Source organism: Dermacentor silvarum, chromosome 6 (genome assembly GCF_013339745.2).
Source record: "Dermacentor silvarum isolate Dsil-2018 chromosome 6, BIME_Dsil_1.4, whole genome shotgun sequence".
Taxonomy (NCBI): domain Eukaryota; kingdom Metazoa; phylum Arthropoda; class Arachnida; order Ixodida; family Ixodidae; genus Dermacentor; species Dermacentor silvarum.
The window spans coordinates 38,953,182-39,193,233 of NC_051159.1; the positions used below are offsets into that span (position 1 = coordinate 38,953,182).

Consider the following 240,052-nt stretch of genomic DNA (forward strand, 5'->3'; position numbering starts at 1 on the left):
GGGATTTTCTGCTAATGATATACAAAATGTATATGCACCCAGTATTGGAATTCGGGTGTTTATTGTTCTCAGGCGGCCCTGCGTACAAAACTAAGCCTCTGGTTCTTTTGGAGCGTGAAGCGCCCTACGCCTGTGTCTGGGACTCCCCAGGTTTGTTGCTAATAATGTTATCTATAAAGAAGCGCGCCTACCAACATTGCCCTGCAGATTTCGAATGTTAACGATCCAGACATTTCTAAAATTTTACAGCTTTCCGCTTAGACGATCTAAATACGCCTTTACTGATGATCCAGACTCCTTCTTTCTTGTTCATTGGCCACGTTTTCACACTCCACAGATCGCTTTTCTTCAAAAGCAATTAGATAGTTTCATGTGAAAATTCGAGAGGTAATTCCATCAGCTGAATCAAATCGGAATATGAAGATTGAATTCAATGAAAATTTCCCCAGAAACCCTAAGCTTCAATCAGTCAGGTTCTTAAATACCGGTTACAAGATTAGCTTGCGCACGCACCTATCAAATAACATAATAGCCACAGACGCTTCAGTGAACAATGATAAGGTGGGCGTAGGCATTTTCTCGGCGGTCATTCTCTACCAGATTATACTCCTGTTTTTGAAGCCGAACCTTTGGCAATGATTTTAGCACTGCGGAAACTCCCTTTGAACGAAATCAGTGCTGTTATTATAACAGATTCACTGTCTGTCTATTCTTCGCTTACAGCTTCATCCAATTCACCAGCTTTGAAGACGTCTTTAGCATTAGTTCCCCCACAGTTAAATGTTGTAAGACTATTATGGGTACCAGGCCACTGTGTATTGCATTTAAACGAAATAGCAGATTCATTAGCACGAGCATCCCTGAGTGGACCAATAATATCGTTTATTCCAGTAGTTGCGCATATAACATCGATTAGATATCGAAAATATTCAATCCGTAGAGATGACATTGAAGCAATAACAACATGGGTTGAATTTCAGCATCTCAAATTTTCATGGAAAATCCAGTGGCGTCAATCAATACAATCGGACGTGGTGATCACCAGATTGCGCTGTCGTGTTCACCCCCCCCCCCCCGCCCTTAAATCTATATTTACACAGGACTGGTCTGGCGATATCACCCCTGTGTCAATTCTGCCAGGAAACAGAATCCCTAGATCACTATTTTTTTATATGTCGCCGCAATACAGTATTAAGAAAAAGGCTTCTAGAAATTCTACTTGCTAAACTAGGGCTAATCTTAACATCAGAAATAATACTAACGTTTGGTGCGTCAGTTCTGGGCTTCAGCCACAGGGATGTCTTTGATGCCGTTTGTGCTTTCATGCAATCAACTAAACGAATAATTTTTTAATGTTCACTTTTATATTGATTTGTTTTCTCTGTTTTTTCCATATTTTTTTTTCTTTTTTAATTGCATATATAAATCTCCAAAACGTTACTTAAAAGTTCAGGCAGCGAATTCTTGGCCAATCCCCCAGTGTGGGTACGAGCCAAAGTATGAGGCCATCATCATCATCTTCTTCTGCTCCTGCCATCGGCCTGAACGGTTCCTTGTTCTTTCGCTCGCCGACTCACGCATTGTTATAGGGGACCTAACCTCCGTCCCTATAGCGTGGTGACCCGGACGCGATCGCAAGGTGAGCACCACATCATGGAAGGGACCACGAACCGACAGACCGGCGATCGGCGCAGAGGGCATCGCCACGGTGCAGATTCATCTGCCATCGTTTTGGCCACAGAATACTGCAGCCTGGTTTACACACGTGGAGGTAATCTTCATCCTTCGGCGCATTACTTCGCAACAAGCGAAGTTCTACCACGCTGTCTCCGCACTCTCCACGGAGTTGGTTGCGGAGTTCTACGACGTTGTGGACGCGCCCCACGAAACCACCCCATATGACCACTTTAAAACGACGGCGCTGCACCTCACGTCTGTGCCTGTACGCAGGCGTCTTCAGCAGCTTCACAACGAAGAGGAGCTCGGCAACCGGCCGTAGTCTTAGCAGTTCACCGGGGACGGCACCCAAGCCATGGCCTGAGCGCTTGAGGAGCCCGTAATGAGACAGCCGGTCGACACTGATCCCAAACAACTGTCTTTATTCTGCTTAGCACAAACGCTTCACAGCTAGTAGGGGGCGCCACTTCCCAGCACAATAGTAGCTGACCTCTTCATCTCCCCCCTTTTGGAACATTCGGCAGTCATAAGTTCAAACGGTCCGGCGGAACAACGCGTCGGCCACTACGCGTGCGCACAACACCATCGCGACCACCACCACCACCATCACAATCAACACCAACACGATCACGAGCCAGTCCCAAGTCACTCATCGTTACAGTGGTACTTGGAGGACCTTGAGTTGGGTGGGCTACTTGCAGCTGTGGCTCGGTTTCTTCTGATGAAGCTTGGGGTGGCGGTGTTGCTAGAACAAAGTGGACAAGGTGACGCCTGTTGCGCTGCAAGATACCACCTTGTCCTGTTTCTACTATGTAGCTCCTGGGTCTTTGTGCTCTGCTTAACACAGTTCCTTTTACGTTTTCTGGTCGCACCCAGACTTGTTGTCCTACTGGAAGTTGCATTTGATGCCTGGCCCGAAGACGCTGATTGTAGGTCCTTTCCTGCTTTCTTTGGTAGGATGCGTTTCTCAATGCTACTGTGTCTTTCGGTGGCACATTTGGGTGTAGCAACTCTTCCTTCCTGGGGACTTTGGTCCTTAGCCGACGACCCATCAAGAGCTGAGCCGGACTAAAACCATTGACACCTGGGGTATCCCTGTAGCATAAGAGAGTCATGTGGGGGTCTTCTGCCTTGGTGAAGAGGTTTTTGACCGTCCTGACCATTCTCTCCCCTTCCCCATTCGACTGGGCGTAGTGGGGACTGCTTGTATGTACGAAGCCATACGAGGAAGCGAAGGCTGCAAAATCTCGTGACGAGATTGGCGGGCCATTGTCAGACTGAATCTACTCGGGTATCCCGTGGCGGGCGTATGCTCTTTAGCACATCGATGACAGCTTGCGCGGTTGTGCTCCTCAAGGTTATTACTTCTGGGTACTTCGAGTAGTAATCAACCACCAGGAGGAAAGTTTGTCCACTGAAGTGAAATAGGTCCATGCCGAGAAGTTGCCATGGACGATCCGGGAGAGGTGTCGGTATAAGTGGCTCAGCGAAGTTAACTCGAGTGACAGCGCATTTCTCACAGTTGGTGACCTGAGAGGTAATGTTATTAGAGATGCCAGGCCACCCTACTGAATCTCGCGCAAGGGCTTTGCTTCGGTTAACGTCTTGATGTCCCTCGTGTAGTAGTGCCAATACTGTAGATCGAAGCGACGATGGAACCACCAAACAGACACCTTTGAGCAGTACGCCGTCGCAAACGGAAAGTTCATCAATCACCGAGGAATACTTGGAGATGTGCAACGGCAGCTTGTTTTTCCGAGGCCACCCCCGCTGACTGAAGGAGATTAATGTAGTGTATTCGCCATCCGAACTTTGTGCTCGACGCACCTCCTGCACATTTAGTGGCAAAACTTCAAATGTGGCGGCCACTGTTTCTGCAACATAGAGCTCCATTACATCAAGGGCTGTGCAGGCTACAGTTTATGTGGTAAGGAGCTGCACAGTATCCACGAGAGATTCATTCGGGTTGTTGATGCGTGAGAGACATCAGCTATAGCCAAGAGCTTACCAGGCACATGAAGTACCTTGAACTGGTAAGGCATTATTTTGATCCGCAGCCTTTGTATTCTTGGAGGCAACATGTCGAGCTCCATCTTACCAAAAAGAGAGACGAGGGGTAGGTGATCTGTCTCAATGTCGAGTGGGATGCCACGTACGAATTCGTCAAACTTCCAGAGAGCCCAGGTTATAGCCTGGGCTCTCTGGAAGGCAAAAACGACAGCACGGCGCTCGCCAAATGGCTGCGTCTGCAGCAGGACTGCCCCAAGTGCAAACGAGCTAGCATCAGCTGAGACAGTGGTGGCATACGACGGGTTGTACTTCGCCATACACCTATCGGATGTCAGTATCTCCTTCACCTTGACAAATGCGGCCTCTTGTTTATGCTGCCAAGTCCAACTTGAAGACTTTTTCAGGAGGGCTCTGATTGGAGCTGTTATGTCAGAGATGAGTGGCAAGAACCTAGCCAGATGACTGACCATCCCAAGAAGACGCCTGACACTTGCAACGTCTTTTGGAGCTTCCATGGTCTTGATGGCTACAACCTTGCCTGGGTCCGGCCTGATGCCTTTTGCGAACACAATTACTCCAAGGAATGGTACTTCCGACACCGAATAAGCATTTGTTCTTGTTCAGTGTGACCCCAGCCTCGGCAAGACGGGACAGAACCTGGTTCAGTCAGACATCATGTTCCTCTCGAGTGCGTCCGAAGACCAGTATATCGTCAATCATATTTGCTACCCCTTCCTGTCCTTCAAATATTCTGGACATCTGCTTTTGAAAATACTCAGGCGCTGAGGTAATGCCAAATTGAAGGCGGCAGAAGCAGTATCGGCCGAATGGGGTTACAAAGGTCGTGAGCTCCTGCGAATCCGCAGTCACTTTCACTTGGTGGAAACTTGCTGTTGCATCCAGCTTGGAGAACACCGTTGCATCTCCAATAAGCCCAAGGACTTGCTCAACCGTAGGGAGGATGTGGCGTTCTCGAAGTACGACTTGATTTAGCCGGGTTAAGTCAACACGAAGACGGCAATCTCCCGACACTTTAGGGACCACCACCAGTCCAGAACACCATGGCGTTGGACTGTCGACGCGGCGCATCACTCCGTCATTCTCGAGCTTGTTGAGCTCACGCCTCACGGTTTCCTGTATTGCGATGGGAATGCGATGAGGCACGCTGAGGGAGAATGTTGTGGCATCAGGCTTCAAGCGAATTTGATATTCCTCCTTGATCAAGGGTGTCAAGTCCGCGGAACAGTTCAGCGTGAAGTGATGTCTCAGGTGCCTGTACCCCACCAAGGAATTTCACATCGAGGGCTTGTATATCCGGCAGTCCCAAAAGAGGGACAGAGAGTGATTCAATGACAAAGAGTCGCTGCGAGGACATCTTGCCGCGCCAATGGAGTTGGGCCGTATATGAACCAAGCACATGCAACGGTTGACATCCGGGTCCGGTAAGTACAGTGTCAGCTTTATCCAACTTGACTGGAAGCTTGGGGAAGTCATCGGGTATAGCTGAGACCTCGGCTCCGGAGTAAACTCCAAATTGCGTCGTGTAGTCGTCCACGGTGACGTTCACTAATAAATATTGGCCCTCGCCCCGACGGTACTCAGGTGAATGGAGCCGACTTTTTGCTTCGATTTCCGCGAGCGACAAGCTTCCGCGAAGTGCCCCTTCTTTTTACAAAAGTTGCAAAGCGAGCTGCGTGCCGGGCATTGCGTGCAAGGATGAGACGCGCGGCCACAGAATCCGCATGTGGGCGTCTCTGCATTGTGACGGTCGCAAGAAGGCTTCGCGTTCCGGTGATGGCGAGCAGACTTCAGCATCTTCGATCATAGCGTCCATTTGCAAAGCACTGGGGCTATTATAACTCGTGCCAGCTGGCAACTGTCGCTTTTCTAGCTTTTTCTGCGTCTTCCGCCTGGCGTTCTTGCGTCCAAGCCTCCTTCAGAGTGAGTTTAGCGTTTCGGCAGAGCAGGTCTGAAAGACGCGAGTCGCGCAAGCCGACGACGAATCTGTCGCGTCCTTCTTCCTTGCGCTGGCCTTTCTTCAACTTGCGCTGAAGGATAGGCGCAGCGTTTCACCAACCTGCATAATTCGGCATAATACACATCGACGCTCCCGCCTGGCTGCTGTACGCGTCTGTGAAAACGCGATGACTCGTAGAGCTCATTACTAAGATTATAGTGCCTAGAATATTAAGTATATTCTAGGCACTATACTAAGATGCACGAAGTGCTCCGTGAAACTCTCGACAACAGTCTTGTAGGAATTGAGGGAATGTGACGAGCGAGAATGTGTCGAAGAGCGGACGCGCTTCGGGGCCCAGGCAATATAAGAGCGAGTGCACCTGTGTTTCTTGCGGTGCATTCTTGATTCCCGAGATTGCAGCGTAGTCCTCAAAGCGGCTTTTCCACGTCGGCCAGGTCCCAGCGTTGCCGAAGTCGAACGGTTCCGGCGTCTGAAGGTTGACGCCCATCCATTTCGGGCTGGACTGCTCGGTAGACATGGTAGGGACAATGGCTACGCGCGACGTTGGTGCTCGATCCCACTTCTGACACCGTGTAGTGTTATCACTTCACCGGGGACGGCACCCAAGCCATGGCCTGAGTGCTTGAGGAGCCCGTAATGAGACAGCCGGTCGACACTGATCCCAAACAACAACTGTCTTTATTCTGCTTAGCACAAACGCTTCACAATTAGGAGGGGGCGCCACTCTCCAACAAAATAGTAGCGACCTCTACACCGGCGACCCTCGGAACTTCTATGTCGCATGCGACGGCTTCTCAGTAACAGTAGGCTGGACGCAAACAGCCCGCTGCTGCGAGAACTGTTCCTTCAGCGCCTGCCGCAGAATAGGGTTATTGCCTTGGCTACCGCACGAGACAACCTGTCCCTCGACAAGCTGGCGGAGCTGGCCGATCGCGTACGTCATTGGCTGTGGCGACGGTATTGTGGCGACGGTACTGTGGCAAAATGTACTGTGGCGACGGCATCTACCGTTCCGCTGTCGCAACTCGAAGACCGGCAGTCTCGCCTTGAGCAACTGATCGATGACATTGCCGAGACTGTTAATGCACTACGGCCACCGTCCCACCCTCGTCGACGAGACCGCGATTCCCGTTCCAGATGGTCTCTTAAGTCTAGCTCCCGTTTAAGCCCTCGTCGCCGCGTATACTGCTGGTACCACAGCAACTTCGGTGCCAGCGCACGTCAGTGCCGTTCCCCTTGCGGCTGGTAGGGAAACATACCGCAGAGCCACTGATGGCGGCCAGTGACTCTTGCCGTACGACAAGCCGCCTGTTCTACGTCGCTGACAGGATTGCCGGACATCGATTTCTCGTGGACACAGGTGCAGAGGTCAGTGTCGTTCCTGCCGTGCGACTAGACCAGCAGCGCTCTCAGAAAACTGCGCCCCTTCAAGCAGCCAACAGCTCTGCTATCAACACATATGGTCAGCGCTCTCTTACCATCGACTTGGGTCTCCGACGCACCTTCCGTAGGCTATTCGTCGTTGCAGACCTATGCATGGCCATACTGGGTGCTGTTTTTCTGGCCCATGCACTTCGCCCTCAGTGTTGATCTTCGCGCTCGTCGACACGACGATCAGTATGTCTATGCAAGGCATCCTCGCACCTACGACATTAACCACTGGAATGGCACCTCAGATATCATCATCTATCTATGTACGCCTCAATTCTGTCAGACTTCCCAGCCATCACGAAACCTTCCAACCTTGAGCTGCCAGTACGTCACAACGTCACGCATCACGTTGTCACTACTGGCCCTCCAGTGTTTTGCCGACCCATACGCTTCGCTGGGGACCGCCTTGCCATCGCGAAAAGAGAATTCGACCACATGCTGCAACTGGGCATCATCCATCCTTCGTCGAGCAGTTGGTCATCAGCTCTCCACATGGTTCCCAAGCGTGATCATGGGGATTGGCGCCCGTGCGGCGCCAGTTCACGACTTCTCTGCCACGACTTCTCTGCCTCATTCACGACTTCTCTGCCAACCTAGCGTTAGCGGTCATATTCAGCAAGATCGATTTGGTAAAGGATTTCTACCAGATTGCGGTTGAGCCAGCGGACATCCCCAAGACTGCAATTGTAACACCATTCGGGCTTTTCGAGTACGTCCGCATGCCGTTGGGGTTGAGAAACGCTGCTCAGACGTTCCAGAGGTTCATCAACGAGGTAACTCGGGGACTCCCCTTCATATTTGCATATCTCGACGACCTCCTGGTGGCTAGTGTTTCCCCCGAACAGCATTGCGCCCATTTGCGCCTGCTATTTTCTAGGCTCCAGGAACACGGCCTTCTCATCAACACCGCAAAGTGCGTCTTCGGTGTCGACGACATTGAGTTCCTCGTGCACCGCGTGACTCGCGATGGAATCAGACATTGGAAAAGAAGGTTCAAGCCTTGCGCGACTTTCCTCGCCCAACATCAATCCGAAACCTCCGCGAGTTCCTTGGGCTGCTCAACTTCCACCGCCGATTTCTTCCCAATATCACCCGCATTATTATACCACTCAGCGACCTACTAAAGACCACGAAAGCTACGTCCTCGTTACTGACTTGACGTCTGACGCCGAAGCGTCCTTCCAAGCTGCCAAAAACGCATTGGCGGATGCCACATTACTGGTGCATCATCTGCACGTTGCACAAATGCGCCTCATCACCGATGCATCTAGTACGGCTGTCGGCGCGGTGTTACAGCAGTTCAGCGCAACTCCTGGTACCCACTCGGGGTTTTCTCGCAGAAACTGAAACCTGCAGAAACGCGATACAGCACTTTCGGTAGTGAGCTGCTGGCGGTATACTTAGACATTCGACATCTGCTGGAAGGCTCAAGCTTTCACGTCCTCACGGACCACAAGTCTTTGGGTAGTAGTAGCAGTAGTAGAAAACTTCATTTGGTGTTTTGTAACAAAGTCCCAGAGGGTGGAGCCCTCAGTCCAGAGCCCCATTTGTTGCTGCTATCCGACTGGCCCGGTCGATCAGGTATCGCTGGTCGTCGAAGGATGTGCTGGAAAGAGCGGCATACTACTGGCACGGCCGCTGGATAAAAAAAAAAAAAAGGTGCGGCCTGCCGCGTGCATCGAAAACGATGTGATCCGCCGCGGCGCCACACGCCGGGGGCTGTTGTCTGGCATCGGCATAGCAAATGCGTCAGGAACGCGCTTGGAACGCCGTCGCGCGTGCAATCCGACGCGTTCCAACCCCGTTAGCTAGCGCCGTTCGGCCCAGCCAAGCGGCCCGACAGTGTAACTAGGGCCGTCACGTTCGCTCCCATAGCAGTGCGCCCGACGCTGCAGGCCACACCTTTTTTTTTTTTTTTAATCCACCGGCCGTGCCACTGGGATGGGGAGGCGTTGAGTATTCTAGGTAGGCCGGGTGGTTTGGAGCATTCCCACGTAGAATGGTAGAGGTTTGGGTGTCCACCACATAAAGGACATTTGTCGGGGTACTGTCTAGGGTAAAAAGTGTGGCGGAGAGCAAGGCTGGAGAACGTATTAGTTTGGAGCTGGCGCCAAGCGGCTGCATCTGCACGGTTTAGCTTCACGTGTGGGGGAGGGAATGTTCTATGGGATAGTCTGTGGTGTTGTAGTATATGCGTGTATGTAAGCGGTATCGTTTCCACCTTGTCTGGGTTGGACTGGCCTTCCACCGGTGCCTGGAGGGTTAGGCCTCGGGCTGTCACATGAACGCGCTCATTGCCATAGAGAGACGCATGCCCAGGTGTACAGACTAGGTGAACTAGTTGAATATTTTGCTTCTTTTGTAGCATTTCATGTGCGATCGGTGAAGTCCGTCCTTGTGCGTAGTTTCGACATGCTTGCTGGGAATCTGTAAGAATATATACGATCTTGTTTGGAGGTTGAGCACTGATGGCGAGGGCTATGACACATTCTTCCGCTTCCGTGCAGTTGTCAGTGCGTATTGTGGCTGTAATGTCGGGGTAGCACGCGGCGTCTGTATAGAAGGTGTCGAGGTCGTTGCCGTATGCTCGGTGCAGTGCCATTGCACGTGCAGCGCGCCTGCCTTTATCGTGTTCGGGGTGCATATTCCGAGGTATGGGGGCCACTGTAATGTTTTCTTTGATGTTTGGTGCAGTTGACAGGGGCTCTCGTGGGGCAAACTCTGATGTTGGGTAATGTAATTGTCTTAGTATGTGCCTTCCTGTCGATGCACGTTTCAGTCGTTCGATCTGACTGACTTCCTGGGCTTCCATTAATTCGGCCATGGTGTTATGCAAACCAATCTGTAATAGTCTGGCAGTTGAGGTGTAGATAGGAAGGCCTGGGGCCGTTTTCACCGCTGTTCGTATGAGGGTGTCTAGCTGGTTTGTTTGTTTTTGGGCTGAGTCAGTGGTAAGGTGCGTGATAGGTAATGCGGCTTACGATTAAAGCGTGTATGATGCACATGACGTCGGATTCTTTTAGGCCGTGGCGGCGGTTAGTGACCAGCCGGATCATGTTTACTACCTTATTAATCTGTTTATTCAGTAGCGTCATGGTATATGTCGCTTTCGCATTTGCTTGAACGTGGAGTCCTAGTAAGCGTAATTTGTTAACCTTATTTACAGGTTCACCCTCGATAGTCACCGTGATGTCAAGCGGTAGGTGATGTTTCCTTTGGAGTTTTTTTACTATAAGCAGTTCTGACTTTTGAGCTGCGCACGTAAGTCCCCCATGCTCGTGCATATTGCTAGGTGACATCCGCTGCTGCTTGTAGTGCGTCCTGTATTTCACCATCTGAGCCACTGGTGGCCCAGATGGTGATATCATCAGCATACAGCGCATGTCTAATTCCCGATATGGGATCTAGTAGTGCAGGTAGTCTGCTCATAGCTATGTTAAATAGCACGGAGGAAAGCACTGACCCTTGTGGCATGCCTTTTCCCGCAAGAGGGATGGAGTCCGAACATATATTTCCTATACCTATAGTCCTAGTGCGATCTTTAAGAAACGCCCGGTCGTAATTGTATAGTCGTCGGCCACACGAGTAGCCATGGGAGTAGCCGTCTTCACGATGATGTAACCCTTGCAGGTACTTTTCGATCACCTTCTGTCGGTCAGGAGGCTCGCTCATCAGTGCATTCCGCGCTTTCACAAGCGAAACAAAACAACGCACGCCGCGAATATGATACGCGCACCACGTTCTCGCTCACGTGGAATGAGCTGATCCGAACTGATGCGCCGCACACCGACCGGGCCGCCAAAGAGAGGAAAAAATGTCACAGTTTCGCCCTAAGGGCGAAGCAATGAATGCGATAGCAACACAGCAATGTCATACGAAGTAAGGTGAGCGGCTTTGGTAGCAATATGAATTGTAGTAAACATGAGCTGATTAAGTAAGCAGGTGTGCTGCGGCGTAAGTAGACCGACATGAAGAGAGACTCGATGACCACGAGAAGGCGCGTGTGAAACGGTGGTGTTGATGAGAAGCGCTTCCCGTGGGCAGCGCGTGCGAAGGGACACACCTGTAGCGCTGCACTGCCGATCCGGGCAGCATCGCATGTGTAGCGTGCGTTGGAAAATGTGGCCCGACTATTACTAACTGAATGAACAAGCGAATGAACAAGCGTAGCGTGTGCGCCCACAAACAAACACGAATAGATCACACTGAATGACAGCAGACAACGACTGTCAAAACGCTGGCAGCAAGCATACGCCGCAGTGGGCGAAGGTACGTGCGGTCTATCGCTTCAACGGAAACTGAGCGGCGAATGCACGGCGCATAAAGGTCAGAGCCGTGTGGAGATAAGCGACGGTGCGGACGAGCGACGAGCGCGGTTGTTGGCAGAGTAAAAGTGCGCCCCCCCCCCCCCCCCCCACCACTAGGCTATACAGCCACGCTTGCCGAACATGCATTTATGCGAACCATATGATTGCGAGCGTCGTCGTCTTTGTCCAGCGCTGGCGCGTTCGTACGCTCGTGCTCTGCGAGGTGAAGAGGTTTTGCGCGCTATGATAGCGAGAGACTCATTCACGGAGGGTCTCCTGGAACGCGGTGTCGGCATTGGAAGGCGGTGTCGGTGTTGCAAGCTGCGCTATGCAACTCACAGTTACGGTCGTAAGTCTGAGACGCGCGAAAAGAAATTATCATCATGAGTACCAAGATGAAAAGTTCGCGCGCACTTCCGGAAAATGCTGGGTTACGATCGCCCAGCTTCGCTGTTTCAAGCGTTGCGCGGCCGAGTGCAAGGTTGTTGTTTTTTCCACGCTTTTTTTTTTTTTTTTTTTGCTGCGCGGCGTACTTCCGGTGACGGCCTCGAGCGCGAGCTGTTGCGCTTGTCTTGTTTCACGCAGCGCGCGATTTTGCGCGCTGTACGAGAACCCCAGACTAGCGGTATAAGTCAATGCTGCACGAACACTGAGCCAGACACAAGCGGATCACAGAGCATGATCGCGCGTTGGAACACGGTAGAAAATTACATAGTTTCGTTCTCGGCGAGCGCAACTGCATGACGTGGGAACAGGCAGACGAAACGTAAGTAAATCTCTCTTGCTGCGGTGCGATGTAAAATAGAAGCACGCATACATTCTGTTTGTGGGTTTTATTTCTCTAAACTTCATTTCGTCTATTGAAGCAACAGATTACAGATGTTGCCTTGGATAATTTAATATTGAAATTTAATTGAAATAAGGTGCTCAGCCGGGCAGAAATAACTGACACCATCGAGCTCAATGGACGTGAAGATGTCGTGGCAGCAGCTCTATTCTACCTCGCACAGCCACGGCAGATTCTCTACAAGGCTTTCTGTGGTGGTACAAAGGGAGACCGTGCCTAGAATCCTTTCAAGAACCCCCAAAGGTAGCCGAGCACAAGGCCGAGGACATTTCTAACCATTAGACAAACCGGCAGGTTTTCCGCAAAACTGAGATTTGAACCCAATACTTCACGCATTTAAGAAGTGTCACGTGTCAATATATGAGCGACATCACAGCATATACTTGTACGTAGGCGCACTTGCTGATGTACGTCATCCCTCCTAGACCCACGAAACACACAAGCAGCTATTTGATGTCTAAAAGATGCCTTGAACGGATAATTCAAAGGTCTAATAGCTGTCCTGGTCAAGACATTTTCTAGCCGTGGACGTCTACAGGTACTTCAGTAAGCCGTGCTAACGTTACGCTAAAATTTGGCCAATAAACATCTCGACAAGAACAACTAAGAATTGTATTAGACGTTCCCAGAATTCTGTTATAAATTATAGCAGAATTCTGGGGACGTCTCGCAAAATTCTTAATTAAGCTATAAAAGCCTGCGTATTGTTTAAGTCATAAAGCATAATGGCTTCAGAAACAATATGCAGGCTTTTAAAGCTATCTTTAAAGCAGCATTTATAGATTGTCATCCTACGGTGACGTGGTGGTGGTGGTGGTTAAACTTTATTTCCAAGAAGGGTCCTGAAGGACACCAGTCTGTTTGTCAAGGTGTAGAGGGCACCTCCCACGTTGGGACGGGGAGCCCTAGGCTCTCCGCCGCTTCGCGGGCCTTCTGGACAGTCCAGAGTTGGTCTTGCAGCTCGCTGATCCTAAGAGCGCCGTCCCACTTGTTCTTGTCCTCCAGATAGGAGGCCTGCGTCGCGCATCCCCACAACATGTGTCCCAAGTTCACATGTCCACCACACTGTGCACAATTGAAAGTTCCGTCGTAGACTGGGTCGATTCGGCTCATACGCCAGGGATTGGGGTACGAGTTCGTCTGTAGCAAGCGGAGAGTCACTGACTGTGCCCTGTTAAGTTCCTTATTTGGAAGGGAGAATTCTCTACGTCCTAAATAAAAGTGCTTGATGAGCTCATTATATGTCTGAAGCTGGTCCTTAAAGGCCTTAGGAGGAGACGAGGGGGCCTGCAGGGGAGCGCGGCTGGCAAGTCCTCGCGGGGCCCTATGAGCGGATTCGTTAAGGTTCCGCTGTCCTCCCACGAAATCGCCCATATGGGCTGGGAACCAGACTACAGAGTGCAGACTAATGCATCTACCTTCCAGTAACCTTGAAACCTTCGCATCCACTACTCCCCTAGCAAAGGCGCGAGTAGCTGCCCTAGAATCGCTGTAGATTACCGAACGCTCTGGATCTAGCAGAGCGAGTGCAATGGCCATTTGTTCGGCCACCTCCGGATTCTTGGTATAAACAGAGAGTGCGTTGAAGACTCTTTCGTGGGCGTCTATTACGGCTACCGAAAAAGCTTCGCGACTGGCCACCTGAGCGGCGTCTACGAAGGCAGCTTCTGTGGAATCCGTAGCAGCCTCGGCAAGAAGAGCCTTCGCGCGGGCGAGCCTTCTCCCTTGGTTAAAGACCGGGTGGACGTTCCTGGGAAAAGGACGAACCACAATCGCGTCCCTGATTTCTTTACTAAGATGTTTGACGTTATCCTTTTCAAGTGCAGTAAACATGCCCATAGTGACCAGGATGTCTCTGCCAGCTCTGGTGCCTGACAACCGGACGACCTGTGCTGTGCGCTGAGCCTCAGCGATTTCAGCTAGAGTATTGTGAACTAGAGCACTGCACGGGCCCGGGCCGTCCGAGGCGCTTGTCGGCGGGCTCGGGCTTAAAGCCGCGGGCCCGGGCCGGGCTCGGGCTTGAGGCCGCAGGCCCGGGCCGGACTAGGGCTTGAAGCCACGGGCCCGGGACAGACTCGGGCCCGCTCATTGAAGGGCCTAAGTAGGCCTTCGAGCACACGCGACCAGTTATGCATTGCATGGTTCAATGCATTCTGTGCCAAGCTGAAGTTACACGTGCAAGATGACTGTCATCATCATCATCAGCCTATATTTATGTCCACTGCAGGACGAAGGCCTCTCGCTGCGATCTCCAATTACCCCTGTCTTGCGCTAGCTGATTCCAATTTGCGCCTGCGAATTTCCTAACTTCATCACCTCACCTAGTTTTCTGCCGTCCTGGACTGCGCTTCCCTCTTGGTATCCATTCTGTAGCTCTAATGGTCCATCGGTTATCCATCCTACGCATTACATGGCCTGCCCAGATCTATTTTTTTCCGCTTAATGTCAACTAGAATATCGGTTATCCCAGTTCGTTCTCAGATCCACACCGCTCTCTTGACTGCATATCTTATCAGATGACTATATCTCATCAAAGAAAATAGTAAAACAGATGAAGTTCTCATTTTTAACAGCGGATATGTTTCAGCCGGGCCTAATGTGTCCGCTGAATCCAAAAATGTGGGCCGATCCTGGCAGCAGTGCAGAAAGGGTCCAAGAGCAATGGCACATACACTTGTGAACTAGCAAAGCTGAGCCTGGATATGTCTAGCTAAGAATGGTGGGGACTAATTGCCTATCGATAGGCAATTGATAGCCAATCAATAGCTAGTCGATAATCGATCAATAATTAATAAATTCCCGAAAATGCTGGGGATTACTTGGTAGTGCTTAGCCTAGCTAGCCCAAATACGTGGCCAATACCTTACCACAACCAATCAACAGCCAATCAAGAGCTAATCGATAATGGATCAATAATCAATAAATTCGGATAACTTGGTAGTACCAGTTATCCCAAGTACGTGGCCAATATCTTGTAATAGACAATCGATAGCCAATCAATAGCTAATCGATATTCAATCAGTAATAAATAAATTACAGGAAATGCTGGGGATGACTTGGTAGTGCTCAGTCTAGCTCAAAAGCCAGGACTAGCTAGGTGCCCATCATCTCCGCTGTCTCTTTAGCATTGCGCCGCCAGTGCAAGCTACGCAATTTTTTTTTTTCCGCAAAAACGAACATAGTTTCCGCGTAAGGAAAAATAAATTATACAAAGAACCACTCCTCAAACCATTTCCATGTTACCGCTTTTGCGATCGCACTATTATCAGTGTCGATACTATGTCATTATTTTAGCGCTAAGGCTAGTTACTTTTGTGCTTCAATGCATAAAACAGCGTTTTCCTCAAAAAGTTAACTGGAACGCCCATGCATTCCGTCGGACACGAAAATTAATATCTCGAAACTAGTTCAGTCCTGAGAATTCGTTCCAAGTGGATGCGCCTTGCGAACTCAGCGGCTATAATTCGTAGATTGAAAGATGTTCCGTTAAATAATTAATTAAAAAGTTAATTCGCGTAATTATGTTAAATATTCAATTAGGCGTTTTGACCATCCATTAGGTCATCCATGTCAGAATTAGCTTAGAACTACATAAAACAATTAGCCTCCTTAGAGCGTCGTCGCATTAATGCGAACACAAGAAATCCTGAGATATGGTCAATTCCATACTTCAGAACACTCTATAAGCATCAGTCGTTAATACATTACCAACCATTCACTTTGAACAGATACAAAAATGGCGGTAATTTCAGTAAGAAAGAACTCAGCTGACACTTTGGTAGCTTGTAATGTATCTGATGTGATTATTCTGTCTTTGTGTATGGTTCTGAGTATATAATGTAAATCCTGTTTCGTTTTCTTAGCAAATGTTGATCTTGTAAAATTCAGTCTCATGCTATGTTGTATAGCTGGTGTTGCGTTGTTTTGTATAGCTACTAGTATTACTATTGTAGTGTTATTTAAAATGCATTCTGTTAAAACTTTTTCCAATTCTGTTAACTCGCCGTGACGCAAATATTCTTTGTCTTTCCGTTCATAGCTATTTCGTCTATGAGGAATTCCAGCGATAGCTGGAAATATATGTGAATTATTGTGCATTTGTAGACACTGTTTGCTGTACTATTGCCCCGCCTGGTCTTTTGGGTCACGTCAAGCTACATATGTAGCTTTTAGTCCAAAATGACCGTCCAGCATGTAAACTGGACAATAAATTAATTTGATTTGATTGATTTCGTCGGACACTTTGAAAATTATTATCTCGAAACTGGTTTAGTCCTGAGAATTCGTTCCAAGTGGATACGCCTTGCGAACTCGGCGGCTATAATTCGTAGATTGAAAGATGTGCCATAAAATAATTATTTAAAACGTTAATTAGCGTCCTTATGTTAATTCTTCAATTAGGCGTTTTGATTTCTCGTGGAAGTAATGGCTGCCTCATCGAGTAGTTTAGATCAAGAATTATAACTGTGCTATCTGCCACAGTCAATCTTTAAAAATTTGGTTCAGCTAAAATGAAACGCCCTGTATATTTGCATGCTAAATGACATCATAGAACCATATCGTACAAATCAAGGTAAGTGCATGCGCACCACCAGAAAAATAGCACAGTAGCAAAGTAGCACAGGCAATGGGCCGGATTACTGATGTTCCCGTGGGAGAAACAAAGATTTCGGCCGTTTATTGCTTATATACTGCAGCTTATTAAACCTCGAGAAGGTGAGGCTGACCGATACGGTACAATCTCTAAGTAAAAAAAAAAAGAATTTTTTTCTTACAGGCCGGGCCTGGTCATGCACACGCGGGCCCTAGCTAAGCTTAGTAATGAACGCCCGGGCCCGGACCGGGCCCGGGCCGGGCTTGGGCTGGTCTTGGTCATGTACGCCCGGGCCCGGGCCGGGCTCGGGCTCTGTATGACGGGCCCGGGCTGGGCTTGGGCCTCGTAAAGCGGGCCCGGGCCGGGCTCGATCGGGCCGAAAAATCAGGCCCGTGCAGTGCTCTATTGTGAACTCCTAGTTTCGAAAAAAGCTCGGTGGATGCGTTCAACGGTAGCCCCAGGGCTACCTTGAAGACTCGACGCATTGTGGTATTGAGTCGTTTCTCTTCTGTTTTTTTTTTTTTTTCAATCGAGCATAGCCGCAACATAAGTAATATGACATAGGACGAAAGCGTGTATGAGCCTAATGGCACATCATCAGTCCATTGTATCCGTTACCCTCAATAGTCAGTCCTAGGACTCTGATCGACCGTACTTCAGGGATGCGGTTACCATTCATGTCAAAGAGCACGCTATGACGTCGACTGTCTTGCTCCCAGCCCTTGGGTTTTCGTCCTGGCTTGGAAGGACGGTAAAAGAGCAATTCCGATTTCCTCGACGAGCATTTGAGGCCCGCTGGAGAGAGGCAGAGTTCCGTGGTCCTAATAGCCTCCTGCATTCGAGCCTCCAACTCTCCGTCGCTGCCTACAGCGCTCCATAGAGTAACATCATCGGCATAAATGGTGTGTTCAACCCCTTCAATGTCCAACAATGCTTTGGCCAGCTTGGCCATCACCAGATTGAACAGGAAGGGAGACAATACCGAGCCCTGTGGAGTGCCCCTGTCGCCCAGCTCATAAAATTGTGATTTTAAGTCGCCAATGTGCAAGGAAGCGGTTCTGCTGCTCAGAAAAGATTGAATATAGCGGGGGAAAACGTTGACCAAGATTAAGATCCGAAATGGCCTGGAGAATTGCCGTGTGGCGTACAGTGTCGAAAGCCTTCTCTACATCAAGACCGGGTAGGACTCTTGTATCGCGAGTGACCCTTTCTATGAGCCTTTTCTTAATTCTAAGCATGGCATCCTGGGTCAAAAGTCCTGGCCTGAATCTGATCATGGTGTATGGAAAAAGTTCATTCTCTTCCGCATGGTTCGAGAGCCGGTTGAGCACGACATGTTCCACGACCTTACCGAGGCATGACGTCAGAGAGATCGGTCCGAGGTTTGCAAGCCCAAGAGGTTTGCCCGGCTTGGGAATCAGTATCGTACGTGCGTGTTTCCATTCTTTCGGAACGCGGCCCTCTTTCCAGATTCTGTTGATTTGCCTGGTTATGTAACTGACAGAATTATCTTCGAGGTTGCGCAGAACTCTGTTTGAGATCCCATCGGGGCCTGTAGCAGATTTACTGTTCAGTTCCTAAATCGCAAGGCGAATTTCACCCTCCGAGAAATCTCCGTCAAGGTCGTAATTGGGAGACCCCGAGTATCCGACCGTAAGGGGGTTGAGCGATTGCGTGCTCTTGAGCGGGAGGTACTGTCTAGCTATAGGTCATCCAACAGCTTGTCATCCGCCATTTCTTTTCTCGCGTTGTGAATTATTCTACATAGCAGCGACCGTTGAGCGGGTTTGGACTTACAGCCGCTCTCATCCAAGAGATGCTTGAGGAGGCCCCAGCCGCTGCCTTTCCGGATTCTGCCATCCAGGGATTTGCACACTTCGTCCCACTGCTACCTGCATAGAATTCTGCAGTATTCCTCGATTTCTTTGTTCAATATTGCGTGGTAAGCAAAATTAATGGCCACTTCAGCATACCATGCATTCGTATGCTAGCTTTATAATACATATGTTACTATATAGAACTGAAAAATAAATTGAAGCATTACATTCTATTATTTATAATAACTTGCATTAAATGTTTTAACATATATCAAATGTACATAACAACACACAGAAAAAAATACAACCTGACCTTGTGAGAAAGCGGCTTTATTGACTAATAAATTAAAGGACATGCAGAATGATTTTACAAAATTTTTAAATACAGTAGAAAAGGTGACCACATAAAATAAGACGCAGCTGCAGTAACCACAGGAATCCAGGTCCCTTCCCTCTTGGATACCACTGGCTGCCCACAGAAGTTTGCACTGTAATACAACAGTGAAGAAAAAAGTGAACAAAAAGCGCGTAAACTATATATCAACACCACAGTTGTCAGTAAACAGCAAGCATTTTCAACAGCAATACAATTATAGTTAAGCTCTGGCTTACCATGACTAATAGAAATTGCAGCCAAGCAGTCACATGGTGCCAAATAAGAAATAACAATACACAAAAGAGGGGCATAGAAATCAAAAGAAGCCACTTAACAGAACAGTAAAGCCTTGCATGCTCCTACAGGTTTACCTTAAGATTAATTAGGTGTGCATGAAACTGTGTGAAACAAACACCGTTTGGACCCTGTTCATTTGTTTGCAGAACATATGCCCTACAGCAAGATCAACAAATTTGTAGCAGTATACACATGGTCAAATGCCAAAAGTATGGAAACAATGCAGAGATTGTGCACGCACATAAACAAAGCGACCGAATAAGCATACATTCAGGCTCTGGCTTGCAACCATGCGACTAACCTTGACAGTTGGCTAGACAAAAAAGTTGTCGCAGTTTCACCTGAAAGGCGAAGCATCAATTGCGATAGCAAATTGGTAGAGAGCTATACGGAGTAATGATATTAGCTTTATCAGCTGTATAAACTTGGACATGCAGCAGCACCGGCAACACGCAGAACTGTTGTCGACGCCGTCGGCGTTTTGCCCGCGTTCGCTCAAAATGCGTGCGGCGTTGGTGACTGTTGCCGGAGCCTCTGATATAAATAGGCACTTGGTGCCGCAGCTAAACGTCGCCTCCCTTCCCTCCCCCTCCCCCACGGCCTCTCGCGCGTCAGAAGAAGTTGCGTTTGCCCTACATATATGGTGATTGTAAAGGAGGAAAGAGACGCCCACTTCTGCAGCCCTTAAGGGAGCACGGCGCAGAACGCGCGTTTGTTCTCCGCCGTGCGTTCACTCCCCGTGAAAGCGCGCGCCCATTGCGTCCTTTCACTCGCACATACAGCGTTCGGCGCGCGGCGACAATTTCATCTCCATTGACGTCATACCGAACCTCACGGCGACGGCGACGGCAGAAATCTGTTTTTGAGTGTCCATATAATTGCTATAGCAATAAAAGAATGGAAGCCAGCAGGCCTTGTGGTTCCGTGAAAGAGTAAAATTGCTGCATAGGAAATAAAAGGAGACAGTCAACAAAACAGTCAACGTCTGGTTGCAACCATGCGACTTACCTTGACTAGACAAAAACAATGGAAGCCAGCAGGCCTTGTGGTTCCGTGAGAGTAAAATAACTACATAGGAAATAAAAAGAGACAGTCAACAAAACAGTCAAGCCTAGCATGCTTCTATATGTTTACCTTAAGTTTGATTGATGAGCACACAACTGTTGAAAAATATGGCTGCTTAGCCACCGTTGAACTCTTTATTTCCGTTCCAACATGTGCCCTACAGCAAGATAAAAAACAAATTTATAACAGCATACAAACCTTGACAACGACATATAGGTGACAAGAATGTAAGAAAATTACAATTCATGACCTGCTCCACACTTCAAAAGATGCTCAGCAGTCTGTAAAGTTGCAGCCCTGATGTTTATTTTACGTGTAATTATGCGGATTAATTTTTAATTGCACAAAATCTTCATAGCACTATTGAAAATATATCTGCCCTGGACACACAAAAGATGCACGGGCCCGCAAAAACAAAAGTGGCGTGCAAGTTGCAAGTTGTAGCAGGTAAACGTATACGTACCGTAAGGAACTGCACCGTATCTGCAGGCGCTGGTCAAGGCTTGAACGTAACCAGGGGCCGTATTCTGAAACGTTCGCCTAGGCGAAATTTCTTTTTTCGCTTTCAGGCGTGCGCCGATTGGCTGTTTTAGCAAAATTGGATGAGCTGATTGGGTGGTTGAGCCCGACGTCATTCAATTTTGCTCAACCAGCCAATCAGCGCGCACGCTGATTTCGCCTATGAGAAATTTCGCCTAGGCGAACGTTTCAGAATACAGCCCCAAAAGAGCCACGAGCGGTGCACACGCTATGTAGACCCGATAGAACTTGGGAAGAGAACCATGAGCACCGGCGAGCGAACGCTTGCGAGCCATGAGCCCGGCCCTTTGAATCGCTCGCGGTTAAAGCCCCTGGAAGCTCTACTCGCGGTTAGGGAGCCTACATGCAAGCGCTGGTTAAAATCCCTATATAAGAAAAGTACCGCCATCTACTCTTTCCTCCGCCGCCTCCTCTCCTAAAGCGCTTGCTTTTTTCTTTACTTTTTGCTTGCGAAAGCCAAGTCGACGGTGGCGCACCTAGAAAGTCCACGTTGAAACTTTCAGTATAGTGCCTAGAATGTAAGTATATTCTAGGTACTATATTTTCAGGCCGGGCGCGCGCTGCCGCCGGCGACTGCGGCTGCGCAGAGGACTTTCAACATGGCTCTGAGGCGGGAAAAAAGAAAATATAAAGAAGTGAAAAGCACACGCTATCATCGTCCAATCGTAGATACGGGAGAGAGAGAAGCGGCGTTTATCAAAGGATGGCGGTACTTTTCTTATATAGGTACTTTAGCGCTGGTTAGAGTTACTGTATATGCTCCATACGGGAGTATATGCTACCTTTGGTAGCATATACAGTAAAGCTTCAAGTCGGGCTAGTTGGTTGACATGCATGGTATAATTTTTTTTTAAACTGCGTTAACTCACACTGACAAGGACGAGGCAGACAAGACGTGCGCAGAGTCGCAACTGAATGTTTAATGTGTGAAAATGACATATATACAGAGAAAAATGAACACATCTGATTGGCAATCCAACCATGGATACGTTGACGTCACACAGTAGCATGTAAAAACGCCATCTCGCAATCAGCTAGTAGGGAGTTTTAGTATAGCGGAAAACAGCAAACGCAAGAATTTAGCGTTAGCGTTAGCGTTGCGTGCAGCAAACTACGCATGCGCAGAACGTAAACGTAGCCACAACTCTTACGTACGTACGCTATTTCCGGAATATAGCGTTGAACGCTAACGCACGCAAGGGATTCTGTACGTAGGACAAGATGGCGGCGCCTGTTGAAGCCAGAGCCGTCCACTTCGGATCTATCGAGTCGTCGGCCTGCACTGTTCGGCTCATTCGTTCCCCACTAATGCTCGTGTTTGCTTTAGATTTGTGCGAGGATGCTTCGACAGCAGCGTACAGGTAACAAATGGGCGTTGTTTTCGATACACGTTCTCGATTAGCGGTGGAGTAGGCTTAACGAGAGGGTTTGCTCATGTTTGCTGTATCCGCCTCGAGATGGCGCCCAAGTGTACTCGAGATGGCGCCCAAGTGTAATCCAAAAGGATTTGTGGGACATACTGGGCACTCTAGAGGTGGAAGATGGAGTAAGAAATCTTTTAAAAGATATCTATAAAAGTAACAGGGTGCTTATAAAATAGGAAAACAAGGTATCTGGGCCTATAGAGATACAGCAGGGGCTTAGGCAGGGGTGCCCTCTGTCACCTCTGTTGTTCATGCTGTATTTACAAGGATTAGAGAAAAAATTAGAGAGGAGCGGACTTGGCTTCAACCTTTCCTATTTCAAGCAGGGAGAATGGATTAAACAGTCATTACCAGGACTGATGTATGCAGATGACATTGTACTTATGGCTGACAGCAAGGAAGACTTGCAGAGATTAATGGACATCTGTGGTAAAGAGGGAGATAGCTTAGGTTTGAAGTTTAGTAAAGAAAAATCGGCAGTCATGACTTTTAATGATAATCAGGGCAGCGAGCATAGGATACAGGAGGTTACGCTGGAGGTGGTGGATAAGTACAAATATCTTGGAGTGTGGATAAACAATGGGGCTGAGTACCTAACGGAACATGAAAAATATGTGACGGCTAAAGGTAGCAGAAATGCAGCTGTGATGAAAAATAGGGCACTGTGAAATTACAATAGGTACGAAGTGGTGAGAGGGATTTGGAAAGGGGTGATGGTCCCTAGTTTGACTTTCGGCAATGCGGTCCTGTGCATGAGATCAGAGGTTCGAGCAAGGTTGGAAGTTAAGCAGCGAGGGGTAGGTAGACTGGCTCTGGGAGCACACGGAAATACACCAAATCAGGGGGTACAGGGTGACATGGGATGGACGTCATTCGAGGGCAGGGAAGCCAGCAGCAAGATAGAATTTGAGGAGCGATTGAGAGAGATGGCAGAAAAGCGGTGGGCAAGGAGAGTTTTCAGTTATTTGTACATGAGGAATGTTGATACAAAATGGAGGAAGCTGACCAGAAAACTGTCAATCAAATATTTGGACTGCAGGAGGGGTGCAAACCAGGAAACAGCGGTTAAGAAAAAGGTTAAGGAAACAGCGAGGGATCTGAGGAAAACAGGGATGCACTCGAAATCAGCACTGGGCACATACCGAACTTTCAAGCAAGAAATTGCCAAAGAAAATATCTACGATAATTCTAGGGGAAGCTCTTTGTTGTTTGAAGCCAGGACGGGAGTAATGCGGACTAAGATGACCCGAGTCAAGTACCAAGGTATAGACACGTTGTGCTGTGCGTGTGGAGAAGAAGAGGAAACGGCTGAACACCTCATACTTTTCTGTAAGGGGCTTAACCCTACAGTGCAAGGCAACGGGGCTGATTTTTTCAAAGCATTGGGGTTTAGGGACAGTGAAGGCAAAATAGACTTTAAGCGGGTAGAAATAACCAAACAGAGGTTATCTGATTGGTGGATAAAATTAAGGCAGGGGTGAAATTTCACCCACCCCAAAGTACAAATTATGTTAATAGTCATGGCTAGGTGGCGTATGCCACCGCCCGATTTAAAGGGTTCAGCCTCATCCATCCATCCATCCATCCATCCATCCATCCATCCATCCATCCATCCATCCATCCATCCATCCATCCATCCATCGTTAGCGTTAGCGTTTTGCTCCGTTCCGCTATTCTAAACACTACCTCGTACCGCGGCGCGAGACTAAATACCGACCACAACATCGCCCAAAGTTAGCGGTATAGAAAACATCATGCTGGCAACTCTGGGCTGCTCACCAAAACTAGTTCTTTCATGTACCCAGAATGGAGGCCGAAATTCCCTAGTTAAGTCGACCAGTTGAACAGGCGAAGTGAAACTCGCTGTGCATATTTTTTCGCTGCTGCCCATATGATTAATGATGGACCCGCCAATGCGCGTATTTTTGTGTATGCAAGTGGTCGATTGTGCGTGATAAGGAATCGGTTGGTCGCATTAACCTGTGTGTGTGTTTATTTGACCAGAAATTTAGTTCGCTCCGCCGTAATGCTTCAGGCTCTTTCTATGTTCTCAAATTGCGCAATCTGTTCACATCTGTGCGCCCACTAACCTCATGATTCCAAAAAGTCACGTTAGAAACATGAACTTTCCGTTTTCTTGAACCAGTAAGCTGTTGCCGGTTAGAGCTACGGGAAGTCCGCGTGGCAGGTCGAAAAAGTAAGGCGACTGTTGCAATGCACCTGTAGATCGTGAACGCGTTTGTCAACGCAGATTATAGGCTGACTTTATTTGAACTTGTGAATCGATAAGTCGCGCAGTGTATGCTGCTATGAGATGCAGAATATGCAAAGGCACAAACGGAACCGAGATCGAGTTTTCTCAGACGTGCAAAATTTTTACAATAATCGGTTCAGGTCAGCCTGCTAGCTAACCGTGCAGTGCTGATGACATTCTGATTGCAAAATAAACTGCACCACGATAAGCTTAGCAACTGCCTTGCGGAATAGATAGCATTACATTTGCTAAATGTTTTGAGCATCAACAAGATCGAACGACCTACAGAACGCTGATTTACGCACAGCAAGATATGTCAAGGACGGGTGGGCTGGGCCAGGGAAGCTAAGAAACCGCCACAACAAACAGGTGGGAGGGCAGGTAGGTGAATGGCTTTGAAGTCCACGCAGAAACAAATATAGGAATGCTAGGCGCCGCCACGCCGTTCAAACATCAGGTGAATGTTGAAGAGTGCGACAGTGACTAACGTAACAGAAAATAATTTTGAGAATGGGGGGGACCGTATAAAAGGCATCAAGAACGATTCGAGAGAGCGTCGATCTCGTCACTGCCCGATCGCTCAACACCAGACGGCCGTGGCCAGTCGCCTAGCTGAGACTCACCTACCCTGTCGTTACACGTGCTAACTTAGACTTCTCATAACTAAATGCAACATAGTTTCATTTCTCTTCACAATAAGCTGCAAGTGTAAACCTGGCGCCCACGTTCATCTCCTGCGTGCACACATGTTGAAATCTGGCGCACGCACGTACGAGGAGGGGGAGGCGATAAGAAGGCGAGCGCGCACGCAGTCGCGTGACTTCACTAGGGACATCTCCGCCTCGCAAATCTAGGGAACCGCACAAGACGAGATCTGGCAACACTGGTGTGTTCTGGTGGGGATTTAGTCGCTCCCCGTACCGCGCAGTGCAGCCTTCCTTTACGTTAGCGTTGCGTCGCACGCTAACGCTAACGTAAGCGTTTTCCGCTATACTAAAACTCCCTAATGACACCGAAGGTTCGCTTACACACCCACGTGTAGTTTTTATCTTAAATGCCCCAAACAGTTCCCTAGTACTATGGTCCCTATGACGGTACAAAATTCTAGTTTGTTTAATTAAGAAGTGGGAGGCAAGTTTCCTTGTTTAGTTTTTTACAGTCATTACAATGCTTAGCCACGTGGGAATAACCATCTGAAGTGCTGTTTGTTTTATGCTCTTTCAGCCGAACGTTAATACACCTAGCCGTCTGGCCGATGTATACACACCCACAAGAAAAAGGAAATTCACGTCTTGTCTGCCTCGTCCTTGTCAGTGTGAGTTAGCGCAGTTAAAAAATTATACCATGCATATACAGTAACTCTAGCGCTGGTAACTTCAGCGCGCCCCCTGGCGCAGTCAGATCTGTTAGAGAGGCTAGAAGGTTTGACTAACCTTCTAGCCTCTCTAGATCTGTCGCGCGCGGCCAGAGATGTCGGCGACGATAGCTGGCATCGCAATTCCGGCTTCACCGCTTGTTCACGCAAAGGGAAAGGGAGGCACGGCTCTGATAAGGACAGTGAACGGGCGCGCACGTGTGCGCCCGGCCGTTTTATTTTTTCTTAACTTCGACTTGTCGTGACAGATATATCTTACACCGTGTGACAGACTCACCCGTATCATGCATCGCGCGTGGCACGGGTGAGTTTTGCTGGCCGCGCGGCAAACACGTTGTCGACGCGGCGATCGGAAAGGAATGAAAGAAAATAACCCCACAGGGTTTTTCTGCTTATTTACCCAAAGGGGGAAAGGAGCGAAAGGCTATAGGATGCGACGTTAATGGATTGCATATGGCTTGTTAAAGTCGCACGGAATGTAACGCTGCGCGTCGGGCACGCGCATTTTAAATCTTTTTCACTTTCACGGCGCGCGCCCAAGCATGTCGCACATTTTCTGACAAAAACATCTAAATAAGTTCTTGAGTTAGACGCTCTCAAGACGTTAACCAATGTATACTCCGGTGACGCCAGAGGTGGGATGTTACCACAGCTGAAACACAATAGCATATTTGATAAACCGTACTTCCTGCTACATAATGTTTCCAAGAACATCTGTTAAACGTCTTCGCGTAGACCAAGACGTCGTTAGCCGTTCCAAGAAGTTTTTAAGACGTTTTGTGTTTCGTGGGGAGTGTGGCGCCCATGAGAAGGGCAAAATGTTTTGTATGAAATTTCAGCTCTTTCTGCGGCGCGTAGCGATGTAATACATAGCAGACACGATCGTGAGCGTGCATTGTATGCACTGCGCTTGTCAGCTCAAAATGATCAGACCTGGTGATAACAAAAATGTTTGATTTGAATCACAAGACATCACCACGTAATATACCAAGACAATGGTATGTTCGTTAGTTTGCCTTCATTGTGCATGCTGAGCTTGGCGACAGCCACTGCCAGTGCCTGCTCCGGCTAAACTCTCAGCATCAGTATCTTGTCCTGGCCACCTATAGCTTGTTTTGGGTGGCCCTCATCGTGACCCTTGTCAATACTGTAGCACTTGCTGGTCACTGTAACTAATGGATTCTGCTGAAGAGAAAACACTTTTGCCTAAAAAGAAAACTACTCATCATTGGTATCATGTCCCGGCGGCTTATAGCTTGCTTTGGGCGGCAAAACATGATCCTTGTCAATACTGTAGTACTTACTGATTGCTGTAATTAATAGATTCCATTGAAGAGTCCACTTTTGTCTTAAAAGCACTTTATTTGAAGTATAAAAATAATTGCGAATCACTAAGATACACTTGTTCTTCTTCTTGCAGTTATATACAGCAGTGAGATTGGCACAGGTTGAGGTAGCAGGTCCGAAGGATTCACACTCTTGATCGTCTGTAAGAAGAAGCGAACGGGATATGAATAACATAGCACAACTAATGAGTACAGAAAGCCATAGCACAGCTCATTTTTGTCTAGCCCAGTCCCATGCACAATCCAACACAAGTGCATAGTTTGAGCGAGTGCTCAAACAAGGTACGTTAGTGCAAAATTCTAAAACCACATTGGCCGATTTCTAACTCTACAATTCATAAAAATTTCCACAGCCAAGACACCATGAAGGGGCTAGGAAGTGGGAAAAAAGGAGAACAAAGGAGGTCGGACAACCATTCCAGGTCCATTGCACAATATATTGTACCATACAGAATCCGCCTTTTTCACGGCGCTACGGCGCATGCGCCCTGCCCTGGCGGATTAGTCGCGAAACGTTTTGGAAGGGTCGCGCGTGCGGCCGTGCGGCCCCGTCTCGGGGAAACGTCCCCCAGAAAAAAAAAAAAAATGCGCTCGCACGCGCGCTACTGCAAGTGCAAACTCGTGCTGTGCACCTTGTTGAAACTTCACTGGTATAGCTCGACGTCGGTGCGGTACAGAAAACGTGCGTAGCGTAAGACTGCAACTCCACTTTTAACAGAAAGCGGCGAGGGCTTCGTCCAGACTGCACAGGGAACCACGTAGTTGCCGCCTTGCATTGATGGCTGTAATAGCAAATTTATCGATAAACCCCTGCGTTACACTTCGACCACACTTAAAAACACGTTGCTGACGAAGACATCTCGCAACGTCGGTCCTCGCTTGCTGGTAGTGGCAGCGTGTGCCCGACTTCACGTACTCGTTCAAGACGCGGTAACACTGGGTCGATACGAGACCGACAAGACGCGGACGCTTACGATTGGCCGACCATTCAGCACTGTGTCGCGGAGACCATTTTATCATACCAGGCCTACAAGACGTAACCGACGAGCGCGAGTTGTACTGCGACGGGCTTTCTTGTCGACGGCACCGATAAAATCAGCGTGCCGACCATCATTCGACCGAACCCCGCGCGATCGGCCGTCGAACCGATAACGCGATAGCCGCAACGCCTTCGTTGGTATATATAAATAATCGTGCTCAAAATGAGTCAATACGTGCCTACGAAGTTGAAATGCACAAGATTTGACCCTCTCAATCCGTGCACATATGTTTGAGCCAATGTTGATCCTGTTCAGCGGAGTTTAGGCCTGGCGCCGTCGAGTTCGCGCACCCGCTACCGGCGGGCCTGTACTGAAAAGTAAGCAAGTTAGGATGAAGGAAAGTGCTTTTATAGTCCAGTTCTAGCTTTAGCGATTTGAAATAAACTACTCTTCGCGTCGATCGCCGCGTACACAATAAGCTGCAAGCGGGGACACAGCGCAGTGCCCAACGCCTGTGCCAACATCTGTACGTCACCGTTCCCGTATAGGCTGCCGGTCGTATTCTCAATGTAGATGGGTCGGTTTTTACGTGTTGGCATGCTGACACATTTCTTAATTCCTGAGATGTACTCTTTATCTCTGCGTCAAACCCGAAACAAGAGACGGTACATTCGGTACAGCAGCATAAACAGCCGCTTCGCTCAGTTATATATACCAACGGTATCAGCGATGGCATCCGCGTTTTTGCAGGAGAACAACACGGCCTTTAAGTGAGCGCTTATGCGAGCACAGTTTGCTCTAATAATGTTTTATCACACGCGCAAACTATCGCGAAGTTAAAGAAAAGCGAGAATCAGTAATAAATTAACAGCCCAATATTTGTAACTCGATCACAGCTGCCATTGTTTAAGTGGCTCAGCCGCTCATACTGACTCGTCTCACGATGGAACAACGCGGCTCATATGAGCAGATATGTGTGTTTTATTCTACGTTTCGACATTACTTTCATATCAGCGCCTTTTCATATATGCACCTTTCCCCCATTTTTTGACGCTAACAACGATCTGTGGCTGTAGATGCCGATGTAAACAAGTGCGTCGCTTTGCTAAATCCGACGCGGAAGGCTGCGGAAAACATCTTATTTATGCGAAATGTCTAAAGAATGTGCAACAAGAATTACAAAAAAAGCGAGGTGCAAGTGCAGGAGTTAGCGCCAACAAACTCCAAAGCAGCCGCTACGGCAGAGGGAACTCAGCGTGCCTTTATCGGCCGCACTGTAAACAAAACAGCACACTCAGGCCTGCTCACCCTACATGTATAGTTGGTGAGTGCTACATGGCTTCCAGGAACGACATGCTGCCCCCCAGAAGCCATTAATAATTATTCGCAATCCACGAAACGCACAACCGATGCGCACTTAACACGGGCGCAGGTTCACAAATCAACCGGCGAAAGCCCCAGCCCCCTACCAAAACGTTTCCAGCGGCACGCGGCAGAGGGCAGCACAGGAAAATGAAAAAGGCGGATTTTAAAAAATTGCCTGTGGTACATAGCGTAATTGTAGCCTTTAGCTTAATTACAGGAAGTGACGGCCATTACTCTCACAGGAAATCAAAATGCACGACCTAATTATTTAACACTATTGCACTAATTATGTTTAGCTAATTACTTTACTAATATATAGCAATTTACAAATTGTAGAAGGTGAGTTTGCAAGGCATATCTACTTCGAACGAATTCTGAGGATTGCACGGATTGTGCCCTCAAACTTGCGGTAGAAATGCACTATTGGTTTTTATTTTTCAATAAACTGCCATTTCAGTGTTGAAGCACAAAAGTAACACTTTGGGAATGCATATCTTGAAACTGAGGTCATCATAAATGTTCATTCCAAGTAGATACACCCTGCAATGTCACCGGCTGCAATTAGTAAATTGCAACATGTAGCGTAAATTAATAATTTAATGTGTGAATTTTTTAAAGATTCCATTATGCCCTTTCTAGGGCAAGTAATGTCTGCCTCTTTAAGTAATCCAGCTCAATGACCAGAATTATGCTATCTGCCACAGGCAATCCGTTAAAAATTTCTGTATGGTCTAAAAAAAAAAAGTGACAGTTTCGTTTGACAGCCGAAGCACTGACTGCAATAGCACATTACAGTAGAACCCCGCTGATACGTTTTTTACGGGACTGTAAAAAAAAAACAAAAAAAACAAAAAACGTAAGAGCCGGGAAACACAAGAGCCGGGACACAGGAAAAATTGAGAAATGGGAATAGTGTTGAACTGCACACAATATTATTTTAATTCTTACGTGTGAAAAAAAGTCGTAGTTTCGTCTGAAAGCCGAAGCATCGATTGCGATATCGAATTAGTAGACAGCTATGCAAAGTAAGGTTAGTAATTTTAACTGGGATTCATAGCGCTAAAACGACACAAGGACGAGGACGAACACGGGACGAGCTCCCGTGTTCTTCCTCGTCCTTGTGTCGTTTTAGCGCTATGAATCCCAGTTAAAATTACAATGACCTACCAACACGCCCAAACTTCTTCCCTGCTAAGGATAGTAGTTTTATCGTCCGTATAAGCTAGTAAAGATTCGCGTATTAGCTATATTAGCAAGCATGGGGTCAGCGCCCACAGGCAAACATGAACACATCACACTCGATGAGCGTGGACACACGCTGTCAAATGCTGGTTTGAGGAAGCGCCGCTGCAGAAGCGACCGAAGTGACCTTCGTGCTGTTGTCTATCCTTCACCGCAAACTGAGTGCCGAGAACACACAGCACGTACAAAGCTACGAGCCGCCCATGCACCTACACTGCCTAGACTCTGCCCCCAACGCAGATCGCTCTCAAGATACTGCAGACACTCGCTGTCAGAACGCTAGCGTGAAGAGCGGCAGCAGCGGCGAGCGAATTCTCCTTCGTGCTGCTTCTCACTTAATTGCCAACTAGGTGTGCGAGAACACATCGCACACAAAGCCATCAGCTATACCCAGATGTATAGCCTTCGAACCAAGCGCAAATTACCTCCAAGATAGGACGCGCGGGGCCGCGCTCAGCCGCCGCAGTTGGAGTAGAAGAGGAGATGCGCACTAACCTGCCCTGCACCCCCGCCCCCCACCCCATGCGCACACATCTCCCCGTTCCGCACCTTGCGCACGTGAGAAGACAGCACGCACCCTCCTCGCATTCCCCCCTTGCAAGCACGAGAAGACATCGCCGCATCACACACCCTTGGTTCACACATCACCCTCGCAAGCTTTCACTCGCACCTACAGCATATGGTATGCGGCTGTGATATTTGACATCGAAATAAAAACAGCCAATATAGAAGGCTCCGCAATATAGTCATATTTGGTGCCTTGCGCTGCCGCGAGTGGGCAGCACAGGTACCATCACAGTTTCTTTGAACAACGGAGCTATTAAGCTCTTGGTTAGGCCGCGTAGTGCGAATAAAAAAGTGTGCTTGGCGATGACGTCACCGCGCGTTGCCTAGCAACCACCTCGCGAAGCGGCATGTGCTTCGCCTCCTCTCCGTGCCGTGCACATGTTGCCTTGACATGGCATGTTAAGGAGAGGGAAGGAGAGCATGCGAGCGGCGCACATTATGCTCAGGAGAGGTAAAGAGAAAATGAGAGCGAGAGAGAAAGAAATTGTAACAGCATCAACGAGGCACCGCGCAGAGCTGCTACCGACGCCATCCGCATTTCCTCGATTCCCCGCGTTCGCGCCGAATGTCCGTGACTGCAGCCGGCGCCTCTGCAGGTTTCGACCAGCCACGCCCCGGCAAGTGTGGAGGCGCAGCTTGGCCATGACGTCACTGGGGAGATAAAGCTCGCAGCCACAGTGACGCTGGCAGAACTCTCGTTGACGATGTGGCGAGTACATGTAGCCTCGACATGGGATGACCAAAGAAGATCCGGACACCCGAAGAAGAAGCCGCTCATCTTGAAGCGCGTCGCGCAGCCAGGCAAGAATCAGCGCGTCGGCGGCGAGCCGATTTGGAATACCGTGCCTAGCAGCACTAGGCATTTTCTAGCAAAACTTAGCCAAGCCTAGTAAAACCCGGAAGAAGCTACGTCGATCACCAGCTCCACTGTTTACTGGTCCAGCCTTGCACCACTAGTGCAAGCTGCCATATTTTTTTTTTGTATGCATTCGTCGCAATCTAGCACCGTAAATAGTCAAACGTGAACATTCACAGTTGGCTATTAACTTAGCACTGACGAACATCAGCAGAGTTTCCTACGTTTCTCTTTTTTTATTTCCTCTATCGACATGCTCCAATTAACGTCTCGCAAGCTACAAGAGCTCAGTTAAAATGAGGTACTTACTTTATCACAGAAGGATAAGCGTGACCTTCAACTGACACTGAGCACTGAAATAAAAAGAAAAGGAAAGCAACATAAAAGAAATGCAGTATTAGTAGCCACACAAACAACAGCCAAAGAAATCAAGGGATACACTGTGGCAACAGCCGCTTACACGAGCCGACACGTAGTCCTCATCGTCATCACGCACCACCCGCCCGCTGCTTCGCTTCCTGAAATTTAAAAAAAGGAAAAAAAAAAAAAAAGCTGTCAGAAATGGAGCTCCTAAAGATTACGCGAGCACACGCAAAGAAAAGTGAAGTTTGTAGGTGCTTACTTCTCACTCATTACATCTGAAAAAAAGGCACAGACAATTGTACACTTCATTAGGCAAGCAGCAACACTTCAGCGGGTTAATTTTCATGCTCATTTGCATGCTCATTTTCATGCTCGGTGCAAGCACAACCAACTGCAGGAGTTCTTAAGAGTGGAGAGGCTGTGAATATATGATACATTCTAGCAGCTAGCTCCAGCATCTTTGTACTAGTGAGTTACAGTGCACCTGTCTGTAAATATATAGAGGCCGTGTCATTTAATTTCAAAACAGTGTTGGAGGAAATTTTTTTTTCATGGCTCTGTTACTCTATGTACTTTTGCAGTGAACAGTACATTGAAGCATACTTATTTATTCTAAATTATACATTGTACATGCAGTCAACGACAGATTTTTCGGACAAACCCGATAATTCGGGCCCCTTTATCTGCCACGCACCCCATTGAGCCAATGTATAATGACGTCTGAAGTTCCGGATGCTGAAACACTTCGCCATTCAATTTTCCAGACTTTCTGCCACAGCCGCAAGTCCGAAACGGCATTAATCTAAGCCACCCCGCCACTATATTGATGGGCTCTCAGCCTTGAACCTGTGCTCTCGCACGCCAGTCCGCTGGCAACCGTAGCTGCCGCGTCTGAAATGATGTTGCAGTACAAGTTTTTAAGCTAAGAATATATCCTTGCTTGAAGCTATTATCACAGAAGATGTCAACAAATTCATACGATTATCCACAACTAAAAAAAGATTTCCTAATTGCAGCCGGTGACATTGCAAGGCACATCTACTTGGAACAAATATTCATGATGACCTCAGTTTCAAGATATTCATTCCCAAAGTGTTACTTTTGTTCTTCAACACTGAAATGGCAGTTTATTGAAAAATAAAGAACAATAGCGTATTTCTACCCCAAGTTTGAGGGCATAATCCGTGCAATCCTTAGAATTCGTTCGAAGTAGATATGCCTTGCAAGCTCACCGGCTACAATTTGTAAATCACTATATGTTTAGTAAAGTAATTAGTTAAACACAATTAGTGAAATAGTGTTAAATAATTGGTCATGCATTTTTCTTGTATGCTGTGTACTGTCGTAGCACCACCACGCTTGCACATATTTGCAGTGAAGCACTCAGATACACAGTGAATTTTTTTCTCTTTCCTTCATGCTGCATCTCGCCCAGACACATCACAATGAAGATCGTCAAGTTTGCTCGGCCTAAGGGGGGTTCTCGGTAAATTTTAGTATACACTGGAGCGGCCAACTGCTCAACGCCACAACAGCCTTATCATGCTCGGCGGTAGGTATATCACTCAGATACACAGTGAATTTTTTTCTCTTTCCTTCATGCTGCATCTCGCCCAGACACATCACAATGAAGATCGTCAAGTTTGCTCGGCCTAAGGGGGGTTCTCGGTAAATTTTAGTATACACTGAAGCGGCCAACTGCTCAACGCCACAACAGCCTTATCATGCTCGGCGGTAGGTATATGATATGTACAAGGGTGGACCCAAGAAAAATCTAACTGGCTCCATAGAACTCTTTGTAATTGTATTGCTATGCTCTTCCGGCTAGGTGGGTGTAGGTGGACACTTCAGTAGTCCAAGCTGGGGTCACTCTAAAATGTGGTACGGGTTTGTGGTGACAGTTTTCCCGACTGTTGTTGCGCTACTTTTGCAAAATTGTGACATCTGTTGGTAACAAACAATAAATTTCCTTCAAATTTTATTTACTCCTTGGAAAAAACCTCCAAAGGAGAACTTGTAATATATCAAACAACATTTATGAAGGAGGCACTGAGCTGCACACGAGTTTTAGAGTGGTTCAGGTTCTTCCAAGACGAGAAATGAGCATTAAAATCCATCCTAATCCTGGTCGACCTTCAACAAGTCGTACCTATGAAATTGTCAAAAAGATTCCACAAAAACCACCGAGAGTCGCCGCCACACAATTGACAAGATTACAGAAGCTGCTGGCATAAGTTGGAGCTGATGCGAGTGGATTTTGAGAACGGAATTAGGCATGAGACGTGGTGCCGCAATGTTTGTTCCCTGCCTGTTCACAAAGTTCAAAAGACAATGAACACTTGTTTGATATTGAGCCAGGATTTGAGAAGTCACATAAAAGTGACCCAGACCTCTTTCAAAGATCGTCACGGGTGATGTAAGCTGGTCATTAGGTATGATCCAAAAACAAGCAAGTTTCGAGCCATTTGAAGATGTCTTCTTCACAGAGACCAAAAAAATGTGACAAGTGCGCTCCTATGAAGACGATGACCATCATTTCATTTTGCTATTCTTTGGCATTTGTGCAGCAGGAATTAGCTCCTCCTGAACAGACTGTCAATCACCAATTTTACTTGGAATTATTAGGATGATTAAGAAATACTGCGAGAGGAAAATCTGCAAAATTGTGGAATGCGGGGGGGCTCTGATTTTGGTATGGCGTGGTAGTTTACTTAGCCTGTTAGGGATGAGCCAGCGTTCCCCACAAACCATTTCATTGAACCGAGCGCCCTGCAGTTTTTTTTCTTTATTTGTAAAGAAGGAAGTGCAACTAATGAAGGAAAGTTATCACTGTACGCGAGGTGAAGATAATTTCACGGGGGGCACTCAACAGCATTAAGCTTGAGGTGCTCCAGAGTTGCTTCAAACAGTGGGACAAAAGCTTGGACAAGTGTACTGACTCCGTTAGAGATAATTTTGAAGGGAACTAAGTACTTTTTGTCCCACATGAAATTCCTTCCCTTTTTTTTTTGGAAACTTTTTTTTTAGTCCTCCCTCATTCGGTACGCTTACACCGAGATTTGCCTTAAGGCTCTGTTGGATGTGGCGGCGTACGTTTGTTTCACCGGTATAGATGAAAAATTTTTTTTTAAAGTGCACAGCAATCCACAGCACAACATCAATAGCACAATATCGGTGCTTTGTAAACCAGAGCAGGGCATCCACACCCTATCGTTTGCTTGGCGTGGTGCGCTCACTGCACTGCTGTACAATCATAAGTTATACTTCGCATGGTAATATGAAGGTAGTTTGCAGTTACTGCAATCGAAGCACGCCTTCACGGCAGCAGTACCACGTATCCGTCGTTGCGGCATCGCAGTAGTGGTTTCTTCTTTGTGCAAAATTTTCTTAGATCTGGTCAAAACTTCCTAAACAATGCATTAACTTTCTAGATCTAGGGGTATTTCTAGCGGTGTGCAAATGTTCGATTCAGATCAATTAGATTTGAAAGGCACTTTTACTATTTGAAATATTAAAACCCCCGAAAGTTGCTGTTGTTGGTTTTTTAAGTCAGCTTCGCCACAGTACAGCCGTGTAATGCGGCGAAGCATAGAAACTATATTGCGGTGAGGCATATTTGCCATGCAGTGAAGTGTACCAAAAGTAAGAAGGGGGCACTGTCACAGGGCCCCTGCTGGTGCTTATGACTCCACACTGTGTTGCCTCTTCATGCATCTGGACAACACCAGCCGCCAGGTGGAAACTTCTGTGTCTGCTGCTAATCTAGCTAAATGCATAAAAGCTTGGTTTCCAAACTACAAATTTGGCTTAGTATCAAGCTTGGCAATGATTTTAGACCCTCGTTCTAAAGTAGTTGAATGCCACCAGGATGCATCAATGGCAAACTGGATCAAAAAGCTGACTTTAGAAGCAGCAAGGAAAATTTAAATACCAAGAAATAGATATGTCTTCAACAACGAACTTTCTGAAGAGGCTCCTTCCACATCAGCACTGCTAAAAGACTTTGGTAAAAGCTTATCAACCAGCAGCAATTTTCCCTAGCTTGTGGCACCAATTTTCATTGCCAAAAGCACACGTTGAAAGATACGTGCATGATGAAATTTTGGGCCAGAAAGAAAACCCATGTCAGTGGTGGTGTAAGCATGGTGCTCACTGTTGGCTCGGCTTGCGAAGAGATACCTGCGATGCCAGACACTAGTGTGTCCAGTAAGCAGCTCTTTTCGGTGTCTGAAGGAACTGTGACATGCAGGAGGATGTTGCTGCTCCACGAACATGTTGAGCAGCTATCCTTCCTTCATGACAACATTAAATAACTGCAGTTATGATACTGTCAAGCAAAAGTGTTGCACTAGAGGATTTTGTTGACCACAAAGCATAATTTTCCTGTACATTATTTGCTGTGCAATAAATTTGCTTTTATTTCTTGATACCTCTGGTTGGTTAAAAAGAAATGCATTTTTGCGAGAGCAATAGTATTTGTATTAAAAAAATATTTGATGCAATTCACACTTGGTTTTGATTATTTGAATTTGCTTCGAAATTGAAAATTTGATATTCGCAACCTCTACAAATTTCCCTATACCGTAAAATACCGATCAAACGTCACCACCCGTGTAAGCGCCCCCCTCCCACAATCTGAGAATTTCTAGTTATCGTACACTACCGAACAAGCACCCCCCCCCCCTCTCCAATTCTCTGGCGACTCGTCCCGGAACTTTCGAAACTGAAACTATGCCAGAAACCGTGCTTCTGGCTACGTTCTTGTCTCATTCGAAATCCAATCCAAGAACGGGCCACCTACACTGACGCTGGTAACCTTGACACTGGTGACGCTCACCATTTTATCATTGTTGTTTTACAGTGCCAAACGTGGCTGTGACTTCGCGACATGCATTCGTGCACAGTGAAAAAGAAAATCGAAGTCGTGGAATGGCATCGCCACAACGGAAAGAATGTGCACGCGACAGCTTGCCACTTCAGTCTAGATAGAGGATCCGTGAATGGGAGAAGAAATATGAGACTTTGCTGCAGCAGAACTTTGGCAAGGCCAAGCTTCGGCGGAAGTTGAGCAATGGAGCGCCGGTGTTCAGCGAAGAAGTGGATGACGCTCTTTTTGAATTTCTCGAGCGAGAAAGAAGCGCAGGGCGTGCTGTAAGTAACAGATTTCTTTCTGAAGAAGCTATTAAAATAGCGCACAGCTTGCAGTTGGGGAATTTTCTTGCGTCCAGCCAATACATCAAGAGATGGAAACAGCGATTAGGCGTTACAATGCGCCATGCCACCAACGAAAGCCAGAAGACACCCGAAGATTCCACGGAGGCAGCAAAGGCTTTTCGATCTACCGTGAACGCTCTCTGGATACGCCACGAGTACACCTTCTTCAACATTTCAAATATGCACCAGACGATGGTCACAATGGACTCTCCGGCAAACAGGATGAACAACGTGGTCGGCGAGAGCACTGTGCGAATCTGGTTGCCCCTGGAGGAGCTTCACGGTTGCATTGGCAGCATGCGCAAGTGGACACAAGCTCCCAGCTTTTGTAATTCTTAAGGAACAGAGCGGAAGAATTCCACCCGAGGCATTCATGAGTCTTCGCATACCAGGTGAGTGATGACCGTTGTGCACCAAGTTCTTTTTTGCTTGCTTTCAAAGCGGAGAGTAACGATAACGGAGATGGTCGATCACAGTGATTTCCGCTAACTTATTTATTTTTATTTTTGTAGCAAATGTCCACGTCACCGCATCAAAAAATGGATGGATGACATCGGACAAGTTGCAGGAGTGGCTGACCAGGGTGTGGGGGCCGAACAGCGATGATGTGCGGCGACTACTTTTGCTCGATCAGGCACCCATCCACAAAACACAGGCAACAAAGGACGCCTTAGAGCAGCGCGACACAGACGTCGTGTGCGTGCCTGCAGGGTGCACAAGCCTACTGCAGCCAGCTGACGTGCTCTGGAATAGGCCATTTAAGGCCAACCTTCGCCATACGTGGGAAAGGTTCATTAGAAAAGAGGAAAGAACGCCGAAAGGCAATTTAAAGAAGCCATCGCGACAGGATGCCCTTGACTTTGTGTCAGAGGCATGGGCCGCTGTCACGGAAGAGACAGTCGCGCGCTCCTTCAAAGGGTGCGGCATTGCTAACGCGCTCGACGGTGCCGAGGATGGTCAGCTGCATGACCAGCTTTGCGACATCTGCGCCGCGGCCCCAGAACTTCGCGAGGGCTTGCAGACAGAGTGCCTAGGCCTCGTTTTCGGATCAGACTCTGAAGACTCATTTGACGGCTTCGAAAGCAATTAAATGAATGAATAATAAAGCGTTTTAGTTCTAGTGCACTTTGTGTGTGTCTTCCTCTTCTTTCGGTTCCGTTTTTTTCGACTATGCATTTTTTTTCTGGGAAGGGGGGGGGGGGGGGCGTAGCATTTTTGGCCGCCATCTTGAATTTTGTGGCAGTACCGAACAAGGGCCCCCTCCCCAACATTCCCTGCATTATCCTCACGTCGAGGGGGAGGGGGGCGCTTGATCGGTATTTTACGGTAGTTGGCAGCACTGCAAACAGGGGATGTCCCGGGAGTCATTGTTTCAACAAGAGGTCTTGTCTTTGTCTCGCCAGCAACTGTTCTCCTTTATGGCATTTACTCAAACCCCCACCCCTAATGGGGGGAAGAATAATGTGCTGCATAGAGCAGGGCAAGGGAAATCGAAATGTGGGAAAAGGGGGGGGGGGAGGGGGGGGGGGGGGGGCTGTGATGGCGACGAAGTGGAAGAGCTGCAGTTTCTTCCAAGAATTAGGGGTATAAAAAAAATAATCTTCACACTAAAGCAGGCGTTCAATTATTAACCTAGTTTAAATAGAAAATCTGATGTAAGAATGAATAAGCTTTGGAGAGTTGAACTTTTCAAAGCCCACTTCTGGGCAGAAACTCCTTTAAGCCGTAATACACTGCTTAATGATTTGGCACATCTTACTAGCACCCGCAATTCACTTCTGAGGTTCTTGAAACACTGGTGTGAGTAATGTGCGAGAAAATTCAGTATCTGGATGTTCAGCAGGTGCGTTTCAGGCAACAGTTTACCAGCCTCCTTTCCCACCTACTTATTATTTAACTTTTTTTCGCCTTATCACCTATCACCAGGGATGTGCTTCAGACAGGGACATGCACACGCACACTAACAGGCACATAAACACACGCATGTAGGCACAGTTGAACAAACCTGAGCTGACTTGAAGTTGGCGACAAGTGTTTCACTGTCTCCACTTCGCTGAAGACAACTTGGGCCCCACCGGTCATGGAAGGGATGACATCTCCCTAATGATTCAAACAAAAGGAAAACAGGCACTTTCACAAGCTGCTGCAGGCTTAATAAGAGAGGTATCAGTGAAAAACCAAGATGTGATAAACAATTCACACTCTGCCACTTAGCATTTCACTACTAGTATCAGGACTGGAGTCAACTTTAGTCTGGAATAGTGAAGTGAATTGAGTAAATCATGCATGCCACATGGGACTTTGGCCTTTGGCTCGGGTTTATCTGAAAGGCAGTCCGTAAGAGTGAGCAATTTTTTAACTAACTGTTGCATAGTCAGTGGTGGTCCAGCCAGTTTAAGAATTGGAGCAATTTTTGAAGCAGGAAAAAAGCTGTTTTGTAGCAATTTAGGAGCAGCCACATTAGCATTTTGTAGCAATTCTGTAGCAGAAAATTTTGTGTTTTGGATCAGTTGGAGCAGGAAAAAAGCAAGTGCATGACATTTGGTGCAGCTTATTACTAGTACTACTAGTACGCGAAGCTTGGTCGCGAAGTCCGCGTCGCCGATGCTCAGAGTACTTCTTTAGAGCAAATGGACACAAGCAAGACAGACTGACGCAGCCATTCGCTCGCGTTCCCAAAGCAGAAAACCTTGCAAACAGATTTTATTTGCCTGTGTAAATATCACTTGTAGACTACTGAGAATAGTTTTATGCCATCAGACATAGTAGTGACTGGAAATGCAGAAAAACAATTTTGTACAACAACAATGCCTAGCTGCGGGCCCGAGGAGTCGACACTCGATGTGCTTAGTTGCGCAGTCCCAAGTGCCGACGCACAAAATGCCTAGCCGCGGGCCCGAGGAGTCTAAGCTCGATGTGCTTAGTCGCGCAGTCCGAAGTGCCGACGCGCGAAATGCCTAGCCGCGGGCTCGTGGAGTCAACGCTCGATGTGCTTTGTCACGCAGTCCCAAGCGCCGACGCACGAAATGCCTAGCCGCAGGCCCGAGGAGTCGATGCCCGATGTGCTTTGTCGCGCAGTCCCAAGTGCCGATGCGCGAAATGCCTAGCCGCGGGCCCGAGGAGACGATGCTCGATGTGCTTAGTCGCGAATTCCAAAACATAGAGTGCTGAAAGGCTTAATGCGTAGCCGATCGAGGATTCCGTGCACGAAGCTTGGTCGCGAAGTCCGCGTCGCCGATGCTCAGAATGCTTAGCGGCGGGTCTGTCCGCAAATGGAGGGATCGGCCACGCTACTGAGATGTCCGCGTCCAAGGCAAAGGTGACGCTTTGGCGCACTTGGCGCAAGTTGCACTTCGGTGGGCGCAAACAAGTAGAATTGTAGCAAAATGGTGCAAATGGCGCAGTTGGACCACCACTGATATCAGTTCTAAGAGCTTGAACTTGCGGTAGTCTTTCCCTATTGCAATACATTTGACGCTGCCAGGACCAACCAATCTGTTCGAATGACAGTCGAACCCGGATATATCGAACTCAAAGGGGATCACGAGGTAGTTCGATATATCGATAACTCGAAATATAAAATACGCCTATCTTAAGCTTATCTAATACAGTGAAATATGGTTATACGATTCTGCATAATACGTTTTTCGGGATAATACGTTTTATTCCCTTATATACCATTTCTTTTTCTTATGTTATTCAAACAATTATGTTTGAATAATACAATTTTCGTATGATACGCTTTATTTTCCGGTTCCCGTGAAGATCGTATCAACGAATTCCACTGTACCTCCGCACATCTTGGACAGTTTCGCCAGATCATGAAAAGTGGGAATTCACCGATTCACGGAACGTACAGAAGACATGACATGTCTTCTGTACGTTCCGTGTGTGCCGTCTATCTTCCGTGTGTGCCACGTCTATTCTCTGTCCTTCGTCTTTTGACTGGTTTTTACTATTCGACATGACAAGAACTTTATTTGAGTCCTGAGGAACGGAGATCTGGGGGAGCCGAAGAAATAAAGCTTTGTAGCTTTATGTGTTACGTTAATCCTAGAGCGTACGTGCCTCCTCTCCACGGAACAGGGGTAAAATGCCGCACGAGCAGCATTTTAGCACACCATCATCGTGTGCTGCGCTTCAGCGGATGTTTGTGATGTTTCACTTCGTGAACGCATCCTATGCGCAAGCGTATGGGTGCTATAGTGCACACAAAGTTATCAGCCCTCAGTGCGCCTAGATGCCTAAACTCTCCGCATTGCAGATCGCTTTCAATATAGGGCTTGCGCGGCCGTGCCATACGCTGCAGCCGCCAAAGTAAAACCTCTTGCACGTAAAACAGCTTACTTTCTGGCGAATTCGATATTTGGGACTCGGTTTATTCAGACCTGCTAGGCAGTCCCCCCCCCCAATTTTGAATGACTGCTCAACGATTGTATTGCGCCTATGAATATTGCACTTGATACTGTCTGCGGTACAGCGTGCAATACAGTCAGCAACCAGTAATTCAGTGCACTTCCAGTGGCAGTTTTGAGTTTTCTGTATTGAATTATTTACCAAAGTCACGTGCCATAACCGATGACGTTGCGGAGACATTTGTAGCAATGCCAACGCATCTTCATCATCATTTATTTTTCCCTTAAGGACCCCTGTCGGGGTATTACATAAGTGGGGGCTTACAGAAGGTAAGAATAGGAATAAAGACATGGTTACAGTTTCCTACAGCCTGTGGATTTGTTTTAGAACACAACTAAAAAAAGAAAAATTTAGTGGCACACTGAATACAATGCAAAATCAAATCAGCAGAAAAGTCACAATGTGAAACGACAATCGCAAAAGAAGGAAAACACAGTACGGTCATTATAAGGTTAGCATTTGAGGTAATCAGTAAGCAGCTGTTTAAAGATGATGGGCTTACGCTCGCTGACGACTCTGTCTCGCTGTCGTCGTTCTTTCGGGAAAAGAGCAAGCCTTTTTTTCCTGGAAGGCTGCATAGGCTGCTGTTTGAATTTTCAGCAGTTTTCACAGCGTGCATTGATGTAACACCTTCCAGACAATTGCCAGTGCATGGTCACACTACACTTGTCTCTAACATCCAAACCTTGCAAAGGGCCCTTTATTCTCAACTAGAATATCAGCTACATTCATGTGTTCTCTAATCTACATTGCCCTCTTCATGGCCCTTGATGTTACGCCTACTAGGGTTGGCAATATCGTTGAATGATTATTCAATTAATCGATTAAATGTATCCTGCAAAATGATTAATCTCCATCGATGGAGATTAATCTCCACTAATTGACATTCCCTCACTCTGTAAAACATGTGGTTCAAAATCCTAAACCAGTAATTTTTTTTTCACCTGCGCATATTGCAATTTCTTGCATATTTTAGTTGGACTTCACCATTCATTTTTGCCATTTTTCTTAGTTCTTGCTTAACCGTACAGCACAGAAATTCACTACTGCCATGTAGCTTATTTAATTCTGCACTAAGTGCCATTTTATCATATAAATTGTTTATCTAATCAAAAGCCACTAGTGCCAGCTATATTTAGTCTTTAACAAGTTAAAGATTATCCTTTATCAAACGTTTATTCACTGGTGTTTCAAACTTGGTTCTACCTCTCGAACGTTAACACAGGGCCCTACAAAAGTAGATAACTGTGTTTCAACCTTTTTAAAAGTGCCCAGCAAAAATTCCGATTAATCAATTTCGACAAAAAACCCTGCATCGAAAGCAATTAATCGATTAAAGGCTAAAATGATGAATGATTAATCGTTAGCCAAATAAAAAATTAATCGACCATCCCAGTGCCTACGGCTTTCAATTTTGTTTCTTGTTGCGTGGTCCTTAGTTTCTAAAGTTTCTTTGTTATGCTCAAAGAAAACATGAGCTCGATTCCAATAGGCCTAGAATGACGTGCATTCCACTGTGCAATGCAGACAGCCCTTACCTTGTAGAGCTGTTCCTCCACGTCACCACCTGCGTCTTGTTCCTGGTGCAAGAGTGCATACTTGGACGCCCCCTTGGTGACATCCTTCACACCCAGCTTGCCCACCGACTTCTTTTTCTTCATCACTGGCTGCATCACCGAGCCTGCACCCAAAGGTTGCTCAATAAGCCGACCAGAGGCGACTTGGCATGAGCACAATGAAACACAAGAACGTACAACACTGCTGTCAAAGAAAGCAATTTTGATCACCATAATTTCTTTTGTCAATGCTGATGCAAGTCATTACAGAGGAAAGAAAGATGGGCGGGCCTTGCTTATAGGAGGTGTGTAATTAGCATGGAGTGTCACAATTAAAAAAAAAAAAATCAGCTTTTTTCCCCCCAAAGATACATCATCATCAGCAGCAAGTTTTATACAAAAGCTATCCCACCAATCACCTTTATCTTGTGCAAGCAGACACCATTCTATGCTGGCAAATCATGGCAATACTGCTCGTGGTGAACTTTCACTTTCACAGTGATAACCATCGAAACACATTTGCAGCACAGCAGCTCTGGAAGGGGAGGATTTCTTAAATAATGAATTTCGTTACACTGAAGTCTGTTACATAGTGCTTAAATTCAATGACATTAGGGAACGACATTATCTGAACAATCCCACTCCATCTTTCATTTCAGTGTCACATCTTAAGTGTAGTCTTTGTAGTTAAACCGCAGCTAAGCTATTAATGTAGTTATACTATAGCTTCGACTATACAGTAATGATGGTAACAAAAGTAACACTTTAGAAGCAACTTCCGTGTGCAACCCCAATGCGAAGTTCCATGCTTATGCCCAAGCATGTACACATTAGGTATGACATACAGCTCTGACATTTTCAGCCAATTAAAGTTGCTTGGCTGTGCTTATTTGCCACCTTTGTCCAACCATTTCTAGAAGCAGCCTCCATGTGACATCAACCACAAATCATACTAGTAATTTATTCACGCCTTACAATGACTGTTCTGTCATCTTTTTTTCTCTTATTGTGGCTTATTGTGGCTAAAAATTATTGTGGCTAAAAAATTATTTCTTATATAAAATTTAAATCAATAAGTTACTATATACATAAAAATTTCCCCATGTTCACTTACATTGATATGACATCCAATCTGTATAGAAGAATGACAATGTTAAAGTTAACTGACTCTCATAGATTAGCACTGGTAAAAAGAGCTTCAGAATCTTGTTTCTAAATTTGATTTCTAACACAGTTCTCGAATAGAGAAAGTTCCTCATTCGATCCAGCCAAAGACAGTTAAGACCGGCTTGCATACGTACAATGCAACAACTGATGTTTCCCAACGAACACTTCTTATGCTTTCTGCAAACAAAAAATTTTGAGCATTTTTGGAAGTCACGATTAGACTTCCCAATTTTTGGTTTTAACTAAAACATGCACCGGGGGAAAAAAAAACTTGTTTTAGATTTCTGACCCAAAAAACATTTTCACCAGATCAGTGCTCCACCATTCTACCAAGGCAGCCAATGTGCATATTCGAGCAGAAAAGCAAAGAACTGCCAAAATATTATGCTATCTCGAAGATATATGCTATCTCAACGAGTGCGGCAGCAGCTTATAAAATGCAGCAACTCATGTCCACCACAATGTTAATCCTTTTCTATGCGCTGTTTGCCGATAGTCATTATGTGTGAAGTTCAATATTTTAATTGCGACGCTGTGCTGCGGCACCAAATGCGTATCTTGCAACCGAGCACAAGGGTAACTTGCGACGCAATCTCCCACGCGAAAGGAGCAAAGCGGGAAGGTAGCGCGGGAGGGAGGGAGAAAGGGGGGCTTTTACTCTGCCAACAAATGCGTTCTTCTACTTTGCGCCTGTGACGGCTGTTGGTGTTGTCCCGCGCATCGTATCTTGAAAGCAATCTCCACACGGCTCTGACCTTTGTATGCGCCGTGCTTACGCCGCTCAGTTTCCGTTGAAGCGATAGACCGCACGAGCCTTCGCTTGCTGCGGCGGCCGCACGTGGGGAAGAGCGGCCGCCGCAGCGAGCGAAGAGACAAAAGGTAAAGCACAGAAGCAACAAAAGCGCCACCGCTTCAAACTCTTCGCGCCCAGTCGCGACTTCCGCGCTGTCCGGCGCCGCGTCCGCACCTCCACACCAAAAGAGAAAGGAAAAACGCGCGTGACTGCTCGCTGTTCTCTTTCGCGGCCGTCGGTGGGGCGGCGTGGTGGGGCGGCGTGGTGGGGCGGCGTTTATTCCTATCGACCGACGCGGATCGAAAATCAATTCGTAACAACCGTTCTCTAGCACGTTGCAAAGTAATGGGGCTCGGCTGGGACCTCAGAAAAATTCGTATCATCCAGAAATTCGTATTAGCCGTGATCGTATCATCGAGATTCCACTGTAGTGGAAATTCAGGACTGTATCAGTCTGCTATTTAAGAACTTCCAGTGCCGAATATTTAGTGACCTCAGCACTTATACAGTGGAACCTCGTTGATGCAATCCTGTTTAGTACGATTTGCTGGCACCTAAGTTTGCGGTTGAGAGAACGGAAAATGACCCGATACAGCTGCGTTTTTTTTTTATGTCATTTATATGGTCCCGGAAAACACAATCTTTCGACACCAACACCCAGAATATCATCAAACTGTAATCGTACGATATGTTTTCCGGCCCCTAGACCCCATGTAAACAAAAAAAGGTGTGGGGCACGAGCGATGGAGAGCAGCAGGCACCCACAACGGCAGCTTGCCTGAAGTTACCGCCCACCCATGTACCACAAAAATGCCACGGTGCACTCGATTTCCTACTTCGGTACCAGCAAACTTCCTCACAGGTCGTCGCACACTGCCATTCACAGTAATCGCCACCAACCCACTGCGATAAGCATCTTCACCCGTCTGTTTCACAGCATGTGTGGCGCAAGAGGCCCACAGCATGTTTTTAATAGGCTATAACCCAAACGCACATTGTTTCCTGCTGCAGGCGGCATAAAGTGAGTGTCACGTTTCGCTCTGGCGGTATCGTGGCATCGTAATTCCAGCGCTGCCCACCAGCTCAATTTCATTTTGGTTTAATATCACCGTCTTAAAACGGCAACACACATCTCGGGCCGCTTGGGCCCCACGAGCTCAACACACATCGGCATCTCATGCCGCAATGATTCTCGCCGAGTAGACACGTCAAAGCTTCCAAGATGCTCTGCCCGAAGAAGCTGCTGACCCAGGCTGAATTTGAGGAGCGCAAACGTAAGCTTGCTGAAGCCACAAAAATGTCAGCACGCGTCTCGGGCCGCGCGGGCACCACCAGATGCTTTCTGTCGCATTAAGTAGATGTCAACTTGAATCTGCCAAATTTTTTAGTGGCTTCAGATCGTACATTTTCCCAGTTAGTACATTTTTTCTCACATTTTTTTTTTCAATATGCATGAACGAAGTTCTACTGTAAATGAATAAATAACTTGTGCTTGGCTACCACATTCGCATTTGGGACAATTTTTCTTCTTAGCCACCTTGGGCTATATATTACTTCGCCTCTATAACCCCAGCTGACATGCCCTAACAATGTTTTTCTCAACAAAGTGTGGTAAAAATCTGTTTCCACACATAACAGTGGCACATCTCTGAACAAGCAAGCTTCCAATTTAGGTGAAATGTTTTAATGAAGACTCGTCAGATGGCAGCTCAAAACTAGGCCCATTGAAATTCCTGGACTTTGTGCTTCTGTGGAAGCATCAAGGTGAGTGCGGGAAATGTTCCTATTTTTCGGAATTGCGCAACATGCAGATGTCGCTGCATGTGAACCAGCAGTTCAAGCGGCATGCAAAGCAGCCAGAAGATGTATCAACATTCTCACCTGTGTCGACAGTGCCAGCTGGCTTGTGGTCCACCCACATCTCGGCACCAGAAGATCTGGACCGCCTGTGGCGCATCATTGGAGGCATGGCAGTCTGAAAGGCACCGAAAGCATGCAAGAGATTTTTTTTTTTTTGTGAACGTGAGTGGAACAGAAACGATCCGTGTCCACTTCCAACGTTGCCTGGCACAACTGCACAGTTCTTGTGGGCAAACTACTTATCAACTGTGTCGAATGCAAACAGTTGTAGGGAAAAACACGAAGCAAGGTCATTGGCTACTTTGAGTATTATAAAGGTTAAGTGCATTGTTTTTAAAACATGACTATTCGTACAGAACATGAGACATGAGGTCTTGGGAAAGGCACCAATTAATTCTATGCACTGAAACTTTACATTGGTTGTAACAACTAAATGTCACCATAAATTACAAAATAAAAGAGGGTGTTACGTGAACGACAGTAAGTGCATGATGATGGGTGTTGTTCATGCTAGTCAAGAGCACCTTTTTCATTTTGCAGAAATATATGGTAAATAATTGTTATTTGCAAATATTTGATAAGCTTACCTTATCAGTAAGGCATCAATGCAAAAGTTGCGGAGGATGTTAAGAAGTGACTGATAACAGCGTTTAAGGCAACCAGGTCTTGTGTGGTATTTTTTTCCGACAAAAAAAAAGAAATTGTGAAATTTTTGCATGTAATCAATATTACATACACAATAAATTGAAAGTACCTAGGTCACGGTCGCAGGTTGTTCCCTGCCGAAAGCCAAATGGAATGCCCAAAGGACTTGCATAGCCGTTATAATTGGACATTTGATGGACATCTCTCAGACAACAGGCAGATACGCCGAGATGGTCCACAGATATCCAGAAAATTAAAAGTTAATGTCAGGTTGTCATGCAATGGCTATCCTTGGTTACTTCACATCGTTTTACTCGTTTGAATAAGCTTGCGAGCATTGCTATCACCAAACAAGCAAACAAAAGCAAATAAACTGCCACAGTTCAGTTCTCTTACTGCACCTGAGCTATGTCCACAGAAATATCTCTATGAACACATGGGCTGTAAAGAAAATGCAATGACCTTTGGCGTGCCGCAAAGCCTGGGCTCGGAAGTCGCTGCTGACAGTCCGGTTGCCGATGCTCCTGAAAAAGAGAAAAACACATGTAACAAATAAACAGTGCAACACTCTTATTCATGATTCTGGATGTCTCGCAACACTAGAAAACACAATGGCCCTTGTAGACACAACGGACTGATATCAACACGTTCAGAACACAAGCGCACCAAGATAACTCCAGACCGTGTCACAACCCTGCTGTACTTGGGCTTGGGTTCACGATGACAAATGCGAGAAATGCCACTGCATGACTTTACAGTGAACTTTAGGGGGAAGTTGGGTATTGCAAAGTCTAGTCAACCTCACTGCTATGTGAAAGTATTGTTTACCATAGTTTGAATTGTGTAGTCTGAAGGTGCATAGTAGGTATGAGGGACATCATAGCGGAGAGATCAAAATTAATTTCAAGAAACTTAAGTTCTTGAACGTGTCCCAAAGCAAGGTACACGCGTGTTCTTGCATTATTACAATAACTGTCCACAGAATACAGAGTGTTTACAACGCTTATTTTCATAATCTTTATAGTTTTCATAACTCGCAGTCATCTTTGTTTTCCGGGCTTTGCCTTGTGTCATAGTTTCACACATTGTTCAAATGCCTTTCTCCTCCTTTTTCTTTTGTATTTACACTGCGCTTTGTTGAAGGTACACTCTTCTTTTCACAATTCTTATTTTTATGCAGTTTTTTTTTGTAAATTATTTTATCCTGCAGTTTTTTTTGTTTGGTTTTTAATGTATCCGTGCGCCAACGCTCAGACCTTAGGGTTGTTCCTGGGCACGTTAAATAAAAATGACTGATTGACGATTGACTATTATATAAAAACAAAGCTGATTTGCCATATTTATCACCATAGTTACCTACCAGCCCCTTCCGCAGCAGTGGTAGTGGTGTAGTCAAACTCATGCTGAGATTTATCTGCTCTGTACACTAACAGATAGCATCCAATCCACAAGAGCTTATTAATTAGAAAACAGTAACCTGTCATTTCAGCAAAATCATTTTTCCATCTGGAAACTAATATGTGCGCACATAAATGTTAATAGGCCACTTACATTTTTTAGTCATATACAAACAGAAGTTGAAAGTTTTAACATACACAAGACTATTTTATGTTTTATTTTCTTCTGCAATTCAAATTTAGTATTCCTGCACAGGTTAAACACTAATCCAAACGTGTGTTTCTCAACAAAAAAGGATTGAGGAGAACCCCATTGTATTGCTCACGGTACCAATGATGCAAAGAATAAAAAAAATCACGAATGAGGTGCTGGTGATGTTCATTACAGTTGCCTTTGGCTTGGCTCTGCTTGATTATGTTGGCTTAGCTAACTAGCGTCTCCAAAAATTTAGGCAGACGAGGAAGCGCCTGCCGGCGACGTACTTGGCACATGGCCTTTTCTTTCAGCAAACTCTGTCCTAAATTCACAAGCGAGCCCGGTGTCGGAAATGGGCCCTTGTTTCTGCATGCCAAGTAAGATGCCCGTTGACAAACTATATTTCATTCTAGCTCGTATGAATGCAGGCTCCTGTGCACATTCCTCCATACCGAGGCTCGTGACATTTTCGAATTCACTTTACGGTGCAGGGTCAAGGCGCACTCGAGTCCACACCATGTACCAGAAAAAACTGCACCGAAAAGAGTCGAGGTTTTGCATGAAGCCAGTCAACATGCTGGTACCTCGACTTGCTTGTTCGATTTGTTTTTCTAGCTTCACCCACACAAACAGGGCATGGTAAGCTTTCTATGGAAATGTAATGAAACACTATTGCACTATATGCCAGCAAACTTGACATATCAACCAACCACATTCGTCACTATTTCATGGCTTGCTGCAGTTCACGCCAGCATCAATGTCACCAGCCATCTTCGTTTTTTCTAATTTTATAAATAAGTTACAGCTATGAACCCAGGTAGAATGGTGCATTGTATACTTGTAACATGTTCTGCAATGTATATCCAGAAGTGAGGTGCACAATTAACCAGAATGCCAAAATACATGCTGCAAGAAGAAAGCGTGTTTAGGTAAAAATGATTATTACTGCAACAGCAGTTAAGTGCACAAAACCAAGTTTGCCTTGCATGTCAGTCCTTCCCTTCTGTTACACTGACAGATGACTGTAACTCTTTGTCTTTCCGTTTATGTCTCCCGCTTCTCGTTTATCTTTTCATGCATTTTCTCCATGCATATTTCATAGTTGATGTTTATATAACATGTCAGGTTCAAATTATTTTGTATGTATAATGTGTGTTCATTGGAGGTCCCATTTGCAGTTTTTAATTTGGGACCTCTTCCTGCATATTACTGTCACTATGAGGGTGGACCCCTCCAATAAAATGGACCGTCTCCAAAGAAACTAAATTTATTTACATTCGGGAAAAATTCATCTCGTTCCCTTCAAAATAAACCCAATCGGTGGCAATACACTTGTGCAACCTCGGCTGCCACTGTTGGAAGCATCTCTGGAACGTCTCAACTGTGATGCTGCCGAGTACCTCCTGAGAAGCTACTTTCATGTTGTCCATGACTGAAGTTTTCCTTTATTTTTTAAATCGCAGAGATCCGGTGAATAGGATGAGTGGGGAATGACAGCCCATTCATCATCGTCGTCGTCAACCTATTTTTATGTCCACTGCAGGACGAAGGCCTCTTCCTGTGATCTCCAATTACCCGTCTTGCGCTAGCCGATTCCAACTTGCACTTGCAAATTTCCTAACTTCATCACCGCACCCCGTTTTCTGCCATACTCGACAGCGCTTCCCTTTCCTTGGCACCCATTCTGCAACTCTAATGGCTCACCGGTTATCTACCCTACCTACGCCTTACATGGCCTACCCAGCTCTATTTATTTCTCTTAATGTCAACTGGAATATCGGCTATCCCCGTTTGCTTTCCGATCCACACCACTCCCTTCAGGTCTCTTAACGTTATGGCTGCCATTTTTCGTTCCCTTGCTTTTTGCGCAGTCCTTAACTTGTTCTCGAGCATCTTTATTAACCTCCAAGTTCCTGCCCCATAGGTTATCACCGGTAGATTGCAATGATTGTACACTTTCCAACGAAAAGAAAAGAATTTAGCCTCCCATCTGTGGGAGGCTAGATACTGCATCACAGACAAAGCCACGTGTGCTGAAGTGTTGCGATCGAGAAATCAATCAACTGCTCTCCACAGTTCCAGGCATGTCCTTCACGCATCCTTTCTTAGTCGCCCTGAATACCTCCAAGTAAAATTCTTGATTGACCAGGAGGAACATATCTTTAATGCACAATTCCGTGAACACCAGAAAGAAAGAAAAAAAGGCCATTGTTTTCACACTTGAATGTACTTAGTGTTTTTTGGTTTCAGTGAACAGGCAGGCTTCCATTCACTCGAAACTTGTTCCATTTCAGGGTCAGAGCCATAGTGTCTTGCCACCCGTGATGATCTTCGAAAGTCTGGGTTACTTTCAATGCGATTTTTCATCTCCTGGCACAAAATCAAACGAGTGTTTCCTTTATCCTGTGTGCGCATGCGGGTAACAAGCCTTAGAGTAACAAGTCTCATATTTAAGTCCATGCGGCAAATCTGGTGACAACAGCTCCAAGCCAGTAGCTTCAAAGATCTTATCAATAGTGTAGCGATTATCTTCGTTGATTTCTCGTCAAATGTTTTAAACATTCTTGATAATATGCCTGGTTTAAGGTAGGTCGGAATGAGGGACGCTAATTTCTCCTCTACGAAATCGCAAAAACCAATCGGGGGGAAGTGGGGGAGGGAGTAATATTTTTGTCAGCTGTCCAAGATCATGTTATCTGGTGTCACTCCTTTAAGCCAGTGCTTAGCGAAGCCGAGACTTGGCACATGCTGCAAGATCAGTGTTTCTTCTCCTATCTCCAAGCATGTCTTGCATATAGAGTTGACCGTCACCACACCGAACTCCGCTTTAACAATATTTCCGTTGTAACAAGATGATTCTCCGCCAGAGGTTCATATAAATTTAGGCATAAGAATTTTTAAAAGAAAAAATCCAAAGTTTTCGTGAACTAGTGCCGAGACTGAAAATTTAATTTACCATGCAAGAAACACTAAGCTGAAAATGCTGCATGTTCTGGCACATAAAAAGACATCTACAAAGGTTAAATCATAGGTTGGCTCCACCAGAAACTGCCGCCATTCCCAAATCTCACCACACTGCCCAAGCATGCAGCCAGCCATTGCTCGATAGTGACTGCGTTGAGGCTGGCTTTCCTTTCCTGCTGGTTGAGACCGTGGGTGCGTTTCGCGTCCACCTGTTGCGCAGCCTGCATCGCGCGGTGACGTGAAGCAGATATGACGCGTTATCTTGACAGCCTTTGAATCTACAACGCTGTCAGTTAAGGCTATTTCGCAAATTCAGTTTTAAGCTTTCTGCACACACGAGCCGATGCCGTTGCATTCGATGCAAGTGGTCTAGTAAAGTGCACATACAAACTTGGTTCGTAGTAGTTGCTGGAGCTACTGTACATTCTTCCCAGGGGAGAAGAGTCGCACAAATCCACCATTTTGCACACAATATGAACTTAAGTTTTAAGGGAAAGTGTCGCTTCACGTCAGCTTGTCAAGACATGAACAATTGTGATTGACCTGCTCTACACGCTTTATCGAACAGTCGAGGACTACTTTATTACAAGCTTGCACATATGAGCTATGGTTGTTACATTTCTTCAGAACATATAAAAATATCCTCTTGCATATGCCGAGACGTCGCGTAGCAGTGGATCTATTTGCAAGAGCCTGGTAGCACCATCTGTTGAAACACATGAGAACCAGCAGCCCCGAACTAATGCAAAATTTGGTGTACAAGTGGCACCCTAGTATAAGCTGCACCCGCCCTAAGAACAGCCACTTTTGCAGAAAAGTTAACATGTAAATCACACCTCTGTACAAGATGCACGTGTTTCACGCATTGCGGGTTCGCACGCACGTATCCTCGTTGCGGCATGCCATACTTACCCGATACTGATGCGCTCAGCTACAATGGATCACTGATGTACCGGAAACTTTGGCCATTCAAGACATCAAGCGGCTGATGTAAAAGGCGAGCTGGAGGCGACACATCAAGCAAGATGCTCACTCGCTCTCCAAAAATGCTCGCTTGCGCTGATTGCTATCTCTAGCTGTGGGCCGGCACCGTGCTTTCATCAGCGGTTGTCAGCATGGCAAGGCAGGAGCGCAAATTGAACATCGCCTACTCAGTGACATGGGAGCCAAAACAAGCGTTCAGAAAGCGAGATGCTTGGCAATCTCGCACCCGCGCCAAAATCGTGCCGTGTTTTGATGTGTACAATCTATTTTGTACCGTCTACGCATGCATAGGTGCGTAAAACGTGAGCTTCTGCGCATTGGCAAGCACGCATGCTCAGAGTGCTGCCGTGCAACACCTGCCACCATAAGTAAATTTTATATATAAGTATTGTACAAGACGCATCGCCGAAAATTTTATAAAAGAGACATGTCTTATACACTGGAAAATACGGTATACAAGTGTTTTTCATGGGCGTCTCGCTAAGTCTGTAACGAAAAAGAACTGTTCCTAGTGGGAAAGACTTAATTCTAGATGGAGCTGCTAAAGGCAGGCTCAATGCTTACCAGTCATGCCCTGGAATTTCTCTAATTCCAGGGCATGACTGGTAGGAGCTAGTGTAAACAGCACAGGTGCAAGGGGATGTTTTCTGCTCTGCTGCTGCAGCATGTTGGTGCACATGGAACTGCACGATCATCAGTGCGCTTTGAGGGACTGTCCCATGAAAGGCCTTCCCATTTGACTTTGGAGTGCAGGCTCAGAATGAACACACTCAGACAGTCAAATTTTAGTTAACTTTGGTTCATCAGCATGTCGCCATAGATGAAGCATTCCTTGTATTCCAGCTGGCTGACATCGTATAATAGGAGCAATAAATGCCCTTTCGTATGCTTGCACTGCCCAGAGTCGTTCCCCTTTGCTGCCAAGAGCATTTCAACCAAAGAAAGGTTAGCACTGTAGAAACACGACACCGGGAACGAGATGCATTAAATTACCACAAGGCTGCAGGCAAGCCTTGAGGATGGATGGATGGAATAAACTTTATTGAAGTCCTGCAGATTGCGAACGAAGAGGACTTGAGGATTTCCGGAAAGAAAATATGTGTACCTGCAATTCCGTCACCCTGCTGCTTCTGAAGAGTGCTTCTGCAATAGCAGCTATGGGCTCACTCTCCCTAGTTGTTTTGTTGTCAGTTGGTTATCGTTGCGGGAACCCCAAATTGTTTTGCAAGAAATTTATCAAGTAAAAAGACATTGCAGCGCCCCCCATGAATTTGAACTCCAGTCCCTCAGAGTGGCAGTCCAAGGTTTCATCTCTCAGTCACTATGCTGGTGTTAAAGGAGAGAATACTGTGTCTAAAGAGCACGGCTGTGCTGCTGGTTGCTGCGATTGGCTAATGCCCCACACCCTATAGCTTACCTATACACTAGATCCAAGGTGAAGGAATTCAAATGAAGCCAGAGGTAAATTGTGAAAAGGAGGGAGAAAAGCTGTGTCTTTGCCACTGGGGAGTACCATCTCCGTAAACGACGATGACATTGACTAGTCAACATTGAAGAAAGTTTTCTTAAAAGCATATTTTTCGCATGCATCCATAAACATTTACACAAACTGATAGATGAAACAATTCAAGGCTTGCTGCACCGATAATAATGCACCAGCCATCGCGTCACTGTTTGGCATTAGGGGTTAGAACAGCAATTCTTTTCATTCACAAGGAGGAACAGATCCGCTTGGCTGCTACACCATCAGTGGCATGCAAGGCTTAGAGCTTCAGTGGCAGTTTATTGCCATTTTATTTTCTCCAAGCAAGTAAGTGACTATAAATGCCAAGAAGTCAGTCAGTTCAGACGTCTCACAGTAACCATTTCCATATTCTTCGCACATGCGAGTATCCAAGAATAAAAGTGATGCGGGCATTTGAACTTAAAAACAGCTCTAAAAGCGAATTAAATGAAGGAACTTTAACCTAGTGGCCGAACAATGAAATGATCAGGAGCACTTAATCGTGCCCAGTCATCCAGTTGTGAAGACCCATAACAAAACTGCTACATAACACTCTGTACAGAACAAAGCAAAATTCCAAGGCAGCACTTTGTCATTTCATAGTGCATAGAAATTGTTTTCATGTAGGCAATAAGCCCCCCCCCCCCCCCCCACACTTTTTTTTTTATGTGCTAACACATAAAATCAATCTTTTTTTTTTTCAATTGATAAATTATACAAGTTCAGCAGTGCACGCTAAAATAAGCGCAATTCCGTTCAGCCCAGAAGCAGTTTTTCACAGCAATGCCAAGCCAACAGCCACATGCAGACTAGGTCTCTAAACAATGGTAAATTTTCCGTTCTGCTTGCCTTATTAAGACATGTCAAGAGAAGCCAAACATGTTTACCTTGGCAATTTATACATTATGCAATAAAATTACAACGTGCACAAGCAAAAAAATTCTCATTCTGCTGACATGCACAAGCAAATACATTAAAATACAGTCAAAGCATGCACATCATTTTTAAGGAGTCATTCGAAGTCATAAGAGTGAGCCACACAGCATGCCTATGCTACGAAAAAAAAAAAAGGTAGGTGGTCACCCACTTCATAAATGCATTGTTACATCTACAGCCAATTGATGATAAAAAGCATATATTAAGAAAATGCAGTGCAAGCACTTTAATACTACATGATGATGATAGAATGGTTCACACAAACATAATACAGAAGCAGGCAGGGGTCTAAAAATTTTTCACACACATTAAACCAAGGACTCAATAAAATCAATGGACATGATTGGTGCGTAAATCAATGTCACCAGACTAAAATCACTAGACTGAAGCAGCTTTTTCTTTTTTTACAGTTGTAACAGCGAAGCAGTAGCACATTCACCTTCAAACAAAGGATGTCAAAAGAATAAAACTTGCACTGCAGCGACAGCTCAATAAAAAAAAAAAAAAAAAGCATGCAGAGGCAAGAAGGCAGCACCGGCCTAACACAGAAGTTTCTCAAGTGGCGCAATTGCACATTCACACAAGCAGCAGCCATGCATTCCCAGCGAGCCCACAAGAAGCTCCGCCAATGTTTGCCTAAAAGCAGTGCGACTCTTCAGCGGATCAGGACTCACTGGCAGCAGCAGAGCGGGTCAACACGGCACTCTCTACCGGCGCGGGAGGAGCAGACAGCTCGGGCGCATCCCAGTCGGCCGCGTTGAGCACTTCCCGCAGGATGCGGAACTTCTCGTGGTTCACGCTGAGCTTGGCCTCCAGTTCGGCCTGCTTGTCGGCGAGCAGCTGGTTCTGCAAGTGGTACATTTATACAGTGAAACCCCACTTGAACAAACTGCAGTCAGTCGGATGAATGTCTGGCGTCTACCGCCAAGGTGCCATTGTAATAAAATGAATATGCACTTTAAAAATGTCAGTGTCGTCGCAGTTGCACAAACCGCACCCGAGCCCACGAGCCGGGAGTGGTGCTTCTGCATGTGGAAATTATTGTAGTTCCAGCATTGCCCCAAGGCAACGCTGGGACTACAAGGGAGGCCGTAGTAGAGGACTCCAGATTCATTTTAACCACGCCCGGTTCTTTATTGTGCACATAAATTGAAGTACACTACCATAATTGAACCCATGACTCCATGCTCACTTGCCCATTTCATTTGTGCCTAACTGCACAAATGAAATGGGCACGTTTCTGGGCAAGTTTCTGGGAAATGGGCAAGTAGAATATAGTAGCTTCTATGAACAGTTACGATGAATCTCTAATGTAACACGAAAGGATTGCACAAGCACCCTACCATGGCCCGCTTCATCCTCTCCCGCTCTAGCTGGATCTGCTCCTGCATCCGGTGATGCATCTGGACTTTCTCCATGGCCTCCTTGTTCAGCTGCATCTGCTTCTCATCCAGCTGCACACGTTTGAAAGGACGGGGTTGTTCATATCAACTGTGCTACCTCACAGCACAAGCACATTTGCCAGTAGCGTAGTTAAGGACAGAAATGTACGTATGCTCTCAACCATGATCTAACTCTCTTATGTGCACCAGTGAAAAGGTAACTAAGCAAATAGCACTGCATCAGCCACATCAAAAATTTTGTTCGGAGTTTGCATTTTAAAGTTTTGCAGCAGGAAGTGAACGAAGTGAAGCACGAGGAAGAATGAAAGAAAATGAAGGAAAGATGAGTGCAAAGCAGTTTCACTGATAAGAGTCACAATACATATCTAACAGTGCACACTTTTGGTCAACGATGCCACAAGCTGGCGAACTGGAAAAGCTTCCACAAGGTTCTGCAAAAGAATGCTTACTTTGGCTGATTGGTACTTGTTGCAGCCAAATACAGTAACAGTGCAGGATAGGACAGATGTAATGAAGAAATGAAATGGAATAAAAGACAAAGCATTCATTCTGTTTCTGCTGCTCTGCACAGTTATTCTGATTAGGGTAGCTATAACACATACTACATAGTACCAATTACAGTCAAATCCTGAGAATTCGATTTCTCTTAAATTGAATTGATGGACAATTCAAACTGCTCTGTTGGTCCCGGAAAAACGCCATGTATCTGAATAGAGAAAAATTCCAGCGAAGTCGAACTCCAAAAACAGCGCAACGGTTATTTTGAACGAAATTTCTAACTCCCATGGACCGATTTTTGGACAAACCAGTTGCGGCGCCATAGTGAGGACCGAGTAAGCGCACAAGTCTAAAAAATTGGGCATCTAAAAAAATCTGTCGGCAACTGACATTTTTGCTACCAGAATATAAAAAAAAAATTCGCTTCACTACGGAAGTGCTGCGAGCACTGCTTGCGTGACGTCAGGCCGAGGACTCGCGCCTGTAGTTTGCTACAGTTTAGGTGGCGCCTGGACGAGGCCTCCTCCAGCGTTTCCGTTTGTTTGCTCTCGTTCTCTACGCTAGTACACTTTTGACAGTCCTTTCACATATTTTTCTTATGTTTCTGCAAAGGCAAATAAAACAAACATCCACGCCTCTGACCATGTTCTCCACAGTCTTCTTCTGGCGAAACATGCCTTCCAGCTCCAGGTTGAGGGCTTGGACAGACTGCTCCGCGTTGGACAGCTTTTTCTCAAGCAGAATCACCTGCTGCTCCCGAGCCTTGAGGTCCATCCGCAGCACCTTGTGCTCCTTGGCAGAAGAAAGACACCAGAGCAAAGGTCATCAGTGCACAACAAAAGCACGCACTCAGCCATCTGCACCTGATGTGCCTTGGACTGGTTAAGCTCATCACAGGTTTCTCCTTACTATGTGAAGCTCTGAAGATAGAGATAATCAGATTGGTTCTGCAAAAGCTCACAAGGTGAAGAAAATTTCACGAAAGCTAAAGTTGGCACCTACTGGAAAGAACACAGAGCTACATGGGAAAGAATGAAAAATTAGATTCCAGCCCGCTGTTCAGTGCTACTGGTTGTTGGAATGACAGTAAGAAGCAATATCAACACTGCTATAGAGGATACTGCTATGAGTACCCCAGAAAGCTTCACAGCTAAATTCATCTCAGTCTAGGGATCAAAGCAGGCACCACTACTTTTCGTGCGTAGTTGAAGTGGCAAGCTAATGATAGGGAGGGGGCTAATTAAAAATCCAAATAGCGAATTTTCAATCGGTATGTACTTCCCCTGCAGCCTGATAACTTCTTGGAGAGATCTTTTCAGTTGATCACTTTTGGACATCGCTTTCAGTGGACACTGACTGGCTAAGCCAGGCGACAAAATGGCAGTCGCTCCTGTGAAGGCACTGCACCAGATGCCACGTCATGCAGAAGTGTCCCCAACCGAGAATACGGCTTCTGGTTAGTTCACTTGGTAGAGCTACTGTCCCAGAGGAGCAGTGTGGTGGCAAGTTGGGTAACTAGACCTAACAAATTTTGCATCTACTGTGAAGCTTTGTGAAAAACAGTTTTGCTGTTTTGTGCTACTTCCTGCACTGTACACCAATGCTACCTTTTACAAAAGCAGACTTGCAATCTACCGGAAAAGGATGGCAAAATATGTCTACGAAAAAAGCAGGCATGATGTGAAGACAGTGCTCCATAATTCAGCAAGCAGTTTTTTTTTTTGTCCTCCAACAGACTGCAGTGGGGCAACTCTTAAAAAAAAAAAGTTTGTTATTAGGTCAGTCATGGATTTTAACACTGCAATGTTGTACAATAGGCAACAAGACACTGCCATTAATTCTGACCATTTGAGGTTAATGCGTGCACAGAGAATACAGTATACAGCCACCATGATCAGGAGTCAAGCCTACAACCATGTCCTCAGCAGCACTAACACCAGAGTCAGTAAGGCATAGTGCCTAATTAGATGTGACAATGCAATTGTCACATCTAATTAGGCCTGCCACAAAAAATCTAAGCAGAGACTTCAGACCTTGTGAACTTGCTCAACACCTAACAGTCAATATCACTGAGTTTTCACTTAAACTCAAACAAAGGCTTTGCTTCACACACTTCAAACTTCCACGAAGTGGTTTTTTTCAGTACCGCAACACAAATTATCTGGTGGGTTGGGGATCACTCCAGCACCAACAAAAACACTTCGTGCATTTCCTGAAGATGCTTGCACAGCTGAGTGGAACATTCGCTACCCTCTACAACAGTCACTTTCAAAAAACACTTCGACTAAATGTCAACACGCACTCCAATTGAAGTTCAGAAAAGTTCAAATACAAGCAAGTGGCACTTGCTTACAGACGTTCTCGTTGTCATACCTCTTTCAACACCCCGTTCTCAGCTTCCATCTGCATGATCTGCCTCCTGAGGTCGTCAACTAGAAAAAGTAGGAAAAGAATTAGGTATGCAGATCCTACACAATAGCTGGAATCAGTGGAGTGAAGCTTTGTCTGGATGATACAGTGTTCAAACCAATGCTTATGTCTGGCTTTGTCAAGGTTAATTGAAGGTCGCATTGAAGGTCTTTTCGAGAGTCCAGCGCATTACCTAGCAAGTCAAGCGGGATGTTTTGCGACTGTTCAATTCAAATACAGTCGATTTACGTTAATTTGACCCCAACGGGACCAATGAAATTGACTAAATTATCTGGTGGGTTGAATTAAACACGATGCAAACAAAAGAAAAAGAGAAAAGAAAAGAGAAAAGAAAACGACAACACACCACGGATTCATTTAGCAGTATTTGCTTGAGTTTAACATGCCGCCGAATCAAATGGCCGCCCACTTTGTAAGTGTCCTAAGTAGAAAAATTAACAGAGTAATGACTTCGGCCAGGATTGAATTAACCAAAAAAATCAAAATTACCCAAGTCGAATTAAGAGAAATCTACTGTATTTATCTTGAGTAGAGTGAAGGAAAAAATGTTTCAGTTTCACCCGAAAGGCGAAGCATCAATTGCGATAGCAAAATACAGTATAGACCACTTATAACGTAACCGCTTATAGTGCAGGAGCGGACACAGTGCGGTCTTTTCTGACTCCCGTTAATTTTCCCATAGCACTCCACATATACACATATCGCTTATAGTGCAGTTGCAGGAAACAAAATACCGGTTACAGTGCGGCTGCCTGGGAGTGCGGAAGTCAGCGGAGACGGCGAACGCTCCCCTCAAACGGGCGCCCCAAGGAGTGCTTGAGGTAGAAAGAGAGACGAAGTGGAGGAGAAGGGCACGTGGTGCGAACGAACAGCCAGTGAGGCTGAAACCAGAATCTTGAGAGCGAGTCGTGAAATATCACGGCGCGCATAGAGAGCGAGGGCCACGAAACTGCCAAAGCCGGCCAACGCTCCATTTCGCGATAATGGCAGTAAACGAAACTTCAGGGAGCGGGCGGCGGCGACGCGGCACGGGCAAGGGCGCACGCGGAGACCGTGGAATGTGAGAGAGGAGGGCGGCAGGGAAGCGGATTTCGCCTCGGCAACTCCGCCGCTTCGGTGGCTCCCCTCGCCCTCCCTCGTAGCTCCCTCACTTTCGACTGTCATCGTGCGCGCCCGGTGCCAGCTCTCCGAAGTTTTGTTTTCTGCCGTTATCGGGAAGCAGGCGTTTGCCGACATGGGCAGTTTCGTTGGCCGGCCTGGGACAGCGCCGCTGCTTTCGTCTGCGCCGTAGCCGCCGCGTGCAAGGTCAGCACGTGACTAGAAAGTAGAGGAAGCATAAAGGAGAAAGAAGGTTTCACTGCCATTTTCTACGCGTGGCTACGGTACCGTGGCTGAGACGTCGGCACGTACACGCATGTTCCGGCACAACGCAGAATTGGCGACCTTACCATTTGAGAGAGGTGAGAGAGGGTGAAATTTCCGCCGCATTTTTTTTTTTCTTTTTGTTCGCGCGCGACATTGAGGGATCTCTCCTAAGCTTTTACTCTATGGCGGTGCCAGAGCAATGCCGGTCGGAGGCGCCGCCACGTGATTTGGTTCGAATTAACGAGATTCAGCTGTAAATTGAATGCAAACGTTCTAGCCGCATTCCTTGACTGTCGCATACGCGTGGCAGCTCGGTGCACATGTTTTGCATATGTGTGGGCCTTGAAAATTGTTGCTTTGGTTATAGTGCGGTACCGCTTATAGTGCGGATATTCGCGACTCCGGCGACTTATGTTATAAGCGGTCTACACTGTAGTAGAGAGCTATACGGATACATAGTAGTTTTATCAGCTGTATAAACTTGGACATGCAGTAGCACCAGCAACGCGCAGAACTATTGTCAACACCGCCGGCGTTTTGCCCACGTTCGCACCGAACGCACGCGGCGTTGGTGACTGTTGCCAGTTCACTCTCCGTGATAGTGCGCGTCCCTCGCGCGCTTTCACTCGCACAAAGCATACGACACGGCGTGCAGTGAGGATTTCATCGCCGTTTGACGTCATGCGAAACCTCACGGTGACGCCGACGGCAGAAATCCGCTTTGAGTGTCCATATAATTGCTACCGAAATAAAACAGGGACGACAGGACAGACGTGGACAAGCGCTAGCAAGTGCTTGTCAGTGTGTTCTGACATCCCCGTTTTTGCCATCGTGCTTGAACTGCTCACAATGGAACACAAACTATGCCACTCTCATGCCTTGCAATGTTGAAGGCCCATCTGTGCGAGACACCTAACGGGTTCTCTTTGGACACCCAGTTTTGTGGGGGGGGTTAAAGGGGCAGTGTATGCTTGTCAAACTGCCTACGAATCCCCATGTGCTATCTCTTGCTCAACCACACCCTCCTCATTACAACCTACCAAGACAAAAACTGTACTCAAGCGTTTCCAGTACCCAGCAACCCGCACTGCACCCAGCATTGTATGTGTGCTGACCTTGTTGAGTCACACCTTTACCCAAGCATCTCTTTCACATTTGCACATACTGCCTGAACATATCTGGCTGCATTTTTTCAACTCTCGACAGGCAGGCACCCGGGCGTGAAGAAATCGAGTGAAATTTACCCAGAGCCATGTCGTTTGCCTTGGTCTCCTTCCTGAGCATGATCATCTGGGACAGCCACTCCTCCATTCGCTGAAGAACTTCGCCGTCAGAGGGATCCGTAAGCTTAAAAAAAAAAAAAAATAATGAGGAAGCGTTAGTTATTACAGTATAGACCACTTATAACGTAATCGCTTATAGTGCAGGACCGGATATAGTACAGACCTTTCAGACTCCCGTTAATTTTCCCATAGCACTCCATGTATACGCATACCGCATACAGTGCAGCCGCGTGAGACGAAACACCGGTTATAATATAATACGGCTTCCGCGGGAAAATCTCGTCGACAAGGGTGGCAGCGAGCACGCTTCTCAACAAGGTGCGTGCTCTCGGCCGGCGTATGCATTATTTAATGCAATCAAACTCTCGCTAATTCGGACTACTTTCGGAGCTCGGTGAGCGAGGAGCGCTGCGAATGTGCGACACAAAAGAGCAAGAACGGCGCTAGCATCCAACCCAAACGAAGCGGCGGAGTCCGCATCGCCACGGCCATCAGTTGAAATCACACGTGGATGACAGCAACGCCAGAACGCTTTGAGCCTATTTGTGTCTTTAAAGCCTGTATTCTTGCGTTTACCGCTGCGGATAACACTGCATTGGCCACGCGCTTTCGTAACTGCGTAGTCGTAATCCACGATCGCGCTGATAGCGGCCGCAGTTTTCTCCGCAGCGGTTGCAGCGAACAGTAGTTTCGTTATTACTCGGTGCGCGCGTCGGCTGCGTGCCTAAAAAACTGCGTAGTCGCCATCGATGATCGCATAGACTGCAACCGCGGTTATCGACTGCAGTTGTTGCAGCGAATGGTAATTAATTCGTGCAGACTCTATGCGCGCGTTGGGCGCGTGCCTTCAGCACCGCAAAGTCGCCGTTCATAATCGCGACGATAGCGGTCACGGTTTCTTCCGCAGCGGTTGTGGCAAACAGTTGTTTCGTTTTGACTCCGTGCAAAGCTGTCGAGCTTGAAGAGCACCGGCTACATCGCGATTATGTTTTCGCCAGCTCACTGGCGAAAACGTAATCTCGATGTGCGCACGATAGTATAAAGCGTGTCTGCATGCTTGGCTTACATGTTTTGCATATGTGCAGGGCTTGAAAATCATTGTTTTGGTTATAGTGCGGTGCCGCTTATAGTGCAGATATTCGCGACTCCGGCAACTTACGTAATAGGCGGTCTACACTGTACATAGGAAGATCAATGCAATTTCTCAGCAAATGAGCAGAATAACTTTTAGATACTATTAGGTTACCTTCTAATAACCAACCTATTATCCCAAAATTACCAAATATAGAGCTTTCAAAGAATACTTTGGCAGTCTATACCGATTTAGTGTTACTTTCTAACGCCCCTTTAATGTATAAGGAGGACAATTTTCAGACACCTTACAGCACGCACTGCAATTATTCGACCGCGTGCCGATTGACCACGTGCATGACCACATGCTAATTTTGTCAGTGAGTACAGCAGAAATAGCAATGTTTTGGTGTTGATACGGCACCGGCGCTTCCTCGAAACCAGCGAATTGTCTTTCAAGTAGTTTCCGACTGCACCCAAACCGCAGGACAAGCCAAGCCAAGCCGGCTTAACTAAGACATTTGTCATGAGAGTTTAGTTCCGCACCTCCAGAGTTTGTTAATTTACACGTTAAATAGAGACATGGCCCCTGGCGACTTCTTCAAGCCGTTTCAAGTGGTGCCAATTGCACCCTCTGTCTCCGCCAACAAGGGAAGGCCTGAAGATGACTGCTGCAAAGAAATACGTAATCATTCGACTATCACGGGTTGGTTGACTTGTTATGTTGCCAGGGGATGAAGATTCAGTGCTTGCATTGACTGTATTCATCTACTTGTAGCGACAGCACGACAACGGGCGAGATAAGGGCCTCGATTTTGTAGCAATGCCTTCCGCTCCATTTCATGCCACTCTTATCCACCGTTCTTGGCCAGCTGATCCCATTGATAATGGGGCTGAGTGTTTATCTGAACACTGGCTCACAAAGTGAAAGAAGCATGAAAAGGAATACGATAAGAAAAGGCATCGCTACAAAGTAGCAGACAGGGACTGCCTAGGCCAAAGGCAAGTGTACGTGGGCGCATGCAGCAACTTGTTGGCAAACCTGGGCCGTATTCTCGGACGATCAAGGCCCAACCGCATGCACGCGATCTTCAAGCGACGCGACAGGCACACCCTGTCGCGTTGTCGTGTCGTGGAGCAACCACATGAACGCGACAACGCGAAAAAGAGTGGTGATGGATTTACATTGTTGTGCGAATAAATGTTATCGTGCGCGCGTAAAGAAATCTCAATTTTACGAAAAGGTCAACATTTTATCTAGACCTAGCTAAAATATGCTATCATCCCCAGTGGAAATACGTCCCATGCATCCCCAACTGGAAATCCATTCCATGCCGCCAGCGTAAAATGCCGTGGCACCATCTGTTGAGTAAAACTTAAAACACTTTCTTGGCTCTCGGTGGCATCTCAGGCCTAACAGCGTCAAAACAAACAACCGATCTCAATAATAACGACAAGAGAGCGCCGATACTTAGTCCTCAGCTAGCGATGAGGTGAAGCGATGACTGATTGTACTATTTATGTTTTGCCGGCAGAGAGCAAGTTGCAAGAGCGAATTCAGATCGAAGCGGGCAGACTGATTGCTGCCATGTTGCGCAATCACTGTCCCCAGCAGATGTCGTCGCGCTGACTTTTGGGCCACAAGCGATATTTTCTGGCTGGCCAGAAACCGGCGACGCGACCAGCGACGGATCGCCCTCCGCGACGGCAAAACCTGTCGTCGCTCGTCGTCATCGCTTGTCGCTCGAAAATCGCGTGCATGCGGTTGGGCCTTCCCTTTCAAAGATGCTTTCACTTTCGCAATACAGTTAAACCTTGATATAACAAACTTCAATATAACATTATAACTAAGTTTTTAACTTTTTATAACTTCTTGTCCATAGAACACCATGTATTTTGAACCTCAATATCATGAAGGGTGTTTAATGAAATAAATATAACGAAATTTCATTGCCATTGCCATGCAACCACCAAGGAATACCAAGAAGGATCGAATATAAAGGATCGAATGTCAAGAAAAGGAAATTTTGATGTAACGAAGCAAATTGCCAATTGTTATCAACCGTTATATTGAGGTTTAACTGTGTTTCGAGTGATGAGCACCAGATGCGTCGACACACGCCATCGTTTGCGGCACTGTGACAAGACAGTATGCTTGACAGAGTCAAGAATGCTGCCGTGCGTAGACACATCATGTGCTAGTCATGCGAAATTGATAGGCCGAAAGTGCCAAACCACGAATACGGCACACCCTCTTTGGCCCCTTGTGTATTGATTCAATATACACAAGGGGCCACCCTGCCAGTCACTGTCAATTCAGAATTATCGGTCAGCGACTGTATGTACAAAATTTACCATGACATTGGGCAGTTGTAATGTTAATAGGGCATCGCTTTGTAATGTTTAGGTACTACAGTTGAACCCGGATATATCGAACCCACACATAACGAATTATTGTGCACAACGAACACCAGTAAAATCCCCTTGAAAATTTGTGTACAATTTTTAATTTATATATCGAATTACAGATATATCGAACTTTTTTGTGATCCCCTTCAGATTCGATATATCCGGGTTTGACTGTACCAGCACCTACATTTTGTAAATAACAGCCATCACAATCAACATCCGGACTGCTTAGACTAAGCCAAATACTAGTTGCAAAGTAAATTTGAGTGTTGCATACTGGATTCTCAAGGGCAAGCATGACTTATATCGAGCTTCTATTGTATAACATTCAACATTGGGCTATTGGGGATGCGGCTGCTGCTAGAATTGAAACAAGCTAAATTGAATGTCAACGCTGGCTGTACTGGCTCGAAAATTGCGTACCTCAAACATTAATGAAAATTACTTGAAGCAAAGCAACGCTACTACGGGCTAGTTTGTCGACAGTTAATTTCTTTGACAGCCATTTGTGTACATAAATGAAGCAATTAAAGCACTCAACTCTTAACACACAATGCTTTCTCTGCTTGCACTAGTACCAGGTGCTTCCACTGCGGCCGACTTTCACAAAACACGTCACAGCATGCATAAAAAGGCACTAGAAAGACAAGGCTCTGAATTGAGAATTCGGGGCACATGAACATTATTAATAATGCAGATATACCACATGTTCTCCGACATTTTTCAATCTCCTGCGACAGATAGCCTAATTCTACCCCTTGAGCTGTGTTGCTCGAAGAGGAAGGCATTACATGCATGAGAAGTCGAAATAAAGCATTGAATGATTAAAAATTAAGACATTATTTTATGGCACACATTCCAATTTATGAATTGTAACCGGTGAGATTGCACCTTGCAAAGCATATTGTTACGTGTAGCTGATGCCCAAGGCTATTTACAATTTATTTACAGGTAAGCCAACGGAGGCCAAAATGGCGACGCTATATCAAGTGGGAACACGTCTTCCTACTCCTCAGTGCAGCCACACTGCGGCCCCTGTTCCATATCATTCCACTTGGAATTACTTCTCAGCATGACAGCAGTTGCGAGATGTGTGCTGTCAAAGTTTCGGCAAAAATGCACTGTCGTTTTACTTACTGTACCAAAATGCTGCTTTATGCATTAAAGCACAAAAAGTAACTAGAATGCCAATGCATTGCGTCGCACATTCTGGGAATTAATTATTTTGAAACTGGTGCCACCTTGAGTATTCCAGCTCAGTGACTAGATTTGTGCTATCTGCCAATAGCGATACTATTTAAAATTTCTTGCCAGTTAAAAGAAAAAAGCCCCCGGTATAAACACCACACGTAGTTGTAAAGCAATAAACCAAACAAATGGGACATACCAAGTAGTTCGGCAGCTCTGGCATGCAGATCACCGGCCTTGGTATTTCTGGAGGTGGCATTGTGGAAAGCTCTTTTAGGCTGCCTGCAGAGTAATGGTAAGCAGGTAGAAAATGTCAGTCAAGTTAAAGCGTCATTAAAGAGTGACATAAAGTCGGTTTATACTGGTAAAGTATCCTTTCAGAACTATTTTGACTCATTTGGCCGTAAAGCAATGATTACTGGTGAGGAAAAAATTGATACGAAAGTTTCTCTAATTTTGCGCGGAAACTTCAGTGGCCAATAGATCAGTTTGGTGTCGTGGGTTTCAAAGTACGCTGTCGCTTTTAGGCAATTTCTGTGGAGAAACACTTCTGGAAGTGCTGGGTAGTATCCAGAGTTGCTTTAGAATGGAATCCAGCCCTTTTCAACAAGGAATTTATTAGACTCAGACAATCAAAATCCGCAATGTCACAGCAAGCTGGCACTAGAACTTGAGGGCAGCACTGCCACCAGTCTTTGGTTATGCATTTTTTACGCGCAAGCATAGATGACCCCGTCTGCCAAATCGGCAAGATTATGTTTGTCCCCGAGAGCGAAGCGAGCGCCGGAGGAGGAACACGCCTGGAGGTGAAGAATAGAATCACTGCATTCGCGCCCTTTCCATTTGCGCTTCGACGCCGCGGTGCTCGCTGTGCATGTTCACGGCGTCTTTTCTTTGCATGCGTGCCACTTGCGGTTTCCCTGTGGCACACAAGGCGTCGCACCGTCAAGATCCATGCAACGTCCACAACCGCGTTTGCGCCCTTTCCGTTCGTGCTTCGATGTCGCAGTACTGACGGTGCATGTTCGCAGCGTCCATATGCTTGCGCATAACCCACATTCACACATTCACCAGCCCCGCAGGCTGGGCACCAGCTTAGCCCACTCCCTGAAGTTTCGTTTTCTGCCTTTATCGGGATGCCAGCATTGGCCGACGTGGTAAGTTTAGTGGTCCTCGCTAGCTATGTGCTTACATGCTGCAATATTTCACAACCCGCATGGTTAGTGCACCGTGCTATGGTGCACAAATACTTCAAAAACAAGTCCTTTTAATTCAAAGTTCCTTTAATTCTAACAAATTTTTGGGCCCCTTTGAGTTCGAATTATCGAGATTCGATTGTATTTTCTGTGTGAGGCCTTCATAGTGCATGTACTTGGCTGCATTAGCTGTTCCTACCCCACACAGGCCGATTTGTTATTTCTTAATAAATCGATTCTCAAACAACCCTTGTCGGTTGTCACAATTTTTAGAAGTCAATTCACTGTCGTATCTGTCCATTACAATTCTGGCTTTGCCATCAATCATGTTCCTTGCCTCTGCATTGATTTTCTTAGCAGTTAACTGTCCATCAGCAAGTACAAACTAGGCTTATGTCATTCTGTTGAAGCAGTTAAGGAAAGTACAGTCGACTTCCACCAATTTGACTCCGGTCAATTCGATCCCGACCGAAGGTACCGGCCCTTGCCCATGCAGTTCTATTGGCCCAAACTTCCTTCAATCCTTCCGATTAAGGTACTTACCCGATTCTAACAGGCGCCTTTATTGAAAAAGGAAATTTTGGGCAAAAATTGCCTAATGCGGTGCAATTTGGCATGACACCAAACCACGCTGCGGCAGAGCTGACTTTAAAAACCATGCAGCAAAGCCAACTTTAGAAAACAGGCCACCATTGTGCAACACATATAATATCCCTGACTAAGAGATCTACAAGAAAGGCATTCACATGAGATGAGACGCGACAAAGGAGTATCTCCTTTCTGGTAAGAGTCCCTTGCGAAAAGGGAAATGTACAAACTATGCATGAAATCTGGGGTTTTATGTGCCAAAACCACGACTTGATTATGAAGCACACCGAAGTGGGGGACTCCGGATTAATTTTGACCCACAGTAAATCTTTAGTGCCCCCAATGCACAGGACACGGGCAGTTTTGCATTTCAGCTCCCACTGAAGTGCGGCTGCCGCAGCCGGGATTTATACAAACTACTTTATGGGATTACCAGTGTTTCCTTGTGCATGCATACCCTTGTGCATGCATACCCTTGTGCATGCATACCCTTGTGCGCATGCTTTTCCAGTCATCTGGTTTTGTCAGGGCAGTATGTCAGCTTTTTGGTGCCAACCTATGCACGCCGCGCGTTATCAAACGTGTCAAGAGAAGTTGTGCTCGTATAGGTGGCATTGCTGTCGCCAACTATATAGCATGTCAAGCAGCTCGACGCACGTTCCACACCGGCTGAGCTCCAGCCCTAGCAGCGTGCTCGCACATTGCCTATTGCTGTTGAACAAAATTTCAATTTTAGTAGTAACAAAAAAAAAAGAAAAAAACATTTACACAAGTAATGAATTTGTGAATCGTGATGCAGCAACAGGTCTTTTATGCATCGTGCTTTCCCTTTTTTATGTTGTTTTTTGTTTTTGTATTGGCCAAATGCACAACTTTTTTATCGTTTTGTCAATTTCCGTTCAAACAAGCAGTGCCTCCCGTTTCGCTGTGGCGCTTTTTGAAAAAAATAAGGAGACTGCGTCATACCGTGTGTTACCAGTGAAAGTAAAAGGGATTACTTCAAAGGACTTCAGCTCGCCCGTGTCTCAGGGGCATTAGACCCGTTCCCATTTTTCTTGCTAAATAAATGGTTGCACATTAGATTGCTGTTTTGTTTAGGAGCTTCAATCTAATTTCTACGTTAGTTTTCTACTTTGCCTGCACAGAAAATTGGTGCGGATTTGGGGGCGTGTTAGAGTCAGGAAAATACTGCCAAATGAATCAGAGGTGAGTAATGGCGTTTCTTTATCTTGTTTATACAACCAGTCAGACAATTTGGTCAATTTCACTGGTTCCGTCAGGGTCTAATTAACGGAAGTCAACTGAAGAGATGGAACCGACGGTATGCGATAGTTTCCGATTTTGTAAGCGAGTGGAGAAAAAAAATAAGAAAGGCAAGTCTTACCGCCAAACTTTGCTGTACGTGGCAAGATGGGCCTTCTGCGACCAGTACGCAGATTGAGCGTCGCGGCTGGTGTTGTCGGAGTGGAGCACGGAACCAGGACCTCCTGAGCCATCTCCGCAAATTTCATCACGTGCTGGGAAGCAAGAAAGCCAAACAAGCACATTCACTCTTTCTTAGAAGTGCAACTCCAGTGCTCTCAGCAACACCTTGCACAGCTAGCAAGCTAGAACAGATCAATGTCTTACAAGAACTCACTAACTATTCTTCCAATCAGAAGTTTGATTCATGAGGCATAGCTTACTGAAACATTGGTGCTATGACAAATGATGTTTGGAGGGTTTGGGTTAATTTGACCACCTGGTGTTATACACACGAGCATTTTGGCGTTTCAGTCTTATCGAAATACAGCCACAAAAAATAGGAATCGAACCCATAACCTCGTGCTCGACAGGAGAGTGCCATAGCCACAAGAGTGGATATAGCCAGGATACCAGTAGCACCAACATGCAGCTTCAAAAAGAGTTCATCAAATGGAGAAAGAAAAAAAAAAAAAAAACGCGATTATTCAACACAAGCTCATGTACTACCAGCCGCAACGCTTATGGCCCGGGGTAGCCACGACAGATGTGAATTTCTGCTCTGCTAAGGCATGCCCCTACATGGTGAAACTGAATTCACAGCAACTGAGCTTTATCACTAGAGGCCAGATCTTTAGGCATTAAAAAAGCGCGTTTTGGGCACCAAAAATAGGCAAGCAAAACAACGTTTTAAGCCTCCAACGTCGTAAATATAGGCACAATAAATTTTTACATAAATGCAAATAATTTCAAACAAAGACATGCGCGGCCTATATCTATGATAAGAAAACAAGAAAAGGTATTGTCTATGATGGCACAAAGGCGCCAACAGTTGAACATAGCCGTGCAATTGTCCCATGAAACTGCTGAACTAATGAAGATCAATTGGCTTCATTCAATAAGCACACTGCTCATATTCATGTTCAATGGCCACTGTACTCGAGCGTCGCATATAGTGAAACAGGCATGAAAAAGAATACTTGAAAGCTTGGAATACTGGTTAAAAAAACCGATACTTTCTGTCTGCCTGACGCAATTAATTTAAGACGCAACAAAAACAGACAAATAACAAATGCAAGAGAGACTACGATTTATTAAGAAATTAGCATGTTCTTACATGAGGACTGTTAGGTACAACTCTTCGCAATTTCCTCATATACAATGACATTATCCGAATTGTACAGGCCAGACGTCCCAACACTGCCAATACACTTCCGCCCATTTGAAGTGCACATGTTTGACGAAATCTGTTTGGAGAGCACGCGGAACGTAGTTTAAGAATCACTGTGAAGATTGTGGAAACAATAAGAAACTACCACAATCTCCAGATTTTTGGATTCAAAATTGTGCCTCTTGTCACTGAGAATGATCTCGTACGCTGAGAAGGAACGCCCGACGGCGGTGAACACCTTAAAAAGTAAATTACAAACACAACAAAAGCCGCGTGCACATCACATTTTTTCTTTCTTCTTTTGCTCTTCAGTCTCCTTTTTCCTGACGGCTCTCCGCGGTTTCGCATTCGCCAACTGCTCGCGCAACGTCAGCGCGGCGGCGTATGCTGGCCGGCGCGTCCCATTTCAATGCTGCTAGCAGTTGTTTTCCGGGAGTTGGTTGAACTAAAGGACTAGCTTGAACCCCATAGAGTTCCGAACAGTCAATGTTGCCCGGTAACATGAATAACGATCTCTAACTGCACTTGAAAGTGAAACTTGAGGCTAAATAGTGTTCATATAGGTGCCGATATTTAAAATAGGCATTTATAGGCATATAGGCACAAACGCCAAAATAGGCATTTATAGGCACTATAAAAACACTATAAAAGCCCTTCTTAACCTCTAATTCATGCTCATATATCAAAGTGGGGCGATAGGAGCGCAAGGAACAAAAAAGACATTTGCCTAATATGCGGTCTCTATTTATTACGAACCCTGTGTCTGAAAATTTTGTCGCCGACTGTACCAGTTGTTGCTGAGGTGAGCGTATGAGATTACTGTACCAACGAGTTTTGTTGGACGCAGCTACACTACTCACGAAGGTCTCATCGTAGTCGTCTGGCCGTGGGTTCAGGCAGACAATCATGCGCACTTTGCCTTCACCATCAAAGAAGTTCTTGAAGAGATGGGTGATCTTTGCATCTCTGTAGGGGACCATCTGCAAGTTTTGGAAAACAAATTCATAGCAGGACATTAGGACTACACACTTGGGCTTCTGCACTCATTGCAAAATGTACTAATCAGAAGACAATGAAGGGAAAAGGAGAAGCTTGTAACTGCCAGCGATGAAAGGTTTGTGGCCCATTAACTACTATACTGCAGTGTAGACCGCCTATAACGTAAGTCACCAGAGTTGTGAATATCCGCACTATAACCAAAACCACTATTTTATTTCGATAATGGACACTCCAGGCGCATTTCTGCCGTCGTTGTGGTCTAGGTTCCGTATTCGCTTACTAAATAAATTAACAAGCACGGTATCACGCGCACACAAGCAAACATGAACACATCTCGCTCGTTGATTGCAGAAAGGCTTGAGTGACGAAGGGCAACGAGTGAATTGACCTTCGTGCTATCATGCCTCTCGCTTCAACGCGACCTATAAGCGGCGAAAACACGGCGCGCGGCGGACTTTTCCCCATCGCAGATTGCTTTCAAGATAAGGCCCAGGCGATCGTATCGCTGAAGTGAATCGTCGCAGATTACGTCCTGCTTCGGTCTACTGAAACAGTCCAGCATTGCTTTACTGGCGAAAATCCTTTCCTTCTGTTTGCGCCAGTCCCAAACGCAAGTTTCGGATTCTCCGAACGCCCGTGATGCGGCCCGATTTCCGTCCGTCTCCGCACACATGATCACTTTGCTTTTAAATGCGGCCTCATGATGAACTCGGTACTTCATGCTGATAAAGCAGACGCAGAGAACATGAAGACAGATGGTAGACTATTGCCTAAGCACGTGTACTGCAGCACATGGAGGAAGCTACGGTAGCTATATTATAGGCTCGAGAGTAGCTAGGCTCGACGCGCATGCGAGGCGGCCGTTTTGAAAAGCTGACGGCTATATGGCAACGCAGATTTAGGGTCGTACTCGATTCTAACGCACACACAATTTTTGGACCTGTTTTATTGGAAAAAATTGCGCGTTAGATTCAAGTAAATACGGTATTTGTGGCTTGAGGGGAGTGTTTGCCGTCTAGGTTGACTGCCGAACTTCCAGGCAGCCGCACTGTAACCGGTATTTAGTGTCCCGCAACTGCCCTATAAGCGATACGCGTATACATAGAGTGCTATAGGAAAATTAACCGGAGTCTGAAAAGACCGTATTACATCCGATCCTGCACTATAAGCGGTTACGTTATAAGTGGTCTATACTGTAATACTATACTAAAGACAGTGAATGTACCATATTTCTCAAAAGCATTGTGCTGTTGGGGAGCTGTTGTTGAGTACAGGTGGGAAAGGCCTGAGAAACAAGACATCACCTTATTTGACCCAGTTGTCTGGTTTTCCCTCAGAATTTCAATGCACGTGCGCAGGACCATGAGAGAATTGTTGATGTTTCCTGAAAGAAAAAGAAAGGTTGTCCAGACAGAAAATTGGAAACGACATCACTTCTAACTGCTATGCTTGAAGCAGTGGCATACACATACAGTAGAATTTCAATTATACGAATCTCCAGATGGTACCAAAATTTGTATCACAAAAAACAAATTGAAAACTTAGGGGGGCCGCAGCAATAAAATCGTCAATTCGCTCAAAATTTCCTATATTTTTCCAACTGTTTTTGCATTTCACCCTGATAGAATGTGGTTGCTGTGGCTGGGAGTTGAACCCCTGACCTCAGATTCAGCAGCAAAGTGCCCTTGGCCGGTATTTTGTAGCGATGCCTTTCTGGTAATAATGCCTTTTCGCACTTATCGCGCTTTGTCAGTGGTCAGAGCGACGGTCCGCTCGCGTTATTAGCGGGATCAGCCGGCCATGAGCGGTGGATGATAAGACTAGTATAGAATAAGTCATAAGGCATCGCTACAAAATCGCGGCCCTAGTCACTACAAGTGGAAAGGGCAAGGCTCACCTGCTTCCCTCAGTCGGTGACCAGTGTTTCCGGTTCTGTCTGTGCGCTCACTGCCAGCAAGGTCCACAAGCGAAAGCTGACTGATGATCAGTGCATTCTTGTCCTGAAAGCACAGACAAAACGCCAACCAATGAATGTCACTAGGACAAGGGATTCGGGAGTAAACTCTTGCCTATACCATCAGATAGCCCAAGTTAGAACGGTATTTTTTTTTTTTCAGTGCATTGGCCATGTCCACCACCCTGTTATACCACATGATCATTTTTAAGTTTTAGAGAAGCTTTAAAAATTACCTGTGGCAGATAGCATAATTTCATTCCTTGAGCTGGAATAATCAAAGAGGTGGGAATTACTTACACGAGAAATCGAAACACATATTCAACTTATTCACAGAAAGTCATTAAGTTAACTCCTTAATTACTTTACGGCACATATTGCAATTTATTAATCGAAGCCGGTGAGTTGCAAGGCGTATCTTTTATAATTAATTTTCAGGATCACCAGTTTTGAGATATTCATTGCCAATGTGTGCGATGAAATGCATGGGCATTCCAATTACCATATTCCCATAATGAAGGCACTCACGTAATGAACGCAGCCCCCACTTTTCCATTCAAGAAGTGTTTTTTTTTTTTCGTCACAATGATCGCACCCTGAACTTGCCACCGTAGGAGAGGCACGGTAGCTTGTAACACATAAGCTAACGCGGTAGCTGGAGAGACAACCGTACCCGCTGGACGCCATATCAGGTGCCGAATTTTACCTACTTTTTACTTTTATTGTGATAGCAATTATATGAACACTCCAGGTGCATTTTTGCCATCGGCGCCGACAATTTCGTCTCAATCCCCCGCGTTCAAGGGAGCAAAGCAGGAAGGAACCGAGCCGAATTCTGTCGCGCGCATGGCGCAGGGGAGAGAGTGGCGGCAGTGCAGCAACTGCACATTGCGCGCGCGCCTTATCTTGAAAGCGATCTGTGTCGGGGGCCGAGTCTAGGTGCAACGGACAGCTTATACCTTTGTGCGTGCTCTGTTCTCGCCGCTCAGTTTGCATTGAAGCGATACACAGCACGAAGGTTACTTAGCTCACTGTAGCTGCCATGCTTTCTCACACCAGTGTTTTGACTGCGAGTGTCCACAGACATCGAGTGTGATGTGTTCACGATTGCCTGTGCGCGCTGACACCATGCTTGTTAATTTAGTTAGAGAATGTTTGCAAAATTATATGGCGGATAAAACTACTATCCTTACTTCATATAGCTATCTATGCATTTGCTATTGCAATCGATGGTTCGCCTGTCTGGTGAAATGGAAACATTAGAGGTGGGTGCGGAAAAAATATGACTCCCGCATAATGAACGCATTCCCCAACTTTGCGCATATTTTTCCGTAAAAAAAGTGCATTCATTATAAGAGTAAATACGGTACTTCTGCGTGTCAATGCATAAAAGCATTTTGTTAAAAAAGTAAGTGGAACAGTGCATTTTTACCCCGAGTTTGATGACGCATATCTCGAAACCCATAGCGTCCTCAAAATTTGTAAACTAACCGGCTACAATTTGTAAATTGCAATATGTGCTGTAAAATAATTAAGATGTTACTTGGTAAATTTTCATGTATTAGTTGATAATGTGTTTTGATTTCTTGTGCAAGTAATGTCCGCTTCATTTCAGAAAATAAATGCAGGCCAGACGAAAATTATTGTTGGGGGACATAAGCACCAAAGGGCGCAAATTTGGTGACCATAAAAACAAATTGTCACAACACTTTATTATTCCATCACTTCTTGTGCAGTTTATAGCTTCCCTATAACTGTAATCAGTATCAATGGATTCGTATACACAGACAATCACAGCTACTTTCAGTGGCCCAGTAAGCTACCCCATAGAACTCCCCCAACTGGCACAAAGTTATCGAAAGAGTAGACTATTGTTCCATCGCTCGTAGCACTGGTTCGTAGCTTCTGCACACTTTAATCTGTATTACTAGATCTGTATACACTGATTAGCACAAATATTTAACTGGTGTAAAGCAAGACAAACATATGCAGTTGCATTACATTTCACCTCAGAATTCTAGGATGAATATGCATTCACCTTGCTCACTCGAAACTCTCCAGCTAAATTACTGGAGACAGCGCAGCCACTGACTCAAGTTTTACCTGCAAGATGTCCAGGCCCTGAGCATCGAGAGGAGCTTGAACGAGCCGGATGTTGAAGATGCTGTGGCTTCGGCTCGACTCTGCATTGAGGGCCGTGTGAGCGATGCGCTTGCGCTTCTGTCCCCGACACCAGGCGTCGAATGCCTCGTCTGCGCTCTTCACTTCAACCTCAGTCACCCCGAAGGCATAGACGCAGCGCTTGGAGTCCTCGCGCAGCATCTTTGACTGCAGTTGTCTGGACAGCGTGGAGAAGGCAAGGGCAATGTTTGAAGCACTGTTGAGGGCACCATCATCCAACACTTCCCTCAAAGCGCATGCTGTCAAAAGTAAAATGCCTCAATGATACAAATTGTGCAGGTCAGACAACGGTGTCAAAACCGTTAAAACACGCTTTCAGGACATTTTCACAGACATTGTGCGATGCTGGTACCCGATGTATGGTGCTAACGCCGATGTTTTCTTTCAAATCTACGCTGCTTTACTTCTTCGGAAGTTTTCCTAGGCATTTCTGGAGGTCTTGTTCCACCACCATTCGGATTTATACCCTAAGACTGCCCGCAAACACGTCCATGTGAGCGCATTGCTGGTGCTACTGATGTGTTGATGCTCGAGTATTACGAGACTTAGCATTTTGCGCTATATATATGTTGTATGCATTGTGCTCAAGAGATGTCAGAGTGCACTGTGCTGTGCTCGAAATGCCCGACAACCACCACAAAGCAAAGTGGAGGATATAAAGAAATCTTGTGCTTTAATAACTAAATAAGTCATTTGTCAGAAAAAAAAGAAAAGAAAGAAACAAGCTTTAGTATTCATATGGCAGTTTCTATGGCAGGCTATGCATCAAGTTTATGGATTGCAACAACTCGCACACAGTTTGGTTAGCTTTTGCAAGTTTGGCAGCAACACGCGTCACACTTATTCTGACCTGGCTGTAACATGCTGCCAACCACCAAAAATGTCGGGACCACGCATGATAAACCTAACCAAAAGCACTCGAGCAAGCAACAATGAAATTTAAATTAAAGGGGCCCTGAACCACTAAGTATAAGTATCTAAGTATAGAAATGATTTGAAGTTAAAATAGAGCATTTCAGAAATACTTTACCACAAGAAGTACTTCAAAGCGTTCAGCAGAAGCGGAGTTATTGGCAATCAAAGGTCGCGTATGAGCCCATTCATGGTGCTCCCCGTTCCTTCAATGTCTTGCACTGCAAAGGCTACAACAGAGCGGGAAGTGCCCAGGGAACATAATCTGCGACGATCCACTTCGGTGATACTATCGCCTCGGCTGTCAGGTGCAAGCCGATTGGCTGGTTGAGCACTTCGTCATCTGATTTAGCTCAACCAGCCAATCAGCGAGTGCCTGATGGCCAAGGCGATAGTTTCAACGAAGTGGATCGTCACAGAATATGTCCCCAGAATGCTCTGCCTACTGAATGTCACTGTGGCGTGCATTTCAAATTTGATTTTGGATGTTCATGTAGACGCCACTACTTCTGATTTTGGTGCCTACGATGCGCCACAAGCGGCTGCCCTCAGCGAACTAGTCCGGTCAGCGAGCGGACTCTGCACGACACCCTGCGGCATCTACGCTACATAGCAGACCGCAGCTACATGCAACTGCGGTATGTATGCGCAGCGTTTGCTTTGTGCACAACAGGGCTTGAGTGCACACTTGTGCTCACATGAAGTAGAGCTCCAAGTCAGGCTAGTTGGTTGACATGCATGATATATTTTACCTGCGCTAACCCACACGGACAAGGACGAGGCAGACAAGACGTGCGCAGACTCGCAACTGAATGTTTAATGGGTGAAAATGACATATACAGAGAGAAATGAATACATCTGATTGGCGATCCAACCATGGATATGTTGACTTCACACAGTAGCATCTAAAAACGCCATCTCGCAATCAGCTAGTGACACCGAAGGTTCGCTTACACACCCACGTGTAGTTTTTATCTTAAATGCCTCAAACAGTTCCCTAGTACTACGGTCCACTATGACCGTAATACCATGACCGTAGTACCAATGTTATCGGGATGCGAGAGAGATATTGTGGTGTTTGTGAAGAGGTAGAGGCGCTATCGGGATGCGAGCGTTGGCCGGCGTGGGCAGTTTCGTGGCCCTCGCTCACTATGTGCTTGCGCGCCGCAATATTTCACGACTCGCACCGTTCGTACGTAGCGCTATTGTGCACAAATACGTCAAAAATAAGTCCTTTTAATTCAAACAAATTTTCGAGCCCCTTCGAGTTCGAATTATCGAGATTCGGCTGTATTTTCTGCTGGTGCGTCATACCCTTGGACAGGAACAGCTCCTATTGCACACATTGCAGACCCTTGTCCGCATTTTCGTTGTCTTTCGTGCGAAAGAAGCTTTGTAAGGCTTCCAGGCCAGCAAGGGCTTCAGCGAAGGTAGCCGGTGGGCGCAAGCCTTCGTTCTTGCCGCCGTCTTCAGGCGCCTCGTCCGCCACCACTTCCGCTACGATCTCGGCGAGTCATAGCGCCGCGCGCCGCACCAGCGTCCGCCTGTTTTCGCCGCTTAGCAGTTCGCGTTGAAGCGAGGGGCGAGGTAGCGCAAAGGTCAATTCGCTCGCCGCTGCTGCCGCGCTTCATCACTTTGGACAAACGAGTAGTGCAGAGAAGCCGCGCGGCGGCCGTCTGCCACTTAGCGCTTCACAAGCACATGAGAGCGGCCTTTTTGCACACCTGAATGATTATTTTTCGCTGCAGAACGTATCATACGACTGCAGTTTGCTGCAATGCTGAACGTTGCTGCCGAATAATCTTATTTTCCGGGAACGTATTAACCGGAACATATTAAGACATTCCTCTATGGGGTTATCTTTATTTTTCGCGAATGGGAATGTAGGAGCCGGGAAATCGTATTAAGTGGGAACGTATCAGCGAGGTTCTACTGTGTGTTATCCTCAGACTGTGTTTTTTCGCCAAGCCCGATGGGTGGTTCAGGACCCCTTTAAAGGCTCATGGGAAAACAAACATTCTTGCAAGAAAGGAAATAAAAAAATGATCGCCATATCCACGAAGTGAATGATGATGAGTGGGCGAAGCCCCAGAGGTAATCGGGTAAACTGTGAATCCTCCGTAGATTTTGCCCACTCGATCATCATACAAAGATATGTCACAGAAACACGGGGGTGTAGTGTGATTATATATACAGTATATACACAATGGCCATGTAGAGAACGTGTTTGGGGCACACTCCGCGGCGGTCGGTCCGGCGGATCTCGCTGCCGCCTTGGTGAAGGGCATCGGTCGAGGTCCGGTGATTTGACGGGGTATGCCCAAGTATATCTGCGGGAACGAGAGCTCTTCGGTGTACTCGTCAAAGAGAAGCGAGATGGGCGTTTGATCTTCGCTGGTTGCCAAGTGGAGACTGAGTGCCTGCCATTAACCCTCGTTCTTCGTCAGCAGCAGCAGCGCCGCCAGTAGCACCATCGTGGTCAAACACCATTGTATGACTCATGACGTTGAGAGCGATGACTGCTTTCAACGGGTCTTCGAGGTCCGTAACCTCCGGTGCCGGCTCGATCTCGTCGTCGTCGCACTTTACATCATTGCCGTTTTCTTTGAACTGCACGAGGTGACTCCAATCAATCTTGATATGTAAAGCAGAGAACGTTCTAGATGTTTTAGCCACTCGTGCACGTGGCGTAGCAGGGTCGCAGTATCGAAGCGCATTGAGTGTCGACCGGCGAAAGAGAAAGGAAGCGCGCCAAGAGCGAGTGGAGCGAGCGCTGCAAACGAGTCTTCTTCGGTGTTCATAGTAGCAGGGTAGCAGTATCGAAGCGCATTGAGTGTCGACCGGCGAAAGAGAAAGCGCCATCTAGTGGGCGCCATTCAAATCAAACAAAAGCACAGCTGCGCCTCTAGCGGGAGCGGCGAGTACTAGCGTGGCTACAACGGCACGACAGGGGACAAGTCTCGACCCTAAGGAGCTTCGCCTCTAAAAGTGCTTTCAGTGAAGAGCTTACTTTGTCTTCAGAGGATCTATCGGATTTTCTTCCAGGAGGTCGTACACGTAATTGTTGTAGATCTCAATGTACGAGACAAACACTGCATAAGCCATGTCAGGGTCGACGTCCTCTACTTTGGCAGTCTCATGCGTGCGGCTTGTCCAGTCCACTGCGTCATCGTCCCTCCTGAAATGAAAACAAGGTGACACGAACCATTAGTAGATTTAATGCTGCATCTTCCCACATTTAACTCTGTACGCATGAGTACAAAAGGTAGGGACCATCCACATTATACTCTTATACTTAGCGGGCAACACCGTGGAAACTATGCAAGTAGTGGCGTCCCAAAAAGTGCCATCACGCGTCACTGTTCGTTTCATAGCAAGCTAGCCTTTTACCTGCAAGGTCTTCTACAGAATGGCTTCTTGACTTAGTAGTAACATTGTGTTAATGTTACATAAAATCATGGATTGTGTCCCTTGAGCTTCCAGTATGTAATGCATGTAATGCAGTTTGTTGCGAGTGGAAATGCAGGTGGTGCGTGGTAAAGGCTGTACAATGAGTACAGTTGTGCAAACATTCAATTGCGACACTCCGCTCGTCTTTCCGCGGTTAATAGCTTCACGCCTGCAGTCTTCTGTGTGGCACTTGCTCAATATACAGCGACTAACATGGAAGGTCAACCTTGCGCCTAATTTTGTACGGGAGTGGGACTACCCCAAGTGATTTTGGAAGAAGTAAAATTGCTTTTTTTTGGAGCAGCTTGGAGCAGGCCAATCTGAAGCGCGCCTCCCTAATATCTAGTTTGCTTGCAGCGCGCCCTAAGCCTTCTTTTCATTGTTTTGGGCCTCAACTAGGGAGTGCAATGCTGCTCGGCCCACTCAACCATGTTCTAGTACTCTAAACACAGCCGCCCTGGCCGTTCCAACAGCAGCAACAACAGTCAGGAGTCGGCTGCGCGCGTGCTGCCCACTTGCCGGAATGCACCGCACAAGTCCAGTGCTATAAACGCAAAAATTACGAGAAAATGTGCAGGAGGCACCATCGCACGGTGTGTGAATGGCTGTACTCTTTTTCGGAGAACGAATCCACTTGCTGTTCGCAGCCACTGCAGAGCACACACGCCGAAGCCTGCTCCGACGCAGCGTGGCACAATTTCGGCCAATTTTCCGAGTTTGGCACAGGAATTTGCATTTGTATAAGAATGGCGCCATTGGCGCAGGAGTCCCACCCCTGTATGTAGCACATTCCAATTTCCAGCCATCATGCACTGTCTTTTAGTCGCGAATGCAGATATGTAGCATGAAAACTTAGCAGCGTTGCCTGCTATATACGAAACAACGAAGTACAGTGGGGGAACTTTTGCCAGCTAGCAAAGTTGAAATTTGCCTTTGCTAGCTAAAGGAACATTGCAGTCAAGTGCAATCATATCAAGCCTACTTGAATTATCCCTAACAAAAAACAACTTACGACCATTATGAACGCACAGCGAGAAAGAAAATTCTGCAGTTTTACGTGCCACAGTAGTGGGGGACTTGCTTAATTTGACCACCTAGGGTTCTACAGTGCGTGCACAAGCATTTCGGAGTGCAATGCCATAGCAACTGAGCTACCACAGCAGGTAAGCTGCAGTGAGAATATGTAGCAACATGTACGGCTACATCAAATGGGAATCGTACTCTCATCGAACCCTAGCAGCGCGCAATCGCTCCGTAGGCCAACTTTCCTATGTATACAGAACACTACCACACCTGCCATATAAAAGAGGCCGAACTTATTTTTTTTCTTTCTCTATTTTGGCATTGTGTTCCTGTGGATGAATTTCTAAGTTGTGACTATGCATAAAGCAGTGCCATGCCAACAACACTGATTAAAAAAACATACATCAGTCAGCCCAGCATGTACGAACCCACACGTTTGCCAATAAACAAGCAGTTTATCACGTAGGAACATTTACTCACAGCCAACCAGTCTCATGTCAAAGTAAATTTTTTTAAATATATATAAAAAACACAGTTGTGTTCTCAGAAATTGAATTTCGCAATACTCTAAAAAATAAAATTGAGTTAGTACATGCTGTATTCAATCAAACTTCATTATAGCAAAGCAAGGGGAATGCGGGAGATGGCGATTCAAGACGATGAGTAACACGAGAACAAGGTGAGAGCAGGAGCCAACGTTTCGACAAGTGGACTTCTCTTCAAGGCGACATATGCTCTCCTCGGCACAGTATATATAGGTAGGGTTCTTCTAAAGGGGAGAGAAGGTAAGGCGGGTGGGTGACGTAACAAGCGAGAGTGTTAGCAGCGAAGGTGTAGAATTGAAAAGAAATATAATGCACTACTGATAGTCGGTGGAGGAGTTCTGACCAATGCAACAGTAAAACCCATCAAATGCTCCCAAGAATTTGTTCACTGCCGCCACATTTGGCATAAATTTACGACATTGTGCGAGCGTGTCATGTCCAAGAAATGAAGCAAGATCCAGTATAACGTTCAAAATTTCAGTAGTCATTATACACTGTTTCTAGTATTGGATTAATGAGTAGAAAGGCTGCAGCTTCACCCCGAAAAGAAACATTTATAATTATAGCAAAGTGTTACAACTAACGAAGGTGAGTATTTTTATTGACCGTATAAATTGTAAACATTCACTTAATAAATTAACAAGCATGGTGGCACATATGAACAAATTGACACTCGATGACCGCCAAGACTCACTACCACAATGCTGTGTGAAGAGTGCAGGCGAGCACTTTGTCTGCCTCCGATTTCAACATGTCTTCGAAAGTTTACATTACACGACCTCCAGCACTAAACGCACGGCAAGACCATTGCTTTCAAGACAGGGTGCGAAGGCAATGTATTCCCCAGCTTCACCGTGCGCAATGCCAACCAGGCTAGAGGAGAGGAAATGTGCACTTGCCCCCTAAAGAGTGGCCACAAAGATGGAAAACACCAATGCTTCACATACCTCCTTATTTTCGGTGGCTTTGGCGTGTGAGGCATGATGTCCTGTTGGTACTCGGCCATTGCCTCAGCCATTGTCTGTGTGTCGTAGCCATTGAGCTTATCTGGTTTGAACACCTGAAGAGGAGAACACATGCAGGACGCTTGGCAACATGTAAATGACAAGAGAAGGCAATCTAACAGGTGCATCTATGATCTAGAGGGAGAAGTTTAATCATACGAAATGCAGAGAGGTCGGCCTGAGGTAAATTCCTCTAGCCAGCTACTCGGCGTTGGGCGAAGGGGAAGAGGGAAAGATAGTGTCCCTTGCAAAATCATGGAACATGTCATATACTCGCATATCAAACTTTTTAGACACAGTAAACTTCTTTCATCCTTCTCAACACGGTTTTCGTAAGGGGCTTTCATGCGAAACAAACTAGCTATCTTCCTTCATGATCTGCACGTTAACCTTGATAACAACGTTCAAACCGATGTGATCTTTCTGGACTACTCTAAAGCTCTTGACACAGTGCCTCATAACCGCTTACTAATAAAATATCCCGATTGAACTTAGATCCTCACGTAGTACAGTGGATAAAACAATTCCTAACAAATCGTTCCCAGTTCGTCCTTGTTAATAACTACTCCTCCAAAACCCTCCCTGACACTTCAGGCGTCCCTCAAGGTTCAGTCTTGGGACCGCTTCTTTTCCTAATATACATTAACGATCTTCCGCTGCATGTATCTTGTTCTATTCGTATGTTCGCTGACGACTGTGTGATTTATCGAACTGTGACTAACATCTCTCAACAAACATCTCTGCAGAATGACCTTAATAACGTGTAAAATTGGTGCAACCACTGGCAAATGTCATTCAACCCTAACAAATGCAAACTTACGTCAATTTCCCGCCGTCGTAATCCCTATCTTTCTACTTACACAATCGCAAACGTCCCAGTGGAATCAGTTCTAGCGTATAAATACTTAGGTATAACCCTGTCCCACAACCTTTCCTGGAATTCGTATGCGACTAACGTAATTTCGTCAGCTAACACGACATTGGGGTTCATGAAACGTCACCTTCGTCAAGCTCCGCAGCACGTCAAACTACTCGCATACAAATCATTTGTCAGACCACAACTGGAATATGCCGCTGTTATCTGGAACCCTCACCAAACATATATCATCAATGCACTCGAATCAGTTCAGAATCGTGCGACTAGATTCATCCATTCTTCATATTCATATACCATCAGCATTTCACGCTTAAAGACACAATCTAGTTTGACATCTCTTGCTTTTCGTCGTCGTATCGCCACGCTCTCTCTCTATCACAAATTCTTTTACAGCTCGCTAAGCCGCCCACCTTACATCACGCCATCATCCTCACGCATGTCACAGCGCACCAGCCATCGACTGCAAGTGGCTCGTCCTCGCAAACTGTCACATTTCAGACTTCATTTTTTCCTCAGGCTGCCAGAGACTGGAATGACCAACCCTTCAATGCCGCTGCCCATCACATGTCATTCAGAATTCTTGGAAACTATTCAAACTTGTATTTCACCATAACACCTGCATTTTCTTGTGTAAACATATTAACCACCACTTATGTAATACCCCAAACGGGGTCTTTAAGGTAATAAAATGAAATAAAATGAAAGAGGGAAGAAAGGCACATGATGGGTGACGATGACGAGAGAAGGAGGGTGTAAAACATATGGCGAGCAATTTGGCATGCTCAAATCCCACAGTCCAGGCCCGTACTTTTTAAAAAGTTCAGTAACGCCTGGATGGCCTTGAAACTCGATTGAGCGTCTGGCCAAGGGCCTAAAATAACGTCCTCCGACAATGGTGGGCTGCTGAGACGTGCAAGGTCATTGTTCAACTTTTGACGCTCTTCCACGTACTTAGGGCAGTCGCAAAGCACATGACCTATAGGCTCATTTACATGGCACAACCCACAGTCTGGAGACTGTGCGTCGCATGAGGTGCACGTATCTGCGCGTAAACGCTACCCCAACCTTAGTCTGTGCAGAAGACTGGCACAGCTGCATTGAATTTTCAGTGGTAGCCTATGTTCTAAGCAGTGCAGACAAGATGAGAGCTGCTTTGGTGCTATACAAACAAGGTTTACCAAAGGAAGCCAGTTTTCTCAACGTGGTTCCTTTCACAACATCTGGCACTAGCAGTCAGTTGCTTGCTGTATGTCATGAAAAGGCTCGATTACTGCTGTTGGAGCCACGAAAAGCATTCTCCCTAGGCGCGAGACTCACTGCACACACCGTCAATGTCCGATTTTTCGGACTCCCTAAGGATCGCAACAGTGTCCAAAGAACTGAATGCATGCCTTTCACTGCCCTCAATAGCTCAAATCACTAAAACCACGTCCAAAATAGCTCTAAAGGACTACGAGTACACTCATTATGTGGCTTGGTGCTCGTATAATCGCAGGAGATGGCAGGTGGGGACATTGGCCCCTTTCCACTCTTGGTATGCTTTGCTGCACTACAGTGGGCATGTTGTATTGCAGCAAAGCCGACTTTTGGGAACCAGCAACATGCAATAGTTTATACCCTTGCTGTGCATTCTGCACTTAGAAGCCATCAGTGAGGATGACTAAGGCGGTGCCATCGCCAACAATAAGGAATACTTTACATGAAAAACAAGACCGAACAGCAGGAAGTGTGGTAGTGAATGTCGAAGCAGCTAGACCTGACGTCGGCACAAACTACTACGATTGGTAGCAAATTGGCATGCGAGAGTGCTGGTTTTAAGGCTGCGAGATAAAGAAAATGGCGGTGGTGGTGGCTTTGATTAATGTAATTTCGGACCCGCAGTCGCGGCAAAAAGTGCGAAAAATTGAACGGTGAATAGCTTTAGCGTCTGAAATTTCAGCCGCCCGTATTGGCTCTATGGGGCATATAGCAGAGCCACAATGGCATTTGAATCATCAGACAGGTCCAAAAAACCAGTTGTTCACTGTAATGACCGTACGTAACTCCCAACCTGAAAGATTGACACAAACGTCAAGGTGTCCCAACTGCCATACTTCTAGGTTTTGATTATTTTCTAGGACAAATCACACCCAAATCAGAAATTCAATGCACTGCACGGCCGCGGAATACTGTAGCTTGAGCCTTTACTCCTTCCCACACAATTTTACTCGCACTTGTTCGTAGGGCTAACATTCAGCATCTGTGGATCCTGGATCTGCAAGCAGCAACGATACCATGAGCAACCTTTCAAACCGTGGAAAGGTCTGAGGAACCTTGAATCCTCTTGTTTTCGATGAACAGAGTTTCGATGAACAGAGACTGCAGGTTTACAAGAACATTAACCAGCGATTGCTTTCACAGCAACTGCTTGAAGAGGCCTTGCGACACTCCTGTTGTGTCCTTTTCCATGTTTGTATTTCATATAACATTCCAGGGTACATTTGCTGCAGAACACACAGCTATCATTGCAGGCGAAAGCCATTCGCAGAGCATGTTTAAGGCGTATCCATAAGCAGAATAAGTCATCTGCTGCTTTGACACGGGCACTGGCTAGAGAAGATGCTTTAAGAAAAAAGAAAAAAAGACGACAGGCAAGCAAAAGTCTTTAGTAATTAAGAGTTCCTTGTCAGTGTGTCCGCAGCAGTGCACCAATTTTAGTAGTAGTGTATTGCATACTGTGCTCCACGAGTAAGTACTGATGACAGCATCTGTTGCAAAGCTACATACTGCAGTTCAAAAGAATAGAAAATTGGGAGAGTTGGTGTTGATTCGTGGTGTTCAACAAGAGTTTCCAGTGAATAAAATGCAGTTGAAATTTAGTGCCCATCCTGTGTGGTTTCTTTGCCTTCGTTGACCGCGCTGCCCGTAACCATGACAGCTGTCACCAGAGCTTCAGGGAGCCTGTAGTGCTACAAAACCCATCGTGCAACCACATTAAAATCTAGTCATACATAAAATGGCCTGTACACTTCTTACGTGGCCAGCCTGTGTGCACCTTCTGCTGGCTTGACAAATGACTTCTTACAACAGTAAGGGATTGTTCGAGTTTTAAATTCTGTTGTTACTACTCTATCTCTTAAATAATAGATACCTTGTCTTGGATTTGTGTTGATGCTTTGCACTTTGTTTACTAACAATATCCATGTCTAACTTCATGCCCATTACAGCACTTTGAAACAAACACACTGAATGGCAACTAGTAGGAAGTCCTCCCAACAGTTTCTAACTCCAGGATCTTTCCCTGCATAAACACACACGTCTCTGAATTTTTGTTTTGCACTAGGTGTCTTGTTGTACGCCAACCTGCTTGGTCCTCAGACGGCAGTATATCTTGAATAAATAAATAACAATAAATTCCTGCATGATTACTACTGGCATAGTAGAAATGTGTGAAGCTATGTATTGCAAGATGGGCACAGACAAAGCAGCTGCAAAACCGAACATTGCAACCAGCAAGGTAGACGTACATATTTCCGAGCTTGGTATTCCCCAATGGAATTGAACACCACATCCAAGCATCGTGGCAGGATGCCTCCGTCGTGCGGGTGCCCCGTCATGGTGTAGGTCTTGCCGGACGATGTGATTCCATAGGTGAAGAGAAGCCCTGGAAGAATACAACGTGTCACTTCAAGGACGAGCTAGGTTCTTTATAGAGTACATCATCCGAGGTTTTATGTGTCAAAGCCATAATCTGATTGTGAGGCACACCATAGTGGGGGAGACTCCGGATCAATTATGACCACCTCGGGTTTCTATAACATGCACCCAATGCGTGGTACATGAGCGTTTTTGCATTTCACCCCCATTGAAATGCAGCTACCGTGACAGGAATTGAATTCACAACCTCGTGCTCAACCACGCAATTCTACAGTTCCTGAGCTACCAGAATGGGTCTAGACTTTTAATTAAAACATTACAGGACAGCAGTGAGGAGACAAGGAAAGCCACACCCAAAGCCATCATTTTGCAAGGGAACTTATGTTCAATCAGGGTGTGGCATTCCTTGTTCGCACACCGTTTCATCACTTCCAAGTCTCGATCATTCTGCAAACCTCTGTTCTAGGACAGCAGGTGCTAACAGACGAAGGCATATGCCACCCATGGTCATTGAATGGTCAGTGACATTGCCACGTAGTAGTGACGGTGAAGAAAACAGTCGCAAAACTGAATGACGAAACGGACTTTTTACTGGGAGAGCCTGTGCCCACAAAAGCAAGTTGCACTTGAAGCACAACGATAGCGGCGAACACAGTCGGCGAAATCTGATCAGCGGAGAAACGCGTCGGCTTTTATACACGAGTCATCGAAGGTTCCAGAGTAATCCCTGGTGCCCGCGTGTCTTCCAGAAAGTACTAGACAATTCGCGTCGCTCATACAATAAGATTACATAGGCGTTGGTGACTACAGACAAAAGCATCGATAACGTTTGAGAAACTTCCGATACATGCAGGCGCGTCGTGTGCCGAGCGATAACGTTTAACATTTGCTAGCCAGTGAAAGATAACGTGCACGTGTCAATATACAGCAGCGCCACAGCATTGTATGTCTGCTTTACTTTTTCCTTCCGCAACTCACTTTCCACATGTAGCAAAGTATTTGAATGCCAACTGCAACAAAATTCATGTTTTGCTAGATTGGTCATCTAGTAGCACATACTATTAATAGTACTAGCAATAGTAGCACATATTATTGAAGCAATCTTGGCATAGTTGCACGGCTGGTAATTAGTGCAATTCTCATCAGCAGCCTTTAATAGCACATAAGCATACAATGCGCACACTTGGTGGTTAGTGGACATGACATGAATATCAGCACTTCACCGAGATTTTACAGTGTGCCATGGGGAGTTGTGCGCGGCTGCTCGGAGGTCATGCCAAGGAGCAGCAAATTCTAGGTCACGAGTCACTTACAGCGAACAGTAATGAGTTCTTTAAAATGCAAAGCATTTATATGCCTAGTCAGAGCCAATGGCAAACGCGAGGTTGTCCAAGGTCTCAGTGTCGCCGATGCGCGCACACGCCCCCATGTGCCCGCTCGCTGGCCGCTATTGGCTCGGGTCCTCCTTGCTCCACACGCATGCATGCGCTCTTCCGTGTGCCCGCTCGCACACTGCTACTGACTTGGTGCCTCTTCTTGCTCCACTCACCGGTACATGTATAGACGCGGCTCAGTTCAGCTAGCTGCACTATGTTGCGCGTAGGCCTCTACTTGCAGATACAACAATGAGCCCTCCAAAATATTAAGCAGAAGAGGAGTGGAAGAGTGCAAAGACTTAAAAGCTTGCCACGAGCACATGTATCTTCAGGGACATTAACATACAGTGTAGACCGCTTATAACGTAAGTCGCCGGAGCCGCGAATATCCGCACTATAAACGGTGCCGCACTATAACCAAAGCAACAATTTTCAAGGTCCGCACATATGCAAGACATGTGCACCGAGCTGCGACGCGTATGCGACAGTCGAGGAATGCGGCTAGAACGTTTGCATTCAATTTACCAGTCGAATCTCGTTAAATCGAACCAAATCACGCGGCGGCGCCTCCGACCGGCATTGCTCCGGCACCGCCATAAAGTAAAAGCTTAGAAGAGACCCCTCAATGTCGCGCGCGAACAAAAAAAAAAAAAAAAAAAAAAATGCGGCGGAAATTTCACCCTCTCTCAAATGGCAAGGTCGCCGATTCTGCGTTGCGCCGAAATGTGTGTACGCGCCGACGTCTCAGCCACGCTACCGTAGCCACGCGTAGAAAATGTCAGTGAACCCTTCTTTCTCCTTTATGCTTCCTTTACTTTCTAGTCACACGTTGACCTTGCATGCTGCGCCTACAGCGCAGAGGGAAGCAGCGGCGCTGTCCCAGGCCGGCCAACGAAACAGCCCACGCCGGCAAATGCCCGCTTCCCTATAACGGCAGAAAATGAAACTTCGGGGAGCTGGCGTCGGGCCGGCTGGAGCGGTGGCGCCTGCACGGCGGCGGGCGCGCATAGTGACACTCGAAAGTGAGGGAGCTACGAGGGAGGGCGAGGGGAGCCACTGAAGCGGCAGAGTTGCCGAGGCGAAATCCGCTTCCCTGCCGCCCTCCTCCCTCACATTCCACGGTCTCCGCGTGCGCCCTTCGCCGTGCCGGCGCTGCCCGCTCCCTGAAGTTTCGTTTACTGCCGTTATCGTGAAGCGAGCGTTGGCCGGTGTTGGCAGTTTCGTGGCCCTCGCTCGCTATGCGTGCCGGGATATTTCACGACTCGCACTCAAGATTCTGGTTTCAGCCTCACTGGCTGTTCGTTCACACCACGTGCTCTTCTCCTCCACTTCGTCTCTTTCTTCCTCGAGCACTCCTTGGGGCTGGCCGTTTTAGGGGAGCGTTCGCCGTCTCCGTTGACTTCCGTACTCTCAGGCAGCTGCACTGTAACCGGTATTTCGTTTCCCGCAACTGCACTATAAGCGATACGTGTATATGTGGAGTGCTATGGGAAAATTAACGGGAGTCTGAAAAGACCGCACTATATCCGGTCCTGCACTATAAGCGGTTACGTTATAGGTGGTCTATACTGTAGATTGCGACGATTTAACTGTAGGTGCGGCACCGAAGCCACAAAAAACGTGGGACAGCAAAATAACAAAGCCACGCTCATACATATTAGGAAAAAGTGTACTAACCAGGAAAGCATACAATCTGAATTCACTAAAAATTTGGCATACTCAACTTTAGTTGACATCCACGTAATGTGAAGCGTGCGAATCGTTCAACACGAGACTGCCAACGCATGCCGAGCCGGTGGGGCCCCGAACGGTAACGAGATGCACATTGTTTTTGCTTACAAGCTTACATTTATGCTCCTCGAACTTGACCTGGGTCAGAATCTTCGGTCAGGGCATTTTGGTGGGAAGTTTTGATGTGGTTACTCTACGAGAACTGTCGAGATGCGCATTGAGCACGTGGGCCCCGAGACGTGCTTTGTTGTTTTCCTATTGCATGGTGTTTCAAGACAGCGGTCGAGCTGCTAGGTGACGCAGGAATACGATACTGCCAGAGGAAAACCCGACGCCGACTTTGTGCTGCCTGCAGCAGGGACAGCGCGTGTTATCGCCTACTAAAAACATGCAGTATGCCTCGAACAGCACCAGTGGCACTATGCCACGCACATTGTCAAACAGAAAAATGAAGATAGAGTTTGCAGCGAAAACAGAAACTGCGAATGCAACGTGCAATTGACTATTCTCGATCACGCCTTTTCTTGTTTGCATGGGATCTAGCGACCAGAAAACATACCATACGATTGCCATTTGGCTTTGTACCGAGCGTTAGCGCCGAAAGATTCCGTTTTTCTGGGAACATATTAACCAATAAAAGAGAAGCGTAGCTGTATTCGGTCACGTTCTGCATTCTGGGTGGCAAAAGTTGGTGGCGGGAAATCATATGAAACAGGATCGTATCAACGAGGTTTTACTAGTGACAAACAACCTTTGTGTTTAGATCAGCGACTTCTTCAAGAGCTTGTCTGTATAATCTTGCTCGGACAAAGTACCCCTCTTACAGCCGTTCACCGTCGGACTTCCAACGGAAGGTTGAGGAACCAAGCAAAACCATTTAGCAGACAGAATTTTGGAGAGCTGGCAGGTATGCAAATGCAAGCTTCAAGATTGAATGAAGTCCACAATATGCTTACACAACACCTGCTCAGACGTGCGAGAGCCTTTGCAGCCAGCAACAGTTTGCAAGCTTACACTTCAACCACATTCTTGGCCATGCAGCAACATCATACACAAACCATAAGTATTGCATGGTGCTGTGTTAAGGCAAATTGGGTTCAACACAGCAACAACATTAGGGCCTGCCAACTGTATTCCTAAAGTACTGAGCACCCAGAAGAGCTGGTTGCAAACCCAGAAATGAACTAGACTATGAAATGAATCGGACACTATTAAATGACAAAGAACAAAGGGACACTAGTGGACGTGCATGGTATTGATGGGTATGAGCAAGGCTGGCAATGCAGTTATTCAAGAATAACCAAGAATACATAAATAAGTGCAGCACAACATGCGCCGTGCCTATCTCTCTGTCCATCTTTGCACCAATTTGTGTTAGACACCATGAATCCAATCCAACTAGCTCAACTTGAATTTTCGGCTGGTTAAGTAAAAGTCAGCTGAATAAACTACCATTGCACAACATGAAACAGTGCGTGCAAAAAAAAGTTTACCGGGCTTCCCATGCAGAAGATCGCTGACCAAGGGCAGGCCAACGTGCTCAAATAACTCTTGCTGCGATGCATCGGTGTCAAACACATACTTGAATGTGTACCGGTACTGAAAGGAAGAGAAACATTTATGTAAACATCTCATGTAAAAACAACTTGTTTCATTTCAGACATTCCCATACTGGAGCATTATTTCTACCACAAATGTTACAACACTTTTGGCAGACTGCTTACTTGAACTAACAATCTTCTCGATTGACACGCCTGAAAAATGATGTCACATGTAAGGTGAGGGTCCCTGCTTACAGCAGAGATGTACAGAATGGACAAATTTAAATGAGAAGCAGTTAGAAAAGTAAAAGACAAACCCCCAAAATGAAAACGAAATATTAGAAACCACGCATGCAATGATGCATATTCGTTATGTTTTCTGTAAAACCAGTGAAGCGAAGAGGGCAACATTTTGCCAAGTGGCGTTGTGACCTTGGTGCAAAATTCGAGTGAGAATCAAACAGCACTAAGAGCAAAATCTGCTTTTAAAGCAACACTACAGAACAACGCTATAGTTTAGACTGACAGTTTTCTTTCCAAACTCAATTTTGCCAATGTCACGGAAATAAGTTTATGGTAAGAAGAGAAAAGAAAGGGAGAAGTTGCATATCTTAAATTTCGAACCCAAACCCCAGCATCTGTACATCAGGGCAGCATCATGGATGTCAATGTATCTTTGTATTTCAGCTATTGTGGCACTGTAAAGGTTGTTAAAACTTTCCAAGTTCAACCTCTTGGCTCTTTTAGAAAACAAGAAAGTTCATTTACACGAATAAAAAGTTAGGCCCAAGCTGACGCCCCCAAAATTCACGTCGCGTCAAGCTGGTGCAGAAACCCATCTTTCATTCTTGCATCTTTTCTGACTTATCCAGCTTCCTCTCATAACAAGATCACTTGCTTGTTTTTTTATTGCAGAAGCGTAATTTGCTAATTCTGCTCGAATTATTATTAGTGTTTCTTTAAAGTTGTAAAATTAAAAATCTGAGTCATCGTATACGTTCGAACTCCACACAGCGCACTTGAAGTTTGACCATACTAGTGGAAAAAAGGGTACACGTGAAAAGCCAGGTCCTTAGATATGCACCGATATTGGCACGGTCATGCTAAACGCCACATTTCTTGCCATGACAGAGGGCTAAACCAGCCGCACGCAAATCCATCTCATTTTACAGTTTTCAAATGGCAGCAGTGTAGAGTGCGGGGCAAGTTCAAATTAATGCATACTCGAACTCAGCATAGAAAACAATCGCAATACAAAACAAAGGACACAGGTGAAAGCAGTTTCTAATGGTTAGAAGTTTTACTGGAAGATGCAGACAGGTGGTGTTTTAATTGTGCTGTGTCTTAGTAGTGTGTGTCCGATTATGTTGTCATTGTTTTAAGCACCAATTTCAAGTTTTCAGATGCATTCTTACTAAGTGCACGGGGCAAGCTTCTTACTGCAGCTTTGTCATAATTTTCCATACGTTTAAGAGAGAAATTTAGCTCGGAAGCTCCTATCCAATTACATGGGAACGGAGAAATTTTCTTGGAAACCACTGTACCAATTTCGGCGAGGTTTGGTGCATTTCAAAGGCAGAGTTAAAAAAAGTTATTTTAGAAAGATGCTTGAAAATTGCAAGAAATTCAAGTACCTAGTTTGCCACTCTCTTTACTCCGTGATAACAAATGATATCACAATTCCGTAAACTACACGTAATAATACATCTAAAGTGAACAAAATTTATGTATTATACACTGCTCATAAATGTATCGCCAATTTGTGAGCACGACTTCTGCAAGACCCTCGTAAATAGAGCATCTTAAAAAAACTGCGCTGGTTTTGCGTGTCAAAATAACGATACGAGTAAGATGCATGCCATAGTCAGGGATTCCAGGGGCCATATTCTGAAACGATCCACTTCGGCGATAGTATCGCCTTGGCCAACGACGCATGCTGATTGGTTGTTCTAGCAAAAAATTGATGAGCCGATTGACAGGTTGAGCACGACATCATCCAATTTTGCTCAACCAGCCAATCAGCACGCGACTGACTGCGACATTGTCGCCGAAGTCGATAGTTTCAGAATACAGGCCCAGATTAATTTTGACAACGTGGTGTTCTTTAATGTGCACCCAATGCTTAGTACACAAGCAGTTTTGCATTTAGCCCCTGTAGAAATGTGGCCGCCGCAGCCAAGGTTTAATCCCACACCCTCGGGCTTAGCGAAGCAACACCGAAGCCACTATGCCACCACGGCGTGTTGATAACATTTTAATGTAGGCACTTAACTTTCGTGCCAAATTTGTCCACTTTGGATGCTCTAATGCATATGGTTTAGAGAACGGCGATGTCTACATTCGGTGCAATTGACGATTTGTAAACATTGTTTTAGCTTTACAATTTTTGTAAAAAGCTTGCGATACTACTTCAAAATTCTGCTTCTTAGAGTTGCTAAACTTTCTCAAATGCAACAAATTTCAAAATGGTCTAGCATTTGTCTCAGAAAAGCCTTCCCAATTTTTACATTTACTCGAACGGAGAAATTGGAGTCAGCCCCGAGCTAAAGCTTCCTTTTAAGCATATGTTCACAAGTTGCCATCCAACACTAATAAATGTTGCATTTGCATCACGATGACACAACTTCAGCAGCACTACTCGCATGCTTCCTCTGCACCCTCGGTAACAAAAAATTGGCACGAGGACATAACTTGTGCAAATTTTTTAAAGTTTCGCACACAGGACCAACAAAAGTCATGCCAGTGGTCAGTTCAGGTATGCCAAATGTCAAAACACCTCTAGCTGTCTTTTTTTCGATTACTTTGCCTAACCATCGTTAGCCAAGCAGCAAGCCTACAGCCATGCTAGCCATTTTATGTTTTTTTTTTGTCAGCTTTGTTTCTTTTTGTCAGCACTGCCCTCCACTATGTAACTGGTGTCAGTGTGTCATAATGTGGGGTAACCATACAAGTCATCCCTCTTGAACGTCGGCTGCTAACTCTGGCTCTTATTTCTCACCTGCTTCTGGATATTTCTTGACTGCCCATTGGTTTCCTGGGGCTCAAGCTGGACAATCTTGTTGTCAATGAGGCGCACAACAGGGACATCGTTGGGATTGTGCAAAGGTCGGATGCGGCAGTACACTTCAACCGGGTCTTGCGCTTCGGTGGACGCCGGCCTGGAGGGGCCCTTCTTTTTCGGCGTTTTCCCCCTGCTACGTGCGACGAGAGAAAAAAAAAAAAAAAAAGAGGGCGGAGTTATCGCTATGAGAAGTACTGCTTTTGAATGCACGGTATGCGAAATCCACAGCGTTTAAAAACAAGTTCAGACACCGACAACTCAATAGTTTGGTAAGCGCACTTTAACATATCCGCCAGACATCCCCTGCGTTGTGACAGTTCAAACTAGCGAAGCAATGTAAACACGCTTTGACGTTTGCTACCAGTTTTAGCACGATGCTGAAGCCGGCTAGACGGAAATGAGCCCGCCCCACAGCACCACAGCAAAAGGACGACCATTTCATCGACGTCCACGGTTATGAAAGCAAAAGCACAACTCGAGCACAGGAAGCAACTAGTCGTTTTCCAAGGGCGGACACATTTGAAATGCGTCAAGGCTAAACAGTCAAAACAGCGTCGCGAACCGTTCGCTCGGGTAACGACTCAAAACGCAGCTTACGCAGGCTTCATTACTGGTAGTCCACAACTAGCGCAGCTGTCTTTTACACCCACACAGGCACGCCGTGACCGTCCGGGAGAACAGTACTAACTGTAGAACGCACAAACGCTGATTTCAAAGCTTGGAACTGCGCGGGAAACCGCGCGCCTCTACAGCCGTTCTTTCAGTCAACTAGCTGACTAGCTGTCCAGTGCCAATGCCTCCTTTCCAGTGCACGCGAGCTTGCTGCATTTTTGATCTCAGCCGCTCAACGGCTCGGCCAATCAGCGCCTCAGAAGCAACGCATGCTCAGAAGCAACTCACAGCGTTGCTTGGTTGCGGCAAGAAATTGGGCCGTTACTTTCATTTTAAGTTTGAAGATGCTTTTTCTAAAATGGTATTATAATTTTAAGCTCAGATAAATTGATTAAGGCATTTCACAACAATACTGCGAAGTATTCAATTTCTAAAGAGGGTTGGGCGCTTCCGCCAAGTTTGTTTTCAACACGGTCGTGGTAGTCCTGGTGTGGTCGTGGTTTTCAAAACGTTCAACAGTTTCAAAACTTCTGACAACTTCTGCTTGATTTCCAAAGCTCAACTCACTTAAAGCAAAAATTCCCGTTGGTTTTGTTTTCAAATATTTATAGTAACCTAAACAAGTCGTTAAAAGAAAACAACAAAGAAATCACAGAGGGCGCTACAACCACTTGCGAACAAATTTTGTGTTGAGAATTGTGTTAATTTTCAAACTGCGCAGTCCACGGGAGGTTTGACAGTTGGCTTGATTAGAGAACTATTTTCCATGCCCATGTTTGTCCGACCAGCTGATTGCCTTACGTACGCTTTCGTGTTGTGGTGGGATGTCTTTTTAGCATTTCAATTGCGACATATGATTTGACAGCTGCTGTATCCAAGCTACGTGGTTGTAGTGGCGTCCGAAGCCGTAAAAATGTGGTTTGCGTGGCCCAGACACGGTATCGGAGAGGCGTAGGCCGTGGACCGAATCATGCTATCGTGTACACTTCGTCCGGTTAACGCGCATAACACTTGAACAGCGTATTTGTGCGCGAGCGTGGCAAGAACTTAAAACGCAGCTTCTCATATTAGCACGTTGTATGGGCTAAATCAACAAGTGACGATGACGCCAGACTCGAACAGGTGCGAAAGGATACGTAGCCTTGCGACGTTTCTGCGAGAGCACGGTGAGTCTTGTGACACTTCTCCCCGTGCGTAGCTCGTATTCATTCTTCCATCTATTCAACCCTCTATTTTCTGTTGTTTCCGTTAGGAGACGTGGTGCTGAACGGGACCAGAAGGCTCACGTTAACCACATTGTGCCTGAACGAGCTCAACTACATATTCCGTCAGTTCTTGGGAGCCCAGGAGAACGAATCTTTCGACGTGCCCTTCGGATGTGGCGCTAACTCGGACTTCGTCTATGACGTGTTTTTTCTGCACGACTTCATGCAGAAGACATGCTCTCTGAAGGTATCCGATCAGCCTCTGATGCTGACACGACGTGTCAATCCTCGATGTGTCAATCCTTTTAATCCTTGTCTTAGCTCATAGATGCGTACAATCGTTTATCTGCCTTGCTGGTGTCATCGGTTATGTTTTCTATATCTAACTTTGTATTCATCTGACACAGAATGTGAAAGGAAGCTTGGATATGACGAACGAGGGTGTGATAGCTATCGATAGCATTACAGCTTCGAGCAAAGCCCAGTTATTCGGATAAGATAGCGGTACCGCGCTGTAAAAAGATATTTGGTGTCATTACAAAGTGGACTGCAGTGGAGTAACCACAGCCCAAAAAATGTAAGAAACTCCGTGTTTTGTTTTGGAAAGTAAGCAACATGTTTATAGGTAAGGGCAACAAAGCTGTCTAGATACTTCTGATCAAGACTGCATGCATTGCACTAATGGAAACATGCACAGATGAAAATGGGGATGGCCACACGGCTCTGACAAAGACAAGTCCCCTTGTTGAAACGTTGGCTTCGGTGGCCTTCCTTGTTCTAGCTGCCACTCTTAATCACACACGCACAGTATAGGATCACAGCTATAAGTGTGTATTTATTTATTTATTTATTATACCTCAAGGGCCTCAATGCTAGGCATACATTAGGGGTGAGCATGAGTACAGCCGGCGTGGGTTGCATGATAAAATGTTCGATAGCTGCCTTGACTTGAAGTTGATCTGTTGTCAAAGCTAAGGGGCAGGAAGGTGGTTCCAATGTTGGGTTGTATGTGAGAAAATTTTCGATATGTCGTTGTGCTGGATCGTAGAGGATAAACGGCATTTTGATGGCTGCTGCACAATATGTTATGCACAGGTAGAGTGTACTACCCCATTCTAGTACACTCTAGCACAGGTTAAATGTAATCGTTGTCTGGTGCTAAAGAATATAACCCATGAAAAAGGCAGAGGTGTGCTATCGTACGACAAAAAGCGAGTGCAGGAAGACATAAGGCTGTGATTTGAGGGCGATAACACTAATGTGGTCAGAGTAGTTAGAGAGAATAAATCTGGTGGCAGGTGTTGGAATTATTCTAGCATGTTTAAATTAGCTTGGTAAGGATCAAAAATGGAACTAGCAAGCAGTTTGACAGAAGTTGGTGCAAAGTATAAATTAAGGTGTAAGTAGCCTAGTATATGATTTGCAAAAGTACTGATTTGGATTATATGCTTGGACCAAGTGTGATCACAAGAGAGCTGAACACCAAGATGTATACACAAGTCAGTGAGAGCTATAGGGCTACTGTAAATGTGATGGCTAGATGTGTGGTTATGGCGGCCATGGAAGGCAATTGTAGAAGTTTTGTTAGCATTAAAGGACATCACACCATTCCTGTATTAGAGAGAAATCGTTCTGTAGGATAGAGACATCGGAAGCATTAAATATAGGGCAATACACAATGCAATCATCTGCAAAGAGCTGCATGCTTTCATCTGTATTCGTTTCAACTAGTACAATGTAATAGATGCTTTGATTAAAGAAAAGCTTCTTGGACGCTGCCATGTCTGAGACGTGACGTTGGCAAGCACCTACTGGTCGTATGATAGTGAGCTGAAGGTATTAGCTCCAAGAGGCATTCAAAATGTGTCACAGTTAAAGCCAGCTGTCTCAGGTGTCATGATAAGGTTTACAGTTGGTCGCATGTGCACCCTGTACATTATTAAGCAGCAGAGTCAAATGTCAGGATGTCCTTCCTTCATACCACTACTTTCTCTCCTTTTATTTTCATGTGCAGCCTGTTCTGAAAGCTCTCATAGCTTCAGAAGAATCTGGGCTATGTTCTGTATGTCATGCTTTCACACGAACAGAATACATGTTCATATTTGAAACCTGTGTTCTAGCCGCCGTGGTGGTGCTTCTGCTACGGCATTTAGCTGCTGAGCACGGTGCCTCAGGTTCGATTCCCAACCGTGGCGACCATTTCGTCGGGGGCAAAATGCAAGAATGCACCTGCACTTCTACTTAAGTGCACATTAAAAAGAATCCCAGGTGGCCAAAATTAATCCGGAGCCTTCCACTATGGCGTCTCTCAGAACCCACTGTGCAGTTTCGGGATGTTAAGCCCCAAGAACGAATCAATCAAGTGCATGGTTTTTTTATTCCAGATCGTTCAGAGTTCTCAAACCATACAGGGCAGCCTGGACTTGTCCAAGTTTCACAGTCTGAAGATTCTTGAACTAAAGAGAGTTCCACCCCATCTTCTTGTTGGCTTCGACTGTTTGGTGCTTCAAGTGGAAACATTGATCTGTCAGAGGAACATCTCGTCGCTGAAGGTGATTTTCATTTCTCCCTACCCTCATTTGTGCTTGGAATACTTGCAGTGGTTGAAAGCTTAGTTTGCTACTGAACTCACTAGAGGGAGCACGGGCACTGCGATCGTTCAGAATGGTTTCAGAATCGGTAGGTGGCTCGATGATAATTTATTTGTCCTTGCTCAGTGTATTGAAATATCCAGAAAAGAAAGGAGACCACTATATGTGACTTTTCTAGACATTACCGGAGTGTATGACAACGTAGATCGCAGCATTTTGTGGAATATTCTAGAAGGGGAAGGTATAGGCAACGACTCTATACAGCTATTGAGGGAGATTTACGGAGAAAATACTGTTTGCGTTGAATGGGAAGTGATGACGAGCCAGGATAAAGTTGACATCAACAAGGGACTGAGACAGGGCTGCCCTTTATCCCCACTGCTGTTTATGATGTACGTGGTAAGGATGGAAAGAGCACTAGAAGAAATCAATATCGGGTTTAACCTCTCATACAAACAAGCTGGCACAACAGTTGAGCAGCAGCTTCCAGGGTTATTTTATGCGGACGACATTGTGTTGCCTGCTAACAAGCAAAGTGATATACAACATCTGGCTGATATCGTGGAGAAGAATGTGAGAAGTTAGGATTAAAATTTAGATAGCGTTAGAAAATCAGGTTTTATGGTATTCAATGCGAACAGTGAGCAGACAATGTTGATTCAGGGCCAGGAAATACCTCGGGTAAAAGAATACAAATACGTACCTTGGTATATGGATAAACGAAGGCGATAGATATCTGGAGACACAGGAGAAAACAACAGCAAAAGGGAAGAGAAATGCGGTCATAATGAAACACAGGGCGCTATGGGGATACAATAGGTACGAGGTTCTCCGGGGTATGTGGAAAGGTGTAATGGTTCCAGGGCTTACATTTGGAAATGCGGTTGTTTGCTTGAAGTCAGGAGTACAATCAGGACTCGATGGCAACCAAAGGTCAGTGGGACGCCTCGCATTGGGCGCCCACGGGAAGACTACTAATGAAGCTGTGCAGGGTGATATGGGCTGGACAAATTTTGAAGCAAGGGAATCTCAGAGTAAAATTGATTTTGAAGAACGACTGAGGAAAATGGAAGAAAGTAGATGCGAGAGTATTCAGGTATTTGTACAGGCAAAACATTGACTCACAGTGGAGGAAAAGAACTAGGAAGCTTACCAGCAAATATGCGACCGGTATAGCCAGCAACATGGCAAAAAAGAACGTCAAACGCAAAGTGAGAGAGGCTGAGACAAGGTTATGGGTGGCGGCAATTGAAAAGAAACCTGCTATGACTAACTACCTCAAAGGAAAAAGGGAAATTGGGAAAGAAACAATTTATGATGACTCAAAGGGAAGCTCCTTACTTTTCGAAGCGAGATCAGGATGCCTTAGAACGCGCAGTTATAAAGCGAGGTACACCAAGGACGAAGCCGCATGTGCTTGCTGTGGTAAAGCTAGAGAAACGGTGGAACATGTTTTATTGGAATGTGAAGAAATCTACCCAACTGCAAGTCTAGGCGCCTCTGACCTCCTTGAAGTCCTTGGGTTCAGGGATAGCACGGGCAAAGTAAACAGGTCAGCTGTAGAGATTAGTAAGAGGCGGTTGGAGGTTTGGTGGCAGAAAAGTAGGGAAACCACAAACAATGGAGACGTACAGAAAGAGTTCCCAGTAATGGTTCAAAAAGGTTGATGCCTGGAATTCTTTGTATTTGTGTGTTTTTCAAAAATAAAGGTAGGACATTAGGCAAAATAATAACAAGAGCTTGGTGGCGAAACCCACCACCCCGTTTCAAAGGGGACGCTCATAGCATCCATCCATCGTTCTGTTAGCATGTGAGTGATCGTCGGTACATGGATTTGCCTAATCTTCGTGCATGTTGCTTCAAACATTCTTCTGGGCCGGTATTTTGTAGCGATGCCTTATGCTTTATTCTGTGATAGTCTTATCATCCACCGCTCCCGGCCGCCTGATCCCGTTAATAATGTGAGCGGACCGTCGCTCGGACCACTGACGAAGTGCGAAAAGGCATTAACATCGGAAAGGCGTTGCTACAAAATACCGGCCCTGATGTGCTTTATTACAGAATATCTTTCTAAATTTTCAAACACTCGTAGTTTTATGAACTCAGCTGGGCAATCAGTCTCTCCATACATGTGCGATCATTGCGAAATGTTGCATTTACAGCACAATATTTCTTTGAATATGATCAATGTGCAAAGTCGCAAAGCTGTTTTGAAGCCAGGAAGACAAATTTTTGGCAAAATCATGAACTGCTCATCAATCCGAAGCTGGCTGAATCATCATACTTGTAGCTTCTTTAGTCTTTATCACCAGAATTCCCTCTAGTTATGTTTGTTGGAATCGGTTTTTGAGAGGGCCGTCGTGTTCCTTATGCTACCCGCCACAAGCTCAGTGGCTACACTGATCCAGTGCCGAGCATGAGGTTTTGATTCCCAACTACACAACCCATGTTCTGATGGCTGCGGAGACCTGTTGCGGTAGCTTAGTGGTTGCGACGCTGTGCTGCTGAGCTCAGGAGCGCAAGTTGAATTCCGGCTGCGGCGGCTGCATTCTGATGCGGGCGGAATGCAACGACACTCATGTATCATTCATGGGTGCACGTTATAGAACTCCAGGTGGTGAAAAATTAATCCAGAGCCCCTCATTAGGGTGTGCCTCATAAGTAGATCATGGTTGTGGCACGTAAAATCCCAGGAGTTTAATTGGAAATTGCAGTGGTTGTGGGGTGCAATAATGTGTACTTAGATCAACATGTACAGTATAGAAATTTCGCGTGATCAAATGATGACTTTTATAGCCCACTATGCAGGCTTGTAATTGCTTAAATGTGAATTTATTCTTCCTATTATTATTATTATTATTATTATTATTATTATTATTATTATTATTATTAGCACTTGGCACTAATTAAACTAAGGAAGCCCGATTTCCTTTATTCTTTTTACTCTGTCTGCAGTGTATCATACAGCAAGATATTACAAAGGGAGCATATTGCTGCAAGAGGGAATATAAATAATTATTGCTGCAGTCAAGCTCACTGCGTAATTTGAGAGCAGATTCAGCCACTTCAATTCAGCTGTGCTCAGAAGTCCAAAAGGGGGGACCAAGCTCTTTTCATGGATGAAAAAGTTTATCTTAAAGTATAGTATCATTGTGTGTTTTAACAAGAGCTGCAAGCCAGCTCGTCATGCCGAAGGTGCTTGCATCGCTCAAAAGAGTGTGAAAACGGTGCAGGCCACCGGGAAACACAGACTGTTTTGGGAAGTGGTGTTTCACACCACTTTTTGACAACTGTTGAATGCGCAAGGTTTTGCTGGATCTTGGCAACGTCAGCTTGAAAGGGCACACAAGAACTCAAAGCCATTGTCGAACATTGCGAGACACTCTGCAACTAAGGTAGTGTCGATTTCGGCCATGAAACGCCACAGGTGGTGATTGATGACAGCATAAATGATAAAAACTTATTCAGCAGCCCACATTTGGTTACACCTGAAGTCTCAATCACACTTTGCCTCGCGGTCTACTTCTTCGTGCAACAAGGTGGCACCAACCAGGTTTTGCGAAGCATATAGCTGTTCTGAGATTGTTTGTACAAGTCCCACTGGTGTAGAGGAGTTCGAGGCAATGTATTTGTAGTGTATTGTTATCTATTACTTGAATATTGTACCATTGTATGTATCATTTTATCATTATTTTTATCATGTATCTGCCCCTCCTGCTTGGGCCAAGTTGGCCTGCAGTATTTTCAAATAAATAAATAAAATGGCACACAGTTTTAATTGACTCAACAGAGCATTCCCAATATTGCCCCCATTAATGCCCCTGCCTTAGCACTTTCTTTTTTCTTTACTGTGGGTGTACAACCTGACACATGAGGCCTGTAAGGAAATTTTAAATAAATAAATGAGGTATGGTGCTCTTTCTAGTCTGAGAGATCTTGTTAGAATACCAGCTGTTGCATTAATTAGTCGATAGGAAGCAAGCATGAAGTGCTCTAGCTACTAGTATGTATGAAACCTGTTTCCGTTAAAGTATTTTTGTATAAATTAGATTCCCTTTTAGTTGCGTGTTATCTGACTGCATTGTGTGTTGCACTGATACTTCAAACTTTCACATGCAACTAGCTTAAAGCACAAGTGCAGCCTTTGAAACACTACTGTAAGAACTCGTGTGCTGAAAGCAGCACAAATCCTAGGTGCTAGTCAACTTGCATTCCACGCTTTGTGCTCACTGCTGCGAAACTGGGCTTTCCTTGTCCCTGCGCAGGAAATCCTCCGAAGTCGCAACAAGGTGCCTCAGCCGTGGGTGAAAATCAAGGTGGCCAATTTCAGCTACAACGGCATCGCTGTTCTGGATGACAGTCTGGTAAATAATGTTGCATTAAGTTTATAACCTCATAATTATAGGCATGTACACGAGGGAGCTAAAGGGGGCAAGGCTTTATGCCTTGCCCTCTGTATGGGGTGCAACTTTGTGTCATAGCATTGGGTCTCCTGAAGCAGTCATAGGTGTCAGTGAAAGACAGCACATTTCAGAACAGTGCCATGTGCATTAGTAAAGTAATGGCACCAAGTCATGGGTTCAAGTATCTTGTGTCGTTGTTATGAAGTAATTTTAATTGCATGGTAGCATTCAAGACATTTGGCCATTATGCAACTACCGAATATATGATAACCACATAAAGCCAACAGAGAATGAAGCCAAGGAAAGCATCGGGGAAATTAAGTGTGGTTGAAATTGGAATGTAGAAAATAATGAAGAAAAGGGAAATCGGGGAAAGTGGACGAAAAGATAACTTGTTGCCGGCGGGGCAGCCGAACCCGCAACCTCCGCATTATGCTTGCGTTGCTACCAATTGTGCTACGGCGACGGTCATCAATTCGTCCACTAACTTGCGTATTTATGTTTACTAGATCTAGCCCTAGGTGTGTTAGCCAGCGCCCCTTAGAACCATGGTGGGTGGATGTGGAACATCCTTTTTAGCCCGATGGCGTCACATAACACGTGATCTTGAGAGTGCAGGCATGTGGCTAATAAACCCTCACATGGCTACCTAATGACATCAAGGCTGCCAGATTCGAGACCCTCGCAATGAATAAACGAAAGAAGGGGAACCGAGGGGCTCGATTTTGTTAATCATCACCACATAAAGCCAACAGACAATGAAGCCAAGGAAAGCACCGGGGCAATTAAGTATGGTTGAAACCGGAATGTAGAAAATAATGAAGAAAGGGGAAATGGAAAGTGGATTTTCTACATTCCAAACGATCACCGCGGGAGTCAAACAGAATGTCCCAACTTGTGAAATGTTCCAAAATGAGAAAAAAATTATTCAAATCAAGGTAACCGAAAACATCACATTCCCTGAAGCCCGGAAGAAGCTCTCGCTTCTCCGCAAGATCCTACGTAGACGCAGCACGCCGGGGGGCCGGGTGGCATCTAGTTACGGTGGGTACGCAGTGCAGCTTTGCTGATGCACGCCTTTCTCGGCCCCCCAGCAAGCAGCCATCGGCTGCACCAAGCTTCGAAGTTCCAGAGGTCAACTTCTCATACACCTCTGGAACAACACAGACAACTGAGAGGGAGTCTACCCCTCTTGACAAACCCTCATCCGCTTCTGAGTCTCCACCGGAAGCAATGGAAGTGACCCTGGGATCCTTGGTGTCTCTGGCGCTGAGAGAGTCCCCCTAAGAGAGGCGGAGCTTTTTAGACTGCCTCAAACAGAAAAAACATCCGCGAATCAAGCCGCCTAATAAAGGCGGTGACATTTGAATAACCCGTCCCCTTGTCACTTGCAAAAATGGCTGCTGAGAGCATTATACACTGGAACTGCCGAGGGCTACTCAGGAACCTGGATGACCCATATATGAAATACAGTAAAAGCTCGATGATACGATCACGGCTAATACGAATTTCCGGATGATACGAATATTTCTGTGGTCCCGGCCGAGCCCCATTACTTTGCAACGTGCTAGAGAACGGTTGTTACGAATCGATTTTCGGCCTGCGTCGGTTGATACGAATAAACGCCGCCCCACCGACGGCCGCGAAAGAGAACAGCGCGCAGTCACGCGCTTTCTCTCCTCTTTTGGTGCGGAGGCGCGGCGCCGGACAGCGCGGACTCCGCGACTGGGCGCGAAGAGTTAGAAGCGGTGGCGCTTCAAGAAATAAATGCTTTTTACGTACATGTGCCTGAGTGAGTTGACCTCTGACTCTTTAATTTAGCTACAGTCGAATCTCGTTAATTCGAACACGCTTATTTCGAACATACCGCGTACCGACAATGCTCTTAGCAGCGCGCCAAATAACGCGGCGGCGCCTCCGACCGGCATTGCTCCGACACTGCCGTAGAGCAAAAGCTCAGGAGAGACCCCTCAATGCCACGCGCGAAAGAACGGGAAAAAAAAAAAAAAAGAAACCGCGGCAAAAATTTACCCCTCTCTCAAATTGCAAGGTCGCCGTTTCTGCATCGCGCCGGAACAAGCGTGTACGTGCCGACTCGAGAGTGTTCTAGACAACCGTATTCTAGCACACACTAGTGCGGACGTCTCAGCCACGCGGATAAAATGGCAGTGAACCCTTCTCCTCTATTTTCTAGTCACATGTTGACCTTGCACGCTGCGGCAGCAGCGCAGAGGGAAGCAGCGGTGGAGGCACAGTCGGGCCAACGAAACTGCCACGCCCGCAACCGCTCGCTTCCCGATAACGGCAGAAAACGAAACTTCAGGGGGCGGCTAAAATAAGCTGGCGCCAGCACGGCGGCGCGCACGGAGTCGAAGGTGAGAGAGCTACGAGGGAGTTGAGAGGGAGGGCGAGGGGAGCCACCGAAGCGGCGGAGTTGACGCGGCGAAATCCTGCTTCCCTGGCGCGCCCTCCTCCCTCACCTTTGACTGGTCTCCGCGCGCACCCGTGTGCCTGCTGCTGCTCCTGCCTCTGCGATCTTTCTCTCCTCTAACTGTCAGTCCCACTTCCCCTCTGTGCAACGCGGTTGAGGTGTCCTCTATTGAGAGACAGTTATCGCGTTGCACTTAACCCAACATTTCACCCCCTTTCCACAAGAAGAATCTCCAAGCCGGCGCCGCCCGCTTGCTCCCTGAAGCTTCGTTTTCTGTCGTTATCGGGAAGCGACCGTTAGCCGGCGTGGGCAGTTTCGTGGCCCGCGCTTGCTATGCGCTTGCGCGCCGCGATATTTCACGACTCGCACCGTTCGTGCATCGTGCTATGGTGCACGAATACTTCAAAAATACGTCCTTTTAATTCGAACAAATTTTTGGGCCCCTTCGAGTTCGAATTATCGAGATTCGACAGTAGTTTTAATTGTGTTTCGATGATACGAATTTCGGCTAATACGAATATTTTTCGTGACCCCGTGAGATTCGTATCATCGGGCTTTTACTGTACTTGCACAATACCAACCAAACATACTTTGCCTACAGGAAACACATTTAAACCCAACACGCACAAACTTTCCAAAAGAATATGCAGTATACCGGAAAGACAGGCAAGGCACTGTATACTCATCGGGTGGCGTCGCTATTGTCGTGCAGAACACAATGCCCTGTCAGAGTATCACTCTAGTTACCAACTTAGAGGCAGCGGCAATATGCGCTCTAACTTTTGCGAGAATAATAACTGTAGATTAACTATATATTCCTCCGGATCATCACCTCTCCGTTGAAGAATTTAAAAAACTTATTGACCAGCTCCTGGATCTATTCATGTTGGTTGGAGATTTCAATGCGCACCACCCACTATGGGGATGTTCAAGAGTTGATTCCCGAGGTGCGCTTATCGAAAAATTTCTATTGTCCTCCGGTTCCTGTATATTTAATAAAAAAGAGCCAACATACTTTAATATAGCACACAACTTCTACACAGCAATAGACCTTGCTACTGGCTCTTTGGTGCTCTTGGCAACCACTGAGTGGGATGTTATCGATAATCTGTATGGAAGCGACCACTTTCCTGTTTGCTTAAAACACACAGGAAACTTAAATATGGGTTTAAATAATCACAGGAAATTTAAAGAACAGGCTGCTGATTGGAAGAAGTTCCGAGAACTCTCAAAACTGCCCAGTTCTCCAATCGTAGACCTAGGTATAGACGAATTACAATCCATGATCACTCTGCATATTATAGAAGCCGCACAGAAATCAATCCCACAGACTTCAAATAAGACACAAAACAAACGTAGGCCATGGTGGAATGTGGTGTGCAAGAATGCCCGTGAGAACCAAAGCAAAGCATGGTCAAAATTCCGCAGGTATCCTGCAGTTAACAATTTAATAGACTTTAAGCGTGCTAAAGCAAATGGCAGGCGTATCCGACGTGCATCCAAACGGGAAAGCTGGCAGTCATTCCTCTCATCTGTAAACTCCTACACAGATACACATAAAGTGTACAACAGACTTAGAGCACTTCAAGGGTGCAGTGCTCACCCAGTGCCTCTAGTCAGCACTGCTGGTGATACACTGGAACACCAAGCAGATGCAATAGGTCAACATTTTGAATGTATTTTCAGCTCAGCACATTATACAGACTCCTTCATGTGACACAAGCTAGCGGAGGAACGGAAACCTATCCGTGATAAAAGGCCATCCACAGGAGGGTACAATAGCCCTTTCACTATGGAGGAGCTGAAGGCGGCTCTGGGAGCATGTGGCAACTCAGCAGCAGGCCCAGACAGGATTACATATGGCATGCTCAAGCACATACATGAACACACCCTTATAACCATCCTCTTTCTCTTTAACAAGATATGGTCCTTTGGGCGCATACCCAAAGCCTGGAAAGAGGCTGTTATCATACCCATTCTTAAACAAGGAAAGGAAGCCACACTTGCAGCTAGCTACAGGCCCATTGCCTTGACTAGTTGCTTGTGCAACTTGTTTGAAAAAATGATAAATCGCCGCCTCGTGTATTTCCTTGAATATAACGGCCTTCTTGAACAACGTCAAGCTGGATTCAGGTCTGGTCGGTTGACAACTGACCAGCATGTAGCATTTCAGTCTTATGTCAGGGATGCCTTTATCCACAAACAACACTTTCTTTCTGTATTCTTTGACCTGGAAAAAGCTTATGACACGACCTGGCATTATGCCTTTCTCTGTGATCTGCATTCTCTTGGAGTCTCGGGAAACATGCTCAATACTATAGAAAGCTACCTCTCCGAACGCACCTTCGTGGTTAGTCTTGGAAATGCTCTATCGAAGCGGTTCATACAGGAGAATGGCGTTCCCCAAGGTGGCGTTCTCAGCTGCACGCTTTTCACAGTTAAAATGAACTCTCTAAGCAGTGTGTTGCCCAAAACTATCTCTTACTCTGTTTACGTAGACGATGTCCTGATCAGTTTCAAATACTGCAACTTGGCCATCTGTGAACGGCAAATTCAGTTGGGGCAAATAAACTCTCAAGCTGGGCAGATGAAAATGGGTTTAAATTTAACTGTGTGAAAACCGTCTGTTTACCTTTTTCTCAACAGCCTGGCATTAGGCCGGACCCCAACATCACACTGAACGGGCAGACCATAGCCATTAAACAAGATCACAACTTCCTAGGTGTTGTGGTCGATAAAAAGCTCACCTTTGTTGCACATATCAAGTAGTTGCGATTGAAATGCTTGAAAGCATTGAACTTACTAAAGATCCTTTCCCATCAGTCATGGGGTACAGACCGTGACTGTCTACTGAACCTTCTGAATAGCGTTGTCCTGTCACGTATTGACTATGGCTCGGTAGTGTATGAATCAGCATCAGTCTACGCTAAAGATGCTTGACCCCGTGTACCACCTTGGGCTCCATCTGGCCACTGGTACTTTCAGAACTAGCCCAATAGCCAGCCTGTATGTTGAGGTGAACAGATGGTCACTGGAATGACGAAGGCAGTGCACAAGCATAGTGTATGCCACTGAGGTGCTCTCTCATGCAGAGCATCCATCTGGTGAACTCTTGCGGGACAAAACCAACACCCAGTTGTCCTTGAGGTGACCATCAGCAACGCCACCATATCCCATTAGAGCTGCATCACGCATTGAAAGCCTGCACATACCGGTCTTTAACCTCCAGGTGGTGTCCCATAAAGACGCCATTGCGGCGTGGGAAATACACGCTGTTAACTGTGATATGTCATTTTTTGTGGTGGGGAAACATGGGCATCCGCTCCAATAAATCAGCACGTTATGTACTTGCAGGCAAAATACAGGTGTGCCGAGTATTACACTGATGCCTCTAAGTCCTCATCTGTCACATGTGCCGCACATGGCCCTCAATTCTCCGAATCGAAAACAATGAACGAACATACAAGCATATTTACTGCAGAATGCTGTGGCATCCTCCTGGCCGTAAAGCACACCCTACAGAAGAAACAACCAGCCTCCATCATATATAGACTCCCTCAGTGCAGTGACTGCGTTGTTATCCGGTAAAAAGCATAAAAATCCAGTAACTAATTTTCTTCTAAAATGTCTCATGTCAGCTCACAAATCCAAACTTAAAATCACACTGTGCTGTGTACTGGGGCACTGCAACATAGCTGCCAATGAGGTAGCCGACAGACTTGCGCAGTTAGCTGCTCTCCCTAATTCTATTGACATAGATAATGTACCTTACGAGGACCTCAGGCCATACATTAGAAATAGAATCCGTAGGCAATGGCAAGAAGAATGGGATGCAGCAGTTGAAAACAAACTGCACACAATAAAGCCCATAATAGGAGGATATGCTACCGAGAAACTCGACAGATATAAAGAGGTTGCACTATGCAGGCTTAGAATAGGACACACGCATGCAACACATTCACATCTGTTAAACAGTTCTGCAGCACCGCACTGTCCAAAATGTGGTGACTGACTGTCCGTCATTCATGTTCTAATCATGTGGAAGAGTCTAGAACCAGACAGGAGACGTCACTTCCCAGAACTGTACAGAAACCAAATACCTCCGCACCCGTCCTTCTTTCTCGGCGACTACCAAATGTTTTCACTAAAAAGAGTTTTTAAGTTTTTAGCGAGTCTAGGCTTCCTACGTGCAATTTCATATTTTCATTGAACTCAGCCTTGTCTCATTCCCGAGGAAATGGCTGACATATTTGATCTCAAATGTCAAGCACTCCACACTCCTTGCCCTGGCAAGGACTGTTGCTGAGGCTGCGTGACTTTGTAAATGTCATACGCTTTGCCCTTAATCATTAAATGTAATAATTACTCAATTATTTTAGGCCCTACACACCACTGTTTCTTATCCTTCTCTTTTACTGCCCACTAACCTGAGTCAACCATCAACCTTGTGTTAGGTGCTCTTTGGCCACAGTTGCCCTTGCGCCATAAAAACCTACCACTAACTAACTAAGTTGATGCATCCTTTGGCTGACTAACGATACATGAGAAGTTGTGCATGAAGAACACATGTGGCTGAAGTGCCATGTAGAAGGCTAAACATTTGGCTGCACTGTTACAAAGAGGAAGAAAAAACTCAAAGGAGTTTTTTCGGCCCAATTGAGCTGCACGGCACAGTGTGAAAATTACTAGCTGCGAATACGAAGTCTGTTGGAAATTAGACCTTAGTATCCGAAAAAAAAAAAACGCGTAACTGGAGTGTTGGAAACCTAATCACCCTCAAAGTAGTCTCCTCGGGACTCCACACACTTCTCCCAGCGGTGCTGCCATTGTTGGAAGTATTCCGAGAAGGCATCTTTTGGAATGGAGTTTAGCTCAGCTGTCGTTGCAGCCATAATGTCCTCTCTTGTCTGAAATCGCGCTCCTTTCAATGGCCTCTTGATTTTGGGAAACAGCCAGAAGTCGCAGGGGGCCATATCAGGTGAGTAAGGAGCCTGTTTAACTTCAGGAATCTGGTTTTTCGCAAAAAAAAAACAACTGAATCAAGTGCGAGGAAAGTGCAGGAGCATTGTCGTGATGGATGCCAAAATTTTCTGTTGACCACAACTCCGGTTTCTTGCGCCGCACAGCATCACGTAGGCAACGGCGGACATCCATGTAGTACACTTTGGTGATTGTTTAACCCTGTGGTGCGTACTCGTGGTGTACCACACCGAGGGAGTCAAAGAAAGAAGTCAGCATCACTTTGACGTTGCTGCGCACTTGGCGGGCCTTCCTTGGTCTTTGTGATGTGGGATGCGTCCACTGTGATGACTAGGATTTGTTTTCCGAGTCGTACCCTTACACCCAAAACTCTTCACCAGTGATTATGGTGTTCATGAAGTCGGGGTCACTGTTTGTGGATTCCAGCTTGTCCTGTGAGACATCAGCACGAAGTTGCTTTTGCTCCACCGTGAGCAGCTTCGTCGCGAATTTAGCCACAACTCTCTTCATGGCCAAATCTTCGGTCATAATGGAATGTGCAGAAAAAGTGCTGATGCCCACCCCTTCAGCCATTTCTCAGATAGTCACATGATGGTCCCACATCACCACAGCGTTCATTTCGGCAATGACCTGGTCATTTCGGCATGTTGATGGTCAGCCGGAGCGTGGCTCGCTCTCCACCGATCTGCGGCCGTCTTTAAACCTGTTGTACCACTCCTTAATCTGTGTGCTGCTCATAACATCTTCACTGAAAGCCGTCTGAATCTTCCGAATGGTTTCCACTTGGCTGTCGCCCAGTTTCTGGCAAAATTTGATGCAGTAGCGCTGCTCTAGTTGCTCGGTCATTTTCCTTGCAATAAAAAAACCGACGAGAGTTCTGCGCACTACCTCACTCAAATGCTGTGCCCCAGCGACTGACGCTATCAGCAGGTGGGAAAAAATTCGGGCCTGCGCACGAAGCTTCAAGGTCGGCTGATGCAAGCTTGTTTCATATCTATCAGGTGTTCGAAAAAAAAAAAATAAGGTCGGATACTTTTCTAACAGACCTCGTATGCTGAAGTCCCTGATTCAGGAACCTTCAGGGCCGCGAAATTATAGGGTTTTACAGTAATCATGTACATTTTCCTGTTTTGCAGGCATTGCTTCCAAGGCTTCAATGTCTCGACTGCAGCAACAATGCCATCTCTGATGCCAAAGGTGTTGAGGTTGGGAATCTGCTGTTTCTTACAGACTCTGTTATTGTGGGACTGCCCTAAGAGATATCGTTTGTGAAGTGTAACAGTATTTTGTTGTTTTTTGTTTGCTTCTTTTTTCAGTTCCTTCACAACATCAGAGTGCTGAACTTGTCTTTCAATTTTATCGAGAAGATAAGCATATGTAACAGGGGTGCCTGTGACTCATTGACCGTACTTTACTTGAGGAATAACTTCATTGAAGACACGTCAGGTACGTGCAAGTCAACTTCAAGCTCCTACTTGCCTGCTTATGGTATACTGTGTAATAGTGGCAAGAAAAAAGTTTCCGTCCACGTGATTACAGTGGAATGCAACGAGGCAACCAATTTTGGTGTCCTCGAGAAGCAAGTGTCGAGAGTTGAAGAAAAGAAAAAAGGATAAAAGTTGTTTATGATTATTTGTTACTTCTCACTTGAAATTCTGATGCGAGTTTTTGGCTGAGCCTAATTTAGTGTTCTCTGGAAGTAAGACAAATTGAATAAATCAGCATGTTTATTACCACATTTATTAATCCTTGCTTCCTCCCTTGTTTGCCTCTTCATTAAAATTTTGCTCATATTTCCACACATATTGTCATGCTGTAATGAGAGTGAGAAATAACACTGCGAGAAACACGAGTTAGAAATATAACTTTTCATTGGTTGAACTTGTGCCCAGAAAAATGAACAACACTCAAATGACAACTTTAGAACATTCGTCGGTGATTTGAAACCTCAGCTGAATTCAGTCAGCTACTTGTACATGTCTTGCTGTACGTTCCAGAGTTATTGCTGGGGCTCACATGCATTCAAAAATGTACAACACTTGCGTCACGTGTGATATCTGACTAGACAACGCGTTCACTTTTTCACTGTAGACTCGGCGACATTGTTCAAGAAATTTCGGATACATTAGGCGGGTCTTGCACCAAGTGATAACTGGATAACAGTGATAATTCAGTGGAAAGCAATCAATGGCACAAACCAATGAACGTATGACAATATTAGATGGCTTAAGCACCTTGCCTCCACCACGAATCTTTTTTTCTCTGAACATCCAGAAGACAAGTGCGGCATGGACCATGCGGGAGCTTGTGCGAAACCTTAGATTTACTTTGTTATATCCAATAATTCGTTATATTTGTGTTCACTATACAGTGGAATCTCGATGATACGAATCTCAGGGGGTCACGAAAAATATTCGTATTAGCCGAAATTCGTATCATCGAAACACAATTAAAACTAGCTAAATTAAAGAGTCAGAGGTGAACTTACTCAGGCACACGTACGCAAAAAGCATTTACAGTATAGACCACTTATAACGTAACTGTTTGTAGTGCAGAATTGGCTACAACACGGCCTTTACCGACTTCCGTTAACCTCCCATAGAAATCCACGTATACGGATACCGCTAACAGTGCAGCCGCGGGAGACGAAATACCGGTTATAATGTGGCTTCCACGGGAAAATCTCGCCGACAAGGGCAGTAGCGAGCACGCTTCTCAACGAGGTGCGCCCACCGACGGGAGAGGAGATCAACGAGGGTGATGCGGAGGACGAGCATGAGACGTGGAGCATGAGTCCAAGGGCGATAAAATCGCCGCCGCGCGCCGTATGTGCTGAAAGCGCACGAGGGACGCACGCCTTCGCTGAGAGCGAACGCACAGCGGAGAGCAAACGCGACGCGAAAGGCCGGGGTGGTATGGGAGGGAGGGCGGTGACGCTGTGCTGCAGCACCAAATGCTTACCTTGCAACCGGGTGCAAGGGTAACTGGCGACGCAATCTCTCACGAGAAAGGAGCAAAGCGGGAAGGCAGCACGAGAGGCAGGGGGGGGGCTTCTACTCTGCCAACAAATGCGTTCTTGTACTTTGCGCCTGTGCCGGCTATCGGTGTTGTCGCGCACACCATATCTTGAAAGCGATCTCCACACGGCTCTGACCTTTGTATGTGCTGTGCTTATGTCGCTCAGTTTACGTTGAAGCGATAGACCGCACGAACCGTCGCTCACTGCGGCGGTCGCGCTTCCCCACACCTGCATGGGGAAAGCACAAAAGCAACGAAAGCGCCACCGCTTTAAACTCTTCGCGGCCTCCGCGCTGTCTGGCGCCGCGTCCGTGCCTCTGCACCAAAAGAGAAAGGGAGAAAGCGCGTGACTGCGCGCTGTTCTCTTTCGCGGCCGTCAGTGGGACGGCGTTTATTCGTATCAACCGACGCGGGTCGAAAATCTATTCATAACAACCGTTCTCTAGTACGTTGTAAAGTAATGGGGCTTGGCCGAGACCACAGAAAAATTCGTATCATACGGAAATTCGTATTAGCCGTGATCGTATCATCGAAATTCCACTGTATTGAGGTTAGACTACTACTTACGTCACAAGAAAATCAAGAAAGTGTGCACATGCTTGCATGGTGTTTGCAGCATGCTAGGCAGACGAGGGAAAGGGGGGATGGTGGCATGTCATTAATTAATGACATGCCTCACCAATACTACTGAAACATCATGGAATGAAATAAGCATGCACAGAAGTATAGTGTTCGTCATTTTGCACACGTTGCAAGTTTTCCTTTGGAGCTTCTTGCACCCACCGTGGTGGCTCAGTGGCTATGGCGTTTTGCTGTGCACCGCGAAGTTGCGGATTCGATTCGTGGTTGCAGTGGCCGCGTTTCGATGGGGGCAAAAAGAAGAAAATTCTGGCAGAGCCCATCTCACAGTGAATGTCGGCAATAATGTGATTAGCATTGAAGCAATATAGTAGCGACACACTGTATTGCCACCACTGAAATGCCCCGTATATCAGCCGGGCGCCTCTCTTGTGCATCCCTCTGCCCATGCTGTGCCATCTAGCAGTGCCACCACGAAGTCTGCACGTGGTGCGTCTGAATATAGTATATGACGTGGGTTCAATTTTGCCCAGCACTGAGGAAGTTTTAAAGGATTTTTCTTTTTTGTCATTTAAGAGCAGCAAATACCCAGTGGCTTATACCCAGTGTCCCAAGTTGGTGTCAAAGAGGTCCCTTCAAATGCAGCACATGCTCAGTGCCACGTATTCATTGACCCAAGTTGGTCTGATGGCTGGATTTGCACATGGTTCCCTCAGCACAGCAGCCTCGATGCTCTACCCATTAGACCATGGATTACCATGTGACCCAAGTTGGCGGGAAAATGGCTAGAGATAAGAATAGAAACATAGGAACATCCCGGAAAGGGCGTTAGGTATGCTAAGAATGCTAATCGTATTAAAAATTTTGTGTACTGAGAATTACGTAGATGGTAAAGAACCCGAGAAGGTCAAAATTTGGAGCCTTCCACTACGACATACCTGATAACCACATTGTGCAGTTCCAGTATGTTCAACCGCACAATTGGACTTCTTGCAGGTCTTGGGCGTCTGAGGCAGCTGAGAGAGCTTGACCTGTCCTACAACTGCCTCGCAGAGAGCTCCTCGCTTGCTGGCTTCAAGCAGCTCTATTCTTTGGCAATAGTAAGGGGACACAGCTTAAAAGGCAACAAATATTTGTATTGCCACATGTGTTTGTGATGAATCTTTGTTACTTCTGTTATGCAAAGTGGACTTGGCGCTGTTGGATAGGTGTTGAAATTACACTGCACTCCCACTAACTGTCACCACGCATCCATATGCCCATGGCCCCATCCAGGGTTGTTACAGGCATAGGTGACTGCACAATATAGAGATCGAATTGTCTAAAGCTATGTCAGACATACGTGTGAACAATACAGTTTGTCACCTTACAGGTACAGCGGAATGGTGAATCCATAAAGAGAATGCTCTTCTGTTAGCACATTCCACGAAGCTTGCTGCTATCTTCAGAATACAGTGGTTAAAATACATGCAGAGCTGCTTATCATACCTTCATACCTTCCCCTCATCACATATGCAAGCTAGGAACCTGTGCAAACTCGAGTATGTGCCTTAGAACATTTCGACAACAACCAGTGCTAGTGCTGCGGAAGGCTCACTTTTTCTGATGAAAGAGGTGTTTAAAAGTGGCTCTAAGCATTAAATATGTTATAGGACAAGACATTAGAGTAGAAAAAAAGTAAAGAGCATAAGAATCTGCCTTCAAAACGCCAAAATCGACAAAAGTAACGCGGCAGAAGCACTAACAGTTTTGAGGCAGTGGTTAATACAGTTAAACCTGCTTATAACGAACCTCCATATAACGAATTCCTGGATATAACGAAGTTTTTCTATTCCCTGCCGTTAGCCCATAGAAGCCCATGTATTTGAGACCTCTACGTAACGAAGTGGCAGCGGGAGACCCCCTCGATATAACGGATTTTCCCCTCCGACAACCTAGAGATTTCGCCCCAAATTTTGTCATTTTTGCATGAGCAGCAACCGGAAGCACCTTCTTCACCGCGACGGAATGCGAAGCGAGCGCACGTGTGCGTGCGTGTGTGTGCGAGGCGGGCCTGCATCCCTTGACCCGGCGATCTTGCTGCCGCGGGCGTGACGTTTCACCCTCCCTTCATTCAAGCCTGATCCTGCTGTTTGCTGCAGCTGGCCTAGCCCGCCAAGCCGGCACTCTCCCCTTTTCCATTTGATGTTGCCAACGTGCTGGTACATAAAACTTGTACATGCTGTGACACATCATACTCGATGAGTGCGGGCACACGCTGTCAAACGCTGGCGGCATGTGGAAGCGCCGCTGGAGAAGCAAGCGAAGTGACTTTCGTGCTGTTGTCTATCGCTTCAACGAAAACTGAGCGCCGAGAACACACAGCACGCACAAAGCTACGAGCCGCTGACAACGCACCTACACTGCTAGACTCTGCCCCAACGCAGATCGCTTTCAAGATACGGACCGCGCGCCCGCGCGCCGCCGCCCAGTACGCAGTTGATGCCAGAGTACAGTACAACGCCGCCCCGCTATCCCTCCCCCCTCGCTCCCTCGCCGGTGCCTCGAGCGCAACGGAAGAAGGCGCGCTTCCTCCCTGCTTTTCTTGCGCGCGCGAGATTCAGACGCAGTCGTCGGCTCCCCTCGCACGTTTTCACTCGCATATACAGCATATGGCGCGCGGCGACTGCGTTATCGTTTTTACTCCCATTACCCCCACCCCGTGCAGTACTGTTGAGGTGACCTCCCAGCGAGAGACAGTTACGGTACTGCACTTTTATCTTCTTTTCATATTTTAAAAGCCATGTACTGCGTTATCGTCCTTCGGCTTTATACGGAATATCTATGAGCCATAACCAATTTTAGGGCCACAACGCGTCATGGACACCCATCTTTATATAGCAAATACCGATCTCAAGGGCCATTCTTTTGCTGGCATAAACCGAAAATACATAATAGTTGTCGCCCCCGGCACTTTGGGCGGCCAATGCCATCGTCAAGTCACCAAGCCAAGCGACATGAAAAGTCAAAATGGCTGCTCGGGCCGGCGCGGGGTGGCAGTTCGCATCGTATGATGCGGGAACGGTCCCACAGTTGCGACGTAACAGCGGAGTTACCAATGCATTGGGTTCTATGGAAGCTGTGCCGAGACCGGCCGAAAACGACATAACAGCCGGGAAAACGCAGCCCCCGCGAACGTAACAGCGGGGTTCTACTGTAACACTATACGACGCTACGACGCCATCGTGACGCTCGCTCTTCGTTTCCGATGCCTCGCGCTTGTGCGAAACGACACGTGTCCATGCATCCGGTACCTGGTGTGACATTCCAAGGATGAGTGCTTCGACGAAAATAGAAAACGGGTGCGCGTTAGAATCGAGCAAATACGGTAAGCGTTTCCTTTTTGAATTTTCGTGACGAACCTGCATATAACGAAATCCTCTTTATAACGAAGTTTTTCGGGAATTTGTCAATTTCGTTATATCCAGGTTTAGAGCCAGGTGGTAGAGCCATGTGCTTGGCGGCTGCGCCTGATAAGACCGCATGTTCAAAACTAAGCTTTATGCTTTTCTTAAAGTTAGGCACTGGGAGGCACGCGAAGACCACCTGTGCAAATAAGTTATATGGCTAGGGGGGCACAAAGTGAGATGATAATTATCACTGTGAGCAGTCCAATTAACTAAAATTGAACAATTATTTTTTGTTGACTGCAGTAAGTGGGTATATTTGTATTGAAAACTTAGAGACAGTCGAGTTTCTACACAGTATCAGTCGGAAGAATTATCCTAGCGTGTAAGTGCTCCGAGATATCAGACTCCAAATTTCAATTGTCGTACTGCGCAGAATAATCGAGAATAAAGACGTGACAATTCTCATGAATTTACGTGAATGATCATGAAGCTCAGTGACTACTTCTGTGGAGGGATGGCGGTGCCATCTTCTCTCTTGAGTCGTGGTGGTGTGTTGACTAGAGGAACGTTCTTCAATACGGGCGTAACGCTCCGCTCCAACGCAGCAACCACTACGCTGGTTGTTTACGATATGCGAATCACCGCGTATGAAGACTCGCGACGCCACCTACAAGAATAACGATGTGGCGTAGTAGACGAGAGCACGAGCCAGCGTCTTCATGTTTTGTTTCCCACGCGACGTCATCCTTTTACACAAGGCGCGCATCTGCTCCCGTTTCTCTAACCACGCGACGCCATCCTAGGCCCGCGCGCTGGCGTTGGCCGCTGACGTCACGCTCCCCCACTTCGCAGCCGCGGCTCGAGGCTTCACCCCGCTCCGCGAGAACGCCCACTCAGATAAACGGATCCGGCGGGCTTGAGCCTCCTATGCTTAATGTACGACAATAAAACTGCGAAGTTACAATAAAAAACTTGTAGCGTACGAACGGTACTGTGCTTGTACTGGATATTGTCAATGTGTAACTGTGATCACAATTGAGTGCTACAGATAAAAAAAGTTGCATATGCGTAGTTCTTAGTTTAGGTGTTAGTTGTTATTATTTATATATGAACACTTCAGCTAGAGATCTCTTTCATTAGGTAGGTTGGTTGCGGAACCGATGACAGCCAATGAGGCAACCGTTGACACCCCAAGGGGAAACTAAGTTAATCAGGCGCGAAGGCGCTCGAGCGGACCTCGGCATGTTTGGCAAAAGGGACGTCCCCTCGTTCATTCGACGCCACCGACGGGACGAGTAAAGCACGGAAGGCGCCAGGAGATCCAAGGTGTTCGCAAGTTCTACGGCAACTTCGCGACACCACACTCCTACGGAATACAACTAAGCTTGTGAGCGAGCTAGCTTTACTTCTACATCTGGTACTCGCGAAAAAAATGCTTGTGAAAAATGTTGGTGGCCATATTTTTTTTTGCAACAGGGCCACCCCCCTTGTGAGCGAGGGGGCGATGCAGAAATCTGAGGGGGGGGTCAGGACATCCGGACATCCCCCCTGGATCCGCGCCTGCTTGAGATCCATAATTGCTATGTCAAGATGGTGTCTATGACGCATTGTGGCCCTAAAATTGGTTTTGGCTCATAGATATTCCGTATAAAGTCCAAGGGCGATAACGCAGTCGCTGCGCACCGTATGCTGTATGTGCGAGTGAAAACATGCGAGGGGAGCCGATGACCGCGTTTAAATCTCATGCGCGCAAGAAAAGCAGGGAGGAAGCGCGCCTTCTTCCGTTGCGCTCGAGGCACTGGCGAAGGAGCGAGGGGGGAGGGATAGCGGGGCGTCGTTGTACTGTACTCTGGCATCAACTGCGTACTGCGCGGTGGCACGCGGTCGCGCGGGTCGTATCTTGAAAGCGATCTGCGTTGGGGCAGAGCCTAGCAGTGTAGGTGCGTCGGCGGCTCGTAGCTTTGTGCGTGCTGTGTGTTTTCGGCGCTCAGTTTGTGTCGAAGCGATAGACAACAGCACGAAGGTCACTTCGCTCGCTTCTCCAGCGGCGCTTCCACACGCCGCCAGCGTTTGACAACGCGTGTCCGCGCTCATCGAGTGTGATGTGTCACAGCGTGTACCAACTAGGGCTTCGGCAACATCAACCGGAAAAGGAGAGTGCCGGCTTGGCGGGCTAGGTCAGCTGCAGCAAGCGGCAGGTTTGAATGAAGGGAGGGGAAAGGTCACGCCCGCAGCGGGCAAGATCGCCGGGTCGAGGGATGCAGGCCCGCCTCGCACACGCACGCACGCACACGTGCGATCGCTTCGCATTCCGTCGCGGCGGAGGAGGTGCTTCCGGTTGCTGCTCGCGCAAAAATGACAAAATTTGGGGCGAAATCTCTAGGTTGTCGGAGAGGAAAATTCGTTATATCGAGGGGGTCTCCCGCTGCCACTTCGTTACATAGAGGTCTCAAATACATGTGCTTCTGTGGAGTAACGGCGGGGAATAGAAAAACTTCGTTATATCCAGGAATTCGTTATATGGAGGTTCGTTATAAGCAGGTTTAACTGTATAAGTGGATGTTTATTCTGCTGTTTTTACTTGTGCTCTGCAGCACATGGCTAGCACATGGCTTTTGCCGCTTTAGGCAGATTGCCACAGACAAAAAAACAAACAAAAACGTAAATTTTGTGAATTGGCATCCAACCCAGGTGCCCAGCGTAGCAATCAAATTTCACCACAACACTAACAAAATGGCCGACTTGCGATAGTTTCTATTCTAGTAATATTAACCACTGATTGCAAACTGTTCAGCTTTCTTCCGCATCATATTTGCTGATTTCAGCGTTTCTAAAAACGAATTGTTGTGCACTTTACTCTAACTTTTAATCTATAACATATTGAACACAAACAGCCACTGCACATTTCATTAGTTAAGCAAGCCCTCAGCCGCGTTGGCACTGATTACCATTGAAGTGAGCTATACTGTACGTGTATTCTACAATCACATTTGTGCAGAGTTCCATCTATACAGTATTCACTAACAGCATCAAGGTATAAGTGTGTATATTCTACTGACACGACTTAAAATGCTTTCAAACGTATGCAGAACCACGACATCTTATGCAACGCCGTAGCTCGTGCTACCAATTTTTAATTTTTTATTAGTGGTCTGTCTAGCAGTATGATCACAGTAGTTTCCCGAAGAAGCATCTAGAAAGAACTGCTTTGAGCGACAAACGAAAACTGAAGGCGACTTGAAGAGTGGTCAGCGGAGCTAACTGTATGCAGATGAATTGTGGTTCTCTGCTTTTGTTAGTTAATAATTCTGTTAATTTGTTGATTGCAGTTTTGACTTCAACATCTTTGTAATCGCGATGCAAACTGCAACACGAACAGATTTCCACCAATCACTTAGTTGATCGGTAGCGAAGCGTAATTGCAGCATTGCTGTATTTACAATATGCACATGTCATAATAGTATCACATTGAGGGGCGCTGAAGGGGATGCGTTTTTCTTGCTGTGAAAGCGCGTTTCAATGCTATGGAAGCAGGTGTGGCAGTTACAGCAATTATGAGCATGCCAATCTGTGCAGGCTGCGCTGAAACAGACATGCTGTACCAGAACACACGTAGAAAAAGCACTGACACGAGGGAAACATGTATTTAGCTGTTCAGCATGCTTACGCCCGCCGTATTAAAACATGAAACATAGAAAAACCAACAAGAAACGTCGGACATACTTACCTAAAAGCACTGCCCGTCCAACGTACCTGTAGAGAAGGCTGGAGGGAGATGTCAGACTTACCTTTAGCCATAGCCTATATATAAATGAAGAGAGGAAAAAATAAAGGAGCAGTAAGCAAAATTCTAGACTGCAATAGGTGTAGTAAAACCTGATTAGCTCAAGCAGGCTAGGTGATCTCTCGGACAATGACGCATTTGAGCTCGATGCCCCCACCGTGTTTGTCGCCACCCAGTCTCAAAGGGCATGCCAATAAATATCACCAGCACCATTATCAGGGCAGTGTGAAAATAAGGGCTGGAACCATACCACGAAAGACGTCACAACACATGTTTGTGATAAAAAATAAAAAGACAGGTGTCGTGTGTTTGAGATACAGGCCAGGCAGGAAATTTCATGACAATTGCAAGGCATTCAAAAGGTATGCAGTGTTAAGTGGGCAACACGGCACCCAATGTCGGGAAGCAGCATGTTGCTGAGTGACAATAATGATCGTAGAAGAGCATGAAGCAGCGTTGGTTAAACGTTGTGAACGGGAAAGCTCAAAGAGTGTAGAAAAGTGTGAAGCTGCATTAGCAAAGCGTGGAAACACGGTAAAGTGCAAGCAGGGAAATCAAAGAATGCTTTGCACTGTATTGGCTCACTATGTGGTGTAGGACCTGACTGGTTCTCGTTAGGGGTGTGCGAATACTCGAATATACGAATACGAATTCAATATATTCAGCGAGCCTGGTTGGTGGGCAATATGTGAAACACATTTCAGTTCTACTGTTCCATCATGGTCTAGCGCACATACTCTAAATACACATTTGAATGCCACGAACCTGATAGTACGCAGATTTAATTGTGATCATGACACAGCCGAACCATGAAACTCAACTAAAACAGCCTTTTGTTTGCGCCGCTCGCACAGGCTGCACCATGTCTCATTTCCTTCACACGCAAAAGTTGTAGATACACTTGAGAGGAATCGGAGACTGCTATTCGCGAGCACAAAACGAAAGCGCGCCATTGCGAACTGCGCACCACGGCCCCACGGCTGCCACGGCGTGTTGCGTTGGCTGCGTCGTGTCGCTGTGTGGCCGGTACAGGCAGCACTCGCGCCACCTCTTGGCCGCAGAGCCAACCAATTTCTCTCCTACTTTTGCAAGCGGGATAGAGGTGGCGCCAGTTTCTCTTCCCTGTTATCCCTGCACACTTCGCATCATTGGCCGGTGGCGTCGTTTCGCCAGGCGATCCAAAACCACCAAGTCCCTCGCTATCGGAAACCAAGCCGACGTGTTCTGCTCCCGAATTTCATCTGCGTTATCTGTCGGCAATTGTAGTTCGACATTCCTGCCCTCTGTCAGGGGCGATGTGACTGAATGAGCGAAACGTGCCATTTAGAAACATTTCATAAACAACTCGGCCCAAGAGGCAATGTGCAAAAGCTGCGAAATTAAACTTCGAACACCATAGCGTATGACGACGCCACTTGCGAACCATCTCAAGAACAAGCATTTTTCATTGCACAGTGTGTTTTTGAGTGTGAGAGAATGGCGATAACCACCAGGATTGCCCGAATGCTGGCGCTCGACCTTCAGCCTTACATCTGTGTCGAAAATCGAGGCTTCAAAGAGCTGATGAACCACATGTAGCCGTTGTACAAGATACCCAGCCGCTCAACGTTTTCGAGTACAATCATCCCGGAGTTGTATAATCGAGACACAGTCACAGCTCTGTCAAGAAGAGAATGCATGCGGACTTCCAGGAAGGCATAGAGTCGATCTCGTTTACAAGTGACGTGTGGACGTCGAGGTCTAACCAAACTTTAATCAGCCTCACCTGCCACTGCTTAACCTCCAACTTCGAGATGAGAAGCTTTGCATTGGACAACCGGTGTGTGACCGAGAACCACACTGCTTGCAACATCCTGGAGCACCTGCAAGCAATGATGGATAACTGGGAGCTGCCACTGCAGAAAGTGCCAGTCTATGTGGTGACCGACAATGCACGAAACTTCCATGCGGCCCTTAGGGGCATTTCTTGCGTCCCAATGCAGTGTATGGGCCATACATTGCAACTAGCTGTAGAAGATGCCAAGGAAGAAACAGGAGGAGTTCCTGCCATTCTCAAGAAGGATCGCGCAATTGTTGGTCATTACAAACACAGTGCCCAAGCTGCGGCAAGACTGCAGAATTGCCAGCGATGGATGGAGCTCTGAGTTTTGGAACTTATTTAAGGCTTGGAAACAAGATGGAACAGTGAGCATGACATGCTGTCGCGTCTTGTGCAGCTGAAAGAAGCCGTCTGTTTAGAGCTTGCCACCTCTGAGACAACTGTGCCCAACAGGACACCACAGGAGTGGAAAGCAGTGGCTGGGCTCGTCAAAGCTCTTGAACCAATCGCATCGCTGACCAAAGATCTTAGTGGCCAGAAGTATGCAACTTTGTCGTCAGTAGTACCATTTCTCTATGGAACACAAATGCAGCCGATGATGACACCTCAGAGTTTGCAAGAAACTTGCTGAAAAGCATGAGGACAAGGTTTCCAGGGCAGGACGAGCAAAAGAAGTATGCGTTCGCAAATGCCTGTGACCCAAGGTTTAAGAACCTCTTTGGTGCTCAGACGTTCCAGGAAACAAGGCTCTTGGAGCTTGCAAGAACTGAGTTTCAGAGCTCTCCAGGAGAAACATCAAGTGACTGTACTGAAGCGTCAACATCTACAGCTCACAAGGAGCGCGTCAGCCGTATCTGGGACAGCATTTAGAAGCTGGCAGCGTCATCAGAAAGAAGACACTCCTCCAAAACAGCCAACATCGAGGAGTTTCAGCGGTACCTTTGAGAGCCCACTTGCTGTAAGGACCAAGACCCTCTAGCATTCTGGAAAGAAACAGGCAAGCAACACTTCCCAGGACTGTGCAAGATGGCCATGAAATACATGGGCATTTCAGCAACCAGTGTACAGTATAGACCACTTATAATGCAGCCGCTTATAGTGCAGGACTGGATATAATACGGTCTTTTCAGACTCCCGTTAATTTTCTCATAGCACTCTATGTATACGCGTATCGCTTATAGTGCAGTTGCGGGACACGAAATACCGGTTACACTGCGGCTGCCTGGAAGTTTCGCAGTCAACCTCGACGGCAAACGCTCCCCTCAAGCCACAAATACCGTATTTACTCGAATCTAACGCTCACTTTTTTTCCGATAGAACAGGTCCAAAAATTGCCTGCAAAAAGGAAAGTGATCAAGTGTGCGGAGATGGATGGAAATCGGGCCGCATCACGGGCGTTCGGAGAATCCAAAACTTGCGTTCAGGACTGGCGCAAACAGAAGGAGAGGATTTTCGCCAGCAAAGCAATGGAACGGTTTCGGTGGACCGAAGCAGGACGTAATCTCCGACGATACACTTCGGCAATACGATCACCTTGACCCTATCTCGAAAGCAATCTGCGACGGGGAAAGTCTGCCGCGCGCCATGTTTTTGCCGCTTATAGGTCGCGTTGAAGCGAGAGGCATGATAGCACGAAGGTCAATTCGCTCTTGCTGCCCTTCGTCACTCGAGCATTTTGACAGTTTGTTTCCGCGGTCAATGAGCGAGATGTGTTCATGTTTGCTTGTGCGTGCGTGACACCGTGCTTGTTAATTTATTTAGTAAGCGAATACGGAACCTAGAGCACGATGACAGCGACGGCAGAAATGTGCCTGGAGTGTCCATTATCGCAATAAAATAGTTGTTTAGGTTATAGTGCGGATATTCACAACTCCGGTGACTTACGTTATAAGTGGTCTACACTGTACCAAGTGAAAAGTTGTTTATGATTGCTGGCAACATTGTTACGGCCCAGAGGGGGAAGTTGACCCCAGATCACGTACAACAGCTGCTTTCTTTGCATGAGAATTTGTAAATATTCGAGCTTCTGTTAAACAATTTCGTTATTCGATATCCGGCTTTTTTTTTATTTGATTCGGTATTCGATTCGAGACTTACTATTCGGTATTCGCACACCCCTAGTTTTCATGTGTGTAATCACTGTTATGTTCTTGCCTTTTTGAAAGTATGCTTCATGTACATTGTTGTTATAGCCACATGCTCGGTGTGCCACCCCCTGGCTATGCCACTGCCTCATATGCTTTGAACCAGCAAGACAGCTCATTTGTCCTGTTCTAGTTGAGAGTTTGACGAAATACCATCTGGTCAAGTAAAATTATTGTTACAAAAGAAGCAGGTCCCTGATAATAGTCAAAACAAAATGGTGTTTTGATATCCGTATGGATTCCTTGTTCACAGTGGGAAGCCAGCTACACAGAAGGTTCTTAAGTAGCCCTGAGCACACAACACAAACATCAAGAGTACAAATGATGGAGGTAGTCAAAACAAAATGATTTTTGTTTTGATTGTGGTCAGTAACCTGCTTCTTTCCTAACAATCTCACCTGTTCTCATCACTTGCCTCGTTGTCTGCGCTGTTTGCCATGTTGAACGTCAACAAACTCTCCCGGACTCGAACCCTCGTGCAAGACAACTGAGCTTTGTTCTGCTTATTGTTCTCCCAACAGCTGCGCCTTGTGGGCAACCCTGTCACTTTCCACCAGGAGTACCACTCAATAGTTGTGTGCCATTTACACCACAAAGTAGTCACAGAAAGATTCAGGCTGGATGATAGACAGCTGCCGAAACATTTAATCAAGGTAAGATCAGTTGTAACACGTTTTTTTTTTTTTTATGTTGCTTTTACGCTTCTTTTAAGAAAGGGCAATTGGTGCACATTGTTTTCAGTGTTGCTTCATGCTGAGGCTTCCTTGCACGCAGTATATTACTTTACCCCCCTTCCATGTTTGTTTATATATGTGAGAAAACTTGGTACTTCAGGACGCTTGCGCTTTCACACACCTGCTGTAATGGCTGAGTAGCTACAGTGTTCTGCTGCTAAGCGTGAGGTCTCCGGTTCAATTCCTGGTCATAGTGACTGCATTGTGATGGGAGCGGAATTTGAAAACGCTCTTATTACTGTGTTTTGGGGGTGCACATTAAAAAACCCCAGGGGGCCATTAAACCATAGCCCATAGCCATTGCTTGCGATGAATCACTACACTGATTTTCTATGCTTGACCCAAAATAAGCAGCTTTGGGGACCCAAAGATGGTCATGAGCCTCATTATTTTACATTTATTTTGTGTGAAACCAAAGGGAACAAACTCTTTCCTCCGTGTTCACTGTGTGGACTCACAGCCTCAGCTCCAACTGCCACTGTGTTTCAGTGCCTTTGGTGTTCTAGTGCAGAACACATGGTTGCAGGTTGATTTCCTAGTGACTGCACCACCATTTCAATGAGGTTAAATGTAGAAATGCCAGTGTATGAGACCTTGATCTACTGTAAAGAGTGCCAGGTGGCCATGGTTCACCCAAAGCCACCCCTCTCCCTCATTCCCACTGCAATGTCTCTCATGGCACCTTTGCTGTTTTGGTATGTTAAGCCCCAGAATCAATCAATCAATCAGGCAATCGTACAACAGCTGCATTTTCTTTGGGCCTCTTTACTATTCAAGATCCGTCGAAGCTGAGGAACAGTTTTACTCAAAAGCTTCCGGTATGCATTTTTTTAAGGTAGACAGCAGCCAGTTTCCAGAACTGCAGTCTCTGATGATGCCGGATGTCTTTTATTGCATTCATCTACTAGATCTTCCGCAAGGTTCACAAATAACAGAAAACTAAACTTTAGACTTTTAGATAGGCAAGACAAACGCAAAGGTCCAAACACCAAGTGCCTCAAACCGAAGGCGAGATTAGACAATTCTTCTAACACAGTGTATCTCGCACAATCTCTGCTCTGTGTACGTAAATAGGTCCTCTTTAAAGCACAGTATCACAAAGTGCACACTATCTTAGTAGAGAAAGGAAGGCGTGCAAAACACAGACGCAAGCTAAACGAGATTGACACAAAACGTCTTTCTGTTCTACTTGGGTCCGTGTTTTGCACGGCTGCCTTTGTCTACTGTGAATCCACACCGAATTCCCCAGCTTTGTTTTCTATACTACGTTTCATACTTGGGAGGCAAAGCTGCCGAAGCTACGCAAGTATTATTGTGGTTTCACTCTGCATGTTTTGCAGTACAGTTGTTTTTGATATGCGATGCTTTCTATTCAGCTACATTATGTATTACAACTACAACCAAGAACATAAGGTTGTGTCAAATCGCATATTATATGTACAGCTTTGTTCTTCCAGCATGTGACGTAACTGTGTTTTGGTCGTGTGCGCAAGCAGTGCGCTGTGGCTGTTGGTTGCAGAAACATATCACTTTGCTCATTCAATGGCAGATGGGTTTCTACCTGCGACACCTTCCATGTAATTTTACGCCACGCTTTGCGTCACAAGAGTATGAAACAAAGTTTCACTGAATTACATGGCACATACCTATATCTTTCTTTCGTATGTGACACACAAACATTTTAGTGGCTAATGCGAGCAGTGATAGCAGTCTTTCAGCAGCTGATAGCAGCCTGCCATGTATGAAACATAGTACAAACGCTCTTGTTTTGTCTTCTTCTGCAGCCTACAAACGCTAGGCAGCCGTTCGTCAGGCAGGCCGATGCACCAGTGCCGGATCCAGTAATCTCTGTGCCGCCGCGCCAGCGCATGTTTGAGTCGGACGACAGCAGTAGCCTTGTGGGAGAGACAATGGAGCAACGGGATTGCGAGGCAGTGGCCTCCACATCAGCGTTGACCTTGAGCAGCGAACAGAGGCTCTCTGCATCGGTCGAACAGGACGGCAGCTCATGCAGCAGCATCGAAGCAATGGACCCCATGGTTGGCAGAAGGCCCAGGGAAGGCAGAAAATCCAAGAAGCGCCACTCCAGCAGGGTGGCGGCCATCTTGGACCAAGAAGGATACGTGTCTCCCGTTAAGGAAAGTGGCAATGGTGAGACCATGGCATTTATGCTGGGATACGCCGCAAGTGGACTTACTAGACATTGGCAGGATTCGCATGAACTTTGCTGCGGTTTTTGTTGTATTGGTGTACTTGAAAAAGGATGCAGTTCTCCTCATTTACCTGAAGACATAAATTACAGGCTGTTATAACACGTACTGCAAATAGGAACAGGAAAAAGCTTTTAAGGGACGGCTGGCATGACATTTTACCTTAAATTTTTTTTTTGCATTATGTGAATGTTCAAACCCTCTAACCAAGGAATTACTAGCAACAGAAAACATGCGAAAGTGTTCAGTAATCACTATTTAATTATTCAGTTAATATATAATTTCATAATTAACATTTTATTTAATTATGACACATTAGAACCACAACCTCCTGCCCACACATTTCGCACTAATTTCCATAATGCTACATCCTTCACTGCTTAACATACTGATATGGAACAAGGGCATGATTATTGATATCGTTATTATAATCGTGACATTTTGTCGATGTGAAGTAAAGACAAAAACCAATGCACAAATCATCAATACTTGGTATTTATAATGCAGACATTACCATGGTTGTCTGTTCATACAATTCTTGCTCCATGTTCTAGTTCATAAAGTGTGGAAATTTTTCAAAGTGGCTCGGGTGAGTGCTTTGTTGTCGACACACAAAAAGCCACACCTTAAAAATCTGTGTGCTATATGTGCCTGTGCATTTTGTGCCATCACTATCATAATTGATTCTTACACCACCTAGTGTAGATATAGGCTTTAATGGAATGTGGAGAGGGTTACACTTGTTTACCATGTTTGAGGTTAGTGCTGGTAAAAATTTTCACATATAATTTTTAGTGGATTACAGCACTGTTTAGGGGATTCTAACAGATATTCTTTATGTTGTTTTACTTTAATATTCGCAAGAAAAAAATGACAGCACGGCCACCTCCTATTTCTGAAAGCTCTTGCAAAAGAGAATAAAACTGCGTAAATATCTGTGACAAAAGAAAAAAAGTTTCTGGAGCCATCCAATGACCAGAGTGTGTGAGGACATTTAAAAAAAAAAACGTAGTGTTCAAGAAATGACAATACGTTAAAATGTTTTGGGATTTTACTATTGCGACTACAGCACTGTTGCCACATCATTTGCAAATTAGACTTCTGTTCTGGATATGCTCTTTATTTTAAGAAAAAAAAACAGGAAAAACAGTCCGCATTCACATAACCTTACACCACAGGTCCAGTTCCTGTCCAGATGGGAGTGGCTGAGTGGGTATGCCATTCTGCTGTTGAGTACAAGGTTGAAGGCTTGATCCCTGGTCGCGGCGAATGCATTTCAATGAGGAGAGAAATGCAAAAGTGCTTGTGTGCGTAGATTTAGGTGCATGTTAAAGAACCCCGGTTGGTCAACACTAATCCAGAGCCTTCCACTATGTTGTCTCTAATATCTTAATTGTTGCTTTTAAGCATCAAAACCACTCGAAAGAGAAACATTCATTCTAGCTGTGTCAGTAACATCTGGCTCTGCAATAGTAGAATGGCCACTCTTACCATGAAAGGAAGATCAGTAATCCAGAAAAAACACATAAGCAAAGGACTGGTGGCGGCCCCACCACGAATTTACTGCACTAGCTTGTCATGACATCATGAGTTTTAACAGCCTCTACTTGTTTTTAGTTAATTGTTCATTGAAAAAGGATTGCACTTCATTCTAAAAGAAACAAAGACTAAACATAGCAGATTTTGAGAAGTTTGTCTACGCTGAAATGGCCTAAATATGAGAAAATACTTTAAAATCCATGACATCATACTGACGTATTGGTGCTGAGGTTTCAGTGCAAAATTCAAGCAAGGGGAGTTCAACCTTTTTCTCCCCTAGCAATATGGTGCAGAAGCATGTTATGACAAAGTGGCGTCAGACACAAAAATGCCTGCATTATATCTGATTTCGTTATAAACATATATTCATTATATTCAATAGTGTTATCATTGCTTTCTGTATTTTCCGGTCTTCGTTTTTCCAATACACGCTTTTGTTAGTGAACTATAGATGAGACATAGCATTTTGAATTGATATGATCCTTGGTGTTGCTGTCATTGTAGTATACATGCATTGTTATCCAATCCTGTAAAGGTCCTGTACAGGGCTGACAGTATTCTCAGATAAATAAATAAAAGTAGTTGTTCAACTGTAAATCATTTTCCACTTTGGTATTGTGGAAGAGTAATTCACTAGTACAGCACAAAAATTATTTCTCTTCATTGTCCGTTTAATCGTCATGAATCAAATCGGTCAAATGAAACCTGTTCCTGCCGCAGCCCCTGCTCTGCACGATGACTTTCTCACCTACAAAAGCCAGCTGGAAAGCCGGAAAGAGCAGCTCGGTGAGGAGTGGCTTGTCGGGGTCTCCGCACTCCGCTTGCCTGACGCTCAGAGCACTCCCTGTGGGACGCCAGGCACCTACACGTCGCACGACGACAGCTTTCTGGCAGCAAGCAGGACAGTGTCGGACGACGCTAAAGATGCGGCCAGCGACTCTGACTCCGGGCGAGCGGAATCTCTCAAGACTGTCCTCTTCAAGGATCCTGTTGTCGAGAAAGCAGTGGACGCTGTCGGGGAAGGATCGAAGGACAGGTCTGCTGAAGAACAGGGCCCCCAGAGACGCATCTCGGAGCTGAGCCAAGGTGTCGACGTGCTCGACGAGGTGCCGCCAGACCCATTGGACGAGTCCAGTGCTTTGTCACCGCTGGAAGGATTCAGTTGGACTACAGCCAAGAGTGCACTGACTCCGGAGGCTACTGATATTACTGAGGGTAAGTCGCTACGCCGGTTCCGATCACTGCAGTGTAGTGATGGTGGAGAAGCAGTAATGCCACCAGAAAGAATTAACGAATTGATACTTTCATTGGGTAAGCGGGCTCAGAAAGGAAACAGCACTAAAGTGAAACCGACAGCACAGGTCAGTGCCTATCGAATCGGAACTAAAGTAGCTCTCGGCTGGCCGCTGTTCTTCATAACAAAGTAAGTTCTAGATAACTCACATAGAGCACGGTGAATGTTCACAGAGGAGCTGGAAGTATTGTGTTGAAGGGCAATTTAGATAGACTGATAAAGCTCAAGTTCAAGAGTAGGCTAGTTGTAACATTTGTGGGGGTCTCACACATGCTCTTGGGACAAAGGAACGACAACACGGTAGTGTAAACAATCAAAAGGGCATTTATTGCACCTTTCATACACTAATGCACACTAGCCGAATTACAAGCAATAAAACATTCACACGGGCGCGCGCGACAAATCAAGGAAGTCCGACTCACCGCGACCCGATAGCGAGCGAATACGTTCGCCCCATGTTATGACACCATCGCCTAGTCGTTCACGTGTGCAGTCACGCGAACGGTGGCGCGCTCGAACGATCCGTGTTCGTCCATACCAGTGTCCTGCTCTTAGCCTCGCGCGACGGTCGCGCGAAGCGTTCGTGCGTGTTGGTCGCCGATCCCAAGCCAAAGAGGAAGCGCCTTTGACCTTTTTCTCCCAAATCACCCCGCCGTTCGGTGGCGTTAGCATCGCGACACTCGCGCGATCTCTCGCAATGCGCCGCAACCACTACGACCACCGCCAGCACTTAGCCACGCGGTGAAGCCGGATTACAGGAGACACGTGAGAGTCGCGCATCCCGACACATTTCATGCAGACAAGGTGACAGCTAGCATTCTGAAAAAAAAAAAAAAGATAAGATTGCGTGTCTGCAGTGATCAAAATAAGTAAAAAAAAGACATCAGGTGGCAGTATGTCATTTCTTTCTTTAAATAACAGTTAAGCATAAAATGTCTCGTTATCATCAAACATCATTTGTAAAAGAAATCTAAAAAACAAGAATCTGAAGACTTAAGGAACCCGCTGTTTGTATTTGTCTTGTGCCGTGTGTGCCCTGTTGTGGGATACTTATGTACACTTGAACCTCGTTATATTAAATGATGGGGAGGAGCCAAAAGTACTTCATTACAGTCAAACCTTGGTACAGTAAAAGCTCGTTAATTCGAATTTCACGGGGACACTTAACGAGTTCGAATTAACCGAAATTCGAACTAACGAAAGTGATTAAAGAAAGCCACATCTGATGACAAAAAAAAGGTAGAGCACCTCTAGGCACATTTATTTGCAAAAAAAGACCGTAATGGTTTTCTGCTTTTTGCCTCTGAAAGCGATTGCTGCCGCTTTATCTTCCAGAGCTCGAATGAGCCGGAAAGCATCGTCTTCGCCTTCTTCGAAACTGAAGAAAAGCCGGGCGTGATTTAGTCCGTCCATCACCTGTGCCAACGAAGGTCGTACCGGTGTTTCACCAACATCATCATCATCTTCATCATTCACGTCGTCATCGTTCACGGCTGGGTTTTCGTCTTCGCCGACGACTTGGGCGATGATTTCATCATCGGTCACGGCACCGCACACCGCCGCGCAGCTGTCGACATTCACGTAGTCGCCGAAGTCCACATCGCCGAGCGCCTCCCGTACATGAACCGGAGCGCGGACGTCCTCTTCAACTTCATTTGCGTCTGCGTTAAGGGCTCCGAAACCACAGTGCCGGAAACAATTCACAATTGTTTCTGTGGTTACCTGATTCCAGGCACGCACAAGCATTTGCAGGGCTGTGAGCAGCAGAGTGACGGTGTAGCTCTTCTCATTATCGGAGCACAGGAGCAACTTCTCGAGAACGTGGCGTCTATAAAAGCTTTTCAAAACTTTTATAACGCCCTGATCCATAGGCTGAAGAGCCGCAGTGGTGTTAGCCGGAAGAAAAACCAGCTCAATGGCTCTCAACTGGACTTCCACCTTGTGCGCCGAGCAGTTGTCGACGAGGAGGAGAATCTGCCTCTTGCCGAGCTCAAATTTTCGGTCGAGTTTCCTCAGCCACTGCTTGAAAAGCTCGCCCGTCATCCAGGCCTTCTTATTTGCTGCATAGTCGGCCGGCAGCGTGCGGATGTTCTTAAAACATCGAGGCTTTTGCAACTTCCCTATCACAAATAGGGGGAGCTTCTCGGTTCCAGTCATATTGGCCCCGAGCAACACCGTCACCCGCTCTTTGCAACGTTTGCCGCCTGCGCACACGTCCCCCTTGTAGGTGATCGTTTTGTCCGGCAAGAGTTTAAAAAACAAGGCGGTCTCATCGGCATTAAAAATATCGGATGGTGCGTACCTGTTCAGGTGGTCTAGTAGTGCACCATTCCGCCACACGGTGCAGGTTTCCGCGTCTACGGCTTTGGCTTCGCCGCACACACTGCGTAAAACGAGGTCGTGTCTGTCCCTGAAGCGGTGAAATCACCCGTCCGAAGCGGCGAAGTCGGAGACGTTCAGACATAGCGCGAAATCAGCCGCCTTCGCTACATTGATGGGGCCACTCAATGGGATGTCCTGGCTCCGTTTTTTCTTAATCCATGCGAGCAACGCTGCCTCCAGGTCCGGGTGCTTTGCTGTACGAATTCTCTTCCGATCCTTGGCGAAAGTTTCAGCCGCGTATGAGTCCTCAATAGTCTTCTTATTGCGGATGTAGGTCGACAGCGTGCTTCTCGGTATATCGTGCTTTTTGGCAATTTCATTCTTACTCTGCTTCCCTGCATCCACTTCCCGCAGAATTTCCACTTTTTCCTTCAACGTTTTGGCACGGTATTTTCGACGCGACGACATAGCGGCACGCGAGCAGTGTCGGTCTGCGACGGACGCGTACAGAACAAAAGAGAGGCTTAGAAGTTAGACGTTGCGATTGCACTGGCGACGGAGAGAATGGCCGATTTCGGGGTTGCCACCGAACGCACTGCGTATCCCGCTGTCCATGACGATGCGGCAGAGCATTTGCGAATAAACGCAAGTGCTGCCCCCTAAAAACACGCGATGATGATAGTGTATGTCGCACCATCTGTCGCTTAACAGCAGAGACTGCGAGCTGGCTACGGCGGCGCGCAGTTCGAATTATCCATGGCGGGCCGGATTAGCATTCGAAATAACAAGCTTTTCAATACATGGGGCTCTATGGAGCATGGCCGGACTGTGCCACTTAGTTCGAATTATTCAAAAATTCGAATTAACGAGGTGCGAATTAAGGAGCTTTTACTGTATAATGAACCTCGATTTAACAAAATTCGCGGTGTAACAAACTATTTTCATTTGAAGTAAGGCATGTTGTCGGGCTAGTCAGTTCATGGATTCAGCACAATTTTAAACTGCGCGATGAAAACAGGACTTGAATAGAAACGTAGAAACATTAGCTCTCACGTACCTCTGCTGTGTGATCAAGGAAGACGGTGAACTTCATGCCAGATTGGCTTGGCCGGCTTGTGGCCTCCGAGATTTCACTGGCACCGATGCACTCTCGGAGGCTACGCCTAGCTGCACCAGCTTTTAGGGTGCGCTGCAGAGAAATAAATGGATGAACTGGTCTTTTTCTCACACTACCATGCGCCGCTTGTGCTGCATGGCAGGGCTGCAACAGGTTGGGTGCAGCTAGGTGGGGCTTTCAAGGTTGTGCCAGTGCGACCTCGAAGGCCACAGCCAGGCCACGCCTGTTTTAGGTGCACCACTGTGAGATTGAGAAGTGCTTGCATCCAGCTGCAAGACCAGTGTTGCTCTGTGGCATGTTAGATGACGGGTTCGAGAGATGTGGGATTTCTTAATTGCTTCACCGAATGGGGTGCCGCACCCTGCAGAAAGCAGTTTATTCGACGCGCAACAGTCGGGTATTTTTTGGGGTCAGAGACTAATATAGTTCATTATATCTTTTTGAAGGACAATTTTACTTCATTAAAATGAAGTTTTAAATACATGGACTCTGCGGAGATTTCAAGAGTTCTATGGAGTTCGCAGCCATACTGGTGTCTTAGGGCAATACGGCATCATGATGACCGTTATGAAGACAATGTTCTCTGTTACCTTCTCCGTTATTTTTTGCAATTAAAATTATTTATCATCATTACCTGTGATGGTAGCATACAGATATCTCTGTTGTGGGGTACTTATGTACACTTGAACCTCATTATAATGAAGGGTAGGGAGGAGCCAAAAGTACTTCATTAGTGAAACCTTGATATAACGAACCTCGATTTAACATTGGTTCACTGTGAGTCACTGAACGGAGTTTTGACCTGTTTGTCGCTTTTTTCTTCTTATTTTGCTCTCTCTTTGTGATCGCTATTTGCTGCCCCCCTACCTAACACCCCCACTCGACAAGTTCTCCATAATTCTCAGATTTAGAACTTGGCAGATATGACACTATGTATATCTGATTGAACCTATATAAATCAAACCTCTCGAGGAGTTGACCATTTTTCTCATGAAATTTGTGGGGATGCGCGACTCTCACGCGTCCCCTGATGTTGTTTTCCCCGCATGTCTCCTGTAGTCTGGCCTCTCCACGTGGCTAAGCCCGGCGGCGGTCGTGGTGGTTGCGGCGCATTGCGGGAGATGGCGCGAGTGTCGCAATGCTAACGCCGCCGAACGGCGGGGTGACTTGGGAGAGAAAGGTCGAGGGCGCTTCCTCTTTGGGTTGGGGGTCGGTGTGCGATGTGGACGTCCTGCGTGTGCGCCGATCCACGCTTCGCGAGACCGTCTCGCATGGCTAGGAGCGGGGCACCGGTATGGACGAACACGGATCGTTCGAACGCGCCATCGTTCGCGTGACCGTACACGTGAACGACTAGGGGATGGTGTCAGCATGGGGCGAACATATTCGCTCGCTATCGGGTCGCGGTGAGTCAGTTTGATTTGTAGCACGCCCATGTGAATGTTCTATTGGTAGTAATTCGGCTAGTGTGCATTCGTGTATGAAAGGTGTAATAAATGCCCTTTTGATTGTTTGCACTACTGTGTTGTTGTTCCTTTGTCCCAAGAGCATGTGTGAGACCCCACAAATTGTGCAAAGTATGTCACATAGAGGGGGACCGACCATGCCGCACGCAAAATACTTCGTCAAAATAAGGAGGCAGAAGCTTGATCGTGAAATTTTTCTCATTGCTGTCAGCATTCAAAGGACTTGAAGCTGGTTGATTGGTATGGCTGGGAAAACCACAGCACTTCTTTGTTTTTTTAAAAAGGCTTTTTCTGCATTGGTATGCAGCAGATAGTAATGCAAAATGAACATAGTGCATGTATATGCATTTATTACTATCCAGACCCACTGTGATGGCTTAGCATTTATGGATCTAAGCACAAGGTCACACGATCAGATCACAGTCGCAGTGGTCACGTTTCGATGGAGGCGAAATTAAGAAACGGCCATGTCCAGTGCATTGGGGGCAGATTAAAGACCCCCAGGTGGTCAAAATTAATCCCCAGTTCCCCCACTATGGCATGTCTTATAATCAGATAGTGGTTTTGGCACACACAACCCCAGAATTTATATATTTCTTTTATACTATCCAGAATGTTTGTCTTGAAATGAAGAATGACAATTAGATTACGAAGGTTGAGTCAGATGCGAGTTGTTCAGATATGACTGAACTTATCTTTATGAAGACCTCAGGGACACAAAAGCGAGCATTCGTAGTTAACCAGAGATGTGTTTTTACAAGTGCTGGACAAAAAAAAAAAAAAAAAAACTTTTCCGCCTTCTTGAGAAATTTCCTAGGGCAACCATATGTTCAATCTGTGAAGCATTTAAGGAGCCAGGACAATTTTTACAACTCTTGTACGTCTTTTTGTCATCTGCTAGCCATGCACAAAGCAAGCCATGCTGAAAAGACTTCATTTACGAGCACCGTGCTGTTTTACGTTCTTTTGCGCAGACATGGACAGCAAGCTGTTTCTCGTTCAGAAATGCAGCGACGGCAGCGAAACATCAATTTTTGTCGGCGTAAAAGATGACGTGATGAGAGAGAGCGACAGCCTCACTGGAAAGATTATACAGCGCCTGGACCTTAACATACTGTCCTCAGTGTCTTTAGTAAGTGCTGTCAACAAGGTTTCACATTTGATCACTTTTTCCTTTTGAGGAAGCATTTGAAGTTGCACTTAGCTTATGATTTCTTTAGTGCGCAGGTGTTTGCCACTTAACTGCGTTCTAAAGGCGCTCTGCAATGCCACTATCTGTCCTTTCTGATATCTTATCCTCCTCGTGGTGTCGCAGTGGCTGTTGTATTGTTTGGATATGAAAGCCACCACTGATACGCATGTTTGAATCACCAAGCAAAATGTTTTCACAATCTGATTGACAAGAAAGAGAACTGTAATTAAAAAGGAAGTTACAAGTATGGTTGCCCATAACTGGCCGAGTGTTATGAGCACCATACATGCTGCAGCAGGCCTGGATGAATGCGATTGCTGCAGCAATAAATCAAGCACTGCAGGAGGGAGCACAGGAACACTTAAAGGGGGCTCTGTCACATGAAAAGCAAGTAATGTGATCTCAAAGTAACTGTGACACATATCTTCAAAGTTGTTATCACACACTTCTCGCACGTAAAAGAATTGCACCTATCAAGTATGAACTTTGAGAAAAACACTTTCAAGATATTTCAATTTGATAGCAAAATTTGTCTCTGAATGCGAACTTGGCATCAATAACATTACTGTGACTTGATGACAGAGAATAAAATTTTCTGACATGTAGCAGTAAGGCCAGGAATGATGACGTTGCTCTAAAAAAAAAAAAAAAACCCAGAACACATAAGAGTGCTGCGCACATTTCTTTTGGCTATGCTTGTGCGTAGCAGTTGTGGCAATCGCAGGAATGTAGTGAGCCAGAGTAAGATGATGTCGCGATGCGTACACCTTATAGGTATCAAAACAAACTAGTTTGTAATAACAAGTATTACAGTAAATTATTTAGGGCGTGCTGACACTTCTTAGTATTTTTGCAGGTGTTTAGAGCTGGGGCTTTTCGTTAATGAAAAAAAAAATGGCTAGTCGAAAATGTCATGTTAGCATGCTTTGGAAGTTCGCTTACAAATATTTTCCAACTAAACATTTTTGAATGAGCCTTGTTCGGAGTTATCGGCAATGAAAAGCTGTTGGTGCCACGCCAGCACTGCCATGCACACCATGTTCCACTTATCAGCGGCCTGATCTTTGTATAGACACAACCTCGAGATCAGGTGGCACAAACCTTTATTGCACCAGCCAATGTCAGACACCATAGTCTCAAACATTGTTATCATTCTCGGCTGCAACATATAGTACCACCACCCTATCAGTGATGAGATTTCTTCATATTTTGCTCTTTTTTGAGGCACCGACTTCAGCTAATGGCCGTCCTGTTTCAAAAGAATGTAGGAGTATGCAAAAAAGTGGCGGGGATATTTGGAAGTTTTGAAGAAGGGACCAAGAAGTTTTTTTGAGTAAAACTGTAGGCTCTGTCATGTTCATGACAGCATTGTCCAGCGAATAAGTAGCTTTAGTATTTACCGTATTCAAGAAGTGCCTCATGATCACTTTAAGACAGCAAGAAGTACTGCAGAGCTCCTTGAATATAAATGGGCCTGAACTAACACACTTTTTTGTGTGTGCCCTGTGCATTTATACCCTGTGCCACTGCTCACCAAACCCTCTACAGGACATGTACCCTACAGTGAAGGGTTAGCCATTATGGTGACTAAAGAGGTTCTAAGGGTGTAAGGTTGGAAAATGTATGCTCAAAGAACTTCCAACAAATGGCCTCTTTTGTAGCATTTGTGTTGTTCAACTATTCATTACCTGTAAAAAAAAAATGTTCCAGCTAGAAACAGCTAGTGCTTGCAGTCTAGTAACTAACAAGAGGGCCTTCATGTGATGTCGGTTTTCATAACATTAATCCGTTTATTTGCTTACCTGGTTTTTACGTATTACTTTGCAGCACGACAACACAACGGTGAAGCTGAAGTTTGACACAAGTATTCGCACTAAAAAGGAGAGGTGCTTTGTTTTTGACTGCAGTGAAGATGCAGAGGTTAGAAATAGTTTTTGTTTACTCATTTACTCACTATTTGAGCTCACTACCAGAGATGGTACCACAAACGCTTGCTTATGTGTACACTTCTAATATTCATTTATTTCATAAATATTGATGAGTTTTCATACTATCTAAATAACCCTTTTCTTATTGTTTCATCATACACTACCTGGCCTTGAATAACTGTGAAAAGCCTATGAAACCCATTGCTTTGCCTTGTTTTTTACTACACATTATGTACAGTGGCTGTCATTTTAACTGGACAGGATTCACCATGTGTTTAAAGAGTGACTAGAGCGTAGTCTTCATGTCATCTTCAGGTACCACTTAGCTCTGGCTATTGAAAATTTAATCATAGCATGCTTATCACATTTTCAGCACACTTAAAAGTTAAAGCAGCAGCAATGGCATCCCCTTTGAAACAGGGTGCTGACAAATAGTTACCTAGCCTGCTTGATTTAATCAGGTGTGCTATGCGACGAATGGACAAATGAGACGAATGGTGTCTGTAGGCCCCCTAGCGACCAAAGAGGGAACTCGCCAGAATGTCAAAATGAATTGGACCAGGCGAGCCCGTTACTGGCACTTGGAAAAAGTAACCAACACGTGGATGGGACAGACTCATCTTTGCCACTAATGAAAAAAAAAAAAAAATTGTAATGGAGTAAGACTCGTCCAGGCCCTTGAAGGGTTAACCAGAAGTGTCTTTTAATGTATGCAACATCTTGTTGCTCGTGATAAACATAAACGTGCAGAATCATGCACTCATTCCTGTAAGCTGTTTGTAAAAGAATATATATATATACTTTTTCGTGTGTACTTTCAGGAAGTCGTGAAAATGCTGCAACCTTTCATGGAGGCAAAGGCTAGAAAAGACCTATATTCTGAAATGTTGCAGGTAATGCAGGTGTTGGTTTTCGTCAATCACATTGTGCAGTATAGTAGAGGCTCTTCGTTAAGCTAAATGCAATCTAGTAGAGTTTTTGCCTAAGTGGAACAATTTCAAAACCCTTTGTTGGTGAATTAGAATGGCTTGAGGGGCTAATTAGGTAATACTAATGACTGATTGCCAAGTGTGCAAGATTGCAAAACAGGACACCACACAAGAATAGACACACAGAAAGATCTGCACTCGATCTTTCCGTGTGTCTCTTGTGTGGTGGTCTGTTCGCAATTTTGCGCATTTAGCTAACAGTCATTAGCTTTGTTGGTTCCCAGTAACCTGAGTATACTAAATTTGTATTGCATCATTGTATTGCATATTGCATCATTAATCCTTTAATAAGTTAATGCAACTTCTTGCAATAACTCTTTACTAGAAGAAAATGAAATGGAATGCATACAAAATGTAATCAAGTATCTCACTAATTATGGAAAAGAAATGCTTCAGTTTTTGTTATCAACATTACTAGGTGCAGTAAGTAGGGAGAAGCCTTTTTGATATTACAGGAAAGTCAATGAAAGAACTACGAGGCATATTACTGGGAAAGGATATTAATACTAAATAAATATGTTTTGCTTGTGCTCTCGCTGTTTGCATTTTCAATTAAGTGTTTGTTATGTGCATGTGTGTACATATCTATGTATGCATACATTTATATATACTATATCTATTTCTGTGTATGTACACCTGTGTAAGATACATTGAACATGTGAGTGATCAGTTTCCAATTTTTCTTTTTTACCCTACCACCGTTATGTCAATGCATATGTGGCGTGGCCAGGTCCCTGCAAGCTGTTTATTCACCTTTTTCCCTGGTCTCTTACAATATTTGTTTCAAATAAAATCAAATTCAGCATTCAAATTCAAGCTGCTACAATTTTCTGTGGCAGAGGTGCGAAGGAAATGCATTGCAAGAAGGGTGTACGCACAAAGTGGAGCTCTGTATATGACTTGGAATGCAGCAACGTAAACAATGGCTGACTAATTTCTTGAATACCTGTGAGGTATTCATAAATGAATAACTAATTCTTTGATGATATTCTCTGTCTTTTTTGCAGTGCGTGAAATGTAATGCAGAGTTCCCGAAGCATGCTGCCAAAAAAGTGGTTGTTTGCTCAACAAAGGACAAAATTACGACAGGTAACTTTTTAATTGCTTGCTCTCTTGTCTGAAACCAGCTGTTGTTACTGCAAATGCAACTTTCTGGCTGCTTCTGGTGCAACGTTCCTTATACACTAGAACCCCACGGATATGTTTTTCAACCAACTTTGGGGGGGGAGGGGAATAGAGGGGGGAAAACGTAGCATTAAGAAAGGTCCCAAGGGCTCACCAAATATTTTGCGTATGCTTCACTATAATATTACAGCGAAACCTGTTTATAACGAACCTCCATATAACGAATTACTGGATATAACGAAGTTTTTCTATTTCCCCCCGTTACTCCATAGAAGCACATGTATTTGAGACCTCTACATAACAAAATGGCAGCAGGGGACCCCCTCGAAATAACGAATTTTCCCCGCCAACAACCTAGAGATTTCGCCCCAAATTTTGTCATTTTTGCGCAAGTAGCAACCGGAAGCACCTTCTCTGCCACGACGGAATGCGAAGCGGCGGCGGCGTGCTTGGCGCGCTCGAATTCAAGGTGACTGCGAGGCGGGCCTGCATCCCTCGACCCGGCGATCTTGCCGCCGCGGGTGTGACCTTTTCCCCTTCTTCATTCACACCTGATCCCGTCGCTTGCTGCAGCTGGCCTAGCCCACCAAGCTGGCACTCTCCTTTTCCTGTTGATGTTGCCTAAGGGAAAAAAAAAAACATTTTTTTTTTTCAATGTGCTGGCAGCGCCACTTTTTGGTTTCTGCGCAAGTCTCTGCACTTCACTTCACTAACCTGACACTAGGTGACACTATACGATGCTACTACGCAATCATGTCGCTCGTTCTTCGTTTCCGACGCCTCGCGCTTTTGCGAAACGACACGCATCCACGCATCCAGTACCTGGTGTGACATTCCAAGGATGAGTGTTCAACGAAGAAACGCAAGATATTGACCTCGTCTGCAGTTCCCCTTGAAGAAAAGCCCGCGCGGGCGCAAACTTTTTCCACATCGCAGATTGCTTTCAAGATACGGCGGCCGCCGCTAAAGTAAACGCCTCCCTTTCTTGCCTCCCCCGCCGTGCCTAACGTGGCAACGCGCTCCCCCCCACCCCCCCCCCCCTTCTCCCCCGCACGCACGAGATTGAGTCGGCTGACCCCCCGCAAGCTTTCACTCGCACACACAGCGTACGGTGCGCGGCAACTTTGTTGCCATGTTTGGACTTTACACGGAACCTCAAAGCAACGTCCACGGTGATGGCACAAATGCGCTTCGCAATAAAATGTGCTTCTGCACGGTTACTACTCCGACGGCGACAGCGAATTCGCACTCCCTACCGGCAGCTTCTCCGCGTTACCGGGAACGTATCTCGAAGGCCATGCTTTTGTGCACGGCAATTGGCAACAGCTGTACGAGCAGGAAATACGTCATAGTGGCCATGTTGTAAGTTCACTATCGCTGGCGACTGTCGGCCGGGGCGTTGCAACTCGAGAATCGAACGTCTGCGCACATGAGATTTTGCCAATTTTGTGCCTGTGCATGTAGAACAGGAAAAATAGTATGCACTAACCATTTGGTAGGCAATCAGCGACTACGGCTTAAGCGGTCAGCCAATACATTGGGTTCAATGGGGGCTGGGTGGGGGAATCTTCGTGATTATACATTTAAACCGCAATTACGCATTAAGTGGGTACGTATTAACGAGGTTTGACTGTACTATCCTTACTTGGTATAGCTGTCTGGTGATTCGCTGTCGCAATCGATGCTTTGGCTTTCGGGCGAAACTGGGACTTCTTTGTTCATCGCAACTTTAGTGTATTGGGAGTAAATCTTGAGCGATAGTACATACGGTAAGCGTTCATTTTCGAATTTTCGTGCCGAACCTGCATATGACGAAATCCTCTTTATAACGAAGTTTTTTGGGAATTTGTCAATTTCATTTATCCAGGTTTAACTGTAGATGTATTGCGGCAAAGCTTACTTTAGGGAACCAGCAAAAACCGCAATCGCATGCAAGACACGCTTATTAGGATTGATGATTGTGGGGTCTCACACATGCTCTTGGGACAAAGGAACTACAACACAGTAGTGCAAACAAACAAAAGGGCATTTATTGTGCCTTTCATACACTAATACATGCTAGCCAAAGTACTACTCATAGAACATTCACATGGGCGCGCGACAAATCAAGGAAGTCCGACTCACCGCGACCGGATACCGAGCGAATATGTTCGCCCCATGCTATGACACCATCGCCTAGTCGTTCACGTGTATGGTCACGCAAACGGTGGCGCCACGCGTTCCAACGATCCATGTTCATCCATTCCGTTGTCCTGCTTCTAGCCTCGCGAGACGGTCTCGCGAAGTGGGCCGGTGCACGCGCAAAACGTCCGTGCGTGCTGCTCGCCGATCCCAAGTCAAAGAGGAAGCGCCTTCCACCTTTTGCTCACAAGTCACCCCGCCAATCGGTGGCGTCAGCATTGCGACACTCGCGCCATCTCTCGCAACGCGCCGCAACCACCACGACCGCCGCAGGCGCTTAGCCATGCGGAAAAGCCGGATTACAGGAGACGTGAGCTATGCAGGGAAAACAACATCAGGGGACGCGTGAGAGTCACGCATCCCCACACGATCACATACTTCTGTCAATTTAGGATGAGGCCATGCTGGGGCTTGACAGGCTTGACCGCAAATAGACGCGCGATGTGTGAGAGCGAATTGGCCTCTCCACCACTAAGTTTCCATGGTCACCGCATTAATATGCAACCTAAGGGGCAGGAACATTACAGAACGTCAACGTATGAAGTGCAAATATAATACATAGGAGTCAATGGACTTTAGGTCGGGATTAAGAAAATGTGATGTTGCAGCCTGGAAAACGCAACAGCGAGGAATATATCATCGGGGTTTCACTACATGGCAAGTTGATTTGAAGGTTCTGGCATTTTTTTAAATTAACTGTTCTTTTATAAATAGGCACACGTAATTAAATACTAACTTTATGCTTTATCCCATTACATTGCCTCTGTGTGTGGATGATGACAATTGTTTTGTTCTTCCTGACACACTGGAGAAATAAGCTAAAAAGTCTGGGAACATAATAACTGCAGTGTAATGCCATTTGAGAGTAGGATGGTGAAGCATACACACAAAGACGTTGTTTCAGAATGGATGGAGATACATGTAGTAGTATTTATGAATTCATGTGAAAATTTTCCGGTCAGTGTTACCATATTGAGTGTTCTCTCTGATGCTTGACTGATTGATCTATTCTGTGAAATGCACACCCTTGTGTTTTGGGGTTACTCCCCAACCCGTAGCGCATGCAATCGCAGCTACGTAGGGTTCGGGCGAATAAGGCAACGAGCAAGTCAACTCAACAACGTTTATTGCTGCGGGCAATAAGGCACACTTGTAGAGGGAAGTCCACTCTGTAATAAGGAATAAATAGGCTTGCCTCGTTGCGTGTGATAGTCACGCAAGCGAAGTCACTCACGGGTTACAGCAGGTAAAATCTGTTCCGGCAGGTTAGAGGTAGGGACGCCAGAGAGAGCTGGTCTCCCCCGGTGGATCTCTTCTTACCTTTTGCGAAGAGAATCACCTCCTTGCCTTTTGGATACCTTCCCTCACGAGAGGCGAGCGAAGACCGGGACGCTTTCTCTCTCTGGCTGCCCCTTGCAACACCACGGCACAATGTTGTCCCACCGTCGCTCTGTTGCTTTCATCGCCTTCACCGATTACTGTTCGCTCACTCGGTTGTGGCTGGGTGTGGCACTCACGCCGCGCCCAGAGACTGGCGTGTTTCTGCTGTCATGGGTGCTTTTGTGAAACGCTTCAAAGCACCCGTTCTGTTCTCTCGGTAACCTCTGCTGCCGATGTCTATCAAAATACCCGCCTTGGCGATAGTCTTCACCTAAAATAACAGGCACTTACAGACCGGGAAGATGTATGAAGCGTTGTCGCCTGACGCATCTCTCGCAACTGATCACTAGCCTAGCTGCACCGCTCGATTGTGCTGTGCCGGTAGTAAGGCGGAAAGTGGTGTCGCTATCTCTTAAGTGGATATTGTTCTCGCGGAGATGATGCAACACCTCGTCACCAAATAAAGAAGTGCTTGCCCCAGTATACAATAATGCGGCAAACTTCTTTCGAGCTTTCGTTAACTCGATGAACGGCACCTGCGAGTCTGCGACATCTCCTACGCGACAAGCCAAAAGCGCAAGTAACCCGATATCACCGGTTGTGTTCGAGATTGCCGCCCGAGACCCAAGGTGGATCACCAGTGGTCTCGCCCGTTTCCCGAGACACGTGCTCGACTTCGGCCCGGCGTGCTTGCACAGTCACGGGCAATGTGCCACAGTCCGCCGCACTGATAGCAATGGCCACCGAAGCCTCGGTGGCGTGGGCGCCCGTCACTCCAATCCGGTCTCGCATTGGTCGCAAGTTCCTGCCACGTTGTGCTGTGTGCCGCGTTGTTTTGTGCTGTTTTCAGCGCGTAGGCGTACAAGTCCAAGGCGCGGTCTGATAATTCCCAACCACGCTGGACCTGCTCGTCAGCGAACGATGCCGACGCGTCGACCCTAGGCGAATGTGAAGCGATCCTGCCGCTGTTCCACACGCAGCGAAGCTCGAGTGACAGCACGGTGTGTGGAGGCGGATGGTATGCTCGTGCCGCGAGGATGTCCCGTTGGATGCGCTTTGCTTTGGTGGCGAGTTCGTCTTAGTCTCTCAACCTACATCCCCTGAAGTAGGCCGTGGAAGTCGGATGCGTTTGCCATGTGACGTGCCCGACTTTCTCGCCGTCGGTGGCGAGAGGGTTCGCGAGACGATAAAGTTCATCCATCACTCGAACATACTCCAGCAGGGACTCGTCCAGATGCTGGGTGCGCAACTCCAACTCTCTCCTCAAGCGCCACTCGTAGTTGGCCAGAAGAAATTCCTCGTGGAAGTTCGCGCAGAATTCTTCTACCGTGTGGGCTTGGTGTCCGGCCAGTCGGAACCATTGAGCCGCCTGCTCAGTCAGTGAAACAGGGACAACGCACGCAAGAAGTTTGGCGTCTGAAAGCCCTGTTGCTTGATGATAATACTGCAGATGGTTGAGGTACTCGTTTGTAGTAGTGCAATCGTGGTACCCACTATAGGCAGGCATGTCTACCTTAATTCGTGGTCGCTCGCTCTGCGACAGGGCCTGCATTGTGTTCTGCAGGGCGCCGGCTAAGCTCTGCGTGATTTGCAGTGCGTTCTGCAGCATTATTTCGCTCGACTGAATACTATCGTCTGAAGTTCGGACGCATCCGCAGCTCTCAACGAGCTATTTAGTGGCAAATGTGCCTCTGTGTCCGCGTTGTGAAGCGGCGAGGTGCTTGGCGTGTTACGCCTATTTTCAGGCCTAATCCCTGCCAACGTGGCATTTCCGCGATCCTGACTGTTCCGCGTGAAACACTCAAAATCAAAGCTACCGGCTTGCTTGGAAGCTGCTGCTGCGTTAGCACTAGGTCTCTGATTTTGTGCCGCTACATCTGACAACATGAACAAATCTGAAAAGTCAGACAAGCCCGTTGCCATTGTTTGCTGGAATTTCAGTAGTCCTAGCGCGAACAAACAGAAAAAGACTCGCCGTGTTGTCGAATTCGATCCACGTTGGTAGCGCCAAATGTGGAATTACTCCCCAACCTGTAGCGCGTGCAATCGCAGCTACGTAGGGTTCTGGCGAATAAGGCAACGAGCGAGTCAACTGAACAGTGTTTATTGCTGCGGGCAATAAGGCGCACTTGCAAAGGAAAGTCCACTGTATATAATAATTAATAAATAGGCTTGCCTCGTTGTATGTGATAGTCACGCAAGCGAGGTCACTCACGGGTTACAGCAGGTAAAATCTGTTCCGACAGGTTAGAGGTAGGGACACCGGAGGGAGCCGGTCTCCGCCGGTGGCGCTCTTTTATCTCTTTTTACGTTTCGTGGGGAGAATCGCCTCCTCGCCCGTCAGATACCTTCCCTTTTCCCGCGAGGGTACGCGCGTCGCAAGAGGCGAGCGAGAACCGGGAGAAGGCAAAGTGCCTCCCTCTCGTGTCTGCGCCGGCTTCCGATGCGTCCGCTACGTGTGCACGCTATCACGGAAGTACGCGGGAGAAGATGGGTGTGTGTGCTCCCCACAGTGTAAGCATGATCACGTGTTCTTTTTGCCAGAAAGCTGAGAACATAAAATCTAGATTTAGTTACAGCGCGCGTACACATGAGTAGTAATGGAGACAGCATAAAAATTTCCGTGTGAGCAAGTAATGAGAATACAGTTGAGTTAAGTTAATTAGACTCCATTTAATTCCATTTTTCAGTTATTTAAATCTCAGCCGAAAACCTCGACCGGCACCCATGTATTTCTATGGGTCCAAAATTTCGTTATTTTGATCCTAGAATTAACCTTAAGAAAAAGCACGTGATTCTAACGCATGGCATTTCTTTTCTTTCATGGAAATTGGGCCGTAAATTGCCTGCGCGGTACAATCGCGTACAAAACCAAAACCGCCTTCGTGGTTTTTGTATGCTTTACTGCGTGACGCAATGTACTGTGGCGAAGCTAACTTTATAAAACTGGCCGCCATTGTACAACACTCATTTTCCTTGCTAAAAAATCGGGTGCTCGTTAGATTTCTACTTTTTTCAGGAGCTCTATTGTAATTTCTACATTAGTTTGTTTTTTTTATTTTAGACAGATAGAAAGTGGTTGTGCTTTTGATTCGTGGGCATGTTAGATTCTGGCAAATAGTGCCAAATGAATCGGTGATGTGTTTTGACATTTTTATGCATTTTCTTTCATTCGACCCACCGGATAATTCAATCAAGTTTGTCGGTCCCGTCAGGGTCAAATTAATGGAAAGCGACTGTACTGCCATGATGTGTATACACTAAAACATTTTGACAACTTTGCTGCTTGATGATCAAAAAGTCTTTATGAACGTCCTCACAGTGTGGGTCGTGTATGAAACTGCCGCGCTAAGCGTTGTCAAGTTTCCAATCAGACTCGTTTCATTTGTCCACGTCTCATGATATGACCGATTTCTTGTATTCATCATTGTACTGCAGTCAAGAAATGGTGGTTCATTCGAGAGGGTTAGTTGGATTACACATGCAGTGGTAACCCCGATTTCTCAGTTTTCTTATTGCTCAGTGTTGGCACACTCATTTTACATTCTGCAATAATCTTGGGATCAGAGCCTAATCTGACAGCATTGCACAGTCAAAGGTCACGCGCGCACAGGCGTCCTCACCTCAATAGGTGCATTCGGGGCGCCACATGGGAAATGGCCACCATGGGAGCGGCCCAAACATCACTTTTTTTTTTTTTTGTGCTCACGAGGGCTTTGACGGGAATTTAGGGTGCAGGCTCCTTTCCCAAGCATGTCTCCCCTGAAGAAATTCAAACGCCAGGCCGAGGTACACTTGTGCCCATTTGAACCACTGGGTGCCTGGTGGCAATGGGAATCGAATCCACAACCTCCCGCAGCCGAGGCGGGCAATTGGCACTTTGCGACGGCATGCGACGCACATCGAGCTGTTCTACGAGTGAAAGCGAAACGCCTCCGTGGTCTTGACCATTGCGGTATTTTAAATAGATGGTACATTAGTGAAGCACAGCACTGGACATTCAGTAAATATTTCATACCGCTGGTGCTGGAAAAAGCAGCGAAATTATTTTAATGCTAAAGTTGATGTTTTTGGAGTGCCCGATTATTTGCGTAAAATCCAGGAAATCTGTCGGCGATTCTTTTTACCATGAAGTTTAACGCTTAGTACGCTAATTTTCACATTCAGAGGTGGAAGTCTTGACACAAAGATGAACTCTCCATGTGACGTAGGTGAATATGTAGAATGCTAGCCTAGAAGCCTGGCAGAGCTGATAGCAGCTGCACTGTGTCCCTCTCAGGGTGACATTCCCCCACAATAAGCTATGTAAGTTTGGGTGAGGAGTAGGGGCGTGCGAATATTCAGAACTGGCGAATACCGAAACGAATAGTGTCCTGTTCAATTTGGTCTTCGAATAAAATAGTCACTATTCGTAAATGTGAATATTTTACTAATACTTTTCGAATTTTTCAAAACATCAACTGCATCCAATTAAACATTAAACTGGAGCAAAAGTACGTTAAGTGTTCAGCCCCGTGGGCACAGTATAGACATAAAACATGAGAACTTGCGTGATAGAGCAGGCTAAGTCGCTTCGGTAGCCATATTTTACAGGCTTTACAGCGATCACTCGCACTCTCTGAAGAGTCCTGTGAATGCAAAGAAACTACTTGTTTGCTCCTAATGCTCTATTTCTGCTTTTGATAAACAATGCTTCGTAACATGCTATGTAATGACAGAAACATGCTAAGTTGAAGAATACTAAGATGTAAACATCACTTTATATATTAATTGTGACAACGGTTGTTAGTTATTCGAAAACTATTCGAAAACTATTCGATTCAATTTGCTTCTGGCACTATTCTATTTGTATTCGATTCAGTCTCAAAAATCACTATTCGCACACTCCTAGCACTGAGGAAGCCTGTGTAAAGACTCCCACCTATACATGCAATATTATCTTACTAAGTGTCAATTTGATGGTGAATATTTTGAAACGGAAGCATTGTCTTGGAATTGATTGCTTACGATGGGAATTAAAACATACACCCCAGAAGTTGTGAAATGAAAAAAAAAAAAGAAAATTTCGTTTGCCAGCTCTACTTGCTCGCAAAAATTGTCTGCCAGAGCACATAAGCGACCTATGCAAGCAAATATTTATGTAGCTGGCATTAGATTTATCAAAATGACTGGTACTTGAACTTTAGAGGACTGTATAGTAATATGGGAATTTTGCAATTGTCTTCATTAATCCTGCTTCTTAATTCCAACTTACTGCTCCGAAAAACACATTTTTTGGGTGCTCCAAAAGCAGCTCTGGAATGGTATGGGCCAGTAGCATCACTGTTAATGCAGTCTAAAACTAATGCACTAATGTTGACTAACACCATGGCAAAATACATTGTGTGCATAGCTGTATCGGGAAGCGTTGCGCGTACAAATGGACAAACACAGGAAAAGACGTAAACGGATAGACCGTTCTTGTTTTCTTGTTTTACCTTCTTCAGAAGGTAAAACAAGAAAAACGTGGCAGCCGCACTGAGCGCCTGCTCAGAAATAAGACCACGGTCGTGTCATATATGCACAAAGTCGCCCACAACATAAAAAAAGTGGCCAACAGACATGGCGTCCCGGTGGTTCTTTCCGCTCCAAAAAAGCTATCTGGGTTATGCCCGAGGATCAATGGAGGACTTCGGGGAAGCGGTTGCGGAGTGAAGCATGCTGAACCGTACGTGAAGTGTGCCACGGGCGTCGTTTACCAAATCCCGCTCAAATGTGGACGGGTATATGTGGGCCAAACAGGGCGCTGCTTGAATGAACGCGCGGGGGAGCATGCCTTGTCAATTAGAAAAAGAGAAGGAGCGCACTTGCCCGCTCATTGCATTGCATGCAAAGGTTGTGAGCCTTTGTTTCATAGCATTAAGGTTTTAGGCAGGAGTAGCGACAAAACTGCCCGAGAACTTTTAGAAGCCTTTTATATCAAGAAAAAGGGCGATACTTGCATAAGTGACACTTCTGTTGTCCTGTATCAAGCGGAAAATGATTTTCTGCGCAGGTGCTGTTGAATTGAGGTGGGCTTGATTTGCACCCTCCCCCTCCTTCTCCCATTTCCCCCCCCCCTTCCTTTTGTGGCACGTGTCAAAGCAGTCTATATATTGTGGCTTCTAAACAAAAAAAAAATTGCGCTCGATCCGTTTTTGTCTTTTCCTCTGTTTGTCCGTTTGTATGCGCTACGCTTCCCGATACAGCTATGCACCAACTCGCCCAGCAAGAAGTTCTTCTAAACATTGTGTGCGGTTTCTACTAACAGTGATCTTTTATGTTCGGGCCACACAAATGTGAGTGATTGGTGTAGATCTTATTTCTTGATAGAATAATGTGGGTACACGTGCCCCCCAAAATTGTTCACCATATACATTCGTGAATGTAAGTCACCAATATAACACGAGTTTTACGTGCAAATGTAGATGCCCCGTTTGTGAAATCAGCGAAATTATGTTTGTTGCCATAAGCGAGCGCCGGAGGAGGAAGGTGCCAGGAGGTGAAGAGAATCACCACATTCGCGCCCGTTCTGTTTGTGCTTCGAGGCCACAGTGCTTGCTGTGCATGTTCGTGGCGTCCATATGCTTTCGCGTAACCCGCATTCATGAAGTGAAACGTCACTAACTCTTTATTTGAACGCTGGTTTTGTCACCTCTGATCATGCCCTGTTCTTAATTTTTTTTAAGTGTCGTAGAATTTGTGGCATTAATTAAAAATACAGGCATCTCGTCTCATATTCTGTCCCTTGTAAGTTCTGTCCCATTGCTTCCTGTGTCATCTAGATGACAGTGATTGACTGGCTTTCGTGGTTACCTTGGTTACCTTTTTGTAAGACTTGAGAAATTTGCCAACTTTCTTGTTTTATTATTGCTTATTTTCTTCTCTTATTTTCTGCCACAATTTCAGATATGCACGAATCGGAAAGATGTCCCCAGTGTGATGGTGAAATCCTTCTAACATTGGATGCACCAGTAGCTGTAGATGCACTTTCATCTCTTTCTGCAAGTGCTCCAGAAAACATAAGGTTGGTCTATAGTTGGGCAGATTCTTGATTCGCAGTAAAGTGTGTGGCAGGGTAGCAGATCGAAAAATAAATGCTCAGTAAGCACTCCTACGCTTCAAGAAGACACTAAAGAGGACTATCATTGAACCTCTTATAATAAAGTCGCATCCGACACAAAAATACATTCGTTATATCCAATATTTATTATAAATGCTTATAATATAAATGCTTATTCGTTACACACTGATATTGGCAAAAAATATTTAACATTTACTTTGTTATATGTAATAATATAGAGAATACATTATATTCGTGTTCGTTATATTCAGGACTGCATTAATTTAAGGAAAGCACTGAAACGCGTTTTGGACACAGTAAGAAAATGTTCCTGATATGTAAACAGTGCTGCTGTGAACATGTGAGCCAAATATTGTTCCTCTGCATGCAACAGGGAATGTAAACCCTTGCTTAGTAGATTGCTTGCTCTCTCGAGGTCGCCACCTTTTATTCTGCCCTATTCATTGTCAGTGACAATCTTAAATGAAGCCCATAATTGGCAGTCATTGGGCACACACTTTCACACATTTACAGATTTTCTCGGAATTGGGGGAGTGATAATCTTTAGTGTATCCTGGGGTGGTAATCTCGAGGGATCACTTTTGAGCAATCACTTTTGCGAGATCTCGCGTGACTCGGTACAGTATGATCTGGATACTATGCCTTCAGCTCCATGCTTTTGTCAGATCTTTCTTATACAGTAGAACCCCGCTGATTCGTTTTTCGCGGGACCGTAAAAACACGTAAGAGCTGGGAAACGCAAGAGCCGAGGAACAGGAAAAATTGAGAAATGAGAGTAGTGGTGAACTGCACACAATTTCATTTTAATTCTTACATTTAAAAAAAAAGTTCAGTTTTACCCAAAAGCCGAAGCATCAGTTGCGATAGCAAATTAGTAAACAGGTGTACAAAGTACGGCTAGTAGTTTTATTTTCCGTATAAACTTGTAAACATTCACTTATTAACTACATTAACAAGCATGCATGAACACATCACACTCGAAGAGCGCAGACACCCCCTGTCTAAACGCTGGCGTAGCGCGGCACCAGCAGCGAGCGATGTGACCTGCGTGCTGTCTGTCGCCTCAACGCAAACTGTGCGCCGAGAATACATAGCATGCACAAAGCTACGAGCCGCCAACGCACCTGCGCTGCTTAGACTCTGCCCCCAACGCAGATTGCTTTCAAGGTACGGCCCACGCAACTGCGCAGTATGCAGTTGATGCCAGAGGGGCAAGATGGCCAGAGTACAAACCCCCCCCCTTACCGGGGCAATGGAAGAAGGTGCGCTTCCTCCCCGCATTTATTTCTTGCGCGCGCGAGATTTAGCCGCGGTCGTTGGCTCCCCTCGCACATACGGTGTACGGCATGCGATGACGGCGTTATCCCCCCTTGGACTTTATACGGAACATCTATGCGCCAAAACCAATTTTAAGGCCCCAATGCGTCATAGACACCATCTTTAGATAGCAAATAAAGATCTTAAAGGCCATGCTTTTGCTGGCGAAAACCGAAAATACGTCATAGCTGTTGCCCCTGGCACTTTGGGCGGCCAATCCCATCCTCAAGACACCAAACCGAGCGGCATGAAAAGGCAACATGGCCGCTCGGGCCGGCGCGGGGTGGCAGTTTGCAATGCATGATGCGGGAATGGTCCCATAGTTGCGACGCGACAGCGGGTTTACCAATGCATTGGGTCCTCTGGGAGCTATGCCGGGACCAGCCGAAAACGACGTAACACCCAGGAAAACACAGCACCCGGGAACATAACAGCGGAGTTCTATTGTATATCCCCTTCAGGTGTCAATTTTGTGAATTGAAAATTAAGTTTTTTTCACAAAACATTTCATGTACCTTATATAGATGCATGCACATGCACACATGCAGAGAGGAGTGAGTAGTAAATTGTAAATACAAATAAGTAATGTCAATTGACAGCATGAAAAAAATGCAGCTTTTACCCTAACAATAATAGTGTGTAAGTATTCCATGAAAGTTTCTTCATTCTTAAAAAAATTCTTTTTTTCCGTAGCCAAAGTTTGACCATGAGAAAGTCTTCGGATTCCTCATCTGTCGGTAAGGTAGCACAAGGTAAGCCTGCATCTACACCCTCCACAGTGTTGATATAGAATCGCTATGTCATCAATGTCTCAGCAAACCTGCAGTGGTTAAAATTGCAGTTCATAAGTGCAAAATTTGTTGAATCAGTCAGCTTTTGGACTTACATAATGCTTTATGTTTCTAATACCTCTGTAACCGCAGGTGGTTTCTGTGCTTGTTAATGCAATTAGAATTGATATGAACACACATATTTGCTGCTACACAGCAGATTCGAATTTCGCGTGAGCCCAGAATCAGTCATATTTATATAGTAGTACAAAAAGGGCTACTCCTCTCTCCAACTTTGTTAACAAACATGTAACAAGAACTTGGCTCAGGACAGCATATGTAGTTTAACCATATTGTACCGAACTTGCCTCTGACAAGAAGATATCTTCAATATATCTGATATTACACTCTAACCTCATTATAAGGAACTTGAAGGGGAGCTGAAATTACTTCGTTATATCCATTATTGCCATTTACTGCAATGTAGGACTAATGGTGTGTGCAATTGTAAACATGGAAATAAGAAGACTGCTTTGCGGCCCGCGGAACCACTACACGGCCATGCATGCGATGAAGTTTGAATAAAACAACAAAGGAATCTTCCGCGTGTGCTGCACGGGACTTAGCAACTGACACGACAGCTTTTAGAGAGCCTCCTTCTGTTTCATTGTGATGGTCTTTCGCGTCCGCTTTCCACTTGGCTCATCGCAGTCGAGCAACACATGGCACACAACACAGCACTCCGCTGTGTGATCGAGATGGCAAGCGAACTTAGCCGCGAAGTTTGCTGTACCCTCCGAGATTGCACATATGCCAATGTGACCTCGGAGGCCACGGCCAGCTTCCAGTCCGCACGGCACACTGCAGGGAGAGGGAGAAGCGAATGCACGGCTTGGGCATAACCCACGAGATAGCGCCGGGGAGGTCTCTGAGGCCAGGCCCAGCTGCGGCTGCTTACATGGCTCACCGTAGAGAAAGAAGTTAATGCACTAATCTTTCGCACCGCGGCACGTAGTTGCGCAACATAATGCGAGTCACGCAGGCTTGCATATGACTCCCCGAGATTGTGCTAGGCAGATCTCGGAGGCCATGCCCAGCTGCTCATGCCTGCGCCGCGCAGTAGCCAGTACACTAATCTTTCAAACTGCCATGCGGGGTCGGGCAATGTAGCCAAGCAAGCGCAAGAGAGAGAGATCGGTGGAGAAGTGCAACAGTGAGCTGCAGCTTGTGCGCAGCATCCTCCAAATCTTCATTTTAACCCCGTGTCTTTATATGTAAGGTTGATCCAAGACATCTTCTGTACGTGAGATACTGCAAACAGCCGATCAGTATGATCTCATGGAGAAAGTTAAAATGGCAGGGAAGGCGATAAGAAAAAAATCAAGACAATGTAAAGTAACTGAGCATTCAAAACTACATGCCTCTTACAGAAAAAGCACCGCTATTAACAAATAATTTGTCCTGGACAAAACACATTGATGTTCATACAAGTAAAGCTCTACGCAAATTGTTCTTAAGATGCTCTTTAATATTATCCACACCTTCTGTACCCCTACTTGCATATCAGTCTATTGTATGTCCTATGCTCAAGCTTGCAGTACTGTGTACTCATTTGGGAACCATACGACAGGACTATCAACAAACTGAAAAGGATACAAAAGAAAGTAGTGCAGTACATCCCATACAGGGCGTACATCAGTTCCTTAACTCAAGCAAAGTGGACTACCCTCAGCAATAGAAATCGAATTTGTCACCTTAAGTCCTTCTGCCAGTTCATAAAAAGGTACTACAACATTGATACCTCGGCTATAATCACTTATTCTGAAGGATATACTTCAAAACAACAGCATTCTTTTAAATTAGTTAACACCTGTAGTCCCACGAAGTAGCTGTTTCGAATGTTCCTATCTTCCTAGAATCATTGTTAAATGGACTAGCCTTTCTGATATTGTGACCCAGGATTCATTGTCATCATTTGAGAAACAATTACAGTAATTTTCTGATTGGTTGTGTGTTATTGTTATTTGTATAGTGTAGTGTTATTTATGGTTTTGTCCTGCCTTCTTGCTTCTAAACCAATCCTGTTATTCATTGATATTTACATACAGTTGTTTTTTCATGTGTTTTCTGATTAGTGCCTCATATTGAAACAATTTGTTGTGTACGTCCCCTGCTATGACCTCTCAGAGATTTCAGTATTCAGAAATAAGTTAACATTTCAAACATCATTTATTGTGCACACTTCCTCCACAGTATACTACAGATGGTGATTATGACAGTTTGCAACATTGCAAACATTTGTTATGAAAGCGTAGATTTCATATAATTTATGGAGCAATGATCGATTCATTTGATGTATGTCTACTAATGTGTGTCTACTAATGTTGTTGTGTGAAGGCAGAGGAATTCTGAAGCTTCACAAGCACAAGGCCTATGGTTTGTACAGTAAAAGTCACCCTAAACACATATCTAAAAGGGTGCACACAGATCTTGTGAAAAAAAAAAGATGAAATGGAAAGAAACCCAGTCATGTTAAGGGGGACATGGTTTATTGAGATAACTTTGTTATTTCTTGAAGAAATTTGATAAAACTGCATATGCTCATTCAGTTTTTTGTGTTGATTTTAAATATCCAATTATATTTTGCATATACATAGTGGTTGCCGAGATAATTAATAATTGCCTTCTATTGTTTGCTGAAACAATTAAAATTGACCTGCTAAAGCGAAAGTTGTAACAAACATATAGTTGGATACTACAGTGCATAAGGATAGCAACGCTGCAAGCAGATTAGAAATTGAACAACAATTCGTCAATTTACAGCTCATTGAAGTTATGTGTTTACATTATCAATAATAAGAGCAAATGTAGGTGTAAATAAAAAAATTTTTGAAGCTGAAAATTAAAAATATGCTCTCAGCGTTGCCCTGCCAACAAATTTAGCTTTGGGCTGCAAAAAAAATAATAGCTCTAGCTGTCCTAGGTCCAAAGATATCGATGCAGCAAACAAGCAAAGTGACCAAAAACCATGTTTTGAGAAAAATGAGAAAAAAGAAAACAAACTTTACTGAGTGCAATACAGTAAGGCTATTTGCATGATTACATTCAGAAGTGACTAGTAAGCCCCATAGCAATCTGCTTGCAGCACTTCAAGCATAATGAATTTAACTTCATATAGCAAAATAAAAAAATAAATAAAAAGGTGTCGTTTGTTGATTACCGGAGCACCGCATTTCGCGCGCAGCGAGATTGTTCACGAGGGATGGGTTGCACGTTTAGTTGACGCGGCATCAGCGTAGATCGCGCGCGAGATGAATATCTTTAATCGCAAAAAATGTCACTGTTTGCCAATTACCGGTACTCCGTGTGTCGTGCACAGCGAGATAGTTCACGAGGAACGGCGTGCACGCGTGAACGGCGGCCGCTGCTCACGCGCCGCGAACTCCGCGCCGACGCGGCATCGTCGCAGATTGTACACGAGATAACTATCTCTAAGGCGAGACCGCTGTCCCGTTCACCCTTCCCACTGCGCACCGTAACCTGCGCTTTACACAAGACAGCGGAGTATTTATAGAATCGAGGCTTACGATAACGAAGCGCGTCGCCAGCTAGCGCATCCGAGCCAGCCACGGCGGCATCAGCGTGGCGGCTTCAGGGTGCGCGAGAAAATGCGATTTTCGCTTGGTAGCCGGTGTAGAAGCAGCCTCGCTGTTTTTTCTGAAGTCTTCACCTGCTCCAAATCGTCAGGCTGCAGTAATTGTGCTCGAATGCCGCATGAACACAGGCCGCTGTCAGTACTGCTTTCATCTGCTAAGCCTATTTCGCAGTCACGGGGGGAGGCTTCGGCGGCGCTCAGCACGGCTGGCCGCCGTGCCGAGCGCATCTTTCAAAGCTACTGCGCACTTTCGAAAGTTAACACCCCTCGTTTCTTCCGTTCGCGGCATCTAGAAAACCGAATTTGACATCGTTTCGTGCCGAGTTTCGCACGCCTGAGCGGCCCGAGCAGACGACGGCGAAAATCTGCCAATGGCATGGCGTGCTTACGGTCACGCGCCTCAGTCGACGAATGGAATTGCGCATCGGGACAACTTTTTTGCGGGCTATTTCTTCGTAGCCATTCAGCGCACAGAGTAGCGGTGGCGCGAAAACTAAACGAGAAGAGTGGCTTTTTCAAACAAGACCAAGATGGCTGCGATCGGAAACTTAGAACGGCAACTGCGCATCACGGAAAAAGGCCGTTTTTTGCGCGTTCATCAGTAAAAATGCTGCTCGCCGACGTGATTCAAGACCTCATTACGACCAAAATATTGGTCCAAGATGCGTGAAAATTTCTGAGATAATGCATCAGACACTGTAGAATCCAAAAATAATGTTTTCAAAAAAGTCATTTTTACGCGATTTTTCGGTCTCAAAGACCCGTGTCCCCCCTTAAGTTATGATGTTGATTATTGTACCTTATTCGTGGTTGTCTTTTTCTTTTTTTATTTGGTGATGTACTAAGTTCTAACGCAAAGCTATGAGCACTTTGGCGATTAATTCCTAGGGGCCATTCCAGCCTCTCATATCTACTTTGTTCAGTTCCTCCAGTCATTGTCAGCTATTCAACCAAGATTACTACTACAACGCTAAACTCGAGTTGTGCGGTCACTCGCAGATAACGTTTCCGAGGAGAGCATCGAGACTGTGACGCCAGACCAACATAGCAGCCTATATCGGCCGGGTTTCCGGAAAAGCGCCAGCGACATCACCATCCTAAGTAACCCCAGCCAAAGCAGCATTATGGTCATTTCTACTACTTCCACACACGACGGGGGTGCGGAAAATGCGCGAGAAAACGAGAAGACGCTGTCTCCGTAAGGACCTTTCTTCTCATGCTTTTAGAACTGAGAACCTCATGCTATTTTTTTTTCTGAGCTGTCTCTACCTGTCAAGTTTGGCAGAACTTGCTCTCGGGCTAGTGGTTCATACTCAACACGTCACCATAGCGTTAACAGGACATACGTAAGAAAATTTACAGGACGAACACTAGTACTCACCAACGTGGCATTCATCCTGTCAAATTTCTTGTGCACATCGTTTTAATGCTGTGTGTACTATTTTTTGTCAAGCTCAGTTGCTGAAAAAAAAAATACGAGTGAGGGCTGCCACAGAAGCATAACATTAGTGCCATTTTGTTTATCACCTGCTCAGCTCTTGCAGTAACTTGGGTTTTTCTTAGCTCATTGCTGTGAGTTGTTACCATGGTTACCCATTACTATACAGTAAAACCCTGGTGATACGATTCCGGCTGGTACGAATTTCAGTGTGATACGAATTCGGAACGTTCCCCGGCCGAAATACATTGCTCACAATACGAAAAAAATCAGCTGTTCCGAACGCGTTGCCGCGACGCTGCGGATCATACGAACGCATTAGCAACAGCGGCGGCGGAGCGACCGGCACAGACAAGCCGGCACAGCGGGATCTATAGTCACCAAGCAACCGGCTATGTCACGCGCCTGCGCAATCTCTCATTGGTCCCCACGTCGAGCGGACCGGACCACATCACAGCCTAGCTGATGCTTAGCGAGAAAGTAGACGAGGACCGCTGCTGCAACGACGACCGCGGCGCAGCCCCAACGGCCAAAATGCTCCCTGCACTCGAAGTGCTCAGGCGTTCAGTGTGTGCGAAAACATTTCTGAGATCACGTGCGCGCACTTATACGCCTTTCTGAAGGGGATCGTTGACGATTTGGGCCAGAAGAAAACGTATACAGTTAGTAAAACCTTGTTGATACGATTGCGATAGCAAATTAGTAGACAGCTGTACGAAGTAAGGATAGTAGTTGTACTGGCCGTATAAACTTGTATAAGCATTCGCTTACTAACTAAATTAAAGCGCGATGTCACGCGTGCGCAGGTAAACATTAAACGTCTCGCTTGATGACCGCGAACGCTCGCTATCGAAATGCTGGCGTGAGGAAGCGCAACAGCTGCAGCGAGCGAATCGCCCTTTGCGCTGTCTCTTGCTTCAACGTGAACTGAACATCGAAAGCACAGTGCATACGAAGATACTATACTAGGCGCACTTTGTCACCATTGCAGATCGTTTTGACGATGAGGTCCGTGTGGGCGCGCACTTCGCGCATGTCGCAGATCGCTTTCAAGATCCGGCATTTGCGCGGCTGCGTCGTACCTGCAACGTGCCGGTCGCTTGTTGCAGCGCATTGGTCGCTTGTTGTAACATACAAGTCGGCTGCACCGCTAAATTTATGTTACCGCTACATTCAAACGCAACGTAAGATGCAGGAACATTACACATTGGTGATGTATTACGGGGAACTTAATACAGTGGATTCTCTATGATACAATCACGGCTAATACGAATTTCCGGATGATACGAATTTTTCTGTGGTCCCGGCCGAGCCCCGTTAGTTTGCAATATGCTAGAGAACGGTTGTTACGAATCGATTTTCGACCCACGTCGGTTGATACGAATAAACGCCGCCCCTCCGACAGCCGCGAAAGAGAACAGTGCGCAGGCACGCGCTTTCTCTCTTTCTCTTTTGGTGCGGAGGCGCGGACGCGGCGCCGGACAGCGCGGAGGCCGCGACTGGGCACGAAGAGTTAGAAGCGCGCTTTTGTGGCTTTTGTGCTTTTCCTCCTTTTCCGCGTGCCATCGGCCGGACGGGGTGGCTGCTGTGCTTCGGGCCGCGTTCTTTGTGTTTGCGCCATTTTGCCTTGTCGCAGCAAGCTATGTCTACCGAGATACGATCTCAGCTGATTCGCGCGGCCGTACGCCGAGGCGCGGGAGTCTCCGTTGGCGCGTCTTCCGTCGACTGCGTTATCGATGCCGATAGCACAGGGCGATTGTCTGTTTCGCTGCCGGAGTCACACGGTGCAAGATAGTGCGGCACGTAATCCACGGTGCAAGGTAGCGCGGCACGTTCCGTTGGGTGCTCCTCCGCTTCTCCCTCTAATCGCCGTATTTTTCTTGCCGTAGGAGGCTTGCGCTTTCGTATTCCGAAGAGTGCTTCGTCCAAAATTTCTTCAACGAGCGACAATCCATCACTAACCTGGGAGCTCTCAGTAATCCGAATTCTGCGTGTCGGGTGAAGACGCCGGCGTGGTTTACGAAGCAGACAACTGTCCTTGCCATCTTGCCTCTGTCACAGCAGCAACCAATGGAGAGACGCCTTTCAGCACGACAGCCAATCGGAAGCCCGCTTTCATCGGAGGGCCCGTGTAACTACCTATCGCAGACCCGCGCTTCTTTTGTGTTTGTGCGTTTGTTAGAAGATGGCGATGCCGGACGAATTGAGAAGTGGAACGGCGAAACTTTGAGCTTTCAAACAATACCAAGATGGCGGCGCTCGGTGGCGGGAAATACGAGATATGTCTCCGTGAACTGCGGTGATTTTGCGCGATTTAAAGCTGTTTTCTCACCCTGCGCACTGACGAATTAATCTTTTTCAGGCACTTTTAGTGCATTTTCAGCCATACCATTTTGATACAGCGTAGATTAGGCGTTGCAGATACCGAAACGCGTGGTTTCCAAAAATAGCTTTTTCTCGCGATTTTCGTGATCTGATCCCCGCGTCCCCCCTTAATTTGGCTAGTTTTAATTGCGTTTCGATTATACGAATTTCGGCTAATACGAATATTTTTCGTGACTCCGTGAGATTTGTATCATCGAGACTCCACTGTACATGAAAGTAAATGGGGTTTAGGTCGACACCGCAAAAATGTGACGTAGCAGCCGGGAAAATGCAGCAGCGAGGAAGGTATCAATGGAGTTCCACTATTAGAAATTTTTTCTGGTAAAAATAAATTCATTTTTTCTTGATTTTGTGTTGATGATACAAATTTCGGATGATACGAATATTTCACGCGACCCCGCGAGATTCGTATCACCGAGATTTCACTGTAGTAACTTTGTATGTAACTCAAAGGCGGGATGAAAGAGCAGCTTACTTTGTTTATGGTGGCACTGAGATTCTGTTTTAGTGGCCCTGTATAATTTTGCTTCCCAACCAGCATAAAACAGTGGTGTACATGGTATGGTTAGTCTTCACTGTATTGTGGTCGCATTGTTTATAAGATGGGCACGCAAATTTGCTTCCGTTTAAATCGCATTTGGGTTTCATTACTTTAGTCACATATTGATGTCCCTTATGGTCACTTTTGTTACAACTTTACTAGTTGCAGTAATGAGCTTATAACCTGGCTTTGTTACAGTGGTGATATTAGGTAACAAAAATTTGCTTGCACTTGTATTCTTTATCGCTACTCTCGGCACTTTACAACTTTAATGAGCGTTTAAGAATCATTTTGAAAACCTCCGCACAAATGCCTGAAGCAACTATACGGAAATTGTGTAAGTTTTGGTGGTGCAGCCTATCACGTATGAGCGTGTCGAGAGCTGAGGGGAACACAAAGCAAGTGCTGCTGTGAAAATGGCCATAATGACATTGTAACAAGTGGCCTGTTTGACAATGCAGCACTTGACGAGGATTTTAGCACCACAATTACTCGTAGTATATTATTGCTCAATTGAGTTGAGGCCACTGACCATGACCTTGACTATCATGTATGATTGGTTTAGTACAGCCAAGTGGTTGCAGCAGTTCCCATAATGTCATGAAAAGCTTGTACAAAAATTAATTTTGAAGAAGCTAAGAAGTTGTTAATGGAAGTTTGTGTGTTTAACATGGATCTCATGGCAGTGGTTCCTAGAATGCATTGTGGGGATAAGCGATCATCATCTAGGGTAGCCTGTTTGGTTTAGGGGTGTGACTTGTGCAATCACGGTTGATGCATTTAATGGTAGTCAGCAGTAGTTGGAATGCTTTTTATTTTGATAGCCCATGCTTTACTATAGACATTGCCACTAGTCGGAATACTTTTTATTTTGATAGCCCATGCTTTACTATGGAAATTGCCACTAGCGTAGAACTCTGTTCATGATGTTCACACATAACAAATTCGTGTCACACCAGTGTGTCATCCTTAAAAGCAGAATCATCTCTATTGCCTCTTGCACTCTGTCGACACATCACACCTCTAGCCCTGTTCTATAAGCTTTATTACAGCACCCGTGACCACCAGCACGCATATCTCATCATATCAGCCATGCCCTTTAGGTTGCCTGGCCATGCAGCTGCACTACTAAATTCTTCGCCTCCCCCCGCGCCGCATCCTATTGGAATGACCTTTTCCACAGCATTGCCGCTGTCACCTGCCCGACAATATTTCTTCAAAATGTAACAGACTACCTGTCGCAGAATTAACATGTGGTTACCTTTGGTTAATTTTTTTTTCTTTTGTATATCCACTTCTATGTAACACCCCCTAGAAGGGGTCCTTAAGGTAATAAAATGAAATTAAGTGCCAGATCACCCAAATATCCTCGTACAGTGAACTGTGCACTGTTTAGGTGTAGTGCTAAGAGTCTGTTGGGATGGAAATAAAAAAAAGATTGTTGCTGGCTTTTTTCTTTTTTCTCAGGCCACCTACTGTTGTCCTTCCAACACTCAAGGAAATTGTTGAGGAACCTATTCTAAACATCAGCAGTAAGTCTCCTTTGCCTTGCCACATGACAAGTTCTTTCCTGCATGAGTCCTGTGCAGATTTGTGATTTTGAAATTTCTGGTCATCTTCTGGTTTTAAATTTAAGTTCAAAGTCAGCTCTTGGTGTTTCTGCTTCTGCGCTGTAGAAACAACACCCAACTAGCCCGTTCCCATACTTTACTACAGTTCAACAGTGCAGATGCTTGTCTATGAAATTATGTGCATAATGATAGGGAGAACAGGGCCCAACCAGTTCCTTCGTCTTCTATATATAGTACAGTTAAACCTCGTTATAACAAACCTCCATATAATGAATTCCTGGATATAACAAAGTTTTTCTATTCCCTGCCGTTGCTCCATAAAAGCACATGTATTTGAGACCTATACGTAATGAGGTGGCAGTGGGAGACCCCCTCGAAATAACGAATTTTCCCCGCCGACAGCCTAGAGATTTCGCCCCAAATTTTGTCATTTTTGCGCAAGCAGCAACCCAAAGCACCTTTTCCGCCGCGACGGAATGCGAAATGGTGGCGTCGTGCTTGGCGCGCTCGAATTCACGGTGACTGCGAGGCGAGAGCCAGCACACGTGTGCGAGCGTGCGTGAGGCGAGCCTGCATCCCTCAACCCGGCGATCTTGCCACTGCGGGCGTGACCTTTCCCCCTCCCTTCATTCAAACCTGATTCCGCCGCTTGCTGCAGCTGGCCTAGCCCGCCAAGCCGGCACTCTCCTTTTCCAGTTGATGTTGCCAAAGGAAAAAAAAAATATTTTTTTTTTTTTTTTTTCACGCGCTGGCAGCGCCACTCTTTGGTTACTGTGCAAGTCTCTGTGCTTCACTTCACTAACCTGACACTAGGTAGCTCCCGTAACTTCGACCATGTGCTGTAGTACGTGTGCTTAGGCATTAGTCTACCAATTTAGTTAAACAGCGAATGTTTACAAGTTTATACGGCCGATAAAACTACTATCCTTACTTCGTATAGCTGTCTGCTAATTTGCTGTCGCAATCGATGCTTCGCCTTTCGGGCGAAACTGGGACTTTTTTGTTCGTGTATTGGGGGGGAAGTAAATCTTGAGCAATAGTTGTATTTCTGTATGAAAGCATGAGGTGCGCGGTACTGTAAAGGATTTTTTTTTCCTCTCTTTTGGTCACGGAAAACGGGTGTGCGTTACTATCAAGGGCGCGTTAGAATCGAGTAAGTACGGTAAGCATGTCTTTTTAGAATTTTCGTGCCGAACCTGCATATAACGAAATCCTCATTATAACGAAGTTTTTCGGGAATTTTTTAATTTCGTTATATCCAGGTTTAACTGTACTTCTTAATGGTACTTGTCCTTGTACAACTCCACCTAGCATGTGCTGCTGCAATGACAGTACAGTGCAGACCACTTATAACGTAACCGCTTTTAGCGTGGGACCGGTTATATCGTGGGTTTTTTTTACCACCGATATATCTCCCATAGAACTCGATGTATAGGCGGACCGTTTATTGCGGAGGCACGCGAAGCAGAATACCGGTTATAGCGCGGTTCTTTTAAGCGCGCGACCATGAAATCGGCGCACGGAGCACGGCCTTTTCTAAGAAAGTAGGCGTTGAGCACGACCCGCACGGCCGCACGGTTGCCGGGCACGCAAACGTGAAGGAGTGGGAGCGCGGGTGCGCGTGTGGAGGCCAGCGGCGAAAAGCGAAACAAAAAGTCGCAGTTTCCCCCGAAAGGCGAAGCAAATTTACTAGTAGAGTATACGGAGTAAGGATAGTAGTTTTGTCGCCTGCATAAACTTGGGACACATCCGCTTACTAACCGAATTAACAAGCACCGTGTGTGAGCGCAAACACAGACCACACTCGACGACCGCAGACAAGCACTGTAAAAACGCAGACGTGAGCAAACGCGGCCGGAGCAGCGACCTAAGGTTCGCGTGGTCTATCGCTTCAACAGAAACTGAGCGGCGAAACCACAGCGCATATCAAAGGTCACAGCCGTGTGGAGATCACTTTCAAGATAGGGTGCGCGGGACAGCCCTCAGCCACGCAAAGTACGCAGTGGCTTGCAGAGAAAGCCACGCCCCCTCCCTCTCGGGCTGCCTTCGCGCTTTCCTCCTATCGTGTGGGAGATTGACGTGCCAGTTCCCCTTGCGCCAGGTCGCAAGATCCACGTCGAGTGCCGCAGCTAAACGTCGCCTCCCTTCCCTCCCTCCCATCCCCCCACGGCCTTCCGCATGACGAGAGTCGTCGCGTTTGCTATCTGCCATACGTTCGCTCTCCGTGAAAGCACGCGTTCCTAGCGCGCTTTCACTCGCACATACAGCATACGGCAGACAGCAGCATGCAGCATTTTTTTTTCTTTTTTTTTTTTTTTCAGGAGTGGGAGTGTGGGTGCGCGCGTGGAGACCAGCGGCGAAAAGCAAAACAAAAAGGAGGAGAGGGGCGGGAGACTTTGGGGGAAGGAGGGCGCATGTTTTCATCACTGTAGCAGCGTCTAGAGTGAATTAGCTAGCAGCGTCCAAGCAGGGTGCGCGGAGTGCGGGGGGAGAACAATGGTGCACTCTCTTGTTTTTCTTTTTCAGGAGTGGGAGCGTGGGCGTGCGCGTGGAGACCAGTCTCCAGACAAAAATAACAACGTTCTTCCGCTGATGCCGCACTTGTTAGGGGAACTTGGTTTCTCTGTTGTGTTGCGATTGTGTTGCATGTGTGTGTGGGTGAAATATGTAATAAATTGTGTTTGAAAGCTGGATTGCCTGTTTTGCATAAGCAAAAGCCGAAAACAGCATGCTTTGGTTATAACGCGGTACCGCTTATAGCGGATTTTTACAACTCCCGCGACTTACGTTATAAGCGGTCTACACTGTATAAAGATGGGGGCGGTTCTGTAAGTGTCCACCTAGTGCACTGTTAATTTCGGCTGCTGACTGGCTGGAGCTGAACCAGCGAGAAAGAAACTGGCTATGAGCACCTGTTTCTTTCTCGCTGGTAACTTAGCCCAGCCAATCAGCACTTCAGCAGCAGGAAAAACAGGCGTGTCCTTTAGGTGGACATTTACAGAACATACCCCTTGGCCTTGTCTCAACTTTTGCATCGCATTAGACTTGATTTAAGACTTTTACCCTATAATGCCCAACATATATGCTACGCTGTTTTGGTACCCCAAAACTCTTATTTAACTATGGTAAACCTATGTATCCTTTTGGATTCCCTGGAGAGAGTTTTTAATTCTGAATTGTTGGAACGAACCAATTACTAATTAACTTATTATTGTAATGCTTAACTTGTACCTAAAATAACATATTTATTTTTGTATCAATGTACTCTCCATGGACAGAAATAGAAGTCAACAAGTTCTAATTCCCTTGATGTAGAACTGTGTTAAGGCATTATAGGTTTAATAAGAATGCCACTTTCAATGGCATTCCATCAATGGAATGTTCATCAATGTGTATGCATCACTGTTCTCTCACCATCACCCTCCATTCCTCTTTTGTTCCCCTTCCTTTTCCTAGTGCTGAGCAGTGAGATAAAGTGCACTAGCATGAGCCAAGCTTAATTCCCCTCTCAAATTAAGTTTTTACTCTCACTTCTGAACTACAAAATTGTAAGTTCAGTTCCCAGCCTCTGCGCCTGCATTTCGATCGGTACGAAATGCAAAAATGCTCGTTTGCTTAGGTTTAGGTTCTTGTTAACAAACCCCAAGATAATAAAAATTATTCCAGAGCCCCCTGCCTTGGCATCTTTTGTAGCCCGGGAGCTGATTTAGGATTTTAAAACCAATAATTGAACTTTTGGTTTGAGTTACATGTGCAAAAAGACAGCATCCATATGCTTCCTCTTGTAGTTGTGGATTATTTTCGTTGAGAGCCGTGTTCATTCCAGGGACGGACAGCATTAGTATCGGTCACCGGAGCAGAGCGAGTGCATCGGAAACCATGCTCTCGGATGCAAGCTTCAAAAGTGCCCAGAGCCAGCCCAACATGAGCCTGCAGCTGCCGGACACCTCGGACTCGAACCGGTCGGAGTACTCCGTCTCAGCATGGGACTTGTTTGACAACAGGGAGGAAACGGGCCCCGCCTGCTTCACCTGCCCAGACCACAGTGTCCTGCTGCACCTAGATGTCAACGTCTTTGGAAGGGATGAGACCTTAATGTGCTGCGTAGAGGTTCGTACGCTGTGTCTGCTTTCTGTTTTTGTTCCAGAAGTTCTCAGTGCCTTTGGCGTTCTGCTGCTCAGCACGAGGTCACATGTTTGATTCTTGGCCGCGCCAGCCACATTTTAATGAAAGCACAATTCAGAAATGGTTGTGTTCCTTTAGGTTTCAGTGCACGTTAAAAAAGCTACATGTGGTTAAAACTAATCTGCAGTCCTACACATTAGCATCTCTCATATGCCCTAGTGTAGTTATTGGACATTAAGCCCTTCGTGCTTTGGATGAGCTGGGTTCGTCCACGCATTTCTGGCAAAAAACGGCCAAGGACGAGCTCAGCTTGTCAGCGGTACTTCGTATTTTCTAGGAATGCCTAGGACGAGCCTAGTTTTGTTTCGGTGCTTAGTCATGCTTTTAATAGATGGCAGCGCACAATTCGTGGGACAGCACAAGCAGAAGTGAACTTGTTCTTTCTGAGGGTGTTTTATGTTAGCAGTTGGGGTCCTCAAAAATAATTTGGCCATTTTTGGTCAGAATTTGGGATAATAACGTCGCACAGAAGGAGTTTATTCTCATGAATTAATCAGTTGGTCCGTCCGACAAACTCACCCACGGACCGACTGACCCAAGATATATATGTACAGTTGACTTTCGTTAATTCGACCCTGACGGGATCGACGAAATTGATCGAATTATTCTGCAGGTCGAATTAAACAAAATTCCCAATACTCACTGCTGATTTATTTAGCAGTATTTTCTCAATTTTAACACACCCCCAAATTAAAATGTGCATCCACTTTCTACTTTCTATGTGTCCAAAATATAAAACTAGCATAGAAATGACAATAAAGCTCCAAAACAAAGTATAAATCTAATGTGCACCTGATTTCTCAGCAAGAAAAATGGCCATGAGTCTAATACGTGTTGCACAGTGGCGGTTGGTTTCCTTTAGTCAGCATTGCCACAATACATTCATGTTATGCGATAAAGCATACGAACGCCGCAATGGTGGCTTGTGTTTCATATCCAATTGCACTGCAGAGGCAATTTTCAGTCAAATTTATTTCAACGGAAAAAGCACACATTAGAATCTGACGTTATGAGTAACGTAATCGGACGTGAGTAACGGCCATAACTTGAAAACCTTCGTAGAGCAGGTCGAACACACGGGGTATGATGTGTTTTCAACACGCATTCACTGTCCCCTAACCTCTGCCAAAATAGACGCTGCCACTAAAGGGTTTGCTATTGGTTTCACCGTAGGGGTCAGGCATGTGCTTGCCGACCTGGTCAAGTTCAAATTTTCTGGCGAATGCCAATTTTAGGGTCAAAATGACAAAAGTTGGGGCTCATAGAAATGCATAGGCGCCGGCCAGGACCTTCTGTCGGGATCAAATTGACCAAAAATCCGAATTAACCAGAGTCGAATCAACGGATGTCTACTGTATACCATTAGCACTTTTGCTAAACACCTGTAAACCTTGTAACAAATTCAACTAAGCTGTAAATTTATATATCAGATCTTTCCACTTTAGTTGCTGTAACTAGGGGTGTGCGAATACTCGAATATACGAATACGAATCGAATTGTAACTTCTCGAATAGTTCGATTCGCGAATCGAATCTTAAGTATTCGGTTACTCGAATATTCGTTATATTCGGCGAGCCTAGTTGGCGGGTAATATGCGAAACACACTCTAAATACACAAAGTTTGAATGCCACGAACCTGACAGCACGCAGATTTAATTGTGGTCGTGACACAGCCGAACGGTGAAACTGAACTAAAACAGCCTTTTGTTTGCGCCGCTCGCACAGGCTGCACCATGTTTCATTTCCTTCACAAGCAAGAGTTGTATACAGTCGCCGACGGATTTTTTGTGGACTCCGAAAATTCGGACTTGTTGGATATTCCAGACTTCATAAATGCACCTTCCGGGTTCCCATAGAGCTAATGCAGTTTCGCGACTGATTTTTCGGACGAATTTAGGCACCCAAGTTCGATTGTCCGGACTAAATCGCTCGTTCCGAGCCACGCTACCCGTTCTTGGAGGACGCCATGTTGGAATTTCGCCGACTTGACCAGGCTTGGCTTTTAGTGGCCCCCTTTATGGCCTCCAAAATTGGGACACGCACGCGCGCTGCCATTCTCTCGTCTCGGAGGCCACGTGTGAAATAACGGGGCTCGTTTTTTCGACCACCATGGCGATATCCGTTAACGGAGATCGCCAACGCCGTGACTAGAATGGCCACTGTACCGTGACTAGAATCTAGTACACTCTACCGTGACACTCTTGTCGACTGTATGCGGAGACGTCAGTCTTGCGCAAATCAAGCAAATCTGATCGCCTCCAAGCGTAGTATAGGCAGGGCATTATTAAACATTTTTTTTATACCACTCTAAGCCTAATAAATTTTCTTTTTAAGGGTGAACGAGTTTTTCGGACTCCGACTTTTCAGACTATATTTCGGTCCCCTCGAAGTCCGGAAAATCGGTCGGCGACTGTATACACTTGAGAGGAATCGGAGACTGCAATTCGCGAGCACAAAAGGAAACCGCCCTAGCGAACTGCGATACTGCGCACCACGGCATGCTGCCTTGGCTGCGTTCCGTCCCCGTCGCTGCGTGGCCGACGCGGGCGGCCCTCGCGCCACCTCTCGGCCGCAGAGCCCACCAATTTCTCTCCTACTTTTGCAAGCCGGATAGAGGTGGCGCCAGTGTCTTTCCCTCCCCCCGTCACCCCACGCGCTCCGCGTCGTTAGCCGTTGGCGTCGTATCGCCGGGCAATCCGAAACCACGAAGTCTCGCGCTATCGGGAAGCCGACGTGTTCTGTTCCCGAATTTTATCTGCGTTATCTGTCGGAAAACGTAGTCCGACGTCAGGGGCGAGATGACTGAACGAACGAAAAGTGCCATTTGGAAACATGTCGTAAAGAACTCGGCCCAAGAGGCTACGTGCAAAAGCTGTGATATGAAACTTCGAACACCATCGAGTACGACGACGCCACTTGCGAACCATCTCAAGAACAAGCATCTTTCTTTGCACAGTGTGTTTTTGAGAGACAGCGGGAAGCAAGGAAGACCAGAAGGCGCACAGCCGCTCATCAAAAGTGCGCTGAAGTCAGGCAAGGACCTATCGCAGCGCGAGAGAACGGCGATAACCACCAGGATTGCCCGAATGCTGGCGCTCGACCTTCAGCCTTACATCTGTGTCGAAAATCGAGGTTTCAAAGAGCTTATGAACCACATGGAGCCGTTGTACAAGATGCCCAGTCGCACGACGTTTTCGAGGACAATCATCCCGGCGTTGTACAGAGACACAGTTACGGCTGTCAAGGAGAGAATGCATGCGGACTTCCAGGAAGGCATAGAGTCGATCTCGTTTACAAGTGACATGTGGACGTCGAGGTCTAACCAAAGTTACATCAGTCTTACCTGCCACTACTTAACCTCCAACTTCGAGATGAGAAGCTTTGCATTGGACAACCGGAGTGTGACCGAGAGTCACACTGCTTGCAACATCATGGAGCACCTGCAAGCAATGATGGATAACTGGGAGCTGCCACTGCAGGAAGTGTCAGTCTATGTGGTGACGGACAATGCACGAAACTTCCGTGCGGCCCTTAGGGGCATTTCTTGCGTCCCAATGCAGTGTATGGGCCATACACTGCAACTAGCTATAAAAGATGCCAAGGAAGAAACAGCAGGAGTTCCTGCCATTCTCAAGAAGTGTCGCGCAATTGTCGGTCATTACAAACACAGTGCCCAAGCTGCGGCAAGACTGCAGGATTGCCAGCGACGGATGGAGCTCTCAGTTTTGGAACTTATTCAAGACGTGGAAACAAGATGGAACAGCGAGCATGACATGCTCTCACGTCTTGTGCAACTGAAAGAAGCCGTTTGTTTAGAGCTTGCCACCTCTGAGACAACTGTGCCCAACCTGACACCCCAGGAGTGGAAAGCAGTGGCTGGGCTCGTCAAAGCTCTTGAACTAATCGCATCGGCGACCAAAGATCTTAGTGGCCAGAAATATGCAACTTTGTCGTCAGTAGTACCATTTCTCTATGGGACACAAATGGTCCTGAAAGACTGCATTGCAGCCGATGATGACACCTCAGAGTTTGCAAGAAACTTGCTGAAAAGCATGAGGACAAGGTTTCCAGGGAAGGACGAGCAAAAGGAGTATGTGTTGGCAACCGCCTGTGACCCAAGGTTTAAAAACCTCTTTTGTGCTCAAACATTCGAGGAAACAAGGCTCGTGGAGCTTGCAAGAACTGAGTTGCAGAGCTCTCCAGGAGAAGCATCAATTGACTATACTGAAGCGTCAACATCTACAGCTCACAAGGAGCGCGTCAGCAGTATCTGGGACAGCATTGAGAAGCTGGCAGCGTCATCAAAAAGAAGACACTCCTTCAAAACAGCCAACATCGAGGAGTTTCAGCGGTACCTTCGAGAGCCCACTTGCAGTAAGGACCAAGACCCTCTAGCATTCTGGAAAGAGACAGGCAAGCAACACTTCCCAGGATTGTGCAAGATGGCCATGAAGTACATGGGCATTCCAGCAACAAGTGTACCAAGTGAAAAGTTGTTTTCGACGGCTGGCAACATTGTTACGGCCCGGAGGGAGAAGTTGACCCCAGATCACGTACAACAGCTGCTTTTTTTGCATGAGAATTTGTAAATATTCGAGCTTCTATTAAATAATTTTGCTATTCGATATTCGATTCGATATTCGGCTTTTTTTTCTTGATTCGATTCGGTATTCGATTCGAGACTTACTATTCGGTATTCGCACACCCCTAGCTGTAACAGATACAGTTAACAGAAGTGCAATATCTGTATTTGGTGGAAATTTGATTTGTAAAGTTCGTGTTTCTGTATTTCAGAAACTTAGCAATCTTCGGCAATTTTTGCAAAAAAAGTACGGGTCCTAAAATCAAGATTCTGCTTCCTAGAGTCACCAGAATTTAACATTTTTTTTTCGAATGCAATAAATTTCATTCATATCACTCCAGCGACTGTCTCATAAAAGCATTTCTGCGTGTTAGATGTACGTATATATTTGAATAGATGGCATCAGAGTTGGTCCCGAGCTAAACCTTCCTCTGAAGGATCAGCACATGCAAAATGCATTGAGTGCACTAGGAATGCCCGAGGGAGCACCAGCCTTGAAGCAAAACACAGTCGACTTCCGTTAATTCAACCCTGACAGGACCAACGAAATTGATCGATTTATACGACGGTTCGAATTAAACAAAGGCAGAAAAAATGCAAAAACGAATCGCGGATGCATTTCGTTGTACATATTTGCATGTTTTCAACACCCCTCCAAATCAAACGCACACTCACTTTATGTGTCCAAAGTAAAAAACTAGCATTGAAATGACAATAAAGCACCTAAACAATGTAGAAATCGAATGTGCACCTGATTTTTTAGCAAGAAAAATGGGCAAGTGGGCATGTGTTGCAAAATGACAGCGGGTTTCTTAAAGCCAGCTTCGTCATGATACATTCGTCATATGCACCAAAGCTTACGAACGCTGCAAAGGCGGTTTTGGTTTCGTATCCGACCACACCGCGCAGCCAAATCACGGCCTGATTTTCCTGAAAAAAAAGAGAAAAAAAAAAGGCACACATTATAATCGGGTAAATATCGTAATAAGAGATAGTGAGCCACAGTTATTGCTTAAAAATCTTCCTAGGGCAGGCTCAACATACGTGTTTTCAACGGGAGACTTTTGATGCTTGTCCAGCGCATTCCCTGCCTCTTAAGCTCCATCGAGATAGACGGTGCCATTAAAGGGGTCGCTATTGAGGTCACCGTATGGGTCAGGTGCGTGTGTGCTGACTGGTGAAGTTGGAATTAGCTGGCGAAGGCCCATTTTAGGATTGAAATAATGGGAGGTTGGGCCCATAGAAATGCATGGGCGCCGGCTAGGACTTTCGGTCAGGATCAAATTAACCGAAAAAATCGAATTAACCAGAGTCAAATTAATAAAAGTCTATTGTAAATGGAACTGAAATAACTGGAATGAAACAATTTAGTTAAAGAAATTGAAAATTTTTTCTCGCTTTCTGTACATATGTGAGAAATTCAGATGGGATTGTATGCAGGTCCAAACTGTCTAAACTCTGGAAAAAATACTGTCGAGTGTCGGAGCACCCTTAACAACCTAGAGGTAGACGGATCATGATATGATAATACAGTTGACAAGAACTTTATTGAAAGGTCCTGAGGAAAAAGATTGGGGAGCCGAAGGCGTCGCGAGCCACCAGCTCCCAGTTCCGTCATGGGCAGAGCCACCAACTTGATTGGGGTGCCTTCGGCTCCCCAATCTTTTTCCTCACTTTATTCCTGTGGTTGCCAAAAGCAAGTGCAGCAAGAAGGAATGAATATAGCAGCCTTGTTTGTTTCTTTATGTGCAACATTATTATAACTAGCCCTATTGCTACACGACACTAGCGAATTTCGCTTTCCATTACGACGTCACGAGGATATCAAGTTAAAATATCTTGCAAGTGTTTCCCAACCTCCGTACTTGCCGAGTGTCATCCTTCTACCTGCGATAAGTGTGCTCTAGAGTTCCTGCAACTTAAAAATTATATGTCAGTAGATCTTTTAATTAATGTCTAATCAATGTGCTTCTTTAAATGTGATTTTCTTTTCATTTTTCTGTTTATCTGAAGGTTGACTTGGTGACGTGGTCATCTTTAAAAGAAGTTCCAGCACTTTTGGTGATATCAAGTAGCAAAGCTTATTTTTTCAAGATCAGGGACAACAAGGAAAAGTGAGTGATCTGTCTTTCATTATCATCAAAGTAATCACTTGGTTCTCTGCGCGCTCCCTGATTATTGTAGCATGTGCTGCTGCTCAAGATTAAATATGGCTTATATTCAGGCATGTGTGCTCATTTGAACAAATCCAGTTTGAGTTCTGCTGTGACAGGTTATTTTTCTTATACTGTACGACACACAGAACATAGAATGTATGGTTGTACTGTGTTTTTAGTAGGGGTGTGCGAAAATCAAAATTTCCAAATACAAATCGAATACGAATACTTAGCTTCGAATGTCGAATAATGATATGCACATGCATTAATAAGCAAGTTGGGTTAATTTGTTAAGTTTTAACATTGCAATAACATTGTCAATGTTAACAAACTAGACTAGTGAGCCGTTATACTAAAACATAGTGTATCTGGCTCATGTTAACTTGGAAAATTTAGTAATTCCGACTAGCTGTCCTCGCCAGCTTGTGCCTTATTATACCGCATCAAATGCCAGTAAAATCGGAGGCATTTGACCCTGTGCCAGTCGTCACTCATCGCATTTGTTGTCAAGCAATAAGCTCAGAATTGGAGGTGGCGCGGAAAAAAAAAAAAAAGCGCACCGTCGCTGTTCGCAAACTCATGTCCCTTGCTACTGAGAAGCTGGCTTTTCAGCGAAGTTAGACGTGTAGTGGCTAAGTGTGCTTTACAGGTGCAATTTCGCTAGCAGTATGCAATATTTAGCCCCACATCGTTCCAATATTCTTAGATTACGTATAAACAAATGCGAAGAACCGTGTTTGCTCCCGCACAGCCAGCAATATATTCAATTTGGTTCGAATATTCGAACATTTTCTAATACCTATTTTTCCAATCAAATACGAACATTAAAAATATAATATTCGATAATATTCGAACTTTTTGAATATTCGCACACCCCTAGTTTTTAGTGTCTCACTGTCATTGTCATGATGTCGGCTGTCATCCTGTCAATTATCTGCCAGCATGCAACTTCATTGCACTGCTTCTGTCTGTATGTCGTTTACATGGAAACACTGATCATTATTTGATTGAATCATTCATTTATCTATCTATGATATGGTAGCAGAGCGTAAGTTACTTTGAACTGTGTCACAGGGAAGACCCCGAGTCCTGGCTTGTGCTCTGGGAGTCACGGTTGCTAGACAACCTCAAGGTCATCTCGCTTCTTCTCGGCAATCAGGGTTTCTGCCTCAGCTGGCAAGTTGAGAAAGGAACGCTGCCATGGTACACATGCTTGCTTCGAGATGCCGACACGTGCAACTGCTTCCTCCAGTGTTTGACAGGTATTCCGAGAACAGCCTGGTCTTGCTCTCTTGTGCAGGAATAACCATGTGCTTGGTAAATGCGTTGATCTAGATCAGCACTGTTCTGTCAACAGAGCATGTCCATGATATCTAGTCAACAGCCGATTTTTCGGACACCTGATTTTTCAGACTGTGCCCTATAATTTGGATGCTTTTGCTGCACGACCATGAACCCCTAGAGCCAGCGTAAAAGGATGTCTGAAATTTCGAAACCTGAAAGCCTTCGCTGTCTGATTTTCCATAATTTTTACCGAAAATGCAGGTTCGACACAGCATTAACCCATTCATTGCCAAAGCCAGTGCATCGCTGGGCAGCCATATTTTGTACTTATTGAAGCTATAGATAGATGGCAGCACTTGTCGGTTTATCTGAGCATGGCTAGATATGTTACCACTAAATGTTACCAAATGGCAACAGTAGTTTCATGTGTTGCTTGAACGCACTTTTGTATGTTTGTGGTTGTTTTGATATTTTTGGCACTTTGGGAAGGCTGGTGGGGTTCCCCAAGACCAGAAAATTTGGGAACCCCTGATCTATTTGTTCAAGGAGCCCCTTTATAACCCTGTCACATGGGCACCCGCGAACTCCGTTGAGCATGAAACTCCCTAATGGAGATTTACAGCAATGGAGTTGCGGCTGTGCTACACAGCATAGTTTTCGACACCGCCTCCACCACTTGTGACGTCTTGGTTGGGACGACGTTTATTAGGTCCGGGGTCTCGTCAGGGCGAACCAGCGCAGCACATACGCGGTGATGATAATCACATCTACAGGCGAAGAGGAGGATAGGCAAAAGTGTGAGGATGATGATGAATAAACGCCCACACTAATTTCCCACCGCATGGGACAGAAATGGCGCTGCTGCGCTTACTGCCGCGTGCAACTGTTCACGTATACAGTCGCCATTAAAGTAATGTTTGTAGTTTTTTTTTAACAGTGGAGCTGTTTAAGCCGACCGTCAGTCCGTGGAGCATGTACAAAAAAAACTCACTGAACGATGACGTCACCGTGTGTTTCCTAGCAACCACCTCGCGGAGCGGCCTGTGCCTCGCCTCGTCTCCGTGCCGTGCACATGTTGCCTTGACATGGGACGTTAGGAGAGGGAAGGAGGGCATGCGTGTCGCGCGCATTATGCTCAGGAGAGAGAAAGATAAAATGAGAGCAAGAGAGAAATTGTAGCAGCACCAACGAGGCAACGCGCAGAGCTGCTGCTGATGCCGTCCGCGTTTCCCTGTTTCCCCGTGTTCGTGCCGAACGCGCTGCGGTGTTCGTGACTGCAGCAGGTGCCTCTGGTGGCGGCTCGGCAGGTTTCGACCAGCCACGCCCCGGCAAGTGTGGAGGCGCAGCTTCGCCGTGACATCACCGGGGAGATAACGCTCGGAGCCGCCGTGATAGCGACAGAACTCTCGTTGACTCTGTGGCGAGTAAATGTAGCCTTGACATGGGACGACCAAAGAAGATCCGGACAGCCGAAGAAGAAGCCTTTCATCTTGAAGCGCATCGCGCGGACAAGCAAGAATCTGCGCATAAGCGGCGAGCCGATCCGGAATACCGTGCCTAGCAGCACTTAGCATTTCCTAGCAAAACTTAGCCAAGCCTAGTAAAACCTGGAAGAAGCTAGGTCGATCACCAGCTCCGCTGTTTACTCTAGCCTTGCACCACTAGTGCAAGCTGCCCACGTTTTTGAACGCAGTCAGTAATCTAATAAAATCACAGCGAGAACATTTGCTGTATGTTACCACAAGACCTTCGTTTTCCACAACAAACGAAATAAAGGAAATGACATTTCCCCAAGCTATTCATACGGCATGGCGAAGCATTGGTGTAGAGAGTACAGGCACTGATGTCCTTAAAAACAAACTACAAACTTCCATTAGGTGGCGTATAACCCAAGGCAAAAAAATAGTAATGCTAAAATTTGTAAGTGAGCCAGTTACGATTTTATTAGCGTGGTTTTCTCCGCAGCTGTAACTATCTGGGAATGAGAGTACTTCATCCAGCCTTAATGGTCATTGCCGAAATCCTTTAACCAAAATCTCCTTTTAGCCTCCTTGGCGCAAGGGGGCCAGTGTGACACAGAGCGCAGCTCTCTTGACGTAAAGACGAAGGATTTAAATGAAGTTCACAGGTGCCCATGTGACAGGGGTATAAGACTCTCTTATAAGGATATTAGGGAAGACTGGTTGGCTAAGTGGTTGTGCAAGATCTTTGTCTTTCAATCAAGTGCCTGAACATTAGCCAAAAGACTTGCATGGTGTTGCTTCATTTTATTCATCCATTTGTCCAAGGAAACTCTAAATGCTTTATTCTAAGGACATTACTGAAAAGTGGTCCAAGACACTTGTTTTCAGAGGTAGTCTATATATTCAAGTAACCCTCATGGCAAGTGAGGTCATATCTAACACTTCAGAAAATTAATCAGCCTGCAACTTCACAAGATGTACTTTTAGGAGTGCATTTCAGCACGCAGCTTACAGAGAATGCTTTTATATTTTTTTTTTTCAGTTAGAACTTGCATTTCTTGGCATATTATACTCCATCTCACCAGGTGGTTGCAACACTGCCGAAGGTACGAGGCGTACACAGGCAATATCCTTGCGCAGCGGTATATAGTTCCAGGGCGTAACTGGCTAATTATTGGCTACACTAAAGAGTTTTATTTTTGCTCGCTACACGATATGGTACAGCGATATGTGATATGTTAAGACCTTTGCGCATGCACGTCGTATACCGATAATTACTGTGGCAGTTACCGCAGGTAACCGTAATAGCCACCCTAACCGTGATCACTTGTAGAAAGATGGCAGCACCCATACAGCGCTGACCACCTGCTTCGATTCCGAATTCGCGCTTTTTACTGGCTCTCTGCCATGTGAGCAAACAAGGGGCAAAATTTGGCATCGCTAAGCCTCATCTCCAGCTGAGGTCAAAACATTAGGTATGTTTTGTCGTAATTATTGAGATCGACTGTTTGTTTTCATGCTGCTAGAACTACAGACACGGCACCGAGCCGTAAAACTGGTTTGATTTCTAGTTAGCAGATGGCGCCATAGCATTAGCATTGGTGATGCATTGACGATGCAGAAACGCTATAAAAGCCTAATCGTTCACTACATCATTAATTTACTACCTCGCTCTAGCATGGTACCCAATGACGGTAGTGAGCGAATGACAAGAGAACGACTTGTCGAGCAAACGACAAGCCGACACTGTGGTGCAGGTGAGCATTTGTAAGGGCATTCAGCCCGTACTACTTGCTAAGGAGGCTGCAAGGTAACTGCAGAGAAAGCGTACAGGTAAAGCGAAGCCCTGCTGTCAGCATGCATGTAAACGCAGCTTATGGTTACGGCGTCAAAATATTGTTTGCGTCAATCCACCAACCATGGAGCATGTAACAGGATGGCAAGCAGATGCTGAGCAGACGCGCCGCGGATGAGCACATCTCAAGGGGCATTCGGCCCTCCTATTGGCTAAGAATTCGTGTAGCTTCCACACTGCTGCAGCCAGCTTGTGAGATGGAGTATAGCTAGTACTCGGTCATGAGATAATAGAGTAGCTAGGTTCGTGTGGATACAACTTGGACGCAGTGTATCATGTTGGGGTCACAGTGCAGCATAGCATATAGTGCTCTATACGCGTCGGACTCCTCTTTATTCATAATTTGTCTTGGAAAAAGCATATCAAAGTAATATACAAAAAATCATTAAAGAACTTGGCTACCTCCAAAGCTCTTTTCGTGTGGCTCCTTAAGAAACTAAACTGCTAACATACAAAACTCTAATCTGCCACATCCTTTAGAATGAATCTTGTCTTGAACCCTCTTCACAAAAATGACATTAAAAAAATTTAGTCTACACAGAAAGCTATGCGTGTTGTCTGTTGTGGTTGTGACGGATTTTTCGTATTCCTTCAACCTTTCTAGTCTGAACATAACCTCTCTGTCGATACATCGCCACATTGAAAGCTTAAGGGTTCTGTATACCCTAACTTGTACGCTGTACCCACTAGCATAAATACAGAAATTTCGCTGAATATTCACTTGCCCGTAGCTCTCACAGCTTAAACCTTTCGCTTCAGCCTAGAACCAACATGTATAAACAAAATATTTTTCTTTTAAATATACAGTAGAACCTTAGAATGCTTTGCCTAGAGATGTTCATACGTTGCAATTAACTGATTTTTGTTGTCTGCACTTGATATGTGACGTTCTCCATCATGGCTGTAATACGAAAACAAACAGCACTATTCTAAGGGGCTATATTTTATGTAACAATGCTGTTTTGAACGCTTTCCTGGTGTGATGTTCTTGTGCAGTAGACTTGACCCTTGCTATGATCAACATAGAGATAAACATAGAGTGAGTGCAAAATGTGATCTTTGAGGCTAAAGTTATTCCTCATAAGAGATATGGACATAATCTTATGACAAAGAAATTGTCAGATACGGTGAAGTACTAAACCTGAAATTTGGTTGGCCATGCTTGAGTGTTGTACTGCTATGCAGAAAAGACTACAAATGCAGGACCCAATGTAGTACTGGCTCTAGTGAAGTGAATAGCGAAGCTTACAGAAATAGTTGGAAATTTTTTTTGCATAAGGAATGCTGTGACACAGCCGCTACATAAAAAAAAAAAAAAGGTGCGGCCTGCTGCGTGGTGCCGTAACGGCGTCTCGGGCCTAGTTCTTCTCGCGCCCATTCTGGCGCCACTACTCTGTTACAGCCGTTACAGAGAAGCGCTTCCACAGCCGCCTTGGTACGCATGACAGTGACTCTAATCAGGCCGTAAATAACGCGTTTTATAGTTGCACATTACAGGTTGAATATTGAATTCGTTATGAGAAGTGCCAATTGCCCTACATATGTGAAAAGTCTGCCCTAAGAGTGCCAATCTTTTGTAGAGTGGGCCTCAATGCACCCCATGAAGGCTGCCCGCTCGATTCACCTGAAATGAAAAGAAGTGTTCTATTACGAATAATCGAGAGTGGATTTACGTGTTTCTTCAAGACGAAGCAGTGAGTGATGCAGGCACTGAGGAGGGTGGCCAAAGGGCCCTGACGCCTTTTCTCCTAAAATATAACTTTTCCTCTATCTATCTGTTCTCTGCAATCTGACAAGTGCGGCAGGTTGGGCAGGTTAGTAAAGATGCATGACTTGAACTCAGTAGCGCTTAAAGAAACGATAGCAAACTAAGATACGCAGAAATGACAAGCGCTTGTTCTGTGTACGTTTCTTCCTTCTGCCTCCGTTTTTTTTTTTTTTTTTTCTTTACGCGCTGCTTATCTTGCATCTTGCCCGTGTTTCTGATATTCTTTTTTTGCATGTACTGCGGATAACCGAGAAACACAGTCAGGACCGTAGTCGGAAGCAAAAGCCTAATCTTCGTGTTCTCTTTATAGTCATTCTCAGTAAAATGTAATGAACATATCAGCGACCTGTCGCTTGGCTCCCACTTGCTTCCGTTCCCTGACAGCCCTTGGGGAGAAATATTCGTCAGCCACGCTTCCCAACTGCTGTAGGTCGCAGGGGAATTCGTGGTACTTCACAGTAGTGTCTCTTCTCGCTGAGTTGCACAGCGGCACACAAGAGCTTCGTGGCATCACACCGCTAGAAAAAACCGTCTGCCACACACGCGCACACCAAAGAACCGTACTCAAGCACAGGAAACATGAGGCAAGCTGCTCACGCACACGATCACACAAAAAAAGCACACAAGAATGCGCACGAAAAAGCACACCAACACGCATAAATCCTGAGGCAACCACATTGTAGCACAAACCGGCGTCTGCCTTGTGTACCGGAGCAGTGGCGTCCTCACCAAAAACAGCGGCTGCAACTATCAACTCAGCCGAGACGCGCTCGCCCATTGACGGCGACGCGACGCAGCAGGCCGCACCTTTTATTTATGTAGCCGCTGTGGCTGTGAACAGCTAACAGCTCACAGCCCCAATAATTTGGGTTGTGAGTTTGTTAACCGTCTTTTGTTATGGTCTCGAATTGCCTAGTTTTTCGTACCATATTTCGTAATGCCGAGTTCGATGGAAAGGTAACGATACTCACACATATATTGAGGCACAAATTGTGCTGTTGTGCATCTTTGTATGTTAGCGCTGTGCATATTTGTGCTTCTCTTGCACTAGCCAAACTTGGACTTGTTCACTCCAACATTTGTGTGTATATTTATAACAGCTACCGGATATACTAAGTGTTTTGTTTAACATGACTTTGCTACGTCATGGTGTTACTGTACTGTGCAGTGGTCTAAATTCTACTTTCAATGGTGAATGAATGCATGTAAACCGCCTCATCTTCAGACATTGCTGTACTGTGCTTCCCCTATAGGAGTGCTGCAGGAAAAAATGCCCGAGCCACCCACGGTGGTCATGGACGTCAGCGAAAGCTTGGCTCAGGTGATGAATCAGGTCATCAAGCATTCCTCAGAAGACCTTCCGGATGACTGTAGTGAGCAGCAGGAGGTGTCACTGTTTGTCATGGGCTTCTGGAGCGAGCACTCGGGTAAATTAGTCATGTTGCTCTGGCATGATGCACCTGTCTATCCTCAGCATCATAATTTAAGGCTGAGGGAGTTGAGATAAAGCAACAGCATCTCTGCACACGTTTTGACATTGTGTAATAAGACAGGCAAACAGGAAAAAGTAGCCTTAAAGTTAAGAACCAGACAAATGCAAGGCTGAGAGCCGGAAACAAACAATAGCATTTAAAGGCTAATTCTCCTAAAACAGCAAATGTATTCATTATGAATCTGTTGCATACAAGTCAACAAAACTAAGGTGTGAAGTATTATTCTGTGCAAATGCAACACTGCGCACTGCCTTGCAGATCTCATCTTGCCTTACCGATTGTGGCATCATGTTGAAGGTCTGTTTAAGTGGGTGGATTCAGATGCATTCACACAACTGCAGCCAACAACACCACATTAGCTTAGCACTATTGTCAGCATTTGCTGTGTGTGTTTGCAAAAACAGAGCAGAATTATACTGCTCTCAGTTGTTACCAAATTTATGGCAGATCAGTTCTGCGGAATCCCGTAATCCGGAGGAAGGTTCACGAAGGGGAAAAATTGTCATCTACCCGACTGTAGCATGAACTTACAGAATTCCTCATGGCTTTCTTTTATATGGATTTCCTTTGGACATGCAAAGAAAACCCATTTCATTTAGCAAATTTACCACTAGAAATCTAGTTGATCAGGTATGTTTGCCTTGTTTGCAGGGCTCTTAGCGCAGCCCATGATGCCACATCATCCTTGACCTTGCAAGGCTGATGATGCCTTGCAAGGTGCCTGATGCTTTGACCTTGATGCCACATCAGCCTTGAACAGTGCAAGCCCTAAGTATAACTTGCCATTGCTAGTAAAACCCTCATGTGTTCCAATGTTACTTATAGGGCAAGGGCATCGCAGTCTCGAGGCAAGTGTCGTGCTCTAGCGCCACTGCCTCAAATGTGCAAAGCTCATGAGGAAGCATGCACTGTTGGCTAATGTGTTTAGCAGTCTTTATGTATCGTTATTATTCAACTCCAATTGCTAAAAAACGATTGCTCAGACTGTAACATTGAAAAGGGGTATTCTTGCACGCTTTTGAGGTGATCAGGACTTGCTGACAGATCAATTAACATGGCATTACTGCCATGAAATTACCTTTGCATGACAGTTGCGTATGTACAATACCCAGAGTTATTCGAATGTCTTTAAGAATACTTTTTTTTTTTTTTTGCTACACCAAGCGAACCTTGCTGCTCTGCTGTAACATCCCCATAGTTGTAAAAGTTGTGCTGCCCATATCATAGCCAGACAACCATACCAGCTGTGTAGCCATAATATAATTATGCCATTTTAATTAAGAGTTAGCAGACAAGCATTGTTGACCCTCCTTGTCCAATGTTTAAATTGAGGATGACGAGTCATATGCATTGAAATGAAAGTCAGGAAAAGTTTGTTGTATACAGTCACTACTTGTCACCATACAAACTGTGCTGCTCTGTCAACCTTGCGATAGCTTTCTGTGAGGTACCTGGGCATAGTCTTTTGCAGTCAATGTACTAACTTGCTGATTAAAACGGAGCAATGGTGGTTGTGAAGCAAACAAGAAAAAACAAAGAACTTTTAGTACCACTTTCAACATCGTTATAGTGATGTTTGGTTGTGAACATGTAGCCCAGAATAAAGCCCGCTTCGCAATTTTTTTTAATGGCACAATTAATGGCCTATTTGTCGCTACCTCCCTGTGATGTAGGTAAAGCTTATTTTTTTCCATCCACTCTCCGTACACCTACGACTGCACGTGAGTGCGTGTTAAAGGCAGCAAAGTGCACAAGTTTCGTGTGGCTAAGTTACTTGCAGTAAAGAAGTCAAATGCTTGGAAATGTTTTTTTGCCTTTCCAGATGCAGCTTCACCTGCGGCTCTGAAGCCAGTGTGCATTGTTATCACTCAAGACAGCACTTACATCAGCAAGGCCCACTACATGAAGACACCAAAGGGTTCAACTAAAGCTTGTATCGTACAGTACGAGCCATTGGCATGCCAGAGGATCAGCAACATTACGGCTGCGGTAAATATCTTTCTCTAAAAACTGCCTGTTGTGACATGTGTACAGTGCTAAACACAGAATGCAACATGAGATAGCCTGGATGGCTGCTGAGTGCTGTTGTCTGTTCCATGTTGTGTTCAATGTTTAGCACTGTAAACAAGTCCCAGAATTCAAGCAAACAGCTAGCCCAGCCTTCTGATGTAACATGATTCTGTGAATGTGAACTGAACCTGTGACTGTGTGAACTGAACCTGTGACCTCGTGTGCAGAAGAAATACACCATAGTCACCGAGCTATCACTGCGGATCTATATGCAGCTCCGCTGAAATAGGCGTGTGTTTTCTAGAAGTTTACACAGATCTGGGAGATTTCTAGTTGGTACGATTTCTCTTTTTGATAGTACTTTTGGCCATCACACATGTGGTTAGTGACAAAATTAGAGTCATAAAGACTGACTGGTGTGAGAGCAGAGAGAGAGAAACGTGGTGGGAAAGGCAGGGAGGTTAACCCAAAAAGATTCTGGTTTGCTACCCTGCACTGGGGGAAGGGAAAGGGGAAATGAGAGGCAGAAAGAATAGGGAAGAGAAAAAGCAGTCACAAACAAAAATTCAAGGGAAAAAAAAGGAGGAGGTTGGAAACGCCTGTGAAAACTATAGTCTGTCAGAAAGTCCACTCGATCGCAAAAACTTCAAGAGTGCCTTGACTGACTTGTTGTGGGACGGCTGTATAGGCCGGTGTTCCAAGACTGTCTGCTCCGAAAGCAGCCGGTCGTCAAGACGTGCCAGCGCGGTCGCAAGTGACTGCCTATGTGCACTGTATTGGGGACAGTGACAAAGTACGTGCTCGATTGTTTCCTCGTCGCCGCAGTGGTCATACGCAGCACTATCCTCCCATCCGATGCGGAAAGCAAACGACTTTGTAAATGCGACACCAAGCCACAATTGGCAAAGTACCGTTGTTTCGGGTCGGGATAGTCCAGGTGGAGGTCGAAGCCGAAGACAGGGGTCCAGTCGATGCAGACGTGTGTGTTGCAAACTAGGTGTGTTCCACAACGATTGTGTGGCATCGTTTGCAAGCACTCGAAGTTTCGCTGCTGCATCTGTTCTTGACAGCGGGATTGGTTCCTGTGCACCGTCTTCATGAGCAGATCTGGCAGCTTCATCGGCATATTCGTTGCTCATTATGCCACAGTGGCTAGGGAGCCACTGAAAGGTGACGTCGTGTCCTTGCTCGATGAGGCGATGAAGGAGCATTGAGTTCCAATGCATTGAGTTCTATGGGAGCTGTGCCGGGACCGGTCGAAAACGACGTAACAGCCGGGAAAACGCAGCCCCCGGGAACGTAAGGCTACGTTCACACTCGGGAAGCGGCAAGCGGGCGGAAAGGCCAAAGCGGCCGGAAAATCTTTTCCACGCATGTCCAAGTTGTTCACATTTGTTTTGCTATCGCCGCGGCCACCGCTGCCGCTTTTGCCCACATCCATCTAGTCTGCGTACGTTTGTCGGCGTGGTGGCGCTCATTATCGCACCATATCGAGCGGCATGTTCATTCATTGTCCCACCCGTCATCAAAAGTGTTCATTTCGCGCAACTTTGCGTGTCATCTGCGACCTTCGGTAAATTCCTCGTAGGCGTTCCGTAATTCTCCTCATACGGGCACGGTAGCGCTGAGTCAAAGGTTGGTGCCTAGGCGTGATTATATTTCTTTAATAGCTTTTATTTACAGGTTGTAATAACATTTCATTATTTCGTATTATTGGCGGCGCCTCCAGTACACCAAAGCTAAAACCCGGGCTGGCCCTTGTGTTGGGGCTCGCCGAAGCCTGCGCGTCCTACGCGAGACCTTTGCTCCCAATCAATTGTCGCGACGAGAAAACCACCGCGCAACGAAAAAAGCGCCCTGCGACTTTTGCAACATACCGCGCCCGTGCGAGGAGAATTGCGGAGCGCCAACGAGGAATCTGCCCAACTTTTTTCTGCCACAGAAGTGGGCGAAGAAATTGTTTTTTATACTTCTACCTACTTGTTTCCTAGAAATTGACAATAAATAAACGGAAGGAGCGGACACCTCGGAAGCGGCTGTGCTGGGTTCGCCCAGCTTTGCAAAAGCGCGAGAAGTTGGGTCACCCCAAGGCTTCGTTGCTGCACCTCCGGTTGCGCGACGTTGAATACTATCGCGAGTATTGCTGACAGTACGTTTTAGTACCACTCTTGTCGTAGAGAAAGTGGTGGATCTAGATCACGTCGAGCACCATCGCAGCCTACACTTTTGGTGCCATGTACAATTTTACGACCGGATGTTTACATGCTAGTGGAGCTTCCGGTCGAGCGGAACGACTTTCCGCCGCGATTCCGCCTCGCCATGGCGAAAAAATCGGTCCGAGACCGATTTTGCTTGCCGCCTGGTTTTCCGCCCGCTTCGCCGCCTAGGTGGGCGGATTTTTAGAAGTTTTTGTCGCTTCCGCCTGCTTCGAGACCAAGTGTGAACGTAGCCTAACAGCGAGGTTCTACTGTAACACTATACGACGCTACGACGCCATCGTGACGCTCGCTCTTCGTTTCCGATGCCTCACGCTTGTGCGAAACGACACGCGTCCGGTACCTGGTGTGACATTCCAAGGATGAGTGCTTCGACGAAAAAGGAAAACGGGTGCGCGTTACAATTGAGGGCGCGTTAGAATCGAGTAAATACGGTAAACGTTTATTTTTCGAATTTTCGTGCCGAACCTGCGTATAACGAAATCCTCTTTATAACGAAGTTTTTCCGGAGTTTGTCAATTTCGTTATATCCAGGTTTAACTGTAATCAGAGGGACACTTTTGTGTTTTTCGGCACGTTTCAGCGCCGGAAGTGCTCTTTAGAGCGGTAAAACTTTGCTCATTCAAGTGCACCCATGGAATGCTCTGGCGCAAGTCTGCCTGCAGTCTTTTGGCCACTTTTCGGCTTCCGTTCGTTCCGCAGTAAACAGCTCGGAGCACTCGGCACTCACTTGGTACTCGTTACTAGGCGGTCATCGGTCGTGGGTTTGGTACTTTTGTGGCCTGTTCTGTGCCTGCATGAGACTAATTCGTCGGCGGTATTAATTTGACAGTGCATGCACAAAAGGGTCGCCGCCGCTCGCCACTTCGCTCTAAACGGGTCAAGCTCTTTGAGTAATGCAGCTTAAAGTGCATGCGTTTGGGTCGGGACCGGAAGAAATTTCGAATAAGTGATATTGTCACGTATACATGTTTATCTTTCACCGGTGACCGCCTTGCACCGGCTAACAAATGTTAAACGTTATCGCCATAGGCATAGGACGTGCCTGCGTGTATTGGAAGTTTCTCGAACGTTATTGATGCTTCTATCCATTGTCTCTTGTCACCGACGCTCATGTAATATGATTGTATGAGCGACGCGAATTGTCTAGAACTTTCTGGAAGACACGCGGGGCACCAGGGATTAATCTGGAACCTTCGATGACTCATGTATAAAAGCCAACGCGTTTCGCCGCTGATCAGATTTTTGACAATCGCCGACTGTGTTCGACGCTATTGTGCTTCGAGTGCAACTTGCTTTTGTGGGCACAGGTTCGCCCAATAAAAAGTTCGTTTCATCATTCACAGTTGTGCGACAGTTTTCTTCAATGTCACTACTACGCCGCGATGCCAGCCCCAAACCAGAGGACAACACCAACGTCGCCCAGGACCAGCGAGCTAGCCGTAGGCAGCAAGGACTTCTGCCGGAGCACAGACTTGTTCCCGAGAAGACCACAGCGATCAAGGCCAAGTCAACGACCCCAATGGCAGCCCCAGCGTCCCCCATCCTGCTGCAGCAACCTCGGGTGCCACCGAGCTTCCGTGGATTATCGGCTGAAGACCCTGAAACCTGGCTAGAGACATACGAGAGGACCGCAACGTTCAACAAATGGAGCGATGACAAGCTGCGCCATGTCTATTCTTCATTGGATGACGCTGCTCGGACCTGGTTTGAGAACAGAGAGACCTCTCTGGTGACGTGGGACCTATTTCGTGAGAACTTCATGAGGACCTTCACGAGTGTAGTACGAAAGGAAAGGGCCGAAGTTCTCTTAGAAATCAGACTGGAATTACCGAACGAGAACATCGCAATCTTCACGGAGATGACTCGCCTCTTCCGCCACGCCGACCCGGACATGTCTGAGGAAAAGAAAGTTCGGTTCTTGATGCGGGGCGTCAAAGAGCAACTATGCGCACGATTGATGCGCAACTCACCCAAGACTGTCGCAGAATTTGTTTCGGAGGCCACAACGATTGAGAAGACGCTTGAAATGCGAGCCAGGCAATGCAACCGTCGTGCGCTGACAAACTACGCCGAAGCTCAAGCGCTAGGCGCCGACGACCTGCGAGAGACAATCAGAGCTGTCGTACGGGAAGAGCTGCAGAAGTTATTTCCAAGGCCGCAGCCTCAGGTGACTTCGATCGCTGACATAGTTAAAAAAGAGATTCAGCGGTCACTGGAAGTGCCAGAAGTTCCGGCATCGCCTCAACCGCAGCCGGAAGTGATGACCTACGCCGCCGTCGCCCGCAAGTTGCACTCGAAGCATGATAGCAGCGAACACAGTCGGTTATCGTCAAAAATCTGATCAGCGGCGAAACGCGTTGGCTTTAATACATGAGCCATCGAAGGTTCCAGATTAATCCCTGGTGCCCGCGTGTCTTCCAGAAAGTTCTAGACAATTCGAGTCACTCATACAATCGGATTACAAGAGCGTCGGTGACAAGAGACAACGGATAGAAGCATCGATACAGTTCGTGAAACTTCCGATACATGCAGGCGCGTCCTGTGCCTATAGCGATAACGTTTTTTGTTAGCCGGTGAAAAGCGGTTACTGATGAAAGATAAACATGTATACGTGACAATATTTCGAGTAAAGTGATTTCATTATAATGAGGGATTACTGCATTTGTCTAGATTCAACTAAAGAGCCTATTCAAACGCTCATTAACTTTGACATTTTTATAATTGCAGAATGTGTGCATCGATGCCGTGAAAGCGAACCTTACAATTAACAGATCGTTTTGTTGAGCAAGTGCGTTCCTTACTGATAGTGTTTTAACTGCTTTCATTTCAGCATCTCTACAAGAACGCCAAAAGCGTGAAACTTACATTCCTGGACGAGGACACCGGCACGGAGATGCAGTGGACTATCGCAACACAAACAGTGACATCACTCTATTCTTTCCTGAGCACACTTCGAACACCGTGGGAGGAGCTCTTTGGTGTGGAGATGCCACTGGACATAGTTGCAGAGTGAAGTTGTTAACATCAAGCTGTGTGATTTTATCCCAGACAGTTTTTAATTTAAACCGCAAATCTACTAAACTTATATGCACAGACTATAAAGGAACTTTGCAGTGTATTGTGTTACAGGCTGTACTCATGACAGTAGCCCATTGTAATAATGTCTTTTAATGTTTTAATCTTTTATAGTTGTAAAAGCAGAATTGTAAGTTTTCGGTTGAACTGAATTAACATCCTATGAAACTGTAACGAATATGTTGCTGTAATTTTAAGTTTTATAGCTTAGGATCAGAGTTTTAAGTGAATTTTCATTGCTGCGACATAAATTGTGTGATGCGGGACAGGTGCCCGCCATAAATTTAAACAAGGGTGTCCTGTGTGTGTTTATAACTCGGTATGCGTGCAGTGTTTTTATGTCGGATTGCAAGTCAGACGAACCACTCTGAATTGTGCATGCGCCAGACGCTGGTTGTGACAAGAACTGTCTTTGTTTATTATTATTCTGTAAATACAATAAATATTTCAGACAGTTTTTCTATAACCCAGACTCTACTCCCCCTTTTTTTTTTCTTGTAAATATACATGAAAAAAATTTTCCAAAACGCCTAGAACATTTGCATCTGCCGGGCATGAGTCTTTTTTCTCGAAGTGAGTAAGAATGAGGGAGTCTTCATCCAATGGAATGCACATGAGGAAACAACAAAGAATGGCTTTGGTGGTGCCCGGATTGTCGCGAGTCGACTCCGAGACGGACCTCGCCGCCGCTTCGAAGCATTGTCAACGCTGCAGCGGTAGCGAGGTTGGTTTTCCAAGATTGCCGTTCGCCCCCCCGTGAGTGATGATATGTCGGGCCCTGCAATGCACGGGGGTGTGTGAAAGTCTGGCAGCAGCCTTGTCCTCTCACTTGGCCTTCTTCTTTTGCTGCTTCTGCTTCTTCTTGTCCTCCTTCCTCTTCTCTTTGTCCCGCAAGCTCTGGATCAGCTTGTACGTGAAAAAGCCTGTGGGCGAACAAAAAACGGACAATTTTTTCAAAGAGTGAAGCTCATTATAGTGGAGTCTAGTGTGACATGAAAGTATACCTTCATTACACCAGATATTCAATATAAACTTATATTGGTAGCACTCCGATGTCAGTGAGAAACTTTTTAGGATTTACTTTGTAATATCGGGATTCAATTGCAATACCCTGCATATGGCACACTACATGTAATATTGTAATTTCGATGGCAGAATAAAGACACTTCCACATTTTGCAAGTCATCTATCGTTCTCTCCCCTTCACAGACTTAAAAAAAAAAAAGATACCCTTAACCCAGTAATGCCCATCATATATATATATATATACATACTACGCCACGTTTGATAACTCAATATTCTGATTGAAGAGCGAGAAACTTGGCACAAAGCCTATAGTAGCATTGTTGATATGCTGGAGCGAGCGTACAGTTGTGGAGTGTTCAGCAAACCTATTACTAATTGAGTTTCAACTCAAATAACATTTCACAGTTTGTTTTCTTTTTTGTACAAATGTACTCTCCATGGTCAGAAGTAACAGCAAACAAGTTCCAATTTTTCTAGGTATAGTACTGTGTTTGGTCATTACAGAGTTAACAGATGTACACAAATCCAGGCAACTCGTACATCAAGGGCAGCTAAGCTATGTGAGAGAGAGTTCTCGGATACTTTGGAAGTTCTTAGGCGCTCGGTTTGCCACTACCCCAAATCTACCTAGCACTTGCAAATGCTTTACTACATCCAGTGCAATTCTGTCGCTATAGCCGAGTCCTTTCAATTGTATCACTATATTTAAAACATGTTCCTGTATGTTGCACTAGGTGTACTGCGCCGGCTATGCTCCGATTACCGCACCTGTGCCCTCTCAATACTGACCCTGCTTCCACACAAAAGCTATTGTACAACTCCCCAATACAGCTTTGCTGTTTCAAACAATATATTTGATGTTCCTTTTTTCTTTTTTTTTTCCTTCAACATTGGCTTACAAAACGCTGTGCTGCCATTATCACTGGCCACTCAGTACACCATGTGATAAGACAATGGAAAATCCCTTACAAGATGTGAGCCCTGGGTTGATTTTTCACTGCTCTGTTTGCAGGGAGCAAGATATAGACTTCTCTGAACTGAAGCTGCCTCAAAGATTCATGTGTGAACTATACTTGTTTTTCCCAAAATACTTGCGTGCTATGACCTGACAAAAAGAAAAGTTGTTGCAAGAACAGTTTTCTTTAAGTAAAGTATTGGCATGGGTACATTGAAACCTGTTCTAATCTCAAGATTTCTACTTAGTGGATATGGCTCTGGCGCTGACCAGGTTCAGTTCTGCAAGTGACGCATGAATGCTCAATTAATTTCAAGGTTAGTGGGAAATAATCAATGATGTAAATGGCAATTAGGGCACGAATTCTGTTGTCTGCCACTGGTGCAAACGTTGGCCAGAAAAATGTGCGTTTTGTCCCGAAGCCAGTTTTCCACAGGGAGCCTGTAGTCACAGAAATACCTCATGCATGTTCATGCCACGTATGGTAAAAATTGAGTGCTCTGTGTACATAAGTTGTAGATATCGCGAAAAAAAAAAATTGCAGCCTGACCAAGCCAGGCAGCAATATGAAAGCTTAGTCCGTACATTACAATACAAACGAGGCAAGGACGTGGCACCACACACACAATACAAGATGTGACAATGCATACAGTGACACTTTTTTTTAGCTAGAGGAAGAAAATCACAAATAAAATGTTCACAATGCCATTTTTTCATTAGACCGTTCTCGAATAGATGGTTTAGGCACCCCGTGTGCATGAATTAAATGTATTTGGATTGCACTACTTCATATCTTAGTTGCAAACTGTAATTTGTGGGCAAGGAATGTTACATTCTGTTCACATGGACATTTTGGACATATGCTGACTTGGCCAAGTCCTGTGATGTGTACGTTACCATGTGCACATTGAGTGCAATTGTTAACTTTATATATATATAATTTCTAAATGTAAAGGAGCAGTCGTTGCTGCTATACAATCTGCATGCAAAAAGTAAAATTTATAGGTAACATACTAGAGCTTCTTGTTGGGATAGTTGGTTACGATGTTGAGGCATGGTTACGCACAAGTCTGGACTAGTTAGTGCTCCATGGCTTAGTGTAGTTGTCTGTTGTTTTGCTGTATGCTGCACTAAGACAAATTTCAGGTGCAAGTGAGCAATGCTTTGTATATATTGCGTGGTAATCACCTTGAGTGTAAAGAGCATCTTTCTGAATGCTTGCAAAATCCAGCATTGTAGTACAATGCTCATAAACACTGATGAATTAGGAACTGAAATGATGGGAAATTTTTTTATATACTAATGAGTCACATTGTGCAGCTGTGGTGGCGAGCACTTAGGTATGGTCGGGTGCAAAAGTCTCGAGTACACAGCATCGGGAAAATGTTAGAATTTAAAATTTTTTCTAGCACCGCCGTGGTACATGTAATTGTTTCAATGCAATATGTTGGTCGAACCGGCGCTCTGTACTACTTGACTTCAGCTTGCAAGCCAAGGCTTTGAAGAAAAACAAAATATTTGCGGCATTTGTAGTCTCCAGACTTTTGCTTGTGACTGTACCTAATGGCCTAGAACACTTAGTGTGGCGAATTATTTACAAAAAAAAAAAAAAAAAAAACTTTTGTAAATGTGCTCATTCTGTATACTATGGGAGCAATTAGTCATTGATTGAAATCCATACGCGAGTCTTGGTGGACATTATAAAAAGAGCTTGGGCATGCACTAAACATCATGCCCCAAATTTAGTAAAAGAAGTTAGGATTCCAACCAAGTTCATTTCAAACAACCTGACACCCTTTGTGAATGAAAAAAAAAAAAAAAAAGCTGTTACGTGCCTCCGAGAACACTGTCACAGATTCTTAGCTACAGTGCAGGCCGGCCAAGAATTCGGATCAAGATAGAGATTCATACTACACTGCTTCAAAGTGTTGCACTAACAGCAGATCAAGAGCACTGGCACTGTCACAAAGCCTGTAAAGTTTGAAACAAACTCGCCCCTAATTTAAACTGTGTGATCAGCTGCCAGACATCGCGACAAGTGCAAATTTCGGCGCCCAAAGTGGAACAACATACATCCTACAGAACCTGCTTTAACTTACACTTGCAATATTGAACGTCAGTATCTCCCTATAGGAACAGAAACCCGAAAAATATTCTCGAGCCGAAAACAAGGATCTGTTACACCACTCGTGTCGGAGTAAATAGCTACAGGATCCGCAATAAATCTACATTTTCCACTCCACGCGATGACGGCGAGGTGGTGGTCAATCTCCCAGATGGTTGTTTCCGTACGTACGTGCTAGTATTAAAAAAAAAAAAAAAAAATCGACTCGTGAAGCTGAAATATTGGCGTGAAGTCCCCGTTAGTAGCGAAAGACTCACCGATCGCGGCAACGGGCACGAATATCAGGACCACGTACAGAACCATGCTGCCTACAACGTCAGCCGCCCGAATGTGTGTGAGCGCGTACTACTCCTGCGCTACCACTCCTCTCGCAACTGCGCCCTCGGGGAAGCGACGCGGTTCCACGCGGAGCCAACGCGACAGGCCACGTGTACCGGCCGCGATCCTGTTTCACACCGCGATAAGCGAGGGACAGCACAAAAACGAGTCGCGTAGCTGGGTCAGCACAGAGTCGCCACCACTTGCGTAGCAGTGCGATTCGAACAGCGCGCCGTTTCACACTTTTCGTTTGCCTTTCTTTTTTTTTTTTCCATTTATTCACCGAGCTTCGACCTGGTCAAGTCTTTCGCTCCGGGGATACATTATGCGATCATGCACCTTCTCACGAGGTCATCGACCATTTGACGCTTGCGCGCCAAGTCTTCCGTCAAAAGCAGACTACATGGCGATGTATGATTTACCAGCTGTTTCGTTTTGCACGATGATGTCCGCCTTCTACTACGACAGGGGGAAACGATCGGTCGAGATGACAGCAAACAGGGGCCCGTCGGCAAATACTTACTGATCAGGGAAATTGTAATAATTGCGGGCAGAACGAAGACCCAATTGCTGAAGCCGTGTTCAATGGGTCCGTCGGGTCCTCCTCCTGTCAGGTCGACCATATTCTGTTCCCGGGATCTGAGCTTACGCCCGAGTGAAAGGTAAGAGGGAGCGAGCGATTTCTCGCGATCTCGGCCGGTCACACGAGCCCAGCGCCAGAGCTCGCTTGCAGCAAGGACTGTTTGGCTGCTCCGGCGCTCGACGGCTTGAAAACCGGGGCGTGAGCGTCACTGCTGCCTCGCTCCACGTTGGCTGTGCTGGCTTGCGTGCGGCCCGCGCATGCTTTGCTTGCGTGAGCGTGTGCGATGATTCGCGTGACGTCACTGCGGTATGCACTCTCTGATAATAACTTTCGCACTATCTCTGCATTAAAAAAAGTGAAGAATATTCAGTTGTTTCGTGGGTCGCAATACTAAGCTTTCAAGTTTTCTCGTCAATATTATGCCAAAAAAATTTTCGTCAAATTTAGCGAATGATCAGTTACGTGTCGGCAACGTGCACACTAAAAAAAGGAAGATGGCGGCTTTCAGTGCAAAGTAAATTTGACCAGAACTAGCAGAACGCTTCACCGGCTTCACCATGACGTGAGCAAGATCAAAATTGTGCGCGGCTCTTCAATTGAGATGCGCGATGTCTTTAACGGCGACCACACGCTGTAGGGTTCGCTTGCTAAACCGAGCCGTGTGGCGTCAGTTAGGGACACGCACTCTGGCACTTCGTAGCGGCGCCCGCACCGCCGCGACTTACCGGTCCTATTTGCACTGCCTGAAACAGGAAAGCTCGCGGTTGCGACAGACACCTTTACGACCGTCATTTTCGTTTCGCAACTATTCGTCTAGAAGCGACGCCGATAGTGTCACGAAGTCGACCATCATACTCCAGGATGGTGTGAGCATCGAAGAGCTGCCGGTTCTCATCAAGAAGGCCACCGCGGAGTCGCTCCTTGACAACGACCAAACGACGCGCGGAAGCTTCGATGAACTTCCGAAAGCATCGAGGGAAGGCGCCTCGCCTAAGGTGTCCGCGATAATTAAAAAGTGCACGTCGGTGAAAGACGTTTACGTTGTTCTGAGGAAAGCCGATCCCAAAGACCTGACGCCGGCTATCGGTGTTCAGGCGCTCGACAAGCTGTTGCAAGTTCGAGACGTCGGGCTGGACGCACCACCAAAACGCCCTAAGTCTAGCGAGCCTGACGGTGTGTCGCTCGTCATTGGCGAGCTGTGCAAGCTCATCACGACAGCCGGGAGCTCCGAGGTTATACTGGACGGACTCAGGTGCGTCGTGAGGCATCGGTACGGCGAAGAAGACCGGAAGCGCTACGTGGACACCTTCGTCCAGGTCATCCTCAGCCGCATCTGCGACGGCACCATCAAGCTCCCCGACCTTCTGGAAGCCACGTTACTACTGGTCAGCTGCGGCAGCCAGTACCTGGGCACGGTGGACCACTTCTGGCAGAGCATTGTCACGCAAGCGGTCGACATGGAGAAGGACGACGTGCTCAAGCTGTACAGCCTGCTGCCGTACTTCAAGAGTTCGCAGAGCGTCGTGCTTCGCGCCGTGGCGCGCAACACCACCAAGAACGTGTTGTCGCTGGGCGCCGACGACGTGGCCTACATCCTGGGCGTGCTCACGCGAGTGAAGCTGGTGCCCCAGAGCCTGCTGCTGAGCCTGACCAAGTGGCTGAACCTCAACTTGCACGTCGTTCCCGAAAAGGAGTTCTGCAGCGTGGTGCGCTGCTTGCAGGCCCTGCGCTACATTGACTCCAACTCGTCGAAGGCGGTCGAGCGGTACGTCCGCATCAAGGGCTCCGGTAGCCGCGAGGAAACGATGGACGCGCTGGCCTCTTACTGCCGGGTCTTTCGCTGGAGGAGTGAACCCGTGTTCAACTCTGCGTCCGACTTCTTTGTGGCGAATCATAAGGTGCGCGAGAAAGCTTTCTGCGTTCGTTCGCCTGTTGTGAAAAGCGCTGGAAAGTGTGCCTGACAGGAGCGTGTAGTTGTGCGACATAGCCAGTTGGGCTCAGCCTGGTTAACCTCTTCTCGGCCTTTCCTATATCACTTTTCTATCTCTAGTATAGTAATCTTGTCTCATTCATCATCATCTTAGCTTGCTTTGTCATTGAACCTCACTTTGCACCAACTTTTATCCAAATATTACCACAGGTCATGTCTGGGCATGGAGGAAGGAAAATGATTGGAGGGAGCATCGCGCAACACGATTGAAGCCATGAGTGTTGTCCCAACACGTGACCAGAGATACAGGCAGATCTCTGGCAGAACTACCAAGAACCAAACGTTTTGGCAAATCTCGATTCTTGCTCCGTGATCTCGACACAAGAGGTCACGTGTTGGGCTAACACTCAGCAAAGGGACTGGCGTCACGAAGTGTTCGTTTGCCAAGGCAGGCTGCGTGATGTAATGCTCTCTCCTAACTTTTTCCTTCCTCCATGTGTCTGGGTCTGTGAAACCTGTCATCCGTGAAGGAACAGAAAAAATGGAGGGTGCATTATGTCACTCATTCAGCATTTGCAAAGCAGAACATCAGCAAGGGTAGTTTCCCAATATGCCATTCCACAAATTCTTATCACTGGCCCTTTGTAGATTGCCCAATTTGTGACCACCTGAAACTCAAATGTTTCAGAATTTTGTGAATGCTTGATGCACTGTCATGTTACATACTACATATGACATGACTTACTTCTCTTATAATCATTTAAATATGTTTCTCGCTTTTGATGTGGTGCATGTTCTTGAAATTTTCCCGCATGGTTCCATCAGTGGCTGCTTACCAGGAACCCGTGCCATGCGGGGCCACGTCTCACTTTCATTTAGCAGTCTTGAAAATATGCGCAGAATAATATAACATGGATGAATGAAGATATTAATGGTCACGGGAACTCTACAAGCATTAAGCAGGCCTTGTTCTCTCCGTTTACACTGTCCTGCATATGTAACACTACACAGGGACTTCATTTACTCTTAGACATCTTCACGCTTGGTTTTCCGAAAAAAATCCACTCTAAAGAATTTTGATGGGGGGCAGAACATTAGAAGCATTGTTAGTGTCTAATGCATACTTGCCAACTCTCTCAAATTTTTAATAACATTTACTGATTTGAGTTCCACTATTTTGCATATGTTACATCAAGCTTCACAAAAAATAAGCTGTGGTGGGTGATGATGGGGTTGGGGGTACCAGCGCCACATGCCAGGGGGCACTTGCTTCGAACAAGTTTATTCAGACAGATTCCTAGAGCAGGCCAGATCAGCAAGAAAAATGTTGCTGACAAAGTCACTGTGATCTAAGGACAATGTGTTTCTTGTCAGTCTGTGGTGTTCCAAGTTTGCTGCTGCTTGTGTGCCATGTCTGCAGGTTAATCATCATCAGAATAAAGTGCCAAGAAAGCGTGGGAACTGCATAGGAAGTGAGGACAGAGACAAGGAAGACGATCCCACAAAATATATGTAGTCAAAGCAAAGATACAAAAAAAGAAGAAGCATGTACTATGTTGAGACTTGCAGACTCCAGCATAAATTCATCACTGTGGGAAAATAGAGATGCTTCAAGTGTGGTGAAAGGATGAATGGATGGCTTGATTCGACATAAAACACTTAAAACAGCTTTTTGAGAGCAGGATGAAGTAGTTCTCAATTATGCAATAACATTGCACATCTTTGGTGACGTGGTGGATGCCAACCTTTAGTTCCATCCTGCAGCTGTATTGAGAGATATTTTGGGGCCCCTTCAAGCAAGCAAGCTAATTAATTCTGCAGCGCAACTTGAATGATTCACTTCTGTAGCAAGTTTGGTTATGTACAAGGCATGAAAACAGTGAAGTGTAGCAAGTTTGGTTTAAGTACTAGGCATGAAAAACAGTGAAGCACGTTAAAGCTTTAGCTTCAGTCTGACAATAGTTGCAGCCACAGACATCAGCGTGCACTGTGGTATGTACCAACAACACAGTACAAAATGGTCAAATCGAGGGCTAGCTCTGCACATTTACCAAATACCAACAGTAAAGTGCACACCATATGACTTTGCTATTGGCATTTTGATTGTGTACCATCAGTGAAGCTGTCGCATAGATACATTTGAAACTCATTATAACCAAGTTGCATCTGACATAAAAGTACCCTTGTTATATCTAATATTTGTTATAAGCATTTGTTACATGCTGATATCGACGAGAAACATTTTAGACTGACTTTGTTATATCCAATATTTCATTATACATGTATCTGCGTTTGCTGTATCAAGGTTAGACTGTACTTTAAGCAGCTGGTTAAAGGATTCTATACTACACCAATGTATTGTTTCCTGTGTTTCTTGATTTTACAAGTTCTTACGAGGCTAGATTGGTAGAATTCACTTTTGTCATTGTCTTTCTCTCGCATGGCAAAAAAGGCCATGTCTCTGCCCACGGCTGTTAACATGGTCCGTGCTCTCGGCTACCTCAACATTGTCCCCAAGAATGCCATGGAGTTCTTTGGCTCCTTGGAATGGCTCCTTCGGGAGAGGTTCAACCAAATCCCCTCGAACCAGCTGGTCGACATGCTGATCGCCTGCTTCTACCTGCAGAGGTATCCACTCAACTTTGTCAAGAAGGTGTTCAGCCCACACTTTCTCGACAAGATGAATGGTAAGTGAGCTTACTGGGTGCGGTGTACAGTCAAACATGGTTATTAGTCGTGTGTCACTTTTAAGTCTTGTTGCTGTATCGATGAGTTCTTTGTACGTTGCTTCCTCAGTTGATTTCTCTAACTGTATAATCAGATCAAGTGTCATTTTAGAACTTTTCAACATACTATAAATGTGAGAGGCGCAAGTTGGAATACGCTAGCGCAAGACAGGGGTAATTGGAGATCGCAGGGAGAGGCCTTCGTCCTGCAGTGGACATAAAATATAGGCTGATGATGATGATGATAAATGTGAGAACCATCTTGAAATAGCGTGCTACGGGAAGGCACAACAGAAAGGAAGACGAACACAGGTGCAATTTGTTGCGCGCTATTTCAAGATGGTTCTCATGTCAAAATACCGACTAGCCCAACATTCAACTCTTCAATACTATATATGGTTTTCGTTGTTCTTTTAGTGAGTGGTCGAAAATGGCAATTTATATTTGGAATAAGAGGACTTTCGGCCTCCCTGCACCCCTGTTCAGATATATGCAATGCATACAAATGCTGTCTGGTAACAACTGAATCAGCTCCAATTAAATTGGATCCATTTAAAGGGATGTAAAATTGCAGTGACTGTTGGGCCACACTTTTTTTTTTTTTTTGGCACCAGAATTTCTTTTTGAAAACCGGCTATTGGTAAGTTAAAGAGGAAGCACAACTCTAATGCTGTAATGAAAACAGATATTGAAATTTTGCAAACTACAGCTATTGTGACATCTAAGACAAGACTGAATTCGTAAATAGGAGTTTTGCAAGACCCACGTGAATCAAATAATTATTTATGTAGACTGTGAACTAATACTGTAATTGCTATCCACTGTTACTTCAGGTTCACTTGTGTGGGAAAGACATTTATTGGTGCGCAGTTTTTTCTAACCACTTCTATCTTGTATTTATACGTAATTGGTGGTTCCATTGTGTCGCCTGTTAGTACTTGTTCATGAGTCAAAATGCCCACTACATACCTGACACACATGTCAGTCAGACAATAAATCAGCCAATCAACCAGTTTACTTATGTGGTATATACACCATTGATCCGAGTATGCATTAAGTTCTTAATTTTGACATTCTGTAGGGAGCCTAGAACGAAATGAACTGCGCAAGACGCACCAGAAACTGAAGTTCCTAGACTCGGCGCTCTCGTTGGAATGCAAGCATTATCATGGCCCTTATTTACCGAGGGACTACTCATCAAAAAGTGTGAAGAGAGGTAAGTGGTTTGCATTCGCCCTTCTAAAGACATCTAGCCACTCTTTCAGACTCAACTGACACGTGTTGTGATGCTGCACTTCATAACTTACATTAAACTAAAGAACATCATGCATGGTCTGCATGCAGTAGTAGTAGCTGCTATACCATTTATGTAAAGGTAAGGTGTTGTAACCAGGAAGTGCACGATTATATACTAGATAGATTTTGTGATCAAGTGCAGTTGAACCTTGTTATATAACAAACTTGCGTCCAACACGCAAATACCTTCATTACATCCAATCTTATTAGCTTATACAGGGTGTTTCAGCGAACACTTTCAAACATTCCTACAGGTTGCCAGTGGCAGATAGCACAATTCTAGTTCATGAGCTGGTCTACTCGAAGAGACGGACATTACTTGCGCAAGAAATTGAAATGCATAATCGATTGATTACCAAAAATTCACTAATTGAGTTTTTAACTAATTACCAGATGGCCCATATTGCAATTTACGAATTGTAGCTGTTGAGTTCGCAAGGCGGATCCACTTGGAACAAATTCTCAGGATGACACCAGTTTCGAGATATTAATTACCGAACTTTGCGGAGAAATGCATTGGCGTTCCAGGTAATTTTGTACTTCGATACATAAAGCGACGTTTTGTGAAGAAACTAATTGGAACGCCAATGCATTTCTCCGCAAAGTTCGGGAGTGTCATCCTGAGAATTAATTCCAAGTGGATCCGCCTTGCGAACTCCACGGCTACAATTTGTAAATTGCAATATGGGCCATCAGGTAATTAGTTAAAAACTTAATTAGTGAATTTTTGTTGATTAGTCGATTATGCATTTTAATTTTTTGTGCAAGTAATGTCCGCCTCTTCGAGTAGACCAGCTCATTAACTACAAATGGGCTATCTGCCATAGGCAACCTTAAATAAATTTTGAAAGTGTTCGCTGAAACACCCTGTATATTCATTACATGCTGATATTGGCAAGAAACGTTTTAGAGTTACCCCGCTACATCTGATAACTTGTTAAGGCCCAACCTCATGCACGCGATATTCAAGCGACAAGCGATGTGACAGGCACACCCTGTCGTGCTGTCGTGTCGCGGCATCGAGCAACCACATGAACGCAACATCACGAAAAAGAGTAGCGACGGATTTACATTGTTGTGCGAATAAATGTTATCGTGCGCACATAAAGAAATCTCAATTTTGTCAAAAGGTCAACGTTTTATCTAGACCTAGCTAAAATATGCTATCATCCCCAGTGGAAATCCGTCCCATGCCGCCAGCGTAAAATGCCGTGGCGCCATCTGTTGAGTAAAACTTAAAACACCTTCTCGGCTCTCGGTGGCGTCTCAGGCCTAACAGCGTCAAAACAAACGACCGATCTCAATAATAATGACAAGAGAGCGCCAATACTTAGTCCTCAGCTAGCGATGAGGTGAAGCAATGACTGATTGTACTATATATTTTTTGCTGTCACAGCAGTGAGCAAGTTGCAAGAGTGAATTCAGATCGAAGCGGGCAGACTGACCATGTTGTTGCGCAATCGCTGTCCCCAGCGGATGTCGTCGCTCTGACTTCCGGGCGACAAGCGATATTTTCTGGCTGGCCAGAAACCGGCGACGCGACCAGCGACGGATCGCTCTCCGCAATGGCGTAGGCTTTGTTGCTCGAAAATCGTGTGCATGCGATTGGGCCTTTATGTCCATGATCATTATGTCGAGATTTGAATGTATTTTGCATTATGTAAGAACATGCTTGTTGGCACACTACCGTCTTTACTCGATTGTAATGCAACCACAATTGTAACGTGAGGGATGACTGTTCATTGCGTCCACCAAGGAAAAATAAAACCACAGAAAGTAACACGAGGGGTGACTTTTTGTTGCATCCAGCAAAAAAAAAAAAAAAATACAAGGAGAAAATCACTAAAGTAACGTTAGACCACCAGGATGCATGAAAAAGTCACTGTTTCGTCCGAAAGGCGAAGCATCAATTGCGATAGCAAATTAGTACAGAGCTATACGGAGTAAGGACAGTAGTTTTACCGGATGTATAAACTTGGACACATTCGCTTACATGAATAGACCACACTCGATGACCGCGCACAACCGCTGTCAAAACGCTAGTGTGAGCAAGCTTGTCAGCAGCAGTGAGCGAAGGTTCGTGCGGTCTATCGCTTGAACGGAAACTGCGCGGCGAAAGCACAGCGCGTACAAAGAGCCGTGTGGAGATCGCTTTCAAGATACGATGCGTGCGACAGCCTGCAGCTGCGCAAAGTACAAGTACACAGCATGGTGGCAGAGTAGAAGCCATGCCCCCTCCCTCCCGCGCTGCCTTCCGGCTTTCCTCCTTTCCCGTTGGAAATTGAGTCGGCAGTTCCCCTTGCGCCCGGTTGAAAGATACGCATTTGGTGCCGCAGCTAAACGTCGCCTCCGCTCCCTCCCTCCTCTCTCACGACGGAAGACTTCGCGTTTGCTCTCTGCCGTGCGCTTGCTCCCCGTGAAGGCGCGCGCGTCCTTCACGCGCTTTCACTCGCACATGTCACTCGTTGATTAGAATTGGGTGCATCATTGCACTTTTTAGGCAACTTGAATTTCGGTATTCGATTGTAACGCGAGGATCGACTTCAGGTAGCAAAAATCTGGAAAAAAAAAACTCGCGTTACAATCGAGTAAATACGGCAGTCAGGAATGAAGCATAGTGACGACTGACAGAGTTCGACATACTAAAACTACACCTTGGCTATGAAACACACCACAGTAGTTGGTGAGCTCTGCAATAAGTTTGACTGCCTCCTGAGATACTTTAGTTAGGCTATAATTCTAAGTATTTGAGCTTTATCACATTCCTTCTCCCATTCGAATGTGGCTGCGACAGCTGCGAATCAAACCAGCGATGTCATGCTCGGCAGCGTGACGACGTGGCCGTCTAGACACTGCAGCAAGTGGCTATAATAGCACCACATCTCTGTTCCAGTTAATTTCTAAACTGATTCTGTTTACGTTCTATCATTGCCTTCAGCAGTGAGAGACCAACGGAATGGAATCGAAGAGAAAGACTCATTCTGATGGCCATACCCTGCGAAACGGCTGTCATATTTTCATTTAGCATAGAAAGAAACGTACAAGCACAGATCAACATGAGGAGTTGCGCATGTTGTGAATTTAGGCTTAACCACTTTCAGATGGAAGGCTACTCCGCCTGATGTGCTCGATGCAAGATGACATGGAAGTGATTTTGGGAGGCGAAGGAAACTTCAGCTTCTCTGTGGTGCAACCAAGGCTGCCTCTCTCCGACATGTACATCATCGGTAAGCACTCTCTGGATTACTAAGAGGCATGCACACTCGGTTTTCGTTCATTTGAAACATAGAGAGCACAGATGCCTGTTAGCAGCTGTCAACTAAATGTCCCTGGTTATTGATGCATGAACTGCTCTAAAGTGCTCTGTCATGCCAATCACACATATGCTCATTTGACCAGGGAATTTAGCTGATCATTGTAGCAGCTGTCTGCGTTTTCCTGTTTTTACTGACGCGCATATTCTTGGTGCCACTAGGATATGGACACACAAAGAACACTGCTTGAATCTCTTTGTGTCTAGGCAAAATGTGACCACTTTATCAGCTCAAAATAGCATTATCAAAGAAAGAATAGCTGCATGTGACGTGCATGCCTTGCCATTGTACTGGTGCAGAAGACGCTGTCCTTTATCCCAGTAGTGATGTTTCATGGTAGTGATGTGCATTCCCCTTATAATGGTTGGTTTATTACAGCGAAGCTGTTTATGGCTAGGCTTCTCTGCATTTTTCGTGTGCATGTGCGAAAATGTGGGCCGATCCTGGTGATAGTCCAGAAAGGGGTCAAGCGCAATGGCACATGTCGCTGTGGGCTCCGCAACCTGCAATGCGCTCTTGAACTACCCTTGTCACACCTGGGACCCAAAGAGGTCCCAAGAACAAGGTTAACAACAGATATTAGGATTGGATTTTAGCCCAGAAGGCTGACCCGCGTCGGCCATATCTACGCTCACGCCGCCCTCTCTTTGTTGGCGTTCCAACCGCTTGCGTGCCTAGTTTCCTGCCACTCTCCCAGGGCGGTGACACTGTCGCGCGTGTATATAAGACAAGGTGTAGTTCTCCATTTCGAATTTAACTTCTCTCGTGATAATGGGGAGGCCACGTGTAGTGCGCACTCCCGAGGAGCAATGCGCCTACGAAGAGCAACGACAAGAGCAAAGACGAGAATAATTGTGCGTGTGTGTGTGCCTTTCCTTGAGATGAACGCCGCTGCTCAAGCCAATAAAACGTTTGTACCTTTAATCAAAATTCTGTGTCACCTCTGTATCGTGTGCTAAACAGCTTCGCTGGTCATCCACCTTCACAGAGTGGAATGGCTAATGATTTTTTTGTGTTTTGAGCATTACTGTCTTTTCTGAAGCTTATCTGAACTTTGACGTTTAATCTGCATGAATCTTGTTGGGTCCTGTTTGATTTTAATATTGATAAATTATGTATCACAACAAAACCTAACGCCTGTATGTGAGTTAATCAATTAATCAGCCAACTAACTTTATTTGCATTGAACATACAATTCTGGTTGTTTAAAGCACATATAGTACTTATATTAGCCAGCCTGGCAGTCAGCTAAACACCATTCCTATTATTTGTGAATAGCAATGCACAACCATCATGTACTAGTAACAGGAAACAAAGAAAGACACAAGAATGTACATTTTACATCACCACATTGTCAATGTCATTAATAGCACAGGTACTCATAAATGCAACTCTCTATTGCATGTGTGCAAATGTCTACAACACGATCAGCAAGGAATAAGAAATTATCAAACTTATTATCGCACAACCTGTAAGAGTAAACTTTTTCAGTAATTGTACCAGCAATGCATTTCCTAAAGGCCCTCAATATTGCTGTCACATACTACAGTCATATGCTTACCTTCAATGACCATTGAAACCAAAGGACATTGTAATGTGCATGCCTAATTGGCTTTATTGTGCAAGCTCTTGGCAGGGAGCCAATGGGGCTCGTGCATTTCTATGATCTTCGATTTCAATTGTCATTGAAAGCAAGCATGTGACTGCAGTATTATTGTTTAATTATGCAGTTTTATGTAAATTTTCTTACATATAGCAGGCTCATAATATACGTAGTTTCTTGTTTTCTTCCTATGAAGATTCTAATATCACAGGTTAATGTGCATTTAGTTAATATAGTTAATAGATATCTACTTATCTTGTGCATGAGTTGCTATCGTTTTCTGAAATGGCTTTGGAAACATCTACAACTGTTAACACGCTATGGCTCTATTTTAAAAGCATTGTTCTTCATTGCATGAGTAACTTCATACCTCTTAAGCGTAAACGACCCCGGTCAGACAACCCATGGATAACTCGAGAAGTCATCCACGCAAAACGACGAGTTAAACGGCTACGCCGTACAATTAAAAACAGTGCTAGTGACCCAAGTAAAAAATTCAAAGCTAGCTGCCGCTGTTGCAGACTTCAAAGAAAAGAAAAGACAAGCGAAACAACAGTACTTCAAGGAAACCCTTCCGAACCTTCTTACAAGTAATCCGCAAAGATTCTGGAGATATTTTCGTGTGAGCTCTTCCTCTGCGTCCACGCCCTCGCCAGAAGAAAGCACCGCTAGAGCAAATGAATTTAACAATTTTTTTCATTCAGTGTTTAAGGAAGATAACGGCTTGCTACCTCCGCTAGGAACGACTACTAATGCGAGTATTGATCCCATAGACATCACTGATGCCGGAATTTTTAACCTCCTACTAAAACTAGATCCCAAAAAGGCTAATGGCCCTGATGACATTCCTAATATTTTCCTCAAAAGATATGCAGAATTATGTAGCGCGTACCTCGGCCTGATCTTTCGCAAATCAATTTTAACTTCCAAATTACCAGACGATTGGAAAGTCTCTAAAGTAATTCCAATCTACAAATCAGGAGACACAGACACGCCGTCTAATTTCAGGCCAATATCATTAACAAGTACATCCTGTAAGTTGCTCGAGCATATAATTCTGAAACATATCACTAATTTCCTAGAGAGAATAAACTACTTATCTCCTAATCAACACGGTTTTCGTAGCGGTTTGTCAACCATTACTCAGCTCACTGAAGTAGTTCATGACCTTGCGTGTGCTATCAATAACCACAGTCAAATTGATTTGATATTACTTGACCTAGCTAAAGCATTTGATTCTGTCTGCCACATAAAACTAATAGCGAAACTAGAAACCGTGCTTGGAAAAGGGGCAATAACCACCTGGATTAAAGACTTTTTATTAGACAGATCCCAATTCGTAGTAATAGAAAACATGCCATCTGAAAATGTACCAGTAACATCCGGAGTTCCGCAGGGATCTGTGCTTGGGCCAGTCTTATTCTTAATATTTATTAATGACATGACCAGTAATATAGAGTGCAGTATAAAGTTATTTGCTGACGACTGCATTATTTACAGAGAAATTAACAGTCACAATGATCACCTCCTACTTAACAGATCTCTTAGTATGCTGGCAGATTGGTGCAATAATTGGCAGATGTCAGTAAACGAAAAAAAATCCGTGACCATGACCGTCTCAAGAAAGAAAGAACCCTCTTGCTACACGTACCTCATTAATAACCAACCCCTTGCAAAAGTAATGGAACACAAATATCTAGGTATTACATTAACACCTGATCTGAAATGGGACACTCACATAACAAGCATCACTACCAAAGCGCTGCGCAAACTGTTCTACCTTAAACGATGCCTAAAACTATCACCTCCGTCCACCAAACTCCTAGCCTACACGACCTTCGTGAGACCTATTTTAGAGTATGCTAATACAGTATGGTTTCCGCATTCGAAGACTAACATTAAAAAACTAGAAACTGTCCAACGTAAGGCTGTGAGGTTTATTCACAACAAATATAAACGTACGGATTCCCCTACTAACCTGTTGGTTGCCTCTGGCCTTCAGACATTAGAAGCTAGAGCGATACAGTCCCGATTAATATTTCTTTTCAAATTCTTCATAATACTTATAAAATTGATCATTCCAAATATGTCGCTTATTCACAGTCACGTGAAAGCCGACATAAGCATTTGCATACATTGGTGGAATATTCTCACAAGGTCGACGCATTTAAACACTCATTTTTCCCGTCTACAATACGAAAATGGAACCAATTAGATCGCAATATAACAAGCACTAACACTCTCTCTGAGTTCCGCACCAAAATAGAGGCACTAACTTTAAATTGAAAAACAGCATGTTTAGCAATTGAACAGGCTGACTGTCTCATCGTAAAGGATATATATAGATATTTTAATCACTTGATTGCCTTTCTTTCTTTTCTGCGTGTTAATTTTTTTGGTACGCTTTCTTGTTTCATGTTGAAATTAAGTGTATACGTACTACTCAGTGAAACTTTTTCCGTCTTGTATGTTGCTGTATACATTGTTGCAAATCACACTAGTAAATATGTATGTCGCAATTGTACATTCCTAGGCATATATATGTATAGATACATTTTTTTTTTCTCTTTCGTCTCACTTTTACTGTACAATGTACCCTCAATATGCCCACCTGTTATGCTCTCGATCGAGAGCGGCAGTGTTGTAAATAATAATAAATAATAAATAAAAAAAAATATCTTTTGTTACTCCTTAAAATGTTTTCAAAGTGGCATTGCACATTATCATTGCGTAATGAAAAAAAAAACTGATTGAATGCCAGTTGTCCCAAACGGGTGATTACTTCTTTGTAGCGCTAATGTAAGTTTGCTTGCTCGCAGTCAATTCTTTTATGACTTTGAAGGGATTTATTATAATCAGAATGTGGTCTGTATAAAGTAATTTCATATGCCAATAAAGCTTTGCAAAAATATTTGTAAGCAAATTTAAATTTTCTTTCACAAAAAAGGCTCTGCTTAAGTTAGTTTTTGTTTTCTTACTGTGCTTCGTGGCTTTTTAGCACCAAATTTGTTAAGCCATGAAGTTAATTCATGAATGTTCGTTTTCTGTTTTAAGACTACGTTGTGCAACTGAACAATCAAGGCAAGCCGATTCCCGCAGATGCCGTGAGTGGTGTAGATAAACGGTAAGCAGGAACTTGAGTCATTCCTGTATTCCACGCAAGTTGCATATGCAGACAGTTCGGTTTTTACCTGCTCGTCATGCCAGGACACTTGTGTAACTGCAAACAGTAAAACTACTAGTCACAAATAGAGAGAGAGAGAGAGAAAAAAAAAGGAGGTGTTCCAATTAGTTGCTAGCTCTTTCTGTGCGGAGACCTACTCAGCATGGCAGGCTGGAACAATGTGATTAGTGACAAACATAGTGCCATTGTTTTGGAATACAGCATGCTAAGAGGCACAGATGATAATAGCTCACCAATTTGCTTCTATGTTAAGCCCTTGCTATAATAAAGTTTCCGTTTGATAACAGCCAAAAAATTTTGACAGAACTGGACAGCCATAGTACACTGTCATCAGTGCTCCGCTCAGCCTATTAGTCGATCACATATCTAGCCCTCAGTGATTGCAGTTATTGAAAAAAACAGGACCTTTTTTTATCTCTGTCTGCCAGTGTAGATTTCCATTGAAACGACTTTTAAGAACTTGAGCCTTTCCTGCTTTCATGAAATATGCCTCATGTGCAGCATGCTTCTGCCATTAATATAATGTGCACTAAAATATTAACTCAAGGTTCATGTAAAGGGACATGTATATGCTTTAAGCTTCTTCCTCATCTAAAGAAGGCAGTTTAGGGTTTTGTTCCTTGCTCTGAAACATTCTTTCTAGTCCGACATCAGCGACACTGGCAATGGAGTCGGCTGTATTCCATAACAGTAAAATTTTGACTTTTATACAAAAACTAGACATTTTTGACACACCAACAAAGTTCTGTGGGTACATTTCACAGTTTTTACTAGGTTTTTTCTTTTTTTGTGTGTGAATAGTTAAGCATGTCAGTGTGTATTTATCCCTACTTTGTGCACTTGTCTTGTATCGTATCCACTGATGCTTTATGTGATCAACAGTGGGTGAGCAAGAGTTGTCTTGTTCTGGAGCCGGAGCCAACGTTTCGACAACGGAAACTTGTCTTTGTCAGGACAATAATTTATGGTGTTTTCTACTGGTCAACCGGAGCAGATGCTACAAGGTGTGAATCTGGTTCGTGCTTTCCACTGATCATTTTGGATCAACTCACTCCACATTATATCGCTCCCACTTGCGTCACTGCCAAAGCACGGATCCAGGTGGAAATGGCTTATGCCACCTCCGTCTTCATGTGAAATCAGCACGCAAAATTGTGCCTGCTGTGGGACGACAGTACAGAGTGCAAGTTATGCACCATTACCGGAACCAGTTTGTGTGATGTGAGCATAGCAATACAATAGAATACAAGTTTATTTTGACAAAGTTGGTCATGGGGATTGACGTATAGCCAAACAAGTGACTGACAAAAGTGTCAAAACTCCTCCCTCCAGGTGACACACAAGTTTCGGTAGGATCATTCGTGGAGAATTTTTGCTCTCCGCTGACAGGTTCATATTGATGAAATCCGAGTGCTCGCCCCAGGATTTTGGCAGCCACTCCAGATCGACCAGTGGGAAATACCATTAGACGAGTTCTGTTGTCAAAACACTGGCTCTGGTTACATTATTTATCCGGCCACTGTTGATCACTTTAAGTTTTCAGTAAAGCCTGTTGGGCAAGTTGATGCTTAGATGCCATGGGATAGGCGGCGCAAGAACATAGGTGTTTATGTCTATGTTTTTGTTCCTGTCTGTATTCTTCGTGTTAACTATACCATGGCACTTAAGTTTCCAGTTTTCATCTTCTCATCCTGTATGGATTCCGTATGTTTCCCTTGACTTTTGGGTTGAAGTGTAGCATTAAGTTTAATATTTCACGTGGCCATTGAGGTTAATAAGGAGTTAATAAGCTGCCATGCTTTTTGAATACATCAGAACTATGCGACATGCTGTGAGCATTGTTTGATGCCTAACTATGAGTGCGTGGACAGTTCCTTCCTTTCAATCTGCCCATATTTTATACCCCTCCCCCAACACCAAGTAACCAACTGGACCCCCTTTAACCTTCACCCGTTTTTCTTTCTGTACTGAGGGCCCCATACTGCAGTCCTAAAATACAGAGAACCTTGTCTTCCCCTAATGTTACTTTTGAAGTCAAGGGTTCAACGGAAGCCCGTCTGGTCGGGATGAAACATGAAGCAATAAAACGACAGACACCGACCAAAAGAAATGCTAAAAATGAATAAAAGACGTTTTGGCTTTGCTACGGAAGCCTTGTTCACAATGGGGGGAAGGCAAGTTCGTGGAAGCTTATGTATTCTTCAGCACATGTACGACGGGGGAAAGGTTCCCTCACTTTGATTGAGCATGTGACGTGTTTTCTGTATCTTCAACGACTTCAGATAGAGCTGCGATTTCAAGTTTCTTTCTTGGCCGATAATTCTTAAATTTTCCCAGCCAATCTTGTGGCCGTTGCATCCGTATGCTTGGCAAGGGCATTCGAAACTGATTGTTTTTTTTTCGACATCGTTCTGATGCTGCCTCAGTCTCTGTCTAAAGTTGCCCGATTCACCGATGTATGCATAGTCGCAATTTGCGCAGGGTATCTTGTAGACTATGCCAGGAAACGGTTCTCTTGGAAGCCTGTCCTTACCGCCCACGAGTGCGTGCCTCAGCTTATACACAGGCACGTGTGCCACCTCAACGTCATAGCTGCGCAGTACACAAGACAAGGTTTTGCCTATCCTAGGAACGTAGGGTATAGCAGCACGTTTTCTTGGTCGGGGATTAGCCAGTCGGATGGAATTGGACAGGCGGCGTTCGACAGCATTAAAAATTGATGTGGGATAGCCGCTTGCGGAGTGATCGCCACATGCGGTCCAAGTCTGTGAAACGACCTTCTGCTTTGGTGCAAATGCGGTTCGCACGGCTGAACAGGGAGGCAGCAACCAACCTTTTGTGAGCGTCAGGATGAATGGACTGAAAGTTTAGGTAGCGGCCAGTGTGAGTGTCCTTTCAGTACACGCTGAATGAAAGTATTCCATCGCATCTGTTGACAAGCACGTCCAAAAATGGGAGTCTATTGTCGACCTCCGTTTCTACTGTGAATTGGATGGCCTTTTCCTGACTGTTGAGGTGCGCAGCGACAAAAATGCAGTCTGGCCGAGTGTAATGAAGTGCAAGCACAAGCTCGGTAACATGGGACAAAATGGGAAAAGAAGAGGGAGAGAGACGTGGCGGTGTACCCTGCAGGGGGCCTCTTCGCGGTAGCCGCCGTGAACGGCAGAGACAACTCCTTGACCCTCGCGGCCTCCGTCAGGGCAGAGACCCCAGCTGCGGCTGAGACCATAGCCGCGGCGCTAGTAATAGAGCAACATGACAGGGTGGGCAGGGAAGTTCATGTCGTTACCGACTCGCAACAGGCCTGCCATAACTTTATCAACGGACGAACACCGGTGCTGGCGGCTCAGATTCTAAGCCCGAGGCTGCAAAAATCCCATCAAATCACGTGGACGCCGGGCCATGCGGGACTGGAGGGGAACGAAAGGGTGAACGCCTTAGCTCGAGCGCTAATCAACCGAGTGGGGCAAAACCAATCGTCTCATCAATCCCCACCCTTTACCTTCGTGCCCCTGCCATCAAATTACTTACTGTGACCGACCCGAGAGCCAGCGACTAAACCGCAGGATTTATCCTCCTCCTCACAAAAAGCTCAGCACTGAAGAGGCAATAGCCCTCAGACTTATCCAAACAAACACATTCCCAAACCTACACAGATACAGCAAAATATACCCACAAACATATTGCGGCATCTGCCCCTGGTGCGGCGACACACGCCCTACACTCTTTCACATCTCGTGGGGGTGCGGGGGCAAGCCTGAACATTTAAAGATGCCTAACACGTCATTTGAGCGGTGGGAGGTACAGCTGACCGGTGATACCCTGGCGGGACAAGAAGCTCTCGTCCAGCAAGTACGTCGAACAGCCATGGCCAGTGGAGTCCTGGAATGACGACACCACCCACTCGTCCTCAAGATCAACAACCTCGATGGTCTAAAGAAATGTTTTTCTCTCTCTCTCTCTCTCTCTTCACCCCATTGTGAACAAGGCTTCTGTAGCGAAGCCAAAACGTCTTTTATTCATTTTTAGCACTTCCTTTGGCCGGTGTCTGTCGTTTTATTGCTTAATGTTACTTTTGCCATCATTGTCCAATATGTAGCATTAACTTTCAGACGCTTACTATAGTTGGCAGGAGGCTGCTAAGCTGTAGTGCTTCAATCTCTCGCAAATATGTTCTTGATCCTCTGCAAACATGAGAGGATGAAGTGCAGGATTAATTGGGAGAAAATAAAGACAAAAGTATATGTGGAACACTCACAGTATTTCGAGAACCTTATTTTCTATGTAGCTGAGATGGAAAAGGCTGTTATTAAAATGGAGTGACACAAGCACAAAAGTGCACCAGTCGGACCCCCTGTGCTGCTTGTTGCAAGCGCTACTTAACTTTGGGCGTCGGTTTAATGCTTTGGGTGCTTAAAGACAAACTGCAACAACAACCTGGACTGCATGGAAACTCTTTTCAAGTAGCGTAGATATAGAACGATCTCCTTGCAAAATGTTACGTTTTAAATACGAGTGAATATGCCACATAAAGCTCGGGAAAATAAGTTTTCATACCAAACTAAAAGAAAAAGCAACAAGAAAAAGAGAGAAAAAGTAAACGCCGTTACAGCTTGCCAAAAGTGACACATGACCTGGAACCCGCGACTCTTCAGCACGACCTCCAAGGCTAGGTTTGCCCGCGTCTGCTCACGGCACAGAAATATCTCGGAGGCAACATGCTGTCATTGACGTCTTATCTGCTAACCACCAGGTGGCATACATTGTCTGCTTAGGTGGATAAGTACAAATATCTTGGAGTGTGGATAAGCAATGGGGCTGAGTACCTAACGGAACATGAAAAATATGTAACGGCTAAAGGTAGCAGAAATGCAGCTGTGATGAAAAATAGGGCACTGTGGAATTACAATAGGTACGAAGTGGTGAGAGGGATTTGGAAAGGCGTGATGGTCCCTAGTTTGACTTTCGGCAATGCGGTCCTGTGCATGAGATCAGAGGTTCGAGCAAGATTGGAAGTTAAGCAGCGAGGGGTAGGTAGGCTTGCTCTGGGAGCACACGGAAATACACCAAATCAAGCAGTACAGGGTGACATGGGATGGACGTCATTTGAGGGCAGGGAAGCCAGCAGCAAGATAGAATTTGAGGAGCGATTGAGAGAAATGGAAGAAAAGCGGTGGGCAAGGAGAGTTTTCAGTTATTTGTACATGAGGAATGTTGACACAAAATGGAGGAAGCTGACCAGAAAATTGTCAATCAAATATTTGGACTGCAGGAGGGGTGCAAACCAGGAAACAGCGGTTAAGAAAAAGGTTAAGGAAACAGAGAGGGGTCTGTGGAAAACAGGGATGCAGACGAAATCAGCACTGGGAACATACAGAACTTTCAAGCAAGAAATTTTCGAAGAAAATATCTATGATAATTCTAGGGGAACCTCTTTGTTGTTTGAAGCCAGGACGGGAGTATTACAGACTAAGATGTACCGAGTCAAGTACCAAGGTATAGACACGTTGTGTGCGGTGCGTGTGGAGAAGAGGAGGAAACGGCTGAACACCTCATACTTTTCTGTAAAGGGCTTAACCCTACAGTGCAAAGCAACGGGGCTGATTTTTTCAAAGCATTGGGGTTTAGGGACAGTGAAGGCAAAATAGATTTTAAGCGGGTAGAAATAACCAAGCGGAGGTTATCTGATTGGTGGCTAAAATCAAGGCAGGGGTGAAATTTCACCCACCACAAAGTACAAAATATGTTAATAGCCATGGCTAGGTGGCGTACGCCATCGCCTGATTTAAAGGGTTCAGCCTCATCCATCCATCCATCCATCCGGTGCTTTCTAAAGGCAGCTAATAAAGAACAGACAATTACCAACTCTGTAGCTTTGCGAAGATTGCTTCACTAGTTTGTCCTACGCATTTATAACCAACTTAGGCAAAGTGAAATGTCGTTGCAGTTGGCCTTTAATCCTGAGGCACAAATGTCGTACTAATGAATGTGTACTTTCTGCCAACCAGGTTAGCTGTGATCATCGCCCTCCCCGAGCACTACAGCATGGACAGCCTGCACGCAATGGGACACCATGCGACGCGAATGCGGCTCCTCCAAGCGCTAGGCTACAGTGTCATTGAGCTCAACTATGACGCTCTTCTGAAGACGAGACCGGCGTCTAAAGAACGACTGAATTACTTAAGTACAAAGATTTTACCCCCATCCTGACGACCGCATAAAACAATTCGCACAGCACGTTCACTCCTGTACAGATAGAATAAATTATTTAAATTTTACGTTTGTGCCTACTACCTGTCATTTCTTTGCAGACAGTGCACACACAACCATATACAGTTGAACCTTGATATTATGAAGTATATCGAATAAAGTAATTCGATATACTTAAAGTAATAAAGAATATCAGGTGATCATTTTAAATTGTTACAAAATTTTTTTTTTAAATCGCTCATTGCAGATAACATAATTCTTCTGCTTGAGCTGGATTATTCGAAGAGGCAGATACTAGTACTAAAAATTGAAACACATATTCAAATAATTAACTAAAATCAACTGATTAACTCCTTAGTTAATTACTTTACAGCACACATTGCACTTTACAAATTGTAGCCGGATAGATTGCAAAAGATATCCACTTGAAATTTCCAGGTTGACACCAGTTTCAAGATATTTCCCAAAGTGTGGGACAAAATACATGGGCATTACAGTTACTTTTGTGCTTCAGTGCATTAAAGAATGTTTTGTTAAATATGTAAGTGGAACAACAGTGCATCTTTATGGCGAGTTTGATGGAGCATATCTCGAAACTGATGTCATTCTGGAAATTAATTCGAAATGGATACGCCTTACAACCTCACCGGCTACAAAATTAAATTGACGTATGTAGCATAAGGTAATAAATTAAGAAGTTAATTTTTTTTTATTCGTTGAATATACTTATGTTTCGATTTCTTGTGCAAGTAATGTCCACCTCTCTGAATAATCCAGCTCAAGGATTAGAATTATGTTATCCGCAACAGGCAATTTTTAAAAATTTCATAATACTTAAAATGATCACCTCGTGCACGCTTATAATGGATATTGAATATAATAAGGGTAATTTTATGCTGGATGCTACGTCATCATAATAAGGTTTGAGTGTAGTGAAGTTCTGTAAGTTAATTTATACAAGCTGTGCAACAGATGGGACATTAAGAAAAGTAATATGCGGATCACACGCACTGTGGAAATTGATGTAAGTGAAGCTTTGTATGCTGTTTGCTTTGAATGACGATAGTTGTTGTCTTGCTTGTCGCTTCTGGTCGTGGTGCTCGCAATGCTTGTCATCTTCTATGGCCGCCACGCTTCGTTTCCTTGCCTCACGTCTTCGAACCAGCATACATTTGCGGTCTGCACCACGTTTCGCTGCGTAGCGAAGATGCTCCTGTTCCGCGTGATGCTTCTTTCGGGCCTGGGTGTCCTCAATGTTGAGTGCATGCTTTGGAGCCGTTTTGCTGGCGTGTGTTTACGTGCTCCTTCTGCATACGTGGCCAGCACATTGTTGAGATGCCAGCTGCAAGCGCTGTGTTTAGGCTATGAACGATTGTAATGTTTACACCATCACAGCCGAGCACGCGACCTCCACAGCCCAGCACCTGCATCTTTGTCGCATAGGAAAGCAAGCACAGTACGCACCATACGCACAAACTGTGAAACGCTGCTGCGCCGGCCGAGATGCACGGAGGCGAGCGCCATCTGGTGGTGTTGCAAGAAACCCAGCGGCACGCGCGGCAAGACTATCACAGCAGCAGTGCCCAGAAAGTTTAGAGAAGAGGCAGAGAAAGCTTCCACTTTAAAAAGAAAAAATTATGCGGATTCCACGTGCTATGGGAATCAATGTAAGCGAAGTTTATTTTGATGTTTGCCTTGATTGGTGGTGATGTTTACGGTGAATGTGTAAGTTCATCAGCATATGGTGCAATAAGTTGATGTTGTAATGAACGTTAAACGTTACTTGTGTGCACTACTTCTGTTTGTCTACGTAGTACATAGAAGACACAGCGAGATGCATTTTCTTGAGGTGTTGTGCACCATTGTTCATAGCCTGCACGAAGGTTAGAGCTGTCATCACCTCACACGGTGCAACGCATGGCGGCAGAAGTGTTAAACATTAATTAAATTATGGGGCGTACGTGAAAAACTCACAGTCTGATTAGCAGGCACGTGACCAGTGGGGGACTGTTATAATTTTTACAACCTGGGATTGTTTAACGTAAATCTTAGTACAGGAGCGCATTTGCATTTTGCCCCTGTCGAAGTACGGCTGCCGTGGTCGGGATCGAATCCGCGACCTCGAGCAATGCTATAGCCACAAAGCTATCATGGCGGGTACAAAAGTGTTGACTTGATGGGCAGCTGCTTCTGTAGTGTCATCCAGGCACTAAATTCTCAGGGTGTTTGTTTTTTAGAAATAGTAGAAACATACCGTAGCATACCTAGAATTTAAATTGATCCAGTTTGTCTGCAACCGCTGCCATGTGTACTACAATGTAGACCGCTTATAACGTAAGTCGCCAGAGTCGCGAATATCTGCACTGTAAGCGGTACTGCACTATAACCAAAGCAACAATTTTCAAGGCCCGCACATATGCAAAACATGTGCACCGAGCAGCCACGCATATGCAACAGTCCAGGAATGCGGCTAGAACGTTTCCGCACGTAGAAAATGGCAAACCTTCTTTCTCCTTTATGCTTTCCCTCTTTCTAGTCACGTGTTGACCTTGCACGCTGCGGCTACGGCGCAGAGGGAAGCAGTGGCACTGTCCCAGGCCGGCCAACGAAACTGCCCACGCCGGCAAACGCTCGCTTCCCGATAACGGCAGAAAACGAAACTTCGGGGAGCTGGCGCCGGGTCGGCTGGAGCGGCGGCGCCTGCACGGCGGCGGGCGCGCACGGTGACAGTCGAAAGTGAGGGAGCTGCGAGGGAGGGCGAGGGGAGCCACCGAAGCGGCGGAGTTGCTGAGGCGAAATCTGCTTCCCTGCCGCCCTTCTAGCTCACATTCCACGGTCTCAGCGTGCGCCCTTTGCCGTGCTGTGCCGGTGCCGCCCAGTCCCTGAAGTTTCGTTTACTGCCGTTATTGTGAAGCGAGCGTTGGATGGCGTTGGCAGTTTCGCGGCCCTCGCTCGCTATGCGCGCTGTGATATTTCACGACTCGCACTCAAGATTCTGGTTTCAGCCTCACTGGCTGTTCGTTCGCACCACGTGCCCGTCTCCTCCGCTTCATCTTCTCTTTCTTCCTCAAGCACTCCTTGGGGCGCCCGTTTGAGGGGAGCATTCGCCGTCTCTGCTGACTTCCGTACTCCCAGGCAGCCGCACTGTAACCAGTATTTCGTTTCCCCGCAACTGCACTATAAGCAATACGTGTATACATGGAGTGCTATGGGAAAATTAATGGGAGTCTGAAAAGACCGCACTATATCCGGTCCTGCACTATAAGCGGTTACGTTATAAGTGGTCTATACTGTAATAGCGTTGCCTTTTCCTACTCCTGCCCTTCCCCCATGTATGCAAGCTGAGAGCGAAGAGTGGCAAGGCTGTTATTCACTCGTTTTGTGACTGTGTCGGTTCTACCCATTCTCTGCCTTCTCTCTACCATTCTATCTACCTCCTCTCTGGACTGTTGCGTGTTAGTACAAAGGAAGCGGTGCAGTTATTGCAATGCTTTTGCGGAGGGGTCACGGATAATTACAACAGTCTAGCAGTTATTGTGGTGATGTCCAGGGAGCTCCAGAGGGCATTGTGGCGACGCGATGGAAAGGTCCAAACGAGTTTCGCACGTCACCTTTCCTCTCAACCGCACTCCTGCCATGTATATATATGCTCTGAACCACCTCCCGATGTGGCGTGCAAGACACCAACAGCAGCAGTGGAAGATGCACAAAAGCTTCGGTTTAAAATAAGGGAACAAACAAGCTCTTGTTTACTTTTTCTTTCTTCATGTCCCATCTATTACATTATTATTTGAGATTAATTGATGGAAAAGACAAACTACATGACATGCTGGACACAAAAAAGGAACAGGAACACACAAAGAGACACTTGTTTGTTCACATTCTTTGTTTCCAGTATGCCGTGTAGTTTGTAGCAATGAATTTGTGCCGACTTGACCAGTTGTCAACCTGTCAGTTTTCATTTCATGTCACTAGGGTTGCTGTTAGTGCAGTTCTCAACCAGCCCAGCTGATTTCTTGCAGATTTTGCTGGTTGCAAGTATGACGTCTTGACCAGCATATATTTTTCCATTTCTCAATTGGATAAACAACTGATAAATACTATTGCAGTAACATTTCTTATGTAAAAGAGTTAACTAATATGGCAAAATCTTAAAAAAAAACTACAACATAAACATATGATCGCCACGCCAATCGAATAAAAGTGTGACTGCTACCTTTTACGTTGTATGGTTCTCAAATGCCACGTATGTTGTATATGGTATATGGTCTATGCATTAATACAATGTTGCTGCTTAGTTCAGTTGAGTTTCCAAGTTTAATACCATTTATCACATATTTGTTGTGCTTATTTTATCTCAACACTAGTAGTATACATAAGTCTTCACAAAAAAACCTACTAGCACTCGTACCTCTAGGCGGCAGTTTTCTTTGCAATAAAAACATTAAGACTACATGTAACATTTACCATCAGCTGCTTTTTAAATGTGCTTTGTACTTGTTAGTTGAATGGCTACTTTGATGACATCTGTTGTACACAACACCTTCAATGACTAGTCTGCTTTTCTGAACTGTAATAAAACTCGACGGTTTCCCTGTGCATTTGCCTCTCGCTGTGGCATTCAAATAGTGCTAGCCAACAACAACAAATAATGGGAGGTTCAGCAGTGTACAGGATACACACAGTCACTTTTTGCGTGACTGGGTGGTGCTGAAGGCACACTTGCTTGACCTGTGCTTCATCAAACTGCCTGGCATGGTTCATTCAGTGCAGCTCGGAATCTCGTGTCCTTCAACAACCAGCGTGTGCAAAATGCCTTCTTTTTTCCTTCCGCTGCTTGCTGCAGTGATGTAAGCCTGGTAGGGCCCCACTTGAAAATGGGTCTCGGTTCCTCCATCCACAAATTCCGGCTGAAAGTGAAGCAGTTCTCCAGGTAAACATCCAAAGCAAGCTGCTGAGGGCGAAAAGGAGGCATCGTTATTGCACTTACCACAACATCAACCTTTTCTCCATTCACATATACGTCCAGTGTATCCTTCTCTGCATATGGAGAGAGCGATGCGAAAAGTCATGAATTGCATTAGTTATTGAAGTGAGCATTTTAGGTTGTCAGTATACGTATTACACTTTATGGAACACCGGGTTACGAGAAACGTGTACGGCAGTAACAACTCTAGTTGTGGTATCTTGTAACACTTTGTCCAACAATGCACTAGGAATGCTTTTGCGTTACTGGGTGGTCTTGTGGAAGGAAAATAAAAAAATCATGTTGACAATTACGTCGTTGCTGACACTGCAATAGCAGCTGAGTAGAATATGGCACTGGAATAAAAATACCGGTGTCCTGCGCCACCAATCCGACTACTCGCATCTACGTCTCCGATAACCCGGCAATACGCATACGGACAAACTAATATTTTTGTCTTTCTGTAAGATAATCAAGAGCGCTCACCTAGGACAACCCTTGTCGGTTGCTCAAGGAGATTTACTATCCACGTGTTAAGTATTTTAGACTGCCTCTCTCTAAATTTGTCCAGCTGCTTGCCATCAACGATGAGCGAATACTCGTAAGTGAAGCCGCTCAACGCTCTGATCGTCACCATGCACTTCGCCCGACCCACTTCAAAGGGCTCCGAGCCGACAAGCTTGAACATCCAGTCGCGTCGCACGACCTCCTGCGAGCAGCGAGACGAATTCGGCGTTCGAGAAGGCTCAGTGATAAACGGTAGGTATATTAGTATTTGGTAGTACGATATATACAGTTCGAAGCCACTGCTCGGGTCGCAAAAGTTGTGGATGGGCTCTGCTGCTGGTTTCCAATAGTAGGCACTATTGCCCCTGTCTGTGCCCACACTCAAGGAGCACCAACAGCGACCGAGAGCTTTGCGGTTTCCGCACTACTCCGCAACTCTAGGTAAACGCGCAGTGACTTCTGACCTTTTACTGAAGAGGTTACAGGAGCCACGTACCTCTCCATCCACTTTGATTACTCTTTTCCCGGTGGTTGTTCCGTGTTCGAACTCGATCTTGTGTATCTTGTCACTGAATGGAACTTCCCAAACAGCCACAGTGTCAGCCATGGCGACGTTAAATTGCTTCTTTCACACGCTTATGATCGATAGCCGGCTGCCATGGACTGATCAGCAGGGCGAACAGTCCACTACAGCCGCTACAGCTAACACAAGAAAGAGTAGGCGAACATTAATATATCCAAATTATGCGTACATTATGCGCATAACGCGCGAAGTTCACGCGTTTCCTGCGTGAATGTTGCTCAACTTCTGCACGAGCGATGCGGCAGGAAGCTTATTTGCCTGTGCGCGGGCCGTCAACAACACAGTTGCCATAGCAACACAGAGATTTCGCGATGTCAGTGCGAGTGCTGTTGAAATTTCCAGCACTAAACGTTTTCGCGTACCGTTTTAGTATTTCACATTGAGTTTATCTCGCGAGTCTAGCATTATTCATTCGCGTCAAAACTTTGTCCTAAAAAACGTTTGCCACCTTCATATTTAAACAAAACAATAAACACGCTTCTTTTTGTTTTGCGTAACGGCCCCTAGGCTACCTACGCGGTAGCCGCCCAAGCCCTCTAAAGAAAACATCGCAAGGGCAAAGCTCGGGCGGCAAGCCTTTGTGTGTTTGTGGGCGATAATAGTTAGATCTTTTAACTAACGATATTCACGAAGCTTGCGCACTCACTGTTTACTGGATTGTGGCTTCGACAAACAGCGGAACGGTTTCGAAATGCAATCACACGCGCATTGTTATCGCTCTGGAAATAATGGATAAGTGGTGACCCTTTCAGAATGAGCAGCATTTGTAGGCGAGTAGAAGTCTCTATTCTTCTGCACGTGTTGTTTGATGAGGCTGGGCGCGACGCGTGCATTTTGAAGCGTCGTAAGCTCGCGAGCGCGCTCTCGCAAGCTAGTCGCGACCCAACTAGCGCCTCGCAATGAACGGCGAAACCGAGGATGGAAAATAAACGTTGATCGCCTTTGTATGTAGTAAACACTCCATTGAAGAAAGGGAAGCTTATCTCTCAACCGCGGCCTTTTCTTTCTTATTTTGCAGGGAAAGGAGGCAAGACAAGAAAGTTGCGAAAGGAGTACCGCGGAAGGCAGCGGTTCGTTCGAAAAAAGATGGGAACTCCAAAGATTGCAAAAGGAAGTTTAGAAACGTCTGGAAGGATACTTATACGTGGTTGCAGTACGAGGAAGTCAAGAATACTATGCATTGCGTGCTGTGCAGGGAAGCCTACTTCGGCCAGGAGAAATGCGTGCCGTTCGTCGAAGGCACGAACAACTTCAAGGTTTCGGTCATTCAAAAGCACGAGAAGACGTCGGCCCACAGAAACCTCCTGAACAAAAGCGAGGCCGAGAGAAAGAAATTGGCGCACTCGTTCCGAACAAAAAAGAAGCCGCCGGAAGATTCGCGATCAAGATTCGAGCTTCTATTCAAGACCGTCTACGAGATACAAAAGAACAAGCTTTCGTTTTCCCAATTCCCCGTTCTGGTGAACCAGCAGATCCAGAACGGCGTGCCGCTCGAAGGTCGGTACACGAATCACCATCACGTCGTGCCGGACTTTTCCAAGTATATCGCCATGTCGATGATCAACGATACCGTAGCCGATATTTACCAGGCGAAGCACTTTGGCATCGTACTGGACGATGTTTCGGACGTTGTGGGATCGCGCAAAGACGCTGTGTACATCACTTACCTCAAAGACTGCACAAAACGCACCAAATTCCTGGGGCTTGTCGAAAACGTGAACGGAGTCGGCATCGCCCTCGCGATGGTGGAAATGCTCGCCAAATTTGGATTCCCTTCGCCTTTCGAGAAGCTTTTGTGTCTAACTACGGACGGGCAGACCGTACACCAAGCGGACGGTGGCCTCCAGATGGCAGTTGGGAAAAGAAGCGCCTGTTCTCTACACCATGGACTGTCTAGTGCACAAGCTTGAGAGTGCAGTGAAACCAGTCCTCTTCAGGCATCCGCAAGTCAAATGTTGTGCAGACAAGATGTACAAATTGTTCTGCTTCTTTAGAGATCTGCAGAAAAAGACTGGCAGTACGGTAGACATATGGACACCCTCAAGCCCCACTGATCAACATGCTCGTTCCTCTAATCCACAGTTGCTAGTCCTTAACCTCAAGTTCCTAACTGCCATCATTGAAAAATGGAGCAGCGTCACGTCGTTCCTAAAGGATAACTATCACAACCTTGACCGAAAACTTCGGCCTGATGCGGCGGAAATTCTCACTTGCTTGAAGAGCTCGGTGTTCATTGCCCATGTCCACCTTCTAAGAGAGATATTTAAGGCGTTGCACGAGTTTCAAGCAAAGACAACTGGCTCCTTATCTCCTGCCTGCTACACTGTGATCAACGAGCTGAGGACTACTGCGACGATTATCACTAACCAGATTGTCTTGGGCCCCTCTCTGATACCAGTCCTGCACGAGCTACAGGAAAGAAATGGATTCTTTCAAGGCATGGCGATCACGCAAGATTTCGACATCGATTCATTTCACGCTGTTGCTGAAGATGTGTGCCAGTGTGTGTCGCAGCAGGTGCTCCAGATGGCGAGCCAGTGCTCGGAGTCCTTGCACAAGTTTTCAGTGCTGGATCCAAAAAACTGGCCAGTAGAATCCGACGAGCACTTTGGTGGATTCGGAATTGAAACCATCAGGGAACTTAGCGGCGAGATGCAGTCGTTGCTGCCGGAGAAACCCATTTCAGACATCATACTGGAGTGGTGTTCCTTTAAGTTCTTTGTAAACAGGAGTCTTGCAAAGTGCTTGCGGAAAGACTTCATCAACCTTGCCGCAACCGTGGTTTCCAGGTTCAGTGCGGTCTATCCCACCATCTGCACATTCCTCACCGCAGCGGCTCTGCTTTCGCCATCATGCAGAGTGACGCACAAAGGATTCGAAGAACTCTGCGTAATTAAAGAATCTCGGAAGAACGTTCTCACGGACGACACACTGTGGCAGACGATGGTCATCAATGTGAATGGAGCGCCAGTCGAATTGTGGGATCCAGAGCCTGTGGTTGACCTGTGGTTGAAAACGAGTCTTCGTAGGCCAAACAATAGAACTTCTACTAAACACGCTTTAGACACTTGTAACAAGCAGGAGACCCAGGTTGACGACTCGGCGCTGTTCCAGGGCTGTCAGGTCGTCGTCATAACGGGTGAATTGTGTGAGCTGCCTATGGTCTGCAGCAGTGATGCTTCGAGTTAACCCAACAGTCAACTCCTAAATGTAGTCATCTGTAGCTTGTCTTATGCATGACTTCAAGAACAGAACAGTGCTAGGTATGACCATTCAATGTGATTTCATAGTGTGACATCTGCTTGAACGAAGAGTCAATTTTCTTAACAGTGCAGTGGAGGTAACGGTTCTTTTCTTTTTTTTTGACAACACACCATTAGTGATGGTTGACACGGACAACCATATGATTATCGGTGGTTAAGTATCGCCATCACTTTATTTTTTTTGTCCACTAAAGGTCATAGGCCTCTCCTAGAGACATCTAAATGCCCTAACTGCATCCTGTGTTTGCAAGTTTATTACTTATGTCTCTTTATTTAATTTGTTCTCATCTTCAGTTGTGTTTTCCTTCTCTTGGAACCCTTTTCGTCACTCTAATCGACCAAAAATTATTTGATTTCTGCATTACATCAGCTGCCCAACTCCGCTTCTTTATCTCAACTATGTGCTATTTGCCCAATTTACTTTTTCATTGGTTACCTTAGAGTGTACGTTGCAATTGCAGATTTGAAATTTGGCACTACTAGCAGCAGTATTGAGTTGTTGGTGGCCAAAATTTTTGCCACTAACACAGAAGCATTCTTAATACGAAAATGATGCATGTAATACACGCATCATAATAATAATAATCTGATAGTTTTGCGTAGGATATATTGTCATAAGTATTGCCAAAAATGTGTTGAAAATTACTGAAAATGTGTTGAGTACCATGATTATTGTAAAAATTTGTAGCTGGGTGTGTATCTCAGATTTGTCTATTATCTAATTTATAATGTCAGTTTTGGGAAAATAGAACAACGGCAGACATTGAAGCCCTTTTTTTGGACTGGCAGAGCAGGCATCTTATTTAGTTGGAAGAAACAGATCAAGATTGACAGATTTGCAAAGAAGAAATGGTGGCCGCGGTCACTGTCTTGTGCACCAAAGCATGCAATTCTCATGTTCTGTCCCCCAAAATTACTCATCTGCCAGATGCTCCCTCAAAAAAAGCATGTGAGGGTCTCAAAAGTCAAGCACAAGCTGAATTGTCTCAAAAAAAAATTTTATCATCATCATCAGCCTATATTTTATGTCCACTGCAGGACGAAGGCATGTGATCTCCCTGTGATCATGGACGAAGGCATGTTCTCCCTGTGATCTCCAATCCGCCTTTTTCATGGCCCGACGGCGCATGCGCAGGGCGCCCTGGCGGATTAGTCGCGAAACGTTTTGGAAGGGTCGCGCGCGCGGCCGTGCGGCCCCATCTCAAGGAAACGTCCCCGAAAAAAAAAAAAAAACACGCTCGGACGCGTGCTACTGACAACTCGTGCCGTGTACCGCGTTGAAACTCCACTGGTAGCTCGACGTCAGTGCAGTACTGAAAGTGTGCGTATAGCGTAAGACTGGCTTTGGTAGTGCGACGGGCTTTCTTGTCGACGGCACCGATAAAATCACCGTGCCTATACCATCGTTCGACCGAAACCCGCGCGATAGGCCGTCGAACCAATAACGCGATAGCCGCAACACCTTTGTTGGTATATATAAATAATCGCGGTCAAAGTGAGTCAAAACATGCCTACGAAGTTGAAAGGTTGAAATGCGCAAGGCTTCGACCAGTCCTCTCAATCCGTGCACATGACGTTTGAGCCAATGTTGATTTCAGCGAAGCTTAGGCCTGGCTCCGTCGAGTTCGTGCACCCGCTACCGGCGGACCTGTACTGAAAAGTAAGCAAGTTAGGACAAAGGAAACTGCTTTTATAGTTCAGTTCGGGCCTTAAGGATTTGAAATAAACTACTCTTCGCTTCGCACGGCGCGTACACAATAATCTGCAAGCAGCGACACAGCGCTGTGCCAACATCTGTAGGTCACCGTTCCCGTAGGCTGCCGCTCGTATTCGCAACGTAGATGGGTCGGTTTGTACGTGTTGGTATGCTCACGCATTTCTTAATTGCTGAGATGTACTGTTTATCTCTGCGTCAAACGCGAAACAAGAGACGGTACATTCGGTACACCAGCATAAACAGCCGCCTTGCTCAGTTATATACCAACGGTGTCAGCGATGGCATCCGAGTTTTTGCGGGAGAACAACACGGCCTTTAAATGAGCGCTTATGTGAGCACATTTTTCTCTAATAATGCTTTATGACACGCGCAAACTAAGTATGATGAAGTTAAAGAAAAGCGAGAATCAGTAATAAATTAACAGCCCGATATTTGTAACTGGATTACAGTCGCCGTTGAGTAGCTCAGGCGCTCATACTGACTCGTCTCACGGTGGAATAACGCGGCTCATATGAGCAGGTATGTGTGTTTTATTCTACGTTTTGACATTTTTTTTTTTCATATCAGCGATGCACCTTTTCCCAATTTTTCACGCTAACGACGATCTGTGGCTGTAGATGTCGATGTAAACAAGCGCACCGCTCTGCTAAATCTGACGCGGAAGGCTGCGGGCTCGAAAACTTCTTATTTATGCAAAATGTCTAAAGAATGTGCAAAAAAAATTTAAAGAAAAGCGTGGTGCAAGCGTAGGAATCGGCGACAACAAACTCCAAAGCAGCCGCGACGGCAGAGGGTACTCGGCGTACCTTTATAGGCCACACTATAAGCAAAACAGCGCTATCACACCTGCTCACCCTATATATAGTTGGTGAGTGCTACATGGCTTCCAGGAACGACATGCTGCCCCACAGAAGCCATTAATTATTCGCGATCCACGAAATGCACAACCGATGCGCACTCAACAAGGGCGCAGGTTCACAAATCAACCGGCGAAAGCCCCGGCACCCTACCAAAACTTTTCCGGTGGCGTGCGGCAGAGGGCAGCACAGGAAAATGAAAAAGGCGGATTACCCCTGTCTTGCGCTAGCGTATTCCAACTTGCGCCTGCAAATTTCCTAACTTCATCACCCCATCTGGTTTGCTGCCGACCTCGATTGCGCTTACCTTCTCTTGGTATCCATTCTGTAACCCTAATGGTCCATCGGTTATCCATCCTACGCATTACATGGCCTGCCCAGCTCCATTTCTTCCGCTTAATGTCAATTAGAATATCGGCTATCCCCGTTTGTTCTCTGATCCACACCGCTCTCTTTCTGTCTCTTAACGTTAGTCCTAAGATTTTTCGTTTCATTGCTCTTTGTGCGGTCCTTAACTTGTTCTCGAGCTTCTTTGGTAACCTCCAAGTTTCTGCCCCATATGTTAGCACCGGTAGAATGCAATGATTGTACACTTTTCTTTTCAACGACAGTGGTAAGCTCCCAGTCAGGATTTGGCAATGCCTGCCGTATGCACTCCAACCCAATTTTATTCGTCTGTGAATTTATTTCTCATGATCAGGGTCCCCTGTGAGTAATATAAACGTACTCCTTTACCGACTCTAGAGGCTGACTGGCGATCCTGAATTCTTGTTCCCTTGCCAGGCTATTGAACATTATCTTTGTCTTCTGCATATTCATCTTAACCCAATTCTTACACTTTCTCGATTAAGGACCTCAATCATTTGCTGTAATTCGTCTCCATTGTTGCTGAATAGGACAATGTCATCTGCAAACCAAAGGTTGCCGAGATATTTGCCGTTGATCCTCACTCCTAAGCCTTCCCAGTCTAAGAGCTTGAATACTTCTAAGCATGCAGTGAATAGCATTGGAGAGATTGTGTCTCCTTGCCTGACCCCTTTCTTGATAGGTAACTTTCTACTTTTTCTTGTGGAGAACCAAGGTAGCTGCGGAATCCTTGTAGATATTTGCTAAGATATTCACGTATGCCTCTTGTACTCCTTGATTACGCAATGCCTGCTGGTATCTCTACTGAATCAAATGCCTTTTCATAATCTATGAAAGCCGTATAGAGAGGTTGATTGTACTCCGCAGATTTCTCGATTACCTGATAGATGACATGGATATGATCCATCGTAGAATATCCCTTCCTGAAGCCAGCCTGTTCTCTTGGTTGGCTGAAGTCAAGTGTATTGGAAATTATCTTGGTGAATATTTTATACAATACTGAAAGCAAGCTAATGGGTCTATAATTCTTCAATTCTTTAACGTCTCCCTTTTTATGGATTAGTATAATGTTGGCGTTATACACTTCTCTCTGGTACACTTGAAGTTGTGAGGCATTGCGTATAAAGGGCCGCAAGCTTTTCAAGCATGATATCTCCTCCATCTTTGATTAAATCTACTGTTATTCCATCTTCTCCAGCAGCTTTTCCCCTGGTCATGCCTTTCAAGGCCCTTCTAACTTCATCGCGAGTTATGGAAGGAGCCTATGTATCCAGTTCATCATTATTTCGAATGAAACAAAAATTGGAGGACGCTTAAGCTTCGCCTTTAAGAGTGGAACATGATAGCATTCAAAAATCCTTGAATGCTTGTCAGGCTTCCTGGCAACTGCAGCTTTCTTTTTTTGTCCACCTTTGCCTTTGCACGCTGATGCCATTTCACAGGGCCAAGGAGGCGAGCGCCATCTGGATGGTGTTTTTGCAAGTAACCTACCCGGGCGTGCCGCTGTTGGTATGGTAGAAATGCTGGAAAAGGAGTTTTTGTTTGAGTTTCCTCGTAACGGAATTACGTTTCCTTGCACATTCAAATTACAATCCTATGCAATCATGTCTGTAGGTAGTGGTTGAGTCGTACTTTACTATTTTTCTGACGAATTTTACTTTGAGAAATTCAATTAGTTCACCAACGCCTCTGCGCCACGTGGAGGGTCTGTGTGGTAGGGGTGGTTTGGGACGATTTTCTCAGCCGCGGACGCCTACACCTATGCCGCATTTTCTGCGACACGGGGCCCTTAACGTTGTCGCGTTAAAACGTGTTGATCTAGTCGAATGAGAAGAGAAAATAAATGCTTACAGAGGAAGTGGCGGGTCAAAATTGCATTAGTCATTAGTCTCGCATCTGGGCTGCCACTGCAATTTCTTTGTGGTGAGCTAAACCGCACATCTATCAAGTGAAAGTTAAAACAGCTTGATGAGGTCAGATTTTCTTTTTTGCATATATGCTAGACACAATTTCTTTTCTCTCTCTCTCTCCATCTTATTGCGATAGCAGTTAACACTAGAGGCATGTCCGCGCCACCTTTGTGCTGTTTTAGTATCAACTGTGCATGCTAGGCCCGTGCATGGCAGGTTCTCCAGTGGCACAACAGACACTCGGTGCATTTGGCCGCAAAAATAGCGGAAGGCGAGTCAATTCATCATTGTGCTTTGTTCAATTAACTCTGCAGTGGAGTCAGGGCAGCGTTCTGCTTTCCAGTGCTGGCATGAACATTGCGCTCACAAACACTGGCGTTCTTGCTGTGCGATAGTGTGCATACAGTGGTCCGAGCGAAACGCACAGTAAACTTCAAGCTACGAACGCCGACAGTGTTCCTTCGCTCTCATCTTGTGCACAACTGAGGGGCGACGTTTTCAGTGCTGCTGGCAGCGCTTTTCATCACGCCAGCGTTCCGAGTCACCTGGGAGTTGCCAGGGTGCTGTTTCTCTGTGCAGCAGCAGTTTCCTCGCATGCTGCGTCGCACCAGCATGTCGCCCCCTATCATTGTTAGAACACTGTTCGGGGAGCTTCAGCTCATCCTTGCTGTCGCTTCCACTGTGTTGCCCTTGGGGCAAAACTGCTAATTTCGGTTTCTTTTCTTTTTTTTTTTTGACGTATGGCTGCTTGGAAAATGAAGAGACAATGTACATTGATACGTTCCAGTAAGAATGTGTAGATAATAATACAATCTCTACACATCGCAATGCTGCCTATGATCCGGAAATGGTGGCTCAGTGGCTGTGGTACTGCGCTGCAGAGCGTGAGGTAACGGGTTCGATACCTGGCCATGGCGGAGGCATTCTTACGAGGGAGGAATGCAAAAACTGCTTGTGTACTTAAATGATAAGAACCATAGGTCATTGAAGCTAATCCCTCCCGCCACCCCAGTATGGCATCCCTCGTTGCTTGTGTGTTAGATATAATAACTAACTGGTGTAATAATCCCAGAATTTCCACTAAGTGAACATGCCTTAGGCACCGACTATATTGAATCCTGCAATTGCAATACGTGTGCTATGATGTAGTAAAGTCATTTTAATTAACAGACGCTGAACATTTTGTGCATAAGTGAAGATTGTTACTGAAGTGCTACACCACTTATAATGTGTAGCTCCCCCCTCCTTTGGAAAAATTGTCTCCACTGTACTTTGTTAAAGAAATTAAGTTCTTCGTTGAAGCAGCTGGTATATATGTACATAAGTGTATCTAATGTTTGCATGTCCTACTAAAGGTCTGTTCAATTGACTTTGCACAATGTGAACTAGTTCATACAAGTTCGGTGCTTGTGCTGAACAAGTACCAACCGCGTTGGCTCAGTGGCTGTAGAATTATATTGTCGAATGTAAGGTCATGGGTTTTATCCCCAGATGTGGCAGGTACATTCCAAATCAGGTGGAAGGCAAAAGTGTTAGTGCACCAAGTTCTGGGTTTACGTTAAACACTCCTGGTGGTCAAAATTAATCCGGAGTCGCGGTGTCTCTTGTAGCCAGATTGCGGGTTTGGGACGGTTTGAAATTCTGCAACATGTGGTTTTTCTAATAGGTAGAGATGTTGCCGGCCTAGTGCTTGGTTACTTGCGGGGGTTCTCGTCTTGAAAGGAGGCCCTATAGAGATTTTCTAGGCATGCTCTCTGGGCGCCCCGTGTCCAACCACAGACGGCATTGTTGTAGAACATCTGCCAGCACTGTTGGATGGAGACTAGAGCTGGCGGCTGGGTACCTACTGTTAAAATAGGTACAAGCACGCTCCCGGCCAGGTGCAAGGCCGTTATGCAGCCTAAATGCTTGGGATCTCCCCAATGCGAGGGCATCCCCACCTACTAGGTGCTTTCGCATGCCACATGGAAAATTGTCGCCATGAAAGCAGCCCAGTTACGTGTGCAGAATAAGCCTGAAATCTGTGTGCCAGCTCCAGCCAATCTTGCGGTCTTCTTTAAAATAATTTCTCTCCGCACATGTCTGCCGCAAGTGCAGAAAATGTGAATAACCAATGCCAATGCCAAATTAAATGATATGGCAATTCAAGCTTGCAATGGACGAGCTGTACTTATTTGTAAATGTGCCAATCCTAGCTGAGCTGGATCAAAGCACAGAAGTGGCTGATTCGATTTATGTTAAACATTCACCAACCTGAAATAAGATGCGACGTGTGAATGTCGGTGTGCCACAACTGTCAAATGCAATGCGCAGTGGAGCATCTTCTGAACTAGTTCGGATAGTGGTGCAGGTGAATTGGACAGACCTTGCATGCTTTTACTCGTAAGCTATTACGAATGTGGAAACCCACCGAAATAAAATAGTGTCGTTGAGTCCGGTGAGCAGTTGGTGTGGTGCATCCCATGGGACATGCATACTCATGTATGATAGGCTATATTGTCTGATGAAGTAAAGTTATAATGACTGCTTTGATGCATCAGAAAAAGTGAGAGTGATTAGAAGTGCAGATGGCTAGCACTATTATGTGCAATGAGACTCGCTTTCTTTTGTGTAACGTCAACTGCTGCGAACAGTCGCTGCGACATGAGCGATCTGCCTGTGCAGCAGCAGCCATCCCTGCAGTCGGTGGCGCTTTGGTTTTTACAGGAATTGGTTTGTCAGGTTGTTTGTACTGCTGCTGGCTCACATTTCTGCACTGCACCTGACATATGCGTGTCACATAATCTCGCTGGTCGGCCGAGTAGCTCCTCCAAAAATAGCACACTGGCTTTTGTTCAAACTTTCAGCTGTTTTTGTGATGTACCGTACCTGCTTCACAATTTGTAAATATCCTGCGGACATTACATAGAGGGGAAGGGGAAAATGAAGAGGGCGGGGGGTTAGCACAACTTTTTCTTTACTTGCCCTGAAGCATGCATACAGACTTTATTAATGATGATTTACCTTTAAACGCAGCACACAAGCAGCAGCAAAATTGGAGCATCAATGACTGACGAGCTGCACATAGTTTTTGAGTGTAGTGACTTTTTCAGCAACTTTGCTGTTGTTGATTTCGCATGATTTATGGACTCCCCTGATAAACTTGCTTGAAGCAAGTACCCCTCAGGCATTCTTTCACTGTCACAAGACATCCAAGGAAAGTTCAGAGATCGATGAGCTGAACTTTTTTTGCGAGCAGAATTGATTTTTTGTAAATCTTGGCGGCATTTGGCGTAAAATCGTACAGCAAGCCCGATTTCGTAAACTTCACCCTTTCAGACGCCAATGAATTCTGTTGATTGAAAACTTGCTTTCACTACATTTCTTGCATATTCAGAATCATAAGAAACATACAGCTGCAGAATACACTAAGAATTTTCCATTCTTCAGTGAGTTTTGTCAAGTTTACAGAACATGGACTCCATGCAAAAACTCGCTACAGGAACATTACATATGAGAACATCAACTATTTCATATCTAGCAGGCTTGAAAAGCACCCATCCAGGCACTTGAAGATTATGCCTGATGCAACTTGCTGTGAAAAACAATGAAAGGAGTACACCCACTACATACGACATACTTTCACCGAGCAAGCACACACAACTGTCTACCTTCCCACTCGTTTTACTAAAATATATTGAACCCATTATTCAAACTTGCAACACAACTCCAATCACAACAGTTTCAAGTCATATGCGACACATTTTAAGTACCATTACTTTCATCAGTGCTATTGCTGTTGATGCACTTTCTTGACGTACACAGTGTCTTAAAGGGTAAACGGGAAATTCAGGAATTTGCAGACACGATCGTCACATTATCTATGCATTGTGCTTGTTTGTTTTCAATGACCAAACCTGGTGAGGTCCCTTTAAACTGTTGCTGAGTAATAGCGTCTCACTGGTAGCATCAGTAGCATTACTGTGCTTGTTGCCGGTTACTTCCCGTTTCCAGTCTTGCCCACGAAAGTGCTCCGATGCAGCTACCTCACTTTTCGCAACTCTGAAAAATCCGTGCTTTGCTTATCGTTCTCTTCCACTAGTACACTTTATGCCTCAGAAAATGGATGCTGTGGAAACTGCAGTACAAATAGTTTTTCTGCCTTCCTGTTAAGGTTTTCTTAAAGGGGTACGAAACAGAAAAATAATTTCAGTCGTTTTAGTAAAGTACCGTTCTACAACACCAGAAAGGGCACTCTTATCATGAGAAAAGGGCTTGATAAACCAGAAAAAGCGCAAGAACAGAAAGACCAGTGATGCCGCTGCCTCAACGTTCCCACCCCAGCTCGATGTAACATGATGGGCTTTATAATGGCTTCTGCTCTAGCCTAGTTAATCTCTTGTAGATAAACATGGACTATACCGTACTCTAAAGGAGCCAGAGATTGAACTTGGCAAGGTTGGAGGACTTTACACTGCTGCAGTGACCAAAATACGAAAAAGCTACTACTATGAAATTTATGACGTCACACTGACATACTGGTGCTTCAGACCAAAATTCAGAAAATGAACCTTTAAAACTTCAACTTCTCTTATAATAATCAAATTATTGCTGTTAAATTAACAAAAATATAGAGTTCTGAAATAATACTTTATCAGTCTAAATTGAATCACTACTTTTTGGAGTCGAAAAATGGCCAAAAATATATTTTTGCGTTTCTTTGCTCCCGGTTGGTATAGAGCATTTTTGCTTGATTGGTCTCCCTGTATCATCCTTGATTGATTTAGTCTTTGCCATAATCACCACAAACATTTCATGAAATGTTTATCGTTTTCTCAAAACAGCATTTCTGATGGCATCACAGTTTTGGAGTGATAATATCTCTTGTTCTACTTATCCTATCGCAATAATTCTTTTGTCAGAAATGTAAGACAATTAGAGAGTGCGGTAGGCCTATAATATGAACAAATATTATTGCATAAATTTAAAGAAAGTAATATTTTTGTGTGAGTGTAAATATGGGTTCTTGCTTTTCTATCATAATAAATGACTCTCTCTCTGCTCTAAAAAGCTTGACATGCTAAATAACTCTAGCCCAAATCAATCTAGAGCATTCATTCTCGTAGCACCGCAAGCTGCACTAAACTCTCTGGTTAGCACACTGGTAATCTTGCCTGGAGGACCTCGGTTGGAATCTTGTGGTTGATGCACAAATTTACTATACTTCGTAAGATTAGGTCCTGTGATTAGGTGCATTGTGTGTGTATGATATTGATCGCGTAATTGATATTGCATAACAATACTGTCAAAAGCTAGAATGCATACTGATTTGTGTGTGGAGTGCTTCATTTACTTAAAGCATCCCAAATGGCTTTGAGACCCCCCTGTAGCTATGAAATAGATGAACTTCGATGTAACGAAGTAATAACTTCTTGTCTGTAGAACACCATGTGCATTAAACCTCAAGATAATGAAGTGTTTATACACGATTTCAATATAATGAATTTTCACTGCCGCCACGAATAGTCAAATGGTTTAATTACATGCGGCTGCTTGGGAACGCACCTCACAAATTGCGCGGCCAACTGAGAGTGAATGCCGAGGTGGGGAGGAGGTTGAGGTGAAGAAGAGACGCATACTTCTGCAGCCCTAGTGGGAGCACGGCTCAGTGTTTGTGGGTAGAGGGAAAAAAAGAGGATAGAAGGATGAGCGAAGTGTTAAGAGAGGGGGAAGGTGGTGTACCATGGTGAGACTGGCAGTGGGCAGCAGCAAATTCCTAGAGTCCGCTGGATGAAAACACTGGAGCACCTCCTGTGTCACTGTCATGTTGTGCATAAAGTCGCAGTGTGACAAGATCCTATCGCACCAATTCAACTTGAGCGGGTGAGCCAAGAAGGATGGTGGCTTGATCAACTCGGTCTTGCTGCACGGGCACCCTTTCAGCAGTTAGCGCGACTTGTCAAAAGCATGCAAGTAAGAATTTGGACAAGTGCATGTTGCACATGCAGTGCGCTGATCTACGAATGTTCATTACCAATAGAAAAGTATGATGAAACAAACTGCACCACTCAGCAGGTCTGCTGCAACATTCAGTGCCTTGTAAGCATACTTACCTAAAGAAATTTCACTGAACAAGTGCAGGTGCGGTCGAAAGTAAACTAAGTACAAATATGCATCTGCAGGGCCCCAGATTGGCACTCTACTTAAGTGAGGTGTACATTATAAAGATTATCACAGTCAGTCTGTTCCATGTCAACTTGAGGACAACTTCTGCCAGTTACGCCCGTCTTGTATTAAAGGACTTCCTCGTATGCCTGCAAATTATCTCGCCACCCTGCAGCCTTTCACTGTTTTCCTCCCCTTGGCACCCAAGCAGAAGAGATCACACGATGCCATTCTGGCACCGGTTATCTGTTCTGCACATCACATGACCTGCCCAGTTTCACTTCAGTGCACTCCAACCTATTTTTATTCTTCAGGAAATTTCCTTCTCATGGTACAGGTCCCTTTGACTGCTCTACCTATCATTCGAACCTAGATATAAAAGATATACTGGAATTTGGCTGGATGAGGATTTTCGCAAGCAAGAGTCGTCCACAGCACTTCATCCCGCAGCGATATCACGAGCAACTTGAGCAAGAAAACACCATGCAACTGCAGTGTCTTCAGGGAAAACGGGAACATGGGTGTAACATGGGATGGACTGATGCTTGAAATTTAACAAAGTGTTGTGGTAGATCCAAAAGAGATGTCCCCTTCACAGTGTTTTATCTGCATATCAATCTTTAGACTTGGCTGATTTAAGTCCTCAATGATATGTTGCTAGTCTAACATTGCTGAAGAAGAAAACGTCTGCACAACATGTTCCCTGTTAATCCTTCCTAACCTAGCGTCTTCCATACCTCTTGCAAGTCGTGAATACTTTGCGATATTGTGCTCGTGTTCAACTCGCATCATAGTTCTTAATTTTTTTGTATGAAAAACTATCGTAACTGTGGATACATTTCCTAAAGTATCTGTGTACAGGGGTGGGACTACCCAAAGTCATTCTGGAGCAATTTTTGGAGCAAGTAAAATTGCATTTTGAAGCAGTTTGGAGCAGACAAAATTGCATTTTGGAGCAGCTTGGAGCAGACTAAATTTCATTTTGTAGCTTGAAACAATTTGGAGCAGGGCAATCTGAATGTTGGTGGAATAATGGAATATGGAAGCGCTCTTCGTAACCATGATGAAACACAGAATAAAAGAACACAAAGCACGCTTCTACTACGCGCTATAGCGTACTGTAGCTATAGCGTACTAGCATATGGAAGAGTGGGTCGAGCGGCGGCACGGCACATGCTTTTCTGTAAAGCCGAAAACATCAGTGGCACTACAATCGAACTACCTATTTCCGCGCCGACACTCATGATGATAGCCAAAAATTTTCTGAAATTATGTAGTCCAATTGACACTGTAACATAGTTTTGGGTCATCATATGTCACCGCAGCCCAATAAAACCAGTCAACCCTAGGCTGGTATAACGTAAAACTATTCCAATCTGTTTTATTGCCATAGCAATTATAAGGACACTCCAGGTGCATTTCTGCCATCGCCGTTGCGCGGTGTCCCGTATAAAATCCAAGGGCGCTAGTATAAAGTCTAAGGGCGCTAAAATCATCGCCACGTGCCGCACGTGCAAGTGAAAGCGTGCAGGAAGCGCGCGTCTTCCATCGTGCGCAAGGCACAGGGGGGGAAGGGGAAGAGGGGGCGTTCTACTCCGGCGCCTGCTGCGTATGGTGTGGCCTCGCAGGCCCCATCTTGAAAGCATCGATGCGGCGATGCGCCGAGTGCTGATAGCTTCGTGTGCGCAGTTTTCTCTCCGCTTAGTTCACGTTTTAGCGAGAGGCAGCACGAAAGTCAATTCGCTCGCTGCAGCTGTTGCGCTTCCTTACTCCAGCGTCCTCACAGTGAGTTTCCGCAGTCATCGAGTGAGATGTGCCCATGTTTGTTTTTGTGCGCGACACCATGCATTTACTGTTAGTAAGCAAATGTTTACAAGTCTATATGGTCGATAAAACTACTGTTCTCACTTCCTGTAGCTGTCTACTAATTTGCTATCGCAATCGATGCTTCGCCTTTCGGGCGAAAATGCGACTTGATTCCAAATCCGCCTTCAGCTCTTCGTGATAGGCCAAATGGCTCATGCCTCGCCCATAGGGGCATGAAAAACAGATTAGAATAGTTTTACGGCATACTGACCCTGGGGACAAAGACACCCACCTGCTGAACCCGCTGCAGCACGCGCCTCCCTAATATCTAGTTCGCTCACAGCGCCCTCAGCCTACTTTTCGTTGTTTTGCACCTCAGCTAGGGAGCACCGCGCCACTCGGTCCACTCAACCGTACTCTAGTACACTCTAAGTATAGCCGCCCTGACTGTTCCATCAGCAGCAACAACAGTTGGGAGTGGTCGCGCGTGCCGGTCACTTACCGGAAGCGCCGAGAAGTGAAGTGTTCTAAGGGGGAAAAATTATGAGAAACTGTGCACGAGGCACCATCGCGCAGTGTGCGGAATTTAAACGGTTGCACTCTTTTTGGAGAACGAATCCGCTAGCCGCTCGCAGCCACTGCCGGAGCACACATGCCGAAGCC

The 240,052-nt window shown here is 45.7% G+C and overlaps 5 protein-coding genes and 1 long non-coding RNA gene across 9 annotated transcripts; 3 read left to right on the plus strand and 3 right to left on the minus strand.

Moving 5' to 3' along the window:
• Positions 1-27,337: 27,337 nt before the first annotated feature.
• On the minus strand, positions 27,338-97,509 carry LOC119455435 (kinesin-like protein KIF23). Of its 2 annotated transcripts, XR_005192942.2 has the most exons (25): positions 97,297-97,509; positions 96,637-96,832; positions 93,591-93,696; positions 88,861-88,997; positions 84,421-84,533; positions 81,466-81,633; positions 77,466-77,700; positions 75,306-75,408; positions 74,713-74,792; positions 73,270-73,389; positions 71,162-71,294; positions 68,193-68,275; positions 63,287-63,389; positions 60,621-60,679; positions 58,890-59,039; positions 57,690-57,800; positions 57,021-57,192; positions 48,828-48,889; positions 47,742-47,835; positions 43,883-44,025; positions 39,934-40,028; positions 32,974-32,989; positions 32,812-32,869; positions 32,661-32,704; positions 27,466-27,482 (listed from the first exon to the last, which is right to left on the minus strand). XR_005192942.2 is itself a non-coding variant. In XM_037716838.2 (24 exons), exons 1-24 carry the CDS (start codon positions 97,305-97,307, stop codon positions 27,467-27,469), a joined length of 2,592 nt encoding a protein of 863 aa, XP_037572766.1. In that variant the 5' UTR covers positions 97,308-97,509; the 3' UTR covers positions 27,338-27,466. The 2 variants fall into 2 exon arrangements, 1 of the variants encoding a protein (XP_037572766.1); XM_037716838.2 differs by lacking the exon at positions 32,974-32,989 and having other exon boundaries at positions 27,338-27,482.
• A 527-nt stretch (positions 97,510-98,036) lies between these two features.
• On the plus strand, positions 98,037-192,494 carry LOC119455438 (serine/threonine-protein kinase 11-interacting protein). Of its 2 annotated transcripts, none has more exons than XR_007467472.1 (24): positions 98,037-98,477; positions 98,564-98,763; positions 100,901-101,068; positions 105,373-105,471; positions 114,058-114,126; positions 114,238-114,367; positions 117,515-117,618; positions 128,176-128,307; positions 130,173-130,539; positions 132,858-133,352; positions 139,311-139,468; positions 141,356-141,448; positions 142,278-142,349; positions 143,453-143,534; positions 154,059-154,176; positions 156,244-156,302; positions 160,975-161,173; positions 165,807-165,871; positions 169,737-170,020; positions 176,691-176,791; positions 177,908-178,095; positions 184,457-184,630; positions 185,348-185,468; positions 186,519-186,657. XR_007467472.1 is itself a non-coding variant. In XM_037716840.2 (24 exons), exons 1-24 carry the CDS (start codon positions 98,414-98,416, stop codon positions 191,936-191,938), a joined length of 3,771 nt encoding a protein of 1,256 aa, XP_037572768.1. In that variant the 5' UTR covers positions 98,039-98,413; the 3' UTR covers positions 191,939-192,494. The 2 variants fall into 2 exon arrangements, 1 of the variants encoding a protein (XP_037572768.1); XM_037716840.2 differs by lacking the exon at positions 185,348-185,468 and adding an exon at positions 191,756-192,494 and having other exon boundaries at positions 98,039-98,477; positions 186,519-186,685.
• Positions 192,412-196,941, minus strand: LOC119455440 (uncharacterized). Its single transcript, XR_005192944.2, has 2 exons — positions 196,364-196,941; positions 192,412-192,923 (listed from the first exon to the last, which is right to left on the minus strand). It is a non-coding gene; the product is annotated as an uncharacterized LOC119455440 (long non-coding RNA).
• A 537-nt stretch (positions 196,942-197,478) lies between these two features.
• On the plus strand, positions 197,479-217,338 carry LOC119455439 (FAST kinase domain-containing protein 3, mitochondrial-like). 2 transcript variants are annotated; one of them, XM_037716843.1, is made up of 6 exons: positions 197,479-198,905; positions 201,390-201,624; positions 202,745-202,879; positions 206,061-206,186; positions 210,931-211,000; positions 217,069-217,338. In XM_037716843.1, the coding sequence occupies exons 1-6, from the start codon at positions 197,616-197,618 to the stop codon at positions 217,268-217,270; spliced, it is 2,058 nt and encodes a 685-aa protein (XP_037572771.1). In that variant the 5' UTR covers positions 197,479-197,615; the 3' UTR covers positions 217,271-217,338. The 2 variants fall into 2 exon arrangements, with proteins under 2 accessions (XP_037572771.1, XP_049524733.1); XM_049668776.1 differs by lacking the exon at positions 210,931-211,000 and having other exon boundaries at positions 217,069-217,185.
• Positions 217,339-220,576: 3,238 nt separating this feature from the next.
• LOC119455442 (fas apoptotic inhibitory molecule 1-like) lies at positions 220,577-223,590 on the minus strand. The gene is made up of 4 exons (XM_037716845.2): positions 223,240-223,590; positions 222,723-222,945; positions 222,261-222,310; positions 220,577-222,180 (listed from the first exon to the last, which is right to left on the minus strand). Exons 1-4 carry the CDS (start codon positions 223,348-223,350, stop codon positions 222,031-222,033), a joined length of 534 nt encoding a protein of 177 aa, XP_037572773.1. The 5' UTR covers positions 223,351-223,590; the 3' UTR covers positions 220,577-222,030.
• A 275-nt stretch (positions 223,591-223,865) lies between these two features.
• LOC119455441 (uncharacterized) lies at positions 223,866-233,868 on the plus strand. Its single transcript, XM_037716844.2, is given in 3 exon segments — positions 223,866-224,096; positions 224,345-225,179; positions 225,181-233,868. Coding segments are annotated over 3 exon segments (2,187 nt in total). The 5' UTR covers positions 223,866-224,079; the 3' UTR covers positions 226,516-233,868.
• The last annotated feature ends 6,184 nt before the right edge of the window (positions 233,869-240,052 follow it).

What these genes read in the sequence shown, in the direction of transcription:
- LOC119455439 (XM_037716843.1), top strand. Translation starts at nt 197,616, where the DNA reads ATGTCTTTAACGGCGACCACACGCTGTAGGGTTCGCTTGCTAAACCGA. An exon ending in ATCAAAAAGTGTGAAGAGAG is followed by an intron (nt 202,880 to 206,060) that starts GTAAGTGGTTTG and finishes AACCACTTTCAG; the next exon opens with ATGGAAGGCTACTCCGCCTG. An exon ending in CTCCGACATGTACATCATCG is followed by an intron (nt 206,187 to 210,930) that starts GTAAGCACTCTC and finishes TTCTGTTTTAAG; the next exon opens with ACTACGTTGTGCAACTGAAC.
- LOC119455435 (XM_037716838.2), bottom strand. An exon ending in CCAACTTCAAGTCAGCTCAG is followed by an intron (nt 32,870 to 39,933) that starts GTTTGTTCAACT and finishes TTTAAATTTCAG; the next exon opens with GAAGCGAAGCAGCGGGCGGG. An exon ending in AGGACTACGTGTCGGCTCGT is followed by an intron (nt 32,705 to 32,811) that starts GTAAGCGGCTGT and finishes TTTTTATTTCAG; the next exon opens with TGCTCAGTGTCAGTTGAAGG.
- LOC119455438 (XM_037716840.2), top strand. Translation starts at nt 98,414, where the DNA reads ATGACGCCAGACTCGAACAGGTGCGAAAGGATACGTAGCCTTGCGACG. An exon ending in TATATTCTGAAATGTTGCAG is followed by an intron (nt 142,350 to 143,452) that starts GTAATGCAGGTG and finishes TCTTTTTTGCAG; the next exon opens with TGCGTGAAATGTAATGCAGA. An exon ending in CTTCCTCCAGTGTTTGACAG is followed by an intron (nt 178,096 to 184,456) that starts GTATTCCGAGAA and finishes CTTCCCCTATAG; the next exon opens with GAGTGCTGCAGGAAAAAATG.
- LOC119455442 (XM_037716845.2), bottom strand. Translation starts at nt 223,350, where the DNA reads ATGGCTGACACTGTGGCTGTTTGGGAAGTTCCATTCAGTGACAAGATA. An exon ending in TAATCAAAGTGGATGGAGAG is followed by an intron (nt 222,946 to 223,239) that starts GTACGTGGCTCC and finishes CGCTGCTCGCAG; the next exon opens with GAGGTCGTGCGACGCGACTG. An exon ending in GAGAAAAGGTTGATGTTGTG is followed by an intron (nt 222,181 to 222,260) that starts GTAAGTGCAATA and finishes CTTCACTTTCAG; the next exon opens with CCGGAATTTGTGGATGGAGG.